Source organism: Pan paniscus, chromosome 14 (genome assembly GCF_029289425.2).
Source record: "Pan paniscus chromosome 14, NHGRI_mPanPan1-v2.0_pri, whole genome shotgun sequence".
In the NCBI taxonomy this organism is placed as follows: Eukaryota; Metazoa; Chordata; class Mammalia; order Primates; family Hominidae; genus Pan; species Pan paniscus.
The window spans coordinates 50407706-50651498 of NC_073263.2; the positions used below are offsets into that span (position 1 = coordinate 50407706).

The window sequence follows — 243793 nt, forward strand, 5'->3', positions numbered from 1 at the left end:
CGGGTTCAAGTGATTCTCCCGCGTCAGCTTTCAGAGCAGCTGGGATTACGGGTATGCGCCACCATGCTCGGCTAATTTTTGTATTTTTAGTAGAGGTGGGGTTTCACCTTGTTGGCCAGGCTGGTCTTGAACTCCTGACCTCAGGTGATCCGCCCACCTCGTCCTCCCAAAGTGCTGGGATTACAGGCGTGAGCCACCGCGCCCTGCTCAAATGTTATTATTAAGAAGAGTACTAAACAGTCATTCTAAGGATAATTGATTCAAATGCTTACTTTTTGTTACTTTTGCATTGTAGAGACAAACTATATGCAAAAAGAGTGAAAACAAATCTTGTCTTCCATTACATAATTTTATAAATACTTAAATTTTTAAAATTCTTACAGACAAAATGTTTCTTCTTAGAAACAAAGTATTTTTTCCTTATAATTTTAATTAGCCCCTTATTGGAAAAAAGTTATTGTATTTGCCTTTTCTTCACACCAGATGAGTTACTTTTAAAAATGCCCCTTTCCCAAATAAGGTATTGGATTTGGAAAGAAAGGTTTCAAACTAACTAGTTTGAAATCCTCTGAGATTCAGTGGAGTTAAAGCCCTGGTTATAATAGACAATCTACATTCAAAGCACAGGCAGTCCCCAAGTTGCAAATGGGTTATATTCCAAAAGTTAATTTGAAAGTCTGCTGTTTAGAACTTGTAGAGATATTTTGCCACGGAAACAAAGTTCTAAATGACAGTTGAATTTCTAGGCTAGCCCACAAAAGTCTATCTAACCCATAATGTGTCTGAATCCAATTGCTTCAAGGAGAGGTTTGTAACAGAACATAATAGTTTACTGACAGGCTGATTGGTGGCCCACTTTATCAGTATCTCTCAATTTAGTGTTGTTGGCTTGTCGTTTTAATATTTCTTCATTTTATTCCCTAAAGATATATTAGTCAAATAATAATACTTTTCTTTAAAAAGTACTTATTTCATTTCTCATAGTTGTGTAAATTATTTTAGGTCTTTATCTTAAAGCAAGGAATAAATAGATATCCTTTTTTTCCTGTGATAAAAATCAATTTCCTGACTAGGCGCGGTGGCTCACACCTGTAATCCCAGCACTTTGGGAGGCCAAGGTGTGCGGATCAGGAGGTCAGGAGTTCAAGACCACCCTGGCCAACATGGCGAAACCCTGTCTCTACTAAAAATACAAAAATTAGCCAGGCATGGTGGTGGGCACCTGTAATCCCAGCTACTCAGGAGGCTGAGGCAAGAGAATCGCTTGAACCCAGGAGGCAGAGTTTGCAGTGAGCTGAGATTCTGCCACTGCACTCCAGCCTGGACAACAGAGTGAGACTCCATCTCAAAAAAAAAAAAAAACAATTTTCTTATAAGGTTTTTGTTTGTTTGATGTCTGTTTTTTTTTTAATTTATACAAAGTTAAAATTCCTTTTCTAATGGCAGTAATCTATAAAGATTTTTTTTCCTGTTTGTTTTGTTTTAATGTGTTGCTTATTTAAAATGCCTTTGATAACAACTGTGGCTTGACAAGTAATAATGAAAAGGGACTGTAAACAACAATATCAAATCTTTCCCACTTTTGCCATTTTACTCCTCTGACTCCTGGTTAAAAATAAGTGGTTCCAAAATTTCTCATGTGCCAATCAAAGTTCTCCTCAATTTAGGCCAGACTTCTTTTTTTGCCCTGTATCTCCATGCCTTCCATCACAAACGTTTGTGCTGGCTCATTTCTTACCCCCAGGCATACTTGGCATTTTCTCACTTTCATACCTTTGTTAGCTATCTTTCCTGTAAGAGTGCTCTACTCTGATCATTCTATTTGAAGCCTATTCTTCAAGGTTCATTTTAAATTTCACCTCTTCTGAGCTAACATGAAATAACGGAATGAATGTGTTAAGAGTTGTTAAAGACAAAGTTATCGAATAATATTTGTCAAAGTATGATAAGGAGGATTTTATTCAGGATGATCATAATAGGTAGAGGGACCACTGCAATAGGGCCTTGCAGCCAGGGAGAGAGATTGGGCACAATTCCCAGTAGAGCATGGGCAAGTAAGAATTTGGAGCCACAGAGCAGTGTGGGGGTCAGCAGGCGTGCCTTGACTTTTAAAAACTTTATAGATAACATCAGGGGTAAGAGTGATTCCGGCTAAACTGACCTAACAGGATTCTTGCTGAAGACAGGCCAGAGTGTTTAGACGTCACCCAAGAGATGAGAAACTTGATCAGATATCAAGGATGATCAGCTATCGAGAATAGGAGTTCTTGCTAAAGTCAATTAGCAGGGTTCTTTGCTAAAACAGAATTTTACAAGGAAGTGCACAGAGGGGCTTAGCAGAAGACCCAGAAGTCTGACTAAGGCTTGGCCCCAAAGAAGCTTTGTCGGAGTCATACAGGCCTAAGTATGAATCCCAGCTCTGTCACTTTCTTAGCTGTACATATGTGAATGTAAGTTTAACCACTCACAGCAATGTTTCTCGTCTAAAGAGTGAGACTAATAGTACTTTGATCACAATGTTGTTTTGAACATTAAATAAAATCAGTTAAAATTTAAAAGCACAATGGCTATCTTCGATCATCTCATAGCAACTGATTGCTTGTCTTTGAGCTCTATGGCAAATGTTAGCTGAGCTTTTCATGTCAAATGTTATATCTCTGAATATATTTTTGCATGAATGTATTTTGTCTCCATAACCAGGTATTTTAAGTCTCTCTGGTTAAAATCTATTAGTCAAAGTCCTGGCTAGGACTTCAGAAATTAGAAACCATGCTACGTATTTCAGACAGAGGAATTTCATTTAAGAAATTAGTCACATAGATGTTGGAAGACTGAAAGAGCAAATGAGGGATGCTGGAAAAGGTGGCTATCACCTGCAGGGCAGCAGGGCCAGGGGACCAAATGGGAAAATCTAGGAGTATGAAGGAGAGGGGCCCTCATATAGTTAGCACTCAGGTCTTGAGGGAGATGTCCTGTGGTTGGTACTTATGCTGACAAGAGGGCGTGGCTGACTGGTCCTGGTAGCCTTGAAGAAATGTGGCACTGTTTTTTGTTTTTGTTTGTTTGTTTGTTTTTTGAGATGGATTCTCGCTCTGTCACCCAGGCTGGAGTGCAGCAGTGTGATCTCGGCTCACAACAACCTCTGCCTCCTGGGTTCAAGCAATTCTCTGCCTTAGCCTCCCCAGTAGCTGGGATTATAGGTGCCCCCAACCCCCACAACGCCTGTCTAATTTTTTTGTATTTTTAGTAGAGACGGAGTTTCACCATCTTGGCCAAGATGGTCTTGAACTGCTAACCTCGTGATCCACCTGCCTTGGCCTCCCAGAGTGCTGGGATTACAGGCTGAGCCACTGCGCTCGGCCAGCACTGTTTTTTTACCCTAGAATTTGAGCATGTTTCAGCACATCTGCAGAACTGGCAGAACAAAGGAAGAAAAAAATTCATCCTGAGTGAAGAAAGCTATGAAAAGTTTGCTTCAAGATCAATTGCCCAAGGTTAGAGGAAAAGACTTCATGGAACCATGTTATCTATCCCATGAACTCATGCCTGAGTCCTAGAGCAGCAAACAAATAATATAACTAAATGCTTCACTGTGATGTACACGGGACTTTTGGAACTGAAGACAATATCAACAGGAGATGATGCCTGTGAAAAATGGCGTCTTGGTACAGGCATTAATGCCATTAAAATTAGGAGTTGGCGGCCAGGCGTGGTAGCTCTTGCCTGTAATCTCAGCAGTTTGGGAGGCCAAGGTGGGCAGATCACCTGAGGTCAGGAGTTCGAGACCAGCCTGGCCAACATGGTGAAACCCCGTCTCTACTAAAAATACAAATATCAGCCGGGCGTGGTGGTGGTTGCCTGTAATCTCAGCTACTCGGGAGGCTGAGGCAGGAGAATTGCTGGATCCCGGGAGGCAGATGTTGCAGTGAGCCAAGATCATGCCATTGCACTCCAGCCTGGGCCAACAACAGCAAAGCTCTGTCTCAAAAAAAAAAAAAAAATCAGGGTTTGGTAGCCTCAGCACAAACAGCATTGCAGTTGGGGAGCTTTGTTGCCTTTGGAAGCAGTAAGAGAAAACAATTCAATGAGCCAGAGGAGGATGGTGACCGGGGACTGTTTCTTAAAGTGTTCCTTCCCTAAAAGCAAAGGAAACAAGGCATAGAATACAAAGCAAATCCCTGGGAGTTCTTAGGATCTTCTGGAAGAAATCTGAATGTGGATAGGGAAAAGTATGAATACTCTTTAAGACTTTTACTACAACCCTTTTTTTTTTTTTTTTTTTGAGATGGAGTCTCACTCTGTCGCCCAGGCTGGAGTGCAGTGGCATACAACCCTATTTTTACTCTTAGTCTCGTGTAGCTTGGGAAAATGGGCTATACTTGAATATCTTTTTTTGTTTGTTTTTGTTTTTCTTTTCCTTGTTTTTTTCTTTTTTTCTTTTCTTCTTTATTTTTTTGTTTTTGTTTTTGTTTTTTTGGAAACAGGGTCTTGCTCTGTCACCCAGGCTGAAGTGCAGTGGCGGAATCTCGGCTCACTGCAACCTCTGCCTCCCGGGTTCAAGCGATTCTTGTGCCTCAGTTCCCTGAGTAGCTGAGATTACAGGCAGGCGCCACCAGGCTGGGATAATTTTTGTATTTTTAGTAGAGACAGGGTTTCACCACGTTGGCTGGACTGGTCTCAAACTCCTGGCCTAAAGTGATCCGCTCACCTTGGCCTCTCATAGTGCTGGGATTACAGGCATAAGCCACCAAGCCCAGCAAATTTCTTTTGTTTTAAGCTATTAGCTTCTTTAATTTGAAGCTGAATATTTATTTGGTAAAGTCATAGTTTATTATTTTTAAATGAAAATAAGCACTCCAAGAGACTCTGATGAGGGTAGTCCATGGGTCATAATTTGAGCATCTTAGAGCAACCAGCTCAAACAAGAGTCAACTTTCACAAATAAGAATGTTTTTCCTCTCTGTAACATAGAGTTAAACTAGAGTTGGCTCTTTATTTTACCTTCTTTTAGTAATGCTAAGTATTATTAGTAATTAATTTTAACTTTTGTTCCTTTTCGGTATAATAATTCTGGGTTTATGTCTTATATGTACAGCGTAAAGAAAAAATAAAAGCCAAGTTCAGATGTGCCTTGATTTTTAAAAACTTTATAGATAAAAATTTAAAATCAGTAAAATTGGTATTTTATTTCATTAAAAGTCTTCTATTTATAAATGATTTTCCTAGTGTTTCCCATTACTATATGTCATTGTCTTTATCTCAGAGATGCCTGCTTCAATTTTACATTATATTTTAAAATAATAAAGGCAACTTGATCTTTACTTTACCTACCATGAATAGATTGTTGATTTGTCTGATAGTTATAAAATGTGATTTGGTTTAAATATTTACCTCTGAAATTTGAGGACGATCTTTCTCAAGTTTGGTGAATTGTAGCTGGATTTAGAGTATCTGAATTTTCATTTCCTAACTTATTTAAATTTTATTTTTATTTTGTCCAGATTAAAGTCTTATTGTTATCTTGGTAAAGTAGTGCCCTGGTTTTGAAATTTGATTTTTTTGAGGGAAAATAAAAGACAGGCAGCTGGGGAGTGTTTTTAGAATTCCAAGTCATCCTGTGCCTCATTATTCTTATAGATGCCTATCTCCTTCTTCTGTCTTTAAAATTGATTCATATGTCATCTGGTTATGCTGGATAATGATCGTGGTGTGTTCAACCCCAGGGCTATTATCAAAGCATCCTAAAGTGGTAAAAAAACATCAAAGAGCTGTTGACAGTCCAAAAGACAAATATAGAAACTTTATTTTTTCAACCTAGAGAAAATCCTTATAATCTGTCTATTATTGTATAGCCCCTTCAGATCCGGAAGCTATTCAAGAAGTCCTGGCCAGTAACCAGATAAGTCTTTTCCCTTTGGAAGTAACTGTCCCCAGTGGCATTGCTTTGAAACCATATCATTAACATTGACAAATTTGGACTATTAGGATTATCATTTTGTGATTAGGGAATTCCTTGGTCTTTCCTAATTGCCTTCTCTATAGAGAATAAATAATATAAATGACATGGACCATAGATGACCAGTTTTCCTGAACACTTGAGCCAACTCTAGTTTAACTCTATGTTACAGAGAGGAAAAACATTCTTATTTGTGAAAGTTGACTCTTGTTTGAGCTGGTTGCTCTAAGATGCTCAAAGTATGACCCATGGACTACCCTCATCAGAGTCTCTTGGAGTGTTTATAAAATGCAGATTCTTGAATCCAAATCTTGGGGTGAGAAGGGAGTATGTAGTAGAACCACTAAAGCTTAAACAAGTGCCACAGGTGATTTTTATTCATGCCAAAGTTTAAGAACTACTTCTCAAGGACAGTTACTCTTTAGTTTAGGAAAATACTTTAATGAAACATCTTAGTTCTGAAATAAAGGTAAGGTTCCAAGGCTATTCTGTATAAAAGTGAGGACAGAAAACAAACAGCCAAATTGCTTTGAGTAAGAATAAATTAACAAGAATTTGGGAATTGCCGCCCTGGTGTGTTTTTTCTTCTTCTTCTTTTTTTTTTTTTTAAGATGAAGTTTCGCTCTTGTTGCCCAGGCTGGAGTGCAATGGCATGATCTCGGCACACCACAACCTCCGTCTCCCAGGTTCAAATGATTCTCCTGCCTTAGCCTCCCAAGTAGCTGGCATTACAGGCATGCGCCACCACGCCTGGCTAATTTTTGTATTTTCAGTAGAGACAGAGTTACTCCATGTTGGTCAGGCTGGTCTCAAACTCCTGACCTCATGATCTGCCCACCTTGCCCTCCCAAAGTGCTGGGATTACAGGTATGAGCCACTGCGCTTGGCCCACCCCTGGTGGTTTTAAAGAGAGGTGGCTTTAGGAGTCCCAGAAATTCAGAAAAATGTAGAGAAGGTTCTTGTTAGGGTGAGGGACCACAGCAATATAGTGGCAGGGTGTGGTCCGAAAAGAATGATGGCTACTGAGAAATTCCCTATGGTGGGAATGGCCAACATTAAATGTGAAGTCGCTTCCTATTCTGTGTCTTGTTTCCTTTGCTTTTAGGGAAGGAGCTGTTCCATCCATAGGAAAGCACAGAGTGGGATGGAAACAGGAACAGGATCAGAGCAAGTGTGCACCCTGGCCAAGTTCCTTTCCAAGAATCCTTGGAAATGTGGAGGAAGGTTCTGGATTTTCCCAACCTCACCAAATCACAATTAGCCAGGACATCCTAATCATGTAGCTCACATTTATTTATTGAGCATCAAGCATATACCAGGCATCTTCATACATTATGAAATTTAATCCTGCAAAGTAGGTATTTTATCCTTAGTTTATAGTTGAGGAACTGAAGCCAGAAAGGTTGGATAACAAGCCTAAGATCGATCAATCAATCAGTTAGTAATAGAGCTGCGACTGAAGCCCAGATCTACCTGACTCCAAAGCCTGTCTTTCCTGCTCCACATTATACTACACCCCTTCTCAGAGATTAAAAAAAAAAAAAAGCTCTGGCTGCTTTAACTGGTGTACCTCCAGGTCAACCACTTCCATCTCCTTCTCCTCTTTCAGATTTGCACCTGTTCCCTAACCAAAGAGAGGAACAACAGCAATAGTGTTCTGTTGGGATCTGTTCAGAGTTAAGGCCACCAATATTGTTCAGAGAATTCAGTCAGCACACCCCTCCCACCTCAATCTGCTGTCCCATCTCTCCTCTTCATCACCAAACTTTTTTTTCCAAACTTTCTAAATAGTCTCCACTTGCTGTTTGACTTCTTCATCTTCGTCTTTCTCTTTAACCCACTGTGCTTTGTCAAGAACTATGAAAGGTCTGAGATTTCATCCTCCTTGCAAGCTAATCACTTAACCTGCTATAGTTTCATGGAAGCTGGCAGAAGACGTGGGGCTTTGCAGTCAAAGGGCTGTATTCCTCATGGCACAGCAAGCAGCGCCAGTGTCATGTTCAGTCAGTTCCCTTGCCCCCAGGTCTTACCTGGAGCTACATGGTGTGGTTCAGGTGAGTGATGCACCTGCAGTGGGTTTGCCTCACAGCTGAGAAACTCTAAGCTTAGGAAATCCCCAATCTTTTTATCATAGGCTGCAAGAAAACCTGCTTGACCTTTACCTCCAAAGACATTATCTTCACTATATTGGATGGTAAACAAATGTGCCCCTGCTCTTGGCGGGGAGGGGGAGCAGGGCAGGGGACACTATGTATATTTTCCAAGGCAGTTTGACCAAAAAAAAAAAAAAAATCCTTGAAAATATAGTCTAAAACAAAAGCTGTTAGTGCCTCTGCTCACAAGACATGCAGAAATACTAGAGTCCCACAGAGAATTGTCTTCCAGCACATTTCTGCATTTCTTCCCACTAGTCATACAGATTGCTCTCTTGAAAATGATCAGTGATCTAATTTCCCGATCTAACAACCTTCTAGAATCCCAGAAATAAACTCATAGGACAATAATCATTCAAGAAATATTTATTGGGTAGCTTCTATGTGCCAGGCACTGTGCAGGCCCAAATAGACATGGTCTTTATCCTAATGTGGGGAGCAACAGATATTAACCTAGTAGTTACACATACCAAAATGTAGTTACAAGCTGTGGTAAGTCATAAGAGGGGAGGGTATATGGTGGTAGGAGAGCTGACATAACAAGGTATCTTGAATGTATCTGGGAGGTCAGAAATATTTTTCCCAAGGATGTCGCTTTCAAGCTGAGACCTGAAGGATGAGTAAGAGATAGGATAACTAAAGGAGAGAATGGCATGTACATAGAGCCTTTGGCTGTTGGGATCACAGCATTTTTGAGAAACTAAAAGAAGACCAGGAAGTCTGCCCAGGAAACAAGGTGAAAATGGTGTGAGATGAGGCTGGAAAAGGCAGGTAAGGCCAGACCTCGAATGGTCTTTTAGGCTGCCTTAAGAATTCTAGACTTATCCTAAAGCAATGAGAAACTGTTTAAGGAGTTTTTTGGAGTAGTGATATAGTCTCATTTGCTTTCTTAGAGGATAATTTTGGCTGCAAAATGGAGACTGATTGGAGGATCCCAGATTGTATACAGTGAGATCGAATTAGATTGGTAGTGATTGGAAAGAAGTAGACCAATTAGATTTTAGAAATAAAATTGCCAGGAGTTAGTGCTGCAACAAATATGGAGAATGGAAGAATGGAGGTGAGGGAGACATCAGCGGTTACTGACTACTAGATATTTGATTTGAATAACTAGAGAGATGGGGGATAAGGAAAACAAGTGTTCATGAACTCAGTTGGACTAAACTTTGCAACTTTGAGATATTAAGTGGCCATGTCAGTGAAGCTTGGAATTTAGAGGAAGGGTCAAACTTTGACTAGTGGATCAGATTTGGAATTTAGAGGAAAGGTCTGGGCTGGAGGCATATATGTGGAGATCACTGGCATATAGATGATAACTAAAGCCACTGGCGTGGGTGATGCTGCTTAGGCCAAGAGATTACAATGAAAACAGAAAAGAATCTAAAACTGAATTTTAAGGTACTGTTATATTTAATAGTTAGGGAGACGAGCAGGAATACGCAAAGGAATCAGAGAAGCAGTGCCTAGGAAAGTAAGGAGGAAAACCAAGAAAATGCAGTGCCAAAGGAAGAAGAAATGTTTAAGAAAGAATAGTGGTCAAAGTGTTGAGTATTGTTGAGAGGCCAAGAAAGATGAGGATTGAAAATGGCTCCCATTTTATTGATAAAAAAAAAGTGAAGCATTGAGAAGAGAACTTGTTCAAAGCCAACATAATTTCTTGACCCTCTCTCTGTTCCCAGAGAACTCATACTGGTGCACATGCTAGGGTCATCTATGTGTGGGTTTTCTTCTCTCCAAAGGCCATAAATTCCTTGGTCTTCACTTTACTTCACCTTACTGCATTGCATATTATTGACTACAATCTCTAGGTCTTCAATAACATTCTTAAATTATGTGTTAATCTCCTTCAAAAACAGCTGATCTTCTTTACTCTGCCTTTACATGTAGGCATGTCCCAAACATATTTTTTTAAATATAGTTTTTAAAAGTGCCATGTCTTGGCCTCTCCCTGAACAAAGGAATCAGAATCTTGAGGGGGTAGATTGCAGGATTCTGTATTTTCAAAAAGCTCCTGAGTAGGAAGCAGAGTAGGAAAGTATTAGCTTAGCGGTAAGTTTGGAAACCACTATCTTAGTCTCAGACCAAGCATAGTTGGGCAGTAAGATGGGGAAGCCACCCCATTCGCCCACACTCTGATAAAATCCTCATACTTTGAAACAATATACAGTTATACTTCAATTATTCCAAGATCAACTTGCCAGCTGTCTGGAAGAGGGTCAAATCCAAAAGTTAAGAAAAGGAAACATCTCTCACAGGGAAAGAACTTCTGTGAAGTTCTAGTGAAGAACTAGTGAAGAGCAATGAAAATATCTCAAGATACCACTGCCCTATTTACAACCAGAAGAAAAGAAACCTCTCATTAGCTGGCTGTGGATATAAACATCCCATCAATCTTCACCTGGAGCCGCAGAGAAAACCAGCCGAGAAAGGAGAGAAGAATGAAAAATAAACAGTAAAGCAGAAAGAATAAGAGGAAGGATCAGAGTGGACAGAGGCAAATGAGGAGATGAAAAGCAGTGAAAGATTTTAGAAGAGGTGATGAGAACATTCCAAAGAGGGAAAAAAAGAGAGCACCAAAGTAGGGATTCTATACACCGCAGCAATCCTCTGGGACTTAAACGTATGGCCAAGATATCGGTTTGAGAGTCAGTTATCAACAAAGGATTTAATTAGCCATTGTATTCTTTAAGAATATAGAGAACAATCACATTTTAAAGAGATTTCTGTAAAACAGTTTTAAAAATATAGCTATTTTAAAAGATCGCACAATTAATACACTGAAATAAAGCCCAGACATGCAACTTGTTACATCCATCACCATTTTTGAAAGGACAGTTCCTGAGGTTGGACTCACCGGCCCAAGTACTACCCCCTCCCCAGGTCTCCGGTGGCAACTGTAAGTCAAAAGCCCTCAGGCATTATTGCAGCGTCCCACATTGCTTGAGGTTCCAGGAAGTCGCTGCTGCGATCACTTGTAAGTCTTCGTGCTGTTGTAAAAATTGAGGTCGTGGTTTTCCACGCGATTTGGCTGGCGAAGAGACCACGAAGCCACCCCCCACGTTTTCAGCTGAGTAAATATCTAAATATTTTTGCTTGCTATCCAGATCCTGGGTTCGAAGTCTTTGGGATTAGAAACTTCCAAGCCCATTTCAGAGGCTTCCTAGTCCTTGGGAGGAGTGTCTTTTAAAGCACCTGCCAGCCTTAAGTTCGCGTGCTTTCGGAAAGGGGCCGACAGGGTGCGTCTCAGGGGAGCCTTTTGAAACGTGGATTGAGAATTGTGTGAGTGTCTCTAGGAACCTCCATTAACTCCACTTTTCCTGAGTGTAGCTCCGAGCCTGGCCACAGCGGATGCTACCACGAGCCAGGCGCAGCCGGGCCTCGGGAGAAAGCCGGAAGCCCGAGAGGGTGTGGGCGCTCTGGGAGCCGAACGCGGCCGCTCAGCCGCCACGCGCCGGTGGCCCCGCGGGGACTCGCGTTCCGGTGAGAGAGCCCCGGCGCGGCGGGCTCGAGGCGGGGGTTCGGGGTCCCGGCCGCGGGCTCCGTCGGCGGGGCCCGCGCAGCCGCACTCGGCGCGCCGACTTCGGGCTCCTCCTCCCGGCTCCGTAGTAAGCATGGCGGCGGCGGCGTTCGTGGTCCCTCGGGTGAAACAGAAAGCGGGAGCTACGCGGAGAGGGAGCGAAGAGCGGGGCTGAGGCGGCGGCGTCACTGCCAGGAAACAACCCCAACAGTCAGCGCGCCGGCGGCCGCAGCGGCCCTGAGAGCTGACTCTGCAGCTGAGGTAGAGAGACAACGATCAGGAACCCTAAGAAGAGGCGCCAGAGGAGCCGCCTTCTGCCTCAGAACGGCGTGACTCGGAGGTGAGAGCGCGGGCACTCCCTCCGCGAAAGGCGGGGGACACCGAGCCGTCCCAACCCCGTCCCGCCCCGGAGGAGGCGCCGCGGAAACCGTTAGGCTGGGACTGAGGGCCGGGGCACTCTCCAGGGCTCGGCCCCGTGGAGGGGCCCGGACCACCCCCTTCTGTGGGCGCGCTGTGGGCAGAGGTGCAGAGGGGCAGTGGGGCCGGGGACAGGACCGGTCTACTAGTCGGGCACCTGCCGGGGCCGAGCCTAGCCAGGACACGCTTGCGGCGCCGCGGCCGGGGGCGCCATCCAGCCCAAAAGGAGGCAGCATCTAGCCCGAGGGAGGTGGCGCTGGTGCGCGGGCGGCCCTTCTCTGTCCCTCGCCTCCTCCCCGCGGCGAGCCGCGTAGCTCCGGAGGGCTCTGGGGCGGGGGCGGGGGCGGGGGCGGGGGCGGAATCCTCCTGAGAGGATCGCCCAGCACCCGCGGCGCCTTCGGCTTTGGCCGCCCGGCAGCCGCCGAACTTGAACGCTTTTCTGAAGAGAGTTTTCCCCGCTCATCTTGGGGTTAAAACCTCGAAAACCCGCCCTCTGTTTGATCCTGCGTGGCTGCTTCCAGTACCTGGCAGTTCCTCTCCCCGGGCGAGTTAACCACCTGTTCAGTCGGGAGGTGGACTCGAGGCTGCAGTCCTCGCCCGGTTTTAACAACCTGGATCTTCGAACTTTTGACACGGCTTTGGAAACGACGTCATGTGTTAGGTAAAGGAAAATGAACAGATAATTTCGCTGTCAGATTGCGAGCAGAAGAGGGACTGTTTTAATGGATGTGGTCGTTAATTGTTCTTTTATTCAACTGTTAGCGTTACAAGCCTTGGGATATTTTAGAGGGTGGAATGCGATGATTTGCTGGGGGTGCTAGAGATTGTGAATTCGAGATTTTCTTTTGTGAGATTTTACGTAAGTTCCTTTGGACACCTTTGTGTCTGACCATCTATTAAATAAGAGTCGCAGGCTGATGAGATTTTTTTTTTCTTTTTGCGGTATAATCATTATGTGTTCACTATGGGTTTTTAAAACCGAACAACGTAATTATTTTGCTTCTTACTGTGGTCTGTGTTTTTTAGTTCTTGAAACCAAAGTGTGTATGCTTCTGTATTGTAGGAATGAAATAACAGTTGAACTCTTACTATAATATTTTATCACCATGCTGTTACCAGCTCCAGTACTAAACATACGCCACTCAGGAGTTTGAGCCATATGTTAGGCAGAAACGAATTGAGTTTTGTGGTTCTGATCTTATGTTTGGGTAAATATTTAGTTTTTGCGTATTTACTAACTCTTGTCATCTTGTGTCACCCACAAATGTTCAAGTGAGTTGAATCCCCTGTCTTTTGGATATTTTCTTGGTTGAATTAATTTTTCTTAAGTAATGAGATAAAGTACTCACTGAGACAGATGGTGGCCCAACAGAAAACAGTGATGAAGGATTTTTACCACATCTTTTATGAAATATAACCTGAAATGTTGCTTTTAGCTTTGTAGCCTACTAATCTTGCTTTCTAATCACACCAGTTAGTGGGAAGAAGGGATGATGACAGGAGAAACATCTTGTTAAAATTTTAATATTAAATCTTATATTTAAATTTTTTAGCACTACTACATTAAATTTTACTATATTGTCTTGTTTCATTTCATAGATCATCTGTTAGTTTTCTATGTGTAGGTTAACTGGAAAATTTTTTATCCCAGGCTGGCTACCGTTAGCCACCTGTATGCTTCTGAATTAACTCCCTCTTTTTCCCTTTTGTCTGAATCCTCCAAATCATTGAATGCTCCGGAAAAATAAAATCCTGGTTAACACTGTCAAGCATAGTTATAAGGGTAATTAATTTATCCCAAATTAATAATAAGCATTAAAAAAATTCTAGGATTATCTTCTTTTGGTGACGTCTGTGTCTTCACTTCCTCTATCTGTGTGAGTAATTGAGACCTAATTTATTTTAACACGCATGTAATGATTACTCTTTACTAGTCACATTGCTACAATATAATAGTAAGCATATTTTATTACTAATTTAAAAATTTCTCCCTCTTTCCTGACCAGCCAGTCATAGCTAAGGGCTGAGACATCCTTAACCCCCCGAAAAAAAGAGGGAATGCATGATTCATATTCTCATTGTCTTTTGTAGTTTTAGGCAAAGAGCATTTAATTTATACTTTATCAATTTTTAGTAATATTTGCGCTGTTTTAAAACACTTGCATTTTTTAAGATGTTCATGACATCCAAGGCTTGTGTATTTTATAATCTGCCAGTATTTTTAAAATACAATTTGATGAAGTAACCAAAAACGTTTTTTTTTTTGAAACATTGTTGGTGCATTTTTGAATGAAAATGAATCTAGATCGTGTCTTTGAGAATGGTGTAGGGATATGCACATGATTTCCAATTTTATTAGCCAGATAACTAAGTGATTAGTGTTTCTGTTTTTTTTTTTTGTTGTTTGCTTTTGTTTTTTTTTGTTTTGTTTTTAGCATTGCCTAGCGGACTTCAAATAAACTCACAATATTGTAATTCCGAAGGTTTAGAATATGGTGCATATTTATTCCACTGAGCCTTTTACTGCTTCAGTTTATCACATTGCAAAACAAGAAATATGGCTCCCATATGTGTTAATGTCAAAAACTACTTGTTAAAACGAAATTAGTGGCCATTAATGTTGAAAGGCAAATTTTGTACTTTTACATGTATTGTGAGCTTTTATAATTTTCTTAATATTTTGGTCTTATTTCAGATAATTATTCAGTGGTCTCTTTTTATATCTTTATTCTTACCTTTCTGTCTTCCCACTGTTGTGGTTTTGCTTGTCTTTAATACATACTTTCAAGTTTTCTGTGTAGCCTGTGGTCTTCCATCAAGTTCCTTTGTGGGTGTCATCTTTCAATGTTTCCAATCACTTATCACCCATTACCAGTCCTTGGGCTATTTTTTCCTCCAAGATTGAGAACTACACCTGGGAGATGTCATGTGCTTGCAGGGTGATGCAATGTTATTAAAGTGGGGATACAAACATAGTGTGATGTCTTCCTTCCTTCAAGTAGTTTACAAATTAGTTGGGGGTACTAGACTAATAGTATCATTAGCAAAAATTATAATATGGTATTATTAAGTTGTGTGACACCAACTGGAATTTAAAGGGAAGTGAAGCCAGTGAGAGCTAGAACAATCCTGGAAGGCATTTGGAGGGAGTCAGAGGAAACTTAGAAATGATTTAGATAACAAAAGGAAAGGCATTCCAAAAGAGATTCACAGGCAGAGTTGGAAGTAGTAGTAGAATAAGTAGTCCAAGAGCATCCAAGGACAGAAATTGGGACGAAGAAAGAAAGAAAGTTAGGTCGAGATGTTAGCTTAAGCACCAGGGCATCAGAAGAGGAAAATAGGCAGAGCTGGACAAGACAGTTTGTATCATTAGGAACCTATCACTGAAAGAACTGTACCTCAGCTTTGACATATTAATAGCTTAAGCTTTATGTATAATGGATAGCTTATATGTGTTTGTTTATATGGCTTAGGTCAGGGGTCGGCCAACTTTTTCTGTAGAGTGCTAGATAATTAAATATTTTAGGTTTTGCAGGCCATTTACAGTCTCGGTTGAATGTTCTTGTTTGTTTGTTAGTTTTTTATAATCTTTTAAAAACGTAAAAATTTTTACGTTGTTGTCTCAAGAGCCAAACAAAAACAAGCCATCTGTGGACTGGATTTGGCCAGGGGACCTAGTTTGCTGACTCCTAGGTAATAATTGGCAAAGTAATTGTCCATATAGCACATACTGTGAAATGTCTTGCATCATCTTGTCTATATGGTGGTTTGGGTGTTTTATGACTATCATGTATATATTTTTCCTTATGTTATCCTAAAAAAAAGTATGTAGAAATAAGTGCTTCTGTAATTGTTATTTTGTGGCCAGACTTCTAACAAGAGCCTAGAATAGGTCTCAGAATTAGGAAGTGAAAGACGAAAAGCCTTTGAGTCAGGCCTTACTACAGTGAAAATAGCTACACAGTGGCTTGATTTAGAATTTGTATAAGGTTAGGTGTATCAACTGCCTGTGCTGGTTTTACATTTTTTAAAACACAGCTGGCAGGTTAAAAACCTTGTCTAGGATGCTGGTGGTCTGTAAGTGACAACAGAGGAGCAGGCAGTAGGGAACTTTGTTTTTAGAAGTAGTCTAGGATGAGTTAATAAAGGGACAAGCAGTTGGACATTCTGCAGTACTCCAGAAAGAATCACTCTGTTATGGAACAGTCTAATAATTGATATTTACATTGATGAACTTGAGTCATCAAGAAAAGATTATATCATGTGCACATTAAGGCACGGAAGAAAGACCTAGAGATCTCTTTACAAATAATTAAGATTATTTTAAGATAAGTTATGGTGATTTAAAGGATATAAGTATCAGCTACTTTGAAAAGTAATTTACATGAAACATCTCTGAAGTTTCTAAATTTATAGATATCTATTTCTAAGGCAGTTCTGTTTCCTTCAGTATACTGTGGTTCATGTGCCATTACCAGGTGAATAGTGATGCCTCACGCTGTGGCTGCACAAATCAATTGGCTGGGGCAACTGTATTTTTTGTGGCATCAAGAGAGCAAGAATACATCATGAGAGCATTTTTTCGTTAAGCAGGCATCAGTACATTCCATATATCAGGGTTAGTATTAGGTGCTGGAAAAAGTACAGATGTATAAGATGGGAAGCAACCTGGACAGAATCAGTGATGCTTCTTTCTTCCTGTTAAAAACATTAAAACCAACCAAACAAAATCATGAAACTTAACTTTTGTACTTTAATTTATTATTAGCATTTTTCATACTTAGTACATACAGTACCGTAATTTTAAGGCAATATAAACCTTTTGATTTAAATAACAGCCTTCATAAATTGCTACTTAATACAATTTTTACTTTTTAAATTTTAGTTTAAGGAGAAATTCATGCTCTCCCTCTTTTTTTGTGAATGCTTGAAACAGCTTCACCATGCCAGCTGTTTCCATTTGCTAAACAAGAGGTAAATTAAAGTACCTTGGATGGTGACTCAAAAGTCTAGTTCTTAGTTCTAACTTCACCACTTATTACCTATATGATTTTGGGTTAGTTTCTTGCAATCTTGGTTTTCTAAGCATTAAAATGGAGAATAATATCTATCCTGTTTTCCTCAAAGATATTGTGAGAACCCACAGAGATGTTGGAAACTATAAAAACATTAAAATACATACCATAAAAGTGCTTACATTAATGCTACTATATTGGAAGCAATGCAGCCTTTTTTTTTTTTTTTTTTAAAGACCAGAGTTCAAGCTTTATCCTCCAAAGTTCTGTAAACATAGTATGTTTCCAGTAAACATTCAGTTGAGCTCATTGAATTTTAGAACCTATACTTGCTTATTTTTAAAATCCTATACAAACCTACCAGATATGTGGTGGTATTCTCATTTTACAAATGAACTATACTTCTGGTTGACTTCCATATCTCTTTCTCCTTCACTTCTTGAGATCTCTTATGTGCTAGTTGCTAGAAATACAAAGTGCAATGTATACTTTGAAGTAAGCCTTGGTGTAAAAGTTACCTAAGTTTGGTAAATTAGATTGTGTATGTTAATCAGCCTCTATCAGAAATGCTGGGGGAAAAAAAGTGTTGTATCTGTTTTCTTTCCTCAGAATCCATATTTTAATATATATTTGAACTTTTAAAAACTTAAATGATTTTGCTTCACTACTTCTTCAGTGAGGGATTACTTTAATTGGTTTATGTATATTCTAAACCGACAGACACATAATTTGGGAGGCAAAAAAATCTTACTTCTCTAGGGGTTCTAAACAGATATTTAAGTACACTTTAAATCACAGTTTAGACTTTTATTAGAAAGTAATTACGTGCTTTGCTTTATAGAAGTATATGCCATATACAGCAACTACTTTTGTTGAGCCATAACTTGAAGGATTAGTCATTTCATTTACATTAAAATCAGTTTTTCTTAAGATTTGCTTAAATAAAAAGTGAAAATTCATAATTTGCGATTTTATGTTTAAATTTTCTAAATTTTTTTTGTTTTGTTAAGACAGACATTCTCAATTATGTCTTTGTTCTTATGACTTGATTTTTTTCCATGTAATATTTTCATTTGTAATATATACCTAAAAAAAATTTTTAGCATAGTACCTTCATAGTTTATGAAGTACCTTTTTGTTTCTTTAGTAACTATTAGGATCAGCTTTTCCTGATGCTTCAGATTGGTATTCCTGAAATAGTATGTTCGCAATTTTGTTTTAATCACTTGAACCTTACTAAAACTGGCCTAGTGTGTGTGACAGAGTAGCCTTTGGGTAAAATGTAGGGGCTACTGCCCCTCTAACCATCTTTTAGGCTGCTTCCAGGATATTTAAAAAACATGAATTTATTCAGATCACTCCCCAGTTTTAGAAATCGAAATCACAATACAATTCCTACTGCATTAATTATAATTTCCTTTGTCTTTGAGAGTCCATACTCTGTTGATATCCTATTGTGTCATCATTTCTTACCTCTTTACAACTTTGTGATATAGTGTAGAGAACATATTTCTCATTAGGCAGCCACAGGATTGTTTGTTGACTTCTCATACTGGCTGTATAGAAACATGAGTGTGCTACTTTACCTGTATGAGCCTTGGTTCGTTCATTTTACAGTGTAGTAATAATAGTAGCTATCTCCTAATATAGACTGTACAAGAATTAAAAGATCCTATTTAACATGACAAGTAAAATGCTTGCCATAGGATATTTATATTTAGAACTTTGACAGACATACCTAATCATTGTCACTCAGGCATCCTGCATATCATTCATTTATTCATTTGTCTATCATTTGTTGAACATTTAAAATGTCCTAGATACTTAGAATATGAATGTTGAATGTCACAAAAATGAATGTCACACTCCCTCCCCTTTAGAAATTTACAGAATGGGATGAGAGATAATGATATGTAAATAAATACATATTTTTAAATAATTAAAATATCTTGTGTCTTTTCACTTGTGTGAGTCCTTCCTGTCTTTTAATATTTAAATGCAAAATGTTTCCATAATACCCACAGAATATCTGGGTTGTATATATCATACTGTAATGTATATATATTTTTTACTTGTCTAAATCAGCTATTCAACTATGAACTCCTTGAGTGTGACCAGTACTACTGGAGTCAGCAACTTTTTTAATATAAGAGAAGATAGTAAATATTTTAGGCATTGTGGACCATATGGGCTCAGTTGCAACTACTTAAACTGTGCTATAGGAGCACAAAAACAGCCATAGATAAATTATAAACAATGGGCATGACTGTGTTCCTATTAAACTTCATTTACGAAACTAGGCAGCAGACCAGATTTGGCCCACAGGCTTTAGTTTGCCAACCTCTGCAATGGTGCATGCATATACTTTTATTTGTGCTTGACAAATAAAAGGCACTTAGTAAATAATATGATTAATAGGCATTAAACACTTTCTATATTCTGGGTGCTATTGCAAAAAACTTTATATGTATCAGTTTACTTAAGCCTTAAAACATCTCTCTGCGGTAGATACTATTATCACCAAATGTCATAGAGTAATAATAGAAGCACTTTCATTAATAGATAGGAACACAACATTGGTTCAAAAGTCTTAGGCAATACGTTAAGAACAAGAAAAATAATTAACCTGTAAATAAAGGGGGGAAATGTATCACTATTATTTAGAGTTGATATGACTGCTTACAAATACAAATAAATATAATACAAATACAAATAACAAAAAAATATGAGATAACAGAAAAAGATTTGTATTAAAAAATTTCAGTAAGCTGATTGGCTATAAGATAAAGTTAGAAAATTCATTAGCCTTCTTATATATCAACAGTAACCAACTATGAAATACAGTAATAAGAAGTAGCAGCCTAAACTATAAAATACTTAAGATTTTAAAATGTGTAATAGCTATGTGAAGAAAACTGCAAAAAGATGTGAATGGATGGAGGAATATTCATGAATGTGTCAACTTAATGCCATAAAAATGGCAGCTTTTACTAAATTATTCTATAAAGTCAATGTAGTTCTAATCAGAAATTCAACAGGAGTTTTAAAATGGGATTTGACAAACTGATGGTTCAAGTTTTGAGAAGGGAGCATGCACAAGAATGGCCAAGTAAATTTCAAAAAGAAGTATAATAAATGGGACCCATCAAAGGTCGAAACATTATAAAATTACAATTATTAAAATAAGAATTTGGAGTAGGAATAGACATATTGATCAAAGGAATAGAATAATAAATTCAGGAGAAGATCCATAGATAAACATGGATAAAGAAGAATTGTATGATAAATGAATGAGTAATGGAAGAACTGGTCTATAAAGGGTGTGGGACAATCAACTGTCTAATTGAAGTAAAGATAGTTAGGTACCCACTTCGTGACACTCTCAAAACTAAGTTCCAGGTGGACTAAATGGTTTTGTATTTTTATTTATTTATTTATTTATTTATTTTTTTTTTTGAGATGGAGTCTCACTCTGTCGTCAGGCTGGAGTGCAGTGGCGTGATCTCGGCTCACTGCAACCTCCGCCTCCCGGGTTCAAGCGATTCTCCTGCCTCAGCCTCCCAAGTAGCTGGGATTACAGGTGCCCACCACCACGCCCAGCTAATTTTTGTATTTTTAGTAGAGATGGGGTTTCACCATGTTGGCCAGATGGTCTCGATCTCTTGAGCTCTCGCCTTGGCCTCCCAGAGTGCTGCGATTACAGGCGTGAGCCACTGTGCCCAGCCCCGAGTGGACTAAATGTTGATAAATAAAAAATAAAATGACAAAACTTTTAAAAGTTAATTTAAAAAATCGTTGGAGTAGAGAAGGCCTTTTAAGTGAGACATCAAACTTAGATGCCATTTAAAAAGGAAGGCAAGCAATAGACTGGGATAAAATATTCGACATGTAATAGACAAAATTAATATTCAAGGTATATAAGGTGTACCTACAAATCAATATGAAAAAGATAACCTGATAGAAAATGGGAAAGAATGTAAGCAGGAAATTTATAGAGGTAGAAATATAGGTAGCCTGTTAAGTTTTGAAGGAATACTATTGAACCGAATATAAATAGCTTCATCTTTTTAGGAGAAAAGTTTGGCAGTATCTATCCATTTCAAATGTACATTCTCCTGAGCCAGAAGTTTTATTTCTATATGTCTGTAATATAGAAATGCTATCATTCATTAATAGAGAGTATTGCATGATTATTCCATGCAGAGGAGAAAATGTATGATGGGAAACTGGAAGTAATAAGATCATCATTAGAACAGTTAAATTATGGTGTGCCCTTACACTATAATATTAGATACTTATGAAAAAACATGAAATAGACATAGATGTACTTCTTAAGATATTTTACATGAAAGGGCGAGATACAATATAATACATACACAAAGACACAATTCATACACACACAAAAAAAATACAATACACAAAAGCAGTGTATGTGATTTCGCTTACGTAACAACCAATCCCAGAAAACCTAACACACAGGTAAGCACAGAGAAAAAGACTGGAAGGGTACACCAAACTTGTTAGCTATAGAAATAGGAGTTGGATTAGGGATCAGGAAAGAGTTAAAAACAATGTTTGTATGTGTATTTTCAAGTATAAGCAAGTACAGCCTTTGTGATATAACAAACATAACAACACATGCAAGGCTTTGTTATGATTGGTCCTGATTAGGACCATTCCTCCTGGGTGGACAGCTTTGATTTATGTCGGTTTTCCCTGCGTAATTTTTAATAGCACTTCCTTTCACTTGCAGAAGCTTCCCAGTTGGTGTCTGAAGTCATTGGTGTTTTTAGAAATAGCAATTTCTGTATAGTGTTGGATCTGAAACTGTGTTAAAGTGGGTTAAAGAAGTGAGAATTCTACCAGTGATTCTTAACCTCTATAACTACAACTGCCAACCAAGACAAAATAAAGTGCTTTTTATTTTCAGAGTTTCTGTTATAAAAACACTTTGCTTTTTTAAATATAAATTTATAATTTCGAATGTAGTTTTTTTAAAGTCCCATATGTCTGGATATTTTGATCCTCCCCTTTAATATTAGAACCTAATATTTCAAGACAGTTAATGATAGAGGTCAAGAGAGGAATCAGAAGCTTAAGAGGAAGACAGAGTAAGGAGAAGGAAGTTGTTTTTTTTTTTTTTTTTTTTTTTTTTGAGGCGGAGTCTTGCTCTGTCGCCCAGGCTGGAGTGCAATGGCGTGATCTCGGCTCACTGCAACCTCCGCCTCCCAGGTTCAAGAGATTCTCCTGCCTCAGCCTCCTGAGTAGCTGGGACCAGAAGCATGTGCCACCACACTCCGCTAATTTTTTGTATTTTTTAGTGGAAACGGGGTTTCACCATGTTGGTCAGACTGGTCTCAAACTCATGACCTCATGATCTGCCCACCTCAGTCTCCCAAAGTGCTGGGATTACAGGCGTGAGCCACTGCGCCTGGCCCGGAAGGTTTTTCTAAAAAGAAGTTGAAGGAAGATGAGTATGATTAGAGGCAATCTTTAACCAAGGCATAGTTGTAGATTTATAAACAAAGAATCTATCTGGTCATCTCAGAAAGGACTACTTTAAGGACTACTGGATTCTGCAGACAAATCTACTTATAGGAAATAAAGAAATGTTTCTTGATTTTATTATGATAAAATTATTTTGGAGGAATTAGTGAAGGAAACATGTTAATATGGTTAAGTTATAGTAATACAGTAGCTTTTACACAGGAACTCAAACTTTCTGTTGTGAATTTAGTTACCAATGTATTACTGTGGCCAGAAAATATTCAGAAACTACAGGTTTAATCTTCAGTCCAAAAATCACACCAATGGATTTGAAGTTCTACAAGAGCAAAGTTAACAATCTATAATATAAAAACTAAAGTTTTATATAATACTTCTAAAAAGGACAGTAAAATATTTGGAAGTGAAAATAGGATTGTCCCAGGTGTAGTTGCCTTTTGGCTCTAAAGGGTAGCCTATGTGCTCCAAAGACACTAGACAGCTAGAGCTATATGTGGAACTTAAGAAGATGTTACTTAAAAGAAAAACTGATCTATGTGCACACTATCAGTCCTTTAATGGACTGGGGTTCGTTTCTTGGAAGCAGTTCTTTCTCTCTTGTTTCCATAGTTTCCTGACTGGAAGTATCTTTTTGATCAAGATTTCCTTTGAAGTCTATTTTAACAGGATTTTCATGTCAGTATTAAGGTATAATTTCTTAGTGGGAGAATGGGGGCTGTATCTCCTAAATGTCTAATTAAATTTAAATTTAGTATATCTGACTAAGAAGGGTAAGGATGGTGGCTCGAATGCCCTCTTCCCTTTTAAACCTTTCTTCACTTAAGGGACATGAAAGAGTGAGGCTTATCCATCCGACCAACACTACTCTTTCCTTCTTTCCAGTGGATGTGGGATTGGAGAAGAATAAGATAAATAAGTTACAGTAAATTTGTTGCTAACAATCTGTGTAAATTATTGATTTCTTTGTAAGTGTATGAACACTTTCATTAGGTTAAATTGTTGATATTTTAAAGTTTTTGACCTCAGTGGCAGTTTCATATGGTTTGACCTATTGCATTATGAAACTATGGCTATAATCACTGCCCTGTATATAAAAATGTTATGGCACTTAAACAAAAATACATTATAACATTTAAATAGCATAAATTTGTGCATGCTTTGGCAGCACATATACTAAAATTGGAACGATGCAGAGAAGATTAGCATGGCCCCTGTGCAAGGATGACACACAAATTCATGAAGCGTTCTGTATTTTTCAGACTCTAAACCAACAAAGATAAAAAAAGACAAAGAAGGGCATTACATAATGGTAAAGGGCTGAATGCAACAAGAAGAGCTAACTCTCATAAATATGTATGTGCCCAATACAGGAGCACCCAGATTTATAAAGCAAGTTCTTAGAGACCTACAAAGAAGCTTAGACTCCCACACAGTAATAGTGGGAGACTTTTAACACCCTACTGTCAGTATTAGATCAACGAGACAGAAAATTAACAAGGATATTAAGGACTTGAACTCAGCTCTGGGTCAAGTGGACTTAACAGACATCTACAGAACTCTCCACCCCAAAGCATAAATTCATAAACAGTACATCACTGATGAAATGTCAACATCCAAGCCAAATTGGAATGTTCATGAATACACCTACTTTAGCAACAGGTAAAGCCAAAAATATTGTGACTGCAGATATGTATCATTATACATTAAAGGGTTAAACAACCTTCTCCAGAATCTAAATTGCATATGAGAATGATAAAAGCCATAATATAGTAATTTATAATTTAAAAGCTTGTAGTATGGCCAGGTGCTTGGCTCACACTTAATAGTCCCAGGACTTTGGGAGGCTGAGGTGGGAGGATTGCTTGATATAAGGAGTTTGAGACCAGCCTGAGCAACATAGCAAGACCTTGTTTTTACTAAATAATAAGTAAATAAGTAAGTAAGCCAGGCATGGTGGCACATGCCTGTAGTTCCAGCTACTTTGGAGGCTGAGGTGGGAGAATTGCTTAAGCCCAGGAGCCTGCAGTGGGCCATGACTGTGCCACTGCACTCCAGCCTGGGTGAGAGAGTGAGAACTTGTCTCAAAAAAAAAAAAAAAAAAGATAAGAAAAAGCTTGTACTAATTTATAAGTTAAAGCTATCAGACATGAAAACCTTAAGTGTTCAGCAAAGTACGGATAAACATATACATTTAAGGAAACTACACAGGGCTGGAGAAAGAGCCAACTAAAAAGATTGTATATAGAACAGTATCCAAGCTCACACAGGGCCAGAAGAAGTGCCTGTTTCCACTAGCTAGAACAGAAAGCCTCATAATTCACAAGGCATTCAGTAGAGTACTCTGGAGGGTTTTGCATTAGTAGTGGGGAAAAATTAATTACATATTAAATGCAGCTCTGTTCTTGCCTAATCCATCGTAAAAGCAAGTCCCAAAGAGTCAAACTTTGTCCGAGTCCCTTAGCCACATCTTATAACAAATCTCCAGATTATTTATGGAAATACAAAAATATCCAACAGCCAACAAGGTAAAGTTAACAGTATCTTACATGCAGTTCAAATTACTGAGTCTGCAAAGAAGCAGGAAAATACAAACCATATTGAGAAAAATTAATCACTTGAAATTGGCCTTCAAATGATACTGATGATGATAGTCATTAAAACAGTTATGACTGTTGGAGAAGCTAACAAAAAGATTGAACATGTTAAATAGAGATACTGTCTGATTAAAATTACGTGTCAAAGACATACTACATTAATGGCATGTTAGACTTTGTCAAAGAAAAGATAAGTGTACATGAAGATACAGCAATAGAAACTATCCAAAATGAAGCACAGAAGAAAATAGAATTTGGAGACAATAACTGAAAAAGTATTTGAAGAAATAATGGCTATTTTCCAAAATAGATATAAACTATAAACCAATAAGCATAAGAAAGATGAATAAAACTCTGCTAAAACACATCATAATCAAATCACTTAAAGATAACTTTTTTTTTTTGAGACAAAGTCTCGCTCTTTTGCCAGGCTAGAGTGCAGTGGCACAATCTTGGCTCACTGTAACCTTCGCCTCCCAGGTTCAAGCGATTCTCCTGCTTCAGCCTCCTGAGTAGCTGGGATTACAGGTGCATGCCACCATGCCCAGCTAATTTTTGTATTTTTAGTAGAGATGGAGTTTCACCATGTTGGCCAGGATGGTCTCCATCTCTTGACCTCGTGATCCGCCCACCTTGGCCTCCCAAAGTGCTGGGATTATAGGCGTGAACCACCGTGCCTGGCCCATAAAGGAAATCTTAAAAGCAGCCAAAGAAAAACAGAACAAAGATAAGGGTGACATCAGATCTGTCATTAGAAGCAATGTAAGCTAGAAGACAATGAAGCAATATCTTTAAAACATTTTTTTGCAAAAACTGTCAACCTGGGACTTTTTACCCAAACTGTCTTTGAAAATAAAGGCAAAATAAATATTTCAAATATACAAAAGCTGAAATAATTTATCACTTTCATTTATGAACTAAAAGACATGTTAAATAGAGTCCTTCAAGCAGAAGGAAAATTAAACCACATGGAAACTTGGCCACAAGGAGTTTAGAGTACTGGAGGTGGTAACTATCTGGGCAAATATATAGGATTTTAAAAAAATTATTATTTGAATATCTTTAAAAGACAAATGACTGTTTAATATAAAAATGATGACAGTTGCCAGGTGTGGTGGCTCGTGCCTGTAATCCCAGCACTTTCGGAGGCCAAGGCAGGCAGATTGCTTCAGCCCAGGAGTTTGAGACCAGCCTGGGCAACATGGTGAAATCCTGTCTCCAAAAAAAAAAAAAAAAAAAAAAATACAAAAATTAGCCAGGCATGGTGGTGCATGCTTGTAGTCACAGCCGCTTGGAAGGCTAAGTTGGGAGGATCGCTTGAACCCAGGAGGCGGAGATTGCAGTGAGCTGAGATCACACCACTGCATTCTAACCTGGGCAATAGAGACCCTGCCCTCCCCAAAAAAATGACAACATGAGGTTTAAAACATGTAAAAGTAAAATATACAATAATAGCAAAAATCCCAGAGAAATTGCAGATTTATTGTTGTAAGGTTCTGATACATATTCCTGAAGTAGTGCATTACTTGAAGGTATACAGTAATAAGTAAAACATGTGTATTGTAAATTTTAAAGAAACCACTCAAGTAACAAAGAGTTGTAGCCTATAAATCAACAAGAGAGAGGGGATGGTATAATAAGAAATAATTCAAAATGAAGCAGATGAAGAGGGAAAAGGGGACAAAGAACATTTGAAACAAATAGCAAGATGGTGATGTAAATCCAGTCGTATCAACAATCACATTACATATAAATGGCCTAAACACCACAATTAAAAGTCAGGGATTGTTGGATTCAATTTTTTAAAATTAAGACCCAAATATTTCACATCTACAAGAAATCCACTTTAAGTGAGTTAAAAGGATGGAAAAAGATATGCCATGCTTACTGTATCCAAAAGAAAACTGAAATCAGTAAGTTAAACCAGAAGTTAGGTTACAGAACAAAGAATTCTTACCAGAGATAAAGAGGATTATTTCATACTAATAAAGGGATTAATTAAGAGGGCATGCAATTATAAATATTTATGCATCTAGTATAGGAACTGGCCTGGGGGCAGTGGCTCATGTTTGTAATCCCAGCTCTTTGGGAGGCTGAGGGGGTTGAATCAGTTGAGTCCAGGAGTTCGAGACCAGCCTGGGCAATGTGGTGAAACTCCGTCTCTACAAAAAAATACAAAAATTAGCTGGGTGTGGTGGCACACGCCTGTAGACCCAGCTACTAGGAAGGCTGAGGTGGGAAGATTGCTTGAACCTGGGAGGTTGAGGCTGCAGTGAGCTATGCTCACACCACTGCACTCCAGCCTGAGTGACACAGCAAAACCCTGTCTCAAAAAAAGAAAAAAGGAAAAAAAAAAAAAGAGAGAGAGAATGTTTCTGAATATATGCTGGAACTGCAAAGAGAAATACAGATGCTCTTTAATTCATGATGAGATTATGTCTCAATAAACCCACCTGGTTAAAATATGTCAGAAATGAGTTTAATTCACCTAACCTACTGAACATCGTAGCTTAGCCTAGCCTATCTTAAATGTGCTCAGAACACTTACATTATCATATGGTTGATGAACAAAATCATCTAACACAAAGCCTATTTTATAATAAAGTGTTGAATGTCTCATGTAATTTATCGAATACTGAAAAGTGGAAAACCGAATGCTTGTACGGATACTTGATGTATGGTTTCTACTAAATGTGTATCTCTTTTGCTCCATCATAAAGTCCATAAATTGTAAGTTGAACCATCACAAGTTGGGGATTGTCTGTATACAAATAATGCAATTTTAGCAGAGATTTCAATACCCCTCTCAATAGAAAGTAGAAAGAATGTAAAGCCTAAAACTATGAAATTTCTTAAAACATAGGAGAAAATCTCTGTGACCTTGCATTAGGTGATTTCTTAAGTATAGCATTGAAAGCACCATTCATAAAATGACAAATCGATAAATTGTACTTTATCATAATTTAAAACTTCAAAAGACATTGGTAAGAGAATATAAAAACAAGCCACAGACTGGGAGAAAAATATTTGTAAATCACTTATCTGGTAAAGGACTGCTATCTAGAATATATAAAGCGCTATCAAAACTCAATAATAAGAAAGTCTAGTAACTAAATGGACAAAATACTCCAACAAGTAGTCAACCAAAAATATACCTGGATGGCAGATAAGCACATGAAAACAACATCATTGTTCATGGAAATGCAAAGGCTCCAGTTTACAAATGGTTAGTAGGAAAATTTGAGAGATGACGGGTAAGTTCATTATCTTGATTATGGTAACAGTTTCACAGGTGTATTTATGTGTCAAAATTTATCAAATTGTACACTTTTAAACGTGTGCAATTTGATATATGTCAGTTATACCTCAGTAAAGCTATTTCAAAAATCAAGAGTAGTTGACACATTGTATTAGGTTGGTACAAAAGTAACTGGTTTTTGCCATTGCTTTCAATTAAAAGTACCATTTGTACCATTAAAAGTAATGGCAAAAACCACAATTACTTTTGCACCAACCAAGTAGTTATAACAACTACTTGATGCGTGTTTGTTTAATACATTTAACTCATTACTCTGCCATTTCCCAGGAGTATTTGAAAGTTTCAACTTTGTTTAATCTACAGGAAATAGCAACTTCAATCTAAGGATAGTATATCATACTCTCCTAGTATATTGATTTGACCGTAATATCCAAAGGCAATTAAAAATTCTTCATTAAACTTGATTCCTCTACGAATACTTTCTTATCCTTAGGTCAGTATTTTTATCTGTTTCTCGTTGAAGGATAATGTATTCACATCTGGGATGAGGCTTTCCAGAATGAGGTATACACCTTACATTGTTATCAACTTTACATCCTTATTATCAGTTAGTACTTAATGTAAAAACTTATTTAGTCTTAGATTTGTATGGCCCAGAGACTAGCAGCATCAGCCTAACCTGGAAACTGCGAGATGTGATTTACTGGGCCCCACCACACACCTGTTGAGTCAGAAACTCTGTATGTGTGGCCCAGGAATCTGTTTTAATAATCCCTGCAGGTCATTCTGATACATACCAGGATTTGAAAGCTGTGATCTTAGAGCAACAATAGGACTTTAGATTCTTAGATACTTATAGTAGTTTCATTTTTAAAAATCTCATATGATAGCACACTTAAGATTTGTACATTTCTGGTAAAAGGAATTTGACAAAAAAATTTTTAATGAAGATGTGTACATTTTACCATACATGAACTTTTTTTTAAGGAACTAAAAATTTTGAATGCTAGTAACACATGCAGAAGTGTTTAGGGGTGAAGTATACTGATGTCTGCTGCTTTGAAGTGCATTTAAAAAAGATCGCTAGAGGAATACATGCAATTAAATCCTGTCAATTTTAGAACCTAGGTGGCAAGTATATGGGTGTTTACCGTTCAGTTATTTCAGCTTTTCTGTGGGTTAAAAAAATCCTCATAATATAAAATCCTTCCATGACTCCTTTTTAAATTTTTGATCAAGAGAGTGAAATGTGCCCAGAATGTGCTCTTAGGCAAAATAATGGTAGATAGTAATGAAGTTTTAGTATCTTAACAGCAATTATGAATAAAGATATAGAAAACTGTGTTTCACTAGATTGATAATACATTTGTTAATCTTAGAAATTGGCTATTTGAGATTTTTCTAATCAAATTAAAATGGAAAGTGTGATCTTGCTAATGTTCTTTAAATTACCTCCATTGATTGTCTCTTCATATATCCAGATGAAAAGATCATCAGCTATATATGATCTAGTTAAAGTCACTTTTAAGGACTGATATAAATTATTGATTTTTTCAAAAATAAAAAAGTAGACCAATGTGGTCTTCAGAAATAAAAAAAATTACTTGCTTTTAAAACATTATTAAAGGCTTGACAGTCAAATGGATGGTACTTAGATTAAAAGGGGTTTTTAAAGACATGGCAAATAGTAGTGTGCACATCTAATACAAATCCTGATTCAAACAAGTTTTAATAAAAACAAGACAATGCAAAATTTGAACACTGACTACATATTTGATGATTTAAGGAATTATTGAAGTGTATGTATGGTAATGGTTTTGTAATTATGTTTTAAAAAGGAGTTCCTGTCTTTCAGAGATACATACTGAAATATTTGCTGTGGTTGAGCGCAGTGGCTCACGCCTGTAATCCCTGCACTTTGGGAGGCTGACGCGGGCGGATCACAAGGTCAGGAGTTTGAGACCAAGCCTGGCCAACATGGTGAAACCCCATCTCTACTAAAAATGCAAAAATTAGCTGGGCGTGGTGGCGCATGCCTGTAATCCCAGCTACTCCGGAGGCTGAGGCAGGAGAATTGCTTGAACCTGGGAAGCGGGGGTTGCAGTGAGCCGAGATCGTGCCACTGCTCTCCAGCCTGGGTGACAGAGCAAGACTCCGTCTCAAAAAAAAAAAAAAGAAATATTTGCAAATGAAGTTTTGGAATGTCTTAGATGTGTTTCATAATACTGCAAGACAGGAAGTGGGGTATAGATGAAACTAGACTGGTCATGAGTTGAAGCTGGGTAATGAGTACATGGGGTTCATTATACTATTATGTTTACATTGGTGTATGTTTGAAGTTTTCCACAATAAAAGGTTTTAAGAAAGATGTACGTTAAATTTAACTCTTACATCATGATCTGAGAATGAAATCATCACTTATTATGGTGTTTCAGTGAGAAAATATTTTCCAATTATATCTGACTTTAAAACAACTAATAATAATATTAATAAGGTCTCTATGTTGTCCAGGCTGGTTTCAAACTCCTGGACTCAGGTGGTCCTCCTGCTTCAGCTTCTTAAAGTGCTGAGATTACAGTCGTGAGCCACTGTAAGAGTGAAAGGCCTTTTTATTTATTTCTTTTTTAAAATTTTCAGATATATCTGACTTCTAACAAAATACTGTAAGGGAGCCTATTTCTTGATTGAGGACTGCCTTTTTTTTTTTAGCATAACAATCTTAGTTGTAGCCTTTTTTTGTACCAAATCTTGTACTGTTTTATACTTCCAGTATCCAAAGATATGAAAAAAGTGAGCATGGGGAGAGAAAGAAAAGCAAGGAACTAGATTAAGCATAAATCTTTTGAATTATAAAAAGCTGTCTTTTTTTAAATTTAATATCAGTCATTGAAAATGATTAATAGCACTGTCTTCTTACCATCCTCCTCCCTTCTCACTTTCTCTACCAATATACATTTCTATTATAAATATAGAAGATAACAAGATTGCTTATTATGTCTTCATAAAATTTCACGTTAACATATGGATATTTAAGGTGAACTGAAATAATGCATGTAATTATATTTTTAAGAGCCATTTTTCTGCAGTACAGTTGACATCAAAGAGGGTAATTCAAAGAATTAGTTTTGGCAAAAATATAAAATAAGCTAATATCCTGTTCTTATTGTTAAATACAGTCTATGAAATATTTGTTTTTGGTTTCTGATAAGAAATGATAGGATAGTTTTGCAGAGTGATTCCCATGAGTTTCATCTCAGGAAATTCCACCACAGGTGATTTCAAATACCTTATTTTTAGTCTAATATAGTCAAGTTTAGAAGATGAAAAATCCAAACGTTAAAAATGAAGTAGAAGTCTAAATTGGAAAAATACATTTTAGGATATCAGTTCATGAGATAAATTAGTATTTTGGATAAAGTCCAAGTTGTGGCAGAACTTACTTAAATTCTCCTGAAAGGGTGCTTAGATGGTTGAGAAGCCAAATATGTGTGGTTGCCTATGGCTCTTCAAGACTATTAACTTTTAAATCAAAATTTTGATGGTGGTATAAACCATATCCATATTACAAAAAAAACTTGAGAAATAGAAACAGTTACATAACCTCACCATCTTGATACAGTAATTCTAATATTTTTACCTAACATTTTGTTCATGTGTATGTTTAAAAATACTCCTAAATTCTAGAGTTAAATGACTAAAACTCTTTGGAGTACAGTCAGCCTTCCATTTTTGGGGCTTTCACATCCATGGAGTCAATCAACCGTGGATCAAAAATATTTGGGAAAAAATGGATTGTTGCATCTGTACTAAATATGTACAGAGCTTTTCTTTTTCATTATTCCCTAAACAATACAGTGTCACTATTTACGTAGCATTTATATTGTATTAGGTATTATAAGTCATACAGAGATGATTTAAAGTATACAGGAGAATGTGCATAGGTTATATGCATATACTACTACATTTATATAAGGAGCTTAAGGTTTTGTGGATTTTGGCATCTTTGGGGATCCTGGAACCAATCCCCTGTAGAAACCAAGGAACAACTGCATATGATAGTCTTGTGGTTTCAGATATGGCTCTGGAGACATACAGTTTTTAGTTTGAATTGGACACATCAAAAAACCACATCAAAACACATTGGATTTCGGCAGGGCATGGTGGCTCACACCTGTAATCCCAGCACTTTGGGAGGCCTTGGTGGGTGGATCATTTGAGGTCAGCAGTTCGAGACCAGCCTGACCAACATGGTGAAACCCCATCTCTACTAAAAACCCAAAAAATTAGCTGGGCATGGTGGCAAGCGCATTTAATCCCAGCTACTCGGGAGGGTGAGACAGGAAAATTGCTTGAACCCAGGAGGCAGAGGTTGCAGCGGGTGGAGATCGCACCATTGCACTCCAGCTTGGGTAACAAGAGCGAGACTCCGTCTCAAGAAAAAAAAAAAAAAAGACATTGGATATCTCAATCTAAATGTACATATTTTTCCTATCAGTACTTCAGTTATAGTATTGCTGTAATCCAAGATGTAATCCTGCTTTGCATTTTTCCACATGCTTTTTAGGCAAAAAGAGCTGAAGTTTCAAACCCCAGACCAAGCTTATTCTCATGAGCTATCTACCTTAGTTTCTAGGTCTAAGCTGTTGTCATCATATAGATAACAAATCTAGGTGGAATTAACGGATATGAATAATAAGGTTAAGGAAGAAAACTAGCAGAATACATGTATAAGGAAACAAGAACAGATTCAGAATTGTGTCAGCAGCTGAGTGAGAAAGCACCTGATAGTGTTATGGACTGAATGTTTGTATACCCCTCAAAATTCATACATTGAGCCCTAACCACCAATGTGACAGTATGTGGAGCTGGGGCCTTTGGAGATAATTTGGCTTAGAGGAGAGCATGAGCATGGGGTCCCCATGATCAGATTAGTGTCCTTAGAAGAAGAAGAGACCTGAGCTTGCATGCTCTCTGCCTTGAGGACAAAAGGAGAAGGTAGCCATCTGAGAGCCAGAAAGAGGGTTCTTACCAAAAAGCCAACCATGCTAGCACCCTGATCTTGGACATCTTGGCCTCCATAACTGTTAAAAATTATGTCTGTTGTTTAAAGCACCCAGACTATGTTATTTTGCTGTAGTAGCCTAAGTTCAGTAAGACGGTAATTGGTGCTAAGAAATGGGTGACTGCTATAACAAGTACCTAAAAATGTGGGAGTAGCTTTGGAACTGTGTAATGAGTAGAGGCTGGAAAAGTTTTGAGGTGTGTGCATAAAAAAAAAAAAAAAATGCTGAGATTGCTGCAACCAGACTGCTACGGGCAATTCCAGTGAGGGCTCACAGAGAAAAAAGGAGAGCTGGAGAGAAAGCCTCCATCTTCAAGGAGGACACATAAATAATCATGAACAGAATGTCATTTGAAACATGGGTGATAGGCCATTCTGATGAGGTCTCAGATGGAAATGAGGAGCATGATTTGGACAATGGAGAAAAGGCAGTCCTTGTAATAAAGTGGCAAAGAATTTGACTGAATTATGCTCATGTTCCAGTGTTTTCTAGAAGGCAGAACTTGTGAACTGTTAAATTGGGTGTTTAGGTAAAGAGATTTCTAAGCCAAGTGTTGAAGGAGCAGTTTGTTTTCTCTTCACTGCTTATTCAGGTTGAGCATCCCTAAATTAAAAATCCGAAATATAAAAAGCTCAAAAATCTGAAACTTTCTGAGCTTTGGCATGATGCTACAAGTGGAAAATTCCATCATGTGATGGGTTGCAGTTAAAACAGTCAAAACTTTGTCTCATGCACAAAATTATTTAAAATACTATGTAAAATTACCTTCTGGCTATGTAAGATGTATGTAAAACATAAATGAATTTCGTGTTTAGACTTGAGTTTCATCCCTAAGATATTTCATTACGAGTAAGCAAATATTCCAAAATCTGAAAAAAATGTGAAATCTTAAACACTTTTGGTCCCAAGCATTTTGGATAAGGGATACTCAACCTGTAGTAAAATGTAAGAAGAGAGAAATGAATTGAAGAAAGAGAAATGAATTGAAGCAAAAAGGCACCAGAACTTAAAGATCTGGAAAATTCTCAGCATGTCCATATTACAGAAATGAGAAAGAACATTTGGAAGAGAACATCAAAGGGGTGGCTGGCTGACCGTTTGCTAAGAAGATTAGCATGGGTGTAAACCATGGACCTAATAGCCATCTCAACCGAAGCCAGGAATAGAGACTGAATTATATTAGAAACACTGCCAGCTGAGATTAAAGGAAATAGAGAACATGGGATAGAATGAAGGAAGACTGTGAACATGCATGATCATTTCAGAAAAGGGAGAAGGACTCCAAAGGCAATTCAGAGGTCATCAGGGCTGCTACGGCCACTACAGATCCAAAGTGCATGGGCCCAAAGGGCAAGGCTGCTTCCACCTCAGCTTTAAAGGGCAGGACTGCCCCGCAGCAGAGCCTCATGGGAAGGTCCCTGTGAGAGTGCTGCATGGTCAGGGCTCCACCAAGCAGAAGGGACAGGTCACCTCACTGAGCCATGGGAGTGATGCTGCCATTTCAGTATCTGGAAGGCAGGACCATCACCCCAGTGGATATGGAAAGCAGAGCATTGAATCAAAGATGATGATTCTCAAGCCTTAAGATCTAACGGTATTTGCCTCGGTAGGTTTTGGACTTGCTTGGGACATGTCACATGTCACCCCTTTCTTTAATCTGATTTCTCCCTTTTGGAGTGGGAATGTCTGTCCTGTGCCTGTCTCACGATTGTCTTTTGCAAATACATAACATATCTGGTTTCACAAAAGCTGGAAAGGAATTTTGCCTCAGGATGAATTGTACCTCTACCTTCACCCGTATCTGATTTAGATGATACTTAGATGAGACCTTGGACTTTAGAGTTGATATTTCTGTGAGTTAAGACTTTGGGGGCTGTTGGGATAGAATGAAAATGACATGAATTTTGGAAGGTCAGGGGCCGAATATTATAGACTGAATATTAGTGTCTCTCCGGAATTCATATATTGAACCCCTAACCCCCAAAATGATAGTATTAAGAGGTGGAGACTTTGGGAGATAATTACTGAAAATAGTTAGACTTAGATGAGGTCATGAGGGTGGAGCTCCCATGATGTGATTAGTGTTCTTATATAAGAAGAGTAAGAGACACAGAGCATCCTCTCTCCCTCATGTGAGGCAACAGCAAGAAGATAGCCATCTGAAAGCCAGGAAGAGAGGATCCTTACCAAGAACCAAATTTGCCAGCATCTGGATCTTAAACTTCCAGCCTCCAGAAGTGTGACAAATAAATGTCTGTTGTTTCAGTTACACACTCTTGTGGTTTTTTTTTTAAATAGCAGACCAAGCTAAGACAATTTGTAAATGTTTTCTTCCATTCCATAGATTACCTCTTCACTCTGTTGATTGTGTTTTCTGATGCACAAAAGTTTCTAAGTCCCATTTGTCTGTTTTTGCCTTTGTTATGTGTGTTTTTGCTGTCATATCCAAGAAATAATTGCCAAATCTAAAATCATGAAGCTTTTCCCCATGTTTTCTTCTAGAAGTTCTACAGTTTGGTTCTTACATTTGGATCTTTAATCCATTTTGAGTTAATTTTTGTATATAGTGTAAGATAATCCAAATTCATTATTTTGCATGTGGCTATCCAGTTTTTCATACATCATTTGTTGAAGAGACTGTCCTTTCCTCATTGAATGATCTTGGCACTCTCGTTGAAGATTATTTGGTCATATATGCTAAAGACTTATTTCTAGGCTCTTTATTCTATTTCACTAGTCTTTTGTCTTCCTTTATGCCAGTACCACACTGTTTTGATTCCTGTGGCTTTGTAATATGCTTTGAAATCAGGAAGTGTGAGTCCTTCAACTTTGTTTTCTTTCAAAATTGCTTTGACTATTTGGGATCCCCTGAGATACTAGAATTTTAGAATGGATTTTTCTTTTCCTGCAAAATAAGCTATTGGTATTTTGATAGGGATTGCATTGAATCTGCAGATTGCTTTGGATAGTATGGACATTTTAACAATATGAAATCTTTCACTTTGTGAACATGGGGTGTTTCTGCATTTATTTGTGTTTTTAATTTCTTTCAGCAGTGTTTTGTAGTTTTCAGTGTATGGCTTTCACCTCCTTGATTAGGTTTATTCCTAAGTATTTTATTCTTTTGGTTGCTATTGTAAATGGAATTTTTTTATTTCTTTTTCAAATTTTCATTGTTGTATATAGAAACAATGAATTTTTATGTATTGATTTTGTATTCTGCAACTTTGCTGAATTCACTTATTAGTTCTAACAGGTTTTGTGTGTGTGTGTGTGTGTGTGTGTGTGTGTGTAATCTTTAGGGTTTTCTACCTATAAGATTATATTGTCTGTGAACAGAGGTAATTTTATTTCTTCCTGTCCAGTTTAGATGCCTTTTGTTGAGGGAAGTCAGGGACCCCGAATGGAGGGATCAGCTGAAGCCATGGCAGAAGAACATAAATTGTGAAGATTTCATGGACATTTATTAGTTCCCCAAATTAATACTTTTATAATTTCTTACGCCTGTATTTACTGCGATCTACAAACATAAATTGTGAAGATTTCATAGACACTTATCACTTCCCCAATCAATACCCTTGTGATTTCCTGTGCCTGTCTTTAATCTCTTAATCCCATCATCTTTGTAAGCTGAGGAGGATGTATGTCGCCTCAGGACCCTGTGATGATTGCGTTAACTGCACATATTGTTTGTAGAGCATGTCTGTTTGAACAATATGAAATCTGGGCACCTTGAAAAAACAGGATAACAGCAATGTTCAGGGAACAAGAGAGATAACCTTAAACTCTGACCGCCAGTGAGCTGGGCAGAACAGAGCCATATTTCTCTTCTTTCAAAAGCAAATGGGAGAAACATCAGTGAATTCTTTTTCTCAGCAAGGAACATCCCTGAGAAAGAGAATGCATCCCTGAGGGTAGGCCTCTGAAATGGCTGCTTTGGGGGCGGCTGTCTTTTACGGTCACAGCTGTGGGATGAAATAAGCCCCAGTCTCCCGTAGAGCTCCCAGGCTTATTAGGATGAGGAAATTCTCACCTAATAAATTTTGGTCAGACCGGTTGTCTGCTTCAAACCCTGTCTCCTGATAAGATGTTATCAATGACAATGCGTGCCCGAAACTTCATTAGCAATTTTAATTTCGCCCCAGTCCTGTGGTCCTGTGATCTTGCCCTGCCTCCATTTGCCTTGTGATATCTTATTACCTTGTGAAGCATGTGATCTCTGTGACCCACACCCTATTTGTACGCTCCCTCCCCTTTTGAAAATTGCTAATAAAAACTTGCTGGTTTTGCGGCTTGGGGGCATCACAGAACCTGCGGACATGTCTCCCCCAGACACCCAGCTTTAAAATTTCTCTCTTTTGTACTCTGTCCCTTTATTTCTCAGACCGGCTGACACTTAAGGAAAATAGAAAAGAACCTACGTGACTATCAGGGGCAGGTTCACCCAATACCTTTTATTTCTTTTTCTTGCTCAGTTGCCCTGGGTAGAACTTCCAGCACTGTGTTGAATAGAAATAGCAAAAGTGAGCATCCTTGCCCTTTCCTGATCTTAAAGGAAAAGCTTTCAGTCTTCCACCATTGAGTGTGATCTTTCCCGTAGGTTTTTCATATATAGCCTTTATTATGTTGAGGTATATTTCTTCTAGTATTAGTTTATTGAGTTTATTTTTATTATGAAAGGGTGTTAAATTTGTCAAATGCTTTTTCTACAGCAATTGAGAATGATCATGTGGTACCTTTAACTTTTAAAAATAATTTTTGAAGGATAATATACATAAAGAAGTGCATATATAATCAGTATACAGCTTAGTAAATAACTTAATGGTAATCATCACATAATAGCCCCCCAGGTCAAGACATAGAACAGTACCCTAACCCCAGGAACTGCCTTCATGCTTTGCCCATGTTTCCATCCTTTCTTCCTTGTCAAAGGGAACCACTGTCCTGACTCTTAACACCATAAATTGGTTTTATCTGTTTTTGAACCTCCTGCAAATAAAATTGTGTAGCCTGTATTATTTTGTGTGTTTTTCATGCATGTTGTGTTTGTAAGATTTATCCATGTTGTTTTCTGTATCACTAGTTCATTAATTTTCATTGCTGCATATAGTCCATTGAATGAAACAGCCACAATTTACAAAGGACATTTAGGGCCATTAACAAGTAATGGCTTCTATGAGCCTTCTTGTATCTACCAGGAATCTAATAGCTGGATCATAACTGGGTCCTAGAGGATGCATATATTCAACCTTGGTAGATAATGTCAAACTTTTCCTAAGTGATTTACGAATTTTCATTTCTGTTCCATATGAGTTTGCCTCCATAACTTCATTACCACTTGATATTGTCAGTCTTTTTCATTTCATTTTCCACTTTTTTTATTTTTGAGACAGAGTCTCGCTCTGTCACCCAGGCTGGAGTTCAGTGGCATGATCTCAGCTCACTGCAACCTCCACCTCCCAGGTTCAAGTGATTCTCCTGCCTCAGCCTCCCAAGTAGCTGGAATTACAGGCGCCTGCCACCACGCTCAGTTAATTTTTGTATGTTTAGTAGAGACAAGGTTTCACCATGTTGGCCGTGCTGGTCTTGATCTCCTGACCTCAAGTGATCTGCCTACCTCAGCCTCCCAAAGTCCTAGAATTACAGGCATGAACCACTGCACCCGGCCACATTTCTACTTTCGTGGAGAGTATATTCAAGTCTCTTGTTATTTTTCTATCTTTTTTAAAAAATCAATTTGTAGGAGGCTGGTATATATTCAAAATATATGCTCTTTGTTAGTTGTATATGTTGTAAATACCTTTTCATTTTCTTAAAGCTTTTTAAAAGAAATTACAATTCTTAATTCTAGTGAAATCCAGTATATTTTTTTGTTTATGTTTTAAGAAATATATTTTATATCCTGTTTAAGAAATCTTTCTCTGTCCCAAGGTTATGAAGATATTCTTCTCTGTTATCTTTTAGAACCTTTTCTTTGGTTTAACCTTGTATATTCAGATCTGCAACCTCTCTGACATTTAAAACAACATTGTTTAATTTGACACTAATTAAAATATTAGACCTACCAAAAAAAAGTTGCAAGAATAGTACAAAGATGTCCAGGTTTTTTTCACCCAGAGTCTGCAACTGTTTATTTAATGTATTTTACAAGCTTCTACATAGAGCACTGATCCAAACATTAATATTTCACATTATTGCTACATAAATAAATGTTGATATATCAACAGTGATATGCTGGAGCTGTCTTAACTTGTGTACAAAAGTTGGTTGTTAAAATTCAGGAATTTGCAGGTCAATTTTAAATCATTGGTAGTTTGAAGTGGGCTGTGGCAGGGAAGTATTTACTCCATGGATGTTAATACATGCTGTAAGTTATTTCTATTCTTTTTAAAAATACATCAAATGTTACATTATAAAAATTAAAAATAAGTGTATAACTAAAACTAAGAGGGTATTTGAGGTCAGAAGATAAGACTAGAATGTAGAAAGTGAGTAGTAACAAAACTAGAAGTAATTTATTGAAGGAAGAAGCTGACAGTATTCTCTACACAAGGAATGAAAGGAATGTCTGGTTTCTAAATGCCAGCATTTGAGTTGCAGGGTAAAAGTTTTGAATTTGCAAGCTTAAATAAAACCAATTACTTTGCGTGTGATAGGTATGGCCATACAATAAACCAATTTATAAATGAAACTTTAGTGTGTTCTAGTTTTAAAAATACTAAAATTAAAGATAATACCTTAGGCAAATTGACCAATGGGTTGAAAATTTTAAAAAGGTAATACCTTAAGTGGAATGGTAATATTGAAATATAGCATGTGACTCTATACCCAGTCTCTAATAGCACTAGTATTGGAATGAACTTGAAGATTCAGAAGAAAATCTGTATTTCTGTTTGTAAAATTACCAGTTCATCTCTTGAAACCAAACTGTGGTTGTATTTTCATTGTTACATTCTAAAATTTAAATAATAATGGCGGCCTGCAGTTTTAGCTAAACCTAGTACATAGAATATTGCAAATAGAATAAAATGACAAAATTTAAATGGCTCAGTGGTTTTTATTTTTTTTTAATTTATTAAGAAAATTGAGTTACCTACAAAATCTTGTTAATCCCAAATTAGCTTCCTGGAAATGTTTCTTACACTAACTCTTGTGATATGCAAGTGGGAGAAATAATACATTTATTCTTTCTCATAATTCTTTGTATATTCCACAGAGCAACATTATTTGACAAGATTTAAAGTACTTAGTGGTTTTATTGGACTTTAGTATAGCAATACAGGTTATGCCGGAAGTTAGATTTGCATTATTTTATATATAAACATTATGTTTAAAGAATATGCATTTTCATGAGATAATTAAATAATATAAAATGGCTCATTTTACATTATTGTGGTATTAACTATGAAATCTTCAAGTAGATACCAATACTGAATAATTTTTAAAACCTCATAGTAGTTGTTACATAGCTACATGAAAAATTATTTTCAATCTAAATCAACTTGTGAGATTCAGCAGTCAGGATTTTAAATAAATAACATGAATTTAATCTCTTATAAAAGTTAACCCTCTTGACACTACTGAATTGCAGAATGCTGTAAACATTCCAAAATGTTTATTTTATTTTTCAATATAGATTCAGTGTATTTATGATTATACTCAATTTGCTTATCTTGAAATGTAATTTGCTGATGTTTTATTGGTTAACGTTGTATATGATAGACTAATATTGCTTACATCATCTTTTCTTTTTGTATGTGATATTGTGTGTACAGTTAAAGATTTGTAAATATATGTTTTTTTGTTGAAATTATTGATTTATTGTAAATAGGTATCACTTAGAAAAGAGTAATACAATCAAAATAAGTAAGTAATATAAGAGCTTGAAACTTCAAACTTGAAGGTTCTTACCCTAATCCTGAGCAAATTTTTTTACCATTGTGTTTTGTCTGAGGGATCAGTGAAAAATCATAATTATTCTTGTGTAGTTCCTAGAGACAGATAGGGTGATGAGGGAGATTGAGTCTTCATAATTACCTTGTCTGCCCATAGAAAAAAATTAGTGACAGTTGCCTCACTCAATCACTGTATCTTAGTGCCTATCCCAGTGTTTAGATTAAGTAGTGGTGGTTAAATTAAATAAAATATTATATAGAGATGAAAGCGGTGGAGAGACAGACATAGAATTTAAATAGAGCCTGCTGATATTCGCTTTAATATATAAACTTACTGACTACTTTGACAAACAAAGTAATTTGAATTGTAAGAAATGTATTTCCTTAAATGGCTTATTGATTGGAAAAAAAAGTAGTCAACAGAGTATTCTAGAATTTCCTTTGACAAGAATATCTCTTTAGGTTAAAGAATGAAACATCTTGAATGTACAATGTTTTACTGTATTTTAAGGATATACTTACAAATGACTATATATGTTTGTTTTTCAGAATTGGAGCGTTATTCAGTATATTAATGTCTTATTGATAATGGCAGAACATCCACCACTACTGGATACAACTCAGATCTTAAGTAGTGATATTTCTCTTTTGTCTGCCCCTATTGTAAGTGCAGATGGAACACAACAGGTAAGAAAACTGAAATGTTTATTTCTTTATGTCTAATACACATGTATTTATGCAAAATTTAAAACAGATCACAGTAGTGAGTTCCTGTTAATTCGTGTTTTAAATTCCCAATTCAAAATGTTGTTCAGTTTTATAAGATGATAAAAATAATGAGACTGTTTTTGAAGTCTCTTTTAAAATATCTTGCTAATTAATGGTCAAATTTCTTATGTGTTTATTTAGTTGCCATTCAAGTTGTTTTTGTTTTCCTTTAGACAAATAGTGTGCTAGTCCCTGAGTTTAGCCTTGTACCTTAATGATTATTATAAATCATTTCAAATCATTATGAAATTATGATTTTTGCCTACATTATATAATAAGGAAACGTTGTCTTTTCCTTCCCATTCTCTTCTCCCTTCCAAAAGTAAATACACAATTCCTGAAAAGCTGATAGATTTTTTTCCCCAGCCCAGGTCTTTATTTAAAATGTTGTGGTTGCACTGATTTCACTATTCCCACAGTAATCCTAAAAAGGGATAGGAGTAATAAGCTTTCACAAGTACTTATTATGGGCCAGGCAATGTGCTTCATTCTCATAACTATCTTATATGGTAGGTATTTTAACAGTAGGTGAGGAAACAAACACTAAAAACATAATAAATGATAATGAGGAAGGGAAGGAACAGTTTAGGTGCCCATTATGTAATAAACATTGTGCTAAGAGCTTTATGATCTCATTTAATTCTTTCAATAATTCTATGAGGTAGGTACACCTGCCCTTATTTTGCAGATGAAGCAAAATGAGTTTCAGAAAGTCTTAAATAACTTGCTCAGCATCACACAAAGCTTGTGCTCCTAACTGTTACTCATACTGCCTCCTTGGGAAACTTAAAAACAAGAAAGTCAGATTTTCTTACTTTATAAACTTAGTATCTATAGTAGGCAATTATGATTTGCTGACAAGATAAAGGGCTACTATTGAAAAATTAGTAGCAATTGGCTTGGGTTCTAAATTTTTCTGTTCTGTGTAAACATGGCAAAAAGTGTTGTGTCCTGGTTTTAATTTTTGTACGTGCTCTTATCCCAGCAATTTCATTCCACAAACTTGCTTTTCATGGTCAAATTTAAGTCTGTTAAGATTTTCTACTCACAAAAATAGTAGATGTGGCAGGTATTCATTTACTTTTTGAGGTTGTCCAAGTGTCTTCAGTTATCATTTGTTGCCTCAGGCCAGTCACTAGTTTCAACTTGTTGATAATCTAATGTATAAAAGAATCTATTAAGCAGTTAATTACAGTACATTGATATAGTTGCATATTCTGTTAAGGGGAAGACAGCAGGCTGAAATAACTCCATGATGCCATCTCAAGACTTTTCTCTCCTTCCCCCAGAAGGAAATTGCAGAATTTTCTTGAAATCTTGAAGGCACCATGGCTATCATGTAACAGTAATGGTATAGATGGCTATAGAGAAAGGATCTGGGAATAGAAGAACCTACTAGCAAGATTTAAAGGAGCAGGTGGAGTTAGGAGGTCTAGGGACAGGTTTTTAGGTAGAGTTTAAAAACAAACAGATTTCAGGAAGTGTAGAGTAAAGCCTTGAATTCTAACTAGCAGGTTGCGTGTAGTTCGGTAGGGAGAGAGCTAAACACGAGTGGAAGAAAACACTGGACTGGCCTGATAGATCTGGATTTGATTTTGGTTGCCGAAGACAAGTTATTTAACTTCTATGAGTATGTTTGCTTCTCTAGAAAATGGAGGTAATAATATCTTAAAGTAGTTATAGCTGTGTGGGTGAAATGAGCCTGAAGGAACTCAGTAAATGTTTGCCGAATCCTAAGTAAAGCACTCAATAAATGTTTAAAAGACTGAAGAAACTTTAGATATCCCAGTCAGGATTTCAATAAATAGACATAGTTATAATAAGCAGTGGATCAGAAAACGTGGAGATAGTTATGAAGGATGCATATGAAGTATAAAGAGTGAACCAATAGCTATGATAGAATGTAAGGGACTATATACAAAGCAGATAATAATTAGAGGTGGGAGCGCAATAAACTTGACAGCAGACATTTCTTTGTCTTAACACAAGAACTTATTGATATGCCAAGTTATAGCTTACCTATGGAGATATGACATAACTTGGTTGATGCCTGTTTAACCACAGACTAAAAAACTGTTCCTGACAGATGGAAGTGTCATGCACAAGCATGATGTTAAAAATTCAAGATGACATATTTTGTCCCTTGTCTTGACTTTTCTTCAGAATATTATGCTATATGAAATGATTTCTCTTCTACTCTTGGGATCAAATTAATTTTCTTGTAGTTGGCTATTAAGATTATCTGTCTCCTCATTAATATTTTCTGGTTTAGTACAGTAAACATTTCCTACTGTATCATATTACACGCAGTGGGTCTTTTGGCTTGTGAATCATAATAGAGGGAATTGCTCCTGATGTCACTGCTAGTGTTGCCTTTAGGGAGGCTGTAATAGTCATTTATTATTCATTTTGACAAGCAGCTTATGAACCTTTTTTTGTGGTTATGGAATCTGCCTCCCTTTTTCATTATTAAAATAGACTTTATTTTTAGAGCAGTTTTAGGCTTATAAGAAAAATTGAACAGACAGTACAAAGTTCTCACATACCACCTCTTCTCCATAGTTTCTTCATTTATTAACATCTTATATTAGTGTGATATATTTGTTACAATTAATGAACCAGTATTGATGCGTTATTATTAAGTAAGGTCCATAGGGTTCACTCTTAGTGTTGTACAACAGTTCTTCAGGTCTTAACAGATAGGTAATGTCATATATCATTACAGTATCATACAGAATAATTTCACCGCCCTAAAAATCCCGTGCTTCACCTTTTCATTCTTCCTTTACTCCCCCCAAATCCTTGGCAACCACTGATCTTTTTACTATCTCTCTATAGTTTTGTATTTTTAAGAATGCAATACAGTATGTAGCCCTTTCAGACTGGCTTCTCCCACTTAGCAGTATGGTGTAGGTAATTTCTTTTCCACGGCTTAATAGCTCATTTCTTTTTCATTATTGAATAATACTTCATTGTATAGATGGACCAGTTTGTTTATTCATTCATCTGTTGAAGGACATCTTGGTCACTTCCAGCTTTAGGCTGTTATAAATAAAGCTGCTTTAAACATTCATGTGCAGATTTTTGAGTGTACGTAAGTTTTAATTCACGTGGATAAATACCTAGGAACATGATTGCTGGATTGTGCGGTAGGACTGTGTTTAGTTTTGTGAGAAACTACCAAACTGTCTTCTAAGGTGGCTGTACCATTGTACATTCTTTGTCACATGATTGACTTGAGATATCTTTTCCTGATAGCAGAAGGAAAGCCTGCATGAATGTGTGTGCCCTGTTAGAACCTCCAAACCAGTTTTATAGAACATAAGCTTCAAGCACAAGTGGAATGCTCAGTTCTATTCTCTAGTGCCACCATCTAAAGAAGATTTCAGATGTTTTAGTTTCTTGTGTGGTTTAGCAGTTTACTAATTTGTCTTCTCTTAATTTCTACTTACTTACCTTCCAAAAGGATTGAATGCATTTAAAGTTTCAGTTAAGACCTTTAAAAACTTAGCCTGCCTATTATACAGTCTTTATTATACCTTCTTGATTGCATTAATCTTTTAAAATTATAATTTTTATAACTTCCCGTCTCATTTGTACCCATGGGATTTTAATTTACGGAAGTAACTTAAGAGATGGCACAGAGAGGCTAATGCCATTGAAAGAAGATTTTTATTACTTAAATTTCCCAAAGAAGGGGACGTATCATGTCATACAGGTAGGGCCAAAGGAGAAGCAGCATGTTCTGGTCAGGAGGCAGAAGAAGGCATGAGGAGAAAGCCTGGACCAAACCTTTTGTTGGGGTTTTCACAGGAAAGGCAAGGTGAAATAAATAGTGTTGGATTGGCTAGTTTTAATAATTCTGACCGTCTTTGGGCTGTAAGGGTGATCCCTGGTAGCCTGGTACCTGGCCTGGGATGGCTTAGGGTAGGGTAAATATTGGCTTGGTGTGTAAAAGTTAGATAAGGTGGTTGGCACTATAGACTTGGGATTGGATGGTTTGCATATAAGAAGTATGCCTCTGGCCAAGCCTTTTGTTATCTGTAAGAATTGGCTATCCCTACAAGGGGCCATCTCTCCCCAGCAAGTGAGGCCACAGGTGCCAGAACATCAGGAATACAGAAAATAAGAAAATAGGGTTAATATAATTGGCCCTGTGATGAATGGATGCCAACGGACAAATAAAGAATCTAAGAAAACACAGAATGTGCCCTCAGCTTTTTAAAACCTGTTTTAAATCATGAAGTATAACATATATTTATAGAAAAGTACATAAAATAAGCATGAAATATAGCATATGATTATAAGGCATAAATCTTGTAACTACAAGCCACGCTAAGAGATATAATACTGCCAATACCCTAGAAATTGCTTGTATGTTTCTTCCACATCATAACACCCTCTCTCCTTCAAGGTTACCACTATCCTGACTTTTATGATAATTGCTTACTGACTTTTCTCTGTAGTTTTATCTATATATACTTCACTATACAACAATACTGTAGTTTTGCCAATTCTTGATATTTACATAAATTAAACTTGATTTAACTATTCTTTTGTGACTTGCTGGTCTTATTCAATATTGTTTTAAAGATTCCTCCTTACTGTTGTTGAAATTTGTTCTTTTTAGTTTTCAGTATCAGATTCTATTATGTGTGAATATAACTCAATGTATTCATTTATCTGTTCTCTTCTTGATGACCATCTTGGGGGTTTCTAGTTTGGGATTATTACGAACAATGCTTTTTTTCTTTGATTTCTCAAACTGTTAATCAAACTGTTAATATATATTCTGGCCAGAAGTTCTTAGTCAGTCATAAGTGTAGTGAATATTCTCTCCTGTTCCCCTGTTCTGGTTGTCTTTTCACTCTCTTTGATGTCTTTTTTTTTTTTTTTTTTTTTGAGACAGGGTCTCGCTCTGTCACCCAGGCTGGAGTGCAGTGGCGTGATCTCGGCTCACTGCAACCTCCGCCTCCCAGGTTCAAGTGATTCTCCTGCCTCAGCCTCCCAAGTGGCTGAGATCACAGGCGTGCACCACCACACCAGGCTAATTTTTGTATTTTTAGTAGAGATGGGGTTTTGCCATGTTGGCCAAGCTGATCTCGAACTCCTGACCTCAAGTGATCCACCCGCCTCGGTCCCCCAAAGTGCTGGGATTACATGCGTGAGCCACCGGCGGCTGGCATCTTTGGTATCTTTTGATGGACAGTCTTTAATTTTAATATGGTCAGATTTACCAGTTCTTTTCTTCTAGAGTTAGTGTTGTGTTTCTTCTCTCTCTACAAAAAAATTTAAAATTTAGCTGAGTGTGGTAGTATATGCCTATAGTCCCAGCTACTCAGGAGGCTGAGGTGGGAGAATCACTTAAGCCCAGGAGGTCAAGGCTACAGCAAGTCATGATTATGCCACTGTACTCTGGCCAGGGCAACAGAGCAAGACCGTGTCTCAAAAAAAATGTTTAAGGTATTTATGAACAGGAATTCCCTATACTGAGGCAATGAAAATATTTCTAAAAATATATTCTAAAAACTATACTTTTGCGTTGAACATTTTATTCCAAAATCTACTGGAGTTGATTTTTGTGAACTGTATCAAGCATAGGTCCAATTTGACTGTTTTTCCATGTATGTATAACTTAATTATTTCAGCACTGTTTATTGAAAAAACTGTTGTTTTCCTGTTGCTCCACAATGATACTTTTGTCATGTATCTATGATACATTGTTACAGATATGATCAAATATCTGTCACATATTTGTAGGGTTATTTATGGATTTTTTTTTTTTTGAGACGGAGTCTTGCTCTGTCACGCAGGTTGGAGTGCAGTGGCGCGATCTCGGCTTGCTGCAAGCTCCGCCATGGGTTCATGCCATTCTCCTGCCTCAGCCTCTCAAGTAGCTGGGACTACAGGCGCCTGCCACCATGCCCGGCTAATTTTTTGTATTTTTAGTAGAGATGGGGTTTCACTGTGTTAGCCAGGATGGTCTTGATCTCCTGACCTCATGATCTGCCCGCCTCCGCCTCCCAAAGTGTATTTATGGATTTTTAATTCTCTTTCATTGATCTGTTTTATTATCCCTGTGCCAAGAATACACCAAGTCTTGGTATCTGGTAAGCAAACCATCCCACCTTATTCTTTGAGAAGGTCTTGGTATTCTTGGGCCTTTACATTTACATATAAATTTTAGAATTAGCTTATCAATACACACACACACATGCACACACACACAACACCTGCTGAGTTTGATTTAGATTGCCTTGAATCTATAGATTGAGGGAAGAATTGGTGGCATCTTTACAATATTGAATTTTTCAATTGTTGAAGTTGGTGTATTCATGCATTTATGTAGGTTTTTAATGTCACAGTGAAGTTTTATAATTTTTCCCATAAAGGTCTTGATTATCTTTTGTTAAATTTATTCCTGGGCACTTGGGTTTTTATATGCAATTATAAATATGTGTGTGTGTGTGTGTGTGTGTGTATCATTTTCTGTTCCTGGTGAGTTAGAAATACAGTTTATTTTTGTATATTGCTTCAATATCCAGCAACCTTGCTATACTCTTACTCATTTTGAGACTTGTTCTTAGTCTCAAAGAGAGTATTTTCAGCATATTATTAAGCATGATGTTTATTATACATTTTTATGGATATTCTTTCTAAGATCTAAAAGGGTAAGCCAGGTGCAGTGGCTGACGCCAGTAATCCCAGCATTTTGGGAGGCTGAGGCAGGCAGATTGCTTGAACACAGGAGTTGGAGACCAGCCTGTGCAACATAGTAAGGCTTCATATATACTAAAAATAAAATTAGCCGGGTGTGGTGGCACACACCTGTAGTACCAGCTACTCAGGAGGCTGAGATGGGAGGATCACTTGAGCCTGGGGGGTTGAGTCTGCAATAAGCTGTGATTATGCCACTGTGTTCCAGTCTGGGCAACAGAGTGAGACCCAGTCTCATATTTTCAACATTTCTAAGATAATGATATATTTTTCCTTCAAATTTTGATGTCATAATTTACATTAATTTTTTATATTATTATTATACTTTTAAGTTTTAGGGTACATGTGCACAATGTGCAGGTTACATATGTATGCATGTACATGTGTATGCATGTATGCATGTACATGTGTATGCATGTATGCATGTACATGTGTGTGCATGTATGCATGTACATGTGTGCCATGCTGGTGCACTGCACCCACTAACTCATCATCTAGCATTAGGTATATCTCCCAATGCTATCCCTCCCCCCTCTCCCCCCACCCCACAACAGTCCCCAGAGTGTGATGTTCCCCTTCCTGTGTCCATGTGTTCTCTTTGTTCAGTTCCCACCTATGAGTGAGAATATGTGGTGTTTGGTTTTTTGTTCTTGCAATAGTTTACTGAGAATGATGATTTCCAATTTCATCCATGTCCCCACAAAGGACATGAACTCATCATTTTTTATAGCTGCATAGTATTCCATGGTGTATATGTGCCACATTTTCTTAATCCAGTCTATCATTGTTGGACATTTGGGTTGGTTCCAAGTCTTTGCTATTGTGGATAATGCCGCAATAAACATACGTGTGCATGTGTCTTTATAGCAGCATGATTTATAGTCCTTTGGGTATATACCCAGTAATGGGATGGCTGGGTCAAATGGTATTTCTAGTTCTAGATCCCTGAGGAATCGCCACACTGACTTCCACAATGGTTGAACTAGTTTACAGTCCCACCAACAGTGTAAAAGTGTTCCTGTTTCTCCACATCCTCTCCAGCACCTGTTGTTTCCTGACTTTTTAATGATTGCCATTCTAACTGGTGTGAGATGGTATCTCATTGTGGTTTTGATTTGCATTTCTCTGATGGCCAGTGATGGTGAGCATTTTTTCATGTGTTTTTTGGCTGCATAAATGTCTTCTTTTGAGAAGTGTCCGTTCATGTCCTTCACCCACTTTTTGATGGGGTTGTTTGTTTTTTTCTTGTAAATTTGTTTGAGTTCTTTGTAGATTCTGGATATTAGCCCTTTGTCAGATGAGTAGCTGGCGAAAATTTTCTCCCATTTTGTAGGTTGCCTGTTCACTCTGATGGTAGTTTCTTTTGCTGTGCAGAAGCTCTTTAGTTTAATTAGATCCCATTTGTCAGTTTTGGCTTTTGTTGCCATTGCTTTTGGTGTTTTAGACATGAAGTCCTTGCCCATGCCTATGTCCTGAATGGTAATGCCTAGGTTTTCTTCTAGGGTTTTTATGGTTTTAGGTCTAACGTTTAAGTCTTTAATCCATCTTGAATTGATTTTTGTATAAGGTGTAAGGAAGGGATCCAGTTTCAGCTTTCTACATATGGCTAGCCAGTTTTCCCAGCACCATTTATTAAATAGGGAATCGTTTCCCCATTGCTTGTTTTTCTCAGGTTTGTCAAAGATCAGATAGTTGTAGATATGTGGCGTTATTTCTGAGGGCTCTGTTCTGTTCCATTGATCTGTATCTCTGTTTTGGTACCAGTACCATGCTGTTTTGGTTACTGTAGCCTTGTAGTATAGTTTGAAGTCAGGTAGCGTGATGCCTCCAGCTTTGTTCTTTTGGCTTAGGATTGACTTGGCGATACGGTCTCTTTTTAGGTTCCATATGAACTTTAAAGTAGTTTTTTCCAATTCTGTGAAGAAAGTCATTGGTAGCTTGATGGGGATGGCATTGAATCTGTAAATTACCTTGGGCAGTATGGCCATTTTCACGATACTGATTCTTCCTACCCATTAGCATGGAATGTTCTTCCATTTGTTTGTATCTTTTATTTCCTTGAGCAATGGTTTGTAGTTCTCCTTGAAGAGGTCCTTCACATCCCTTGTAAGTTGGATTCCTAGGTATTTTATTCTCTTTGAAGCAATAGTGAATGGGAGTTCACTCATGATTTGGCTCTCTGTTTGTCTGTTGTTGGTGTATAAGGATGCTTGTGATTTTTGTACATTGATTTTGTATCCTGAGACTTTGCTGAAGTTGCTTATCAGCTTAAGGAGATTTTGGGCTGAGACAGTGGGGTTTTCTCGATATACAATCATGTCGTCTGCAAACAGGGACAATTTGACTTCCTCTTTTCCTAATTGAATACCCTTATTTCCTTCTCCCGCCTAATTGCCCTGGCCAGAACTTCCAACACTATGTTGAATAGGAGTGGTGAGAGAGGGCATCCCTGTCTTGTGCCAGTTTTCAAAGGGAATGCTTCCAGTTTTTGCCCATTCAGTATGATATTCGCTGTGGGTTTGTCATAGATAGCTCTTATTATTTTGAAATACGTCCCATCAATACCTAATTTATTGAGAGTTTTTAGCATGAAGGGTTGTTGAATTTTGTCAAAGGCCTTTTCCGCATCTATTGAGATAATCATGTGGTTTTTGTCTTTGGTTCTGTTTATATGCTGGATTACATTTATTGATTTGCGTATATTGAACCAGCCTTGCATCCCAGGGATGAAGCCCACTTGATCATGGTGGATAAGCTTTTTGATGTGCTGCTGGATTCGGTTTGCCAGTATTTTATTGAGGATTTTTGCATCAATGTTCATCAAGGATATTGATCTAAAATTCTCTTTTTTTGTTGTGTCTCTGCCCGGCTTTGGTATCAGGATGATGCTGGCCTCATAAGATGAGTTAGGGAGGATTCCCTCTTTTTCTATTGATTGGAATAGTTTCAGAAGGAATGGTACCAGTTCCTCCTTGTACCTCTGGTAGAATTCAGCTGTGAATGCATCTGGTCCTGGACTCTTTTTGGTTGGTAAGCTGTTGATTATTGCCACAATTTCAGCTCCTGTTATTGGTCTTTTCAGAGATTCAACTTCTTCCTGGTTTAGTCTTGGGAGAGTGTATGTGTCGAGGAATTTATCCATTTCTTCTAGATTTTCTAGTTTATTTGCGTAGAGGTGTTTGTAGTATTCTCTGATGGTAGTTTGTATTTCTGTGGGATCTGTGGTGATATCCCCTTTATCATTTTTTATTGCATCTATTTGATTCTTCTCTCTTTTTTTCTTTATTAGTCTTGCTAGCGGTCTATCAATTTTGTTGATCCTTTCAAAAAACCAGCTCCTGGATTCATTAATTTTTTGAAGGGTTTTTTGTGTCTCTATTTCCTTCAGTTCTGCTCTGATTTTAGTTATTTCTTGCCTTCTGCTAGCTTTTGAATGTGTTTGCTCTTGCTTTTCTAGTTCTTTTAATTGTGATGTTAGGGTGTCAATTTTGGATCTTTCCTGCTTTCTCTTGTGGGCATTTAATGCTATAAATTTCCCTCTACACACTGCTTTGAATGCGTCCCAGAGATTCTGGTATGTTGCGTCTTTGTTCTCGTTGGTTTCAAAGAACATCTTTATTTCTGCCTTCATTTCGTTATGTACCCAGTAGTCATTCAGGAGCAGGTTGTTCAGTTTCCATGTAGTTGAGCAGTTTTGAGTGAGATTCTTAATCCTGAGTTCTATTTTGATTGCCCTGTGGTCTGAGAGATAGTTTGTTATAATTTCTGTTCTTTTACATTTGCTGAGGAGAGCTTTACTTCCAAGTATGTGGTCAATTTTGGAATAGGTGTGGTGCTGAAAAAAATGTATATTTTGTTGATTTGGGGTGGAGACTTCTGCAGATGTCTATTAGGTCCGCTTGGTGCAGAGCTGAGTTCAATTCCTGGGTATCCTTGCTGACTTTCTGTCTCGTTGATCTGTCTAATGTTGACAGTGGGGTGTTAAAGTCTCCCATTATTAATGTGTGGGAGTCTAAGTCTCTTTGTAGGTCACTCAGGACTTGCTTTATGAATCTGGGTGCTCCTGTATTGGGTGCATATATATTTAGGATAGTTAGCTCTTCTTGTTGAATTGATCCCTTTACCATTATGTAATGGCCTTCTTTGTCTCTTTTTATCTTTGTTGGTTTAAAGTCTGTTTTATTAGATACTAGGATTGCAACCCCTGCCTTTTTTTGTTTTCCATTTGCTTGGTAGATCTTCCTCCATCCTTTTATTTTGAGTGTATGTGTGTCTCTGCATGTGAGATGGGTTTCCTGAATACAGCACACTGATGGGTCCTGACTTTTTATCCAATTTGCCAGTCTGTGTCTTTTAGTTGGAGCATTTAGTCCATTTACATTTAAAGTTAATATTGTTATGTGTGAATTTGATCCTGTCATTATGATGTTAGCTGGTTATTTTGCTCATTAGTTGATTCAGTTTCTTCCTAGTCTCGATGGTCTTTACATTTTGGCATGATTTTGCAGCAGCTGGTACCGGTTGTTCCTTTCCATGTTTAGCGCTTCCTTCAGGAGCTCTTTTAGGGCAGGCCTGGTGGTGACAAAATCGGTCAGCATTTGCTTGTCTGTAAAGTATTTAATTTCTCCTTCACTTATGAAGCCTAGTTTGGCTGGATATGAAATTCTGGGTTGAAAATTCTTTTCTTTAAGAATGTTGAATATTGGCCCCTACTCTCTTCTGGCTTGTAGAGTTTCTGCCGAGAGATCCGCTGTTAGTCTGATGGGCTTCCCTTTGTGGGTAACCCGACCTTTCTCTCTGGCTGCCCTTAACATTTTTTCCTTCATTTCAACTTTGGTGAATCTGACAATTATGTGTCTTGGAGTTGCTCTTCTCGAGGAGTATCTTTGTGGCGTTCTCTGTATTTCCTGAATCTGAATGTTGGCCTGCCTTGCTAGATTGGGGAAGTTCTCCTGGATAATATCCTGCAGAGTGTTTTCCAACTTGGTTCCATTCTCCCTGTCACTTTCAGGTGCACCAATCAGACGTAGATTTGGTCTTTTCACATAGTCCCATATTTCTTGGAGGCTTTATTCATTTCTTTTTATTCTTTTTTCTCTAAACTTCCCTTCTTGCTTCATTTCATTCACTTCATCTTCCATCGCTGATACCCTTTCTTCCAGTTGATCGCATCGGCTCCTAAGGCTTCTGCATTCTTCACGTAGTTCTCGAGCGTTGGTTTTCAGCTCCATCAGCTCCTTTAAGCACTTCTCTGTATTGGTTATTCTAGTTATACATTATTCTAAACTTTTTTCAAAGTTTTCAACTTCTTTGCCTTTGGTTTGAATTTCCTCCCGTAGCTCGGAATAATTTGATCGTCTGAAGCCTTCTTCTCTCAGCTCGTCAAAGTCATTCTCTGTCCAGCTTTGTTCCCTTGCTGGTGAGGAACTGTGTTCCTTTGGAGGAGGAGAGGTGCTCTGCTTTTTAGAGTTTCCAGTTTTTCTGCTCTGTTCTTTCCCCATCTTTGTGGTTTTATCTACTTTTGGTCTTTGATGATGGTGATGTACAGATGGGTTTTTGGTGTGGATGTCCTTTCTGTTTGTTAGTTTTCCTTCTAACAGACAGGACCCTCAGCCGCAGGTCTGTTGGAGTACCCAGCCGTGTGAGGTGTCAGTCTGCCCCTGCTGGGGGTGCCTCCCAGTTGGGCTGCTTGGGGGGTCAGGGGTCAGGGACCCACTTGAGGAGGCAGTCTGCCCGTTCTCAGATCTCCAGCTGTGTGCTGGGAGAACCACTGCTCTCTTCAAAGCTGTCAGACAGGGACATTTAAGTCTGCAGAGGTTACTGCTGTCTTATTGTTTGTCTGTGCCCTGCCCCCAGAGGTGGAGCCTACAGAGGCAGGCAGGCCTCCTTGAGCTGTGGTGGGCTCCACCCAGTTCGAGCTTCTGGGCTGCTTTGTTTACCTGAGCAAGCCTGGGCAATGGCGGGCGCCCCTCCCCCAGCCTCGCTGCTGCCTTGCAGTTTGATCTGACTGCTGTGCTAGCAATCAGCGAGACTCCATGGGCGTAGGACCCTCTGAGCCAGGTGCGGGATATAATCTCGTGGTGCACCGTTTTTTAAGCCCGTCGGAAAAGCACGGTATTCGGGTGGGAGTGACTCGATTTTCCAGGTGCTGTCTGTCACCCCTTTCTTTGACTAGGAAAGGGAACTCCCTGACCCCTTGTGCTTCCCGAGTGAGGCAATGCCTCGCCCTGCTTCGGCTCACGCAGGGTGCGTGCACCCACTGACCTGCGCCCACTGTCTGGCACTCCCTAGTGAGATGAACCCGGTACCTCAGATGGAAATGCAGAAATCACTCGTCTTCTGCGTCGCTCTCTCTGGGAGCTGTAGACCGGAGCTGTTCCTATTCGGCCATCTTGGCTCCTCCCCTACATTAATTTTTAAATGTTTAACTGACAGTATATTTCTGGCTAAACCTAATTTCATTGTGATACGTTGTTCTTTTAATGTATTGCTGGATTGGGGTATGCTAATATTTTTTCTTGGATTTTATTTTTAGTCTGTGTTCATGAGTGAGACTGTCCTATAATGGGCGTTTCCCTAATATCCTGAGTTGGTATCAAAGATGTGCTGAACTAAACTGTGGAGTTTACCCTTTTGTTTCTTATTCTTTGGTTAAATTTGTATTTGTTTCAAATTGTTTCTTCCTCATTTGGTATAACTTGTTCAGTGAAATCTTCTGAACCTAAGTTTCTTTGACTGAAGTATAGAAATGAAGAAGCAAATCAGATGCATACTATGAATACTTCATCTTAAGTTTGGAAGTACATTTTTATAATACTGAGGTAATCTGTGTATATTTGTTATGTAAGTGGTATTAAAATGGTTAAGAAAAGTTGAGTTTTTAAATAAATTTAATAAGAACTATTTAAGCACTTATGATCAGGCATTTGAGGCATTTAAAATAAAATTTATTGATGTTATTAATGCAGATTAAAATGTTTAAGGAGAGTGAAGCTAGGGAAGGAAAATATTGTAATATCAGATAAAAAAACCTGAATTAAGGTCATGTTAATGATACACGATTTGAGAAATATTAAGGAGGTAAAATTGGTGAACAAGTCATAGAACAAAACTAAGAGAGGGGATAAAAATTTCCCCAGGATTTTCTTTGAAAATGTAAGTGGATAGCAAGACCATTTACTAAGTAGTTAAGTCTTATCAGTCAGAATAGGCAAGATTATTTTGTGGTAACAAACAGCTTCTTAATCTCTGTAGTTTACCAAAAGGTTTATTGCTCATACTGCACGTCCTTCACAGGTTTGCTGTGGCTGTGCGCCACATAGTCTTCACCTGAGACCCAGCCCCTATATAGAATGTTGCTGGTATCCTGGTGAACTACTTGCTGATCTCCATTCCATTTTATGGACCAACACAGGGCACATGGCCAAACTTGCCATCAGTGTTGGGGGGTTATAATAGCAGCTACTGTTTGAGCCCTTACCATGTGTTCAGACGCTGAGGCAAGTCATGCATTATTTCATTTAATCTTCATAACAGTTCTTAGAAGTAGCTTAAATATTTCCATTTTATAGAAACTAAGAATTAGAAAGGTGTTAACTTGTTACTAGGTTAAGTAACATAGCTTCTGAAAGGCAAAAACCAGGATTCAAAGCTAAGTCTTTAAAATTCCTAATCATTTATCATGGTCTTAATCACTATAAAAATAGTAAATTAATGGATTAAATTTCAGGAAAAAGATCTGATTCGAACCAGAGATGTAGAAATTATCAGAATAGTCAGGGTAGTGAATCCATAGGAATTAATGAGTTTATTCATACTGAGAGAATTTCGATTTGATATGGGAAAAGAATGTTAGTAATTTCTGATGTAACACCCTAGTGAGTAGGCCTATGTAACTGGTATTAAAATGATTAATATATACTGCCAAAATGAAAGTAGGTTTATATAATACTACACCTTAACTTGAACACACTAGAGCTTTTCAAAGCCCCTATATGAACATCTTATTCTGCAGCTTTTCCTGTCCAAGTTTTTGGTTAGCTTCTTGTTTTCCCTATTGTTATCCTCACCACAAGCCAACTGTGATGTTAAACCAATTGCCACTGATTGTTTTACACATGCTCCCCAGGGAGAAAGCTATTTGCAATAAGGGAGCTCTGAGTTAGGACAAATCAAGACAAGCCCTGGGACTGGGTGTTTCCAGGGAACTGCCAGACAGGTCAAATATGACAGTTCTTTTGGAGATGAGACTTTTACGGTATTCCAAACCATTCTGTCCCTTCCAGTGGCTGCTAGTCTGCTGGTTTTTACTGCTGCTGTGATTCTGAGACTTTTCCAAGGCTTCTGTGAAGCTGGGGAGACAGAGTAGGGAATAGAGCAAATTAAAATGACACAAAGCTCACTGTCCATATCAGGATCTAGCTGTTTTCCCTGAACATACTGTTGCAAGCCTTTGGTTAATTTCTAGAGTTCCAAAAAAAATTAGTTTTGGCGATTTACGCCTGTGTTCTCACTGCTGTTATGGAGCAATGGATTTTTGGAGGTTAACACTGTGTCATTCCTAATGATATCTTCCAAAATGGAGTTTTTATGGAATAAAAATGCAGTATGATCAGAGTAGGGCCAGTTCTCTATGTAATACAACATTTTTTCTAGTGTCATTTTATATTTTTATATTGATATCTAAACTTTGGAAAACATTGTTTATTATTTACCAACATGTACAATGAATAAATTTCTTCATCATATGACTGTATATATAGAATAAAACTATGTTCAAAGCCTGCTGGGTGAACAATTGTAAAAAGGTATTTTTTTCATCTGACTCAGACCCTTACTTCAGAAATTTACAATGAATAAACCATTTCACAGGTCAGTAAGTTTCCTTACTTGAGGGCCCTCATCATTTTTGTTGATACATGTTAAGCTTTCATGCATAGCAGGCCTTTGGTTAGACCCTTGATCGAGAATTGTCTCAAAAACATTCAGAGCATTTTGTCCAGAGGAAACTAAAGACAAACCAGAAAAAGCAGAGCTAGGTAGTAGAGTAAAGGTGCTTCCCCCTTTTTACATTACCTAAAACAAACCTAAAAACAAAGCTCTACATGTTTGTTTCTGAGATTAGCTTTTGCATAATGTTACTTTGGGTTAAACTTTTATCTCTGTGGAAGTTGTGTTTGGTTTAAATGGAAATAAGAAGGAAAACTTTCACCAATAGCCAAAAATCTAATGTAAAAACTTTAAAAAGTGCTCACATTTTTAAGTTCAAAAAGTTACAAATTTGTAAATATATGCATTTAAAAATCTGATAGCTTCCATGCTAAGCTATAAACATAAACCTTAGGAATGAGACTACTGAGACTGAAATAAAGCTTATACTTTTGTGACAATAATTTTGTGCCTCAGAATTCTAATACAAACCATTAATCATAGATTTCATGGCCCAAATTAGTCATCATCTAACTGCTGTGCAGCTTTGCCTGGCAAATAAATAGTGGTTTGCTAAATTTCTCATTCTTAGAAGCTTTGGAAAGGCTAGAATTTAAACATTACTCTCCTCTTTCAATTAGTTTTTTTCTCCCACACGTCTGCACCATGCCACTTTCTGTGACATTTCCTTAGAAAATCAAATACTTTTGAAAAATTCTAGTGCTATTACCGTTAACTTTTCTTTAGACATAAAAAGCCTTATGCTCAAGGTTCAGATCTGAAAATTTGCTTAATTATCACATTTTTGTAAGCACACATTTTAAAAAATTTGTGATAAAGATTAAGCTAGGTTGTCCTGGAAAAAAATTAACTTCACACATATTCAGGTTCTGTCTGTGTATAAAATATTGCACTGGTTCTTGTTTTAAGAGATGATAAAATCAGATTTACAAATTGGATGTAAATTTTAAGATAGTCTAAAGGGAAGAAAGGTTCATAAAATATCAATCAGGAACAGAGTTACAAAGAATGCAAACTGGAATTTAGTTTTTATATTTGGCACAAAATAATAAAATTGTATTCTTATTGAATGACTTGAGACCAATACCATTTCATTTGTTTGTTTTTTAAACTATATATATTTCCAATAAAACAAAAATTGGGCAAATTATTTTATTTAGTTGAAAAATTATTTCATTTTAAAAGTGGACAGTAAAATACTTTCATGTAATTCAAGCTAATATGACAAAACAAATATTTTGTAGTGTTTTATACTATCTTAATATATATTTTTATATATTTAATATGTTTTTAAAACTGTTATGAAAGAGAATCATCAAACTCTTAAAATAAACATCTTACAGAAATGAAACATAATGGTCCTGGAATTTTGATGGATTCTTGGTCTAAAAAGAATTGATGTTCTATTAAACTACTACATATTCTACAGTTAAATTCCAAACTCTGATTCAGAGTGACTCAAAAGTTAGTCAACTCCTGTGCCCCAGAATCCTGTAGAAATTGTTAACTTTTAAGTAATATAGTTTGGACTAAAGCAAGGAGGAAATAAAGAATGACTTCAAAGTAGCACCGTATAAATAGGGAAATGCATTCAACTAAAAAACAAAGATGTTTCCCACTTTTGCAAGTGTCCTTACATTGGATTAATATAAAGCAAGATGATTTTTGTCAAAAAGTGTACAGATAGTTGTTGAAGTAGAAATTGAGTTCTGCTTTTTCAACTCATAATGTTCTCCTTTCATATAAAAATAAAAAAGATTACAAAACCAAAAGTGAGTTTCTTGAAAAGATTAACAAAATTGACTAGCCATTAGCTAGGCTAAGAAGAAAAAGAGATAAATAAATAAATCAAAAATTTAAAAGGAGACATCACAACGGATACCACAGAAATACAAAGGATTATTAGAGACTACTATGAACAACTATATGTCAATAAATTTGAAAACCTAGAGGAAATCGATAAATTACTGGACACATTCAACCAACCAAAATTGGAACAAGAAGAAGTAGAAAACCTAAACAGACCAATAACAAGTAATGAGATTGAATTTTTAATAATGTCTCCCAAGAAAGAAAAGTCCAGGACCAGATGGCCTCACTGCTGAATTCTATGGAACCTTTAAAGAATAATTAATACCAGTTTTCCTCAAATTATTCCAAAAAGTTAAAGCAGAAAGAACTGTTCCTAACCATTTCCATGAGGCAAACATAACCCTGATACCGAAACTGAACAAGGACACAACAGAAAAAGAAAGCTGAAGACCAATATCCCTGATGGACATAGACACAAAAATCCTCAACAAAATACTATGTAACAAACTGAATCCAACAATTCATCAAAAAGATAATACACCATGATCAAGTGAGATTTATCACAGGAATGTAAGAATTGTTCAACATACATAAATCAGTAAGTGTGATACATGACATCAACATAATGAAGGACAAGAACCATAAAACCTCTCACTAGATGAAGAAAAAGTATTTGATAAATTCAGCATCCCTTCATGATTTAAAAAAAAAACCCTCAATAAATTAGGTACAGAAGGAAAGTACCTCAACGCAATAAAGGCCATATATGACAAACCCACAACTAATATCATGCTGAATGGGGAAAAGCTGAAAGCTTTTTCTCTAGGAACTGAAAAATAATTGGTTTTAATGAGTCCCAAATTAGCCAACCCACTTATACTGTTGTTTTTCCTTTCAATAATCATTTTTAAGTAGTAGTAGTTCATATTTTGCCCATTTTTCTCTCTGCTTCTAAAAGTGATTAGAAAAAAATATTTTGTTGCTACTACTGTTATTTTCTTCAGTGTCTTAAATTATCTCCTAAATAGCTTTCTTGTGCTTGCTCCACATAGATAGATAGAGGAATCATGGCTGTAGGACAAACCGTAAATCATTAGATTTAAAATAGGTTAGTTTTCAAATACTGCTTTTTTGGAATTGAAATACAATTCCATTTCATAAGTATTTACTAAGGTAACTACTACTAGATATAATTTATGTTCCTGAGGATTTATAATTTAGCACATGAGTGTGCCTGTGCACACTGGTTTATAACATTATAAACCAATATATGGCAGTTTGAACAAAAGTGATTTAGATAGCTTTTCTCATCACTATTGACTTGGTAATACTTGATATACTTGAAAAATGTATATTCTAATATTTTCTTTTTTCAAGATTTCAGCATGACTTTGAGTAATCTATTACATTCTAAAGTAATTCTTTAGAATGTCTGAATAAAATACCTGTTCTTTAACTAGTAAGCATAGTAAGCATTAATTTCAGTGTCTTATATGTGTCCTCAAACATGTTATTGACCACTTAATAGCCTATATACCTATATAATACAGAAACTGGCATTTACAGCTAAAACAGCTGGTAAACTTAACTGATACACTAATGAGTGCTAATTGTATAAGGAAAGAATTTAACATTAGTCATAAAGTTGGCCACAAAGGGCCTGTATGTGAAATACCCTACCTTGAGGTGATTAATTGGACTTATTAAAAGTTTGGGGGAAGAAAGGAGATTGGAGTTATGTTCTAAAGAAAAAAAAATGCAAATTAAAACCTTAATGAGATTGTAGATGTTAAGGAACCTGACAGTATAGTAAGGCTTGTGGAGCAATAGGATCCATCAGATACTGCTGGCACAGTCAATTTGGAGAGTGATAATAGCAGTATTTAATAAAGCTGAAAAAATGTATCTTCCAAATCCAACACATATATACTTCTAAATATTTCTCTTACAGAAAATCTTATATATAAGGCGCACATGTGCAAAACTATTCTCTGCATTTTGTAATAATGATAGAACTGGAAACAATATAAATGTTTACTAGTAGGGAAATGGAGATTTGAGAGGATTTATGTAATGGAATACTAGAATACTATATACCAGTATTTTATTGTGTGAATCTATACTATGGATAAATCTCAAAAATACAATATTGAGTAAAATAGCAGGTTAGGGATTTGTAAGATGTGAAGTCACTGATATAAATGAATAAAAATAAAAATTTCACAAAATAGCAGTATATACTAATAATGGATGTATATAAGCATGCGTATGAAGAATGCTAAATGAGAATGATACACTCCAAGTTTGGAAAAATGATCTGTAATAAAATTATATTTCTTTTTCAAAAGAGCATCTGAGGAAAATTCATCAACAAATTCTAGTTGATTCTGGAAAGTAAAGGATACAATACTGTCTACTTTTCTGTATGTTTAAAATATGATAAAAATATTAAAGACATGCCATTAGGCATTACAGACAGGGTAGTTGCTAAGAGGTTTTGTTTCATTTTGTTTTGTTTTATTGTTTTTTTAAGACAGGGTCCTGTTCTGTCACCCAGGCCAGAGTGCAGTGGTGTGATCATGGCTCACTGCAGCCTCAGTCTCCTGGGCTTAAGTGATCCTCCTGCCTCAGCCTCCTGAGTAGCTAGAACTACAGGCATATGCCACCACACCCAGCTAATTCTGTTATTTTTTTATAGAGACAGAGTCTCACTATGTTGCCCAGGCTGGTCTTGAACTCCTGGGCTCAAGTGATCTTCCTGCCTCGATAGAAGGTTTTGAATGTTATATTCTAAGTTTTAGATTTGAGGTAATAAGATATAAGTAGCCAATAAAGTTTCTAAAGTAGATCAATGAAAAGATGAGAATAATCCTTGAGGAAAATTATTTGGTTAACTATATAGTTAAATGCAATGGAGTGGGGAGACAGCAGAGGAAGGATTGGTTGGCTTATATATCCACCCCACCAAGCATAAAGTCCAGAGGGTACCAACTGTGAAATAGAAAGTAAAGGGGGAAACCTGATAGTTTTTTTTTTTAGAGAAAGAATGAGTATGATGAAATTTTGGAAATTCAAAACTGAAAGAGTGTACAGAAAAAAACAGTCCAATTCACATTTTTACAGATGGACAAACTAAAGGCTCATAGTTAGCCAGTTGACACACTGAGTGGCAGATTTGAGACTAGACTCAATATCTTCTGATCCCCCAGTCTCAGTCACTTTGGAGTAAGAAAGGACGTTGAGTTTAAACTCAAAATTCTACAACCCTTGGTTCTAGGTAAGTAATGATCTAGTTGATACTAATAAAACAGTTAGAAATGGCAGCACCAAACCGATAGGAATGGTTAGTGAATGCTTTTCCAACGCTGTCTCCTTACATTCAGTAGGAATGTTCACAAGACAGTTGAGTAGATACGAAGAAATAAAGAGGACCAGTAAACATAACCAGGTAAATACAGTATAAATGTATTTAAAAATTTTTTTCTGTCTGATTTAAAAGTGATTTGCAGAAAGCAATAATTATACACTGTTGGTTGGCTTATAAGGTATAAAAATGTAATTAGTGTTATAGCACAGAGGATAGGAGAGGGAACTGAGGTTAGAGGAGCAGTGTTTTTTACATACAATTGGAATTAATTGGATCAACATTATTATGAGTTAAGAGGTTAATTATAATCCCCAGGGCATCTACTAAGAAAATAACTCAAAAGAATATAGTAAAAGAAACAACAGGAGAATTAAAATAGAACATCAGAACATATTTAACATAAAAAAGGCAAAAATGGAGGAATTGAGGAATAAAAAAGATATAATATCATGCATAAAACAGAGCAAAATAGCAAACTGATAAGGCAAATCCTACCTTATCATTAAGTGCATTGCATCTAAATGGATCAAACATAACAGTGAAAAGATAGTTATTGACCAAATGGATAAAAATTCAGGTGCAATGGCTCACACTTGTAATCCCAGCACTTTGGAAGGCCAAGATTGGTGGATCACCTGAGGTCAGGAGTTTGAGACCAGCCTGACTAACATGGCGAAATCCTGTGTCTACTAAAAATACAAAAATTAGCCAGGTGTCTGGTGTCACCCACCTGTAGTCCCAGCTACTCAGGAGGCTGAGGCAGGAGAATCGCTTGAACCCCGGAGGCAGAGGTTGCAGTGTGCTGAGATTGCGCCACTGTACTCTAGCCTGGGCAACAGAGTGAGACTCTGTCTTAAAAAAAAAAAAATTCATGATTTAACTATGTGCACTCTATAAGAGACACTCTTTATTTTTTAAGAGACAGGGTCTTGCTCTGTCACCAGGCTGAAGTGCAGTGGTGCCATTGTAGCCCTGAGCTCAAGTGATTCTCCTACCTCAGCCTCCTAAGTAGCTGGGACTCCAGGTGCATCCAGTTACACCCAGCTAATTTTTTAATTTCTTGTAGAAACCGAATCTTGCTTGTTGCCCAGGCTGGTCTCAAACTCCTGACTTCAAGTGATCCTCCAACCTCATCTTCCCAAAGTGCTAGATTACAGACATGAGCCACACTGTGCCCAGCCCAGGACACTCTTGAAATCAAAGACACAAATAGGTTGAAATGTAAAAGATAGAATAAGAGAACTTGTAACCCAAAGAGAAATGAAATGACTATACTAATAATTGACTTTAAGTCAGAAAAGTTACTAGAGACAAAGAAGGATGTTTTATAATGATAAAAGGGTAAATCTGCCTCTAACCATCAAGCTGCCAAATATCTGAAATAATGATTGACAGAATTGATGGGAGAAATAGACAATTGAACAATAATAGTTGGAGCCTTCAATAGGTAGAATATTAACAGGGAAATGGAAGGTATGAATGACACTGTAAACCTGATAGACATCTGTAGAACATCCAACAACAGCAGCATGTATAATATTTTCAAGTATACATGGATCATTGTCCATTATAGGGTATATACTAGGTCATAAAACTAGCAAGCTTCAATAGTAAGAATTTTTTTCTTGAGACAAGGTTTTACTTTGTCACCCAGGCTGGAGTGCAGTGACATAATCATGGCCCACTGCAGCCTTTGCCTCCTGAGCTCAAGTGGTCCTCCCACCTTAACCTCCCAAATAGCTAGGACCACAGATGTGCACCACCATGCCAGGCTGAAGTTTTTTTTTAGTAGAGACAGGGTCTCCCTCTGTTGCCCAGGTTTCAGTAAATTTAAAGAGATAGAAATAATACAAAGTATTTTCTTAAACACAATGAAATGAAATTAGAAATCAATAACAGAGAAATTTGGGAAAATAACAAATATGTATAAATTAAAGAGTATATTTCTACAAAGCCAGTAGGCCAAAGAATAAATCACAAAGGAAATTAGAAAATACTTTGGTATGAACGAAAACCATGATACAACATACTAAAATTTATGAAATACTGCTGAAGTAATGGTTAAAGGAATACGTATACCCTTAAAAGCCTGTGTTTAAAAAGAAAGCTCTCAAATCAATTATCTAACCTTTTACTTTAAAAAGCTATAAAAAGAAGATAAAACTAAACCCAGAGCTGGCAGAAGAAAACAGTAAAGCTTAGAGTAGAAATAAATGAAATAAAGAACAGAAAAATATAGAAAATCAAAAATACCAAAAGTTGGCTCTTTGAAAAGATCAACAAAATTGCCAACCCTTTTAAGTAGACAAGAAAGAATGAATTGTTGGTGGTGCAGTGGTGAGCATAGCTGCTTTTCAAGAACAAAAAAGACTCAAATGACTAAAATCAAGAATGAGAGAGTAGACATTACTACAGATCTTACAGAAATGAAAGGATTATTAATGAGTACTATGAACAGTTGCATGCCAACAAATAGTCTAAGTGAACTAGACAAATATCTAGAAAGACACAAAACCAAAACTGAATCAAGAAAAAATGTAAAATCTGAATACACGTATAACAAGTAAAGAGATTAAATTGGTACCACAAAGAAAAACTGTCACCAAGGTAAAGTCCAGACCCAGATGGCTTTTTTGGTGAATTCCACCAAATGTTTAAGGGAGAATTAACACCAAATCTAAAACTAAACCAGACAGAGACATTGCAAGAAAACCACAGACCAATATCCCTTATGAATATAGATATAAAATCCTCAACAAAGTACTAGCAAATCAAGTCCATGAACATATACAATTCTATTTTACTTCATTATGTACATCAACTAAGTGGGGTTTGTAGTAGGAATGTTGAAGTTGGTTCAACATACATGAACAATCATTGTAATATACCACATGGTCATCTCAGTAGACTCAAAAGAAGCATTTGACAAAATTCAACACTTTTCATGATAAAAACACTCAGTATACAAGCAATAGAAGGGAACGTCCTCAACCTCATAAAAGGCATCTGCAAAAAAACCACAATTAACATTGTATGGAATGGTGAAAAACCGTATGCTTTTCCTCTAAGATGAGAAACAAGATATGGATGTCCTGCTGTCACCACTTCTATTCAACGTTGTACTGGAAGTCCTAGCCTGGGCAAATAAGTAACTAAAGGAATTAAAGGCCTCCAGGCTGGAAAAGGAATAAAACTCTATTCAAAGAGAACATGATCTTGTAAAAAGAAAATCTTAAAGAATCCGCTGAAAAACTATTGGAACTAATAAACAAGTTCAGCAAGGTTGTGGGATATAGGTTCAATATAGAACAATAAATTGTATTTCTATATACTGGCAATGAACAATCTGAAAATGAAATTAAGAAAACTTTTTACAACAGAATAAAAAAGAATAAAATACTTAGGAATGTTTAATGAAAGAAATATAAGATGTATACACTGAAAACCATAAAACTCACTGAAAGAAATTAAGGAAGACTTAAACAAGTAGAAAAACATCTGATGATCATAGATCAGAAGACTTAATATTGTTAAGGTGAAATACTGCCAAATTATAGATATCCAATACGTTGCCTCCCAAATTCCCAGCTTACTTCTTTGTAGCTATTAACAAGTTGAGCCTAAAATTTGTATGGAAATGCAAGAAACACAGAATAGCCAAAACAATTTTGAAAAAGAGCACAGTGGGAGAATTCAGTGTTTCTCCATTTTAAAACTTACTGCAGACTGGGTGCAGTGGCTCATGCCTGTAATCTTAGCACTTTGGGAGGCTGAAGTGAGCAGATCACTTGAGGTCAGAAGTTTGAGACCAGCCTGGCCAAGATGGTGAAACTCCATCTCTACTAAAAATACAAAAATTAGCGTGGTGGTGTGTGCACCTGTAATTCCAGCTACTCGGGAGGCTGAGGCAGGAGAATCGCTTGAACCTGGGAAGCAGAGGTTGCAGTGAGCCGAGATCTCACCACTGCGTGATCAGCCTGAGCAACGGAGTGAGACTCCATCTCAAATAAATAAATAAAACTTACTGCAAAGCTACAGTAATAAGACAGTGTGGTACTGGCCTAAGAATGGAATAGAATTGAGGGTCCTGAAATAAACTCTTTACATTTATGGTCATTTGGTTTTGACAAAGGTGCCTAGATGATTCTGCTGGGAAAGAATGGTCATTTCAACAAATGGTGCTGAAACAACTAGATATCCACATGTAAAAGTATGAAATAGGACCTATACTTCATACCATCTACAAAACTAACTCAAAAATCAATTAAAATCCTAAAATAAGAGCTAAATTGTAAGACCGTTAGAACAAAAAGGCATACATCTCCGTGATCTTGAATTATGGAATTATTTCCTAGATAAAAAACTAAAAAGCACAAGTAAGAGGAGAAAAATGAGATACAGTATACTTCATCAAAATTGAATAATTTTGTGTTGTAAGTTTTGTGTTACTATCAGGAAACAAAAATCCACAAAATTGGAGGAAAAAATCCATAAAATTGGAGAAAATATCTGCAAACTGTATCTGATAAGGGGCTTGTATTCAGAATGTGTGAAGAACTCTTACTTCTTCTAAAAAGACAACCTAATAAAAAGGTGGGCAAAAGATTTGAAAAGTCATTTCTTCAAAGAAGTTATGTACATGTACTATAAGCATATGAAAGATTCACAACATCATCAGTCATCAGGGAAATGCAAATCAAAACCACAATGAGATACTGCTTCACACCCATTATAATGGGTAGAATTAAAAAGATAAAAACAAGTGTTAGCAAGGATATGGAAAAATTGGAACCCTCATACACTGCTGGTGGGAATGTAAACTGGTAAATGTACTTTGGAAAATAGCCTGGCAGTTCCTAAGACAGTTAAACATGGTGTTACCCTATGACCCAGTAATTTCACTCCTAGGTATATATCCAAGAGAAACAAAAACATATGTCCATGTAAAAAATTGAACAGCATTATTTATATTAGCCAAAAAGTGGAAACACTCCAAATGTCCATCAACAGAGAAATGGATAAACAAAATATGGTATATCAGTAAAATGGAATATTATTATTTGGCTGTAAACTGGAATGAAGCACTTCAGTATATGCCGCAATGTGGATGAACCTCAAAAACATTATGCTAAGTGAAAGAAGCCAGTCTTAAAAGTCTACAGACTGGCTAACAGGGTGAAACCCCATCTCTACTAAAAATACAAAAAATTAGCCGGGTGTGGTGGAGGGCGCCTGTGGTCCCAGCTACTCAGGAGGCTGAGGCAGGAGAATGGCGTGAACCCGGGAGGCGGAGCTTGCAGTGAGCCGAGACCGCGCCACTGCACTCCAGCCTGGGCGACAGAGCGAGACTCCGTCTCAAAAAAAAAAAAAGTCTATGGAAATTTCTTTTTGAGGTGATAAGAATGTTCTAAAATTTACTGTGGTAGTGATTGTACAGTTCTCTGTGTATACTAAAAACCATGAAATTATAACTCTTTACAGGGTAAATTTTATTACATATAGATTATATCAATAAAAATATTTTTAAAGCCTATTTGCATTTTAAATATATGTTTATATAATTTAAATGTGATTAACAATCCAGAAATAAGTTATTATTATAAGACTAAGTATTATCAATCTTTCTTTGATAAATGGGTTAAATTTGTGGAGTCAGTTTTAGAATTAAAGCATTAATAGGTTATTTCTAGGTGTATGGGATTTGTACACTGATGCTTGTTTCTTTTATATATACATATATATAAACCGCAAATATACTGACATATTCCAAGATGAGAGCAAAAACAAAATAACTAAAAATGTGGCTTTAAAATAAAATATATTTGTAAACAGCATACTCTTAAATTCTGACTCGTTAACCGATACTGGATTATCTAGAAGCAGATGCTACTGCAGTTCTTTGTTGATTTGGTTGCTATGGTGATATAGTCATGTACAACAGTAAGCCTACTGTACATTGGATAATTTGATAGAAAACGAGGTTTGAGGTAGGTATTGATGAGTGTACTGGTAATCAGTTGTACCTTTAACATCCTGTCTCTACGTGTATTTTCACTGGATAAGTATAAAATGACATAAGATGCCACCAGAATAGAGTTTGTAAAGGGTGACTTGGTAGACTAAGGACAATATGAGGTCCAACTTGCCAGTGAAAATTACCTTAGTATTCAGTGAATTGAAACAAATTAGAATAGATTGCTGGAGAAGAAGCTGTTGAATCTTACAGCAGCTGTTGGTACCTGTGGAAGCAGCAGTTGTATGAAAAAAAATCAGAGAATGCAACCAACAGTAAGTAAAGTGGGTTTTAGAAGTGGCTTTACTAGATAAGCAAGTTTATGATTTAATACATCAGTCATATTTTATAATTTATACTTAAATCTTTTGTATTTATTGGTCAAGGAGTAAGATCATGTTACTGTTTTTTAATGTAGGTGCTGATAGAGTATTAAGAGCTACAGATTTACCAGTTTTAGGGTAAACTTAAAACTATTAACCTTTTACCATAGAATAATTTTATTAAATCAATAGTTATAGATTAGTTTTGAAAAAATACTGTGATTTAAATGAAAAATTGTAAAAACCACTTTGTAGTTAAAACTGTTAGGACACTAATACTTTAAATATGTAAATTATTTATAAATGAAGTTATTTTAGCTTATAACTTATATTTATTGCTAAATAATTATATTTTAGCATATTACCATGAAGGTAAAATATGCAGAGTCTTTAAAACGCTGTTTTTCTAGTATATTTAGAGTTTTTATAATTTGAATATAGAATTTCAGAGTTTATGAATCTATTAAGAATGATCAGTCCAGCTGCACTCTTTGTGAAATTATAAATGTGGAAATTTTCAGAAGCTGTATTATGAAGAAAGCTATTACAGACTGCTGTAAGACACCTGAAAGAAATATAACTCTTTTACAGACACTAATTATCATTCACCTTTAAAGAGTGTTCTAAGTAATTATATTTTGGTTAATTTGTTAATATCATTGAAATGACTCTTTCATACAGGTACACACACTTGTCATTTGGGTAATTTGTTGCAGAGTTAGAAATAACAGTATTTGTTATCCATATAACTTTCATCACAAAACTTCTGAAACTTAGAGTTACTTCAATAACTTATTTTGACTTGATCCTATTATGTTGTGAGATACTGTCCTAATTGTTTTAATTCTAAATTGCAATATGAAAACTTGTGTTTTTGAGTTTTAATAAGCATAATGAATTGCTTTTGATATATTGATGCAGTTTATGTAAGAAAACTTATTCTGTGAAGAGACTATCAGCATTTAAGATAAAACTTACTTCATAAAGATAAGGCAGAAATTTTATTAAAAAGATAAATTAGTTTATTTTCAAATGCAGGCAGTTTATACTGGAAACATTACATGTTAAGGGGGTACATGTTATTGCTCAAATATAAGCCATGTGAGCAGTGAATTCATATTTTAAACTCAATCCTAAAATGAACAAAGTAAATGAGCATGAAAGTGCTTGATTAACAATAAAGTAAAACACAACTTTAAGCTATGATACTGTAATTATCCCCTTGGGTAATCTTGATACCCTGGACTTATTTTGAATATCAGTTTTTAAAGAGTGGTACAGTGGTTAAAAAACATGCAAACCCAAATGACATCTGGAAATTGGAATTGATGCTGATATTCTAATTACTGTAAAGTCCTTATATTTTTTCTTTAAAATAATTGTAAGTGGAAAACATTTTAAGTCTGACTTTTTGATAGAACTGGCTTTAGAAAGAAAGATTTAATTATTGCCAACCCACACATGTGTATAAGTTCCATGAGCTACATGGCACCCATGTAATGACACTTTTTAGTAGGATTGGTAAGAGAATTAAGAACAGATCTACTTATAAGCCATTCTGAAATAAATGAGAACACAAATCCTTAGTTGCATATGTATACACTGTATATACATATATGCAGACATTGTCTATAAATGTGTATATGTGGGATAATACCTCATTATATTTTAAGAATCTCCTGTATGTCAGGCAGTATGCTGACATACAGAATATACAGAATTTCCCTTTGTAGAAAAGTCACTACAGTTTACAGTTAAATTAAAAGCTGCATACCTATTAAGTAATAGAGTAGAATTTGAATGTAGAATAATCTGACTCAAAATTCATTTATCTTTTCTGTCAAAATGACTTTATTTCTGTAGAAACAATTATGAAGACAAATGAGCCTAAACAGGAAAAAAATATTTTCTGATTACCACATATTATACCATGTATTCTGTTTTGTATTTTAATTGGCTGTAACTGTCTCCCTTACTGATTCATCCTTGTATCCCCAGCTCTTCAAAGAGTGCCTAATGTATAGTAGTTACCCATTAATTGTTTGCCAAATAAATGAATTAAACAAGCAATTGGTTGACTCTTCTCAGTTGTTTGTCTATATGCTGGTATCAAGCATATATTCTTACTTAGGTTGAGTTATCCATCATGGAACTAAAATCCAAATTCAAATTCGTTAGTTTGATAATATTCTTATCTTTTATTTGCAAATCTTAATTTCTATTTTGACTTCAGCTGAAATATGTTATATCAGCCTGTCAGTCTACAGATTGACAAGATCTAGCCAAGTATAGATAAAGCTTAATGCAAAGTTCATATGATCAAGTTAATTTAATAGCACTTTAATGTATAATTTAGACATTTGTGAATTGATAGGATATTCAAATGAAATGAATTTCCTAGCTTAACTTCTCAGGAAACTCAGATAATTAGTTCAAATTTAGACATAGTGAAATGGAGGTACCTGCAATTTATCAAGGTGAATAAATCCAGAAAGTAGTTGAAAATGGAATTTTAAAGTTTGGGGCATCCCGAGATATATTGTCTAATACAGTAGCCATTAACCACATGTGACTATTTAAACTACTAGAGTTAAATAAAATTACAGATTCAGTTTCTCATCCCTACTAGTCACATTTCAAGTGCTCAATAGCCACATACAACTAGAGGCTATTATATCAGACAGCACAAATGCTATAGGACATTTCTGTCATCACAGAGAGTTCTGTCAGACAGCACTGGTGTTGAAACTGGAGGAAAGGATTTAGGAGTCATTTGGAGATGGACAGTAGTTAATTGAGCAAACATTTGTTCAACCTATGTTTTTGTAAATGTACTGTGGTCTCTAACTATAAAAACAGATCGATGTCTAAATGTACCACTCTAGTCTCTGTAACTGTAAAAACAGATTGAAGTCTTATGAAAGGCTTGTGTTGTAGTGGAGGTGACATCATGTAAACAACTAAATACAATTTCGTGCTAAGTGTCATAATAGAAGGATGTACAGAGTGCTTTGAACCTTAGAATGGGAATAATCTAACTTTGCTTTAGGATGGCAGAATCTTGAAGGATGAGTAGAGTTTTCTGAAGAAGAAATTCTATGTTCACAGTCGCAGTGGTTGAGAAGCCCTGTTAGGAAAATATTAGCAGAAATCAAGTCTGAACTAATTGTCATGCCAAAGAATAGTAAGTAAGTCACAAACCAGAAAATGAAGGTGAAGCTATTGACCATTAGAACACTACACTGAAAGGAGTAGAACAGATGGATATCTGGAAAGCTAAAGGATCAATATAGGAAAATATGAAAAGTAAAGAGTATGCAGATCCTGGACCAGTTCAGGAGAAATCTCATAAGCATTGTGTTCTAGGTATATTCTCTTTCATGTGCGTCCACTTGGCTAGGCTAGAGGCAAGTCCTTAAATTGAAAGATCTATATTGATAAAAAATAATACTACTAAGAGCTACTCATACAGCACTTACAGTAACAGCGAATATGTGCATAGATAGTGCTTACTATATGCCAGTCACTGTTCTATGCACTTATTATATGTTAACTCATTTAATCATCACAAGAACCCCATGAATGCTGAAGTAATTTGAAGGCCTTTAACCATGGGTTGGAGGAATGAATGGTTTGGCTTAGCTAACCATTGCTAAATGTATGTTATTAACTGTCATTCAAGGATACAAGGCACAGAGGATTTTCTCCTTTATTATTGCTATCAACCACCAGCAAACATAAAGGAGCAGTTGGATAAGGAGGAGATAGAAGGATTAGGCATTCCAAATATTTATGTGCTTTCTGTAACTTGGGGGTTGTTATGGGAGGGAATTGTCATGTCCACCCCCTACCCCTTGCCACAACCCAAAATTGATATGTTGAAGTCCTCACCTTCAGTATCTTCAGTACCTCAGAATGTAACTGTATTTGGAGATAGGGTGAAACGGGAGAGTTCCCTGGCCTCACCCCCCTCACAGTACATGCAACAGAGGCATGCCTCTCCGTTCAGCCACTGAGAGCTCAAACCCCTTATGGGAGCGGGAGCTCGCAGATGGGCAGGTGCAGGAGCCAGAGCAAGCACTTTGTGCTCTGGCCCCATGATAGTGTCTACAGATGGGTGCCTGTGACTCCCAAAGCCCAAGTGGGCATTCTACAGTGCACTCTTTTAGTTTTGCCGTCCACAGATGGCTTAAGTGCCTTCTTGGCACCCAGGTTCTTGTGCAGAGTCCAGGAAGAATAAGGAGTTGAAGAGTGAATGTGGGGGCTTTATTGAGTGGTAGAAGTGGCTCTCAGCAGGATGGATGGGGAGCTGGAAGGGGACCAAGTGGGAAGATTATCTTCCCCTGGAGTTTGGCCATCCAGCGGCCGATCTCTTCTCTGATTGTCCCCACTGAACTCTTGGTGTTCAGGCGCTCCTTCTCTGTGACACGTTCTGCCGTTTGTCTGCTCATCTCCTTCTGGAGCCTGGGTTTGGGATTTATATGGGTACAGGATAGGGGGTGCGGTGGGTCAAAAGACAACTTTTTGGGCATGAAAACAGGAATGCCTGTTCTCACTTAGGGCCACAGGTATCCAGGCTTGAGGGTGGGGCCTTTGCCAAGGAACTGCCCTCTTCTACCCACTATTTCCCTGTCTCCTGTCCATATCATTTTCCCCCTCTAAAGAGAGGGTGAGCCCTAATCCAATATGGCTGGTTTCCTTATAAGAACAGGAAATTAGGACATAGACACATACAGAGGGAAGACACGGGGAGAAGATGCCATCTACACGTCATGGAGAAAGACTACGGAAGAAAACAATCTTGCCAACACCTTGCTTTGAGACCTCTAGCCTTCAAAATTGTGAGAAAATAAATTTCTGTGGTTCTTTTTTATGGCAAACCTAGCAAATTAATATGGTAGCCAAGATAATTTATTTGTAAATATTGGGAACATGAATATATGTTTTTGAATTCTGGGTTGATTTTCTTACTGTATCTGCTAAATCCTTCACCAAGTTTTAGAAGTAGAGATGTGAGATGTTTACTTTGTTGTTCTCAGACCTAACAATGTTTGTGAAGAATGCAAGTCATGTTCCTTTTGGGATAAGGCGAGAAAGTTAACTTATATCTGTAAAATTGATGCCATTCATAAACATTTTTCTTTAATTTTTTTTCTGTAATTTGGTTTTGTAGGTTTTTTTTTGCAAAAATATAGGTGAACAAGAAGTTAGGGGAAAAATACAGATTCTTCACCCTCCAGAGAGGGACCTGAATACATATACAGTATTTTGAAAAAGTCCCAGGACAATTCTAAGACATCATCCCTTCCATCTGGTGCACATCTTCTCATCTGATAGATTTTGGTGGTGCTGCGGGTCAGATGTAATGTTATTTTTCCTGTTCTCTTTTTTATGTAAGAAACTTAGACTGATAGATATTAAGTAAAATTGAAGTAGCGGACCAAGGAATTGTGTATTACCATTGGAATGTAAACTAATATTTTTCAAAGTTAGTAAGGTATAATTCATGCATAGGTATAATCTTTTCTATAATACCAGTCTTTTGAATAATACCAATAATTTTCTGTTAATTTATTTTTTAAAATCTGGATTGTACTAAATGGTATCTCAGACATCACTTAGCTCTAACTTTTCCCAAGCTGTAGGCTCTGTTTGTTTAGAGGTTCCTGTCAGGCTTGCTTGTCTCTGGTATCAATGCTCCCTTGTCCTTCCTCACTCCAGAGATATCTTTTGCTGCTGTCCTGCTTTTTTGAAACTTAGTTTTCTCCCCCAAGTAAATAATTTTATATATGAACCTCTTAAATCTTATCTATCCTCTTCTGTAACTTCTCCAAGCCATCGTATCTTTTTTATCGTTTATTAAGAATTGCAGTGAGCATTAAATTTTAGTCATATTTTGCTGTATTTTTGTAGTTTTAACTAACATATATACTGGGCATATTTATAACTTTAATCAGTGACTTTTCATTATCATACTTTTTCTGTTTTTGTTTTTTGTTTTTTTTTTTTCTGAGATGGAGTTTTGCTCTTTTTGCCCAGGCTGGAGCGCAATGGCGCAATCTCGGCTCACTGCAACCTTCGCCTCCTGGATTCAAGTGATCCTCCTGCTTCAGCCTCCCATGTAGCTGGGATTACAGGCATGCGCCACCATACCCCGCTAATTTTGTAATTTTGGTAAAGACTAGGTTTCATCATGTTGGCCAGGCTGGTCTTGAACTCCTGACCTCAGGTGATCTGCCTGCCTCAGCCTCCCAAAGTACTAGGATTACAGGCGTGAGCCACCATGCTGGCCCTGTTATTTTTTAATGTGACAGTTTTGTGTACATATTTTCATATGTCATCGTAGGACACTTGTAAGAATAACTTAAAGGTCTACATGGTATGGCATTATTTACAGTCATGATAAATTCTTATCTGCCCTTTGGTAGTAGCCACCTTACCAAAGACGTGTTTTATGCATATGTTTATCTGTTATTCAAGAAGTAATGTAATTATTAGTAGTACTGAATAAGTAAATTCAGGATACACTAAAAATGCTCACTAATTCTATTTATCTCTGTTTAAGATGCTTAAAGTTGGACTGTTGGCATATATTCAGACAATAATTTTTATCAATTGCCTACTCACCCATTATCGGCACTAATAACTCAACCCAGATATTAGAAGTTCCCACCATTTGCACTTACGGATGGCAAAGGAAAACTCCTAGGTATCACACCAGTAGAGCAAGGTCTTCAAAATGCCACCAAATCTATTGCTAGAAATGAAAGAAGTGAAAGAAACTGAGGAGAGAAACATAGTGCAGAATTTTTACAAATGGTGTAATGAAACTGTCAGATCTGAACTCTGATCTTTAAAATAGTTGGGAGTTGGAAGATCAGCAGTGCATTTGAGATAAGTGCAAACTTAAGAGTATGGTTATTTGTTTCTATGAAATTTAAAGATATTGAAGGATTTAGTTTTTAAAAGTCTAATAAAGTACTTTATAATCATTTTATGATAGTATATTTGTAAAAGGTGCTCTATAATATACCCCTGTGCAAATCGAGACATCAATGATAAGAATCACAGAATGATGGATAATTTACCAGGGTTCCTCACCTGTCACACTTCTAAGAGTTACTTGGTTTACAGCATTTTTGTAGTCATTTCATTTATGATTATTCTGGAAACAGTTTTTTTGACATATTTTATCTCAGGTAATATAACTAGTTTATAATTTGTAGTTCTTCTTTCACTCTTCTCTCTGCTCATCATATTGTACTATTATAATGAGATTATGGAAAATTCCACTGCATTTGTGGCAGATGAATGTAAAATAGCATAGGAATCCAGAGAATTTGAAGATATATGAGTCCTGCATTTTGGAGCTGGCCAAAAGTTTGATTATTTGCCAGAAACCTGTGAGTGGGCATAGCATTTAGACAGGGACCTTTATTCCAAAGTAGCCCTGGTTTAATCTGGCATGTTGGCGAAAGTACATACTACACATACATCTGTGTATGTTAATTTCTTCTAATCTGATATTTTCTATTTAGTCTTTTAATAATTCCCTAAAATAACTATTTCAGTTGATATTTACTCAGTGGCCTAATTTGAATCCTATGACTCTTTCTCTGCCATACCATGAAGGCGGTTAGTTTTGTCTATTTTGTTTACTACTCTATCCCAATTATCTAGCACAAAACCTCACGTTACAAGACCTTAGTAACTGATTGTTGAATGAATTAATCAGTTCCACACCCTTCCTAGTCCTTACTCTTCAGTTGTTTATTCATTGAACGAAAGTTTATTGAAAACCTATTATTGGCTAGGCACAGTGGCTCACGCCTGTAATCCCAACACTTTGGGAGGCTGAGGCGGGCAGATCACCTGAGGTCAGGAGTTTGAGACCAGCCTGGCCAACATGGCAAAACCCCATGTCTACTAAAACTACTAAAATTGGCTGGGCGTGGTGGTGGGCACCTGTAATCCCAGCTACTCGGGAGGGTAAGGCAGGAGATTTGCTTGAACCCAGGATGTGGAGGTTGCAGCGAGCCAAGATCATGCCACTGTACCCCAGCCTGGGCAACAACAAAGCGAGACTCTGTCTCAAAAAAAAAAAAAAAAAAAAAAAAGGAAAAGAAAACCTATTATCAGCCAGGCTCTAAGGTATGGAATTTTATAAGACAAGTTGAAGTGTTTGGTTTCATAGTGAGCTTTTATTCTAGTGGAGTGGAAACCACTCAATATAAAACCAAATAATTGCACAAAATAATTTCAGATAGTGATGAGTACTAGGTAAAAAATAAAATATATGTGAGGGGTATATATACCCTACAATTTGGTCGTCAGGGAGCGTCTTCCTGAGGAGATGACATCTGAGATATGGGAGTAAAAAGGAGCCAGCCTTATGAAGATCTTGGGAGAAGAGCCATAATTTTAATATTCCCCTAAATACAACTTATATATTAATAGAAAGATATTTATAAAATCCATTGTAAAGCCATCTACTTGCATCAAATCTCCAAGATTTGAGTATGTCCTTGGGACGAAAAACCCCAGGCTGGAAAAGGTAAGTACTTTTTTTCTTGTATTTTTTCTCCTGGTTATCTTTGATTACTCTTTGTTATCTTTGGTGACTCTGATTACTCTTACAACTATTTTATCATCTTCCAGCATTTCTTTATTTTCTGATTCGCTATTTCTGCTCATATTTTTGTTTCCTTCCTTTTATTTTCGTTGGATTAGCTATGCCTTTTCTTACTGAGTTGGACACTTAACATACTAATTTTCAGCTGGGTACAGTGGCTCATACCTGTAATGCCAGCACTTTGGGAGGCCAAGGTGAGAGGATCGCTAGAGCCCAGAAATTTAAGACCAGCCTAGGCAAGATAGTGAGACCCTGTCAAAAAATAGAAAAAATTAATGAGGTATGGTGCTGCATGCCTGTGGTCCCAGCTGTAATACTTGGGTGGCTGAGGTGGGAGGATTGCTTGAGTCAGAGATGTTGAGACTACAGTGAGCCGCGATTGTGCCACTGTACTCCAGCCTAGGCAACAGAGACCCTGTCTCAAAAAAAAATTAATTGTTGTTGTAAGTATTTAGAGGTCTGTATTTTTTGATAAATACAGTGTTGTCTGCATCCTAAGGTCTTACTGTAGAATGTTTTGGTTACAGTTCGTTTCTGTTCCTTTTCTATTTTTCATTATAATTTCTTCTTTGACTTATGAATTATTGAAACTTTTACAGACATTTTCTGTTTTTGTTTTTTGAGAGCCAGGGTCTCATTCTGTCACCAAGACTGGAATGCAGTGGTACAATCAAGGCTCACTTCAGCCTTGACCTCGGGCTCAAAGAATCCTCCCACCTCAGCCTCCCAAGTAGCTGGGACTATAAATGTGTGCCACCACACTCAGCCAGTTTTGTTTTTTTTTTAATGTTTTGTAGAGACAGGGTCTTACTGTGTTGCTTAGGCTGGTCTTGAACTCCTGGGCTCAAGGTATCCTCCCATCTTGGCTCCCAAAGTGTTGGAATTACAGGCGTGAGCCACTGGACCCATCCTGCAAACATATTTTTAAGCTGTTAAAAAATTATTTTATTTTTAACTTTTGTGTACATTGAAGACATTTAATACTAATTTCTTTGAAATTTGTGAAACTTGATTTGTGCTGTTCTATGTGGCCCATTCTTAAATTTTTTTGCTCCACTTCTTTATGTGCTTAAAATGAAAGTATATATTTAAGTTGTTAGGTGCAGTGTTCTTTCCAAGACCATTTAGGTCAAACTAATTGATAATGTTGTTCTGATATTCTGTATCCTTGATAATATTTTGTCTCCTTGTTCTGTTAATTACAGAGATAAGTATTAAAGCATCCTGTCATGATAGTGTAATTGGAATATGATCCTTGTAATTTTTTTAATTCAATTTGATTTTCTGTTTTTTTAAGTAAGCAAAACTTTGGCCATTTTTTTTCCTAAGTCTTAAGGTTTATTTATACTAATGATTGCATTGTACAATGCTTTATAATTTATATTTACAACCCCCCATAAATTTTTTGTATTCTGGATTATTCCTTCACATTTTCTAATATTTGGCATAATGATCAAGCATACTTCATATACGTTGACCCCTCTCCTTCAGCAACTCTAAAGATTAAATAAATACTGTAGAAAAAATGAAGAGATGACCTGAAGACTTGATCATCTACATCTATGTGACAGAAGAGTCAGTTCTTTGTAATGAAATACTGTAAGAATGAAGAATTAACAAATTGTTTGTAGTTTACCAGAAAAGCATATTAACTCTTTTCAAAAACCACTGAATAAAAGTAAAATGAATCCCTTAAGTAGCATTCTAATTAGCAGACTGGTTTCCATATCGCATCATTCTCATAGTCTTCTGTTGTCATGTCTTCTTCCATGTCTCCTTGGGATGAAAAGGGCTGAGGCTGGTTGGCAGGTAATTCATTCTCACTATTCTGACTCAAAGATACCAGGTTTTGGGTTCAGTGGTTTGAGTGAGTTCACCCAGAGCTTCCTCTACAAGCTGTCCTCCATTAAGCTGTGCCTCCTCTCTGCTGTCAGAGTCTATTATTCCATGCTCCCCATCAGGTAGGGCTTCCATTTTCAGTCTTCCAAAGTGTTGCTCCAGAGGGAGCTTTCCAATGTCTTGGATGAAAGAAGTCTGAGGCCGGGCGTGGTGGCTCACGCCTGTAGTCCTAACACTTTGGGAGGCCGAGGCGGGTGGATCACAAGGTGAGGGGTTTGAGACCAGCCTGACCAACATGGTAAAACCCTGTCTCTACTAAAAATACAAAAATTAGCCAGGTGTGGTGGCACGTGCCTGTAGTCCCAGCTACTCAGGAGGCTGAAGCAGGAGAATCACTTGAACCTGGCAGGCAGAGGTTGCAGTAAGCTGAGATCGTGTCACTGCGCTCCAGCCTGGGTGACAAAGTGAGACTCTGTCTCAAAAAAAAAAAAAAGAAAGAAAAATCTGAGCTTGATTTCTCATTTGAATTGTTAACAGAACAAGATATAGCAATAGCTAAGTTTGGAGACATAAAGCTGGTAGGCAGAAGTCAGGAAAAGTGCTTTTGTTGCCAGGCCATTTTTTCAATACTTCTTGTGTGTTAGAAACTACTGGGGTTTGTGCAAGGTTCAAAAACTTGATTGTTCTCCTTGGCAATGAGCAAACCCTCAAGATTTGTTGAAATGTATCACATCTTTCATAGCTGTAGATGTACTACCCTGAGTAAAGAGCATGTATTCTTTTCACAAATGGGGATATCTGCAAAACTCAGAAATTCACTGGCTCTCATAAGATTTTTCCTTTCCTTTCCTTTCTCCTTTCCCTTTCCTTTCCCTTTCCCTTTCCCTTTCCCTTTTCCTTTCCCTTTCCCTTTCCTTTCCCTTTCCCTTTCCCTTTGCCTTTCCCTTCCCTTTCCCTTTCCTTTTTTCTTTCCCTTTCCCTTTCCCTTTCCTTTCCTTCTTTTTTAATGGAATCTCACTCTGTCACTCATGCTCTAGTGCAGTGGTACCATCTCGACTAACTGCAACCTCTGTCTCCCAGGTTCAAGCAATTCTTCTGCCTCAGTCTCCCGAGTAGCTGGGACTACAAGTGCGTGCCACCACGGCCGGCTAATTTTTGTATTTTTAGTAGGGATGGGGTTTCACCATGTTGCCCAGGTTGGTCTCAAACTCCTGACCTCAAGGATACTCCTGCCTCAGCCTCCCAAAGTGCTGGGATTGCAGGTGTGAGCCACCACACCCAGCCAAGATATCTACTTTCATTAAAAAAAAATCTCTGTAGTTTTGGTGAAGATATAAATTAAATAAATAACCCTCCTGGCATGTGTGACATTTCTACTACTTCCTCAGTTTGAACAAGTGATATATCCCATACCATACTCTCTTAAATGAGAAGGCAACAAAGGTGAGTCTAGTTCTGTTAAGGATGCTCTTCTACAATACAGTTTTTCCTAAAGCTCTGAAGAGAAACAGAGAAACAACTTTGCCACCAATAGCTTGGACCTCTTGATTTTCAAAAACCCTGTCAGGATGTTTTCTTTGTTTTGATTTTGACAGCATAGCATCTGATTTTAATGACAGTCCTTTTTTTTTTTTTTTTTCGTTGTCAAATAAATTGTCCTTTTCTTTTGAAGGAGAAAACTGGAGGCTGTTTCTTACACTTTAGATACATCCTTGACAGAGCAATTCTAGAGAAGTTTTTATCAGGGACAATACTTTTTCCTTCATTCTTGTTACCATCTAAAGTCAGTATTCAATTAAGAAATTTTATCATAATTGTTGTTGCCACAGGGTTGAAGCTAATATTTGAGATAGAACACTCTTCTTGAATTACTCTGGGAAACAATAACCTTTGATTATTTCCATTGAGACTGTCAGAAATTATAAATGTAAGAGGACATCGGGCAGTCTGCACATTCTTTCTTAGAACTTCATGTAAAGTATCAGAATCTCAACAGAACTAATCAGGTAAATCTTCAACCAAAATTATGTTCTTATCAGTCCTCAGATCATTTCCAAGTATTTGTAGCTTGCGATGCTTTGTTGCCCTTAGTAACAACTCTTTGTAAACTGAGATCTAAGACTGTTAGGGAAATATAAGGCAGCTTGATTCAGGATTAAACATCTTGAAACAATCTTTTTGGAAGTCTGTTAAAACTGGATTAATCAATCCACTCTTGTACTTGAATACCATGCTTCTTTGATAGTATTTTTATACTAATTGTCTTTCCACATCTAAAAGGACTTGTTATGAATAAAATAGATATACCCTGTTTGGGTTGCCTTTCTAAGACTTGAACTTTTATCCATGTTTCAACTTCAGTTATCTTCTGCACATCAAGTTCATGCAGAGTTTCTGGTTTATATTTATACACCCATGATTCATTTTCAGACAGATATTCTTTTAAATTTTTTAGAGCATAAATCTGTTCTAAGGAAGATAACTTTTTTTCTATGTGGAAATCTATTACTTTCTAACATTTTTTTCTTCTATGACATGAGTGATTCACACCTAATGGTGTAGTAATAGTGTTCTCACTGTTCTCTGAAAAATCATCACATGATGCGTCTACCCAGTCTTCCGCCTTTGTGGAATGTAAACCAAAAAGTATCTAAGGAAAGTCTCTTTTTAAAAAGTTAAAAAGTTTTTTTTTATTTCAGTAGGTTTTTGGGAAACAGTTGGTGTTTGCTTACATGAATATGTTCTTTAATGGTAATTTCTAAGATTGTGGTGCACCCATCATCCGAGCAGTGTACACTGTACCCAATGTGTAATCTTTTATCCCTCACCTCCCCCCATCCAGTCCCCTGAGTCCCCAAAATCCAATGTGTCATTCTTATGCCTTAAACCAAACATATGTTTGGTTTTCCATTCCTGAGTTACTTCACTTAGAATAATAGTCTCCAGTTCCATCCAGGTTGCTGCAAGTGCCATTATTTTATTTTTTTTTATGCCTGAGTAGTATTCCATGGTGTGTATATGCCACATTTTCTTTATTCACTCATTGATTGATGGACATTTGGGCTGGTTACATATTTTTGCAATTGCGAATTGTGCTGCTATAAACATGCATGTGCAGGTATCTTTTTTGTACAATGACTTCCTTTCCACTGGGTAGATACCTAGTAGTGGAGTTGCTAGATCAAACAGCAGATTTACTTTTAGTTCTTTAGGTTATCTCCACGCTGTTTTCCATGCCATAGTGGTTATACTAGTTTACATTCCCACCAACAGTGTAAAAGCATCTATTATTTTTTGATTTTTTTGTTATGGCCATTCTTGCCAGAGTCAGTTGGTATTGCATTGTGGTTTTAATTCGCATTTCTCTGATCATTAGTGATGTTGAGCATTTTTCCATAGGCTTTTTGGCTATTTGTGTATCTTCGAGAATTGTCTGTTCATGTCTTTAGCCCACTTTTTGATGGGATTGTTTGTTTTTTTCTTGCTGATTTGTTTGAGTTCTTTGTAGATTCTGGATATTAGTCCTTATCGGATGTATAGCTTGTGAAGATTTTCTCCCACTCTGTGGATTGTCTGCTAACTCTGTGGATTATTTCTTTTGCTGTGCTGAAACTTTTTAGTTTAATTAAGTCCCATCTATTAACCCTTGTTTTTATTGCATTTGCTTTTGGGTTCTTGGTCATGAAGTCTTTGCTTAAGCCAATGTCTAGAAGGGTTTTTTTCTCAGTGTTATCTGCTAGAATTTTTATGGTTTCAAGTCTTAGATTTAAGACTTCGATTTATCTTGAGCTGATTTCTGTATAAAGTGAGAGATGAGGATCCAGTTCCATTCTTCTACATGTGGCTTGCCAATTATTCCAACACTATTTGTTGAATAGGTTGTCATTTCCCCACTTTACGTTTTTGTTTGCTTTGTTGAAGATTAGTTGGCTGTAAGTATTTGGCTTTATTTCTGGGTTTTCTATTCTACTCCAATGATCTGTGTGCCTGTTTTTATACCAGTACCATGCTGTTTTGGTGACTTTATAATATAGTTTGAAATCGGGTAATGTGAAGTTTCCCAGATTTGTTCTTTTTGCATAGTCTTGCTTTGGCTATGTGGGCTCTCTTTTGGTTCCGTATGAATTTTAGGATTTTTTTTTAAGTTCTGTGAAGAATGATGGTGGTATTTTGATGGGAATTGCATTGAATTTGTAGATTGCTATTGGCTGTATGGTCATTTTCACAATATTAATTCTACCCAATATTCTATATAGTAATATTAATGAATTAATATTAATTCATGAGCATGGGATGTGTTTCTATTTGTGTCATCTGTGATTTCTTTCAGCAGTGTTTTATAGCTTTTCTTGTAGACGTCTTTCACCTCCTTGGTTAGGTATACTCCTAAGTGTTTTATATTTTTGCAGCTATTGTGAAAGAAGTTGAGTTCTTGATTTGATTCTCCGCTTGGTTGCTGTTGGTTTATAGCAGACCTACTGATTTGTGTATATTAATTTTGTATCCTGAAATTTTGCTGAATTCATCTACAGTTCTAGGAGCTTTTTGGATGAGTCGTTAGGGTTTTCTAGGTATATGATCATATCATCAGCAAACAACAACATTTTGACTTCCTCTTCACCAATTTGGATGCCCTTTATTTCTTTCTCTTGTCTGATTGCTCTGGCTAGGACTTCCAATATTCGTTGAATAGAAGTGGTAAAAGTGGGTGTTCTTGTCTCGTTCCAGTTCTCAGGGGGAATGCTTTCAACTTTTTCTTGTTCAGTATAATGTTGGCTGTGGGTTTGTCATAGATGGTTTTTATTACCTTAAGGTATGTCCCTTCTATGCTGATTTTGCTATCTTAATCATAAAGGGGTGCTGGATTTTGTCAAATGCTTTTTTTGCATCTATTGAGATAATCATGTGATTTTTGTTTTTAATTTTGTTTATGTGGTGTATCACATTTATTGACTTATGTATGTTAAACCATCCCTGCATCCCTGGTATGACACCCACTTCATCATGGTGGATTATCTTTTTAATATGATGTTGGATTTGTTTAGCTAGTATTTTGTTGAGAATTTTTGTCTCTGTGTTTATCAGGGATATTGGTCTGTAGTTTTCTTTTTTTGTTTCGTCCTTCCCTGGTTTTGGTATTAGGGTGATACTGGCTTCATAGAATGATTTCAGGAGGATTCCCCCTTTCTCTTTCTTTTGGAATCGTGTCAATAGGATTGGTACCAATTCTTCTTTGAATGTCTGATAGAATTCAGCTGTGAATCCATCTGGTCCTGGCCTTTTTTTTTGTTTGCAGTTTTTTTCATTACCAATTCAGCCTCTCTTCCTGTTATTGGTCTGTTCAGAGATTCTTCATCTTCCTGGTTTAATCTAGGAGGCTGTATATTTCCAGGAATTTATCCATCTCCTCTAGGTTTTCTAATTTATACATGTAAAGGTGTTCATAGTAGCCTTGAATAATCTTTTGTATGTCTGTGGTATCAGTAGTAATAGCTCCCGTTGTGTTTCTAGTTGAGCTTATTTGGATCTTCTCTCTTCTCTTCTTTTCTTTTCTTTTCTTTTCTTTTTTTTTTTTTTTTCCTGAGATGGAGTCTTGCTCTGTTGCTCAGGTTGGAGTGCAGTGGCGTGATCTCAGCTCACTGCATCCTCTGCCTCCCATGTTCAAGCGATTCATCTGCCTTGGCCTCCTGAGTAGCTGAGTTTACAGGCATGTGCCACTATGCCCGGCTAATTTTTGTTTTTTTAGTAGAGACAGGGTTTCACCATGTTGGCCAGGCTGGTCGTGAACTCCTGACCTCAGGTGATCCACCCCTCTTGGCCTCCCAAAGTGCTGAGATTACAGGCGTGAGCCACCGCGAACAGCCTTCTCTCTTCTTTTCTTGGTTAATCTCACTAATGGTCTATCAATTTTATTTATCTTTTCAAAGAACCAGCTTTTTGTTTCATTTATGTTTTGTATTTTTTTTGTTTGTTTCCATTTTATTTAGTTCCACTCTGATGTTCGTTATTTCTTTTCTTCTGCTGAGTTTGGATCTGGATTGTTCTTGTTTTTCCAGTTCCATGAGGTGTGAACTTACTTAGATTGTCTATTTGTACTCTTTCAGACTTTTTGATGTAGATATTTAATATGATGAACTTTCCTCTTAGTGTTCCTTTTGCTGTATCCCAGAGGTTTTGATAGGTTGTGTCACTATTATCGTTCAGTTCAAAGAAGTTTTTAATTTCCATCTTGATTTCATTTTTGACCCAGTGATCATTCAGGAGCAGGTTATTTAATTTCCATGTATTTGCATGCTTTTGAGTATTCCTTTTGGAGTTGATTTCTGATTTTATTCCACTGTGGTCTGAGAGAGTACTTGGTATAATTTCGATTTTCTTAAATTTACTGAAACTTGTTTTGTGTCCTATCATATGGTCCATCTTGAAGAATGTTCCATATGCTGATGAACAGAATGTATATTCTGCAGTTGTTGGGTAGAATGTTCTGTAAATACCTGTTAAGTCCATTTGTTGTAGGGTATAATTTAAGTCCATTGTTTCTTTGTTGACTTTCTGTCTTGATGATCTGTCTAATGCTGTCAGTGGAGGATTAAAGTTCTCCACTATTACTGTGTTGCCGTCTATCTCATTTCTTAGGTCCAGTAGTAATTGTTTTATAAATGTGGGGGCTCCAGTGTTAGGTGCATATATATTTAGAATTGTGATGTTTTCCTTTTGGAGTAGTCCTTTTATCATTATATAATGTCTCTCTTTGTCTTTTTTAAACTGCTGTTGCTTTGAAGTTTGTTTTGTCTGATACAAGGATAGCTGCTCCTACTCCTACTTTTGGTGTACATTTGCATGGAATGTCTTTTTCAGCCCCTTTACTTTAAGTTTATGTTAGTCCTTACATGTTAGGTGAGTCTCCTGAAGACAGCAGAAACTTGGTTGGTAAATTCTTATCTATTCTGCCATTCTGTATCTTTGAAGTGGAGCACTTAGGCCATTTACATTCAATGATAGTATTGAGATACTGTTCTCTTCATTGCACTATTTGTTGCCTGAATATCTTGGGTTTTTTGTTTTGTTTTGTTTTGTTTTTTCATTGTGTTATTGTTATATAGGGTCCTGTGAACCTTATGCTTTAAGGAGGTTCTATTTTGGTGTATTTTGCGGATTTGTTTCAAGATTTAGAGCTCCTTTTAGCAGTTCTTATAGTGCTGGCTTGGTAATGAATGAATTCTCTCAGCATTTGTTTGACTGGAAAAGGCTGTGTCTTTCCTTCATTTATGAAACTTAGTTTTACTGGATACAAAATTCATGACTGATAATTGTTTTGTTTAAGGAGGCTAAAATAGGACCTCAACCCCTTGTAGCTTGTAGGGATTCTGCTGAGAAATCTGCTGTTAATCTGATAAGTTTTCCTTTTACAGGTTACCTGATGCTTTTGCCTCACAGCTCTTAAGATTCTTTCCTTTGTCTTGGCATTAGATGAGTTGATGACTATGTGCTTAGACGATAATCTTTTTGTGATGAATTTCCCAGGTGCTCTTTGTACTTCTTGTATTTGGTTGTCTAGATCTCTAGCAAGGCTGGAGAAGTTTTCCTTGACTATCCCCTCAAATACGTTTTCCAAACTTTTAGGTTTCTCTTCTTCTTTGGGAACACCAATTATTCTTAGCTTTGTACGTTTAACATAGTCCCAAACTTCTTGGAGGCTTTGTTCATATTTTTAAATTCTTTTTTCTTTGTCTTTGATGGATTGGGTTAATTCAAAAGCCTTGTCTTCAGGCTCTGAAGTTCTTTCTTCTGCTTGTTTGATTCTATTGCTGAGACTTTCCAGTGCATTTTGCATTTCTCTGAGTGTGTCCTTGATTTCCAGAAGTTTTTATTGTTTTTTATTCATATTTATGCTATCTATTTCACTGAAGAATTTTTCTTTCATATCCTGTATCATGTTTTTGATTTCTTTAAGTTGGACTTCACCCTTCTCTGATGCCTCCTTGATTAGCTTAATAATCTACCTTCTGAATTCTTTTTCTGGCAATTCAGAGCTTTTGTCTTGGTTTGCATCCATTGCTGGTGAGCTGGTATGATCTTTTGGGGATGTTAAAGAATCTTGTTTTGTCATGTTACCAGAATTTTTCCTGGTTCCTTCCCATTGGGGTAGACTATGTCAGAGGGAAGATCTGAGATTCAAGGGTTGCTGTTCAGATTCTTTTGTCCCATGGGGTCCTCCCTTTGATGTAGTATTCTCCCTGTTGTCTTATGAATGGGGCTTCCTGAGAGCTGAACTTTTTTTTTTGACCTTCTGGGTCTAGCCACTCAGTGGAGGTACTGGGCTCCAGACTGGTACTGGGGAGTGTCTGCAGAGTCCTGTGATATGATCCATCTTCAGATCTTGCAGCTGTGGATGCCAGCACCTGCTCCGTTGGAGGTAACAGGGAAGTAAAGTGGACTCTGTGAAGGTCTTTGGTTGTGTTTTTGTTTAGTGTGCTGGTTTTGTGTTGGTTGGCCTACAGCCAGGAGGTGGCACTTTCAAGAGTGCATCAGCTGTGGTCCTATAGGGAGGATGCAAACTTGCCCTAGGGACACCTGGTTAAGTTTTCAGGTGTCTCAGGTGGTGGACAGGGCCATAGAGCTCCTGAGAGATTACGACCATTGTCTTCAGCTACCAGGGCAGGTGGAAAAAGACCACCAGGTGGGAGCAGGGATAGGCATGTCCGAGCTTAGCCTCTCCTTGGGCAGGGCTTGCTGTGGCTGCTGTGGGAGATGAGGGTGTGGTTCCCAGTCCAATGAAGTTATATTCCCAGGGGGTTTACAGCTGCCTCTACTGAGTCATACAGGTCACCAGGGAAGTCTGGGAAAGCCAGCACTCACAGGCCTCACCCTGCTCCCACTCGGCCGCAGTCCTGAAGGCCAGTCTCATTCCAACTGTAACTCCCCAACAGCACCGAGTCTATTTCTAGGCAGCTAGTGACTAGGGCTGAGTACTTGCCCCAGATCATGAGCCTCCCCATTCAGAAAGCAAGCAGACTCACAGTTTTTCGGCATTTTGGGGAGCCTGCAGTGGTGATACAGTTCCTTTAGAGGGTCTGTGGATTCTCCCGGCTTTCTTAGTATGTTTCTGTGGTAGTTCTTGAAGCAAAAGTTTATGACATGAGTCTCCACATACTGTTCTGTCTGAGTGGGAGCTGCAAGCTAGTTCTGCCTCCTATTTGCCATGTTAATCCTGAAACAGGTCTCAAACAGTTTAGAAATTTATTTCATTAGGGTTACAGATCATGACTCATGACACAGCCTCAGGATGTCCTGTGAACATGTGCCCAAGGTGGTTTGGTTATAGCATGGTTTTCTATGTTTTAGGGAGACATGAGACATCAGTCAGTACATGTGAGGCATACAGTGGTTTGGTCTGGAAAGGTGGAATAACTCAAGGGGTGTTGGGGGGTGGCTTATAGGTCATAGGTGGATTCAACTATTTTCTTATTGGTTGAAGGAGCTATTATAAGACCTGGAATCAATAGAAAGAAGCGTCTAGGTTAAGGAGTTGTGGAGACCAGCGTTCTTATTATGTAGATGACGTCTCATATGCCTCCACCCCCAGAGGCAATAGATGGCAAATATTCCCTATTCAGACCCTTAATAGGTGCTAGAGCACTCAGCCAGTCTTTTCAGAATCAGAAAAAGTCCTGGAAGGGGAAGAAGATTCTCTAGAATGTAAATTTCCCCCACAACAGACAGCTTTGTAGGGCCATTGCAAAATATGTCAGAGAAACATATTTTGAGGTAAAATACTTTGGTTTCTTTCAGGGCTCTGCTGTCATGTGATGCTACACTAGAGTCAGGTTGGAGTTTGGTATCTTGTTTCTGCAAAGAGTCTGTTCTGTCAGTCTTAGGATCTCTATTTTAATGTTAATGCTGGTCAGTTGTGTGCCTGAACTCCAAAGGGAGGAGAGTATAATGAGGCATGTCTAACCACTCCTTTCGCATCATGGTCTGAACTAGTTTTTCAGGTTCAGTTGGGTCCTCTTGGCCTAAAAGAGGGTCCTTAGTCAGGTAGGGCACTTAGAATTTTATTTTTAGTTAACAGAAAGATGCCTTTGGTCTAAGAAAGTTTTGACATTATAAACTTTAATAGTTCATCTGTAGTATACAACCTGTAGTATATTAAAACATAGTTCATTTCCATTAAAAAGAATGTAATGGTTGATGCCAGATTCCTGAAAGGAGACATCAGAGATAGAAGATACATTCAGGACTATTCCTATCAGACCCACTACTGCCCCACACATTGCACAGAGGATAGTGAACTCAAACTTCATTCAACATAATCTTGTAATCAGTATTGAGCCATACTGAGCATGCATGTCCCTGCTCCAGGCTGTGCCCAAACCACCTTGGGCACATGTTCTCATAGTGCATATTTCTGCACTCTCACCTTTCTCATCTCCAGATGGGATGGGCAGGCTGGAAGGAAGAACAGTAAGCCCAGGAAGACATGAAGGCAGAGATGGACTCACATCTCTATGACATATATACAACATAGCCATGGTCAAGGTGGCCTTATTCTCCCAGAGCGGCGTCCCCTCATGGGCAGAGAGGAGCTCAAGCCCTGCTTCAGGTGGAAGGGCAGTTGCCTGGCCCTAGCCAGGATCAATGCTGAGCCCCTCGGAGGTCCTGCTTCCCAGGGACCCTGTTTATATTTTATATTTATATTTGGATTTATTTCTAACTTTATTTTTTTTTCTATTCACTCTACTTTTTTCTCTTTTTCTACTTCATTTGTGGTGAGGGTCTTTTAATGCTAAACTCAATTTTTACCTGAGATATCTTCATTTCATTTTCTTTTTGAATTACAGTTTAGAAATATGATTAATTTCTAGGTTGATAGTTGTTTTCTTAAAATTCTGAATATACTAGTACATTGTATTTCACTGTGGCAGTTGGGAAATTTGCTCTTCTTTTTTTTTTTTTTCTTTTTTAGAGACAGGGTCTCACTCTGTTGCCCAGGCTGGGGTGCAGTGTCACGTTCGTGGCTCACTTCAGCCTTGGCCTCCTGGGCTCAAGGAATCCTCTTGCCTCAGCCTCCTGAGTAGCTGGGAATACAAGCATGCACCACTACACCCAGCTAGTCTTATTTCTTTGTAGAGATGGGGTCTTGCTGTGTTGCCCAGTGTAAACCAAAAATAAAATCCTAAGGCCCCCCAACCATCTGAATAGACCCCCACCTCTTGGCCAGGGCACTCCAAAGTTAACCTGCAAAATGGGTTCAGGGCATGACGAGAAGGGAGGGTAGGACATGCCTTATACCCTCCTCCCTTTTGGAATTTAGGGGAAGCCAACCAGCATTTAACATCAACACAGACCTTAAATTTGATAAGAAACATTTACAATCTTTACTCTCTGAAGCCTGCTACCTGGGGTCATCTGCATGATAAAATTTGGTCTCCACAACCCCTTATCATAACCCAGACATTCCTTTCTGTTGATAATAACTCTTTCAACCAATTGCCAATCAGAATATTTTTAAATCTACGTATAACCTGGAAGCCCCCTGCCCCGTCAAGTTGTCCTGCCTTTCCAGATCGAACCAATATATATCTTACATGTATTTGGTTGATGTTTTATGTCTCCCTGAAATGTATAAAACTAGGCTGTGCCCCAGCTACCTTGGACACATGTTCTCAGGATCTCCTGAGGGCTGTGTCATGGGCCACTAGTTACTCATATTTGGCTCAGAATATATCTTTTCAAATATTTTACAGAGGCCGGGTGTGGTGGCTCACACCTGTAATCCCAGAACTTTGGAAGGCTGAGGCAGGACGATCACTTGAGCCCAGAAGTTCAAGACCAGCCCAGGCAGCATGGCAAGACCCCATCTCTACAAAAATAAAAAAATTAACTGGGTGTAGTGGCACGCGCCTGTAGTCCCAGCTAGTCAGAGGCTGAGGTGGGCAGGTTGCTTTGAGCCCAGGAGGTTGAGGATGAGGTGAGCCAAGACCATGTCACTGCACTCCAGCCTGGGCATCAGAGCAAGACCCTGCCTCAAAAAAAAAAAAAAAAAAAAAAGTGCAGTTTAACTCTTTGTCAACACTAGGCTGGTGTCAAACTCCTGGACTCAAGCAATCCTCCAGCCTCAGCCTTCCAAAGTGATGGGATTATGGGCATCAGCCACCATAACTGGCCAGAAATTTGCTGTTCTAATTGTTATTTCTTTATAAGTAACATGTATTTTTTCTCTCTGGAAGCTTTTAAGATCTCTGTTTTTGGTGTTGTACTATAGTGTGTCTAGGAGTGGATTTTGATTTCTTTATTCATCTAGAGACTTGTGCTTCCTGATTTTGAGAATTCACGTCATTAAGTCACTGCAGAAAAATTCTTGGCTGGTTTGTCTTTAAATGTTGCCTTTCTTCATTCTCTGTTCTTCTCCTGCAACTCCTATTAAAATGTATTTTGGACTTTCTTATTCTATCTTCTGTATCTCAACTTCCTTTCTATATTTTACATATTTTGTTTTTCCAGTTCACCTGTTTTCTACTGGGATTCAATATGCTGTTTAACTATTTCATTGTTTTGTTTCTTTTAACTTCAGTGACCACATTTTCGATTTTCAAGCAGTTCTTATTGTTCTTCTTAAATCTGCAGTCTGTTTTCATAGTTTATTATCTTATATTTTAAATTCCTTTTTATGTCTTCAGATATTTAGACATTTTTAAACATTTTAAACATTTTAATGTTGTCTCTTTCCTAAAACCTTGTTATCTGATTTTAGGAGGTCAAAACCTACAGTTTGTTTTGTCTTTTATTGATTTACAGTGGACTAATTCTTCATGATTTATATTTTGATATTGTGTATTCATTTCATGTGATCTTTTTGTCTGGGAATTCTCAATAACTTGGTTTAAGGATATGTCTTCAAAGACATTTGTGTTGGCTTTTTCCAGGTACTCAGGCTTGATGGACCAGAAACTAACTTGGGGGTTATTTTTTTGTCTAGGGGTTTCTAGATTATATAGCTAATATAGATTTAGTCCCCAGACTCATTTGAAGGTAAATCAGTAGTCTTGAATTCCTGGAAGAGACTTTTGCCCAGGCTATGATGTAGGAGCTTTCTTATGTCCTTCTGTTGAAGGTAGAAGGGTTCTAATTATTCTTTTACTAAATGCGTAGTCTTTAGGGGAGCTGGATTTACACAGAACATATTAATGTAAACTCACTGCTCACTTTGGACTACTGGCTTTATCTCCTATTTCTTAACGGGTTTTGAAACTCAGCCATTTAGTTACCAAAGCCATCAGCCACCCCTCTTATGCCAGATAAACTCTCAACTTCTACTTGCTGCTCTAATTTTTCATTTCCTCTTTGTTCTTAGCTCTTTTTTACAAATTTATGCGTTTGTTATCTTATACCTTGCATTTTTGGTTGTTTGGTGGGGATGATTTTTAGGATATCCAATATTCATGTTGCCATTAATAGAAGTTTCCAAAAAGCACACTAACATGTTCTAATACACTTTTAATGCATTAGTTTTCTACCTTATTTAATATACTAATAATGAGATTTTAAATAGAATTTTTGTTCTTAACCAGTATCAAACTAAGCATATATGGTATCTTGGCTTTAAAAATTAGAATGACTTATTGAAAATCTGGTGACTAGTCAATTCCATTTTGTTTTAGTTAACTAGCACACTTTCTGATTAAGCAGTTCTCTCCATTCTCTGCAAAATGAAAAGAAACATAGGATTTTAGTAGAGTAGTATTTTTCCTAAACACAAGTACTATGGACTGAATTGTATCTCCCCCCCAAAATTTATATGTTGAAGTCCTAACCCCTAGTACCTCAGACTGTGCCTACGTTTAGAGATTAGATCTCTAAAGAAGTAATTAAGGTAAAATGAGGTCATATGGGTGGGCCCTAATCCTGTAGCAGGACAAGCCACAGACAAACCCCTCAGACACCGAGTTAAAGAAGGAAGGGCTTTATTCGCCTGGGAGCTTCAGCAAGATTCACGTCTCCAACAACCGAGCTCCCCGAGTGAGCAATTCCTGTCCCTTTTAAGGGCTCACAACTCTAAGGGGGTCTGCATGAGAGGGTCGTGATCGATTGAGCAAGCAGGAGGTATATGACTGGGGACTGCATACACCAGTAATTAGAAAGGAACAGAACAGGACAGGGATCTTCACAGTGCTTTTTTTATGCAAATAACCGATTAGGTCAGGGGTCGATCTAACTACCAGGCCCAGGGTGTGGTGCAGGGCTGTCTGCTTGCAGATTTCATTTCTGCCTTTTAGTTTTTACTTCTTTCTTTGGAGGCAGAAATTGGGCATAAGACAGTATGAGGGGTGGTCTCCTCCCTTAATCCAATCTAACTAATATCCTTGTAAGAAGAGGAAATTTGGACACACAAAGGGACACCAGGGATTCCTGCACAAGGGAAATACTCAGGTAAGGACAAAGCAAGATGGCGGTCTTCCGTAAGCCAAACAGAAAGGACCCAGAAGAAACCAAACCTGCTGACACCTTGATCTTGGATTTCTAGCTTCAGAACTATGAGAAAACAAATTTATATTGTTTAAGTCACCCAACCTGTAGTATTTTGTTACGTCATTCCTAGCAAACTAGTTTAAGTGTCTGCTGACTTTTCAGGATTCATCTTTTAGTATATTGTCTATGGCTTTACTCTTTTCCTCAAGCTAATATTTATTTCACACCATTCAGATTAACAGTCTTCTAATTGGTAGCTTTGCTTTTCAAATGGTTCACTCTTCATTCTTTCAATACTGCTGTCAGAGCCATCTTTCAAAAATGAAATTTGTACCTAGCTTTCAGTTCCCAGTTTCTAAATACTGCACCCCTTAACAGGACCAGAGGTAAGGTACAAAGTGAGCTCAGAACAATTTGTCATGTCAGAAAGTTAAAAAGTACTCACAAAATGTTAGATACATGTTAGGATACAAGTACCTGTAGATGATTCCATGGGAAAAGAATAGTCTTCAAGAAATGATGATGCTAGGACAACTGGATATCCGCATGCAAAACAATGAAGTTGGGCCTCTGCCTCACATCATATATAAAAAAAATTAACTTAAATGGATCAGCAACCTGAATATAAAAGCTAAAACTATAGAACTCTTAGAAGACGACATAGGGGTAAATCTTCATGGCCTTGGATTTGACAATGGATTCTTAAATATGACACTGAAAACGCAAGAAACAAAATTAGACAAATTTGACTTCATTGAAATTAAAAATTTTTGTGCACCAAAGAACATTGTCAGAGATGTGAAAGACAGTCTATAGAATGATAGAAACTGTTTTGTTTTTGTTGTTTGTTTGTTTTGGGATGGAGTTCTCGCTCTGTTGCTCAGGCTGGAGTGCAGTGGTGTGATCATGGCGCACTGCAACCTCGGCCTCCTGGGTTCAAGTGATTCTTCTGCCTCAGCCTCCCAAGTGGCTGGGATTACAGGCACCTGCCACCATGCCTGGCTAATTTTTTTATTTTTAGTAGAGACAGCGTTTCACCATGTTAGCCAGGCTGGTCTCAAAACTCCTGACCTCAAGCGATCCTCCCACCTCAGCCTCCCAAAGTGCTGGGATTACAGGCATGAGCCATCACACCTGGCCTATAGAAACTATTTGTGAATCATGTATCTCTTAAGGGTCTAGCATCCACAATATATAAAGAACTATTACACAGAAAAAGCCAGTCCAATTAAAACTGGGCAAATGACTTGAAAAAACTTTTCTCCAAAGAAGTTGGAGTGGCCAGCAAACACAAGAAAAGATGCTCAACATCATTAGTCATTAGGGAAATGCATATCAAAACCAAGAGATACATTATACTCACTAGGATAGATATAATTAAAAAATGGAATAACAAACTGGCAAGAATGTAGAATAAGTGGAATCCTTATACATTTTTGTTAGGCACATAAAATGGTGCAGCCACAATGGAGAAGTTTGGTGGTTCCTCAAAAAGTTAAACATAAGAATTACCATATGACCCAATTATTCCACAAGTACTATGTGGAATATCCAAAAGAACGTGTATATCCAAAAGAATTGAAAACAAGTACTGAAATACTTTTGTACATGAATGTTTCTAGCAGCACTATTCTAAATAGCCAGAAGGTGGAAATAGCCTAAATGTCTGTCATCATTTGAATGGATAAACAAATTGTGATATATTCATACAATGGAATGTTATTTAGCCATAAAAAGGAAATGCTGAGGCGGGGCTGGTGGCTCATGCCTGTAATCCCAGCACTTTGGAAGGCCAAGGTGGGCGGATCACCTGAAGTCAGGAGTTCGAGACCAGCCTGGCCAACATGGTGAAACCCCATCTCCATTAAAAATACAAAAATTAGCCAGGTGTGGTGGCATATGCCAGTGGTCCCAGCTACTCGGGAGGCTGAAGCAAGAGAATCGCTTGAACCCAGGAGGCGGAGGTTGCAGTGACCCGAGATTGTGCCACTGCACTCCAGCCTGGGTGACAGAACGAGACTCGGTCTCAAAAAAAAAAAAAAAAAAAAAAAAAAAGTGCTGATGCATGCTACAACTTGATTAAACCTTAAAAACACTGTACTGAGTGAAAAGAAGCCAGGTCACAAAAGATCACATATTGTATGATTTTGTTTATATTAAACATCCAAAATAGATAAATACGTAGAGATAGAAAGCAGATTGGTGATTACCAGGGGCTCGGAATAGGGTAGAATGTAGAGTGACTGCTTAATAGGCATAGGAATTTCTTATGAGTAATGAAAATGTTTTGGAAGTATACATGGAGGTGGTGATTGCACAACATTGTGAATGTACCAAATGCCACTGAAGGTTACACTTTAATATGGTTAATTTTATGTTATATGAATTTCACTTCAATAAAAATGTTAATAGTTACAGAAATTGATTATAATATTGATTTTTAAAAGAATCCATGAGTCCATATTGAGACTAAAAAAAAATTAAAATTGAAAGAGGGGGCTTGTGTTTGTTTTAGAGACGAGATCTCACTCTGTCACTCAGGCTGGAGTGCAGTGGCGTGATCATAACTCACTGCAGCCTCAAACTCCTGGACTCAAGTAATCCCACTGTCCCAGCCTCCTAAGTAGCTGAGACTACAGGCTTGCACCAGCATGCTTGGCTTTTTCTTTTCTTTCCTTTTCCATTTTCCCTCTCTTCTCTTCTCTTCTCTTCTCTTCTCTTCTCTTCTCTTCTCTTCTCTTCTCTTCTCTTCCCTTCCCTTCCCTTCTCTTCCCTCCCCTCCCCTCCCCCTCCCCTCCCCCCTCCCCTCCCCTCCCCCCTCCCCTCCCCTCCCCTCCCCTCCCCTCCCCCCTCCCCTCCCCTCCCCCCTCCCCTCCCCTCCCCCCTCCCCTCCCCTCCCCCCTCCCCTCCCCTCCCCCCTCCCCTCCCCTCCCCCCTCCCCTCCCCTCCCCCCCTCCCCTCCCCTCTCCCCTCCCCCCTCCCCTCTCCCCTCCCCCCTCCCCTCTCCCCTCCCCCCTCCCCTCCCCCTCCCCTCCCCCTCCCCTCCCCCTCCCCTCCCCCTCCCCTCCCCCCTCCCCTCCCCCCTCCCCTCCCCCCTCCCCTCCCCCTCCCCTCCCCCTCCCCTCCCCCTCCCCTCCCCCTCCCCTCCCCCCTCCCCTCCCCCCTCCCCTCTCCCCCCTCCCCTCCCCCCTCCCCTCTCCCCTCTCCCCTCCCCTCTCCCCTCCCCTCCCTTCCCCTCTCCTCCCCTCTCCCTCTCCTCTCCCTCTCCTCTCCCTCTCCTCTCCTCTCCTCTCCCAAGCTGGTCTCAAACTCCTGGCCTCAAGTGATCCTCCTGCCTCAGCCTTCCAGTGGGCTGAGATTACAGGCATGAGGTACCACATCCAGTGAAAGGCTCTTCTTGGAGAAGAATGGTGACTAATACATGTGGAAAGAATGATGTTTTAAAATCACCATTTTACAGTCCCCATAGTAATAATTGATTTAGTAATTGCGGAAACCATTGTGTGAAGGATTGCCAGGGACAAGAATATTCACAAAGCCCCAAAGTATCAGCATGTTGATTATCACTACTGAAGGGAAACTGTGCCTTTCTCATAGAGACATCTGACAGATACTACCTTAACAAAATGATCAAACCATACACCACCCAGGTACTCTAAAACCATTTAGCAAAAAGAGTGAGAGTGAGCAAAAGTGGCAACACGTTAATTGGTGAATGTAGGTGAAGTTTACATGGGTGCTAATTGAACTATTCTTGCGTTTTTTTCTATAGGTTTAAAATTTTTCAAAATAAGTGGGGGTAAAGATGAAATTTGGATATGACCCTTTCCTGTTTAATAGTGTTGCCTGAAGGTTAACAGTTGAACTCTTTAGCCTACTAGTTAAGGATCCTTATGATTCAGCCCCTGTTTATCTTTCCAGTCATATCTTTTTCCATCACATTTCTCAAACTAGTTTAAATGTTAGCTATGCCACACTACTTCCTATTTTTCAGATTGCTCATGTTCTCTTTCACCCTCATGACTTCGTACACATTATGTGTGCCCTCTCCTTGAAGTTTCCTTTTCCTGTCTTTATCTTGCAGACTTCTGCTTGTCCTGCTGAATTCTGTGTAGTTTATCATTTCTTGCAGGAATCTTCCCTGATCATCCTAGGTTGAGTGGATGCTTATAATGCATTGCTCATATTCCTGTTATACCACTTGTTACATTATAAGTTAATTGGCTGAGTACTTGTCTATTTTCTTCCTAGACTGGGAACTCCTTGATGCCTTGGACTGTGATTTATTTTTCTTCTTTTGGTGTCCACAGTACCTGCAAGAGTGTGTGCCACACGGTAGCTGTTTAAGAAAAGATTTTTACATAAATGAATAAATTTCACCTCCTGCTATTTCCCTGGATATTTTAACTTAAAATAGGTCTGTTTATCTTCATTTTTACTTAATATCAGTTTTATATATATATCATGTTTGGTTTTCTTAGTTTTATTTCTTTTTCTCAACTTTATATAGTGAATGATTTTGTTACAGAAATTATTAGTAATTTATAGAATTCTGCAGCACAACTAGTACATGATAGGATTTGATCCAATAAGTATGAACATTTCTTGCTTAACTATACTACATTGCTAAGCACTGTGGGAGAATATAATAGAGATGAAATTTTGGCAATTTAGACAATGAGCTAATGTTTCCTAACATTAAAGCCAAATCTATAACTCATTTTCTATACAAATAAAACTTCTGGATTTAGCAGAGATGTAAATATGATTTTAAAAGGAAAGAAACTCTAAATATACTAAAAACATTTAGGTAAGTTTTTTTTTAAATAATCATGTAATATAAAGTCCTTTATAGTGCTCACCTAAAAGGAAGAAGCTGAGGCAAAATTCATGGAAGTAGAGCTTATTTGGGCCAGGGTCCAGGATTGTAAACCAGGAGCATGGATTCAAGTTGCCCTGAATGTAGACTCCAATTAGCAGCAGTTACAAGTAGGTTTTGAAATGAAAGGAAGCAATTCCTAAATTGTTTCCAAGAAATTACATTAATATAACAAGCTATTGATTGGGTATACATTATTCCTTGTGTCACAAATTCCAGGAAAATGAAGATAATGGGTGAGTCAGTTAGTCAGGAACAAAATATCTTTAAACAGTTGCCCCTGGGCATGGGTGCATAGGGTGTGACTGAAGTCCCATACTCACGTCTCTCTGGGCCTGATAAATTTTACATGCCTCACATAGCTCAGACTGCTCTGAGCTGTTTTTCTTTTCTCAGTAGCATAAAATGAAACCCAGAAGCTATAAAGGAAAACATATTGATATAACAATTCTTCTACTTAAAAATGTAAAACTCTAGTGTAGCAAAACAAAATTTTTTATTTGAAAAAAGTAGAGAAAGTATCTGTGTTACGTATTATGGCAAAGGGCTCATTTCCTTGGCATACAAAGGACTATTACAAATCAGTGGAAGAAATTCAAACAACCCAATTGAAAAACAGGTAAAGGACATCAATAAATAGTCTGTGGAGGCCAGGCGTGGTGGCTCATGCCTGTAATCCCAGCACTTTGGGAGGCCGAGGTGGGCAGATCACGAGGTCAGGAGTTTGAGACCAGCCTGACAAACATGGTGAAACCCCGTCTCTACTAAAAATACAAAAATTAGCCGGGCATGGTGGCAGGTGCCTGTAATCCCAGCTACTTGGGAGGCTGAGGCAGGAGAATCGCTTGAACCTGGGAGGTGGAGGTTGCAGTGAGCCAAGATCGTGCCATTGCACTCCAGCCTGGGCAACAGAGCAAGACTCCGTCTCAAAAAAAAAGTAGTCTGTGGAAAAAGAAGTCAAGATTGCTGATAAATATAGAAATATTGCCCCCCGCCCCCCCCCCAAAAAAAACAACAAGGGGTTTGTTCACCTAGCAAGCAACAAACAAGTGTCCACAAAAACACAGGTTTTGACCAATAGAAGTTTTATTACCTATCACAAGGAAAGAGATCACTGAGAGTATTCTCCAAAGCAGTGTCTCCCTGAGGGAAAGTGACAGGAAGGTTTCATGGATCAGTGGAGAAGGGAGAGGATACGTCATCACATGTAGAGGAGGGGCCCCAGTGGCGCAGACACAGTCAGTCATTATGCCAGCACACAGGTTGCATGTAATGATAATGATGCTATAGCTCCTCCTGGGGTGGAGACTTTATAGCATGGTGAGGCGGAAAGTTCACTTGGGTTCATCTGTAAGTTGCTGAGGTCTGTCAGTAGCTGATTCCAACTGACTAGATGACCACATAACATACAGGGTTTGGGAAAAAACAGGTTGCAAGGCAGGAGGGTATAAAGCAAGCTCACAGTTCATGTTTATTAAATTCCTATAGTCCCTGGAGACCTTCCGTGTCTGCTTACAATATGTTATAATGAATGAGTAGGTCTGTATACTGCTGTGGAAAATTGTATGAGTGAAAAAATCCATCATACTTTTCAATTCCTGATTCAGTTATCTATTGTTGTGTAACAAACCAACTCAAAACTTAGTGCGTCAAATCAGCAAACATTTATTTGCTCCATTTCTGCTCTCTGGGCAGAGCTCAACTGGGCAGTCTTTCCACTGGTCTTGCCTAGAGGCACTCACCTACTTAAAGACGTATAGAGTCAACTAGAGCTGGAAACCTGCAATGGGCTGGTCAGGCAGCTCTCTCTCCCCATCTCTGTGGCATCTTCAGCAGAGTATCTGGACCTTTTTTACATGGTAGCTCAGGAACCCAAGAGGGAACTTTCCAAGAGTCACAGGGCCCAGTATCTAAGTGCTTATGAAAACCAAGTCACATGGCCAAGCCCAGAGTTAGTATTGAGGACTACACAATATGTAATACCAAGAGGTGTGATTCACTGGGGACCACCAGTGTAACCACACTTCCTAATTTATGTTACATACCTATTTATCTGTTTATTGCCACTCTTCCATTAGAATGTATCATCTACAAGGGGATGGGTTCTGCTTATCTTGTTCACCTATATCAGCCTAGAACAAGATATACTACATTGTTGGATTTCAGTAAATTTTTGCTGAATATATATGTCTAGTAAGATGTTGTGTTTAAAGAAAATGGTGTGTATTAGGGGAGGCTGGTATTTCTGTGTGCATAATAAACTTCTGGAAAGATAAACATAATGGTTTTATGATTAAACATGATGGTTCCTGGATTTGAAAAGGAATAAGGGGACAAGAGGGGACCTTTTACTCTATTTCATTTACATTGTGTATTTCCATGACTGTATCCCAGTTTTATAACTTAATACATAGTAAAATATGAGAATCATTCTTTATTTGTAAAAAAATTATTTTCTTAGACATTTATAAGAAATACTAAAATTAGAGTACAAGGCCAAGCAGCTTGTAAAAATGATTTAAAGTTGTCTGGTCAGTATGATAGAGTTCTTAAAAACATTCAAGTTTATGCTAAATGAATGTTATTCATTTACTTATTCTCCTACTCAACAAAGATTTTTTGAGTATATAATAAGTACTATAGTACATTGTTTTGGGTATCTCAGTGACAAGATTCTTTGTCTTCCAGAGTTCTATTAGTTCAATTGGCAGACCTGGTTGGATGAATAGGAAAATGCCAAATTATAAAATACCTTTGAAAATTCTTAAAAAACTGTATTCCTGTATTCGTTTTGGTTATTAAAATAGTCATTTGGAGCCAAGCATAGTAGATAAGATTTTGAGTCAGAGACAAAAGAATAAAATAGTAAGACTTTTTCATTTGTGACTTCTGAACTAACTCTCAAGGCAATCTAGAAAAAAGTAGTTTTAGTTCTTCTGAGTTCTCTAGAGTAGATCTCTCACCCTTATAGTTCATTGCTAGATAACCTAAAGAGTATCTGGCATTTATGGTGCCCAAGAAACACTTATTGAAGATATATGTAATAGGCTTCACTTACTGCTGCTTACTGTGTATGTCACACTGTGCTGTATGTTTTACATATATATTATCTGTTAATCCTTCAACAGCCCTGTGGCAAAATCATTACAGATCTCAGTTTTCAGACTAGGCAACAAAGACTTAAGTAACATACCCAAAGTTACAAATAGCTATTAAGTGGTGAAGCATATTGAAAGTCAAGATCAGAGATACTTCAAAGCTTATATTCTTTTTTTTTTTTAACAACATTCTTTTTTTTTTAATATATACTTTAAGTTCTGGGATACATGTGCAGAACGTGCAGGTTTGTTACATAGGTATACACGTGCCATGGTGGTTTGCTGCACCCATCAACTGGTCATCTGCATTAGGTATTTCTCCTAATACTTTCCCCTCACTGCCCTCAAAGCTTATATTCTTAATGACTATTCCTTTTTGCCCCTCCACCAAACCCATTCATATGAGACTAGCATTGTTTTGCATCTGTATATGCTTGCATGTTTATTCAAAAAACAGTCTATTTTTTAATTACCTCAGAGAAGACTTTATGGGCAAAAGTGTAGAGGCAGGAAGGAATGTTTGGCTAGACTAGAGTGGCTTATAATAGACATGATGAGATGGGTAAAGAAGTAATAAATTGTAACCTGGAAAGTCAAAGGATTGTATCATGCTGTTAATTGGCTATTCTACTAAAAGGTCAGATGAGGGAAGAACTAAAAATTTTAATTTAAAAAAAAATTAGCTTTTGGGTTATTTTTAGATTTTAATTATAATATTTTCTTTATTCTTCAAGGATATGTAAGATGTGCCTACATTTATGCTTTAAATATCTCTGATTTGTCTATCAACTAATAACATTAGAGCAGTGTCTTTTGCATTTCTTAATTCCCTCTCTAATTTCCCTGTTTATCCTTCTGTCTGTGCAGATTGTTGGTTTGGCATTCTGTCTGGATAGCCTCAGCCAACAAGTATTAATAGCTTGGTCAAAACACAGAATTTTGAGGAATCATTGTATCCATAGGGTAAGGTGGATGTAAAGCAAAGATATTTAGGTAGTTTAGCCATGATTTATTTTATTAACCCATTTATGCCTAGTGTACCATTATTGGAACGCTAAGCTTGTGGGAGTTATTTGTATTCTGCTGCTCAAGGTCATCGCCAAGGTCCGATTTTTCACAAAAAAACCTTATAACCTCCAGCATAAATGGGTTAATTTAATCATTTCTTATTGATTTCGTCTGTCCTAATAGTTCTTAATCTACTTTGGGTCTTGGACCTCTAAAAATCTGATGAAAACAGTGCTCAGAAATTGTAATATCTACAGAAAGTTTATATACCAATCCAGGTTGTTTACAAACCCTTTGAATCCTATCTATGACCCCCAGGTTAAGAACTCTTGTGCTTTATCTCCATGCTGGTCTCAAGTAACATCCTACAGTAATTCACCACCACTATAAAATTTTATCACTAATTAGAAAAAGGGTGGAAAAGATGGAATGGTTTAAAAATTTTAAGAACCATAGATTTGTTAGAATCATTAAAAATGTGTTGGAAATAAAAGCAAAAGGAACATCCTTCAGTCTACTTTCAAAATTTTAAGTATTACAGGCCAAGCATTGTGGCTCTCCTGTAATCCCAACACTTTGGGAGGCCGAGCTGGGCGGATCGCTTGAGGCCAGGAGTTTGAGACCAGCCTGGGCAACATGACAAAACCCCATCTTTATTTAAAAAAAAAAAAGTGTGTAAGTGTGTAAGAGTGTGTGTGTGTGTGTGTAATTTAGCCAGGCATGGTGGTGTTCACCTATAGTCCCAGCTACCCTAGAGACAATGATGGGAGGATAGATTGAGCCCGGGAGGTCAAGGCTGCAGTGAACTGTGATGGCACCATTGCACTCCAGCCCAGGAAACAGAGTGAGACCCGTCTATAAAAAATAATTAATTAATTAATTAAATTAAATAAAAACAGTTGTTGGATCACAAAGGAGATCAAGAACAAAATAGCAGAAAATCTAAAAAATAGTGGTGAATCAACCATTGTGGAATCAACCATTGTGGCGATTCCTCAAAGGGCTGAAAACAGAATTACCTTTTGACCCAGCAATTCCATTACTGGATATATGCCCAAAAGAATATAAATTGTTCTGTTATGTCATGAAGATACATGCATGCATCCATTCATTGCCACACTATTCACAATAGCCAAGACATGGAATCAACCTAAATGCCTCTCAGTGGCAGACTGGATGAAGAAAATGTGGTACATATACACCATGGAATACTATGCAGCCATAAAAAGGAATGAGATTGTGTCCTTTGCAGGGACATGGATGGAGCTGGAGGCCATTATCCTTAGCAAACTAACGCAGGAACAGAAAACAAATACAACATGTTCTTACTTACAAGTGGGAGCTAAATGATGAGAACACATGGACATAAAGAGGGGAACAACAGACACTAGGGCTTTCCTGAAGGTGGAGGGTGGGAGGACGAAGAGGAGTAGGAAAAAATAACTATTGGGTACTAGATTTAGTACCTGGGTCGCAAAATAATACGTACAACAAACCCCCGTGACATCAGTGTTTACTTATATAACAAACCTACACGTGTACCGTGAACCTAAAATAAAAGTTTAAAAAAATGTACTGAAAATACTCTACATGGTTAAGCTGATTTAAGTAAAACTCATAATCTTAAGTGTAGGTATTATTAAGAAGAGAATGAAATGAGTATTTAACTGAAAAGATTAGAAAAAACAACAAAGTAAGCCTAAGGAGAACAAAGGAAATGATGAAAGTTAAAAGTAGAAATTAATACCTTTAAAGAAACCTACCTAGATGACGGTGGCCTCCTGAGTTAATCCTCTGTGGCACTACCCTGCTTAAATAAAACTCTTCATTGTCCTTAAAATGGCTCACTAGACCCTTCATAACCTGGTTCCTATCCACTGCTTACTATATTTCTCACCCTTCCCGTGTTCCCCCACCCCCATGCTCCAACCATATAGAACTCCAGAATTTCTTTTGGTTCGTTGAACACAGTAAACTTAATGTCATTTCCGATCCTTGTGCTTTGCACTTATTCTTCTCTAGGCCTTCCCACTCTTCTTGCCTGGCCAATTCCTACTGAGTCTTCAAGACACAGCTTAAATTTTACATACTCTAAAAAGGCATTAAACATACAAACGTACATACACATACACACAAGTGCTCAGGTAAGACTAATTTACATACTCAATCTTCAGTGCTTTGATAGCGTTTTACTGCCCCTATTATAGCACTTCTCTCACCAGTCAATATCAAAGAAGTGTTTGACAAGAGGAGTAATAATTGAGGTACACCATCAGAAATCCAAAGTTACACTGCTTAAAATTATTAAAATGAAGCATATTTCCAAAGCTACTTTTGCTAGAGCAGATACTAGTATGAGTGAGATAGGCCAGAATAGTATATTATAAGCAAAAGAAAGTATCCTAAATTTAGCAAATTGTATTGGTTAACTCTCAAGGGAAAAAAATACTTTTGAGTCTTCAGATAAATTTTAGATACATCAAGGAAATAAATATAAGCAATTAAGTTATATAAAAACTAGGAAAAATAGGAACTAGTACTAATCCAAACCTCTGGATCAGTGTTGCCTAATAGAAATATAATGCAAACCACATAAGTAGTGTTTTTTTAAAATTTATTTTTATTTATTTATTTTTTTGAGACAGAGTCTTGCACTGTCACCCGGGCTGGAGTACAATGGCATGATCTCGGCTCACTGCAACCTCCGCCTCCTGGGTTCAAGCAATTCTCCTGCCGCAGCCTCCTGAGTAGCTGGGGTTACAGGCACCCGCCACCACGCCCAGCTAATAAGTAGTGTTAAAATTTTTTAGTAGCCTCATTAAAAAAATAAAAACAGGAAAAATTAATTATAACATTTTAACCCAGTATGTCCAGAATATTGTTTCAACATGTAATTGATATAAAAATATGAAGTACCAGAGTTTTTTAATACTAAGCCTTAAGGTTTTTAATGTATTTTTAAAGATACATGTGATATTTTGATACATGTATACAATGTCCAATGATCAAATCAGGATAATTGGGATATCTGTCATCTCAAACATTTATCTTTGTTTTGAAAACACAACAATCTTCTAGCTACTTTTAAATACATAATAAAGTAGTAACTGTTAAGTTCTTTACTATCAAATACTAGAACGTATTCTTTCTAACTGTAATTTTGTACCTATTAACTGATTTCTTCTCAATCTCACACCCACCTTCCCAGCCTCCAGTAACCACGATTCTATTCTCTACGTCCTTTAGTTCCACTTTTTCAGCTCCCACATGTGAGTGAGAACATGCAATATTTATGTTTCTATGCCTAGCTTATTTTACTGAACATAACGACCTCAATTTCCATCCATTTTGCCACAGATAACAGGATTTCTTTTTTTTCTTCTTTTTTCTTTTGTTTTTTTTTCTTTTTTTTGAGACAGGATCTCACTTCATTGCCCAGGTTGGAGTGCAGTGGTGCCATCGTAGCTCACTGCAGTCTTGACCTCCTGAGATAAAGCAATCCTCCTGCCTCAGCCACCCAGGTAGCTGGAACTACAGGCATGTACCCCCATGCCGGCTTTTTTTTTTTTTTTTGTAGAGATGAGGTCTCACTCTGTTGCCCAGGCTGGTCTTGCGCTCCTGAGCTCAAGCAGTCTTTCCACCTCAGCCTCCCAAAGTGCTGGGATTACAGGAGTGAGCCACCGTTCCCCAGCCAGGATTTTGTTCTTTTTCATGGGTGAAAAATATTTCATTGTGTATATATACCACATTTTCTTTATCCATTCATCCATTGATGGACATTTGGGTTGATTCCATATCTTGGCTACTGTGAATAGTGCTGCAATAAACATGGGAATACAAATATCTCTTTGATATACTGATTTCCTTTCTTTTGGGCATATACTTAGCAGTAGGATTGCTGGGTCATATGGTAGTTCTATTGTTTGTGTTTTGAGGAACCTCCATACTGTTTTCCCTAATGGCTATAATAATTTACATTCCTACCAACAGTGTAAGAGCATTCTCCTTTCTCTGCATCCTCCCCACATCTGTTATTTTTTTGACATTTTTGTAATAGCCATTCTGACTGGGTTAAGATAATATCTCATTTTGGTTTTGATTTGCATTTCCCTGATGATTAGTAATGTTGAGCATTTTTTTATATACTTGGCCATTTGTATGTCTTCTTTTGAGAAATGTCTACTCAGATCTTTTGCCTATTTTTAAATCTGATTATTTGTTTTTTTTTTTTTTTGCTATTGAGTCATTTGAGAGCCTTACATATTCCAGTTATTAATGCCCTGCCAGATAGATAGTTTGCAGATATTTTCTCCTATTCTATGGGTTTTCTCTTCACTTTGTTTCTATTTGTTTTTAAGATAGGGTCTCACTATGTCGCCCAGGCTGGTCTCAAACTCCTGGGCTCAAGTGATTCTCCTGCCTCAGCTTCCCAAAGTGCTGGGATTATAGGTGTGAGCTACCATGTCCAGCTACCTTGTTGATTGTTTCCTTTGCTGTGCAAAAGCTTTTTAGCTTGACATAATCCCATTTTATTTTTGCTTTTGTTGCCTGTGCTTTTGATGTCTTAAACAAAAAAATATTTGCCCAGACCATGGTCCTTTAGTATTTTCCCAATGTTTTTTTCTAGTAGTTTTGTAGTTTTAGGTCTTACATTTAAATCTTTAAGCCATTTTGAGCTGATTTTGTATATGTTGAAATATGGAACTGTAGTTTAATTCTTCTGCCTAATAGAAAACCGGTTTTCTGAGCACTATTTACTAAAAAGACTGTTCTTTCCCCACTATATGTTCTTGATTCCTTTGATGAAAATGAATTGGTTGTTGAGTTTCATGTCAAGGCTAGGTGAAAAGATAGAAAAAAGTGAGAGTTAAAAAGTTAAAAGAGAATGAGTTGGCTCTAAGTGCATAGATTTATTTCTGGGTTCTCTGCTCTATTCTGTTGATCTCTGTGTCTGTTTTTATGCTAGCACCATGCTGTTTTATAGTTTTATAGTTTTCCTGGTAGAGATCTTTCACTTCTTAGGTTAAATTTATTCCTAGGTGGTTTCTTTTTTGTAGCTATTATAAATTAGGTTGCCTTCTTGATTTCTTTTTCATATTGATTGTTCATGTGTAGAAACACTACTGAGTTTTAAAAATAATTATTATTATTTAATTGCAGATGGGGTCTTGCTATATTGCCCAGGCTGGTCTCAAACTCCTGGGTTCAAGCAATCCTCCCACCTCAGCCTCCCAAAGTATTGGGATTACAGGCATGAGCCACCATGCCCAGCTAATACTACTGATTTTTGTATGTTGATTTTGTGTCCTACACCTTTACTAAATTTGTTTGTCAGTTCTGAGAGTATTTTGGTGGAGTCTTTAGGTTTTTCTAAGTATAAGATCATGTTGTCTGCAAACAAGGATAATTTGACTTCTTCTTTTCTTCTTTGTATGCTCTTTATTTCTGTCTCTTGCCTAATTTCTCTGGCTGGATGTACTAAGCCTTTGAAATCCAGTGTTTATTTCACACTTACAGCACATATCCATACAAACTAGCTACATTTCAAGTGCTTGATAGCCATATGGCTCTTGGCTATCATTGGACAGCACAGCTGTAGATGAAGTTAAATATAGAAGCAGTAGAAGATAACACAAAGGAAAACAATAAATAACATTGGCTACAGGAAAATAAAGAATTATAGTAAAGAAAAGGCAGAAAACAAAAAAATATTTGCAACATATTATAGTACAATATTATTATTCTTAATATGCAAAGGGTTCATACAAATCATTAAAAACACTTAAAAACCCAAAAGATTAACAGGCAAGATGACACAAGCAGGTAATTTACAAAAGAGCTGGTAACAAACTTAGACATAACAATCAAAGAAGTATAAATTAAAACAATAGTACAGGTTGGGCATCCCTAATCTGACAAACTGAAATGCTCCAAAATTGGAAACTTTCTGAGCACCAACATGATGCCACAAGTGGAGAATTCCACACCCAACCTCATCTGACAGGTCATATGACAGGTTGCAATCAAAACACAGTCAATAATATTGTATGAAATTACCTTCATGCTGTGTGTATAAGGTATATATGAAACATAAATGATTTTTGTGTTTAGACTTGGGTCTTATCCCCAAGATATCTCATTTTATATATATATATATATATATACACACACACACACACACATATATAAAATATATATGTATATATAATATATATGTGTATATATAATATATATGTATGTATATATTAGATATATGTGTATATATTATATATATGTGTATATATTATATATATGTGTGTATATATATACACCTACACATACATATGTACATATTCCTTAATTTAAAAAATCCAAAATTGGAAACATTTTTGGTCCAAGCATTTTGGCTAAGGGATACTCATATTTTAATATCCTATTTTCATCTGTCAAGGCAGCAAAGATTTTAAAACTGTAATTTTCAGGGTTGCAGACAATGTAGTAAAAGGGTGTTCTCATAGACTATGAGAGGGCATTTGAAGTAGTATTATAAAACCCTTTCTGTTACTTTTTATTTCCATAGGTTTTTGGGGAACAGGTGGTGTTTGGTTACATGAATAAGTTCTTTAGTGATGATTTCTGAGATTTGGGTGCACCCATCATCTGAGCAATATACACTGTGCCCAATTTATAGTCCTTTATCCCTCACACTCCCCTCTCCTCACCTCCCTGCATCCCGAAAGTTGATTGTGTCATTCTTATGCCTTTGCATCCTCATAGCTTAGCTAGCTCCCATTTATGAGTGAGAAAATAGTGATGTTTGGTTTTCCATTCCTGAGTTACTTCATGAAGTAGTAAAACTCTTTTAAAAAGCAGTTTAGCAACAAGCACCAAAATTCTGTGTTTGGGAATCTATCACGAGGAAACAATACTAGCTGTAGAGAGGTGAAAACTGCATACCAAGACGCTCACTTCAGCATTGTTCACAATAATGGTAAAATTGAAAACTACCTAAATTCCTTAAGTTAGGGGAATGGTTAAGTCGTTTATGGTATAATCTTTTGATGAAATATTTTCAGTAATAACTTGAAAGTCTTTTTTTAAATAATATTGAACTTTAAAAAAGGTAGAGAATTGAATATCTTGTATCTAGAATTTAAGGGAGAATTAATCCTGTGCAGCATAAGAAGTTTATCAGAATGTTAACAATGTGTATCTTAGGATAGCAGGACTTTAGTTTTTTTCCCCAGTTTCCTGTTTTTTCTCTGTTTTTCAAATGTCGTAAAATTGGTATGTATTACCTTTATAATAAAAAGAAGACTACTTAAAATGGTGGGATTAATTTAACACATTCTCGAATATAACTTAAGATGTCATACTAATTCAGATATGCTCAACTCATGCTCCACCTATCAGTTTATACTTTATCTTTAGAAAAACGTGATACTTAGCAACTGATAAACTCACTTAGATGATCTAAATAGTCTGTGGTTTGACTCCATCTTTGTTTCAGAGTGAAGTTTATTGACTTTTCTTTCTAATGAAAGTGTGTCACTTTCTTCTTTTTTTTATTCCCTTTACTTTTGGCTTACGTCTAACCTCCAGAAAAGTGATGTCACATTTTTTTTTAGCAAACCAGCATCTTAAATGTGTAATCCCCGTTTTCCTTCCCAGTTTCATAAGGTTAAATAGCTTATATCTGCTCTGTTACTATTTTTATATTCTGATTTGCTTTTTTTTGTTTTGATTAATACTTCTTCCCCTCATTTTTAAGGTTATTCTGGTACAAGTTAACCCAGGAGAAGCATTTACAATAAGAAGAGAAGATGGACAGTTTCAGTGCATTACAGGTGAGAATGGTAATTGAGAATAATCATTTGAGACCAAATAAACCCCAAAAATTTATGATACATAATAGTGTATATGCCTATGGTTTCTTCCTTCTTTCTCACTACCAGCACACAAAAGCATAAACTCTGATATCTTAGCATTTAAGTATTGCAGTGTCATTCTAACTAGTCTCTTTGCCCTGGTTTCCTGATTATGTTGATTATTCTTGATATATTATATTGTTCATGTCTCTTTCCTGTTCAGCAATCTTTATCAAATCTAGTCCAGGTGTCTTAGTTTTTCAGAAAGATCATTTCAGCTTTTTAGTCTTGTTCCCACTTCCCCTTCAAATTGCTTTTCTTCAGTTTTTCTAATAGGCTTATTCACTGTCTTTTGAAGCTATCTTGTGCTATGTGTTCTGTTTCCCTTATCTGGAATTCACCCTTATCACCACTGCCCCCCCCACCCCCACCCCCACCCCCCCTTTCAGATCCTACCTGTGCTTCAAGACTGAGCTCCAGTCCTACCTTTAACAGGTTTTTTGGAAAGTCTTTGTTTAGTGAGCATCTCCTTAGTACTGTTGACTTTTGGGTCAGACACTTCTTTGGTCAGCGGGACTGTTCTGTGAACTGTAGGATGTTTAGTGGAATTCCTAGTTTCTACCTACTAGCCACTCACCCTCACTTATTCATTTATGACAAACAGAAAAGTCTCTGGATATCCCCAAATATTCCCTGAGGGACAAAATTGGCTCCAGTTGAGAACCATCTTCCTATGGGAAGATGAGAGCAATAAAAAAGATGACTGGCTTTGGAATTAGAGAGAGAGAACCTAGGATTAAATCCCAGCTCCTCTGCTGTTTACTAGCTACATGACCTTGTACAAGTTACTTAACCTCTGTAAGTACTTTTTTTTTTTGAGACAGAATCTCACTCTGTCACCCAGGCTGGAGTGCAGTGGCTCAATCTTAGCTCATTGCAACCTCCGCCTCCCGGGTTCAAGTGATTCTCCTGCCTCAGCCTCCCAAGTGGCTGGGATTACAGGTGCCTGCCACCACGCCTGGCTAATTTTTGTACTTTTAGTAGAGATGGGGTTTCACCATGTTGGCCAGGCTGGTCTTGAATTCCTGACCTCAGGTGATCCGCCCACCTCAGCCTCCCAAAGTGCTGGGATTACAGACATGAGCCTCTATACCCAGCTCTCGGTGAGTACATTTCTCATCATTAAAATTCTTATTCCTGTCAATAATAGTACACCTTATAGGATAATTGTGAAGGTTCCTGATACACGGGTAATGTACTCTAAAGCAGCCTGGGACATACAAGGCACTCAATAAGTGGTGGTGAGTGCTGTAGTGTTATTGTTAATAGAAAGTGATCCCCGTCACCTGTGAAACGCCATCATACCAATTATTGCACCATTCATTTACCAAATAACTACACCATCTTGTAATATTTCTTCTAGTTGTATTTTTAAAGTTATTTAAATTTTGTATTGTTTAACATAAAATTTTTATTCAGTCTCTCCAGCTAAAGTCTAAGCACTTTGGGGACACATACCATTTCTTACATTTCTTTGTATCCCCTTCAATTCTTGGCCTTCCATATGTTGGGTATTTAACTAATAGTTATTGCTTTAGTTTAAAAAGGGAAGACAAGTGCAGTGGGTCACACCTGTAATCCCAGTGCTTTGAGAGAATGAGGCAGGAGGACCTCTTGAGGCCAGGAATACGAGACCAGCCTGGGCAGCATAACAAGACCCTGTCTCTACAAAAAATTAAAAAATTAGGCATAGTGGCACATGCCTGCTGTCCTAACTACTCAAGAGATAAGGTTGGAAGATTGCTTGAGCCCAAAAATTTGAGGCTGCAGTGATATGGTCATACCAGTGCACTCCAGCCTGGGCGATAAAGTGAGACCCTGTCTCAAAATAAAATTAAATTTAAAAAGAGCATTAGAGATGAGGTGTCTGTATACTTTGTCATCTTTCAAACTGGAATACAGTGAAAGGACTCTAACACTTACTTCAAGACAACTGATGTAAAGCAAGACTGTCTAGCCCAGGCAAACTTCCTGTCTTCCCCCATTTTACCTAGGCAGTCCAATCTGTTTAATCAAAGAAGAAATAGACCTAACTCTTTTCAGAGAAGTAATCAGCTCAGTAATTAAAATTAAAACTTTTAGCCTGACATTTAAACCTTATATATCTGAGAGTTAAAAATTTCTCTCTAAGTTGAACACATGGACACAGAGAGGGGAACCTCACACACCAGGGCCTGCGACAGGCCCCGGGCCAAGGGGAGGGAGAGCATTAGGACAAATACCTAATGCATGCAGGGCTTAAAACCTAGGTAATGGGTTTATAGGTGCACCAAACCACCATGGCACATGTATACCGATGTAACAAACCTGCACATTCTGCACATGTATCCCACAACTTAAAGTAAAAATTTTTTAAAAATTTCTCTTAAGTTAATTTAAATCATTTGTGCAGCAGTTGTGGCAATTTCACAAATAGGAAGAGTTCACATATTATACTTAAAAGAAACCAGGCAGTAGAATTTATAAGCAGTGTGATAAGCATTACCTGTCTTTACTTGCCAGTTAAGTTTTTATGAAAATAATTTTATTCTGTGTACTTCATAGAGTGTAAGTTTCTAATAGAGCACACATCTAGGTTTGTACATCTCTTTTCAAATTGTTTTCAATAAATACCGATTATGGTGGGTACATTTTAACTAATACAGCATTGATCTTTTCTAACACATTTGCAGAGGAAGATACTCATTACTGTTTTAGTGTGACTCAGAACACAAAAAGTGCTATTTATGATTGGATAACCAGACCCTGAATTATAAGTAGCTTATATTTCAAAAGTTAATTTGTAACTGCAATCTGTAAACCCCACCTCCATAAATCAATTAAATTGATTTTATATGTGGCAGTGACCCCTTTGGTCAGGACCAAAAAAGCCTATCTAATTTATAATGTGCCTGTAATACTAACAGTATCTTAGTGATAGGAACTAACTACCATGGGAAGATATTTTTAGGCAGGGACACATTTCTCTGCTTCAGTGGGAAACGGATTCCTTTCTCTATATGACAGATTGTAAGATTGGAGACTGTTTTAAAATTATTGGGTAGAGGTTTTAAAAAGACAGGAAAGGATAAAGGGAACCAGACAGAAAATAAGAAGGCTCTCTCCTCTTTATGTTTTTGACTGTCCAAAATTACAAGATGGAATATGGGTGGAAGGAGTAGTAGTGAGCAAGGGAACTGGGGTTGAAGTCTTTGTAAAATCAATATGCCTTCACTCTGAGCAAGAGAAGACAAGAAAAGACTTCTGGAGTTCATTTTCTTCCACTTAGCCATCACTAGTTTCTGTCATATGGCAAGCCCCTTCGTGGACTAGCTCTGGATCTAGGCAAAAAGTGAGATTATTAATAGAAGTGGAGGCAACAGATAACAAGGAGAAAGAGAAATTCTTAAGGGAAGAAAATCATATGCCAGCGAAGTGGAGAGAAACATAGATCATTATAGCCCTAAGGCCATCAAGTTAGTAAAGCTGTTCTCTGACAGCCACTACACTAATAAAATCTCTATATTAAAACCTAACGAATTGAGATAAGAGCTGTGTAAATTAATAAGCATTTGAATTAAAGTCCATTCTTTTAAAAGTAGTTTTATTTCTTGTTCAGAATATTTAGAAATGAAAACTAGGTTGAGAATCACAGGGAACTTTAGAGATCTAAAAATTACCTTACTTTATTGGAGGCTCAGATTTTGTGAGTTACAGCTAGTTATGGGCAGAGTTCAATACAGTAGTTTTTCTACTGTATAGCATACATTCTGGAAAGACAAATTGCTAATTATTTTTTTCTATGAATTTTCTAAGTATCTACTGAGGTATACTGTGCTAGTTGCTGGACATTCAAACAAAATCTAAAAACTAAGTTCCTGACATTCAAGAACAGTGTCATAGGGGAAAAAAAGGGAAAATTAACAGTTGTATTACAGTATAAAAAGAGATACACGTAGGGTGTTATGGGAGCATAGAAGGAGGGTTACTATAATATTCAGTGGTATGTAAAGAAAAAATTATTCCAGGAGAAAATGACACATGAGCCTCCTCGAAGAACAGTGGCAGTTGGTCAGATGGACAAAGGGTCTCAAGGCACTTTAGACAGAGGGAAAGTGTTCAAAAGCAACAGAAGGAAAGAATGACTTGACTTACTTGAATAACCACAAAGAGATTGGAATTGCTAAAAAGTTGTGTAAATATGTGGTACCTGTTGAACCAAAAGTCTTCCTACTACAAACATCATTGGAAATGTTCAATAAAATAATAACATGTAATCTTTCAAATACACTCCTGAGCTTCTCTCTCTTCCCTTCACCCTATAAAAAGGAAAAAAAAGGTGGGGACTGGGGAAGAATCACTGTGGGCCAGAAACAAGGACTTTTCCACATTTATTTGTCTTCTATTTTAAGAGACAGGGTCTCTTTGTCACCCAGGCTGGAGTGTAGTAGCACAGTCATAGCTCATTGCAGCCTCAAACTCCTGGGCTCAGGTGATCCTCCTGCCTTAGCCTCCTGAGCAGTTAGGACTGCAGGTGCATGCCACCATGCTCGGCTAATTTTTTATAGAGTTGAGTTCTCACTATGTTGCCCAGGATGCTCTCAAACTCCTGGGATCAAGCAATCCTCCCATCTCAGCCTCCCAAAGCACTGTGATTACAGGCATGGACAATTGTACCTGGCCCAATATTTGTTTCAAAAAATACAATTTTCATATTTTTAATGAAAAGAATTAAAAATATCTACATTGTTCTTTTGATTTGATCATTTTCTATTGTCCCATACCATTTTTTCTGAGTCCTCTTCAGAATTTGATGTCTATCTTCCCTTAGTTCTTTACCTTATTTCATGTCCTTTTGGATAAGGCACCACTCTTAAATATCTAAAAGTGTAGTCTTCTGTTTTGCTAGTTTTCCATTTTGGTCATTGGTTAGATCTGTTTATATTTCCTGATATGAACCCATACCTCATTTTTTCCCCCTTCTTTAACCATTATTCACTGGTTTTAACTTAAATTCTTGATTACTTTTGAAATGAGTGCTAGTTTGAGTCTGTCTCAGGTTTTTTCTGTTGAGAGGTATTTTGAAACAATCTAACTTGTTCTTACGTTTTCATAGTGAAGTGCTTTGATAGCATGTCAACAGATTGTCTTGTATAATGAGAGATACTGTGAAAATTAAGTATTTTGCCTAGTAACTGGTATGTAGAAATGTAAAAATTTATTGAATGGGGAGATTTTAGGTTTTATATTAATAGATCTTTGTAGCATGTGCTAAAGACTACCTTCTTAGTTTTATGTTGTGAAGAGTTATGAAAAATAGGGAATTAGGCAAGGTTTCTAAATTTGGGTTACTGGGAAGGTCATAGAAGCATATTTCATAGAGAATATGTAGTAAACACTTAAGAATCCTGTGTAGAGCTGGCTCTCCTGATGACAAATTGGTTCCTCTAGATATCATCTGTTCTGTGAAGCCCTTGCTTTAGTTTCTCTCCTCTTTTAGCTGTAGATACACATACAGAAATAATTGAAGGCAGATATTTTTACATATGTTTGTAGCCCTGATGCTTTGTATAGCACCCAGCACATAGAGACTCTCAATAAACGTTTAAGGTGAGTGAAGAAGAGAAAACAACAGATGTTTCTTGAGCATTTATATGTGTCAAACAAGTAGATGTGTTATAGCCAACAGTTGTAGCTAAAAACCCTCCTTATGAGAGGCAGGTATGGCTTTTTCTCTTTTCGTCTGTGATACCTCAGAATGAATAAATGGGGCTAACGAGTAAGAATTTATTAACTATCTAGGGGTTTTGCATTGTTATGGCACTTCTACTTTGGTGTGATTCCATGCCACTACATGTAAGAGAGAAAATTATGAAAAGCAAAAAATACACAGACGAGCTATGCTTGAATAATTTTTATATGCTCTGGCTCCTTCAAATATTATGTTTTAGAAAGACAAGCAAAAATATTGATGATTATTTAATACTTTTAATCTAATAGGGCAGTAGTTAAGCAGAAGGGTACTTGGGTTTGAGTTCAAACTTTGCCACTTACTATTATATCAGTCAGATTATATTCAGTATATATTGTGTCTTACACTTGTTTATGTAAATAGTGTGTGTCCATGTGTATACACATCATGTAGGACTTAGAACATAATTTTGTCATAGAGAAGATTATTATTAGGCCATATCTTTTGGGATATATTACTTATATCTGTGGAACCATAGAACCCAAGACCTACATCAGATATAGTCTCTAATTACATTGATCATGGATTAACCACATCTACATTGTAATTTTTCTGCAAAGTGGCTTCTACAAAAACAAAGACCTTATATTCTTCATCCATTCACTTATTCAGTATTCAGTGAGGGACAAAAATGAATAAGCACTGTTTATTTTCTCAAGCTTATTTGTCAGACTTTCTTATATACCTTTATAGGAAGATGAAATAAAATTTGATCATCAGACCGTTGCCAGTCTGCAACTTTGTCTCACATTGTGTTACTCAGGATTTTGTTCTCTAGGGCTTTCTTTTGAGCCTGTTAAATCAGTACCTTTTTTTTTTTTAACAAAAATAAAAACATGTTTATGAAATGTTTAAGTGTCAGAAAGTTGCTAACGTTAATAAATGTCAAACCCAAGAAGATTAGAACATATTGAAATGATAGGTCAAAAACAATAAGATAGGCCCAGCACAGTGGCTCACGCCTGTAATCCCAGCACTTTGGGAGGCCGAGGTGGGCGGATCACCTGTGGTCAGGAGTTCGAGACCAGTTGGACCAACATGATGAAACCCTGTCTCTATTAAAAATACAAAAATTAGCTGGATGTGGTGGCGCACACCTGTAATCCTAGCTATTCGGGAGGCAGAGGCAGGAAAATCACTTGGACCCGGGAAGCAGAGGTTGCAGTGAGCTGAGATCCTGCCACTGCACTCCAGCCTGGGTGACAGAGTAAGACTCCATCTCAAAAACAAAAAAACCCAACAGGATAAAATTTAATAGGAGTAAATATAAAGTTCTACGTTTTGATTTTAAAAATCTAGGTACTGTATAGTGTGTATTAGTTGGGGTTCCTTTTTTGAAACTTAATCTTGCCTATAAAACACAAAAGAGTTTAAGATGATATTGAGACTCCTCCTGTCCTCATTCCTTTTCCTTCCTAATAGCTCAGTCCTGAAGCTCTTAGGTGAGGCAGAACAATATAGGCAGTGCACTAGTGGGAATGGGAGAGGTGAGCTGCAGTTCCCCAGAGTAGGATGTCAGAGCCCTAATTGAATGAGGACCATATCACATCAGAGAATAGCCAAGTATAGGGAGTTAGAGCCCAAGCAGAGTGAAGAGGGAATTCACACAAGAAGGCAGCCTGGTATAAGGAGTCAGAGTATAAGGCTGAGGAGGATATCATCAAGAAGGCATGTAGTGTGGCATGTAAGAACTTGAGCAGGATGAGGCAGTCACTGACGCAATGCAATGATCCAGCATGGGGAATCAGAGCTCAAACGAGAGTGAGGAGGCCATCTGTGTGGAGGGGTAGCCTGACCTGGGTTGTAGGGGTCCCAGCATGGTCAGACAGTGCACAATCTGGGGATGTATTAGAGTGAAGAGTCAGAGCCCAACTAGGGTAAAAAGGGCATCCACACAGAGGTGGTCTAATTAGGAAGTCATCATCAATGCTGTGATTATACCCCTTCCCCTCCTCCACTAAGAACTCAGTATTACTTGCTTCTAGCACAGATACCACTTCTGCAACAGGAATTTTGTAGCCACCCACCACTGCCTGCCAAATTATCAGCACCTGTAGGAGTGATGGTCTTTATCTCACACCAAGGAGACTCCTCAAACACACAAAGGGACTTCAGATTCTATGCACTAAAACAAATGACAGTGTCCACTGCAGTGCAAGAGAAGACAACTTTATGAATAGAACTTGCTTATTTTAGCAGAACTAGAACTAAATATGAGTCATCTATTGAATCCCATTTGCAAAAGGGAAAACAAATGAAATCTTGGACTTCAAAAATAGAAATGCAAGTTCAAAACAGATGGTGGTGTATGCTGGTTAGACGGTATTCTTTTAACATGTTTAAAAGAAGTATTGACAAACTGGGATTGTCCCAAGGAAGACAACCAGGAGATCATAGAAGCGTGCAATCACCTTTATAAAACACTATAGAAATGCGTGAAGGATGTTTAACCTAGAAAAGAGGGCAGCGACTTGGTCTCAAGCTCTTGACCTCGTGATCCACCCGCCTCGGCCTCCCAAAGTGCTGGGATTACGGTTGCATTCACCACCATGCCCGGCTAAGGAAGCAGATTTTGACACGGGGAAGAACAGCTATGGCTGTATAAAAATGGAGTTGTTTGTTATAACAGTGTCCCATCTTCATATGTGTTCATACCCTGGTTGGGTGATATTATAAAAGTAATTCCAGCATAGAAAGATAATTGTGATTAGGTGAATTCCAGCAGTTATTGTAACTAAAGACGCTTTGATTCCAGAATAATCTGTTTATTAAACTGAGTTCTCTTTAGTTACTTCTGGGAATGAGGACTCTGAATGAGCGTGTTAAATTTAACAAGTCTATCTGTGCACAGGCACATAAGGTAATTGAGCTAGTGAATGGTTATTGCTCATGGTAGACCTATAAATAGTATATCAACTAGTTAATTTATTAATACCCACTACTGGTGAAATAAATACTTGAGGAGAGAGAAACTTCCACTACATTCTGAATCTCATAGGGGCAGGAACTATAATGCCGTCTTTATTTTGGTACAAAAACCCTACTTAACTGAAGTGGAGTATTATCTTCCATTTTGTTTCTTTAACAACAGAAATTGCCTGTTTCATCTTTTATCATCTGTGCTAAAATAATGCCTTTTGCTTAGTGGGCATTCTGTCAATATGTTAAAAAGAACTGCTAAAATATTTTTATTTGTGTACAGTACTTGCTTGCCTTGGCAACTGTTATATACCAAAAATATACTTTTCATACTTGGGGATATTTTAGTGCCTCAGAGTTTTCAATATGAGCACCATTTAAGATTATACAGTTATATGAAAATATTGATTTAAATATGTAAATGGTGAGCCACAGATATCACCTGGGTAATGATCATTTGACCAAAAATTCTGGGTTTATGCTTATTTTCTTATGATTTGACTCTTTGTGTAGAAAAAGTATCAAGGTGAATTCAAGTTTTCTGAGAGGTATCACCTTCGTTTTCTCATACCTCACGCTGCCTGGGAAGACAAGAACCTAATTAACAATACTAGAGTGTGTTGATTGTGAACCTCGTCACCTACTAGAGTTAGTATGATCAGGCTAGAATAGAAGTCCTATTGTTAACCTTTTGGTTTCAAGTGGCTCAGAACAGCTTCTCAGGAGTTATTGATGTTTTCTTCTCATTGTTGCTGGTATGGCTTTTTCTGCCAGTAGGGGTTTATTTATCCTTTCTTGCTTCTACTGTCCCCTCATTAAAGAAGTAACCAGCCCCGGTGCTTCTGGGGGCAGTTATTGTCAACTCCTCTATCTGACTTTTCTTTTTCATTGCTGCTGCTGTTCATTGCTTTTCTACTCTCACCTCATTTCCTCAAGTACCTGATCCTGCTTCGTCCTGCCATTACAGGTCTTTTTGAACATAAGGGATGGTATGTCCCAACCAGTTAGTAACCATTTTCTCCCTTTCTGTGCTGTGGGATCGTGATGATTATAACCACACGTCCATCCTCATTCCTGCAATTAGTCACCTTTTTCAAATACCTGCCATCTCCTTTGCAGAGCATTTTTTAGCAAGTCCCTAGACTAAGTCAGTATTTTGTTAAATAGTTATAAACCCTGAGCCTCTATCCCATTAATCACAACTCTGTTACCTCACGGTAAGTTATTTGCCTTGCAAAAGTTGGAGCTCCTGGCCTTGTCCTTCTCTCATGTTCTAGTGTAAATCCTTATGCCCATAAGACATAAGCAAAGCCCTCTTCTCTCAGGATGTCTTTGTTGGGGAGGAGAGAGGAATGTAGAGTCCTCATGCAAGTAAGACTCCTAGTAACCTGCTCTGATATCCTGGAATCTCTGAGACACCTCAGCCTCATAACTCTTGATACTTCAGGGCTTTGATATTAGAAATACCTCTGAAATTTATCAGAAGTTGTGTCTATTGTGTTGTAGATCATAGTCACTACAACTTTTGCTGCAGTTACTATAACAGTAGGCATGAGATATTACACGTATAACATTTCTTCCTATAATCACAATAAAACTTTAAAGAAGTAACAGACTATGTGACAGAATTAATGGTGTGTTATTAAAGGCACAGGTCTGGGAGTAAATTGACCTGGGTTCTAGAACCAATGGGTGGAAGTTAAAAGAAAACAGAGTTTAGCTTAGCATGAAAAAGAACTTTGTAATAAACGGAGATGTCAAAGGAGGGTTAGGAGTGATCAGTTTCCCATCCATCCTTTTTTTTTTTTTTTCCCCTTGAGACGGAGTCTTACTGTCTTGCCCAGGCTGGAGTGCAATGGCCCGATCTCGGCTCACTGCAACCTCTGCCTCCTGAGTTCAAGTGATTCTCCTGCTTCAACCTCCCAAGTAGCTGGGATTACAGGCACTTGCCATCACGCCCGGCTAATTTTTGTATTTTTGTAGAGACGAGGTTTCACCATGTTGGCCAGGCTGGTCTTGAACTCCTGATCTCAGGTGATCCACCCGCCTCAGCCTCCCAAAGTTCTGGGATTACAGGCATGAGCCACTGCACCCAGCCTCTCCCATCTATCTTTGTAGGTGGTAATGCATCTGCTGGCTCTTCACTTGATGGTGGTGTTATAGAAGATGGTTTATTTCTTTTGAGGGGATTGTTCATGCCTTTTAAGGTTCATCACAAGCCTAAAATACTATTAATTTATAGCCGTAGGTAATTTACTTAAATTCTGGCCGGTATTGTGCATATACTGAAATGAGGGTGGGCTAGGGCAATTTAGATTCTACAAGTTTCTACCAGCTCTCAAATAGTTACATATTCATAACTATACTAATTACATACCATGTCTTAAATGTATTTTAATAATATGGAGATTGATATTATAAGAATTTTTTATAAGATCACTGGTTATCTTTTGCCCACTGACTTTGCATTACAGCAAATCAGACCAAGTTCTACTGAAATTATAAGTAACTCAAGTCAAAACCACATGTAGTAGATTTTTATTCCCATATGACTATTTACTTTTTTCATAATTAGCAAACTAAACCATGGAGAAGTTTGTTCTTTATACATTACTTAAACAACCTTAACTTCCATTAGAAAATTTTTTGAAGCATAGGTAACTATTTTTCATACTGGTGGAAATCATGATTGTATTTAAAAATTTACTCTTTATACTTCCCCTTTTAATATGAAAACATCAGTTTAATTAGAGTCGCTCAAAATAGTAGCTTTGAAACATTAATGAGTCATGTTTGTAAAAATGAATTATAACAGATCATCCATTCATAAATTCAGCCCATTTCAATTTAAGTGAATGACTATGATTCATTCTAAGTACATTGTGTAATAGTCTCAGGCTGTCCCAGAGAGCTATTAAATGTTACTTTTCAAGAGAAAGTGTGTTATATAAGACTTATTTAAGAGAAAATTGCAATATTTTTGTTAGAAAGGAAAATATAGGGAAATTCAGTTGTCATCAATTCTTCATGTTCCTAATAAGTAAAATATCACTGTTATAGTTAGTCTCTTGGAAGTATAAAATCTAAGCCAGTTTAGTGAGTGCTATTAAAATAAGCAACAAAAATATTGATTAAAAAAATTTTTAATGACTGATGACAAAAGGAAATTAGGATCCAGAAAGATGAGTATGTGAAATATCTTATATTAGCTTTTGAATGAATGTTCACAAACCTCTTGCATTCTGGCACTTTTGATATCGTTTAGTGACTAAAATGGACATAAAAGGATCTAAGCCTTCTTTTGAGCTGGCCTCACAAAATGCTATTTTATTACGTAGGTAGAAATATGAATATAAAATGTTTGTTTTGTGTGCCATTCTCTCTTCCTGTTTTCTCTTTTAGGAAAAAAGCCACTTACTAATAGTAGTTAAGAGCTAGGAAATGAGGAGGCTAGAGAAGCAAATTGAATTGGAATAGGGAAAAAATGGAAAGATTAGATCATTTTAAAGACAAGAAAAATGAATTTGGATGTTTTACAAGAGTCAAAAATTTACAGTCAAAAGAGCTAGAGAAGATTTTCATTTTAGGCAGATTTTAAGCTAATTCGTAAGAATTATGTATCTAAGGCAGTTTCCATTTAGTTTGATTTTAAAAGCTGCCTTTTGAATATCTAATACCAATTATAAAATAAATATGTGTAAGTAAAATAAAATGATAACTTGTTTTTTATAAGAGGGGAAGTTGGTTGGTTTTATAAATTAAATGAACATTTATGCGGTCGGTTATTTTTACGTAAAAATAGTTGTTATATTCTAGGTAACAGAAATTTAGAAACCTATTTTTCTGTAGAAGAAAGGTGTTGCTATCTGCTTTTGATTTCTCAGATATTTGCTTCTCCTTAGAATGCTATGATCAGATTTTTATTAGAATGAAATTTTCTAAAGGCTTTGATTGGCATTAGCTTCATTACTTATTTGCTTAGGTTAAGATTAGCCCAATAGACATACTATCTTTATGGACCATTGCAAATTTTTCTAATATCTAACCATTTTTAACCTTTTATATATGAATAATTAAGGAAACATTCAATTATAATAAAATTTATTCCTGGCACTATGTAGGCACTCAATAAGTATTTGTTAATTGAGTAAATGATCCCAGTAGATAGTTACATACAACATACAGGGAATCTTTTTCTACTACCTGTGTTTTTCCTCAAAATATTTTTTTAGTTCCACTTCATCATGAAATTACTTGGAAACTGACACCAAAGAGATCATGTTTGGGCACAGTTTTATTTCACTCAGCTTGACTCCAAAATTCTCATACTATGGGAAAATAATCCATAACAGTAGTAACTATTATGATCATATACTACTACTACTTCTAGATTGAATGATTGTTACACTCTTGTCAAGGTCACCAGTAACCTCTGTGTAGCCAGAATGAGTGGTCAATTCTCACTTCTCATCATACTTGACCTCAGTGTATTATTTGAACCAGTAGCGTTCAACCCAGTATATTTAACCCAGTGTATTATTTCCTTCTTCTTGGACACTATTCTCTTGATTGCCCTTCTACAGTTTATGTATTCTCCTGTTTTTTTTCCGACTGCACTAGTACTTCCTTCTCAGTCTTTTTTTCTTTTTTTTCTTTTTTAAGTAAAGACAGGGTCTCGCTATGTTGCCCAGGCTGGTCTTGAACTCCTAGCCTCAAGTGATTCTCCTGCCTTGGCCTCCTAAAGTGCTAGGATTACAGGCATGAGGCACTGCACACAGCAGTGTTTTCTGATGTGTATTAAAATTTAATTTCAAAAGTATGTAGCAGTTAAGTGAAATAAATAATCAGTCACAAAAAGGTAAATATTGTGTGATTCCACTTACGTGAGGTATCCAAAATAGTCAAATTCATAGAGACAGAAAATAGAATAGTGGTTGCTAGGGACTAGAGGGAGGGAAGAGTGGAGAGTTAGTATTTAATGGGTACAGAATTTTAGTTTTGGAAGATGAAAAATGTTCTGGAGTTGGATAGTGGTGATAGTTGCACAACAATGTAAAGGTACCTAATATTGAACCATACACTTAAAATGTGTTAAAATGGCAAGTTTTATCTGTATTTTACCACAATTTAAAAAACTAATTTAGTAAATTTTTATATTTATCAAAAACCATTTTTAAAGCAGCAGATACCTGAAGCCAGAGCTTAAATAATGTGGTAGGCAAAATTCTAGGATGGCCCCCAGTGTTGTTGCCTTCTGTTGTACATAACCTACATAATTTCCAGGACAATGAATATGATGAATGTTACTTTCACAATTGGGTTGTATTGTATTGCATGGTACAGATGCCTTTTAAGAAAGAGAGATTGTCTGGAATAAACCTCACTAATCAAGTGAGTCCTTATGAAAAGAGGGCTTTTCTGGAAGAGATTTGAAGCATGAGAGGGAAGTCAGCAAGTGAAAGTTTTCTTGCTGGCTTTGAAGATGGAAAGGGCCACATGGCAAGAAATGTGGGTAGGCTCTGGGAACTGACTGTGGTCCCTGGCTACCCACCAGAAATGGGGACCTCAGTCCTGCAATCACAAAACTTAATTCTGCCACAACCATAAGCTTTTGGTAAGAGGTCTCCAACCTCCAGATGAGAATACACCCTAGCTCACACCTCTTTTTTTGCCTTATGAGACCCCGAATAGAGAAGCCAGTTACACCATACCCAGACTTCTGAAGTACAAAACTGAGCTAATGAATGGGTACTTTTTAAAACCACTGTTTGTTACACAGCAATAAAAAACTAAGACAAATAATATGAACTTTTTTCTTTTCTCATAAATTACGGTACAAAGATAGGCAGTTAGTGCTTGTATGGAGGTGCTGCTCCATAGGTTATACAAGTGGCCTAGGTTACTTTTGCCTTGGCCTGCCATCCCTAGGTTGCTGCCAATGTATGCATGATCCAGGTTGGCTCACCACCATGTCCATGTGCCAAAGAGAATGGAAAAGGGCAGGAGAAGAAAAAGAGATGAGAAATTTGCCCACTTTCTTTAAGAACATATCCCAGAGGCCAGACGCGCTGGCTCACACCTGTAATCCCAGCACTTTGGGAGGCTGAGGTGGGTAGATCACGAAGTCAGGGGTTCGAGACCAGCCTGACCAACATGGTGAAACCCTGTCTCTACTAAAATATACAAAAATTAGCTGGGCATGGTGGCATGTGCCTGTAGTCCCAGCTAGTCAGGAGGCTGAGAGAGGAGAATCACTTGAGGTGGAAGTTGCAGTGAGCCAAGATCACGCCACTGCACTCCAGCCTGGGTGACAGAGTGAGACTCCGTCTCAAAAACAAAACAAAACAAAAAACAAACACATCCAGGAGATTGCACAGATCGGGGGTCTGTGCTTTGACCTCTGACTGGGGTCTGTGCTTTGACCTCTGACTGGGGTCTGTGCTTTGACCTCTGACTGCTGCTTCTGTCACAGACATGCAAACAAAGAAGTGGGCAGCCATTGTTATTGTACGACCCTCTATTGTAAGTGCCCCCCCACCCCACCCCCTGGCTGTTGTGACTTCCAGGGGATTTAAAGAACAACACCCTTTTATCCCCCACTTTGTTTTCCCCCGTCTGGGAGCCATGCATTAAAGATTAGGCCAGTCAACATGTACCATAGGCCAGGCTCAGTGGCTCATGCCTGTAATCACGACACTTTGGGAGGCCAAGGTAGGAGGATCGTTTGAGGCCAGGAGTTCAAGACAACACAGTGAGACCTCATCTCTACTACTGAAAATTTTTTAAAAATTAGGCATGGTGGTGCATGCCTGTAGTCCCAGCTACTCGGAAGGCTGAGGCAGCAGGATTGCTTGAGCCCAGGAGTTCAAGGTTGCAGTGAGCTATGCTTGTGCTGTTGCACTCCAGCCTGGGCAACATAGCAAGACTCTGTCTCAAATCTGCTTTTACAGGGAAAACTGAAAATGACCATACATGCTCAGGGAAAGACATAGGCTCTCAGAAGACCTTAAATGTACATCTCAGGCTGATCCTTGGCAAAGAGATAGTCTACAACAATAAAAAAATCAGAACAATAACAAAAAACAGCCAACTCTGGGGAAAGAGAAGAAACTGATTTCCAGAGTTTCTACATGATTAGATTTAAATGTCCAGTTTTCAACAAAAAAAGATGACAAGGCGTACAAAGAAACAGAAAAGTATTGCCCATTCAAAGGAAAAAAAAGAAATAAACAGAAATCGTTCATGAAAAAAGACTCAGTGGTAGATCTACTAAATACAGACTTAAAAAAAAAAAAAAAAAAAAACTCCTGGGGCTGTGAAAGAAAACAGAGACTTTAAAACAACTCTCTTAAAGATGCTCAGAGGAATAAAGTCCCTGACCATCCAGCCAGACCATTGGGTACAGCCCATGAATCTGTATGTAATCACACATCTGGCCATTTCTACTTCCATGCAGAGTACACAACCAGTTGCACTGCTTGAAGTTCTGCCCACTGGGAAGATTTCCCTTCACTGTTGTCCTTCAAGAATGTCCTAGAAAGGGACTGTAGTGCTGCAGCTGTTCACTTTTGGATGATGCCTGCATATCACGCAGATCCATTTGTGAACCAGGCCCTATCTTCTCTTACTGTGTCAACTGATCATAGGGAACTCTCCATGAGGCCATAGGTGCAGGCTGGGGGAGAGAAGGCAGGGTGGCAGGAGTGGAGACTATGGGCATTTGAGCCACTTCCTCATGTAACTTACTTGTGCCTGCAAGACCTGCTCGAGCTCGATCACTTCCATTTGATGATGGAATGCTGCCATGCATGAACCACTTTATGGCTAGATGGGTCAGAAAGCACCCAGTTCATGATGGGCAGTTAGGTCACATGGTGACTTGATGACCCATAGTCAAATATTCAGTTTCCACCAAAGCCCAGTAACAGGCCAAGAGCTGTCTCTCCAAAGGAGAGTAGTTATCTGCAGAAGATGGCAGGGCCTTGCCCCAAAATCCTAGAGGTCTTTGCTGTGATTCACCTATGGGGGCCTGCCAAAGGCTCCAAACAGCATCCCTATCTGCCACTGACACCTCAAGCACCATTGGATCTGCTGGGTCATATGCCCCAAGTGACAGAGCAGCTTGCACAGCAGCCTGGACCCGTTGCAGAGCTTTCTCCTGTTCTGGAACCCACTTAAACTGGCAGCCTTTCAGGTCACTCGATAAATGGGCTGAAGTAACACACCCAGATGAGGAATGTGTTGCCTCCAAAATCCAGTTAGGCCCACTAGGCATTGTGCCTCTTTCTTGGTTGTAGGAGGGGCCAAATGCAGCAACTTATCCTTCACCTTAGGAGGAATGTCTCAACAGTCTCTCTTTTTCCATTTTTCTGCCTTCTTATCTTCTAGCGGTACTGGCAGCTGATTAGGTTGTGCCCATCCAGATTAAGGTTGGGTCTGCCTTTCCCAGCCCACTAACTCAAATCCTTTGGCAACCCTCACAGACATACCCAGGATCAGTACTTTGTATCCTTCAATCCAATCAAGTTGACACTCAGTATTAATCATCACACCTCCTTCATACCTTTGTTCACATTGTTCCTTCTTATAAAAATCACGCAGGAGCATGCATACATACAGGTGAGAGCTTTCTGAATCTTTCCAGCCCTTCAAAACCCAATACTAGTTACATCTATTTTGAGACTCTTTCTGACCACTCCAATGTTAAAAAAAAAAAGTGCTCCTTAATTTCTTGTAATATATATATTGTCAGGCTTATATCTCTAATCTGGCATGTTGTTTATTGGTCTATATTGTTATTTGTCTTTTTTTTCTTAGAGTCCATCTTTAATAATGTAATTAGGTGCTCATTGTCTGCCAAGATTGTGTTGTATGCATTGATTGCATTAATCAACTTTAAATCTTAAGAGAGGAACCTGAGATTCATAAAAAGCCTCATACCTAGTTATTGGTGGATCTAGAACCCAAATGAAAGTCTTTTTGATTTCTAAAGAATAATTTTTACCTGCACCAAGATATCTTAGAATCAACTGGGGAGTTTAAACATACAGATGTGTAGGCCCACATCAGCCTTTCTCAACTGATTTATGATACAAAACCATGATACAGTGGTAGTATACTCTTTGTAGGCTACATTCCCCTCTGCTCTCCTCCCTGTAGCACTTACAACTGCCCCATACATATAGAAATTCAGTAAATGTTTCTTTACTTATTTTAGGCATATAACAATAGAATTGTCTTTATTTCAGCACTTAGTCATTTCTAATTGCACAGATATTGCCTTATAGATCCTCAAGTAATGAAAAAAGGGAGAGAAAATGACTTTGTTATTTAATTAGCATATATATTAGCTAATGGTTATCGAACGATCCCTGTACCAGTTAGTGTTGTAAACACTCTACATGTGATTAACCTATTCAGTCCTCCCAGCAACCCTTTCAGCTAACTATTATCTTCATTTTATATATGAAGAAATTGAGACACAGGTTATTAATTCACCTGTAGTTACCAGTTACTGAATGACTCAGCTGCGACCTGAACTCAGGCAGTCTGGCTGCAGAGTGCATACTTCTAACAGTTACCTTACAGTAACTTCTCAAACATAGAGTACCTAAGATGGTGCTCTACTCATAGTCCAACAATGATTAGTTCCTCCAAACCGTGTACTTGCTTCCTGAAATATTTAATATATTTCAAAATTGAATGCTGAAACCAAATTATTATACCAAATACTCTACTCATAAATTTATCTTTGAACCTCAAGACTATCTCTATCAAAAAGTGCCATTTAGCTTTACATGATTTATATGGCATGATGCTGGGGCAAACAGAGTCTCTTGGTTTTAATTGCAAGATGTAGTTTTTCCTCAGAGCATTGAGAGAACATGTTTTATTTCCTTTACTAATCCTCTGTTTTGAGGAGTGATTTCACTGAAATAATTTTAAAGAGTGAACGATACAGATTTTATATTAAACAAAACACTGAGTATGAGAGTTTGAAAAAGGCTCTTTCTTCATTTATACCTAAGAAATACCTTAATTTTGATTACCCTAAATGGCAGAGGTGGGGTGGGGTGACTAATATCATTTGATTCTACTTTTTTGGAAAGAAATCTTCATCAATTGGTTTTAAGATATTTTTGCTAAAGATGATATTATTAGAGTTAATAACAATAGGCGTAAAAAGTGTGTGCTTTAAACGTTAACCTAAGCACAGAGTGTCCTTGTAAAATACCTTTCTGATTAACTGAAAACCAGAAGGCTTTTCCAACTCATTTTACTGAAAATATTTATAGAATAACAAATTCAGCCATGGTAAGCAGAATATACTGAAAATAATTCAGTCTTTCAGTGCCCTAAATCATTGTAAGTATTAATAATACTGATTGTACTATATAGTTGTAGATTATGTAGAAGACAGAGTTGAATCTAGATTAGAATATGGCCTGGGGGTTGCTTTTTAAACCCATTACTTTATGTAAATAATTCTTAACCTAATATTTGCAATCACTATTCCAAAACACTGGAGATGTAGTGATAAGCAACATAGACTGTATCCCTGACTCCCATGAAGTTTACAGTTTCCTAGGAAAGAAGATTTAAGGAATTCGATGAAGTGAGAGAAGTGTTGTGATTGAAAAAGAAAAAGAAAAGGCACTATGGAAGCATATAGCAAGAGCATTCAAACCAATCCAGGGACTAGAAAATACTTCCAAGAGGACACTTACAGGGTGAGCCGCCTCTATTCTTTTTCTCTCAAAAATGGAAGATTAAAAAGTTTTATTAATTAGGTGTTTGCTTTAATCAGGACCATTTATTTGATATATATTATTAAGGATTTCAACAAAATTAACTCTTTTGTAATAAGAAAAAACATTACTTTTGCATGGAAAATACAGATCCATGGAAAATAATTGTGGCACATTTCCTCCAAGTATATGGTAGGATTATAGGAGGTTTTTCTTCTTTATACTTTACATATAATTTGATAATGTCAACATGAATTTCATAAATAATTATACAAGTGAAGTTTTAACCCCTTTTAAATTGTTTAGTCCAACTTTATTTAAAAATGTATATATATTTTTTTAAATTAAGACCCTAAGCTCATTCAGGAAAGTGAGATACCATGGTGTTTTTGGTGCAGATAAGTGGATTTTTAAACTAGTAAAAACTAAAAAATCAGACATATGAAGGTTATCAATACATCATTATAGTCCATCAGTTTTCTAAAAATCAAGGGAGTAGAAGAAAAGAAATGTCTAAATTTCATATCATAATATAGAACTGGCTTAAAGGATTCTGCCACTCGGGATAGATAAGAAACCCGCTGGTCCAAATGCAGTGGTGTTTACAATTAATTGATCACATCCCGTTATGGATTTGTTTCCTTTCCACTCCCACTGCTTCACTTGACTAGCCTAAGAAAATAAAATAAAATATAAAGGAAACTCAAGGTAGAGAATCTTTATACCTTGAGGATTTATTTTCTTAACACTATGAAAGAATGTCTAGAAAGGTCACCTTCCTTATTAAGAATAAAAACCATACTCTCCAAAGTTAGCTTCATTAGAAGGATATCCTGGTGAGAAGGACAACTGAATCACAAACACAGAGATTTACCTTAGTTTAGCCTTGTAGTAACTTCTACCACATTTTTTGATTCAGGGAAGTACTAATTAAGCATTCTAACCCAGGGGCAAACCTTTGTAATTTTTTTCCAGGAGCATACCTGAGATGAGGCTAGGATGTCCAGAGAATACTTATATAACGTTATAAAGAAACTACCGTGAATTTATCTACTGTCATTTACATGCTTTTGTACCATCTGCAGAAAATGTTCTAGGAAACAGAAAAGATCTTTCCTGGTTCCTTTGTTTGTATGGCAGCATGTTCGATGTGATTTTTAGACACTACCTAGATATATAGAGATAGAAAAATCATTCTCCTCCAACTTATCTAGGATTCATTCTCTAAGTTTTCCTCTGTTATGGCAACAAACACTAAGCATAATTTCATTTTTCAGAAAGTTTCTTCCTGTATCTAGAGAAGTGTGACTTGTGCTCCTGACTGTGGTTATGGTCTTTGATTAAAGTGCATCCAAACATGTCACCATTAACCATAAGAATCACAAAATAACATAATGGTTGCAGGACAGGATTTCTTTACAGGTATGTTATTTTCTCTATGGCTCCAGAGGTTAAAATTATGACTCTACCAGAGTTGAGTAGAGTTAGCATTGGACTCTCTGATCCCAAAACCCATGTGATACCATTGTTTGAAGATGTTCATTCACTTTTAAAGAATGAATTTTAATCAAATCCAGTTTCCATTCTTTATGGTTTAACAGAGTTCTGTCTTTGACATTCCCTTCTGCTTTATCATGTAATCCTTCGATATTTTTGGAAAATCCTTTCATCATTACAGTAAAATACCATCATATTTCAATATTTTAATATTATTTTTAGTCTTAATGTGCTGAAGTTTCTCACTTCTTTTGTGTCCAGTCTTCTGTATTCAGCCACTTGCTAGAACACAGAAAACACAGTCACTAATGTGTGCTCTTTTCCCTAGAGAGAGAATTTGTTTTAAGTGCCTTTTCATGTCCTGAGGGACAACTCATTCTTGACAGTTATTTGAAAGACTTAGGCCTTGCCTCACAGCCTAGTATGACAGACAGAAAAGTAACCCACAGTTAAAACAAAGAAGGCCATGCTAAGTGCTATGATGGAGTTTATGTGGGAGGCCAGGGTAGGAATACCTGAGCAAGCATAGGGAAGTCATTGAGTGCTTAGGAAAATATGATGCTTGAAGAAGTAGAAGTTAGCCAGAAGAAAAAAATAAATAGAAAAATATCTTCGAGACAGAAGGAACAGCATGTGCAAAGCCCAAGCACACACAGATAGAGGAAACGGAAAAACTGTGATTAGAGAGGTAGCTTGGAGAAGAGACTGCATGGGAGAGTATCTGAAAATGAGACTAAAAATATATGCTACTTTGCAAATACCATTATATGCCACGCTAGAGATTTCACATTTCATTCTGAAAGGAAAGGGAACCATTGAAGGATTTTAAGCAGGGGATAACTAAAACTATAGTAATAAGAATGAGACCTGGAAGCTCAGTGTGGAGGGTGAGAAGAAACTAGGATGATTTACAAATTTCACAGACAAGAAGAACTATGAGAACAACTGTCTCAGCAGTTTTTATATTTTCCAAATATTTCTTTTAGATGATTAGCAGTTAAAAAAAAAAAAACTTAGAATGAGGGAAAGACCTTGCTTTTTTACATTTTTTTTTTAAACACTTTTTCTTAAGAAACAACACTGGTTGAGGAAACGCCACCAAAGCAAAAGCATGAGGGTATGGGAAAAGGCCCTTGGCATGTTTTCATGTTAGTCTATGTCAGAGTAATGATGACAGAATGAAAGGTTATTAGATGTGCCTCCAGCTTTGATCTCTGTTTGGTTTTCCAGTTCCCCTGGGAAGTGCCAGTCTTACAATATAAACTAACAGGAAGGGTAATGCTTTAAGTGTACAGGCCTAGTTTCTTTTTGGGAGAACCTACAGCAGGATGTGAACATTCTGTGCCAAGCCTCCAGGGGTAAGTTCTGTTCCTTTTATAGAAGAGAAGATTTCCAATTAGGTGTGGGTGTGTTTAATTCAGGGATAATATATTTCGAAACCTTATACATATGATTACTCATAAGCCATCCAGCTGTAACCATTAAAAAATTGATATTTTGATGCCCGAAAAGACTAATAAAGTTTTAAAATTATAGGCCCAAAGAAGAAGTGACTATTGGGAAGAAGACCCTGAAATTACAGTAAATTGTAAGGCCATAGTGTAGTGCTCCAAATCTGAATCAAAGTGATATTTTGTCAAGCACAGCATATTATATAAAATGCTTAATAAATGGCAACATATCTGCAGAAGATAGTCTAAAAAGCCTAGATACAGAAGCCTTTTTACAGATAATTCAGATGGCTAGTAGAACCTTAAGACATGTTCCTAAGGGCCCAGACCTTAAAGCACAGAAGCTGTGAGGAAACTAACATATAGATTCTGTTGTATGGGCAATCTATAATTAAAATAAAAAAGTTTAGCTATTATGTAAAAAGAGAACCTAGCACAACCCTTTTTGACACTAGCAGTACTGATTTAATGCAGTCTGCATGGTAGATGACTAGCCTGCTTTGTCACTTGAGCAGTTTTTTTCAGTCTGTGGCCTTAATGTTTGATCCTGACAGGATTTGCGTCACTGATCCATATCACTGCCTGTGTGATGTCAAAGTGTGGGTGTTCAGTTATTGAGGCATAGTTAACCTAATGTGCTGCAGTAAATCCTAAGTGCTCCTTCCTACTAAAATAACAAAAGAATGATTCATCATTGTTCATATTAGGCTGATACTAAAAATAGTAATGTTCACAACCTGCTGCATTCATGGACATTAATATCACAGCCTCTGCAGCTTTCTAAACAAGTGCACTAAAAATAATTTCTTGTTTAGAAACAGGTGCTTGGTAAACACATCTCCTTCAAGTTTTCTATTTATATGCAGTTCAATTTAGTGCTAAAGGTAGATTCTAACCATAAGTCATTCTTCAAATGTACTCTACTTAGTGTTTATCACTGATACATCTAATTGTGCTGCAAATCTAATCATAGAAATTTTCAGTTACTTGTACACAGATAATGAAATTATCCACGATTCTGAATCATACTTAGGCCCCTAATTTAAGCATTCTGCTTTATCCAAACTTTAAAAAGAATAATAAATTTCCAAGGAAAAGAAAGGTCTCTAAACATCTAAGCATGAATAATGACCTTGATCTTTTCTCTTTCTTCTGTAACTTCCTTATTCTGTTCCCAAGTTCTGACTCACCAATTTGGTGAGTTCCTAGATCAAGGCTTACACTAATTGCCTGCCTTATATGAATAAATGTTGCTAGGTGTTTCATAGCCTTAATAAATAAGCATTCCTTATTAGTAAGGGGACCTTATATCCCAATTTGTCTAAGACAGTTCTGGTTTTTGCCTCATCTTGATATCTAACTGGTATGACATTTGTCTTGGATTTATCATTTTTAAAACAATATTATTAGTAGTTCATTAAAATAAGTTGTGATAGATTTGGTTGACCACCATTTTGAATTTCCAGCTTCCGCCTTGATCTCTAGTAAGTAGCTCATCCGTCTCTTTTTCACTTTAAACTTGTGGTTAAATCTTAGACAACCCAAAATAAATCATTCTCTCTTCCTGACCCTTGCCAGAAGCAAGTCTTAATTAACAGTAAGTGAAAGTGTGCTTAGATTTAAAGGACTGGGAACTAACTCCTTTCAGTTTCCTGGTGGTAGTGGCAGAAGTATTTGATGCTGCTGTCTTTGCTGGCCACTTGGTGTCACCAGGGCACCAAGTGGAAGGACCAGTGGGAAGCATATAGGTTAAATAAATAAATATGAGGAAATTAAATATTTATGCCACTGAATATATAAAAAATAGCTTGAATGATCTTTATCACTTATTGTATTGTGTATAACTGTTACTTGGCAGTACTTCTTTATCTTGCAGTAAACTCTCTCAGCAGTAATGAGCTCAAAAACAAGGTCTAAATTTGGTGAAACATGCAGAAGAAAAATAAAGACGATTCAGTGAGATTTGTAAAAATATTTAACGTTTTTATAGTACTTAATATTGTAAAAATATTTGAAGTATTTACACATCTCAATAAGAAACAAAAAATAGAACTGAGAGTATCCTCCACTTAGCAGATATGCTCCCGGCTTACCAGATAGCACCTTAGAAACAGTTTTTCTTAATATAAATGTTGTAGTCTTAAAATATTACAAAAAAGAGTCAATTGAAGGTATCAGCAGCTTTAAGTTTATAAACCATAAAATACAACATTGTAAGCAATTTTATTTTAAAAATTAGGATGACTATTTGAAAGAAGAAATTTTTCAATTAAATACCAGTGATAAGGAATTAAAGACAGGTATAGCTAAGAAATTAAAATACATATATACTAAGAATAATTGTTCTGTTTATATTACTCCAATATTCAGATACTCAATATGAAGAATACCTTTAAATGCTCTTTAATGTACTTGCATATGTTTTTTAATAAAGCATTTTATTTTTCGATAGATTTTGTTAGAACTTTATCTCCCTCAGTGTAATTAAAATATATCAGTCAATAAAGAAACATACCAAATGATGTATTTTTAATGATTTTTAGCCCCCTTTTTCACTTTCAGAAGTGTTCCTGATTGGATGATGATAATATAATTATCCTACCTCTGCTCTGTTTCCTCCTTCTTCCTGTCACCAGAGCTCAGCCAGCCTGAAAGATAAATCCCTATCCCTCTTACTGCTAAGCGTTATTCCCAAACCCTTTTCCATAGATGTAGGGACATTTCATCAGTCTAGGAAATGGGAATAATAAAGATAATAGTGGTTTTTCATTAAGTTAAATTTATTTACTTAAGACTTTTTAAAAATTCTGAAGTTAAATCTTTTATAATGTTTGAAGTTACAGTATCCTCTTTTTATGAATTGATGTGACAATATAGGATAGACTTCTTTCTATCCGTTCTTAATTTCTTCTTAACTTTTAATGTCTTTACTTGGCCTAATGAAAAGCTGGTTAATGAGTCCCCAGAATTTGTTTTGAAATTTTGCTGGCACATAAATCCAAATGTTTGGGAAATACTAACTTAGAACACAGATAACTTCTGTATTGACCATTTTCTGGTTAATATCTAACCTCCTAACCTTATCCAGGCACCCTCACCCCTCAAATCAATCCAAAATATATTTGGCCTTAGACTGATCCTCACATTGCTTTCCTATTAGCATGTATAATGTAAAGTAAAACTTTTGTTGAATCGACATCTTAGTATAAGTAAAGGGGAAAATTATAGAGAAAGAAATCAGCGACTATCTGGTGAGATATGCAGGTTGATTAAGGCCTCTGAACGGGATAAGAGGTAAAACCTGGGTGAGAAAATGAGAAACAGTTAAAAGGAGAAGAAACAAGGTTTGATTTGTGCCCAAGGACAAAATTATAGTTTCTAATTCTTCACTCCCCTTATCTCCCTTAAGACTATTTGCTTATTTCATTGTCAGTCACTCCCTGGCAATAGACTCCTTCCCATGGAGTACCTGGTTAGTTGCAGATTTCATTGATCTTTCCTTGGTCCCTCAACTCTGTGGACATGTGTCAATTAAGCTCTAAGCTGCATGAGTTTAACACATATTATTTAGATGCTTATTCAGAACCTGCACTTTAATACTGCCACAAGAATCAGAGTCAGGGTCAGAGTCAGTCTTTTGAAATATCAGATAAAAATAGGTAGAAGAGTAAAAGAGTGTACCTCACATCCCATCCTTTTATATCTTAGTGACCTGAAACCACTCTTTGTTTAGCTGAACGAGTCTACCTTTTAAATATTTGGACATGCAAATGACCCTGATTATTATAATCTAACAGCAGCCTTAATAAACAGCTGATCTGGTTTGCCAGGAAAAAAAAAATCAAAATCAACTCTTCTTTTAATTTGCCTCATAGCTGACAATCTCTTTCTGCAAATCAACTGATTCATCTGTTGTAGCTGTTCATTTTGCAACTATATTGGAGGACATGTTGCTAAAAGTTGGACATTTATGGATGCTTCACTGAATTTTATATATGGTAGAAGTCATCTTGGACTATACCTGCTTTAGTGTTTTTTGTTTTTTTTTTTTTTTAAGCCAAATCATTGGAATCATGTTGTATGGCAGTGTGGGCAATACTTAAACTGCAGAAGGGAAGAACTAACTTAACCAACTTAACAGCGTGGTCCTTGGTACCTGATTTTAATCATGTTTCAGCTTACACAAAGCAGAGAGCTTTTATTGCTCATCCTCTAGTAAGAGCATAAGACTAGCCTTCCTCCTTTTTAAATTTTTATGTATTTATTTATCTCACTATTTTGCCCAGGCTGGTCTCTAACTCTTGGGCTTAAGCATTCCTCCCACCTCAGCCTCCCCAAATGCTGGGATTACAGGCATGAAGCAAGCCTAGCTTTTTTTTTCTTGATTTTTTTAAGCTTACTCTTTATTCTTATTGTTTTTTCTATATTAATTTTCCCTTTTCTTCAATTTATCATGGCTTGTGTTTTGGTTTGGTTTTGGTGCTACATATATCTTAAATCACCTTAAATTGTCTTTTGGAATGGGTTGAGCTACTAATTCACTGATTGTTTTCCATATAATATCCCTTACTTACTAGAAACAGTTTAGGATCTTTCTTCACAATAGTTTCAGTGAGATAAATATAGGTACATTTTGCTTTATTATATGTAACTAGCAGATACTTAGGGCATAATAGTGTTGGGTTTTCCATCCAAATGTCAGTGCTTTTTGTGTGCTTTAGGCGATATTGACTCCTACCTTCAGAACCCTTCTAAGAAAACTTAACAAGACTTAACTTCATACCCTTACTATTCTCCCATTTGCCACAGAGTTCTCATCCTCAGTGTTAGTGACGTGGTCACTACATTCAAGGACCTTTTGGTTATAGTGAGGACAATACAGGATGCATGTATTTTTTGTTTCCTAAAGACCTCATTAATTTGAGTATATGCGTCAAACAATTTTTCTATAGGAATAAACACAGAGGATGCATTGAGGAGATTACAGTTTATAGGAATGCATTATGCAGTGACCAGCATATTTTTCATTTTCCCATTCTTGTTTAATTATATGATAATTTTAGCAAACTTAAAAATGTACCTGCTTATTTTTGTAATATTATCTCAGATATTTTGCAGAGAGCTATCTTAATAGCATGGCATGTCATAGCAGTTGTTTGGATTTCTTCATAATATTTTAACATATTAACTACCATTCCTGAACTATTGATTTTCAGGTAGGCTTGTCAGTACAAGCACTAGCACTGTGCTTAGGTGACATTGCTTAAGCACTTACTGTGTACCAAACACTGTTCTAAGTGCTGTACAAATATGAACTTATTTAATCTGCATAATATCTCTGAAATAGAATAATTATTTCCAATTTACATGTGAGAAAACTAAGATACAAAGAGGTTAAGTAACTTGAAAGGTCTCACAGCTATAAGCTGTCATTAGAATTAGATGGGCTAGCTGAGTCCATGTTCTTCATCACTACCTTATGCTGCCTTATGTTTAGGCTATAACAAATTATAATAAAATGAATGATAAAATAGCAAAATAGTAACAAAATTCCATTTGAAGACATTTTGATCCCAGTGAAAAGAAATGTGGTTCACACAGTATTGACAAGGATAGACTGGTATTTTACCAGTTTGAGTGGCATCACCCAGTTCATGTGGAAGCATAGTAGGCTACAGTAAAGAATTTGGACTTCATCTCATCACAATACAGAATGGTCTCTGGGTTATAAGCAGAGGAGGATACAATGAAATTTGTTTTTTAGATCAGGTTAGCATTAGTGTGAGAGATGTATCAATTGCTAGGGACTGGGGGCAAGGAGACCCATTAGGAGAATACTGGAATAGTTCTAGAAAGAGCCTAGTGCTGCTAAGGCAATAGCAGTGGAGTAGAAGAGAACATGGATTTGAGAGATATTTAGGAGATAAAACTGTCAGAACTTCCAAATAGATGATGTGGAAATTGAGATGAGGGGGAAAATAGAGTCTAGGATTATTCTCACATTTCTGGCTTAAGATTAACTTATCATGGGAAACACAGAGACGGAATGACTATTGATGGAAAAAATAACTGGTTTTGAGTTTTATGTAAATTAAGTATTATAGATCTAGAGCTCAAGAAAAAGTCTGGATGAGATACAGAATGATAATCTTTCATGAGAGTAGTAAATAAGATCATCCTGAGAGATCATGTAGAATAAGGGAAGTGGACCAAGAGCAAAACTCCCAGGAAAATAAACACTTAAGGAAGAACAGAAGACAAGAAGCCATTAAAGAAATTGAAAAAGTATGATCAGGAGGTAGAAAGGAAACTAGGAGAAACTAATATTTCAGATGTTAAGGAAGAATATTTAAGAGAGTTGTTAGCAATGTTCATTGGATTTGGTAAGTAAGAATTTCATCTCAGTGACTTTTGCCAGTGCAGTTTCAGTAGAGTAGGCTGGACAAAAGCCTGATTATGGTGGGTTGCAATGTGATTTTGGGGCCGGGCACAGTGGCTCATGCCTGTAATCCCAGTACTTTGGGAGGCCGAGGCGGGTGGATCACGAGGTCAGGAGATCCATACCATCCTGGCTAACACTGAAATCCCATCTCTACTAAAAATACAAAAAATTAGGCAGGCATGGTGGCGGGCGCCTGTAGTCCCAGCTACTCAGGATGCTGAGGCAGGAGAATGGCGTGAACCCAGGAGGCAGAGCTTGCAGTGAGCTGAGATTGCACCACTGCACTCCAGCCCAGGTGACAGAGTGAGACTACGTCTCAAAAAGAAAAGAAAAAAAAAAAGAAAAGAAAAGAAATGTGATTTTGGAGACTTCCATTTCAAGTCATTTGGTAGAATGGATGCTCTGCTCTAGGTACCATCCTCTTATTAAAAAAAGATCTTCTGTAAGAATTTTAATTGCATTATTGTGCCCACAAAAAGTAAGAGACATGTACTAGGGGATAGGGAGCAAGAAACAATGCTGGGACAGTTGGTTATCCATTTGGATTAAAATGGAATCAGATCCTTTTCTCATACCTTACCCCAAAATTAATGCTTGAAGACTTAAAGACTTATGTGAAAGGATAAACTTAAAAATAATAATAAAGAGAGAGTATCTTCATGACTACAGAGTAGAGAAAGTTTTTTTAGGATACAGACACACAAAATGCTAACTATCAAATGATCAGTAAATTTGACTCCATTAACAATTAAGAACTTTGGTACATCATAAAATATATGAAAAATATAAGTCATAAACTAGGAAGAGTATATTTGCAACCAATGTAACCGTAAGGAATTAGTATCCAGAATACATAAAAACTCTTCCCAATCTATTTTTTAAAAAAGACTACCCAGTAGAAGAATAGGTGGAAAACATGGACTGGGTAATGCAAAATAAGATCATAGTGAGATTGGCAAAAATTTAAAAATCTAAATACCAAGTAATGGAGGGAATGTGAATCAGTGGAACTTCTTATACATGCCTGGCTGGTAGGAATATAAATTAATATACTCGGGAAAACTATGTGGCACTATCCTATAAAAACTAACATTCACAAAACCCTAAGACACAGCATTTCCTCTCTTAGGTACATACCTTAAAGAAACATTTGCACATGTGAGCTGAGAGACATAGAGATAGCAGCAGTGTTCTGATCCAAGCTTCTCTCTAAGAGATAGCATTAGATTGTCTTCTCTATCTACTTTAATTCCTTTGTTGATGTCATCCAGTCTCATGGATTTAAAGCCTATCTACCAAAGACTCTGGAATTTGTATCTCTAGACTAGGTAAGTATTTCCTTGAACTCCAGAATAGTAAAATGAACTGCCTGCTAGTTGAAATCTCCATTTGGATAACTAATAGACATTTCTAACGTAACATGTCCAAATCTGAATACCTGATCATCCCCAAATATGCTTAATCCACTTTTGTGCTATTAAAATTAGTACTGCTATGAATGTTCTAAATTACATCCTTCGGTTGGTGTTATATGTAAGCATTTCCACTGCCCATATACTTAAAAGTAGAATTACTAGATCATAGAGTATGCATATGTTCAACTTTAGTAGATATTGCCAGTTTTGCAAAATGGTTGTACCATATACTTACCAGCAATATGTATAAGTCAGATGAATTTTTTTAATATAACTTAGATCATGTTTTAAAATCCAGCAATGGCTCTTATTTTACTCAAAGTAAAAGCATACAGTAACCTATGAGGCCTAACAGAGTGTAGCTCATTTCCCTCTTAATCACTCTAACCTCACTCCTTTTCTCCCCCTTCACTCATGCTGCTCTGGTGACAGTGGTGTCCTTGTTAAGTCTTAAACATGCCAGTCATGTTCCCCCTTAGGGCCTTTACACTGGTTGCTCCCTCTGTGTAGAATGTTCTTCCCTCAGATATCCATATGGCCCACTCCCACACTTCTTTCAAGTCTTGGTTCAAATGTGACCTTCTCATTGAAACCTAAACTGATGTCTGTATTTTAAATTGCAATATGCAATCTTCCCCCTCACCATCAGCCTATCTTAGTACTTAAAATCCTTTTTACCCTACTCTGTTTTATTTGTTTCTTTTGAGATGGGGTCTCACTCTGTTGTCCAGGCTGGAGTGCAGTGGCAGGATCACAGCTCGCTGTTATCTCAGCTTCCTAGGCTCAAGCAAGATTCCCGCCTCAGCCTCCTGAATAACTGGGACCACAGGCATGCACCACCACACCCAACTCAGTTTTTGAGATTTTTTATGGAGACGGGGTCTCACTATGTTGTCAAGTCTAGTCTTGAACTCCCGGGCTCAAGTGATCCACCTCAGCCTCCCAAAGTGCTGGCATTACAGGCGCGAAGCAGCACACCCAGCCTCTCTTTTTTATTTTATAGCATTTATCACTTTCAAATATACTTTGTGATTTACTTGAATATGATTTACTTATTTACCGTGTTATTATTTTCTTCCTCTAGTGCCCAGAACACTATCTGGCACATTGTAGATAATCTATATATGTTTGTTAAGTGAATGAAAGCAAAAAAAAAAAAAAAAAAAAAAAAACAAACCAACAACAACAGAAACTGAAAAGAGCCCAAAAGCTAATGACAGAATAAACAAATTATAGTTATTTACATAAAAACATAAATGAAAATGAGGAAACTACAGCTATATGAAACTATATAGATAAGTCCTAGAAATCATAATATTGTTTAGGGATATATGTGATTTTTTTGTAGGAAATTATTTTTAAAAGAAAGGTAAGAATAAACTCAAAATTCAGGATAATGGAGACATGAGTGGCACAAAGTGATGAATTAGATGGTGAAGGAGCACATGGATGCAACAGTGTTGGTATGATCTGTTTCTTGGCTTGGATGGTGGATTTGAAACAGTCACTTTAATGACTTGCACTATTTTCTTTTGTATGTATCAAATATTGCATAATCAAAATTTTATTTAAAATGTGAAAGTGAATGTAAGGTCAGAAAATAAGAGTCATGTTATACAGTTAATGTTATATAGAGTTATGTTAGAAAATAGAGTTATATAGAGTTATGTTAGAAAATAGAGTTACTGTTAATTTTGAGAAGTTTGAGAAAAGAGTGGTAGCTGGATGGTATGATGGGGCAGAAAAAAAGTGTCAGTGAGAGATGGATGATATGCGTGGTTTATGTGTGAAACTTTACCATGTTTATGGGCACAGATGCAATGGTTCAAAGAGACTGAACAAAGGAAAAGGTAAAAATACCTGACAGGACAGAAATGACCAGTGAAGCCAAGTCCAAGTGGAGGATCAGATCAAGAGTAAAAGAGGAAAGATACCTTTGATCTAGTGAAGGAACAATGCTTCTTCTGCAAATAGAGGAAAGGAATTAGAAAAGTGTGTATGTAATATTGAGTTCAGTTCCATAACATCAAGAGTTCAGTTTCATGTCAAATAATGTGAAGAGTTCAATTTCGAGATATGGTTGAAGTCAGGTTGGGGAGGGCTCTTAAAGTGTAACGAGAATCTCTGATAATCATCCTAGAAAACAGTGTAAGTGATTGACCAGGGAAAGATTCATGAAAGGATTCCTGAGCAGTGCTGACAGCTGAGTTAAGGCTGAAGATACTAAATTTATAAACATGCCAGTCTGAGTACTGCTTGATTTCTACAGCTCAGGTGTAAGAGAAGACGGATTGAACTTGGAGATTTTCAGGAGATGGGGAAGTCAAAGGAAGACATGGATGAGAAAGGAAATCAGGCTATGAAGGCAGTGTTGGATCAGGAGAAAAGGGAGATCACTATGAAGAACAAATGTAGAAGAAAGAGAACTGGAGAGATGAAAGAAAGATATGATGGCCACATGAAAGTTTGATATTTCAAAGATGAGATAGTGGAGTTCTAAGTAATAAGCTCCAGGATGTATCTTTGAACATGGGTTACTAAAAATAGAATGAAAGACACGAGTTCAAGGAATTTTAAGCCTAGATTTTGGACATTAAAGTCATGCTGATGGACAAGAGTTGGGTTAGAGAACAAAATTGATCACAGCGCCAAAGTTCTCAATAAATGAGGACTCAGCCTTAAAGCATTGAGAAGGGGTATTGGGTTGTATGCACATATGCCGTGATCTCAAGGAAGAAGGAACTTTAGCATGAAACAGGAACAACAGTGGTGAAGGGAAGCAGCCTTGGAGTATCTGCAGACTACCAACACTGCTTCAGGAGAGGATAGGAAGTCTCTGCTCCTGGGGCATGCTGGGGAAAGTTTTCTACAGGACATCCATGCTTCATTTCAAGGCAACACAGGAACAAGTGTTCTGTAAAAAGGTTGAGGATATAGGAGAATTTATTTATAATGGAAAAAAACTTTCTAGTGAGCATAATGGAAAGGATTGAAAGGAGATGATAAGTTAAATAGTCAAGAAATAGAAATACAGGCTGTGTGCAAATGTGAGCCAAAATAAGAAGGTGGGCTGCAGAGGCTTGCTTTTTGTTTAGCGGCTGAAGATCAGAGACATGGTCAGATTTACAGGGGGGCTGGGTCTAACGTTTATGAGTACATTCTGTTGAGACCAGGAGACTCCTTACCCTTTGGTCTCATTTTTCAGGGCAACCCTGCCTTTTCATAGGAATTTTGAAGTTAACAATTACCTTTCCCCACTTGTAAGAATAGGCCCTTACTGTCTTATCTCCTCTGGGGTGTCTTACATATATTTATTGAGACCTATTTCTCTAGGTTATCCTTTGCCAGTTGTTTTCCACCTTTGTGTGAGATGGGGCCTTTGAACATAGTTTACACTTTTTGAAAAGTATAGCCTTATTATTAGATAATCCTGCCTTTGCCTCGCTTTGTGCCCTTGGCATGTTACTCTGCTTCAGTTTTCTTACCTGGAAATGATGCTCACTTCACTTGTTAGGATTAAGTGAGTTAACGCAAGTAAAATACTCCAAATGATGCCTAGTACGTACTCTGCACTATGTGGTTATTTTTGAAAACATGGTGATCATACTTTTACATATTATAACTATTTACTGAGTATCATCAACCAATATACTTGATACTTTAAATTTATTTAATTTCATTCTCACAACAATGCTATGATGTTGATTAACCTTGTCACTGAAATAAGCTAAGACTTCAGAGAAGAGCAGTAAATTGCCTTGCTAATAAATACTGAAGCTGTTATTAAAATATATCTTTTAATACCAAAATTCACTTTCTTTCCACTGTACAACTTGTTACAAACCGCTGTCATTATCATTACCTGTATATTTTTGTTAGCTGTTAATAAATTTCCTCTGAAGTTACATAGCACCATAAAGTAATGAAAGATCTCCAAAAGTTCTTATTCTTTCCTGTTGTAACTGGACATCTTTGGTCTCCTTTCTGGTCTCTACTTGTTCTTGGATAGAGAACTCTGAACCTGCACCTGAGGCTGTCTTTTCAGATTCGTGGATATGAGTAAGAATGCCATCTACTGAGCACCTGCACTTTAATTTAAATCTTAAATTAAAAAAAATCAGAAAGAAAATAAAACCAATAATGAAAGTGGTAGTCTTTATTCTCTTAAGAGGCAAATAACAGCCTGAAACATAAATCCCACCTTTGAGACACATGTCTATCAAACCTATATTCTATACACAATTATTTGTGTATTGTGGATATTCCTTAAGGATTGAGTATGGAGAATTACGTTATACAATGACATTTCAGACTGAATCTTTTAAATTAATATTATCTCAAATGTTCTAAATGAAAATTAGCGGCAGGCTGCATGAGTAAAAAATTAGAAGATAGCACCTGTGGTGTTATTGAAGTGAACACAAAGAGAATCATTTTACATCAAATATATATTTCTGAAAAGTATACTTTGATGAGCTTTTGAATTGGTTCATAAGGAAGTCTGAAAGATGGTCAAATTCAGGGCAGCAGCAGTAGAAATCATTTAATCTTTTTTTTCCCCTATATCAGAAATGCTGCAAGCGGGAACGTTTGCTTTTTTTTTCCCCCTTGCCCTTTCCTGGGTCACTGCAGGTCACGTGATGACTATCACGTGACTCGGTCAAAGGATCTTTTCCTCTTACAGCCTTGCAAAAAAAAAAAAAAAAAAAAAAAGCCGTTCTCCAATTAAAGCTGTTAACGTGTACTACGCTGTTTCCTTGTTGGATTTTCTTGTTCTCTGCTGCTACTGTAAAAACGAAATGAGTGGTAAGATTTGCTGTTTTCGAACATTCTGCTTTTATTTTAAGACAGAAAGCATTGTATTAATCTAAAGTCATGCCGTGTGTTTTTAAAAATAGATGCTAAATATCATCGCCATAAAATATTTTAAATTGTTGCCATGTAATTACAAAAAGGTTAGACTATGTAGAGTTATTTTGTAATTTTGTATTCCACGGAATATTCCATTCTAGGATCTTTATTTTACTAGGTTTTTCTTCTAGAGCTAAAATCTGAAAATTGGCATCAGATTATTTGGAAGCCATTGTGAACGCTGGCTTATAGAGAATATGTAGCACAGCAGCAGCACGTTGCATTTTAAGAATTAAAACTCCTGGACAAATTTGTAATTTTATTTAAAAAAAACCTCTTAAATATGAATGTATATTAACAAGGAAAGATAAAGAAGAATTTAAGTTATACTAGTTGAAATATCTTCTTTAAGTCAGTGATGGCACTTTTTAAGAAGCAGGGGTGGGGAGCTTCTCAAATTTCTTAAGACAATTGGTTAGAATTGTTTACTCTTCTGCAGGTTTTTGAAATAGGAAATGTATCCTTAATAGCTCCATGATTGGGGTAAATCATGCTCAAATCACATAGATTATAAAGGAGCTGCTAAGTGTATGCACAGTTGTTGTCAGGTATTGCTACTCTTGTGCCAGGCATACATTTGACAATAGGATCTGAGTTTCTTCCTTGGGACAAAATCTCCCTCATTGCATACAAATTTAAGTCAGTTTGTAGTTAATTTTCTGTTACTTTCTAAATTAAAAAGTATTGTTGGAACTAAGGAGCTAATCAAACATTTACATCATTAAATATGCAAGGCTTTAAGGTTTCGCTACTATAGACACAGGAGTAACAACAGACATGAGATGCTGTAAACGTTGTAGTTCTAAACATCGATACTTGTATTTATTATGTTTATACAATAGGGGTTTGCATTCAGTGTTGAATGTTACTTCACAGCAATATTTTAGGCATTAAATATGGTACCGATAAATTGTCTTTTTTAAAAAAAATCTGGCTGGGCATGGTGGCTCACACCTGTAATCCTAGCACTTTGGGAGCCCGAGGCAGGTGGATCACCTGAGGTTAGGAGTTCAAGACCAGCCTGGCCAACATGATGAAACCCCGTCTCTACTAAAAATACAAAAATTAGCCGGGCATGGTGGCACATGCATGTAATCCCAGCTACTCGGGAGGCTGAAGCAGAAGAATCGCTTGAACCCAGGAGGAAGAGGTTGCATTGAGCTGAGATAGCGCCACTGCACTCCAGCCTGGGCAACAGAGTAAAACTCCATCTCAAAAAAAAAAAAAAATCTAACCATATACAATTTCTGCCTCAGGATAAAAAAAAATTTTTTTGCTAGAGTGAAAGGATTACTTCGTAAAGAAGTAAGTTAATCAGTCTTTTTCCTGGACTACATCTAGTAATATATTTACTACTGGTTTATTTTAGCTTACATTTCTCTTTTCAGCATCACACTTAGATATAATTAAAAAACAAAGTAGAATCTTGTATTACCAAATTATAAACTATTTTAGCGGCTATCAAAGTATAAAATGGTTTGAATTGTAACTACATATATATTCGTATTTCTGGTAAAAGGAGGGCCACTTGAAGCAATTGTGTGATTTTACTATTTTAAATGTAATTAGCAATAACTTATTATTCTGATGGCAAAAGAAAAACCTATTCTGATGACTTGATGTAAGGATTAAATTTGACAGCATATAAAAGGACCCACAGTAAAAGTGCAATGCTAATGGCCTTTATTAAGATTATAAAATATGATTTTCAGTGAATTCTCTGTCAAGTTCTCAGCTGAATTTCACATATTGTAAGTAATACCTAAGCCACCTGTAAGGATTCAGGAAGTTAGTTTACTGTAGTTTTATATAAATTAGCTAATGGAAGTAAACCAGCATTAGTTTAAAACAGTTCTCATTTCTCTTGAGTCTAGAATATAGGAGCTAAACGGTGAGTTTTGCATGAAGCTTTTCTGCCTAGAGGTATAAAGCAGCTCACAAGTTTTATTCAGTAAATTAATAGGTAATGTTTGCTTAAACTTAAGAAAATTTTATTCTTTCTCTCATGTTTTTAAGTATGTAAAGACAACAAAGGCCTTAATTTTCCTTAGAGGCTTTGGAGCATTGTTCTTAAGCCTCAAATTATATCAGTTGCCAATACTGCACAGTATTTTAATGTTTACTAAAAATGTGGTAAGGATATGTCCTTAGAAATAAAACTACCTGGTTTTGAATCCCACTTCTACCACTTGGGGAGCTTAATCTCTCTGTGCCTCAGTTTCCACATCTAGAAAATGGAGATGATGATGATGATGATGATAATATTTACCTGATAGAATGATTATGAGGAGAAAAAATATGTAAAAGGCCTGGCACATAGTAAGTTAGTATTAGCTATATATAATTAAAATAATATTCTGGACAACTTCATGTATTTGGTGGTGGTCTTGTTTTGGATGGGAAGAGTATCTTATTGAAAAGTTCTTTTCACAGCCAGATATTATATAGTGTAATTTAGTGTTCTACACAAACACTTCTTACTTTCTCTCAACCACTTCAGTCTTATCCCTACTTTCTCTTCCCCTCCCCACCTCTTCTGTCCTTTCTCTCCCCTCCCCCTTTCTCCTATTTCTCCACATCGTTCCTCCTCCCCCTTACCCTTCTGTTTTCTCCTCTCCCTCCCTTCTTGTCTTCTCTTCACTCTCCTTTACTGCCTCTTGTCCCCTTTCTTATCCCTCCCTTTTCTTCTCTTACCTCTCACCTCTCTCCTTCTCTCCCCTCTTGCCTTTCTCCTCTCCTTGCTTGCTTCCCCCCTTTTTTCCTCCACTTTCCCCACTTTCCTTACCCCTGTTTAGTATTTTCCGTCACCCGTTTAGTATTTTCCCTCTTACACCCCCTTTCTTTTGTATTCTCTTTTCTCTTCCCTAGCTCTCTCATCTCCCTAGCCCTAATTTCATCACCACTGTGTGGTTCTGTCCTCACCCCTTGCCTTCCCTAGAAAGGGCAGAATGGCTGTAATCCGGATTTGTTGTGACCTCCATGCCCTTTATTCTGATTTTCTGAAGTATGTATAATATTAAGAGTTACTTGTTTTCTACCCTACATTTGAGCTTTTCCTCCTTTATTTCTTTTATAGCTGAGAGCCATTATATAATGGTTGATTATAATTCTGCATATAAAAGAGATCCTTCCCCCTTTACATTCCTCATCAGACCTTTGTTCTTATTCCCTTAGAAATAAGTAATTTCTTTGAAAAGGTTTCATTTCAGGTTATAAAAAACTGGTGGGCATGAGGGGACACTGCAGTGTAAAGTTACAGGAAGAAAGGAACGGAAGGGGGGTAAGAGACTTTTTTAAAAGTTACATAAAGCAACTAAGATTTTAGTTCCTAGAAAGAACAAAACACACCTTCTCCAAATGCTTCTTTTGTTCCCAGAAACGTTAAAAGAGAAGGTAAACTAGAGATAATAGTTATAAAAGTTAATTGGAAAACCTAACACTATAAAAGTGAAAGGAAGTGTAGAGTGAGAGAAGCTGAATTTTCTTTTTTAGAACTTTTTAGTGTGAGAAACAAAAAAAAAATTTTTTTTTTCCTTTGGGTAAGTACACGTGTGGCATTTCTCTTTGTTCTTAAGCCCCCATAGACATGAGTCACACATTACACAAGTATTTTAACCCTAACAAAGCGAGTTCCAAATTTCTAACTATTCTTCCTCTTGCTGCTTTTCACTCTTGCTTTTTTATTTTGTCCCTGTTACTTTTGAAAATTTTGCCTTTTGTATTTTTCATTGATTTTATATGCAGAGTTTAGTTTGATTTTTCTCTAGGTCAGTGTTTCTAAACTTACACTATTATAAGAGTCACCTGGGATATTTGTAAAGTGAATATAATGATTCAAGACCCCATTGACTAAGAATCTCTAGGAGAGCCTGTTAATATGTTTTAAAAAGCCCTCCAACCTCCCCCCCCGCACCACCCCTACCCCAGCAACTTTAAAAAACACAAAGGTAGGTAAAGGGTAATTTGTGCACTTTACAAGATAAATTTTTATAACAAGTCAATCATCTGAATTTCTTTTTATAAAAATGTAGTTACTGTTGGCTTGAGTGTTTAGATGAAGTATTCAAAATGTAATTCAAATTGTTTTCAACTTTAGCCCGATAAGCAATCATGGGTTAATACATCATTTCTGTGACCCATTCAGGTCCTGCTCAGGTTCCAATGATGTCCCCAAATGGTTCTGTGCCTCCTATCTATGTGCCTCCTGGATATGCCCCACAGGTATGTTTTTATGCTATTTTTCTTTTCATATTTATATAATAGTGATAATGTTATTCTCTTTGACTTTGATTTTGATTAACAAAAACCATTTAATTACTGAGGCTTACCAAGTGTTGTGTATCTATCATAAATCTCTTTCAAGTATTTTAGTACATTTGGAAAGGAAGAAAAATTTTTATTGGCAGCACTCATCATTTGTCCTTGTCTTTGGGTATTAAGTCACAAAAGAAAATTCATTCTAGAGTTTTATCTCCCTAAATATATGACTAAATAAAAATAATATTTTAGGTTGTAAAGGTGCCTACACTGACATTTTTAAATTTAGAAATTTGCTTAGATGTAACCCAAGACAATGCTTCCAACTTTATTCATACAATGAATCTCAGACACTGTTGATAATTGCATGGCATATTGTGTTCAATAGAAAAGAGTTTAGCAACCCTGAGGGACGGGGGGGGTGGGGAAATCAGTATCTCCATACACCTGTAACCTTTTATGCATAATGACTGGGAAGCTCTGACCTTAAGTATAGTAATTTATGAACACAGGCAAACTGAATTAAACTGTAAAATCTGCAGGTGTTCAATATCTTCCACTACTGAGATTTCGTATGGTCTGCACTCTTTGCCTCAATCTGTTTTGGGAAATAATCATTTTCTCTCCCTAGCATTGAATTTACACTTGAAGTTTTTCTTCAGGCCCTCTGTTACTTCCTCCCTGATTATGCCAGAATATTGGTGGTGGGATATTGGGGTGGATTTTCTGCACACTCTGTGAAGCACACCATCACATGAACGACAGCAAAAGAAGAGCGTGCTGGGAAGGAGAGAATGGAATGAGATTTAGAGTCAGAAAAGCTGAATCCATATCTTATTTCAAACCTTTGCTGGCTGCATGGTCTTGGGCAAATCAACTTCCTTCAGTCTCAGTGCCTTCATTATGAGATGAGATCACGTACTGAAATTACCTTGTAAGCTTTTCAGAGTAGTCTCTACTAACTATCTCTACTTTTGTTTAGCACACTGACTCCTTAATATAGTCTGCATTCTGTCTATGTTACTCTACTAAAACAGCTTTCCGCTGTGTACCAAATCCAAAGTCCTGCTTTCCAGCCTGGTCCTCTTTGACCTCTAAAAATTTGGTACCACTGATAAGATTTACTGCAGATTTCCTTGACATCATGCTGCCCTGATTTTTTTTTTCTACTTCTTTGTTGCACCTTCTCAGATCTTCCTTCTCTTACATGAAGACTGTTCTCTAGCATAGTTCAGTTCATGATTTATTGAGTGGCACCACGTACTGAGCTCTGTATTGGGAGCTAGTGATAAAAAGATGATTAAGACAAGTTCTTTCAGTGCACTTGGGTTATCTGCTGTTCTCTCATCTTACAGTACCTTTTCGTTTTATTTTTTGTGGCAAACTCCTATCCTTTTCATTTCACTTCATCGTGAGCTCTGAAAGCAGTTTTCCCTGAGCCTTTCCAGGTGCTTCTCCCTTTGGGCTTTCGTGGCATATTATTAATATATATATTCCTCTTTTCATAAACTTATGAAATGTGTAATTCTCTTTCCTGAGATTATGAATTCTTACAGTTCCTATGTTCAACAGTGTTCCACAAATATGTATTGAGTGTTTATATATGTCAGGCACTCTTGAGTGCTTGGAATATGTCCATGACTGAAAGAGGCAAAGACTCATGCCGCTCTGTGGTTTATATTCTTATGGGAAGAGGCAAATAAAAAGTGGATAAACTCTATAATGTTTGCTGGGCATGGTGGCTCACGCCTGTAATCCCAGCTCTTTGGGAGGCCAAGGCGGGTGGATTACCTGAGGTCAGGAGTTCGAGACCAGCCTGGTGAAACCCTGTCTCTACAAAAAATACAAAAATTAGCTGGTCATGGTAGCAGGTGCCTGCAATCCCAGCTACTAGGGAGGCTAAAGCAGGAGAATCGCTTGAACCTGGGAGGCGGAGGTTGCAGTGAGCCAAGATCGCACCATTGCACTCCAGCCTGGGAGACAGAGTGAGACTCCGTCTCAAAAAAAAAAAAAAAAATTCTATAATGTGTTAGAGCTGGTTATATTTTACAAGAGTGGTCGGAAGAGGCCTCATGGGCAGGTAAGATTTGAGCCAAGTCTTGAAGGACAGGTGGGGGTTAGCTATGCATCTATCTGAGAAAAGAGGATTCTGGACAGAAATGGCCAGTGCAAGTGGCCTAAGATGACAGCATGCCTGGGAACAGCAAGGAGGTCAGTATGATTGGACTGATTCATCAAGGGAGAATACTAGGGAATGAGGTAAGAAGTAAGAAGTCTAGATCATATAAGACTCTTACTTATCTTTATATCCTCAATGCCAAGTATATAGCCTGTCATATAGTAGGGGCTCAGTAAATATTTGTAAATTAGATAATCATCCGAGTTGAGGTTCTGTATCTTTAGACCAAAAGCCACAGAGATAATCTTCCTATAGCATTTCTTTGGTCATAAAGAGCCTGTAGCCGGCTTGTCCACTCAATGAAGTCTAGATTTCTTGACATTTAAGGCTTTACACGGTTCTGTCCTGGTTTGCCTTTGCACCATTTTCTTGATACTTTCAATTATGTCCATTTTTGTAGCTGAACATTTCTCACATGCTTACTTGGTGTTTCCTTAATGCTGTTATCTAAGGAATGTTATTCATTTCTCCATTTCTGCCTTTTAAAATTCTACCCATCCTTGAGGGCCTACCTAGATCATGTTATTGAACCACTTCTTGGTTATAATACATAACACCTAATATAATTATGTACTGTTAGCCCTTCATATCCTTAGGTTCCAAATCTATGGATTCAACCAACCACAGATTGAAAATATTTGAAAAAAAAAATTGCATCTATACTGAACACGTACAGACTTTCTTGTCACATTTCTTAATACAATATAACTATTTACACAGCATTTACATTATATTAGGTATGATAAGTAATCTAGAGATGATTTAAAGTACACCAGAGGGTGTTGTAGGTTATAAGCAAGTACTACACCGTTTTATATCAGAGGCTTGAGCATTAGAAAATTTTGGTATCCACAGAAAGTCCTGGAACCAATCCCCCATGCATACCAAGGGACAACTGCATATGTATTTTTACTCCTACAGGATTTTAGGTTCCTTAAGATAGGAACTGCCTTTTAATTATTTTTGTGTTCTTGTAGTAACTCAAATGTAGTAGGTGTCCCATAAATAGTTGTCACATAAATTAATGAATTTTAACAATAATCTTCCTGGAAGGATTATGTGAGGTTAGTGGGCTACTATTATTAATCTTAATTTAAGATGAAGATTATCTCTAGAAAATGTGTCGTTTTCATTACACAGGGTAATCCAAAGACAAAAATCTAGTCTTACTGTTTTTTAGTTAATTTAAGTTTCCAGTATGTAAGACTTGATTCTTCCACAGAGGGCGAGCCCACAGAGGGCAAGCTGAAGCAGGGTGGGGCATCGCCTCACCCAGGAAGCAAAAGGGGTCGGGGAGCTCCCTCCCCTAGCCAAGGGAAGCCATGAGGGACTGTGCCATGAGGAACAGTGCATTCCGGCAGCCCAGATACCACACTTTTCCCACAGTCTTCACAACCCGCAGACCAGGAGATTCCCTTGGGTGCCTACACCACCAGGGCCCTGGGATTCAAGCACAAAACTGGGCAGGCATTTGGGCAGACACTGAGCTAGCTGCAAGAGCTTTTTTTCATATTCCAGTGGCTCCTGGAACGCCAGCAAGACAGAACCGTTCACTCCCCTGGAAAGGGGGCTGAAGTCAGGGAGCCAAGTGGTCTAGCTCAGCGGATCCCATCTCCACAGAGCTCAGCAAGCTAAGATCCACTGGCTTGAAATTCTCGCTGCCAGCACAGCAGTCTGAAGTCCACCTGGGACACTCAAGCTTGATGGGGGAGGGGCGTCTGCCATTACTGAGGCTTGAGTAGGTAGTTTTCCCTGAACAGTGTAAACAAAGCCACCAGGAAGCTGGAACTGGGCAGAGCCCACCGCAGCTCATCAAAGCCACTGTAGCCAGACTACCTCTCTAGATTCCTCCTCTCTGGGCAGGGCATCTCTGAAAGAAAGGCTCCAGCCCCAGTCAGGGGCTTATAGATAAAACTCCCGTCTTCCTGAGACAGAGCACCTGGGGGAAGGGGCAAGTGTGGGCACAGCTTCAGCAGACGTAAACGTTCCTGCCTGCTGGCTCTAAAGCAAGCAGTGGATCTCCCAGCAGAGCTCCCGAGCTCTGCTAAGGGACACATTGCCTCCTCAAGTGGTTCCCTAACCCCCGTGCCTCCTGACTGGGAGACACCTTCCAGCAGGGTCGACAGACACCTCATACAGGAGAGCTCCAGCTGGCATCTGGTGGGTGCCCTTCTGGGACAGAGCTTCCAGAGGAAAGAACAGGCAGCAGTCTTTGCTGTTCTGCAGCCTCTGTTGGCGATACCCAGGCAAACAGGGTCTGGAGTGGACCTCCAGCAAACTCCAGCAGACCTGCCACAGAGGGGCCTGACTACTAGAAGGAAAGTAAAAGAAAGGAATAGCAACAACATCAAGAAACACGATGTCCACACAGAAACCCCATCCGAAGGTCACCAAGATAAAAGGCCAAAGGTAGATAAATCCATGAAGATGAGGAAAAACCAGCACAAAAAGGCTGAAAATTCCAAAAACCTCCTGCAAAGGATCACAACTCCTTGCCAGCAAGTGAACAAATCTGGACGGAGAATGAGTTTGACGAATTGACAGAAGTAGGCTTCAGAAGGTGGGTAATAACAAACTCCTCTGAGCTAAAGGAGCATGTTCTAACCCAATGCAAGGAAGCTAAGAACCTTGAAAAAAGGTTACAGGAATTGCTAACTTGAACGACCAGTTTAGAGAAGAACATAAATGACCTGATAGAGCTGAAAAACACAGCACAAGAACTTCGTGAAGCATACACAAGTACCAACAGCCAAATCAATCAAGCAGAAGAAAGGATGTCAGAGATTGAAGATCAACTTAATGAAATAAAGTGTGAAGACAAGATTAGAGAGACAAGAATGAAAATGAACGAACAAAGCCTCCAAGAAATATGGGACTATGTGAAAAGTCCAAACCTATGTTTGATTGGTATACCTGAAAGTGATGGGGAATATGGATCCAAGTTGGAAAACACTCTTCAGGATATTATCCAGGAGAACTTCCCCAACCTAGCAAGACAGGCCAACATTCAAATTCAGGAAATACAGAGAAAACCACTAAGATACTCCTTGAGAAGAGCAAACCCAAGACACGTAATTGTCAGATTCACCAAGGTAGAAATGAAGGAAAAAATGTTAAGGGCAGCCAGAGAGAAAGGTCAGGTTACCCACAAAGGGAAGCCCGTCAGACTAATAGCAAATCTCTCTTCAGAAACTCTCCAAGCCAGAAGAGAGTGGGGGCCAATATTCAACATTCTTAAAGGAAAGAATTTTCAACCCAGAATTTCATATCCAACCAAACTAAGCTTCATAAGCGAAGGAGAAATAAAATCCTTTACAGACAAGCAAATGCCAAGAGATTTCATCACCACCAGGCCTGCCTTACAAGAGCTCCTGAAGGAAGCCCTAAATATGGAAAGGAAAAACCAGTACCAGCCACTGCAAAAACATGCCAAATTGTAAAGACCATCGACTCTATGAAGAGACTGCATCAACTAATGGGCAAAATAACCAGCTAGCATCATAATGACAGGATCGAATTCACACATCACAGTATTAATCTTAAATGTAAATGGGCTAAATGCCCCAATTAAAAGACACAGACAGGCAAATTGGATAAAGAGTCGAGACCCGTTGGTGTGCTGTATTCAGGAGACCCATCTCACATGCAGAGACATACATAGGCTCAAAATAAAGGAATGGAGGAAGATTTACCAAGCAAATGGAAAGCAAAAAAAAAAAAAAAGCAGGAGTTGCAATCCTAGTCTCTGATAAAACAGACTTCAAACCAACAAAGATCAAAAAAGACAAGAAGGGTATTACATAATGGTAAAGGGACCAGTGCAACCAGAAGAGCTAACTATCCTAAATATATATGAACCCAATACAGGAGCACCCAGATTTATAAAGCAAGTTCTTAGAGACCTACAAACAGACTTAGACTCCCACACAATAATAATGGGTGGTAATAATTAACACCCCACTGTCAATATTAGATCAATGAGACAGAAAATTAACAAGGATGTTCAGGACTTGAACTTAGCTCTGCACCAAGCTGACCTAATAGACATCTACAGAACTCTCCACCCCAAATCCACACAATATACATTCTTCTCAGCACCACATCACACTTATTCTAAAACTCACCACATAATTGGAAGTAAAACACTTCTCAGCAAATGTAAAAGAACAGAAATTATAACAAACAATCTCTCAGGCCACAGTGCAATCAAATTAGGACTCAGGATTAAGAAACTCACTCAAAACCACACAACTACATGGAAACTGAACAACCTGCTCCTGAATGAGTACTGGGTAAATAATGAAATGAAGGCAGAAATAAAGATGTTCTTTGAAACCAATGAGAACAAAGACACAACATACCGGAATCTTAGGGACACATTTAAAGCAGTATGTAGAGGGAAATTTATAGCACTAAATGCCCACATGAGAAAGCGGGAAAAATCTAAAATCAACACCCTAACATCACAATTAAAAGAACTAGAGAAGCAAGAGCAAACAAATTCAGAAGCTAGTAGAAGACAAGAAATAACTAAGATCAGAGCAGAGCTGAAGGAGATAGAGACAAAAATAAACCCTTCAAAAAAATCAATCAGTTCAGGAGCTGGTTTTTTGAAAAGATGAACAAAATAGATAGACCACTAGCTGGACTGTTAAAGAAGAAAAGAGAGGAGAACCAAATAGACACAATAAAAAATGATAAAGGGGATATCACCACTGATCCCACAGAAATACAAACTACCATCAGGGAATACTATAAACACCTCTATGCAAATAAACTAGAAAATCTAGAAGAAATGGGTAAACTCCTGGACACATACACCCCCCCAAAGACTAAACAAGGAAGAAGTGGAATCCCTGAATAGACCAATAACAAGTTCTAAAATTGAGGCGGTAATTGATAGCCTAACAACCAAAAAAAGCCCAGGACCAGATGGATTCACAGCCTAATTCTACCAGAGGTACAAAGAGGAGCTGTTACCATTCCTTCTGAAAGTATTACAAACAACAGAAAAAGACGGACTCCTCCCTAACTCATTTTATGAGGCCAGCATCATCCTGATACCAAAACCTTGCAGAAGTACAACAAAAAAAGAAAATTTCAGGCCAGTATCCCTGATGAAGATCGATGCGAAAATCCTCAATAAAATAACTGGCAAACTGAATTCAGCAGCACATCCAAAAGCTTATCCACCATGATCAAGTCTGCTTCATCCCTGGGATGCAAGGCTGGTTCAACATACGTAAATCAATAAACGTAATCTATCACATAAACAGCACCAATGACAAAAATGACATGATTATCCCAATAGACGCAGAAAAGGCCTTCAATAAAATTGAAGTCCTTCATGCTAAAAACTTTCAATAAACTAGGTATTGATGGAACATATCTCAAAATAATAAGAGCTGTTTATAACAAACCCACAGCCAATATCATACTGAATGGGCAAAAGCTGGAAGCATTACCTTTGAAAACCAGCAGAAGACAAGGATGCCCTCTCTCACCATTCCTACTCAACATAGTATTGGGAGTTCTGGCCAGGCAGTCAGGCAAGAGAAAGAAATAAAGAGTTTTCAAATAGGAAGAGAGGAAGTCAAATTGTCTCTCTTTGCAGATGACATGATTGTATATTTAGAAAACCCCATCGTCTCAGCCCAAAATCTCCTTAAGCAGATAAGCAACTTCAGCAAAGTCTCAGGATACAAAATCAATGTGCAAAAATCACAAGCATTCCTATACACCAATAATAGGCAAACAGAGAGCCAAATCATGAGTGAACTCCTGTTCAAAATTGCTACAAAGAGAATAAAATACCTAGGAATCCAACTTACAAGGGATGTGAAAGACCTCTTCAAGGAGAACTACAAACTGCTGCTCAAGGAAATAAGAGAGGACACAAACAAATGGAAAAACATTCCATGCTCATGGATAGGAAGAATCAGTATTGTGAAAATGGCCATACTGCCCAAAGTAATTTATAGATTCAGTGCTATCCCTATCAAGCTACCATTGATTTTCTTCACAGAATTAGAAAAACTACTTTAAATTTCATATGGAACCAAAAAAGAGCCCATATAGCCAAAACAATCCTAAAGAAAAAGAACAGGACTGGAGGCATCATGCTGCCTGACTTCAAACTATACTACAAATCTACAGTAACCAAAACAGCATGGTACTGGTACCAAAACAGATATATAGACCAATGGAACAGAACAGAGGCCTCAGAAATAATACCACACATCTACAACCATCTCATCTTTGACAAACCGGGCAAAAACAACCAATGGGGAAAGGATTCCCTATTTAATACATTGTGTTGGGAATACTGGCTAGCCACATGCAGAAAACTGAAACTGGACCCTTTCCTTACACTTTATACAAAAGTTAACTCAAGATGGATTAAAGACTTAAATATAAAACCTAAAACCGTAAAAACCCTAGAGGAAAACCTAGGCAATACCATTCAGGACATAGGCATGGGCAAAGACTTCATGACCAAACACCAAAAGCTATGGCAACAAAAGCCAAAATTGACAAACGAGATCTAATTAAACTAAAGAGCTTCTTCTGTACAGCAAAAGAAACTATAATCAAAGTAAACAGGCAGCCTGTAGAAAGGGAGAAAATTTTTGCAATCTATCCATCTGACAAAGGGCTAATATCCAGAATATACAAAGAACTTAAACAAATTTACAAAAAAAAAAAACCAACCCCATCAAAAAGTGGGCGAAGGATCTGAACAGACACTTCTCAAAAGAAGACATTTATGTGGCCAACAAACATATGAAAAAAAGCTTATCATTGGTCATTAGAGAAATGCAAATCAAAACCACAATGAGCTACCATCTCACGCCAGTTAGAATGGCGGTCATTAAAAAGTCAGGGAACCACAGATGCTGGAGAGATGTGGAGAAATAGGAACGCTTTTACACTGTTGGTGGTAGTGTAAATTAGTTCAACCATTGTGGAAGACAGTGTGGCAATTCCTCAAGGATCTAGAACCACAAATACCATTTGACCCAGCAATCCCATTACTGGGTATATAGCCAAAGGATTATAAATCATTGTACTAGGACCATGCACATGTATGTTTATTGCAGCACTATTCACAGTAGCAAAGACTTGGAACCAACCCAAATGCCCATCAGTGATAGACTGGATAAAGAAAATGTGGTGCATATACACCATGGAATAGTGTGCAGCCATAAAAAAGGATGAATTCATGTCCTTTGCAGGGACATGGATGAAGCTGGAAACCATCATTCTCAGCAGATTAACACAGGAACAGAAAACCAAACACCACATGTTCTCACTTATAAATGGGAGTTGAACAACGAGAACACATAGACACAGGGAGGGGAACATCACACACTGGGGCCTGTGAAGGGATGGGGAGCTAGGGGAGGGATAGCATTAGGAGAAATACCTAATATAGATGATGGGTTGATGGGTGCAGCAAACCACCATGGCACGTGTATACCTATGTAACAAACCTACATGTTTGGCACATGTATCCCAGAACTTAAAGTCTAATTAAAAAAAAAAAAAGAGAGAAAAAAAGCTTCAGAAGAAGCAAACTATTTGAAAAGATGATACATAGTCCACATACCAAGATTATGTACTTTACACATAAATAACCTCCATAGCCATTTCTGGGGCCTGCTTGGTCCTTATTTTAGGCAGAACCTTAATGAGCTTTATTGTTGCAGTTTAATAAATAAGGATACTTTTAAGAAATTGGTGTACTGCACAGAGGCAGAACTATGTGCCAGTGGAATTAAGTTATCAAATGAGGAAATGAACAAAACATAGAACTATAAAACTTAAATACAAAGCAAGTGATGCCAGGAGTAGAAGGAACTTAATTCACTGGCAAATAGTACTAACTTAGAGTCCCTAAGAGCATTGTATTGCAGGACAGGATAACAATTCCGCTATTTCAGTGATGAAGTTAATAACTTATCAAGAGAAGTTTATGAACTACCTGAATGGGACTCCTGAAAGGCAATATCAGAAGTTCTGCCTTTCTGGTAATGGCTCCCTTAACTGTTTTTTTATAGAATGTGGGCTGCTATGGTAATGAGAGGGTGCCTAACAGGGAAGGAATTGTAGATCGCATAGCGTGGGGAAAGAACCTATATCGACTTTGGGGAAAGTTTCAGGTTACTCCTTTGAGCTGTGCTTGCTGTTTCATTTTGCCTTTATGATGGCACGCAGGAGTGAGGTCAGTGTGTTTTTCAGATATTCTGCAAATAATCTGATCTCAGACTTCTTGCTGCTCTCCTGGGGACAACAGCCAAAAGGGATGGGCAGGGGAGTGTGAGAAACTATAAGATGGGGAGACCTAAGAGATTTATATGAGAATGAAGAGATATAGTAAGAACTGGAGAGAAAGGAGATTGTGATCACATACTGTTGTATATGTTTGTAGACACATAAATGTTTGTTGAATGAATGGCCTATGTTATTGTTTAAGAGCTTAAAGTTGTTTTGAGCTTAAATTAAAGTGAAGCTGTATTATTAAGCTGTATTATTAAGAGCTTAAAGTTGGAATAGTTCTGGGTTCAGAGTGAGACCACAGAAGTAGGTTGCAAAAAGTAGAGAGGAAGCAAAGGTTGTAGGAATTGAGAAAGTCACAGAACCCTAATAGCTTCATGGTGTAAAGAGAGGGAGAAAGAAATGTAGCATTCTGTTAGTGCTAAAAGAACACATATATTTCTGATCATATCATTCATTTAACAAATAACTATTAGAGCATCAACCCATGTGCTAGGTACTATTCCAGGTCCTGGGGGAAAAAAACAATAAACAAAACATTTATTGTGGGCTTTATATTCTGGTAAGGAAGATACACAATATAAAATGTCAGATACAGTTTCCTTTCTCTGCAGCCCTTCTCAATTGTGTCTCTGTTCAATAAAGGAAGAAAAAAAAACATGTCTTTGCCTACTTAGAAATTAGGTGGCATCTGTGGTTAAGTGGTCAGACTATGCTAATGCCTCATTTAATTATATTTTATTGCCTTATCTGTATTTTAATTTTTATGAACACTGACAAATTTGAATTATATTTTATCTTTTTTTTCCTTTTCACAACGTACTTATTTTATTTTACATCACAACCAGTGTACCCTGTTGATGTGAAATCTGACCTCTACATGATGGCCATTTCTTAGCACCTAAGCCTCTGGAGACTTAGCAAATAGTTTTGAAGTCTGTTGCCTTCCTCTGAAGTTACTGGCTGCTTGAGGTAGTGGAGTTCACCATGCTCTTGGTTCTTGTCTGGCTTTTTTTTTTCCCCTCTTCTGTCTACATCTTAGGTTTGGGGGTTTTGTTTGTTTGTTTTTTTAATTGTGGTAAAACACACATAACATAAAATTACCATCTTAACCTTTTTTAAGTATACAGTTTAATGGCATTAGGTACATTTACAGCATTGCACTACCAGCTCCACCCTCCATCCACAGAACTCTTCATCTTGCTGAAAACTGAAGCTCTGAACCTGTTAAATAATAGCTCTCCATTTTCCTCTCCCCTAAGCTTATCTTTGTATTTTAAATGTTCTTTCTCATCAGAAAAGTGGTTTTAATTTCATAAATAATTTAGCCATTTATTTTTAATCAAATAAATATCTTGTCGTAAACAACAACAAAAAAGACACTAGAAGACCTATGGCTTCTATGCCCACAAAGTAGATAAGAACATGGAATCTGAAGCCAAGTTGCCCAAGTGCGAATACTAGCTCCCTCACTTTCTACCTATATGACCCTGGGCAAGTTATTTAACATCTCTATGTCTCAGTTTCTCCATCTGAAAAATTGAAATAATAATAGTATGTAGCATTGTTCCAAGGATCAAATAGTTCATATATGTTCCTTGAGAAACTTAACATTTAAATTATAGAGTAAGACATATGCATCTGGAAAATTAACATTTCAGTGTTACAAATATCCGGCAAGTGATACAGAATAAATGCAGTAGAAATTATAGGAGAGAGAGATCACTGAGATTGTAGTACCTAGGGAAGAGTTCATGGAGGAACAGTCAAACGGTATCTTCCACAGACTCCTAGCCCTACACTTCCACCAGGGTTTGCACATCTGCAGTTATGTGCTCTGCTTTCTCATCCAGCCCACAAACTCTTGTTTCCTCATCTGTAACACAAACTTTCCTGCTCCTGTCCAGACCCAGTTCCCCCACTGGGATACTGGAACCCATCCCATTTTGCCTGTGTAAGGACACATTACTCTAGCATTTTTCTTTTCTCTCTTCTGTGTTATCAATTTCTTGTTCTCTGCTAGATTATTTTCATTAGTATCTTGAGCCTTTTGTAATTTCACTCCTGAAAACAACAAAACATCAAAGTTTCTTGACTTCACTACTTGTATGAGCCACCACCCTATTTCTGTATTCCCCTTTGCAGCAGAACATTTTAAAATTGTGCAGTTAGCTCTAATTCTTCTCCTTACTTTCTCACTTAAACCCACTGCAGTTGGGCTTTGACCCTATGACTATACCAAAACTGCCCTCTTCAAGGTCACAGTAATGTCTACATTGCTAAATCCAGTGGTCAGATTCTTAGTCTTCCTCTTGTTTGACCTATCAGCAGCATTTGACACAGTTAATCCTTCCTCCTTGACATGCTTCACCAAACTTCCAGACTCTATACACTGTCTTAGTTTTCCTTCTACCTCGCTTGGTCATCCCTTCCCAATCTTTCCAGAATTGCAGACTAGTATATCTTAACAGTCTATTCAACATTTCCACTAAGTTGTCTTATAAACTCTTCAAACTCACAAGTGCAAAACTTGAAACTCCAAATCTCTTCCCCTGAAAAAAACTTGTTCTACTCCACAGCCTTCCTCATCACATTGATGGAAGACTATTGTTCCCTAACTTCTTTTTCTCACTTCCCACATGGAATCATCAGCTAATCTTGTCTTGTTTCTCTACTTTTTTTTTTTCTTTTTGAGATGGAGTCTTGCTCTGTCTCCCAGGCTGGAGTGCAGCGGCACAGTCTCGGCTCACTGCAACCTCTGCCTCCCTGGTTCAAACGATTCTCTTGCCTCAACCTCCTGAGCGCTGGGACTACAGGTGCGTGCCACCATGCCCAGCTAATTTTTGTATTTTTAGTAGAGATGGAATTTCACCATATTGGCCAGGCTGGTCTCGAACTCCTGACCTCATGATCCACCCACCTCGGCCTCCCAAAGTGCTGGGATTACAGGCGTGAGCCACTGCACCTGGCCTCTACTTTTAAATATATGCAGAATGTGGGTCACTTCTCACCATCTCCACTGCTGCCTCCCTGGTCTTAGCTGTGATCATCTCTTGCCTAGATTACTACAGTAGCTTTCTGAATGGTTTCCCTGCTTTTGTCTTTGCCTCCCTACGATCTCTTCTCAACTCAGCAGCCAGAATAATCCTGTCAAATATAAGGTTACATCAGGAATTCTCAACCATAGTAATGTAAACATTTGAGGTGGGGTGATGTTTTTGTTGCCCTCTGTGTTGTAGGTTATTTAGCAGTATTCTGGGCCTCTCTACTTTCTAGGTGTTAATAGTGCACCTCCCCCACTGCCCCGAGTTGTGACAACTATAAATGTCTCCAGACCCTACCGCATATCCTCTAGGAGTCAGAAACACTAGATTTTATCACTCTTCTGCCCAAAACTTTGTGATGATTTCCCATTCCACTGACAGTAAATGATGAACTCCAACTCCTTAATAGTAGCCTGTGTCGTGGTGCCTGACCTGACCACCCTATCACCCCTTCATTTCTTTGACTTCTTCTGCTTCTGCCTTTGCTCCTTTATACTCATGCAGTCACACCAGCTTCCTTTCATTCCTTGGGTATAATCAGCCCCACTTCTACCTTAGGGGCTTTATTCTAACTGTTCCCTCTTCCTAGAACAAATCTTCCAGATTTCTACATAGTTAATTCCTCCACTTCCTTCAAGTTTCTGCTTAAGCTTTACTTTGCCAGTAAGGCCTACTCTGATCCCTGTGTTTATTCTGTAACCTGCTCCTTTCTCACAACACTTCTAATAGCCCTTACCTGCTATGCCTTTTCCATAGTATTTATCACCTTGCAACATGCTAAGTAACTTACTTGTTGTGTTTGTCTGCCCCTGTTAGTGTGGGTTCCCCACAAATATTTAATATATCATTCTGAGGTTTTTCCCTCTTTGAATTATCAGTTTGTTTTGCTGAAAAATAGTGTTTTAAATGAGTGGAGAAGGTAAAGTTAGAGCTAGAATTGGAAGGATAGACAAGATTATTATAGATTAAAGGGAAGCAAAGTGAAGAAGAATAATTGCATAAATAAAAGTACAGGGTATAGAAATGTATAGTCACTGTGAAGACAGGTTTTTTATTATACCAGCCTGACTGCAGTTAATGTTTCAGGATTTGTTGCAAAAGAACGATACAACTTAGAAGGTAGTTTGGAACCAGGTTGAATGAATATGAAGTACAAGCCTCTTGGAAATGGCTCCGTTTTTTAAGATTTGTGAATTGGAGAGTGATAAAGGTGAAATGAGTATTGTGACAGATACTGTGATTTGGCTCACTTAAAATCCATTTCAAACTTCTTCCAGTGTTCGTTCCTGTAGGGTAGAAGCTAAAAAGCTATCAGCAGTTCCCAGATTCCCTTCAGGTAGGGTTCTAGATATTGTTTAGTTCCCATCAATCATATATGCTTGCTTGAGACTTAAATTCAGAACTGAGTTAAATAGGAAGAAAGGGGTCTGAGGCATCCATTTTGCTGAAAACAAGGCATTATGGTTCTAGACCCAGCATATTAAAAACAGTTAATTCATTTGGTCATCTAGTCCCCTGTTAGAAGAGTCATGTCACACTCCAGTAGGTAAGGATAGTTTAATAATCTAATTAATGTTTGTAATTTAGGCTTATCTATACCCAGATAAGTGTGTTTTCTAGTATACCTATACCTACCAAGCACATATATTTATAAAATAATTTGCTATCCTTAAGCATAATAAAACTTTGCCTTCCTGAAAATCAGGATTTGCCTTTAAATTAGCACTTAACAGTATGATCATTTTCTGTTTCCTGAGGAAGGTATTAGCCATTTGTTATACCTTAATAATTACCATATAAGTCTAAAAGAATAAGGGCCTTATTTTAGTGAGGGATTTCTAATTTTAAAAGTCCTTTAATTTTTTAGGGTTTCCTGTGTCTTTGCAGCTCTAGTAAGGTTCAAAGAGGAGTAAGTCTTATCATTTAAAAAAATTTATCCCCACGGTGTAATTCCTGTTTTTTGTTTTTTGGTTTTTTTTTTTTAGTTTGTAATTTCTAAGCCTCAAAGCCACAGATATTTTTCCTAGCTAGGAGTTAATATAGTAATATTCAGTATTTGTGTCCCTTGAAATGTTCAGCTGTTAAAATTGTCCTGGTCATGGTCATAAGAATTTTACATCCAAATTCTAACATGTCATTGATTATCTGATTGAGTCTGGATCCAGTTGTTTTGTTTTCTATTTGGTCTTTCCACAACTTGTTTTCCCCTACTCCTAGTCATAATATAGAAACGGAAATTGATTCCTGAACCTCTTGTGTCTAAACCAAAATTACTCCATCAGGAAATGCACATAACACATAGGATAAATATCTAGTATCATAACTTATTAGGTTACTCTTTAGCTTGTCTAATCAGTGTTTTAAGATTTATATTGAATTGTATAACAAAAACTAATTCATTTTGTTTAGTGCTAATTTACATGTACCAATATATTTAATAAGTTGTTTTCATGTTGATTCTCCAAATTTTTAAAATTTCTAATGGTGTAAAAATTCTTACTCTAACATTTTTATTTTATTTTATTTTTGAGACAGAGTCTTGCTCTGTTGCCCAGGCTAGAGTGCAATGGCACTATCTCGGCTCACTGCAACCTCCACCTCCCAGGTTCAAGCAATTCTGCCTCAGCCTCCCAAGTAGCTGGGATTACAGGCATGGGCCACCATGCCCAGGTAATTTTTGTATTTTTAGTAGAGACAGGGTTTCGCCATGTTGTCCAGGCTGTTCTCGAACTCCTGACCCTAGGTGATCCACCTGCCTCAGCCTCCCAAAGTGCTGGGATTAGAGGCATGAGCTACCGTGCCTACCCTACTCTTAACATTTTTAAAAGAATTGTTTATATTCTATGGAAGAAATTTTAATCTGATGTTCATTTTGTAGGTTATTGAAGACAATGGTGTTCGAAGAGTTGTCGTGGTCCCTCAGGCACCAGAGTTTCACCCTGGTAGTCACACAGTTCTCCACCGTTCTCCACATCCTCCTCTACCTGGTTTCATTCCTGTCCCAACTATGATGCCGCCTCCACCACGTCATATGTACTCACCCGTGACTGGAGCTGGAGACATGACAACACAGTATATGCCACAGTATCAGTCTTCACAAGTCTATGGAGATGTAGGTAAGACATCTAAAAGTATTCCACTGTTATTGAGTTGGATATTCTTCGCTTGGATATAATAGATGCCATTATCATATCACATTAAAAAAACAGCAAATGGTAATGATGTAACAGGCATTTTTCTTTTACTCAAGTACTATATTAGGTGCTTCATCCTCATGATCACCCTTCAAGGCAGGTAAGTAAACAGAAAAATCAAAGAAGGGAAGTAACTTATATCATGCAGCACTACTTAGTGGTGCCACATTCAAACAAGAGGTCTTTTCCTCTGGCCTGCAATCTAGGCACTGAGAAAATTTTCAGCCAGGAATAACCATGTCATTGTTAAATCCTATTGGCTGTGATGCCACTACACAAAGTTGCTAAGCTCTGTGAGGGATTGAAAAAACAGGATAAGCCATAACCTCTGCCCTCAGGGAGTTAATAAATTTGGGGAAAGTTAATAAATAAAGTTAATAAATATATAGGCTACCAAACATAAACACAAAATAATACCTTATTATGTCCCATAGCTTTAAACACTGCCTTAAACAGTGCCAGACTTATTCCTGACTGCCTTCTCGATAACTTCACATGGATGTCTCTTGCATTTCAGAATATTTCTAAACAGAAATGTCAAATGTGGACCCCCACGACTTGCTTTTTTTCCGTCCCTTCATCTCAGTAGGTGGTCCACTAGTCACTTAGTTTGCTCAAATGAAAGCCAGATGGTCAAATTTGATTTCTCCTTTTCCAACCCTTACATCAATTAGTATCAGTTTTATTTTCAGAATTTTCTGAATTTTTTTTTACTACTTCCCCACTGCCACTCAAATCCATCCACCATCAGCTCTTGCCAGGACAACTGCAACAATGGCCTTCCAGTTGGTTTTGTTTCCATTCTTGCCCTCAATAATCAATTCTCAGCCACAGTAATTATTTTCAAATATTAATCAGACTGTTCTGTTTAAACTATTTCAGTGATTTCCCATTGCAATTAGAATAAAATCCTAAACCCTTACCCTAGACTAGGGTTTCTCAAACATGCCACTATTGATGTTTTAGGACGGATAAGTCTTCATTGTAGAGGACAAAACTCTGCACTGTAGGATGTTTAAAGGCATCCCTGGCCTCTACTCACTAACTGCCATTGTGTAGCACAGTTGTAGCACACAACTCCAACACAACATTTTAAATATTCTGACATCTAAAAATATCTCCAGACATTTCCAAATGATCCCTAGGAACCAAAATTAGTTCTGGTTGCAAACTGCTCTTGCAATGTTCTGCCCTGTGGCCCCTGACTTCCTTGTCCCATTGCTTCCCCTTAGTCCCCTTATTTCTTCAGTTTTTCAAAACCTCCAAGTTCTTTCTTGCCTCGGTCCCTGTGTACATGGTGTTCTCTCTGCCTTTTCTGTAAATTTCCTTTAACCTTTGAATTTCAGTTTTCAGAGAGACCTTCCTGATCTTACCTTGTTAGTCTCTAGCACTGAACTTTGTTTGTATCTTTCACAGAACTTAACACAATTTCTTTTTTGTCATTGTGTATTTGTATGGCTGTCTCCCTTATTTGACTATCAACTCCCTAAGAACTGAATCTATTTTAATCACTATTGATTCCCTGCACTTAGCATTGCCTGTCACTTATACTCAGTACATTTGCAGAAGAAATAACTTCAAATACAAAATTGAAATTACACAACACAGCCTGTAAATAGTGGATATATTGTACATATCATATGTATTTGTCAAACTTATTTCTATTGCCCAAGTAATGCAAATTGGTTCAGTAGCTCTGGGTAGTGCTTGAGATTCTGCATTTCTAACAAGCCCCTAGGAGATGTTCATGCTGTGCTCCAAGGAACCTACTTTTGAGTACCAAAAGTTTATACTGCAGATTAGTCTCATCCTATTTTTGTTTACTGCTAATTATGACTTAGTTTTAAAAATATTAATTTTTTCTTATAATCTGAGAAAACTATAAGAAAAAGCTAGTATTACAATTATTACTATTTTGCATTGTTAAAACCCCTTGTTATTCTGTAGGGATATGCATTAGAATGCATGGATGTGATCTACATTGATATGAAGGAAAGTGAAGGGCACAAATCCACAAATTAGCTACCCAGTGGTAAAAGGGAGGAGTCATGTTGTACTTGAGGTTATAAGCCAGAGATTCTACCACTAAATGCTAATTATTGACAGTACTGGTTTTCTAAATAATGGCTATACCTCCATGATGCCCTTTCCATGCACAATCCATATGGATTTTCAAAGTGGAATCTGATCCAGCATTTCACTGTTAGCAGTACCATTAGTGAGCCTGAACCTTGCTAGGCACTATGCTCACACATGTATTATCTCACTTAATTTTCAATAAAATTCTGCAAAATTCAAATGAGGAAACCGAGGCTCAGAAATGTTAAGTAATTTCTGCAAGGCCACACTGCTAGTTAATTGCTCAGAATTTTAACCCTCTCAGATCTATTCAATGATTAAGTTCCTTCACTTTCTACTATAATATATTCTTTTTTCTCTTCCATGGTAGCTTTATTATTTTGAATAATAGATAAAGCATTTTAAAGTATGTACTAATTGATCTAATTGATTGCAGTTGCTATTTTTCTTAACTTTTTGTCGAGATATAATTTAGGTAACAGTTCATCATTTTACACTTCAGTGGTTTTTAATATATTTACTTTATTGTGCAACATATGCAACTCAATGTTTTCTATATTCAGTATGTACTGTATTAACTACCACTGTCTAATTCCAGAACATTTCTATCATCCCAAAAAAGAAACTGTGCATATTAACAGTCAGTCCCAACTCTCTGTTCCTTCACATCCCATGATCTACTTTCTGTCTGTATGGGTTTGCCTATTCTAGACTTCATATAAATATACATATAAGTATTTCATATAAAAATTTCATTAAAATGTTCATACAGTATGTAGACTTTTGTGTCTAGTTTTTTTTCACTTAATGTCATGTTTTCAAAGTTCATGTTCTCACATATAATAGTACTTCGTTCCTTTTTATGGCTGCAATAATATTGCATTCTGTTGATTACATTTTATCACTCATTAGCTGATGGACCTTTGGGTTGTTTTCACTTTTTGTCTATGAACGATACTGCTGTGACCATTTGTGTACAAGTTTTTGTGTTGACATATTTTCATTTCTTCCGGGTATGTGCCTCAGAGTGGAATTGCTGGGTTATATGTTAATTCTATATTACTTTTCCACAGTGACTACACCATTTTATATTCCTACCAGCAATGTATGAGGGTTCCAATTTCTTTGCCAAAACTTGATATCGTCTGTCTTTTGATTGTAGGCATCCTGAATAAATTTCTCTCTCATTATGGTTTTGATTTGCTTTTCCCTAATGCTACTAATGTTGATCATCTTTTCATGTGCTTATTGGCCATTCGTATATTTTCTTTTCCTTTTTTTTTTTTTTTTTTTTGAGATGGAGTTTCACTCTTATTGCCCAAGCTGGAGTGCAATGGCATGATCTCGGCTCACTGCAACCTCTGCCTCCCAGGTTCAAATGATTCTCCTGCCTCAGCCTCGCGAGTAGCTGGGATTACAGGTGCGCGCCACCATGCCCGGCTAATTTTTTGTATTTTTAGTACAGATGGGATTTCACCATCTTGGCCAGGCCGGTCTTGAACTCCTGACCTTGTGATCCACCTGCCTCACCCTCCCAAAGTGCTGGGATTACAGGCGTGAGCCACTGCGCCCAGCCCCATTCATATATTTTCTTTGGAGAAATGTCTATTTGAATTCTTCACCCATTTTTTAAATGGGTGGGATATTTGTCTTTTTATTGTTGAAAGGTAAGAGTATATATATTCTGGATACAAGTTCCTTATCAGATGTATGATTTCCTCCCTTGTTGTTTTTTCACTTTCCTTGTGGTATCCTTTAGTGCAGAAAAGTTTTTAATTCTGATGAAATCTAATTTTTTCTTTGATTGCTTGTGTTTTTGGTGTCTCGTCTAAGAAACTATTGCCAAATCCAAGGTCATGGAGACGTGTTTTCTTCTAAGAGTTCTATAGTTTAATCTCTTACATTTGGGTCATTGATTCATTTGAATTAATTTTTGTATATGGTGTGAGGTAGAGGTCCACGTTCATTCTAATGTTATTGTACATATGCTTATAATACTCATTTCAAAAATACTGTACTAATTTTCTTAAGGCACTGCTAAATTAAAACTTTTTACTGAGGCTTTTAAAAAATATTTTTCTCATCACATTTTAGATTTAAAAAACTGGGGACAATTGAATTAATATTTATTGAGCATAATGACTTAATTATGTTCCTATGTGACTTTTATTAGAATGAGTGGATTCTTCTAAATCACAACCTTGAGTTTATAGTATCTGAAGATACATTATATGTAGATTGTTATTGTTAAACAGTCTAAATCATTTCTTTTGGCTAACTTTTTTTTAGTGATGATTGCTTTTTTGAGTTATAAGGGAATTTAGGCAGGCAGTGGTTTTCTTTTTACCTATTTTATGTGTTTAAGGTTCAAAAAGATGTGAAAAGTAATAGTTACTAAAGAGTAAAAGAAAAAGAACTGTGGACTGCTCAGCTCAAGTCTCATTCCTCACCTACAATAATCATAAGTTACCACCAAGCTGTTTCTATGGAGATTAATAATTAGTTGAGAACAGAAGGAAATAAATCTCTCTGTAAATTTACTTGAGAGAGAGATATATATAATTAGAATAAATCACAAAGCTTGGTTCTGATAGTTTATGGAGACACAAAGGTTGCTTTGTTATGCAAAATTCTTTTAAATATTTTATAAAAGTTTTATATGATAGATTTATTTTCTGTTCTTTTTTCATGGCATAAACTTATTTGGAGAAAGTGATCTTCTTAACATTTTGTTTTTGTTGCCTCCTAGATGCTCACTCTACACATGGAAGGTCCAACTTTAGAGATGAACGATCTAGTAAAACATATGAACGTTTGCAGAAAAAATTGAAGGATCGCCAAGGAACACAGAAAGATAAAATGAGCAGTCCACCATCATCACCCCAGAAATGCCCTTCTCCCATTAATGAACATAATGGACTTATAAAAGGACAAATTGCTGGTGGTATAAACACAGGATCAGCAAAAATCAAGTCTGGGAAGGGGAAAGGTGGTACACAAGTTGATACAGAAATTGAAGGTAACTGTTTGAAGTACTGAACTGTTCTCATTGATGCTATTCTCGTGATTTAACCTACTAAAAGTATATTCTAACCTTTCAGTCATTTTGTCATGGTCCAAATAGACTGTTACAGGCTGCTGCTTTCGACAGTTTGGAAAGCCTCAATTAGTAATTTCATCTATATCATAAATTTTACTGACTGAAATTTCTATTTGATAGGAAAACTCAGAGAACATTAATCCAGATTCCTTTCTTCTGATTCTGGGCGTTTGATAAGGCTATGCTGCTGGTTTTTAATCAAAACTTTTTTTTTTTGAGACAGGGTCTTGCTTTGTCACCCAGGCTGGAGTGGCACGATCATAGATAACTGCAGCTGGAAACTACAGGCATACACCACCACACCCAGCTAATTTTTTAATTTTTAGTAGAGACAGGGTCTCGCTGTTTTGCCCATGCTGGTCTCAAACTCCTGGGCTCAAGCAGTCCTCCCATCTTGGCCTCTCAAAGTGCTGCAATTATAGGCCTGTGCCACCGTCCCCAACCTATCAAAACTTTTTATTTCTCCCACCTTCTTTTTGAGTAAAACCTTGATAGCAAATAGTTATATCATTTACTAATCTCTCTATATACTCTGTAATTAGGATAGAGTATTTTTCATTTCTTTCTTCAAAAGTTCTTTTCTCCTAAACTCTCCTTGTTACTCTTGGATCCTTCCCCTAACCTCTGACTTCTACTCTATGAACTTTGTTTTATTGGTTTTTGTTTGTTTGTTTGTTTTTGAGACCAAGTCTCGCTCTGTCACCCAGGCTGGAATGCAGTGGCGCAATATCAGCTCACTGCAACCTCTGCCTCCTGTGTTGAAGCGATTCTCATGCCTCAGCCTCCTGAGTAGCTGGGACTAAAGGCGCATGCCACCACGCCCAACTACTTTTTGTATTTTTAATAGAGACAGGGTTTCACCATCTTGGCCAGGCTGGTCTCCAACTCCTAGGCTCAAGCAATCCACCCACCTTGACCTTCCAGTGTGCTAAGATTACAGGCATGAGCCTACTATATGGACTTTGAGCACTATTATTTGTATATACTTGAATCAATCTCTATAAGGTAAAATATAGCTGGGTTAACAGCCTGTCTTTCATATGCCTACAGTTGTGGAGTTAGTACCCAGTACTTTTGATTGTAATGTTAAGCTTCTAACTACTGCTTACTTTGATTAATGTAGTTTCTATATGTATGTTCTTTTAGGTTTCCTTAATACTGACTATTATCTGTTTGACGTAGATATGCGTATGTAGAAATACATAGATATGCATGGTAGACCATGTCAGGTTCTAAAGGTTTCATCAGAAATGACTATGAACCATACCAACATGTCATTTCACAATCACCAATAACCACAGCTCTATCAGTCCTTGAATATGCTTATCTAAATTGATATTTATTATCAAATAGTGTAGGTAATTAATATATGACTAGGAACTAAAATGCTTCCAACTTTGAGGGAAATATCAAAATGTAAGCCATGTGAACTCTTCCTACCTTCCTTTTCCTTAAAATTTCCATTCCTCACTAACAAATTTCAAATCATGTCTTAACTGTTCATGACTTATATATTAACAACATTTACATAAATGTTCTCCCATTTATTTGAGACCTCCTGATCATCGTTTTCAGCACTGATGTTTCAGAAGAAATTAAGTTAAAGTTTTTTGCCTATCAGTGGTGGCTATAAGTTACAGTCAAGCCAATTATATTTCTAATTTGGGAAACCATAACTAAGGCATGTCATCAAAAAATAGTTAACTTTATTAAGAGGTATGAGATTGACAAATGAGAACCTTCCAGAGAGAATATTCTTACAACCATGAATAAAAATATACTTGATATAAGAAAAATTTGGTTCAGATAGATATAGCTATGTCTAAATATATATAGATATATCTGTATATAGTGGTGTTATAATTAGTAGTCACAGTTAAGATAGAAATAAAAACTAAAGTAGATAAATGCTGAAGGGCCACAAACTGCTGAGTATGAACAAAGGAATAAAAACTAGAAAATAAAAGTCTCAAATACCAACCTAGTTTCAGAATACATATTTAGGAAGAAGAAGGGATTGTATCTAAGTTCTTTTTTTTAAATATTCAAATGTTTTATTTTTTTAAGAAAAAGATGAAGAAACTAAAGCATTTGAAGCACTTCTTTCCAACATTGTCAAACCAGTGGTAAGTATCTTATGTATTTTATTGATGTTTATATTTAATATATTAGCATAAGATGTTCATCCATCAAAATGTAGTTTTTTTCTTTTAACTTTTTATGAAAATAGGATCATACTGTATTCTGTGACAAGCTTTTTCACTCACTATGGTATGCCTTAGCTATCTTTCTATGTCATTACCTGATTCTTTGAAGAGCTACATAGTTTTGTCATTCATTCATCAAATATTTATTGATCCCTTACTATATGCCAATAAATAAAAAACAAATGCACAAACAGAATTCTGTGTGATAGTAAAGATTGCTATTATAGAAATAGGAATGATATGATGAGATTAATAGGAGAGGTTGTTAGGTTAAATAGAGCAATCAGGGAAGCTTTCTCTGACAAGTGAGAAAAAGTGCAAAAGTGGAAGGAATGGGAGAGGGAGAACAGGTGTAAGTAAGCATGGGGAGTTGGACAGAGGGAAAGAACCATTATCACTGGAGTATAGTGAAGGGGAGAAAGATGTGGTGGAAGAAGTAGGCCATAGGACTTTTTCAGCCAGAATAAGGCAATTTAAGATTGATAAGAATATTTTTTGGTTCATAAAACAAACTACTCTTTCCCAACTCTCAGAAACATCCATGGTAAAATGTTTTATACTAAGTTGCCCCAAAAATACTTTGTTTTTCTAAGAAAACAGATTAGAAAAGTTATTATTCTTAGTACCATCTCCATAAAGGCTTTTTAAGCTTATCTTGCCATGTTTTAGGATGTTTGAGTAAGCCAGTTCCTCATCTAATAGACTAATATGGTCCTACTTTTTCTGACAACTCCCAAATAATAGATTTGGTTGCTCTAGCTTTCTTTATTCTAATCTGTTTTCTCTTGAGAATAGAGCATATATGTGTAAATAAATGTAAATTTACACAATTATTTCATAGTAATGGTTAACACAAATTGATTAGCATCAGTCTCTGTTCAGAGTGCTTGGAATGCACATGTGCATTATTTAATATCTGTGACAACCATGTATGTACTATTTTCCCTGTTTTACAAATGAGGAAACTGAAGCAACAGTGAGTTTCAATTAGTAGTAGTAGAGCTATGACTGAAATTTAGGCAGTATCCTTCCAAGACCCCAAGTGTGTATCACTAGGTTTACTAGAAAAAGAATTTAGTAGCCTTAATAAGATTGATGTTTGAGTGATTTAATAGCTAATGCTAGTAGCATTTACTTGTTGTAGTATATATTAAAAGTATAATTTTCAGGCCAGGTGCAGTGGCTCACACTTTCCCAGTCCTTTGGAAAACCAAGACAAGAAGATCACTCGAGGCCAGGAGTTTGAGACCAGCCTGAGTAATATATTGAGACCTCGTCTCTACAAAAAACAAATACAGATACTACAGACAAGGGGGCACACACCTGTAGTCCCAGATACTTGGGATGCTGAGGTGGGAGGATCCCTTGAGCCTAGGAGTTCAATGCTGCAGTGAACTAAGATTGTGCCTTTTCACTCCAGCCTGGGTGACAGAGCAAGAACCTGTCTCATAAATAAATAAATATATATATAATTTACAGACAGAAAAAGTAAATCTTAAAGCCAATTCAAAGACTTTCTTACTCAACATTAGGAAGAACATGTAGTTTAATAAGATAGCCCTGTATCATAAAGTAATGCTGATGGTTTTATTTGCTTTGTTTTAGTTTATAGTTTGAATGCTGATTCCTCTTTGATTAAATTAATTGTGAGCTACAAAGTGCAGGTCAGGGTTTTTGCTTGCTTGTTTTTGTGTGTGTGGTTGTTTTTGCATGCTCTAGTTCATTTAGAGCACTAAATTAAATGTGTTCATTCACTTTTTCATTCCATAAATATTTGACCGCTTACAAAGTGACAGATGTTGTGCTAAAGCTGGAGATAGAATGGAAAGCAAAGGATAGACACAGGCTCTGCCACAAGGCTTAGTTCAGTAAACTAAGCATCACACAATGAATGTTAAATTGTAACCGTGAAGTGCCAGGACAAAAAGATAGAGAGCAGTCAGAGTGTGTAATAGGAGGACTAAACCTTGACAAGGAATCAGGGAAGTTTTCCTAAGGAAGGATTATTGTACTGATATTTGAAGGAAAAGTAGTGGTTGGGCATTGAGGACAGGGGTGGACAGTGTGGGAACAGTATTGCAAACTGAGCAGCATTTGAAAAGCACTGGACATGGCACATTTGAGGAACAACAAAAAAAAAGGAAAGCAGAGAAAAGCTCACTCATGTGACCAGAGTGCAGTGTGTAGGGGAGAATGTGGTACATGCACAAGTCTCATAGTCTCAACTGTGTACTTAGGAGTTGAGTGACCCATGACAAGTCACTTGACCTTTGTGAATGTTTCTTCTTTCAGAAAATGGAGAATAATGGTATTGTATACCCTCACATGCATGAAATAATTAACTATATTGAAAGTGTTGTCTTTTCATTTGTTCTTCTTTGAAATTGTTCTCAGTCTCATTTCTATGAAAATCTACTGACATTTATTTCAGTGGATTTCATTTCCTTTTATTTCAGTAATGCTTAAAATTAAATGTGTCATGCCTTTTACTCATTACCTTTTTGCTTTCAGAATCATTACCCCTTCCCTTTACCTTTTTGTGGTTACTAGAAGTACTATCTAACTCCAAGTTTCCTTAGGCTCAGCCTTTGAGTTATCTTCAGAATTATTCTCTCACCTCCTGATGCCCTTATCTAGACAAGGATCAAACATTTATGTTTATTCTACTTTAGTATTTCTGGAAATCCAGAAATTAGATACTCTCATTTCTTTCTTCTACAGTCTTTGTCAAAATTCATGTAATATATATGGCTTTGAACTCTTTTAACAGTTTAGCTTCCTAGATATATACTTAATTTAACCCAATGGACAGTTTTTCTCAAGGGTAGTTTTGATGACTACCTTACAAGGATCACAATCTGCCTCAAAAAATATATTGTACATAATCTAGCCACTTTCTAAAGGAGCTATTTTCATTTTTTCCTGTTACCATCTTTATCAGTTCTTAGACAGATTTTTATACAATCATATCTATTTTCAGCTACCACCTAGAAGTGGATTCAGAGTGGGATCATTGAGTAGTAGGAAAATAACTGAATTATTCAGGTCCTAGTCAATGGTTCTGTGACCTCAGACAAGTTACTTAATCTTTCTGAATATGCTCCTTTCACAAAATGAAGATAGTTAAGCCTATTTTGCCTACTTTAGGTGGTAGTTGTAAGAATCAAGTGATATGGATATAAAAGCAAATTTTACTTCTAACATTAGCATACAAATAGAGTTCAAATTACTTCCAAATCTATATTTTCGATCCTAATTACTAATCTGTTCATGTAGAACTGTATCTCCTGAGGCACGCTAAAGAATACCCAAGTTTGAATGTTTCACTAGCAACTTTAGAAAACCAAATTCTTAATCTGCTTGTCTATACTATTTTATCACGTTCTTCATTCCTCTAAAATGAAGAAGGAATTGGGTTAAATCTCTTTCGTTTCTGTTTCCTTTCATCGTTTCCATCGGTAAACACTTACCCATCCAGGTTTTCCTGGGTTACAGTATCATCTTACATTTCTTCTTTACCTTTCATTCTCCCCATGCTAGATTAGTACTCCAAGCTTTATTATTTCACTATAAGTTTATAGGATCCACTCTCCCCACTGTCCCCTACCACTCCACATACACACACAATTACTACCTCAGTCTTCACACAGGAATTTTGTGGTATCTATGTGGGAGTCCATCTCTTTTTCTTCTATGCAACTCTATAATTCACCTGAAACCAGCAACAGAAAACAGCATTTTTAGAAGATTTTAAAAATACATATGAACATGCCTTGGACTACCAGATTTCAGTTATAAGCTTTGGAATATAAATACTCATTCCTGTACTAATTACCCACCTCTTTCTACCAAATTTTATCTCATCCAAGTTCTTTAAAATTCAATTCAAAATTCACTTATGAAGTTTTCCACATCTTATCCCAATGTAGTCACTCTTTCTGTGACTTAACATATAAGTGCAAGTAATAAGATAGCTTTTTTTTTTTGAGACAGAGTCTTGCTCTTTCACCCAGGCTGGAGGGCTGGAGTGCAGTGGCATGATTTCAGCTTGCTGCAACCTCTGCCTCCCGGATTCAAGTGATTCTTGGGTCTCAGTCTCCTGAGTAGCTGGGATTACAGGCATACACCACCACGTCCAGATAATTTTTGTATTTTTAGTAGAGATAGGGTTCCACCATGTTGGCCAGGCTGGTCTTGAACTCTTAACCTCAGGTGATCTGCCCACCTCGGCCTCCCAAAGTGCTGGGATTACAGGCATGAGCCCCTGTGCCCAGCCATAACATCTTTTTAATAGAATGAGTTAGTACTAAAAGATTTTCTGGAAAAGCAGAAATTGAAAAAGTTGAAATTGGCCCAGTGCAGTGGCTCACACCTCTAATCCCAATACTTTAGGAGGCCGGGGCAGGAGGATTGCTTGAGCCTAGGAGTTCGCAACCAGCCCAAGCAACAATATTAAGACCCAGTCTCAATAAAAAAATAATAATAATATTTTTTAAGTTGAAATTAGCATTTAAAAATTTTTTAAATTTATTTTTAAAACTATGTTTGCTAAATTCAACATAGTATTCTGGAAGTCTGTTTAGTTAAAAGTATAGTTAAAAGCTTAGTTAATAGTATTTACCAATATTAATAGTTTTGACAAAAATGCATGGTTATATAGGATTTTAACATTAGGGGAAGCTGGGTAAAGGATAGACAGGGATTCCATACTATCTTCCCAACTTTTCTTTAAACCTAAATTTATTTCCAAATAAAAGACTTTTAAAAATACTTTATTTGTGTAACTCTGGTAAACAGTTCATTTCACTCAGCCACTCATTTTGTTGATGAGGCCTAGAACCCTAAGAGGGTGAGACTTCAGTATCACCAGGCAAATTAGTGACACATCTTGTGCTTCCCTATTTAATATTTTCTCTACTGTCTGTACTCCCCACAGATCCTGATAAAGCAAGCTTCATAAAGTAGGTGCCAGGCTGGGCATAGTGACTCACACCTGTAATTCCAACACTTTGGGAGGCTGAGGCGGGAGGGTGGCTTGAGGCCAGGAGCTCGAGACCATCCTGGGCAACATAGCAAGACCCCATCTTTACTACTACTACTACTACTACTACTACTACTACTACTACTACTACTACTACTACTACTATTACTACTACTACTGCTACTACTACTAGTACTACTAATAATAATAATAATAAAGTAGATGCCAGTTAATGCTTTTGACTGACCCACCTTCATAGTCCTATTCACGTTCTCAAAGTTTAACACAACTATTATCATCCCATAAAATCAAGAGACACTTATGGGTATACATACATGTATAGTAGCAGTTTGTTTTAAAAAAGAAAAAAAAACCTGCTCAGTTTCAGGTTAATAGCCAGCTGTATACTGGATCATACAAAGAATCATTTTTAAGTTCATTGTAAATGAAACACAGTACCAAGACTTTAAGACAGTATTAGAGTGAATACAGTATTACATTTCCTGTGATTTAACAGAAGCAAAATAAATATAGTAATAGTTTTTTTTATTCAGACTTCGAGAACTTTGAAAAGGACAGAATGTTACAATTTTATGGAGATTACTTATTTTACTTTAATTCAAGATAGGAGTAATTGTCATCCTAGTGGTTATTAGTTTGGTTTTAGAAATGCTAAGGTAGTTGTTAAACGTATATAATTTTAAAGCAAGCTTTTATATAAATGCCTACATATAATCTGGTACCTTTCTCACCAATCTGTAAACCTTATCTAATCTCTAGATTTTTTTCGCTTTAACAAAAGTAACTTGTACTCATAAAATTATTCCAGTAGTATAAAAATATATAAAACATAATTGAAACCACATGTTTTTTTCTGTCACAACTTTCTCTGCGTCTCACCACACATACACAAAATCCCCAAAGATAACAATTGGTACATTTGTACAGTACATTTTCAGACATTTTTGTGCAGTTTTATAAAAGCTAACTCAACTGCAATCACAGTGTATGTACTGCTTTCCAGCTTCACTTTTTTCTCCTACTACGTAGCACCTGTATATTGAGGAAATCTTCAGATGTTAGCGCATGTATGTCCACCTCATGTTCTTTTTTGAACACTTGCAGAATAATGTGTTCATAGGCTGTGTTATGTACCATCATTTAGGTAGTCAGTGCCCTATAGTTCTAGTTTTTTGCCATTAATAATGCTGCAATGAACATTCTTAAGTGTGTATATTTGTATACATATGTTAAGTTTATAGGATATTACCCTGAAAAAAAATTCCTGGATGTAGAATTTCTGAATCAAAAAGTAAACACATCTTACATTTTGTAATGATTCACTAGTTGCTATACACAAGGATTGAACTTACATATACTGTTACCACACTTAGAGAGTGCCATTTCTCCAAGTTTTTAACACTAGATAGCATTAGCTTTTTAATCTTCCCCTATCCAGTAGATGAAAACTGGGATTCTGTTTTAATTTACATGTATTTATGAATGCAGTTTCACACGTACATCATTTTATATGTTGTCCATTTATATTTACATATCTTTGGATGTCGATGTCCTTTGCTCATTTTTCTCTTGAGTTTTTGTCATCCTCCTGTTGTAAAAACATTTTCTATGCTGAGGAAATGAACCCTTTCAAACGTGTTACAATGGTCTTTTTAATCCCGATTTTTTTCTTTTGACTATGTATGGTGTCTACGCTAATAGTTTTGAATGGCCTGGTTTTTAAACTTTTGTGGAACCCATCTCATTTGTTGTGGAACCCACAACAAATTATTTGCAATGGGCAGGTTTATATTTGTGAGCCATTTTATCTATATAAACAGATACATTTTATTTAATCTTGAAACCTCATTAGATATTTCACTGCTCATTGTATACATTACAGTTGTTTTAAAGAACTTTTAAATGTTGTATTTTTACAGGCCTCCGACATCCAGGCAAGGACAGTAGTACTTACCTGGTCACCACCTTCCAGCCTCATTAATGGTGAAACAGATGAAAGTAGTGTACCAGAGCTCTATGGTTATGAAGTTCTGATCTCAAGTACTGGAAAAGATGGGAAATACAAAAGTGTATATGTGTAGGTATTTGTTGTTTTGCTTTCTCCCATTGTGTAAATTAATGGTTTATTATAAAGAGCTTATTACTAATTTTGCTCTACTTTTCCTTCTTCACGCTTTTATTCTCAATCTTTAAGTTGGCTAATGATAGTGATTTCAATGTAAATGGTCCAAATGTAGCTTGGTACACATTTCTGTCTACCTTCCTTCAGAATAATCACTTTTATTGGCCACATTCAGCTTTTTTTTTCCCAGTAGGCTCCCTAATAGATGGTTCAGTATTCACGTATTCTTAATGCATTAAATATAAGTTGTAGTATGTAGAACACATGACCAAAAATGGACAATTCATGATTGTAAACTCATAAAGTATGACATTGCTCCTCTAAGGACTGGATTTAATTCTTACATGTACAAGCTCATGTCCTGTTGTAAAATGAATTTAGTAGCACTGTTATTTATTTGCATGTTAGTATGTTTATAGTCATATTTTGAAAACTTACGTATTTCTTTCCTTGGTTTAAAAGTATATTACACACAGCCAGGCACGGTGGCTCACACCTGTAATCCCAGCACTTTGGGAGGCTGAGGCGGGTGGGTCACCTGAGTTCAGGAGTTCGAGACCAGCCTGGCCAACATGGTGAAACCCTGTCTTTACTAAAAATATAAAAATTAGCCAGGGGTGGTGGCACATGCCTGTAGTCCCAGCTACTTAGGACGCTGAGGCAGGAGAATCGCTTGAACCTGGCAGGTGGCAGTTGCAGTGAGCCAAGATCGCGTCATTGCACTCCAGCCTGAGTGACAGAGTGAGACTCCATCTCAAAAAAAAAATAAAAGTATATTACGCACCACGAAGCCTTAGAAAGATTCAGTAGCTAAAGTTGTGACATTTATGATTGACAGTTTTGAAATAAATTATTTTTCTGTCCATATTCATATAAAAGTTGATTATTCTAATAAAAAAGGGTAATGTTGAAGGTTAGTTATTATTTAAGCACCAAGAAGACTGTAAAGGTGATGGTTAATCATTTGAATGATCACAATTAGCACAGAACACTGGCTCCATCAGCCTTGTTGCTATCTTTTTTCAAAACATAGCTGGCAAGGAGAAGAAAGGAAAGTGAAACTGCTCCGGTGCCTCTCATCTAGTCACATAAGGTTATAAAAATTTCCTGTTTCCTCTCTATTGAGATTTCCTTGTGTTCTATTCATTTTTCTTAAGAGAGACAAGTAAACCTAAGGGGTAAGTAGGGGATAAAGGACTATCAACATAAAGGTTTCTTACTATGTTAATGACTGTTTTCTAGTTAGATATGGCTGCTTACTAAGAGGAATGCTTTATTTCCATTTGCAGCCTGACCAGGGAGCACGAGGGGGGCATTAGTCATCTCCCATATCCTACAGGAATTAAGGTCTCTAAGGATGCTACTGCAACTGCCCAGTTCATTAAAATGTACTTTCAGCCTTGAAACATATTTATTTTTCATCATATTTACTGGCCTTGATTTGAGAAATAGAGTAGCTGGGAGGTAAGGGGTGGGGAATGGAAAGAAGTCCATAAAGTGGAGAGGAGAGAGACTTGGTGGAAGGAAATGAAATAGGGAATCGTGATTTTAAGTTTAAAAAAAAAAAAAAAGTAGAGAATAGGCTGGTTTGCGGCTACATACCCAAATAATATTCTGTTGTGTATATATACCACATTTTCTTTATCCATTCATCCATTGATGGACACTTAGGTTGATCTATATTTTTGCTCTTGTCAATAGTGCTGCAGTAAATGTGGGAAAAGCACATCTCTTCAATATACTGATTTTTCCCCTATTTGGAAAAATACCCAGTAGTGGGATTGCTCATTTGTATGATATTTCTATTTTTAATTTTTTGAGAAATCTCCACACTTGTATCCATATTGGTTGTACTAATTAACATTCCACCAACAGTGTATAAGGGCTTTTTTTCTCTGCATCCTCACCAGCATCTGTTATTTTTTTGTCTTTGTAATAGTAGCCATTCTAACTAGGGTAAAATGATCTCATTGTAATTTTGATTTGGATTTCCCTGACTAATGATGTAGAGCATTTTTTCATATACCTGTTGGCCATTTGTATGTCTTTGGAGAAATGTCTATTCATGTCCTTTGTCCACTTTTAATGGGATTATTTGTGTTTTTCCTGTTGAGTTGAATTCCTTGTATATTCTGGATATTAGTCTTTTGTTAGATGAATAGTTTGCAAATACTCTCTCCCTTTCTGAGGGTTGTGTCTTCACTGTGTTGGTTGTTTCCTCTGCTGTGCAAAAGTTTTAGTTTATTTCTCTATTTTTCTTTTTTTTGTTGTTGCCTGTGCTTTGGGGGTCTTAGCATAAAATCTTTGCTTAAACCAGTGTCCTGAAGTGTTTCTTCTATATTTTCTTCCAGGATTTCATAGTTTCAGGTCTTAAACATTTAAGTCTGTAAGCCTTCTTGAGTTTATTTTTATGTAAGATGAGAGATACAGTCCAGTTTCATTCTTCTGCAGGTGGATATCCAATTTTCCTAGCAGCATTTATTGAGAAGGGTATCCTTTCCCCAGTGTATGTTCTTGGCACCATTGTTAAAAAGTCATTTGGCTATAAATTTATTTCTGGCTTCTCTATTGTGTTCCTTAGTTCTTGTGTCTATTTTTATACCAATGCCATGGTGTTTTGATTACTATAGTCTTGCAGTATATTTTGAAGTCAGGTAGTGTGATGCCTCCAGCTTTGTTCTTTTTACTTAGGATTGCGTTGGCTATTCAGGTTATTTTTTGGTTCCATAGACATTTTTGGATCACTTTTTATATTTCTGTGAAAAATGACATTGGTATTTTGATAGGGATTCCATTGAATATAAATTGCTTTGGACAGTATGTTCATTTTAATGGTATTAATTTTTTGAATACATGAGCAGTGGATGTCTTTTCATTTGTTTGTGTTCTCTTCAATTTCTTTCATCAGTGTTTTATAGTTTTATCTTGTAGAGATCTTTCCACCTGTTATATTAGATTTATTCTTAGGGTGTTTTTTCTTTTGTAGCTATTGTAAATGTGATTGCCTTTTGGGCTTCTTTCTCAGCTAGTTTATTATTAGTGTATAGAAATGATGCTGATTTTTGTATTTTGATTTTATATCCTGCAACTTACTGAATTTATTTATCAGATCCAAGAGTTTTCTGGTGGAGTCTTCAGATTTTTCTACATGTAAGATCGTGTCATCTACAAAGAGGGACAATTTGACTTTGTTTTTTTTTTTTTTTTTAATCTGAATACCTTTTATTCCTTTCTCTTGGCTGGTTGCTCTGGCTAGGACTTCCAGTACCATATTGGAGTGGTGAGAGTAGGCATCCTTGTCTTGTTCAAGTTCTTAGAGGAAAGGTTTTTAGACTTTCCCCTTTCTGTATGATGTTAGCTATGGGTCTGTCATATGTGGTCTTTATTATATTGAGGTATGTCCCTTTAGTGCCTAGTTTGTTGAAAGATTTTATGAAGGGATGCTGAATTTTATCAAAATTTTTCTACATCTATTGAGATGATCATATAATTTTTGTCCTTCATTATGTTGATATGGTGTATCACATTATTGATTTGTGTATGTTGAGCCATCCTTGCATCCCTGGTATAAATCCCACTTGATCATGGTGTATTGTCTTTATAATGTGCTGTTGAATTCAGTTTGCTAGTGTTTTGATGAAGATTTCATGTCCGTGTTTATCAAGGATTAGTCTGTACTTTTCTTTTTTTGTTGTGTCCTTATCTGGTTTTGGTACCAGAGTGATGCTGTCCTTGTAGAATGAGTTAGAGAGAATTCCCTCCTCTTCAATGTTTTTGGAATAGTTTGAGGAGAATTGGTGTTCCTTAAAAGTTTGGTAGAGTTTGTCAGTGAAGCCATTGGTCCTGGACTTTTCTTTGTTTGAAGACTCTTTATTACTGATTCAATCTCATTACTCGTTATTGGTTGGTTCATATTTTCTATTTCTCGCTGATTGAATCTTGGTAGGTAGTATGTATCTAGGAATTTGTCCACTTCCTCAGATTTTTCAGTTTGTTGGTGTAGGTTGTCCATAATAGTCTCTGATGATTGTAACTGTGTTATCAGTTGTAGTGTCTCCTTTTCCACTTCTGATTTTATTTGGGTCCCCTTTCTTCTCTCTTGATTAGTCTAGGTGGTGGTTTAGTTCTGTTCTGATTTTTTATTTGTTTTAGAGATGGCATCTTGCGATGTTGCCTAAGCTGGACTCAAACTCCTGGGCTCAAGTGATCCTCCCACGTCAGCCTCCCAAGTACCTGGGACTGTAGGTGTGCACCACTACACCTGGCTGTCTGCTCTGATCTGCACCACTGCACCTGGCTGTCTGCTCTGATCTTTATTATTTCTTACACTAATTTTGGATTTGGTTTGTTCTTGCTTTTGTAGTTCTTGAGATGTGCATTGCTAGATTGTTTATTTAGACTCTTTAAGCTTTTTTATGTAGACATTTATTGCTATAAACTTCCCTCTTGGCACTGCTTTTGCTGTATCCCATAGGTTTTAATATTTTGTGTTTCCATTTTAATTTGTTTCAAGAATTTTTTTTTTATTTCTTCCTTAATTTGTCCCTCTACCAGTGGTCATTCAGGAGCATGTTGTTTAGTTTCCAGGTAGTTGCACAGTTTCCAGAGTTCCTCTTGTTATTGATTTCTAGTTTTATTCTATTAAGTTATTAGAAAATATATGATATAATTTCAGTGTTTTAAAATTTCTTGAGGCCGGGCACGGTGGCTTACACCTCTAATCCCAGCACTTTGGGAAGCCGAGGTGGGCAGATCACGATGGCAAGAGATCAAGACCATCCTGGCCAACATGGTGAAATCCCGTCTCTACTAAAATACAAAAAATTAGCCGGGTGTGGTGGCGCACGCCTGTAGTCCCAGCTACTCGGGAGGCTGAGGCAGGGGAATCGCTTGAACCTGGGAGACAGAGGTTGCAGTGAGCCAAGATGGCACCACTGCACTCCATCCTGGCAACAGAGCAAGACTCCGTCTCAAAAAAAAAAAAAAAAAATTGTTGAGACCTGTATTGTGTACTGACATATGGTCTACCCTAAAGAATGTTTCATGTTTCATGTGTTGTAAAGAAGAATGTGTTTTCTGTAGCCGTTGGATGAAATGTATTCACAAAGGTCAGTTATGTCCATTTGGTCTAATGTGCCATTTAAATACAATGAAATTTCTTTGTTAATTTTCTGTCTAGATGATCTGTCTAATGCTGAGAGTGGGGGGTTGAAGTCCCCAACTATTATTTTATTGGAGTCTGTCTCTCCCTTTAAATCTAGCAATAATTGCTTTATATTTCTGGGTGCTCCAGTGTTGGGTACATATATGTTTAGAATTGTTATATCCTCTTGCTGAATTGATCCCTTTATCATTATATAATGATTTTGTCTCTTTTTACTGTTTTTGACATAAAGTCTGTTTTATCTGAGTGTAGCTACTCCTGCTCACTTTTGGTTTCTGTTTGCATGGATTATCGTTTTCCATCCCTTTACTTTCAGTCTGTATCTTTACAGGTGAGATGAGTTTCTTGTAGACAGCATATAATTGGGTCACATTTTTTAATTCATTCAGTGAGTTTGTGTCTTTTAAGTAGAAAGTTTTTTGTTTCTTTTTGTTTTTTTTATTATTATTATACTTTAAGTTCTAGGGTACATGTGCACACCGTACAGGTTTGTTACATAGGTATACATGTGCCATGTTGGTGTGCTGCACCCATTAACTTGTCATTTACAATAGGTATTTCACTTAATGCCATCCCTCCCCCATCCCCCCAACCTACCACGACAGGCCCCAGTGTGTGATGTTCCCGGCCCTGTGTCCAAGTGTTATCATTGTTCAATTTCCACCTATGAGTGAGAACATGCGGTGTTTGGTTTTCTGTCCTTGCGATAGTTTGCTCAGAATGATGGTTTCCAGCCTCATCCATGTCCCTACAAAGGACATGAACTCATCCTTTTTTATGGCTGCATAGTATTCCATTGTGTATATGTGCCACATTTTCTTAATCCAGTCTATCATTGGTAGACATTTGGGTTGATTCCAAGTCTTTGCTATTGTGAATAGTGCCACAATAAACATGTGTGCATGTGTCTTTATAGTAGCATGATTAATAATCCTTTGTGTATATACCCAGTATTGGGCTTGCTGGGTGAAATGGTATTTCTAGTTCTAGATCCTTGAAGAATCACCACACTGTCTTCCACAATGGTTGAACTAGTTTACACTACCACCAACAGTGTAAAAGCATTCCTGTAACTCCACATCCTCTCTAGCACCTGTTGTTTCCTGACTTTTTAATGATCACCATTCTAACTGGTATGAGATGGGATCTCATTGTGGGTTTGATTTGCATTTCTCTGATGACCAGTGATGATGGGCATTTTTTCATGTGTCTGTTGGCTGCATGAATGTCTTCTTTTGAGAAATGTCTTCATATCCTTCGCCCACTTTTTCATGGGGTTGATTTTTTTCTTATAAATTTGTTTTAAGTTCTTTGTAGATTCTGGATATTAGCCCTTTGTCAGATGGGTAGATTGCAAAAATTTTCTCCCATTCTGTAGGTTGCCTGTTCACTCTGATGGTAGTTTCTTTTGCTGTGCAGAAGCTCTTTAGTTTAATTAGATCCCATTTGTCTATTTTGGCTTTTGTTGCCATTGCTTTCGGTGTTTTAGTCATGAAGTCCTTGCCTATGCCTGTGTCCTGAATGGTATTGCCTAGGTTTTTCTTCTAGGGTTTTTATGGTTTTGGGTCTAACATTTAAGTCTTTAATCCATCTTGAATTAATTTTTGTATAAGGTGTAAGGAAGGGATCCAGTTTCAGCTTTCTACATATGGCTAGCCAGTTTTCCCAGCACCATTTATTAAATAGGGAATCCTTTCCCCGTTTCTTGTTTTTGTCAGGTTTGTCAAAGATCAGATGTTTGTAGATATGTGGTATTATTTCTGAGGGCTCTGTTCTGTTCCATTGGTCTACATTTCTGTTTTCTTACCAGTACCATGCTGTTTTAGTTACTGTAGCCTTGTAGTATAGCTTGAAGTCAGGTAGCATGATGCCTTCAGCTTTGTTCTTTTGGCTTAGGATTGTCTTGACAATGTGGGCTCTTTTTTGGTTCCATATGAACTTTAAAGTAGTTTTTTCCAATTCTGTGAAGAAAGTCAATGGTAGCTTGATGGGGATGACATTGAATCTATAAATTACCTTGGGCAGTATGGCCATTTTCACGATATTGATTCTTCCTATCCATGAGCATGGAATGTTCTTCCATTTGTTTGTGTCCTCTTTTATCTCGTTGAGCAGTGGTTTGTAGTTCTCCTTGAAGAGGTCCTTCACATCCCTTGTAAGTTGGATTCCTAGGTATTTTATTCTCTTTGAAGCAATTGTGAATGGGAGTTCACTCATGATTTGGCTCTGTTTGTCTGTTATTGGTGTATAGTAATGCTTGTGATTTTTGCACATTGATGTTGTATCCTGAGACTTTGCTGAAGTTGCTTATCAGCTTAAGGAGGTTTCGGGCTGAGACGATGGGGTTTTCTAAATATACAATCATGTCATCTGCAGACAGGGACAATTTGACTTCCTGTTTTCCTAACTGAATACCATTTATTGCTTTCTCCTGCCTGATTGCCCTGGCCAGAACTTCCAACACTATGTTGAATAGGGGTGGAGAGAGAGGGCATCCCTGTCTTGTGCCAGTTTTCAAAGGGAATGCTTCCAGTTTTTGCCCATTCAGTATGATACTGGCTGTGGGTTTGTCAAATAACTCTTATTATTTTGAGAGACGTCCCATCAATACCTAGTTTATTCAGAGTTTTTAGCATGAAGGGCTGTTGAATTTTGTCAAAGGCCTTTTTCTGCATCTATTGAGATAAACATGTGGTTTTTGTCTTTGGTTCTGTTTATATGATGGATTACGTTTATTGATTTGCATACGTTGAACAAGCCTTGCATCCCAGGGATGAAGCCAACTTGATCGTGGTGGATAAGCTTTTTGATGTGCTGCTGGATTCAGTTTGCCAGTATTTTATTGAGGATTTTCACATTGATGTTCATCAGGGATATTGGTCTAAAATTCTCTTTTTTTGTTGTGTCTCTGCCCGGCTTTGGTATCAGGATGATGCTGGCCTCATAAAATGAGTTAGGGAGGATTCCCTCTTTTTCTTTTGATTGGAATAGTTTCAGAAGGAATGGTACCAGCTCCTCTTTGTACCTCTGGTAGAGTTCAGCTATGAATCCATCTGGTCCTGGGCTTTTTTTGGTTGGTAGTCTATTAATTATTGCCTCAACTTCAGAGCCTGTTATTGGTCTATTCAGGGATTCGACTTCTTCCTGGTTTAGTCTTGGGAGGGTGTATGTGTCCAGGAATTTATCCGTTTCTTCTAGATTTTCTAGTTTATTTGCATAGAGGTGTTTATAGTATTCTCTGATGGTAGTTTGTATTTCTGTGGGATTGGTGGCGATATCCCCTTTATCATTTTTTATTGCATCTATTTGATTCTTCTCTCTTTTCTTCTTTATTAGTCTTGCTAGCGGTCTATCAATTTTGTTGATCTTTTCAGAAAACCAGCTCCTGGATTCATTAATTTTTTGAAGGGTTTTTTTGTGTCTCTATCCCCTTCAGTTCTGCTCTGATCTTAGTTATTTCTTGTTTTCTGCTAGCTTTTGAATGTGTTTGCTCTTGCTTCTCTAGTTCTTTTAATTGTGATGTTAGGGTGTCGATTTTAGATCTTTCCTGCTTTCTCTTGTGGGCATTTAGTGCTATAAATTTCCCTCTACACACTGCCTTGAATGTGTCCCAGAGATTCTGGTATGTTGTGTCTTTGTTCTCATTGGTTTCAAAAAACATCTTTATTTCTGCCTTCATTTCGTTATGTACCCAGTAGTCATTCAGGAGGAGGTTGTTCAGTTTCCATGTAGTTATGCAGTTTTGAGTGAGTTTCTTAATCCTGAGTTCTAATTTGATTGCACTGTGGTCTGAGAGACAGTTATAATTTCTGTTCTTTTACATTTGCTGAGGAGTGCTTTACTTCCAACTGTGTGGTCAGTTTTGGAATAAGTCTGATGTGGTGCTGAGAAGAATGTATATTCTGTTGATTTGGGGTGGAGAGTTCTGTAGATGTCTATTAGGTCCACTTGGTGCAGACTTGAGTTCAAGTCCTGGATATCCTTGTTAACTTTCTGTCTTGTTGATCTGTCTAATGTTGACAGTGGGGTGTTAAAGTCTCCCATTATTATTGTGTGGGAGTCTAAGTCTCTTTGTAGGTCTCTAAGGACTTGCTTTATGAATCTGGGTGTATATATATTTAGGATAGTTAGCTCTTCTTGTTGAATTGATCCCTTTACCATTATGTAATGGCCTTGTCTCTTGACCTTTGTTGGTTTAAAGTCGGTTTTATTGGAGACTAGGACTGCAACCCCTGCTTTTTTTTGTTTTCCATTTGCTTGGTAGATCTTCCTCTATCCCTTTATTTTGAGCCTGTGTGTGTGTCTGCATGTATTCAGGAGATGGGGCCCCTGAGTACAGCACACTGATGGGTCCTGACTGTTTATCCAGTTTGCCAGTCTGTGTTTTTTAATTGGGGCATTTAGTCCATTTACATTTAAAGTTAATATTGTTATGCGTGAATTTGATCCTGTCATTATGATGTTAGCCGGTTATTTTGCCCGTTAGTTGATGCAGTTTCTTCCTAGCATCGATGATGTTTACAATTTGGCATGTTTTGCCGTGGCTGGTACTGATGGTTCCTTTCCATGTTTAGTGCTTCCTTCAGGAGCTCTTGTAGGGCAGGCCTGGTGGTGACAAAATCTCTCAGGATTTGCTTGTAAATTTGTCTGTAAAGGATTTTATTTCTCCTTCACTTATGAAGCTTAGTTTGGCTGGATATGAAATTCTGGTTGAAAATTCTTTAAGAATGTTGAATATTGGCCCCCACTCTCTTCTGGCTTATAGGGTTTCTGCCGAGAGATCTGCTGTTAGTCTGATGGGCTTCCCTTTGTGGGTAACCCGACCTTTCTCTCTGGCTGCCCTTAGCATTTTTTCCTTCATTTCAACTTTGGTGAATCTGACAGTTACGTGTCTTGGGGTTGCTCTTCTCAAGGAGTATCTTTGTGGTGGTCTCTGTATTTCCTAAATTTGAATGTTGGCCTGCCTTGCTAGGTTGGGGAAGTTCTCCTGGATAATATCCTGAAGAGTGTTTTCCAGCTCGGTTCCATTCTCCCCGCCACTTTCAGGTTCACCAATCAAACGTAGATTTGGTCTTTTCACATAGTCCCATATTTCTTGGAGGCTTCTTTCGTTTCTTTTTACTCTTTTTTCTCTAAACTTATCTTCTCACTTCATTTCATTAATTTGTGCTTCAGTCACTGATACCCTTTCTTCCACTTGATGGAATCAGGTACTGAAGCTTGTGCATGTGTCACGTAGTTCTCGTGCCATGGTTTTCAGCTCCATCAGATCATTTAAGGTTTTCTCTATGCTGTATATTCTAGTTAGCCATTTGTCTAATCTTTTTTCAAGGTTTTTAGCTTCCTTGTGATGGGTTCAAACATCTTCCTTCAGCTTGGAGAAGTTTGTTACTACCAACTTTCTGAAGTCTACTTCTGTCAACTCGTCAAAGTCATTCTCCATCCTGTTTTGTTCCCGTTGCTGGCAAGGAGCTGCGATACTTGGAGGAGAAGGGGTGCTCTGGTTTTTAGAATTTTCATATTTTCTGCTCTGGTTTCTCCCCATCTTTGTGGTTTTATCTACCTATGGTCTTTGATGATAGTGACCTACAGATGGGGTTTTGGTGTGGATGTCCTTTTTGTTGATGTTGATGCTATTCCTTCCTGTTTGTTAGTTTTCCTTCTAACAGTCAGGTCCCTCAGCTGCAGGTCTGTTGGAGTTTTCTGGAGGTCCACTCCAGACCCTGTTTGCCTAGGTATCACCAGCGGAGGCTGCAGAACAGCAAATATTGCAGAACAGCAAATATTGCTGCCTGATCCTTCCTCTGGAAGCTTCGTCTCAGAGGGGCACCCAGCTGTATGAGGTGTCAATCAGCCCCTACTGGGAGGTGTCTCCCAGTTAGGCTACTCGGGGGTCTGGGACCCACTTGAGGAGGCAGTCTGTCCCTTCTCGGATCTCAAACTCCGTGCTGGGAGAACCACTACTCTCCTCAAAGCTGTCAGACAGGAACGTTGAAGTCTGCAGAAGTTTCTGCTGCCTTTTGTTCAGCTATGCCTTGCCTCCAGAGGTGGAGTCTACAGAGGCAGGCAGGCCTCCTTGAGCTGCCGTGGGCTCCACCCAGTTTGAGCTTTCCAGCTGCTTTGTTTACCTACTCAAGCCTCAGTAATGGCGGACGCTCCTCCCCCAGCCTCGCTGCCACCTGGCAGTTCGATCTCACACTACTGTGCTAGCAGTAAGCAAGGCTCTGTGGGCGTGGGACCCTCCATGCCAGGCCCTGGATATAATCTCCTGGTGTGCCATTTGCTAAGACCATTGGAAAAGTACAGTATTAGGGTGGGAGTGTCCTGATTTTCCAGGTACCATCTTTCATGGCTTCCCTTGGCTAGGAAAAGGAATTCGCTGACCCCTTGCACTTCGTGGGTGAGGCTATGCCCCGCCCTGCTTTGGCTCACACTCCTTGGGCTGCACCCACTTTCCAACAAGTCCCAGTGAGATGAACCTGGTACCTCAGTTGGAAATGCATAAATCACCCGTCTTCTGTATTGCTCACACTGGGAACTGTAGACTGGAGCTGTTCCTATTCGGCCATCTTGGATCAGCCTCCTTAAGTAGAAAGTTTAATCCATTTATCTTAAAGTTACTATTGACACGTGAGAGTGTATTCCTGTCATTTTATTAATTGATATCTGGTTGTTTTTATGTTCTTTGTTTCATTCTTTCTTATTATCATTGTGGTTTGGTGGTTTTCTGTAATGGTACATTTGAGTTATTTTTCTTCCTCATTTGTGTGCTTGCTCTATCAGTAAGTTTTATACTTTCATGTGTCTTCATGACAGCAGATATTGTCCCTTTGTTCCAGGTGTAAGACTCCCTCAAGCATTTCTTATAGAACTGCTGTAGTCGTAATGCATTCCCTCAGCTTTTGCTTGTCTGGAAAATACCTTATTTCTCCTTCCTCTTCAAAGTTATGAAACATAACTTTGTTGGGTATATATCCTTGGCTGACAGCTGTTTTTCTTTCAGCACTTTGAATACATCATCCCATTCCCTGCTGGTTTGTAAGTTTTCTGCTGAGAAATCCCGTTAGTCTGATAAGAGTTCTCTTACAGGTGACTAGATGCTTTTCTCTTACTATCTTTAGAATTTTCTTTGTTTTTTACTTTTGACAGTTTGACTATAATTTCATGCAGAAGACCTTTTTGCATTCTGTCTCTTTTGTATCTATATCTGTTTCATATCTGACTCTCTGAGCTTTCTGTGTCTGGATGTCTAAATCTCTTGCTAGACTTGGAAAGTTTTCAGCTATTATTTTGTTGAGTAGGTTTTCTAACCCTTTTATTTTCTCTTCACCGTTTAGGATACCAAAAATTCAAATATTTGGTTGCTTTATAGTGTCTCATATGTCACATAGGCTTGTTCATTCATTTTTATTCTTCTTCTTTTTTTTTTTCTTGAGACGGAGTTTTGCTCTTGTTGCCCAGGCTGGAGTGCTGTGGCATGAACTCGGCTCACTGCAACCTCCACCTCCCAGGTTCAAGCAGTTCTCCTGCCTAAGCTTCCCAAGTAGCTGGGATTACAGGTGCCCGCCACCACGGGCCGGCTAATTTTTTGCATTTTTAGTAGAAATGGAGTTTCGCCTTGTTGGGCAGGCTGGTCTTGAACTCCTGAGGTGATCCGCCTGCCTCGGCCTCCCGAAGTTTATCTTTGTCTCACTGGGTTATTTCCAAAGACCTGACTTCACATTCTGAAATTCTTTCATCAGCTGTTTTTAGTCCTTTGTTGATGCTTTTGAATGTGTTTTGTATTCCATTTAATGAATTCTTCAGTTCCAGAATTTCTGTTTGGTTCTTTCTTATAATTATGTTTCTTTGGTAAATTTCTTATATTCCAAATTGTTTTTCTAAATTATTTGTATTGCTTTTCTGTTTTTTCTTATATTTGAGCTGAGCATCTTTAATATCACTATTTCAAATTTATTATCTGGGATTTCTTAAATTTTTGTTTTTGATTGGAATCTGTTGCTGGAGGATTATTGTGTTTCTTTGGAGGTGTCATATTGCCTTGCTTTTTCATATTTCTTGTGTCCTTATGTCAGTATCCATGCATCTGGTATAGCAGTCACTTCTTTCAATTTTTTGAGGTTGCTTTCATAGGAGAGGACTTTTTCCTGAAGATGCATCTATTGTGTTGGTTGGGTAGAGCACTTTGACTTTGATTCAGGGTACATGCTGAAGTGTAGTCTTCGTATAACTTCTGCTATAAACAGTGTTATGGTGTCTGTAATTTCCACAGTGGCTTAGGGTGCAGTTGTTAGTGGAGGCTGTAGTGAAGTTTTGCTGGGGATGGGGATGTGAGGTGGGCCTGTCCTCGGGCCTCAGTAGGGGCAGCAGCAGGCCCAAGCCTACCTGTCCTTGGGCCCCCAGGTGTTGTACGTGAGTACCAGTGTTAGCAAATCCAGGCATGCTGATTCTTGGGCCTCTAGGCAGCTTGCTCAGGTGCTAGTAGTGGCAGCGGTGGGCCAGGCAGGTGGGCAGGTGGGTTCTTGGGCCTCTGGAAGCAGATATGGCTTGGGTGATGTCATTAGCAATGGCAGGACTAATCTCTGGGTTCCAAGCAGTCCATGCTGATGTTGATGGTGACTGTGACAGGCTGGGCAAGCCAGTCCCCAGGCCCACAGGCGGTACATGCAGATGGGTGCCTGCTGCAGTGATTAAAGGCAGGTTGGGTGGGCTCAATCTCAGGCCACCAGGAGGAGTGCTCAGGTGTGTGGCACAGGTGATGGACTGGGCTGGGTAGTCCCCAGGCCTCCCAGACAGTGTGCTCAAACACTGGGGGCACAGAGCCAAGACCTGTCCTCAGGCCCTCCAGTGGTGTTTGTAGGTGCTAACTGTGTTGGCAGGGTAGGGATGACCCCCAGGCCCAAGGAAGAATCCTCAGGTGGAGGCGGCAGTGGCTATGCTGCAGACCTGCTACTAGGGAGGGCTTTCAGTGGCAACAGCTGTATGCAGGCAGCTAGGGAATACCCACTTCACTTGCGCTTTGGCCCCAGCTGCAGCAGCCCACAGCTGCAGTTGCTGCAGACAGGAAGTTTGTCCTTGGAGTGCATGAAGATGTGCAGCAGCTTCACTGCTGGGGGCAGCAGGATCTTTGCCAGTGGCTCAGGCTTTAGTCCTGAAAGCAGCAGCCAGTGACAGTGGTGGCCTGTGGGTAGGAAATGTCAGTGGGGCTCCAGACATGTGGAGATGTGGGGACTGTAGGGCTTGTGGGCAGGATGCAGTCTTTTGGGGGTTGTGCTCTCAATATGATACCTTGTTCTAGCTGCTTAGGGTTTGGGAAGTGTATAGGACCCAGTGTGAACTCCCTCTCTTGAGCAATGTCTTGCACAACTCCAGGCATCTCCCTATGTTAGTTGCAGCCCACAAGGGTCTAGGGTCTTTCCCATGACTAGAATACAGGAGTCCACGGTGGGAATGTGTACCACTGGGGGTCACTTACTTACCCTTTCCCCACACTGGACAACCTTTCTAGGCTCCCAGCTGATTGCAGCCGAGCAGGCTTACTTCCTTCTCCTTCCTTGTTTTACATGTTTCCAGTTTAATTCCAGTGTTCTCTCTTAGGTGATCTGTTCAAAGTGTAACATTTTAAATGAAGTTCCACATTATTTTCTAATAAAATAGTGGCAGACTCCTTGTAAAAAATTGGCAATTTTGCTTTCAACAGTACATGTTTTATTAATTAACTGTGCAAAATGGATTTTTAAATAATTGATAATAGTTTTGTTTCTTCAGTAAGCTAAATATCTTCCTTAACTCCACTCCAAAAAAAAAGAGTCTGGCTTACACAGCTGATTTGCTTAGCACTACCTTCTGTTTTAAAGTAGTATGCAGGTACACATGTTAAGTTTGTTACATATCCTAACTGCCAAATTCCATATTAGTGGAATCTGAATACAGTTACAGTTGGTAAAGAAAGAAGTAGTTTCATAAAATACTCTAAGCTATAGTGTATATAATGTACATTGGTTGAAAATGCTTTATTTATCAGACATGACATATTACCCTTTTTTCCCCAGAGGAGAAGAAACAAATATCACTTTAAATGATCTCAAGCCAGCCACGGATTACCATGCAAAGTAAGGAATTCCTACAGATTGCCTTTATATGATACAGCATAAGGGGTTTTTTTTTAAAATAATTATTTTCTTAAAAATCTAGTATATAATTTAAACATTAATTTTGGATTAAAAACAGACTTTGTGGGCTGGGCTCAGTGCGCCCGTAATCCCAGCACTTTGGGTGGCCAAGACGAGGATTTCTTGAGCCCAGGAGTTCAAGACCAGACTGAGTCTCACTTGACATAGTGAGACCCTATCTCGACAAAGAAATCCAAAAAGTAGCCAAGCATGGTGGTGCAGGCCTGTGGTATCAGCTACTCGGAAGGCTGAGGTAGGAGGATTGCTTGAGCCCAGGAGGTTAAGACTGCAGTGAGCCATGATTGTGCCATTGTATTCCAGCCTGGGCTACAAAGTGAGACCTTGTCTCGAAAAAAAAAAACTGCAGACTTCAGTTTTTCTATTGGTAAAATTATCAAAATTTTTCCAAAAAAAAACATTTAACTCATGTTACAGTCAAGGACTAATCATCCTGTTTGTAGAATTTTGGGTTTGGAATGAATCTGTAGAATATGTCTGTAGCATCTGGTTTGGCACTGGAAACTTGTCCCAGCTTTTGGAATTTTTATAAAATAATTATAAATATTTTGTTTACACATATCTTTTACTACATCCTGTTTTAGGGTTCGGGATACCAAGACTCTAGAATTTCACAACATTTAATAGGAAGAACTTAGATAATGTTTTACTCTATGCAGGTCTTCTAGTGTAATTTACTAAAATTTCATAGACTCTAGGACTTACCCAGCTGAAGCCTAATATAACACATTTAGTTAATTACCCCCATTTGTAAAAAGAGCACATGTGGTTGGGATTATTTCTGTTAAACTACTAAGTGTTCAAGTGTACTTCCTATGGATATACTCAAAGTATTGTCCAACCTAATCTTTTTCAAACTGTAGATTGTAGTCACATTTAATCATGAATTTAATTCTGTGGGTTATATTCAGCAATTTTTAAAAAAGAGAAATAGAATCAAATAGGACAGAAAGCATCAGTGTATTCCCCATAGTTGAGAACATTGTTTCAGGAATATATATGCACACTCACAGTTATATCACAATTTTAAATTATTTCTTTGGGTTGCAGCAAAAAAGAAAAAAAAACTTGTCCTTTTTTTTTTAACGGTCACCTTTTACTTCTAATAGTCATATTTTCTTGATAGAACTTTTAGTGGACACCTTCCTAATCTGCAAGTACTTAAAGGTGACACTATTGAAAACAGGATACAGTGATTATGAAAGGTAAAACTATTTATTTTATCACCATAGAGTCCAGGCAGAATATAATTCTATAAAGGGAACTCCTTCAGAAGCTGAAATCTTTACCACCTTGAGCTGTGAACCTGATATACCTAATCCACCAAGGATAGCCAATCGGACCAAAAATTCACTCACTTTGCAATGGAAGGTAAGAATATTCTTTAGGGTGTTTCCAACTGGACATGTGTTTCTTTGTTTCCCCTGGTAGTATTAAGTTTCAATTGTTTCTGGAGACAAAGAGCTTTAATTTGTTCCTGCTTTTTACATATAAGACACAAATGCCTATTTAATGTATCTTAAAATAGCACTGTTACTGGTTTTTCTTACTATATGTAAATATAGCAAAAGCGATTTGTAATTAACAGTCCTTATTACATTGCACATGTGATGACATTGAGATTCACAACAGTGATTCTTAACCCATTACTCCTTTTTGTAATATTTCGTCATGATGCCTTTATATTCTGAATTGTATTCTAAAATTAGATTTATAATAACTATACTCATAAATCAATATGCTGCCTAAAAGGAGGAATAAAGTTATTGTCAATAGAAAAGTATATATTTTAATTCATAAACGTTTGGTCCTAGCTACACAAGAAGATACAATGAAGTGGACAGATACCATACATAGAATTAGTCATTCAAATACCACAGACAACATTGTCACTGATTATATAATTTTCTGAAATAGTGTGGACTTGGTAAATTTCTGAACAAATTAAATGCAGTCTTTCCCAGATTGCACAGTTATTGCATTTTGGAAAACTTGGTGTCTGTTAAAACCATACAAAAAATACTTTATAAAATGGGATTTGGTTCTTCAATTCTGATAGATATTCAAAAGTCCTAGAGGAAGAGAACAATTCCCCATCATACTGATTGTCCCCCATTCTGCAGGGCTATTAGCGCCCTTGATCTTCACCCCATACCACCAGACTCTCCCCTCCTGCATTATTGTGATCAGGTTAGAAATAGCCCCCACAAAATTTCAAAACATCCCCTAGAATGGGGTACCACTCCTGTTAGCATTGGTTTGCAGTGAGATGTAACTGTTCCTCTTGATTTTAATTATCTGTCCTTGCTTCAAGAGCAAGCTCAGGGCTAGCCTTACTTTTGAAAGCTTTTAAAAATGTGGGGCTTACTACTTGTTCTGTAGCTTGTTAGTTTCTAGTTCTTCTGAGGATATTAGATACTTTTGTAGTCAAAAACTACTGTTAACACATGTAAGTCAAGCAGCTGTGTATATATACATATATTCATGTGTGATAAAGTATGACTAATTTTATTTCATGTCACTTACAGTAGTATTTTATTTGTGGATATGCTCAGACCCTTTCCTTTGGTAGAGCAGTTGAGGTAGCAGCCCATTGTTCTTTATATAGGTTAAGATTTCTGTAGGTGACTGTTCTTTATTTCGAAGATAATTAAAATACAATTTTGAAATGTCTGCCTTTAACAATATCCTAACATCCCTATATAAGATGTAGGTGGTGGTACCTCAGATTACCCACACAGGTTTCCCAGGCTTGAACCCTTCTAGAAATGACCCTATATACATACACAATAATCAACATGGTTGGAAAAAGATATCATTGTCACTGTTACTGGAGGATAGTATTATATACCTCAGAGTCGGGAGGATTAAACAGGTAACATCTAAATCGCCCATAGTATAATGTCTGGAACATAATGAGCATAATAACTATTGTTATTTAATATTAAAAATGAAGAAAAGTCACTAAAAGTAGTTTAGTGACTTGAATATCTGGTCTTTTGACTCTGCTACCTCACCTAATCTAAAAGCATTCCTATGGTGGTTAACATGGGAGGTAGCAGTTGAGAGAGGTATCTTATTAACTGACATTGTTTAGAATTGCCAGAGCATGGTGATGACAAAAAGCTCACTAAAGATGGTCTTTTTCTGTCTTATTGCCAGTCCCCCAAGGCAGACTATCTACTTCTCAGCCCCTAGAATAGTGCTGGGTAGGAACACTGATTTTTGTGGGCAGATAGAACAAATTCAGTTCTGCTCTACTTTTAATGACTTTGTGATCTGGGATGATTTATTTGGTTCTTTGAAGCCCTCATTTTCTCTTTTGTAAAGTAATAGTTCAGGTAATAGTACTTCATAGAGTTGACTGGAGGACTAAATGAGATAAGATAAAACACTTTACACTTAATAGTATCCCCTCTAACTTGGAGAAAAGCTAGAGGATCAGTCTTAGGTTAAGGTGGACATTTTAATAGCCTCACTGGAAAAAGAGAAAAATTAATCAAGTAAGTGTGAGAGACCTCAGCAACTATAGACTAGAGCAATCTGGAGTCATTAACACTTGGAAAATGTCTTTTTATATCCCTCACTTCCTGCTGAGACTTTTGATCTCTCTCTTTGGATTCTCTTCCTCTATATCATAAGAGCTGGAGTTTCCCAAAGATTGTTCCTCTGCCCCGTTCACATTATATTCATTTTTAACTGCCACTGCTTTGCCAGTCAGTGAGATATTACCCTAACTTACAAGCAAATTCTGGCCATGCTAACCAGTTTAAAATTATAATTTAAAAAAATTAATGTAAGATCTGTATTAGCGTTTAACAAATAATTTAGACCTCCATGTTCATCTGTATTAAAAACTTAATGATCCTTGATTGCCATTTACATAGTTAGCAATATTATATAGAAACTGGATAGAGTCCAAAAAACATCATTTCAAAAATTAAAATGGTTTAATTTTGACCAGGGGAGTCTTAAAGTCAATTGTCTGCAAATATATGGAGTTATAATAAGAATAGGGGTGATCATTTATTCTGCAAAGAGGAAATGGGCTGAAATTGTAGAAGGAAAATTCAGATGGAAGTAAGGTTGAAATTCTTGATTTTTAGAGTGATTAAATACTGAAATAAAATGCCAAGGGAGACTGCATACTTTTACACCTAAAATAATAACAGATTGCTGAGTCAGCAGTCTCAGGTAACCAGCACAGTGAGTCTAGAAACAAGGACCAAGACACTGCCCTCTCAGAGCTCCTTTCAGCACCCTGGTTCTTCACTCTTTGGTATTTTATACAATATTCCATTTATTTTGTAAGGTGAGTTTTAATACAAATGACAGGATCAATCCTACAACCTTAAAGCTGATAAAACTCTCTGGAAGAAAAGCAAAATGGTTTTTTTAAAGACTTTTTCAAGTTATTAATAGTTCTTGCTAAAAGGGATTGTTCAGTGTTCGGAAAGACTTGAGTAGCTTCTTGCTTTCTTTCCTTATATTTCTTTCCTTAAATTTGAAAGGATTATAGGGCATACAATACATATATTTTTGTATTTTTATGAACATTTTCACAGGACCAAGTCACAGAAAACATCTGCCACATAAACTAGATCCTTATATTAGATCATCACAGTATCATTTATGAATGTACTAATTTGTTTTCATTTTGTTTTTTGGTGTTGGTTTTAGGCACCTAGTGACAATGGTTCTAAAATCCAAAACTTTGTATTAGAATGGGATGAAGTAAGTAAATTGAATCTTTTTAAATGGTTAACATTATGTGCATATCTTCAGGCAAAATTAACTTTTTTGTTTTAATCATCAAGTATATTCTTCTGTCGAAAAAAGTATGAATGATTTTGTGTGGTGCATGAGTGGATTGATGGTGTTTTTAGAAAACATTCCTGACTTCCCTATTTTCAATAAATCACCATCAAAACTATTATTTAGGTAACTACCTTGATAAAGGAACTTTTTTTTCACATCAGCCTTAAAGACAAGTGTATTCCTTTCCTATGGCTGCTATAACAAATTATCCCAAACCTGATATTAAAACAGTACATTATTCTCTTACTTTTCTGGAGGCCAGAAATCCAAAATGAGTTTCTCTGGGACAAAATCAAGGTGTCAGCATGGCCAGGCCCTCTCCAGGGACTTTAGAGGAGAGTCTGTTTCCTTGCCTTGACCAGCTTCTGTAGGCTGTCCTCATTACTTGGTTCATGGCCACATCACATTGCCTTTTCTCCCCTTGTTTCCATCATCACATCACCTTCCTCCTCTGTCTTCAAATCTGTCTTCCTTTTTTAGGAACACTTATGATTCCATGTAGGGTCTATTCAGATAATCCAGGATAAGCTCCTATCTCGAGATTCTTAGTCACATTGTACATTCCCACCTACCATATAAGGTTATATTCACAGGTTCAGGGGATTGGGACCTGGATATTCATGGTGGCCATGACTCAGCCAACCACAGCAAGCATACTGGACTTCATTGTTTAGTATAGGGGTGTCCAGTCTTTTGGCTTCCTTAGGCCACACAAAATACTACATTTGTGCAAAGGTAGTTGCTGTTTTTGCCATTAAAAGTAATGGTAAAAACAGCAGTTACTTTTGCACCAACCTACATTAACACTAACAATAGCTAATGAGCTTTTTTAAAAATCACAAAAATATCTCATAATGTTTTAAGAAAGTTAACAAATTTATGTTGGGCCACATTCAAAGCTGTCCTGGGCCGCATGTGGCCCTTGGGCCGCAGGTTGGACAAGCTTGGTTTAGTACATTGTTTTTACTATCAGTTACCATGTTCTCTCTTGCCCTATGGCTTGTACCAAGCTAAGAAGAGGGGCCAGAGGGAGTGGAAGAAATTCCATTGATAAGTTGGGAATTCGGCAGTATATTAAAAGAATAATAAAGCACAACCAAGTAGATTTTATTCCGGAAATTCTAAGATAATTTAGAATTAGGAAACCTATTAACATATCACATTAATTTAGAAGAAAACTATATTGCTAAATTAAGGAAGAGTATTTGATAAAAATTACCATTCATCTCAGTTAAAACTCAAAGCAGATTAGGAATAGAAAGGTAATTTCTTACTTGATAGTTATTTTTGTACCATCACTAAACAAAGGCATTTTTATGCAAAGCTGAAATAAGTCAAGATTGCCAATTATCCCTACCTTTATTTAACATTATTTCAGAAGTTACACTTAAGGCAGTATGACTTGAAACCAAAGCAAAAAGTACAGTCATGGTGTCTGGCTCGGGGGCAAAACTGTCATTATTTAGAGATGATATGATTTTCTACTTAGAAACTCAGTCGAATCAACTAAACGACATCAGAACTAAAAAGAGCATTTAGTAAAGCAGTCAAGTACAGTCTACAGGTTTTCTTTGAAGCAGAAGTCACCCTAACTACCATTTTATCTCTAGCAACACAATAAAGAAAAATGGGTGGCAAATGTGAAACTTACCCATTTTAGTTACCACTCTAAATTTCTAAAACTCTTTGGTTGTCCTCTTTTCTCTCTCCCTCTTATTGCCTGTAATTGGGCTGTGCTCTCTGCTAGAACTTTTTCAGTGTTAATCTAAGCAGTAGAAGCGCCAAAAGTTTTATTTTAAAGAAGTTTATGAGCTATCTAGTTGGAAGTTTGGGCATGGGTAAGGACCTTTTCTTAAAACTGTCTGCTTAGAGCTTTCCATAGGTTGAAAAAAGCCGCCAGTTGACCCTATCAAAGATCGTCACCCCATTTCTACCACTGGTAGTCTTCTATGGAGATTGTAGGGTCCATACCTGCAGAGTTTCCTTTATTAAAGCCAGAGATTTAACATTGGCTAAAAGATGGTACTTAATTCAAGAAGCCATACAAAGATACCTGCTCTCTGGTGTTTTAATTCTGCATTTGATGATCTATATCATATAAAAGATGTGCTGTATCTCAGCCTTCTCTTGAGATCCATGACTTTTAGTATACACTTGCTAATATGTAACTGTCAAGAAGGAATTGATGCGAATTTATCTTTTTACAGTAATGTACATGGTATATAATAATCAGCCATTTCTTGTAGGGAAAAGGAAATGGAGAATTTTGTCAGTGTTACATGGGCTCACAGAAACAATTTAAAATTACTAAACTTTCACCAGCAATGGGCTGTAAATTCAGACTATCGGCCAGAAATGACTATGGTACAAGGTAAGGTGTACTTTATAAAAGAATGTAAATATTTTTAGATTATCAAGTCAACGTCAATTGTATAATTATTTACTGTCCAAATTATTCATTAAAAATTCTGCTTAGTTTATCTCTTTGTTGATATAGTTAAGATGTGTTACCAGTCTAGCAAAAGCTATAAGAGAGTTATCTCAGTTACATAGGAACCACAGGAAACATTAAACTTACAACTTTCCAAGATTTTCAGATATAAATTAGATTTTTATATGTGACAAAGAGATTTTTCTTTTGCTCCTCAGCATATGTGATGACAATATTTTGTTTAAAGTCAGGTGAACTGTAAGAACATCTAAAATACCCAATTTAAATAGAAAGGCCAAGTATCTTTCAAGAGTCATTGAAATTATTTTTGTTCTAGAGATAGCTCTGCTCACCTTAGGGGCAGGTGCGTTTAATTACACAACTAAGAACTTACATTTTCTATTTTATATAAATGGCATTATATGAAAGTGTGTTTAAAAGTTACAACATTTACACCAATACACGAGTGTTATTGTTTCCATAAGGTAATGTATATATTTTTTCATTGACTCGATAAATTATGATATAAAGGCTTACAAATCTGAACAAAACTGCATTTTTAATAGAACACTAATTCACTGTTTGGTATCTGACCTGGTTATCATAAAGAGATCAAACCCAAGATATATTATTTGTATTATAATTCATTATCAAAACTTGTCATTTTCCAAAAAAATTACATCTGTCACAAACTTGTTCTTTCACCGTAAAAATAACTTTTTCATGCCTTTTAAAACCATTTGTTTCAACAGTGGTTTTAGTGAAGAAGTGTTATATTACACCTCAGGCTGTGCTCCTTCTATGCCAGCAAGTCCTGTATTAACCAAGGCTGGAATTACTTGGTTATCCTTACAATGGAGTAAGCCCTCAGGAACACCATCAGATGAAGGAATTTCTTACATTTTAGAGATGGAGGAAGAAACTTCAGTAAGTGCAAATATGGATTTTAAATAGTGTATTTAAAACATTTTCAGCTTAAGGAGATTTTGGGCTGAGACGATGGCGTTTTCTAAATATACAATCATGTCATCTGCAAACAGAGACAATTTGACTTCCTCTCTTCCTATTTGAATACGCTTTATTTCTTTCTCTTGCCTGATTGCCCTGGCCAGAACTTCCAATACTATGTTGAATAGGAGACAAGGGCATCCTTGTCTTGTGCCAGTTTTCAAAGAGAATGCTTCCAGCTTTTGCACATTCAGTATATTGGCTGTGGGTTTGTCATAAACAGCTCTTATTATTTTGAGATACGTTCCATCAGTACCTAGTTTATTGAGAGTTTTTGGCATGAAGGGGTATTGAATTTTATCGAAGGCCTTTTCTGCATCTATCGAGATAATCATATGGTTTTTGTCATTGGTTCTGTTTATGTGATGGATTACGTTTATTGATTTGCATATGCTGAACCAGCCTTGCATTCCTAGGGATGAAGCCAACTTGATCATGGTTTTTCGATGTGCTGCTGGATTCGATTTGCCAGTATTTTATTGAGGATTTTTGCATCAATGTTCATCAGGCATATTGGCCTGAAATTTTCATTTTTTGTTGTGACTCTGCCAGGTTTTGGTATCAGGATGATGCTGGCCTCATAAAATGAGTTAGGGAGGAGTCCGTCTTTTTCTATTGTTTGTAATAGTTTCAGAAGGAATGGTACCAGCTCCTCTTTGTACCTCTGGTAGAATTTAGATGTGAATCCATCTGGTCCTGGGCTTTTTTTGGTTGGTAGGCTATGCTGGAAACCATTATTCTCAGCAAACTAACACAGGAACAGAGAACCAAACACTGCATGTTCTCACTCATAAGTGGTAATTGAACAATGAGAACACCTGGACACAGGGAGGGGAACATCACACAGCGGTGCCTGTTGGAGGGTGGGGGGTTAAGGGAGGGATAGCATTAGGAGAAATACCTAATGTAGATGATGGGTTGATGGGTGCAGCAAACCACCATGGCACATGTATACCTATGTAACAAACCTGCATGTTCTGCACATGTATCTCAGAACTTAAAGTATAATTTTTTTAAAAATCAGAAAAAAAAATATTTTAGTGTGGCATTAATCCTAATACAATAAATATTGCCACTCCTAATACAGTAAGTATTGCCACAGTAGTTAGCTCATTTCCCAGTCCTTTGAAGCCTTGGCTTGTTACTGTTTGGGAGAGGTTAGGTATGATGGAGAACTCAGTCTTTTTTTTTCTTTTGCAACAGGGTCTTGCTCTGTAGCCCAGGCTGGAGTGCAGTGGCACAATCTTAGTTCACTTCAGCCTTGAACTCCTGGGCTCAGGCAATCCTTTCACCTCAGCCTTTCAAGTAGCTGGGACTACAGGCACATGCCACCATGCCTGGCTAATTTTATTTTTTGTAGTGACAGAGTTTCGCTATGTTGCCTAGGCTGGTCTCACACTCCTAGGCTCAAGTGGTCTTCCCACCTCAGCCTCCCAAAGTGCTGAGATTACAGACTTGAGCCACTGTGCCCAGCCTGAGAACTCTGTCTTTTCTTTTGATGTGAAGGGGGTTTTGTTTTATTTGTGTGTATGTATATATGTCTGTCTGTGCTTTGGAACCATATAGGCTGCACTTTAACTATATCTGTTTTAGGGGAACTATGAGGAGGGGAAGATCACCACAGCCTTCTTGACTAAGCAGCTCTAAAAGATGAGGAAATATTGTGTCTGCCTTTCTCTAACTGTATTTATACACTGCTTCCCAAAGTGTCACAGAAGATTTTAAAAGTTTCCTGTGAAACTGTAGTACAGCCTGAATCTAGTTACACATCACTGACATCCTATTACCTAGAGGCTAGCTGACCAGGAGTTAGGGTGTATTCTATTATTAAATCTATATATAGTTCATAGATTTTCAGAGCTACTTTGAAGGAATATGGGTCAAAAATGGCATTGGGCCACCCCTAAGTATATACCCAAAAGAATTGAAAACACATGTTCATACAAAAAAATTGTACACAAATGTTCATAGCAGCATTATTCATAATAGTCAAAAAGTGGAAACAACCCAAATGTCCATCAACAGATACATGGATAAACAAAATGTGGTGTATCCATACAATGGAATATTTTTCAGCCGTAAAAAGAGTACCAGTATATGCCACAACCTTGAAACCAACCTTGATGACCTATAAGAACCAACCTTGAAAACATTATGCTAAAGAACCCAGTTACAAAAGACTCCATATTATATGATTCCATTTATATGGATATAGACAAATCCATAGAGACAGGAAGTATGTTAGTAGATAGGTGGAGGGAAGTGACTGCTACCCAAAAAAGGACAGGCTTTTTCTGAAATTAGAAATTAGGGGAAGGTTGCACAACTTTGTGAATACACTGTAAGCCATTAGATTTTATACTTTGAAATGGTGAATTTTACAGTATATGAATTATATCTCAATTTTTTAAATTCAAAAAATGATAACGTTCGGAAAATTTGTAAAGCATTGTCACTAGTGCTGGAAATAGCCATCCCAAACCTAAGTGACATCCTCACCTGCCAGCACAATTAACCCTTCAATTATTTACTTAAACAACCATGTGTTAAAGGCAAGTTAAATATGTTAACTACTTACAGTTCTATTCAGCTCTTGCACGATGTCTCTGGGAAATCTCTGTTCTTGGGATAGCTTACTGATGGTGAAGTTACCATTGGCTCCAACTCTAAACTCTTCCCTCAACAAAGATCGTCTTCTCTTGGCTACTATATTTACTGAGACTAAGTGGCCTGCTTCATCTTCTACCAAATGTTCAATAAGCATTTCCGGGTCTACCCACTGAAGACAGAAGCATCGAGGTGAGGATTCCACTCAACAGAGCATTAGTCATATTGCACATAGTAGAAGATGAAGAGAAACCCAGGTCTTTTCACATATTCATTATTGCCCATATTTCTATTCTTAGACATCGAATGAAGACTTTGTTTTTTCCTTTTCCAGGGATATGGTTTTAAGCCTAAATATGATGGAGAAGATCTTGCTTACACAGTGAAAAATCTCAGACGTAGTACTAAGTATAAATTTAAGGTAAGCTTTGAAAACCCTTAAACGATTTGTTCCTTGTTCCTATTCTTACTGGTGTGTTGGGGTTCTTTGTTTTCTGTTTGTTTGTTTGTTTGTTTGTTTGTTTTTTGAGACAGGCTCTTACTCTGTCACCCAGGCTGCTGCAGTGGCACAATCATGGCTCACTGCAGCCACAACCTCCTGGGCTCAAGTCATCCTCCCACCTCAGCTTCCCAAGCAGCTGAGACCACAGGTGCATGCCACCACACCTGGCTAACTTATTTTGTAGAGACGAGGTTTCACCATCTTGCCCAGGCTGGTCTCAAACTCCTCGGTTCAAGTGATCTTCCTGCCTCGGCCTCCCAGAGTTCTGGGATTACAGACACAAGCCACTGCACCCAGCCTCTATTCTTACTGTTTTAAAGACAAGTATATACTTCACTCCTTTGGTTTTAGATCTTAAATAATGTTGACCTTTTCTAGTGAGCTTTTTTGTTTTACTTTGTTATATAGCGGTGCTTCTCAAACCTTATATATTTAAAACAAAAACCAATTTATATGGCTCTTATTTGTGTAATGTGACCAAACATCTTTTAAAATATGAATGTTAGAACATACTAAGTATATGCTTTGTTGGCAGGAATATCACAGAAAATAATGCTACATTTTTCTCAATGTATCATATCAAGTGGTGTATAATTTCAATTTGTCTTATTACTGGTAGTCACTTGATAAAGCCTGTATCTACCATATTCTTCTTATATTTATAATAACTGTAAAGTTATTCTTTTTTGTTTGTAATTAATAAGTATTTTGTAAATACTGTGTACCCTGTGAGCATCTTGTTCCTCATCAAACTTTCATCCATAGTTTTAACACCCATTGGTGATACTTGCCTAAATCAATTATTACCATGATTGATGGTGCCAAGTGGTGATTTTTAAAATTGTATCATTTTTTCTACATTCATTAGTTGGTATTATACTGTAAGGAAAGAAAGACTTTCTCTTCTCCCCATTTATATCAGTATGTACTCATGGAAGTCTGTTAAATGGCTTATATTTTGTTACTTTGATTATTGTGAGGCTCAAATTGTCCCAGATTTGGGATCCCCTACAAGCTGGCTTCAGAATCCTTTTGACATGTCTCTCATTCTTTGAGCCCTTCCTTTCTGGCACAAGATTTCTAGTCTCATCTTAAACTTTACCTTCTTCAACTCTGGAATTGGCCATTTCTCAAAGCACCAGGATCCTTTTAGTGGACAGTGATATTTAGGAATCAAGATCTAGATACTAAGTATACTTAATTGCCATAGAGGTTTTACTGCTCCTGAGCACCCTCCCAATGGACACAGCTAGGAACTATATGTGTGTATATGTTTAGTTTATATGCAGATATTTATACATGTGTATATACATAGACAATTACAACACAGATACATATCTGTGTCTCTGTATCTCTGTATTTTTAAAAATCATGAGTTCACACCAGATACCTTCAATTCTAATCCAGTGCCACAGGTTAATTTTAGTTTTCCCCTGTCCTTATTTCTAACTTCCTTCATCATCAGTGAGAAACTTTGCTCATTAGTTGATAAATTCAACATTTAAATTTTCCTGCCAGTGCTTATTTAATCAAACCATTTCAAATAAATGATAAAAGCCACTGTAAATTGTTTTCACTATTAAAAAGCAAAGATAAATTTTATTACTTCTTGAGAATCTTAAGTCTTTAGCAATGGGAAATTTGATTATTTAGCACATAATAATTGTTATGCTTTATTTTATGCTATTAGCTTCATTTTAAAAACTTACAATAATGCTATGTCAATTTAATTTCTAAATATGATTTTCATATTTACAAGATTTATAAAATACCTGAGAAATAGGCACATCCATTCCAGTTTTGTGATGATATTGGATTGTATTTTTGCTTCATTAATGAAGCATTCCAACAGGCCTCCTAAAGAGGAAGTTGTTAATGTCTTTGTAATTTGTTAAGTTTATGAAAATCCTAAAATTCTACTACCATGTAACACCATGGTATTATAGGGACTGAAATGGATACAAATATACATATGTGTTAAATTCCTTAGCATTCTACTATAAGCTAATCAAATTTCTATTTAGGCCAGGCATGGTGGCTCACGCCTGTAATCCCAACTACTCGGGAGTCTGAGGCACAAGAACTGCTTGAACCTGGGAGGCAAATGTTGCAGTCAGCCAAGATTATGCCACTGCACTCCCGACTGGGCAATACAGCAAGATTCTGTCTCAAAAAAAAAAAAATTTGTTTTTTCTATTTAAAAGCCACCAGGCATGGTAGCTCACGCTTGTAATAATCCCAACACTTTCGGAGGCTGAGACAGGAGGATCATATGAGTCCAGGATTTCAAGGCTGTAGTGAGCTATGATCGTGTCACTGCACTCCAGCCTAGGCAGCAGAGCAAGACCCCATCTCTTAATAGTATTAACTAATTAATTAAAGTGTGTTTCACTATGGTGGTCACTGTCAAATTTCAGGGGAGGGAGAAGTATACAGTCAGAATCTCCAAGGAGACAGTAGGCTGTTGCACAAAATTCTCCCAGATAATGAGGTTGGAGATGGGAAAACAATATGTCTGAAAGCCACCTCTTTACTCATCACTGGATAAAAGGAAGGAGGCTATATTCTGGCTTATTAAGATGTGGAGCAATAGTTCTCAAAGTAGTCAGCAGGCCATTTTATCAGTATCGCCTGAGAACTTGTTAGAAATGTAAATTCTCTGGCCCTGCCCCTCCCCACCCCCATCTACTAAATCAGAAATTTGGGGGGCAGAGGCCTAGCAGTCTGTTGTGGTATACTTCTAAGTAATTCTGATCCTTGCCAAAATTTGGAAACAACTGATCTAGAGGAGGAAAAAAAAACAGGAAGTAGAAAATGATGCTTGTATGAAGTTCTAGGAGCTCAGACACTTATTTTAAATCTGCCATGTGCAGGGAACCCAGCTTGAGGGCATTTTGAATCATTAAATCCTATTATTGTGTCTTGGTCTTCCTTTTCTAGCTAGATATTGCAGATTCTTTCAAACAGTCGTATCAAAATAAAATCTTAATATTTTAGAGAGATCTTAGAACACTTTGAGAAAAGCTACAAAAAAAAAATAATCCAGGAAGTAATGACTAAGTAGCATATTATTATTCTGAAGAAACAATAAGAATATGATTAATGTAAAGTGAACTACTAATATGACCAAGTTTACCAAATACTAGAGCTCTAGGTTCTACACTGAGGACAATTCTGGGATAACCAAAATACTAAAACAAGATAAGAACAGTGAAAAAATTTAAATGATAAGAATGAAAATAAAATTTTATTTATTTATTTATTTATTTATTTTGAGACAGGGGCTCACACCATCACCCAGGCTGGAGTGCATTGGCACAATCATAGTTCACTTCTGCCTCAAACTCCTGAGCTCAAGGGTTCCTTCCGCCTCAGCCTCCTGAGTAAGCTGGGACTACAGGCATGAGCCACCATACCTGGCTATTTTTTATTTTTTTATATTTTTTTGTGGAGATAGTCTTGTATGTTGCCCAGGATGGTCTTGAATTCCTGTACTCAATCAATCCTCCCACCTCAGCCTCCCAAAGTACTAGGATTACAGGCATGAGCCACGACGCCCAGCCAAAAATAAAATTTTAAAGCACAGCAAAGCAGTCAGAATTCTTTAAAATTATTTAAAATTAAGAGTTATAAGCAATTCTAATTTCATCGAATGGTTCACTGAAGGCTGGGCTAGGACCTGGTGTCTAAATTTTTTTTTTAAACGATCAAAGGCTTCAGAGCCGAGTGGCCAGTCCTATAATCCTAGGCCACTAGAAAACTGAATTTCCTGAATTTTCTGAAAAAGTTTTTCAAGTAGAAAGCCTTCTGGGATTTTTTTTTTCTTTTTTTCTTTCCAGTCCCCACTTTGGATGTAGTAAGGCTTCTAAAGGTCAAGGTATCTTGAGCTAAGAACCTTTAGATACTTTCACTTTCAGCTTATTCCTTGTTTTTTGAGGTCTTTTTATAGGTAAAGAGAAATCAAAACAGCTTCTATCTGGCTCCGTTAACTACTTTTATGTTCCATCCTTGAAATTCATTTATGTCAGCATCTGTTACAGTACACATAGTATGTAGTCATGTTTTCTTCCTCTCATCTTGTCTGGTGTCACTTCTGCCCTAAGTGTGCCCTAGCTAAGTCCTTAGGTCTTCTTGGTGTATCCCTCTCTTGCTTGGATATACCATCTTTTTGCCATATATCATCTGCCATTTCTGTCTTGAAGAATACTAAATCTTCAAACATATTATGTATATAACTGCCTTCAGGCTCTTTTTTTACCTTCCAATCCAGGTTCTTTTCTATACCTAGATTAGTCTTTCTGAAAAACACCTTTCCCTCTAAGAAACAATTTCCTTAGTTTGATATAAGATTCTTTATATTTCTGTTCAGTTTTTAAAATTTACTACCTTCCAGTCCATACTTGAACCAGCTACCTCACCAGATTAACTACTCATCTGTCCCTGAGCAGAGCTGTTTACTATTCACTTGTGCTCTTATGTACAGGGCTTTCTGTTTTTTCTCTTACCCAAGCTTCCCCTTTGATTGCTATTGCCCAGGAAGACTCCATAACACTTCCATTTCCCTTTTCAAAGCCTTCCTAAACCATTTTAGGCCTTAGTAATCTTTCTTCTCCTGCCCCATTCTTTTGATATGCATATTGCTTATCTTCTGCATGAAGATTCTAAACTCCTTCAAGGTACGATCTGCTCACACAGGGTTCCTAGCACAGTGCTCCTTATGTGATAGGCACTAAATGAACATTTTGATTATTTGTAAAATTTGGGTGGGGGGAGATTATCTTTTTGACTTTATACCTTTAATTACCTTTATGACTAGAAGGTGCGTTACAGTAAAAGGAGACAATGTTGAACTATAGAGCCTTAAAAACATAATTAAATGAATCTTTATAGTTTTTAGGAGGACTCTTCTGGTTAAAAGGTTTAAGTAGATTCTGTGCACAACATTGAGAAGTGTTTTAAACCCATTTGTAGTCTCATTTATAAAGGAGTAGAGTAAGAAAACATCCTGAAAATCCATGTGACTGTGAGAGGACTGAGGAAGCCTGAGCAAAATTGAACAATTGGACTAAACTTTACTGAGTTCTGATGGGCTTTGTGATTTATTTGGGGTGGTAGATTTACTCATATCCTTGTGTATGGTGTTATATAGCATCATAGTCCCCATCTATGAGTCATTCATTCAACCAATATCTGTTGAGCATCTACTCTCTGCTAAGCATTGTTCTAAACACTAAGACTACAACAGATATTCTGATGAGGGGAGTGGACAATAAATAAGCAAACAAATAGATTGTGGTAAGTGCAATGCAGGTTAATTAAAATAGAATGGGGTAAGAGAGAATGACTGGGTAGTTAAGGAAGTCTTCTTGGAAACGACATTTAAACAGATCTGAGTAACAAGGAAGTAGCATGTCAAAATCAGAAAAACATTCAAGTGAGGAAATAACTGCTAGCACAAAGACCCTACAGTGGAGTTTCAAGAGGTAGTTAAGGATGAAATCACATAGGGCCTTGTAGGCATGGTGTGGAATTTAGATTTTATTTTGAGTAAGATGGGAAGCCATTAGAGGGTTCTGAGCTAAGCAGTGATAAAAAGTCCCTCTGGCTTCGGTGTAGAAAGTAGTTGGGGGTCAAGGGCAAGAATGTACACTGGGAAACTAGCTAGTGGTATAATTACAGTCACTCAGGAAAGATAGGAGAAAGGAGGCTTTCATTAAAGTGGTCGTAGTTGTAAAGAACAGTGAAGTGGAGGTAAAGTTAACCAGATATAGTAAGAGATTGGATGCGGTTTAGAGAAGAATCAAGGATGTCTCCTTTTTGTAAGGTCAACCGAGAGGAAGAATAGACCCAAAGTCAGCCGAGTAAGTTTATTGAACCTGCCAGCTGCTCCACTACAGACAGAGGAGGAAGCCCTGAGCTTATAAAATGAGGGGTTTATATTAGGGAGAGAGACCCTGGGGTCGTTTGTTGGTTAACTTTATCATATATCACCTTGTGACGTTTGTGGTAGCAGCTAAATGAAGGAACTTACAGGTAGGTGTAGGTAAAGCTTGTTTGTGCTTCCCACGACCTCCCCCTGTGCGGTCCCAATGGCCTGTAATTGGGATTTGCTTATCACAGCAAGGCCTGATAGGTGAAGTCTGCTGGCTTCACTGTGGCACCTAGATAAGGGCTTAGAAATGTAAAGGGGCTCAGAGGGAAAGGTGGGCAGCACGGAGAAGAGTTGCAGAGCATAAAGGGGAGGGGGGTGGGCAGCATGGAGAGGTTTGAGGGGAGTGTCAGCAGTACCAAGAAGCTTTTTTGGGGCAGTTTGTCTCTAACACTTTTGACTTGAGCAACTAGGTAGATGGTAGAGCTTTTTACTGTGGGGAGAGAAAAAGAGGGGCAGGTTTAGAGAAGAAAAAATCATGGTTCGATATTGGACTTGAGGATCTTTAAGTTCAGTAGAGGAGAAAATGTAACAATACAGGTATAGTTAAATTTCTATAATAGAATAATACCTAGATTGGAATTATATTTCTCTATTGCTTTATAACAAATTATCCCAAAATTTAGCAGCTTGAAAAAACAAACTTATAGTTTCTGTGGGTCAGGAATTGAGAACCAGCTTAACTGGGTAATTCTGATGCAGGGTCTCTATGAGGTTGTAATCAAGATGTCAACTGGGGTTGCAGTCATCTCAAGGCTCTCCTGGGACTTCACTCACTTTCAGGTTCACTCACATGGTTGTCTCCAGGAACCCTCAGTTCCTCACCACATGAGTTTTTCCATAGGGAAGTTACACACACCGTCATTTCTGCTGTATTCTGTTTGTTAGAGTGAGTCATTAAGTATAACACACACACAAGGGAAGGGGGATTAGACTTCACCTTTTGAAGAAAGGAGATTCAGAGAATGTGTGGACCTCTTTCTAAACTCACAAAGAATATTAAAAGAAGAAACAAAGCAAGCCTAAAGCCCATGAAGAATCACCAGATTATAGCTTGTTCCTTTGATTCTTATTTAGTATCAAAATATTAGGTTTTACACTTGTATTCCCAGGACGGACTCTAAAAGGGGAAGTACAGTTGCATACTCTTCATATATGCCAAGTATCTATTGGAGACAAGCAATTCTCAAAGAACAAGCCATTCCAAGCTAAAAAAAATGTATTTTATCATTTGGTTGAAGCTGTTTGTCTCCTATCACTTTGTTTATTAAGCCAGTATCATTAGGTATCAAGTGTATTATTTAATGTCTTTCTGTTCTCATCACAGGTTATTGCTTACAACTCAGAAGGTAAAAGTAATCCAAGTGAAGTAGTAGAATTTACTACTTGCCCTGATAAACCAGGCATACCTGTAAAGCCTTCAGTGAAAGGAAAGATACATTCACACAGTTTTAAAATAACTTGGGGTAAGATATTATGCATGTTTATACATTATTACTTTTGCGTTTGATTAAAATAATTTGAATATGAAGATAATTTTTAAGATATTTGAGTAAATTTGTTATCTCAAGCCAGTCCAAAAAGAAATGTGAGAGTCATTCATTGGGTATGTTTTTTGTGGAAAACCTTATACTCATACATGCTAGGTTAAGATATGATAAAAAGGAACTTGTGATCCACTGTAAGATAATGAGCAGGGGTAGCACTGTGAAATGAAGGATTACTGAACTTGCAGCTAAAGTCACCTGGGTCATCTGGCTCTCGTAAGAAATGAAAACCATTCATTTAAAACAAACATTTATCGAGCACCTACCTACATACCTAATGGAAAAACAAAGATCCCATAAACTTGACCCTTGCCTGAAAAATTCAGACCAATAAAAATGCTTCAATGATATTTATAATATTCAAAAATTTCAAACAACCTTAACATCTAAAGTAAATGGAGGCTGGGCATGGTGGCTCACGCCTGTAATCCCAACACTTTGGGAGGCCCAGGCGAGCAGATCACATGAGGTCAGGAGTTCGAGACCAGCCTGGCCAACATGGTGAAACCCCGTCTCTACTAAAACTACAAAAATTAGCTGGGCATGGTGGCACATGCCTGTAGTCCCAGCTACTCAGGAGGCTGAGGCAGGAGAATCGCTTGAACCCAGGAGGCAGAGGTTGCAGTGAGTCGAGATTGTACCATTGCACTCCAGCCTGGGCAACAGAGTGAGACTCCATCTAAAAAAAATAAATAAAAATAAGTAAATGGAATATCATGCAGCCATTAAAAATTGTTATAGAGAGCCGTATTTTAAATATGGTAAATTAAGTGAAAAGCAGATGACAACAGCATGGAGTAATTGGGTACTGGTATTAAGTCATTGCAGGTGATTTTTTTTAAAACCTAGTTTGGTATTCTGTTTATTAGGTTTTTTTTATCATTTTTATGTTGTTTTGTACCTTGCCTAATACTACTTTGCTTCTTTGGATAGATCCACCAAAAGACAATGGCGGAGCAGCCATCAATAAATATGTAGTGGAGATGGCAGAAGGTTCTAACGGTATGAATGGATATTAAACACTGATAGATTTATTCCAGCCAGTCTCTTTCTATTCTTTATGGCTTTACATTTTATGTCATATCTTTTCTTCCTTCTTGCTTTTCATAAGGTACACCATAAAAAGATGTTCACTTCACTTTGGGTTGTCCTGGATTTTTTTTTTTTTTAATGTCATAAGTTTATTGACAAACATATCTAGTATGCCATATGAGTTCAAGTTTGATCCACTTCCAGAGGCTGTACCTCTTAAAATGCTCTTCATATCTGTTAATGGATGAACTGAAACATCCTTATGTTTTAAGTAGTTGGTGTCTTACTACAAGGAAGGGTGTAGCAAATGCAGATCCAAAGTACAAACACATCTTAGCTAGTAACGACCACTTGTTTTCCACTGAAAATGGCAAATTCTTCCCAGGGCCCTCCTCACAGTGGCTCCTACGGACCACAGAGGTTGTGAACCTCCGGATGCTCTGGCCCAACGTAGCGCTGCTGGAAGCTCTGCGAAAGGCACAGAAACCGAGGATGGATGAAATGGCGGCACCTCACCAAGACGTTTTTCTTTTCCTGGACTTTTTTTTTCTTTGTTTGTAGCAGTTAGGATTTTGCCTGTTATGATCCACTTTAAATTGTGATTTCCAGAAATACAGTGAATCAAATGTAAGAGTGCTGAACACCTGTATCATTGCATTTACATGTTCTTTTTGTTCTAATTTATTTACATTGCTCAGCCTCTATACACCTAGACCAAGTCATTAGATACTATGAATCTTCTGAAGGTTAGTTTATTCAGTTAGATTTATATACAGATATATCAGAGAAGGATTAACTTCTAAAATTTAACTCACATCATACTAGTTTTAGTAGTAAGTTTTATGACTAGTGAACTTTATTCTTGAATCACACATTTAGCAGTGTTTATTTCTATGAAATGACCTATTTCCTGCCAAAAAGAAAAAAAAGATGTCTTTTAATTAGGACTAGACTTCCTCTGATACTGGTTTTTTGTACTCTTTGTATGCTATAACGTTATTACTGGACCAGTAAACACATTTAAAATGCTTAATTAAAAGTAAATTATCAATCTAGGCCAAAGTCTGTACAGAGTTACAGAGATATTTCACTTCCACAAAGCCATGCAGACTTGTCTAGGAAGCTGCACACATAAAGAAAATTAGATCATTTCCAGGAAACCGAAACAAACCTAAATTGTTTCTGACAAATTACACAAATACTTACTTTGTGAAGCTAGGATACCTGATGTGTCCATGATACCAAAACGTTAAACATTACCTAGTATCTGATTGAACTCAATTCCTCACCTTACAGGAAACAAATGGGAAATGATATACAGTGGTGCTACCAGGGAACATCTTTGTGATCGACTGAATCCAGGCTGTTTCTATCGTTTACGAGTTTACTGCATCAGTGATGGAGGACAGAGTGCGGTAATACTTATATGTAGATTCTTTTGTGTTGTTATTAAGTTTGGCCAAATGGGGTAGGATCACCAGGTGCCACTTCAAATATTGAAACATATCCACAAATGGAGAAAAGTAACTTCTGTAACCTGTTGGGTTAATTTGATAGTGACCAAAATATTCTAATGTGGTACTTAGCTCACAGTAAGTATTCAGTGTGTGTCTGTTGTCTGGTTGGTATTCAGCTTTGGAAAAACAAATACATGAAAACATTGGAGAAAATTTTATAAAGATAAATTTGAGAATGATGCTCAATAACCATACTAAGCAGAAATAGAAATAAAATAATTATAGACCGATTTACTGCTCCATAAATTATGTGTGTGAGGACACATCATAAAATAGTATCTGCTGTTTAAATCTACTTTCTAATATTTACTTACTTCAAAAAAGTTGGCCATTATTTTATTATTAGAGACTCAATAACCAAAATGAACTTAAAGTGTACCATTGATATAAAGACATAATGTTCTAGGGATGTATGTTTATTAATGAGTGATTTTTTTTTTTTTTTGGGAAACAGAGTCTCACTCTGTCGCCCAGGCTGGAGTGCAGTGGCACGATCGGGGCTCACTGCAACCTCTGCCTCCTGGGTTCTGCAACCTCTGCCTCCTGGGTTCAAGAATTCTCCTGCTTCAGCCTCCCTAGTAGCTGGGACTACAGGCGCCCCCCACCACAACTGGCTAATTTTTGTATTTTTAGTAGAGACGGGGTTTTACCATGTTGGCCAGGCTGGCCTCGAACTCCTGACCTTGTGATCCACCGGCCTCAGCTTCCCACAGTGCTGGGGTTACAGGCATGAGCCACCGCACCCGGCCAAGTGATTTTTTTTTTTAAATGAATTAAACCAAGAATGGTTTCTTGGATCATTCATAATTGCTGGGTTTGTTTTTTTTTTTGAAATGAAATTTAATGCAATGAAAGTATTCTTTTTTAAAAATGAAATATAGGCATTTTGTTGAAAATGAAACTAATGTGAAACTGAGTGTGAGTCCTGCCCAACTGGCTTGTGCTCCAGTTGCTTCATTTTATCCAGTAAGAAAATCTCCCTGGATTTAAGAAAAGCAACAACACATACACATGCACAAAATCCTATTCTACTATAGCATTTTACAGCATTTTTATATAGGATAGCTTTCTGATAAAAAGATGACCAAATATTTTGTGTTTAAAAAGAATGTTAAGTATGAACCTTAATATGTTGCAAGTAAGTAATATGCCACTGATTTTGTGGCATTGTTTTTTTTGAGACAGAGTCTCACTCTGTTGCCCAGGCTGGAGTGCAGTGGCACGATCTCGGCTCACTGCCAGCTCTTCCTCTTGGGTTCACACCATTCTCCTGCCTCAGCCTTCCAAGTAGCTGGGACTACAGGTGCCTGCCACCATGCCCGGCTACTTTTTTGTATTTTTAGTAGAGACTGGGTTTCACCATGTTAACCAGGATGGTCTCGATCTTCTGACCCTGTGATCCACCCGCCTCAGCCTCCCAAAGCGCTGGGATTACAGGTGTGAGCCACCGCGCCCGGCCCAGTGTGGCATTGTTTTTAACAGAGTGTCTTTAAAAATAAAGGCTTTTTAAAATATAAATATAGCATAGAAACTAAAAGCAGTATCAAATACCTAGAAAGATGCCAAGTAACTGGAAAAGCTTACCTGATTTTAGAATTATTTTTAGGTGGAAAGGATGAAGGAAAGATAATCTTTTAATGTATAAGTTAAGCTTGGTGCAGTGACAAATGTGTATAGTCTCAGCTACTCTGGACGTGGGAGGATTGCTTGAGCCCAAGAATTTGAGGCTGTAATCATACCTGTGAATAGCAACTGCACTCCATCCTGGGCAACATACCAAGACCCCATCTCTAAAAATAAATCAATCAGTGTTTAGGTTAAAAATACAGTCTACAGTAGTAAAGTAGCCAAAATATTCTAAACCTCCTTACAACAATACAAACAGCATATACAGTATTTTAAAACATCCCTCCTTAGAAGAGATTTATGGATCCTTTTGGAGAAGATCAAAAATATTGCCCATTAAATTGTGTTGGAAGTTGTTTTTTTCTTTAGTTATGGAAAGAAAAGGAAAGGAAGGGTTCATTGAAGTTCTTTTTCAGTAACTTGCTTTGTATATAGTAGTTGCACAGTACATGTCTTTCTTTGTCTATGAAAATTTTGAGTTTTTATTTAATTGGGTTTTCATTTTTTTTCAGAACTTTATTCCTTTTTTGTTGACAATCAAGTACAATTTCAAATTATCAGTGCAATATTTGTGTTTATATTATTTTTCCTTACCAAAAGCAATCTGATTATTTGGTTTTGGGGCATTTTTGTTTTCTTTTTGCTTTTGTTTTGGCAGGTCTCTGAATCTTTACTTGTGCAGACTCCAGCTGTGCCTCCTGGCCCATGCCTCCCTCCCAGATTACAGGGTAGACCCAAAGCAAAAGAAATACAGTTACGATGGGGTAATTTCCATTTTGGTAATAAATTATAATTAAGCTAGAACAGGAAGTATTCGTCTTGCTAAATTGCATTAATCTTTCCATCTTTTAGGACCCCCTCTGGTTGATGGTGGATCACCCATTTCCTGTTACAGTGTGGAAATGTCTCCTATAGAAAAAGATGAACCTAGAGAAGTTTACCAAGGTTCTGAAGTAGAATGTACAGTGAGCAGCCTTCTTCCTGGAAAGACATACAGCTTCAGACTACGTGCAGCTAACAAAATGGGGGTAAGAAGACTGTGCTGATAGAATTATAATCACAATGGTGATATATGTTTCATTTTAACATACATCATCATATCCGTTATTTGGCCATTTGGCTTTAACATATGACTCCAAATTTAACAATTTTTAACAAGCCTACATTGATAAATACAAGAGAAGTCAGTATATTCCATAACTTAATTTTTATGAAATCTCGGTATTTTTAGATCCCACTTACAGTTTGTGACACTTTGGACTTCAGCTGGGCTAGAGTTTACCTTTTAGGCAGTGTTAATAGAGTTTACTTAATCAATTTAAGAGTAGAAGTAAAATCATAAGTACTGAAGTTTTTTGAGGCTGATTGAAGTTTTTTGAGGCTAAAGTAGCATTTACTTTCAGTTGGCAACTAATTATGATTCATTTTTTTTGCCCAAATGAAAAAAAACTTATGCTTGAAACTATTCTGGTTTTGTATGTATTTTTTGAAATATTATCTATGTATTTAATATAGAACTCCAAAAAGTGGACAAAGTAGGTGATATCTCCATTTCACAACTAAGAAAACGGGTTCAGGAAAGCTAAATATTTTGCCCACAGTCATACAAACTAATAAGTGATAGAGGTAAGCTACAAACCTTAGTTTGTCAGACTCCAGAGCCAAAGCTCTTTCCACTCAGCTATGACACCTCTCATCTCTCTGCAATAAAGCAGGTTCCCTAAGGACAAAGCAGTAATTTCCTATCTCAGCTAAATAACAATTTCTTTCAACTATTCTATAATTAAAATTTTTATAGAATTAAACTGACAGTTCTCTCCTACCCATTATTTTGGTGAACTATACTATATTTCAAATCCTGTTGTCCAACAGGGTTCTGTATTTACATCTGTAAACTTATTTTTCAATTTATTTCTGTTTGATTTTTTGAAACAGGGTCTCACCCTGTCACCCAGGGTGGAGTGCAGTGGTGTGATCTTGGCTCTCTGCAACCTCCGCCTCCTGGGCTCAGGTGACCCTTCTACCTCAGCCTCCCAAGTAGCTGGGACCACAGGTGTACATCACCACACCTGGATAATTTTTTCATATTTTTAGTAGAGAGGGGGTTTTGTCATGTTGCCCAGGTTAGTCTCAAACTCCTGGGCTGAAGAGATCTACCCACCTCGGCCTCCCAAAGTAGTGGGATTACAGGCAAGAGCCACTATGCCCGGCCTAAATTTCTTATATGTCAAATTTATATACTTAGGCTGTTCTTACACAAGTCATTCCTTTCTGTAAGAAGCCATCTTGTCAGCCTCACAAGGCTGCAGTACACTAGGATCGCATCTTTAATACTTACGTCTTAATTTATATTTTCAGGTTTGTGATAATTTGTCAAAATCACCTTAAGTAAATATTTACTTTCCATATTTCCAGAGAATATACATTTTAGACCTTTCTAAAGCTATTCCAGATTTTAAGATAAAATTTATGCCTACCAGAGAGCAGTACTGATAAATAATGTACTATAAGTACACTATTTACAGTTTTATTTTAAATAAAATCCATTCAGCATGCTAGAATGGTGAAGCTTTGTCATTATTTTGTTGTCGTTGACATGAATTAACCTTGTTCAAAAAAGGGGGGCAAAAAAATGACATTTGTCATGGAAAACTTTTTTTAATCCCTATAGGACTTGAGGAACAGAATCCTTACTTCACTTCTTATAAATAGTTGTGCTAAACCTCAAGTTTCTATCATTTAGTGGCCCTTTCCATGCTCTCCATGAACTAAACTGAATTATCTGTGTGACTGATATGTTTTCTTAGGTTGCCTTATAACATGTATAACAGCACTCTTTATTTGTAGATAGCTTTGTATGTATGTGTGTGTATAGACAGATAGACAGACTTTTTTTTTGAGACAGGGTATCTGTCACCCAGGCTGGAGAGCAGGGGTATGATCATGGCTCACTGCAACCTCAACCTCCCAGGCTTAAGCGATCCTCCTGCCTCAGCCTCCTGAGTAGCAGGGACTATAGGTGCACACCACCATGCCAGGCTGATTTTTTACTTTTTTGTAGAGATGGGGGTCCCCTTATGTTTCCCAGGTTGGTCTCAAACTCTCGGGCTCAAGTGATTCCCCCACCTTAGCCTCCCAAAGAGGTGGGATTACAGGCATGAGCCTCTGCACCTGACCTTTTATATATACTTATTATTGTAAATCATTTGCTGCCACTAGCAGTCTGTAAGTCTATACTATTAAATGACATTGGCCAGGCACGGTGGTAAATGCATGTAATCCCAGCACTTTGGGAGGCCAAGGCGGGTGGGTCACTTGAGGTCAGGAGTTCGAGACCAGCCTGACCAACATGGTGAAACCCCTTCTCTGCTAAAAATGCAAAACTTAGCTGGGCATAGTGGCGTGTGCCTGTAATCCCAGCTGCTCTGGAGGCTGAGGCAGGAAAATCACTTGAACCTGGGAGGCGGAGGTTACAGTGAGCTGAAATCATGCCACTACATCCAGCCTGGGTGACTCACAAAAAAAAGCAATTAAAAACAAAAAACTATTAAATGACAGATTTATATTTGGAATTTTGGCTAGGCACAGTAGCTCACACCTGTAATCCCAATACTTGGGGAGGCCGAGGCTGGCAGATCACTTCAGGCCAGGAGTTCGGGACCAGCCTGGCCAACATCGGGAAACCCCATATCTACTAAAAATACAAAAATTAGCTGGGCTTGGTGGTACCCACACCTGTAGTCCCAGCTACTCAGGAGGCTGAGGCACAAGAATCGCTTGAACCCAGGAGGTGGAGGTTGCAGTGAGCTGAGATTGTGCCACTGAACTCCAGCCTGGGCAACAGGCTTTTTCTCAAAAAAATAATAACATATTTGGAATTTTAAAATTGATTGGGTTTTCAAATTTATTGTTTTAAATTAGGAACTTTTGAACTACTAATAAAACTATCTGCCATAGTTCATTGATTTTTACATGAAATATTTATTTTCAAGATGGTTTCAAGATTACTTTTCACAAAGCAGGCGCATTATATCACCATTTTGCTCTGCCTTGTAAACTTGCCATCTGGGATTTTTGGGTGGTATTCATGTGAGAGTAAAGCATATTCTCTAGCAGTTTCCTATAGCTACAGGTTTGTTTGTTTTTTTCATTGCTTCTAACAGGATATGGTTACTATGAGTCCATGAAATATAATGGAAATGTGAATAAGGAGTTTACTGAAGACTTTATAAACATTTGATTTTTTTTTAATCGTGAATATGATAGAAACTGGTAGTGTTGAGCAGTGCAAATATTTGAAGTGGTGATTTGTGAAATAGCCCAGCATTGCCTTAAACAAAATCACAGTCTACTTCTTGTTTTATACATATGATAGTATAAAAGGTTTCTTTTTTTTCCCATTTTCTGAGATTTATAGATTGGTATATAGCTTTAAACTATATAAAGTTTTATGGAAAGATTTTTTAACCTTATTAATATAAATTTTAAAGTTGATATAATTAAAGTGAGCCCATCTTCTGTTTATAAAATGCAAGATTCCTTAACATTTATAATTATACAGATGAAATAGTTTCTATAAGGAAGTTGGAGTTATGATTTTGCCCTTTATAGATGTTAGATTGTGCAGATTTGTCTGTATTTTCTCACCATATCAAATAATACTTTTCTTATAAGATTGGTCTTCAAGAGCCATATTAGTTGTTATAATTGATTAGTATATAGTTTAACTTTATTCATCATATTTATACTGTAGATTTATGGCCAAAGGTTGAGGTTATTTCAGGAGAGTTGATGACCTTCATTTAAAGTCTAGCTAAAATCAGTGCTGTAAACAAAAGGAAACATTTACGTTTGTTTCTGTTTGCCATATATAGTAGCCTTGATTTTTTACTTTTTTATAAAAGTTACATTCACAATATTAGCCTGAGATATTAATGACATTGTGATGATACAAAATGGTGTATATTCCCTGTGCAATCGGATTTGGAGGAAAAATGAAGGACTTAACATTATCTGAAGTCACTGATACTCTGAATAAGTATGGTCAAGGAGTGAACTATTTTCTTTTGGAAAAACTTCTTAAAATTTTATTTTTAAAGTATTATACTGTTATTTTTAGGGCCTAATGGTTACATTGAATAGTTGGTTTCACCTTCTTAAGGTTTTTTACCAATATTCATGAAACTTGATATTTTTAAAATCCCTACCCTTTGGTAAGTCTACTGTTATTTATTAACATTTTTATTGGTGATTAATACATGTTTTTTCCTAAATTAAAAATAAATAACTTGGAATAATTTTAATATTAAATCTTTGTTAACAACTGAATGTTTCCATAGAATTTTCTGAGAAGTTGAGTTTCTTAGAGTTTTCGTAGCTGGCTGGGCCCAGTGGCTCATGCCTGTAATCCCAGCACTTTGGCTCAAGCAGTCCTCCCTCTGAGACAGGAGGACCACTTGTGCCCAGGAGTCTGAGACCAACCTGGGCAACATGGTGAAACCCTGTCTCTGTAAAAAGTAGAAAAATTAGCCCAGCATGGTAGTGCACACCTGTAGTCCCAGCTACTCAGGAGGCTGAGGTGGGAGGATGGCTTGAGCCCAGGAAGTCGAGGGTGCAGTGAGCCATGTTTGCACCACTGCACTCCTGCAGTCTGGGTGATGGAGCCAGCCAGACCTTGTCTCAAAAAAAAAAAAAAAAAAAAAAAAAAAGAAGTTGAGCTAGCTCTTAAAGATGGGCATTTGGCAAAACTGCCTGATACAGTGCAGTAACAAGTAGGTTTACTTCTGACCATTATAATGATGCGCCACTGTTAAGTGAAAATACCAGTGTATTGGGGCTTTTCTTTTGCTAATGAGCTTTAAAAAATTGATGACTAGAAATTTCTGTAATTGTTCTCCTATGTGTCGGGGAAGGAATTTGCCAATACTGAATAAAATTTTTTATATTCCAGGTAATGTATGTTAAAAGTAATTATGAGAAAGTGAGCTTTTTAGCATGGAACAGAAAAATCAAATTCTGGTACAAAATAAACAAATTTATAGAACAGAATGTTGGTAAAATTTGATATGGAATATGCCTAAGAAAGATTCATGAAGTATTAAAAAATTAAAAATAATAATTTACACCTACCATCTCCCGTACCTTTAATTAGTATCAATTTCTTCACTCCTTATATTTCTCCTGAATTATTCCACCGACCTCATTCCCTAATGTCCTGCCCTTCTTGCAAAAACCATTTCCTGAAGAAATAAGGGGCAGAAGAAAGTATAGGTAAATGAAACTTTAAAATTTCTCACACCTTTACTTTCATGATTTTTAAGTCTTTTTAGTTAATGTGAATACTTATAGAATTATGACCAAATTAATCTTGAAACACAGGGAAAAGACTTTAATTATTAATGAATCTTTAAATATGCAGTTCTGTGCAATCAGTGGACATTTAAGGGTGAAAAATAAAAACACTAGTTACATTTGTTTTTCTAGTTCGGACCATTTTCAGAAAAATGTGATATTACTACAGCCCCTGGGCCACCAGATCAGTGCAAGCCCCCTCAAGTGACATGTAGATCTGCAACTTGTGCACAAGTGAATTGGGAGGTATTGTAATTTCCATTGACTTGTATCTACTTTCTTAAGTGAATAGAATAGTTTATATAAAAGAATAAAGATACTGTTCATTTTTACCGCCTGTATTATACAGAGTAAGCCCTAGTTTAATTCACATGAAAAACAGTGACTTCTTTTTCCTCTTTGAAGAATTTGAGTAAGGTATATTTGCATTACAAATATTTAGATTCCTGTTCATTATGTGCTTTGTATTTTTATGAATGGCTTTGTCTCAGTACTGAGATATTTCAGCCACTGTAAGTTTAATGTTCAGAATAGACATACACAGGAATTAGTAAATTCTATTTCTCTTATATTTATCCAGTACACATTTCCAGTGTACTTATTGTGGATAGTAATAATCAGTGATGATAATTATTATATTTTCAGTTCCCTTTGAAATTTAACAAAATGTGTGTATGCTTTTAACATTTCATATTAATAGAATTATCTTGAAATATATTTACCTTAAAACACTCTTTCTAAAGTGACTTAGTCATATTTCTACTTCTAATTCAAAACAGTTATTTATATATTTGACCAATCTTAAATTCAGATAATCTTAATGAATAAAAAATGTAAAATTGAACAGTTTTGATTGTGCTTAAAAGTTTTAAAGAAACTCAAAAGCAATCTAGTTTTACATGTGCTCAGGTAAAGAGCATTTTTGGCCAAAAGCTATTTAATCAACATCAAGACTAAGACCTTTATCCTTTTCTTAATTTAAAGGTTCCTTTGAGTAATGGAACAGATGTCACTGAATATCGATTGGAGTGGGGAGGAGTTGAAGGAAGTATGCAGATATGTTACTGTGGGCCTGGTCTCAGTTATGAAATAAAAGGACTTTCACCAGCAACTACCTATTATTGCAGGGTCCAGGTAAAGATGATCAGTACCTTGTCACTTAACTCTATCCAGAGTTTTATATTTCATTGGCATTTTCATGGTCATGACTTTGTTAACTCGGAGGCTCTGTTAATTTGTAGGCTCTGAGTGTTGTGGGTGCAGGCCCTTTCAGTGAAGTAGTAGCCTGTGTGACTCCACCATCAGTTCCTGGCACTGTGACCTGTCTTCAAGAAATAAGCGATGATGAGATAGAAAATCCCCATTATTCACCTTCTACATGCCTTGCAATAAGCTGGGAAAAGCCTTGTGATCATGGTTCGGAAATCCTTGCCTACAGCATAGACTTTGGAGATAAACAATCCCTAACAGTGGGAAAGGTTACAAGCTATATTATCAACAATTTGCAACCAGATACAACATACAGGTATACTCTAAAAATTATGTTGATTTTTGCCTAGACCAGAGAGACACTTTAAATAAAACAATCATAACCAAACTTTTTTTCTTATGTGGCGCTTAGAATACGAATTCAAGCCTTGAATAGCCTTGGAGCTGGTCCTTTCAGCCATATGATAAAATTAAAAACTAAGCCTCTCCCTCCTGATCCACCTCGTCTGGAATGTGTTGCCTTTAGCCACCAGAACCTTAAGCTGAAATGGGGAGAAGGAACTCCAAAGACATTGTCAACCGATTCTATTCAGTACCACCTTCAGATGGAGGATAAGAATGGACGGTAGGTTTTTTTAATTGCTTCTTTATATAGTTTCTTAGGTCTTAAGTATATAAATTTCTGTAACTATTAGAAGTAGGCCAGGTGTGGTGGCTGACACCTGTAATCTCAGCACTTTGGGAGGCTGAGGCAGGCGAATTGCTTGAGCCCAGGAGTGCAAGACCAGCCTGGGCAAGACAGTGAGACCTTGTCTCTAAAAAAAATTTCTTTTAATGAAGTAAGTTTTCAAAAACGAAGTCAAGATTGTCATACAAAAGTGTGCTGTTTTTAAAACATTAGAAAACACAATGTAGATTTCCTGTTTATAATTTGTGAGTGGAATACCAAGAGAAAAAAATAAGTGGGCTACTGTTTGGTTGTTTTCTCTAATCCATTTACTGTTTTCATGATAGTAAAAGACACCTAATCTTAGATACAAAATAAACTCTTCAGTGTTTATTTCTAGCAGGACACAATTTTTTTTTTTTTAAGACAAGGTCTTGCTCTGTCACCCAGGCTGGCCTCCAGTGGCACTATCTTGGCTCACTGCAACCTCTGCCTCCAGGGCTGGAGCCATCCTCCCACCTCAGCTCCCCAAGTATCTGTGACCACAGGCGTGGGCCACTACACCTGGCTAATTTTTGTATTTTTAGTAGAGATGAGGTTTCACCATGTCGCTCACACTGGTCTCGAACTCCTGGGCTCAAGTGGTCCTCCCCCCTCAGCCTCACTGAGTGCTGAGATTACAACTCATGAGCCACTGTGCCTGACCGAAACAATTTTTTTTTTTTTTTTTTTTTTTTTTGAGACAGAGTCTCACTCTTACCAGGCTGGAGTGCAGTGACACAATCTCGGCTCACTGCAATCTCCGCCTCTCAGGTTCAAACAATTCCCCTGCCTCAGCCTCCCAAGTAGCTGGAACTACAGGTGCGCACCACCACGCCCGGCTAATTTTTTGTATTTTAGTGGAGGCGGAGTTTCACCATGTTGGCCAGGATGGTCTCCATCTCCTGACCTCGTGATCCACCTGCCTCAACCTCCCAAAGTGCTGGGATTACAGGCGTGAGCCACTGCACCCGGCCCTGAAACAATTTTATAGTAAATGATTATGATCGTTCCTGGCCTCTGAGATCCTTGAGGGCAGAGATTATGTTTCAGTCTTTTCCAGATTCCTGACACAGGGCCTGCACGCTAAATGAATACAGTTCAGTTTTTCACTGTGTGATCTCAGTTAGATTCTGTGATTAATTATCTAGTCCCTTTGCTAATCACTGTTGCTAATCTTTGCTAATCTTTGAATTAGAAAGAACCTAATTTCATTCAGGTTCTTTCTGTGCCTCTTTTACATCTTAATGTACATGTTGTACTATTCCTATATAATGTGCCATATACTGCCGCACTAAATCATGTATTTTAATTACAGTGTTAACTCTGAATATTTGTAACAGTCATTCTAATGCCAACTAGGGCTATTTATTCACATTATATTCCATATAAGCAATGCCACATACCTCCCACAGCTGTTAATCCTTTAATATTTTAAGAATTTTGAATTTTGCTTTTCTACTTTTCATTGAATATATTAGAAACAATTTCCAAATCTGATGGACTCAGAATACTAGTAACAGTTTTTCCCAAGATTTACTTTTTTGTGTTGTTTGTATCTTAGCCAGGTATTCAACAATGAAATATTCATGGTGCTTGTACATAACCACTCTCTGTCAGAAATACTTATACATTTAAAATAACATATGGAATAATTTTGTATACTAGTATATCACCAGTAAGAACATTACACAGAACAAACGTGATCATTTCCTAAAATCTGTATCGATGAATGTTAGCCTTTGTTCTTGGCAGAATTTTATGTAATCTTTGTAGACTTATCTCTACAAAGAGATTATTTGCCTTGTACAGGTTTTTGGTATAGCCATTTATCTTTAATATATGTTGTTATTACTGGACAAATTAATTGTTTAAATTTTTTTCCTCCCCTTTCTAGCATACATTTGGGGTAGTGCAAGAAGGCTTACTGGAAACAGGTCTAATTAGTGTTTGGTTGAAAGATAATAGAATAAAGATTCTATTAGATATAAATTCTATTATAGAACTTCCAACTTAATATTCAGCTAGCATCTAGAGAATTGTTATGGGGTATGAATATGGCTCATGGCCTTTGGTTGTGGAAAATAAAGAAATTGAAACCTTTTATGATACTGTTAAGTTTAATGCACACATTTAATAAATTAAATCAATTTAATATCTTTGATTACTTTCATTCCCTTTGATTTTCACAACTATATACACTTGCTGTGGGATGGTATCATAATGATACTTTAGTTGTTCCCTGATCCAGATTTTGTCATTGTTCAGCTTTTTTAAACAGTGGTATTACCACTATTTTTTTTCCTGTCATTAAAAAAAAATTTAGAGGTTGAAAAGGCAAGGCTTATCCAATTACTGCTTATTGGAAGTACTGTTTCTTCCTGTCATTAAATATTTCTTTATTTTTAACTTGACTACAATTTTCAGACTGTTAGCATTGAATAAGCATTCATTATTCATTCTCTAATTTCCAAAAATTTTAGAAACATCCAATCAAAAATAATGGGATGCATTCAACTTATAGATAACATATTAGGAGAAATATATATGATATTCAACTTCATTGAACAGTTCAAGTGGATAATGTATTGAAAATTTTATATTATCATACTACTTTTGTAAATCTCTAGAAAAACATCACCAAGTCAACTAAAAATCTGCCTGGGAATTGAGAATTCTCTTTTTTCCAGATAAAGACAAGGAAGATTAAAATAGAAACTTGATCTCATAGCTCAGGTCTCTATGCCATACTTGGCAAATTTTATCAATATGACTTTAGTTAGAAATAATTTGTAATGAAAATTGTGATGTTCTGAGCATCTTTTAAAATGTACATTAACAAAACAGTATTCAGAAACAAAGCTAAACCGGAAGCCTGAGAAGAAACAGTTATGGTCGGACATGAAATTTAGTAACAGACTTTCAGTAAATCATGTCAAATTGGGAAATTTACCAAATATCCTATTTTTCTTCATCTGATGAAAAACAGATTTATTTTAAGTGACATAGAGTTCCTGGCATCAAACTTTTGGGGTAACTTATCACTCCTAAATAATGTTCCTAACTGTGTTTTTATACTAGTTTGTAAAACACTTTAATAAGGTATCATAAGGTAGTATAAGGTTTATCTAATAGTTATTTCCATTTTAGGTTTGTATCCCTATACAGAGGACCATGTCATACATACAAAGTACAAAGACTTAATGAGTCAACATCCTATAAATTCTGTATTCAAGCTTGTAATGAAGCTGGGGAAGGTCCCCTCTCCCAAGAATATATTTTCACTACTCCAAAATCTGTCCCAGCTGCCTTGAAAGGTAAGTTATACATCCTGAACTTATTTTCTTTATAATAAATTACTTTTTAATGTATTTTCATAAATGCTTTGTTTACTGATATTAAAATTTAGCATCCAGTATATGTCCACCAGTTATACAAAATCGTATAGGCAAGCCCAACTCTACTGAGAGTTCCACTCAATAATAAAAGCTGTTTTATCTGGCACGCTCATATTCAGACAAGTACTGGCTTTTGTCACTGATGTTTTTAATAATGTAGCATAAAAATACTAAATTGAGTAGGTAGGCTGGTTTTCTAATGAGGTCATTTGCTTAAAGAAAAAAATCACAAACTCTGGTTGTTTAAACGTTTTGAGTTATTGATATTACATTCATTTGGATTTCAGAAGGAAAGCTTGCTCATCTGTTAAGCAAAACAAATTCTTCATTAATGTGGGTTTTTCAATTAGTTTTACACACACATGTACACATATTTACACACATTTGTATATACATTTATCTTTTAATTTTAGAGGGGTTCTTATTTTAAAGTGACTGGCAAGGGCTACACTCTATTTTTAGCTGAAAAGTCTATAAAGTTAATTGTTCTGAAGACTAATCACAGAGACTTCTAGAACCATATCCTAGATCATGTACTTAAACCTATCATTTGTTAAACAGCAGAACTCTTCTTGAATAGTCTTTCTAATAATATTGAGTTTCACTGAGTCATTTTTCTGTTTGCTCATCAAGTTTAGTGTCTCTTAGCTTTAAGAAGAGTGCTGACTATAAGCAGGGCACAGTGGCTCACACCTGTAAGCCCAGTGCTTTGGGAGACTGAAGTGGGAGGCTCACTTAAGGCCAGGAGTATTGAGACCAACGTGGGCAACATACTGAGACCTGCCTCTCTACAAAAGAAATTTTGAATCAGCTGGGGATGGTAGCATATGCCTGTGTGTGTAGCTGCACAGGAGGCTGAGGCTGCATTGAGCTATGATCGCACCACTGTTCTCCAGGCTGGGTGACAGAGTGAGATCCCATATCTTAGAATACAAGAGTGCTGATTTTAACCTCTTTGGATGCAAATTTCAAAAATTCACTGATACTTATTTCAAGTTTATAAGTGGATTTTAAATATTTGTTGATTTTTATTAAAACAAGTGTCTGCATGATGTACCAAATTAAAAATCAAGTGGAACAGATATTATTTATATTTGTTTCCTACAGCCCCCAAAATAGAGAAAGTAAATGATCACATTTGTGAAATTACATGGGAGTGTTTACAGCCAATGAAAGGTGATCCAGTTATTTACAGTCTTCAAGTTATGTTGGGAAAAGATTCAGAATTCAAACAGGTATGTACCAAGATATTAATGTGTGGATGCATATTTTTACCCTTTTTTAATTTTTATGTATTTTCAGTGTAAGATTTGGCCATCTTTACCTTTTAATTCATAAACATTTATTCAGTATATATTATGTTCCAGAGATCTCAAGATTCCAAATCTTTTCAGTATGAACTACACTTGAACAGATTATTCATTTATCTGATAAGTATTCATTGAATTCTGTGCCAGGCACTCAGGATATAGCACTGAACAAAAAGTCCCTTGCCTCCATGGAGCTTACTTACATTCTGGTGGAAAAGAAGACACTATAAGCAAGTAAACATGACAATATATTGTCAGATATAAGTGTAATGGAGAAAAAACAAAATTGGATAAAATAGGGAGTAGTGGAGGGGGAGGGCACTGAGTGTTATTTCATTTGGGGCACTCAGCTGACATTTCAGCATGTCCCAGAGGAGATGACTATGGAGAGAAGAGTGTTCCAAGAAGATATGCTGAGGCAGGAACATGCCTATTAAATCTGATGAACATAAAGGAGCCAATATGACTGGATGGAGAGAGCAAAGGGAAGAGTTGATAAGGTCGGGTAGTTAATCCTAAGGGGCCTATAGGTGGTATGGAGTGATGTAAGGCATAATAGGCCATACTGTGGCTTTTACTCCACGTGAAATGAGAAGACAGTGGAGGATTTTGACCAGGGTATTCACGTGATCAGACACAGGATTGTTTTGACTGTAGTGTTGAAACTACAGTAGGACAAGGGCAGAACTAGAAAGACTAATAAGGAGGCTTTTACAATAATAGTATTAATAATAGTCATAATGCAGTGCTGTAAATATGACATTAGGCATGAAGTTATAATGGAAACCTAGAGGAATTGTCACCTTCCTAGCCAAGAGGTTTCAAAGATAGCTTTCTGATAAAGCAAGAATAGCAGTGAGATAGAGTGGAGAGTTGCCAATGTTTGTTACAACTTTTAAAAAGAATAAGCTTTTATACCACTCCAAAGACTAATTAAATACCTATACAGTTCATCTGATTTTCCCTTTTTCCTGTAACCTTCTTAATTTTGAGGGCTTTTAAGCTGGGTTGTTTTCATTGTGTCTTATATTTTCCTCTTCCACTAAAAAAAAGATCCTTCATTTGTTTTATTCCAGTATTGTGCTGTTGTAACCACTCTATGTAATATCTTAACTGAAATTACAAAAGATCCAAAGAGTCAGATTAAACCTGGCATGCAATTGTTTTTCTTTATTAAGCCATCTGCAAATTGACAGGATAATTAGATTTGAAATGTAATTTACAGATAAGTAGGTTTCCTTCTAAGGAGGAAGCAAAATTAATATTAAAGAAAATATAATTGTATTACACGTTTAAAGGAAATAGGGACTCCACATTTGAGTAGTATATGAATAACCTTAAGGCTTGTTTGAATGACTTTTCTTGGGTGTATAAACCTTCTGAAATTAGCTTGAGCAAGTTAATCTGTTTTCTTCAGTCCTGTATTTACAGTTACCTGTGTCTCTTCCTGCTTAGAGGTCTTCCCACATCTGAAATACAAAATTGAAAACTTGATCCCATCATCTTCCCTCCCAGTATCTCCTCTCCAACATCTTTACTTCATCAGTGTCATAGACACCAATATCATCTTGGTCTCCAAGCTTTAAATTCTTAGATGAATTTTTTTTTCCTATCAACTCTTAATCAGAATTTGTTTCTAAATCCATAAAACTACATCAGGGCCTCATCACTTTTTGCATGTACATCAAGAGTCCTTGTCCTACTCAGCTCCCTTCAGTCCTTCACACAGCCTCACGATTAGGATTCCATAAACACTGTTTTAATGTCACACACCTACAGTGGTCCCTTTTGAATTAACCTAAATTTCCAACTAGTGTAATTAATGTATTCTTCCTCTTTGTACCAGATCTCTTATCACCCTCATGCCACTTGTTGAGGTTTTTCTTTCTTAACCTAATACTGCCAGGCTCATGGAATGGTACATGAAGACACATGGAAAGTATAAAGACAAAAATCATCTATTATATCCATAAGACAAATACATATTTTTAATTTTTACTCAATTTACTTCAGTGTTATGTATACAATTTTACACTACTTTATCATACAACATTCTGTTTTAAGTGAATCCTTTTACAGGTTGAAGCATCCCAAATAAAGTCCAAAATTCAAAATGTTTCACCCAAAATCTGAAACTTTTTGAGGATCGATATGACACTCAAAGGAAATGCTCATTGGAGCATTTCCAATTTCAGATTTTTGGGTTTGGAATGCTCAACTAGTAAATACGCAACTATTCCAAAATCAAAAAAATTGAAATGCTTCTGGTTCCAAGCATTTCTTATAAGGGATACCCAACCTGTACCATCTCCCAAACATGGATCATTTCTACATTCTATTCCCTGAAACATTATGCATCCTTAGAACTAATGCATAGTCACCATTTTCTTTCTGATTTATCTTAAAGCTTCTTTCAGTAAGTTCCTTTATATATTGTTATCAGCATCCACATTTTTATTTATTGCCAATAATTCACTAATTTAATGTCCTTTTATTAAGTACCTACTATATGCTAGATTCTGGAGATAGAAAAATGAGACAGAGATCTTACTTTACTTTGAGAGCAAAGCAATATGTAAAAATTTAGATTTACACCACAGGTACAATTGAGGCAGCTAAAAGTACTTGAAAGCCCCCATGTGTTGGTTCTTCTGACTTGTAGCCCACCAACTAACTGGAGAAACTCAACTGACAAGTCATTTAACCCTATGAGCCTTGGTTTTCTCAATTACAGAATGAGTGGTGGGAGGTTGCTCATTATTGGAAATGATAGCTCCTACAGATTGAGCAGTGACTGCATGCTGAGCACTGCGCTAAGTGCTTTAACAAGCATTAGTTCATTTCATCCTCATAATTATCATACATGTTAACTACTAGTATGTCTTTTATACTAAGGTAGTTGGTCTAAAATCACATCTGGAGTGTGAAGTGGTAGAGCAGACCTTGGATGCCAGGGGTGAACAGTTCTAGTATATAGCTTCTTAACCCATTTATGCCTAGTGTTCCATTATTGGAACACTAAGCTTGTGGTAGTTATTTATATCCAACTGATCAAGGTTATTGCCAAGGTCTGATTTTTCACAAAAAAAAAATTTGCAACCTCTGGCATAAATGGGTTAATTACTAGCACATTCCTCTGAAAATCCGTGGAATTTCATTCTTTTTATTTCCCTTGTGAGGCATGGCAGAGGAGGTCCTATTTTCTGATTCTAAGTGATCTCCCCTCTCTGGTTTATACAGTGATTTGCCATAGGCACCTATAGAAAGCTCCCCTTATTCATTTTCCATTTCATTGTACAGATATGTTTGAAATTATATGGAAATTTATCAGTTATACAAAGACATAATGGGGGAAGCAAAAGTAGACACTATCCCTTCTTTGATGGAATGATTGCATTGAAAAATGACTTCTTACATTTGAGAAAAGCGAGAAAATGCTTGAGGACCGATTTTGCTTGTTCTCTAGCTGCCCTGGGGCACATCTGCACTCCTTAACTCATCTGTGAACCGTATAAGGGTAGATACTCGCTTTTGAAATTTCTCTTGCCCCTATGCAACAAACAGATAAGTACTTTAATGGATAGGTATTTTTAACATGTCATTTAAAAGATAAAATCAATGGCATTCACTGGCTTTCACATGAAAAACAATTCTAACACTAGCCAGTTTTAACACATTTTCTGTCCAGCCTTCACACGTAATTCTTCCTTCTAATATTTTATTAACAGATTTACAAGGGTCCCGACTCTTCCTTCCGGTATTCCAGCCTTCAGCTGAACTGTGAATATCGCTTCCGTGTATGTGCCATTCGCCAGTGCCAAGACTCTCTGGGACACCAGGACCTCGTAGGTCCCTACAGCACCACAGTGCTCTTCATCTCTCAGAGGACTGAACCACCAGCCAGCACCAACAGAGACACTGTGGAAAGCACAAGGACCCGACGGGCACTGAGTGACGAGCAGTGTGCTGCCGTCATCCTTGTGCTGTTTGCTTTCTTTTCCATTTTGATTGCCTTTATCATTCAGTACTTTGTAATCAAGTGAAAATATAACTTTATTTTTTAACTCTATTACATTTTATTTTGTCATGTACTAAAATTATTTCTGTATTGCTTTTATAAAAAACAGTGGCATTTAGCACTGGCATTGAGACTATAGCACATCATTTTTGCCATTTTCAGTGCTTATATTGTTAGGTAGAGGCTGGCACTTTATTAGAATGCAAGCCACAAAAATATCAATTTTTTTTGTTTGTTAGGGTGGGTCTTCTTTTTTTCTTTCCCTCTCTCTTTTTTTAACAAATGCCTTCTTATAGAAAAACTTTCTAAGAGGCAACAATTTAGAATGGATATTTTGACAAATCGGCATGAGTGTAACAGTGATAACCTGATCTGTTGGTTTTAAAGATTATTACCAAGTGAAAAATTCAGAATGAATAGAATTTACACTAACATGCTATATAAAATGTTAAAGTCTGATGCTGTGAAAGCAATCTAGTGCTATATTTCTACCTCCTCATTTGTCTTAATTATTTGGTAAGTGGGATTATGATGAGTAACTGGAGGGGCTTAGAAACAAAAACTGGATGAAAGAGTATGCATGAAGAAAAGCTTCTTTGATAAATGTGGAGTTCTTCATTATAAATATATATTCATGAATTCACAGATAAGTACTTAAAGAACAGACAGTTTACTTGGCCTAAAAATATTTTGATGTTTACTCAAAAAGTACCTCTTCAGGTCTTGAGAACATGGAAAAGAACTGAGTGCTTTTAAATACTTTTTAAAAAGTAATCATAAAAGTAAATTGAATTTCAAACCTATTTGGCTTCTGTTTTGTGAACCTTTGAACTATATGTATGTGTATAAGGGTATACACATACATATATGGCATATAACAAGTGTACACATATACACATAACAAGTGTAGAAGTATATATTACATACATACACTCACTCTGTCTGGTATAGGCTAATTTTGAAGAACTCCCATAAGTTTCTGCTGCTTCTCCCATAACTGCTGCCACCACCATCAGAATTCATAATCAAACCTAACCTTTTTGTTTGGGGCACCAAATCTGAAGACAAAATTAATTTGCACCAGTAAACTTCAAGCTGCTTTCTTTCTTGAAAACTAAACGTTTAATGTATAATGTCTGTTTGGATACTGTTCCAAATTGTTGATTGCATGTGGTTAATGTTGCATTAGAGCACTTTGCAATTGCATAATTCATTAATGTTTTGTGAGCTTGCATTTGTGAGTTATTGGATGATCAGACTGAATTTTGTCAAGTATCACATTGTACATCTTGCCTAGATGTCGATGACTGCCAGTAATAATACAGTTTATAATGAAACTATCTACAATTCTTGTTTTAGCACATCTGTTATCCGTAAAACACCTGTAACTAGCTTTTTTAATTTATTATTTGAATTTTAGGATAGCGAATCACTAATTTTTAGTTGCTGAGGTTGGCATTTTAGTGATTATTAAGCACTTCTGTCAGTCTTTGAAAAAAGAACGTATGTTTTGTGCTTTGAAGATCTCTGAAGAATTTCTTTTATAATAGAATGGGCATGTATTGTAACAGTTTTATGTCAAATGATCTGTGCTGTAGAAAAACATTAACCCTTGTTCAAAAAAGAAATGGATAAACTTGGCCTTTCTAAGTGGTAAGAATGACCTGTCACTATAATATACTGTATGTTTACATTTTATTTAAATTTAATCTCTTATGTATAGGGTGATAACCTTCCCCAGAAACAACAGTGATTGCGATTGTTTTCTAGAAACTTCTTTAAAGTGCCACATTTGGCAGTACAAATGAGTCTGAGTGTAATAGCCCAGAGATTTATATATAGTTGAATGTCTAAAATGGTAAAATGTGCCACTGTGTCAAGTTACAGTGGCTTATGTTTTTCATAGTAATTCAAATGAACCTCCTATTTTTGATAGTAAATGTCATTTAATAGTATACTTGCCATTTGAGCCTCACTGCAAAATTAGTGCAGAGGAGAAAACAATTTTTAATGTAATCTTGATTTTACCTCATATACTGTACATTCCAAAAACTCTAAACTTTTTAAAGATTATAGATACACTACCAAACATATCACCTTAAAATTGTATAAGGCTGAATGAACTTCATACAAATGAAAAAAATCTCATAAAAATACATAAACTATGTAGCAAAAGTATCTGTAAAATCCATGGAAAATAAAAGTTGTATCATTCTTTTTGAGATACGTTTATTGTATTCATATATATTCATTATTTGCTACCTGTTTAAGAAAGTGAAATGTTATGGTCTCCCCTCTTCCAATGAGCTTAAAACATTTTTCCCAACAGTATATAAATCTTCAATATGAGAGGATGTATATTTATTATATAAAGCCCAGTAAAGAATAAAATTAGAAGTTTTATCCTAGTGACTTGATTTTGTGCAACTCATGAAATATCTTACTTCCTTTCCACATATAAAGAATACAGTGAGTCTAAGGTAAACTTCCCAGTGGGAAGAAAATCCCTAACCTCTCCTTGCCTTTCCCACATCCCTATTTTCTAGTACCTTCTTTCGCCCACCAACAGAGGCCCAGAACATTCCTGGTAGTGGCACTGCTGGGTCTGCCTTCCACCAGAAAATCCAACATTCTCTCACTCATCCCCCATTAAAATTTCCATCCCAAGAACTTCCTCCTGGGGATGGACACTCAGTGCCTTTTTTTTTTTTTTTTTTTCTTTTTTTAATGGGTAAGCTAGTAAATTTTATGTTATAAATATCTTACCACCATACAAAAAAATCATTGAAAAATTCACTGAAGAAGCCAATATGGAAAGAGGAGAACTCAATGTTTAAAATAAAGCCAACTTTTTTTTTTTTTTATTCAAGAGATAAGTACATAGCTTCAAGCTCAAGGTCTAGGTTGAGGACAATCATTATGAGTCCTATTAAAGGACAACCAGTTTAAAGAACACTGTCAGGCAAGCTACCATGTAGCTCTCCTTCACTCCAGGCTTAGCTGTTCCAGACTTCCCAGTACTGATGAAGGATCATGTTTTTGTTCAGCTTTGCCCAGTGCTGTCATTCATAATAGATAAATGAAAAGTCCCAGAAACCTGTTGTGTTTGGGAAGGTTTTCTTTTGTTCCAGGCTTCAGTGGTTAATATGCTTGACAAATTTCAGAGTCTCTATCTCTGTAGACCAATGCCAAAGAATTGCTTTCTGGATTCACTGTTAGCAGCTCTTCGTCTTCATCTTTGGCAATGTAAGAAGTAAAACCACCATATTCTGGCCCCCAGCCTTCACAGCCACAGTGGAGAATTAAGTCTAGGGCAAAATCAGCCTTGCCATGGTCACGAATTAAAAGTGTGGTGACCAGTCTTCCAACGCCTCAGTTCCCTTTGGCATGTGGGAACACCTGATTCATTCTTTGTTTCATTTTCCTCTGACTCGGTCTGTCTGGTCATGGCTCTGTTGGCTGTTGATGCTGATGGCTGCCTGATTATTCTCTGGCTCAGGAGGGCTATAGCCAGTCCCTTCCTCAGTTCTATCAGCAGCAGAGGCTGCTGCTTCCTCTTTTTTGTCATCCATCTCATCTTCCGAAGGGGCCAAGAAGTGAAGCTTCAGGCCTGTGAAGTTGGAGAGCAGCAAGAATAGTGCCTCAGAGCAAAATAACTTCATGCACTCCTTCAATATATCAGGAAGCTTACTCTCCTCAGCTTTCTCATAGAATCATCTTTTGTTGGCCAGGCACGGTGGCTCATGCCTATAATCTTAGTACTTTGGAAGGCCGAGGTAGACAGGTCACCTGAAGTCAGTAGTTCAAGACCAGCCTGGTCAATATGGTGAAACCCCTGTCTCTACTAAAATAGAAAAATTAGCTAGGCATGATGCCAGGTGCCTGTAATCCTAGCTACTCGGGAGGCTGAGACGGGAGAATTGCTTGAACCCGGGAAACGGTGGTTGCAGTGAGCCGAGATTTAAAATTTAAAAAATGATAATAAAAAAAAAAAACCTTTTCTTAGGGGGACCTCAGCTGCTCTCTTCCACATCTCCATTCTCCAAGGCCTCACAGACCTTTGCAAATTTCTCAGGCTTAAGAAATTTCTTAGGAGAATTTCAGAACTTTCTTCAAACTCTTCTTGAGTTTGAATTTGGTAATCCATGTCCAGACAAGTACAGTTGATCCAATCAAACAATTTCATCTTCTTGTGGGGTGTGAGGGCTCCAAGGTATGAGGGGGTTCAAAGTAGTTGGGAGGCCTAGTCAGTGAAGGACCATGAAACCAGCCACTTATAGACAAACGTGACTTCAGACAGGACTTTGGACACCTGGTGAAAGGACACTGCAGATACTTCAAAGAAAACCAGTTTGTTCCATAAAGGGATAAGAGACTTGACAATCTGCTTCGGTTGAAAGTGTTCATCAGGGCCGGGCGCGGTGGCTCACGCCTGTAATCCCAGCACTTTGGGAGGCCGAGGCGGGCGGATCACGAGGTCAGGAGATCGAGACCATCCCGGCTAAAACGGTGAAACCCCGTCTCTACTAAAAATACAAAAAATTAGCCGGGCGTAGTGGCGGGCGCCTGTAGTCCCAGCTACTCGGGAGGCTGAGGCAGGAGAATGGCGTGAACCCGGGAGGCGGAGCTTGCAGTGAGCCGAGATCCCGCCACTGCACTCCAGCCTGGGCGACAGAGCGAGACTCCGTCTCAAAAAAAAAAAAAAAAAAAAAAAAAAGAAAGTGTTCATCAATGTTGTACAGGTCCACGATACCCCCCAGGCTCCTGTCCCAGGAAAGAACCAGGTACAGGATAAAGGCGATCCAGCGCCCTTCTAGCTCATCATCATGGCACAGCAGGGCATCAGTGAATTCATATTTAGCACAGGACACATCGATGGTTGGTTCCAGTAAATTTTAGAAATGCCAGAAAGCCAGGACCAGAAATCTTCAAACAGAATTTTCCTTAAAGCAGAGATGTGAGGCCCTCTTCTTTAAATCATCAGACTGCTGGAACTTACATAAATCATTATACTTGTCATGGAAATCCAAGTTCATAAGTTCCTTCTGAAGCCCTTCCAAGAAGTCGTCTTTGGATGAAGTTTGGGATCATGCAGTGAAGAAAGGGGTCCATGTTCCTGACAATGGCTTCGTAGCTGAATGGTGTCCCACAGCTCCAGGCCTCAACCACCTGCTTTTTCAAGGTTTCCTCCATGACGGCATCTGAAAATTCCACCATCACCTCCTTCTTTCCCTTTTTTCCCACCCGGGTCCGGCCGGGCTCCACTGGCCGTTTCATCTCCTCACAAGGTACAGAGCCACGCCACATGACTCAGTGCTTTTAAAATCCATGTAGATCTCTTAATTGCCACAACTCCAAGGACCGTGATAGAGTTTAAAATGTTGGGCTGGGGAAGGAGAGTCTGGAAATAGGAACATCACAGAAGCAGCTAAGCATGAGTCCAGGTTTGAGTGGGGTATGATACTGATTTGACAGTATGATTGCACGTCACCTCTTTTTTTTCTGTAGATTGGAAATAGGAGTCTTTTGCATCCTGTTTGAGCATTCCATGGGTTGGTTTCCAACACAAATCCCTTGCTTCTCACCATTATAAGATTATTTCTGCAGGAAGATTCCATTGACGTGGTGGCTCAAGGAGGCAAACAGGCTTCAAAAGAAAATAGGCTGGGTGTGGTGGCTCACGCCTGTAATCTCAGCACTTTGGAAGGCCAAGGTGGGCAGATCACAAGGTCAGGAGTTTGAGACCAGTCTGGCTAACATGGTGAAACCCCGTCTCTACTAAAAATACAAAAATTAGCTGGGCGTGGTGGTGCACACCTGTAATTCCAGCTACTCAGGAGGCTGAAGCAGGAGAATCGTTTGAACCTGGGAGGCAGAGCTTGCAGTGAGCCAAGATCGTGCCACTGCACTCCAGCCTGGATGACAGAGCGAGACTCCATCTCAAAAAAAAAAAAAGAAAAGAAAATAGTTCCCCCAAACTTAAGCAGTGATTCTGTAACCTAACTCCCATCATCAAAAGAGATGCCTCATGTTTTTAGAGAGTTTTTAAGTGTTCTATTTTCATATACATTTTGTAAGTATATGCCCTTGAGAATGTGTATCCCTTTTGTTTATTTATCATTTTCTCTCTGATGCTCCTAAGGCGGGAGAAAAAACTTGGAGGAAAAAAGAAAATCAACCAAAGAACCAAGATTTCAACAAGGTGGTCATCAAATTCTGTGTCCAGAGTGGTGCCTTCAAATGTTTAGATGCTGTAATGGCTATTTTTTGTCTCATAAACGGGGCTATTGTGCCATTTCCACTTACTATGGGAAATTTGCCAAGAGAAAAGGGTTTCAAAACTGAACAGATTTTGAAGCCACATGGCCCATTCAAATCATTATGGCTAGGATCTGTCAACCATTTAATGTGTTGTAAGCATTATGTTCAGTTCTTTACCTTGGGCATCTCATACAGTCCTCTTAATTGCTCTAGTAAGCATTATCTGCAGCACAGAGAAGTCGAGCTCTCTGCCACAGGTCTCATGGCTAATAAATGATGAAGCTGGGGTTTGATACAGGTCTGGTGCTCCCACACTTGACCACTATCCTCTGCTGTCTGGCCCAAAATTTACAAACTCTAGGAAATCAAAATTAATATGAATTGACTTTAATAGTGCGTTTATGATAGCATTTATTGATTGAGTACCACCTGTTTGCTA

General features: G+C 37.3%; 2 protein-coding genes, 1 non-coding gene and 2 pseudogenes across 5 annotated transcripts; 2 read left to right on the forward strand and 3 right to left on the reverse strand.

Moving 5' to 3' along the window:
• The first annotated feature begins 11440 nt into the window (after positions 1 to 11440).
• On the forward strand, positions 11441 to 239496 carry FNDC3A (fibronectin type III domain containing 3A). 3 transcript variants are annotated; one of them, XM_003811430.6, is made up of 26 exons: positions 11441 to 11966; positions 41924 to 42061; positions 110999 to 111074; positions 150414 to 150490; positions 166905 to 167142; positions 172049 to 172318; positions 174467 to 174525; positions 181528 to 181685; positions 196947 to 197006; positions 198317 to 198455; positions 201765 to 201818; positions 204149 to 204273; positions 205086 to 205260; positions 208283 to 208369; positions 215707 to 215845; positions 216860 to 216928; positions 218255 to 218373; positions 220760 to 220865; positions 220954 to 221129; positions 226585 to 226698; positions 227437 to 227586; positions 227694 to 227977; positions 228074 to 228286; positions 231518 to 231684; positions 232873 to 233000; positions 236804 to 239496. In XM_003811430.6, the coding sequence occupies exons 2-26, from the start codon at positions 41963 to 41965 to the stop codon at positions 237116 to 237118; spliced, it is 3597 nt and encodes a 1198-aa protein (XP_003811478.1). In that variant the 5' UTR covers positions 11441 to 11966; positions 41924 to 41962; the 3' UTR covers positions 237119 to 239496. The 3 variants fall into 3 exon arrangements, with proteins under 3 accessions (XP_003811478.1, XP_003811479.1, XP_003811480.1); XM_003811431.6 differs by lacking the exon at positions 11441 to 11966 and adding an exon at positions 12064 to 12704; XM_003811432.6 differs by lacking the exons at positions 11441 to 11966; positions 41924 to 42061; positions 110999 to 111074 and adding an exon at positions 119340 to 146164.
• On the forward strand, positions 23717 to 23819 carry LOC112436957 (U6 spliceosomal RNA). The gene has a single exon (XR_003025620.1). It is a non-coding gene; the product is annotated as a U6 spliceosomal RNA (small nuclear RNA).
• LOC129393638 (cell cycle checkpoint protein RAD17-like) lies at positions 70332 to 85636 on the reverse strand (annotated as a pseudogene).
• LOC112436905 (cytochrome c oxidase subunit 7C, mitochondrial) lies at positions 217103 to 218195 on the reverse strand. The gene is made up of 2 exons (XM_034936963.3): positions 218165 to 218195; positions 217103 to 217469 (listed from the first exon to the last, which is right to left on the reverse strand). The coding sequence occupies exons 1-2, from the start codon at positions 218193 to 218195 to the stop codon at positions 217219 to 217221; spliced, it is 282 nt and encodes a 93-aa protein (XP_034792854.1). The 3' UTR covers positions 217103 to 217218.
• On the reverse strand, positions 239128 to 242400 carry LOC100983377 (prolyl 3-hydroxylase OGFOD1-like; annotated as a pseudogene).
• Positions 242401 to 243793: the final 1393 nt, after the last annotated feature.

Bases quoted from the DNA above. Each gene is read 5' to 3' on its own strand.
- FNDC3A (XM_003811430.6), top strand. From the start codon at position 41,963: ATGGCAGAACATCCACCACTACTGGATACAACTCAGATCTTAAGTAGT. The intron at 42,062-110,998 runs GTAAGAAAACTG...CTCATTTTTAAG, and splicing joins GTGCAGATGGAACACAACAG to GTTATTCTGGTACAAGTTAA. The intron at 150,491-166,904 runs GTATGTTTTTAT...TTCATTTTGTAG, and splicing joins CTCCTGGATATGCCCCACAG to GTTATTGAAGACAATGGTGT.
- LOC112436905 (XM_034936963.3), bottom strand. From the start codon at position 218,195: ATGGACACATCAGGTATCCTAGCTTCACAAA. The intron at 217,470-218,164 runs GTAAGTATTTGT...CGTCTTGGTGAG, and splicing joins AGGTATCCTAGCTTCACAAA to GTGCCGCCATTTCATCCATC.